General features: G+C 47.0%; 3 protein-coding genes across 14 annotated transcripts; 2 read left to right on the forward strand and 1 right to left on the reverse strand.

The window, feature by feature from the left end:
- Window positions 1-14,873: 14,873 nt before the first annotated feature.
- On the reverse strand, window positions 14,874-48,864 carry PECR (peroxisomal trans-2-enoyl-CoA reductase). Its single transcript, XM_090046105.1, has 8 exons — window positions 48,698-48,864; window positions 47,648-47,781; window positions 32,892-33,057; window positions 24,413-24,494; window positions 22,073-22,169; window positions 16,897-17,004; window positions 15,187-15,298; window positions 14,874-15,042 (listed from the first exon to the last, which is right to left on the reverse strand). The coding sequence occupies exons 1-8, from the start codon at window positions 48,825-48,827 to the stop codon at window positions 14,963-14,965; spliced, it is 909 nt and encodes a 302-aa protein (XP_089902231.1). The 5' UTR covers window positions 48,828-48,864; the 3' UTR covers window positions 14,874-14,962.
- On the forward strand, window positions 48,853-70,637 carry TMEM169 (transmembrane protein 169). Of its 6 annotated transcripts, none has more exons than XM_090046102.1 (4): window positions 48,927-49,046; window positions 49,374-50,555; window positions 64,408-64,837; window positions 65,546-70,637. In XM_090046102.1, the coding sequence occupies exons 3-4, from the start codon at window positions 64,537-64,539 to the stop codon at window positions 66,166-66,168; spliced, it is 924 nt and encodes a 307-aa protein (XP_089902228.1). In that variant the 5' UTR covers window positions 48,927-49,046; window positions 49,374-50,555; window positions 64,408-64,536; the 3' UTR covers window positions 66,169-70,637. The 6 variants fall into 6 exon arrangements, with proteins under 6 accessions (XP_089902225.1, XP_089902226.1, XP_089902228.1 ...); XM_090046103.1 differs by having other exon boundaries at window positions 48,945-48,964; XM_090046099.1 differs by lacking the exon at window positions 49,374-50,555 and having other exon boundaries at window positions 48,853-48,964.
- XRCC5 (X-ray repair cross complementing 5) lies at window positions 66,314-158,275 on the forward strand. 7 transcript variants are annotated; one of them, XM_090046094.1, is made up of 23 exons: window positions 66,314-70,496; window positions 72,292-72,409; window positions 72,512-72,836; window positions 89,073-89,186; window positions 89,829-90,012; window positions 91,235-91,283; window positions 95,671-95,793; window positions 96,671-96,862; window positions 100,474-100,588; window positions 102,048-102,186; window positions 105,448-105,560; window positions 109,369-109,431; window positions 111,286-111,423; window positions 114,458-114,548; window positions 115,934-116,064; window positions 128,639-128,835; window positions 135,933-136,026; window positions 138,421-138,490; window positions 147,579-147,688; window positions 148,218-148,314; window positions 150,651-150,718; window positions 156,360-156,431; window positions 157,302-158,275. In XM_090046094.1, the coding sequence occupies exons 3-23, from the start codon at window positions 72,519-72,521 to the stop codon at window positions 157,314-157,316; spliced, it is 2,493 nt and encodes an 830-aa protein (XP_089902220.1). In that variant the 5' UTR covers window positions 66,314-70,496; window positions 72,292-72,409; window positions 72,512-72,518; the 3' UTR covers window positions 157,317-158,275. The 7 variants fall into 7 exon arrangements, with proteins under 7 accessions (XP_089902220.1, XP_089902219.1, XP_089902221.1 ...); XM_090046093.1 differs by having other exon boundaries at window positions 66,314-67,432; window positions 70,424-70,496; window positions 72,292-72,836; XM_090046095.1 differs by having other exon boundaries at window positions 66,314-72,409; window positions 72,722-72,836.
- Window positions 158,276-202,028: the final 43,753 nt, after the last annotated feature.

The raw sequence follows: 202,028 nt of genomic DNA on the forward strand, positions 1-202,028 counted from the left end.
GTGGAGGGAAATCCCCTCTTGAGACCCTTTTCCTTTCCTCTTTCAGCCTCTGCTCTGCAGGGCTTGGGAGACTAACCCTAAGGAGGCGTCCGAGATGCAAAAAAACCCCAAACTACTACTTCCCATGGAAAAAAACGAGGGGAAATTTGGTATTCTGCCTCGGATTCAACTTCCTCCAAACCCGTTGCTGAGAGGACGCAGCTCCGGGGGTCACTCAGCGGTGGGGACCAACTTGTAGCATCCCCCTCACTGAGGCAAAGAAGCTTTTTTTTTTTTTCAAAAAAAGCCAAAACACTGAAATGGGCTTGTCAGCCCCGCAACTCACATGGAGCAGTGGGTGGATAACAGGCGCGTTATCGCCTGCTGAGATCTTCAACCGAGCGCTTACTGTGTGTAACAGAAGACGGTTGTGTGGTTACTGTGCGGAACAGGAAGCCGAGTCACCGACCCCAAAACCTTCGCTGCAATGCTATCGGCACAGCCAACGTGGAAATCTATGCTGTCGACTAATGCACATTTCTAGTGTTCTTTTTAATAATAATAGATCCGCCCTGTTGGACCATGTAGCGTACAACCAAATAAGAGAGGAATCTGATGGGGACCAGCTCTTGACAGCCTGAAACAAATGGTTGGGGGAAGCTGCCTACAAGAAAAAGGACCTGGGGGGACAGGGGCCAGCAGTGCACCCTTGGTGCCAAGAAGATGAATGGCAGCTTGGGCTGCGTTGGGAGGAGCGTTACCAGCAGATCAAGGGAAGTGATTCTTCTCCTCTACTCAGCACTGGGGAGGCCGTACGTGGACCCCTGTGTCCAGCTGTGGGCCCCCACTACAAAAAGGTTGTGGACATGGAAAGAGTCCAGTGCAGGACAGTGAAAATGGTTGGGGGCTGGAGGACAGAACTGGTGAGAAGAGGCTGAGGGAACTGGGCTGATTTAGTCTGCAGAAGGGAAGACCGAGGGGGATTGAATAGCAGCCTTCACCTCCCTGCAGGGAGGCTGCAAAAAGAATGGAGCTGGACTGATCTCATTGGGGGCAGATGACAGAACAAGGAGCAATGGGCTCAAGCTGCAGCAAGGGAAGTTGAGGTTGTATATTAGGAAAAACTCTCTCACTAGGAGGGTGCTGAAACACTGGGACAGATTACTTAGAGAGGTGGTGGGACCTCCATCCTTGGAGGTATTTAAGACCCGGCTAGACAAAGCCTTGTCTGGGATGACGTAGTTGGGGCTGGTCCTGCTTGGAGAAGGGGGTTGGACTAGATGCGACCTCCTAAGGCTGCTATTCAATCTCCCCTCGGTCTTCTCTTCTGCAGACTAAGCCCAGTTCCCTCGGCCTCTCCTCAGAAGTCATGAGGCTAGCAAGGTTTCTAGCCTCTGCCACTAATATATTTGGCAGCAGACAGCAGCCTGTACCATCCAGTGGCCAGATCACATACTCACCTGTGGGTTTCTGATGGCTCCATGCCATCTTATGGTGGCAACTGTAGGGCCAGAATCTGGAGTGCAGCTTAGGAAGGCACCAGACGCTGAAGGGACTGTGCCAGCTGGTAGAAGGTGCAAGACTGCCTACATACACTTTCTGCCAACTGCTGGAAGACAAAAGCCTCATACCACCTTTGCTGAGTAAAGTATTTAATAGCAGGAAGGAACTGCTACCAGAATAGCTCTGGGTATGGATACCAAGTTTTCTGGTCTCTGCAGTTGTGTAGCATAAACTAGGCCCTGTGATAAATAGTTACTTCTCTCCCTCTTTCACACACAAAACACCCCTATGTGCACACACTGTACTACCAGCACCTTTAAAAAGGCAATTATAGGATAAGTCCTGCTGTATTTAAGTGTTTTGACACCCTACCCTGAAAAATACAGTAGCTGGCAGATAATTCTGTTGAGAAATATCAATAGTTAAAACACAAGTATCCATTAAAACAAGACAGGGCCAAATGACAGCACAACTGATGAAGAGTATCCAAATAAGAGTCGTGTGGCTCTGAATCACACTGGTGAGCCAAGTGGGCCATGAAATATTATTTAATCCAAAGGACTTTAAGAACTTAAAAGGACAATCAACACAGAAAATGCACAAAAGAGCCAAGAAGTCTCATCTCACAGCAGGCCAAGTGTTGGTAGATGTACTCCTGGGAAGCTGAGAAGATATTTATCATTGACCAAAGCCTCCTCCAAAAAAAAAACAAAACCTCTTTTAACTAAGCAGTCAGCATGGTGACCTTTTGCACTGAGACAGAGGAAGAGCCAAGAGAAACGCTGACTTGGTGCAATACTTCTGCACCATCTAGCAAGTCAGTGAGCCAGAGCAGCTTTAAAAACATCCAACAGTCCCCTCCTATTCCTGTTCCAGCTCATAACTGTTTATATCGGTTTTAGCATCTTCAGAAATTAATGTTTCAGAGGAGAAGGGTACGCGGAGGGCGTGTGGGATACTGAGAGTAGATTGTACCATATTAAATGAATGTTAGCAAAGGCTGGAGAGAGAGAGATCATGAATGACCATCTTTCCCTGCTACATCTGCCCTAATGATACAAGTCCTCTGAGCCTGGTGTTCCTGTCAACCACAACAGTAGCACCATGCCAGGAATGTTTTGCATGATTCCCATAGTTCCCGACGGGTGCTGCTTTTGCCTGTTTTTAGAACAGTCTCCAAAATTCAGTTTCTATGGTGATGGGAGCAGCATAAATACAGAAATAAGTGTGTTGGTTTTTTTTGTTTTTTAACTTTCAACATACATTCAAGAAGGAACTGGCATTTGTGAGGATGGGTCCATTTCTACTACAGCAAGCAGGGTCTCCACTCTAGCGAGGTCCCTGGATTAGATGATGGGCTGTTGCAGCCATTGAGACACTAACAGTTAACTGCTGCAGATACAAATATGAAATAGATGACACCAATGGTGCAAATAAAACCAGGGTCACTTATGTATTAAATTCCATACCTTGTCCTGGGGACTGTAGGGTGTATGTATCTGGAGATTCTTGGGTGCACGTAGGAACACTTTTGTAAAGGTAACTAAAAGCTGAATTGTGCATTGTTTGCCAGACATGTTTTCTTTATATTTCACAAGCAACACCCCAGGCAGATAAGCTGTGCATACTTCTCAGGGCTACAGTTCCATCAGTTTGCACATGGTGTGTGTTAGAAGATTTTCTTCACAGCCAGGTTTCTTTCACTGCTCATTAGCAAAGATTCCCACCTCCAGAATACATTGGGCCTCAGCTGCAAGTCAGCCTGCTACATTCAAATTTCATAGAAGTAAGGCTGGAAGGGACCTCAAGAGATCATCTAGTCCAACTGGGGATCTTGTTCATGCATCCAGAGAATCATGAACCTTTAAGTTTCAAACTTGTTTGTTATTAAAATCTTCCCATAAACCAGAGCCCTTTCCATCTTAGGCAGAGCTATGACTACTTCTCTTGTGCCCGGGAAATGCTGACTGGAAGCATGTTCTGACCATCTACTCTGCACAGGCCACACCTGGAAGTGAGACTGTCAAGCCACCCCAAGGGTGCCTGTGCCACAAACACGTCAGGGACTGATTTCAAGAGTGGCAGCAGGGGATACCCAAGAATGGTTTTACTTCTTCCTTTATGGGTTTGACACACAAGGAGTGGGCATGGGTTGGCAGGGACTGCTGCTTAGCTTTTCTTCTTCAGCAATCATTCACAGTTGAGGAAGATAGTCTTATTTGTGTGTCTGAAGATGGCCAGCAAGGCTGATCCAAGATCGACAGACTCTCTTGCAGTTTGGGCACATGTTTCTATGCTGGGTGGGGGGCTTTGGGTTCTTGATTCGGTCCATGACGTGGTTTCTGCCACTCCTGCTTTTCTGTCTCTTGTTGTTGCTGCTGCTGCGAGGTTTCAAAGTACTTGCAGCAGACTTTTCCTCCATTTGGGGTGTTCCTAGATGATAATCTCCCACAAATTGATGTCGGTAGTGCATTTTTTTTCCAAGCTGGCTTTGAGGACATCCTTAAAGTGCTTTCTCTGCCCTCCTCTTAAGTGTATGCCTTGATTAAGCTGGGAGAATAAAACTTGCTTCAGGAGTCTGGAGTCAGACATCCTAATAACGTGGCCAGCCCAGCAAAATTGATGTCAGATGATCGTCGCCTCAATTTTTGTGGTGTTTGTTTGCAGGAGGATGCCAACATTGGTGCATCTATCTTCCGGCTGGAAATTTCATAGATTTCATAGACATCAGGGCTGGAAGGGACCTCGGGAGATCATCGAGTCCAGCCCCCTGCCCAAAGGGCAGGAAGTCAGCTGGGGTCATAGGAGCCCAGCAAGATAAGCATCCAATTTACTCTTGAAGGTGTTCAATGTAGGTGCTTGAACCACCTCCGCTGGCAGACTGTTCCAGACCTTGGGGGCTCGGACAGTAAAGAAATTCTTCCTTATGTCCAGCCTGAAACGGTCTTGCAGGAGTTTGTGACCGTTCGACCTAGTCATCCCTTGGGGCGCTCTGGTGAACAGACGTTTCCCCAGATCCTGGTGGTCACCCCTGATAAACTTATAGGTGGCCACCAGATCAGATATGAAGGATCTTCTGCAGTCAGTGTTGATGGTACTTCTCCAGTGACCTTAGGTGTATCCTGTACGTTGTCCATGTCTCAGCTCAGTACAATAAGGTGGGGATCACAACTGCTTAATGAACCATGAGGTTGTGGTTTCAGATCCATTGTTGCAATCCTTGAATGCCCATTTTCTCAGGTGCCCAAAGGCTGCACTTGCACATTTGAGGCAATGTTGGATTTCTTCATTAATGAAAGGGCTGTTGCAGTCCTCAGACATCTCATCCTTCTGCGAGAGATGGCTTCTAAGGTATGGGAAATACTCAACATTTTATAGAGTCTCACCGTGAATCTGAATTACCAGAGCTGGGGACTGCTCATTAGGAGCTCGTTGATGAAGGAGCTTAGTCTTAATCTTCTGAATATTAAGTGTCAGTCCCACTTTCTTCTGTGCCTCAGTTAAGATGTCAATGATTGCCTGAAGGTCTGCTTCTAGGCAAGCACACGCTACAGCATCATCAGTGTACAGGAGCTCAAGGACTGTGGTCAGGGTAGTCTTGGTTTTGGTTTGGAGTCGGCTAAAGTTAAACAGCTTACCATCCATTAGCACTGCTCTCATGATGACCACAGAAGCACTACCAACATACCCCTTGAACCAGGTTAAAGGTAAGTGGCATAAGTCAAGGTAAAAACAGAGATGATAAGATGTAGATCTAGGCATAGATGAAGAGCACCCAGTTGCATGTCATTACGGATAAACACACGCCCACCACCACAAACAAACCTGTTAGCACTTCTCACTCTTGTGAACTGCCTCATACCTACAGTCAGAGGACATCTTTCCTGTGCTTGCTCTTACTGCTGGGGTGGGCAACTATTTGGGCTGGAGGGCCACAGAGGGAGTTTTGGTGAACTGTTGAGGACCCGGGGAGATGTCAGTTGATGCTGTCTGGCCTGCTGGCCACCAACAGAATCCTAAAAAGGGAGGACTGTGCTCTGTGCCACTTTGCTCTGCTGCAGCCAGGACTGGGCCAGGCCACACAGCACGCAGACTTTTTTTCCCCTTCCTCCCCCACACTTGGCTTTTCTGTTGGTGCCATAGTTGCCGGCAGCCATGCCTGCAAGGGGCGGCACGGCGCAGCATGCCAAGTGGCCGTTCTGTCTGCCGTAACGAGCTGCCGCCGCCACCATGCTACACTGGGAAAGTCAAGGGCAGCTGTCCCAGGCCGAGCCCACCCAGTGGCCAGCATGGGCAAGTGGTGCTGTGGTGGCAGCGTCTCATCATGGCAGGTGGGTGGGATGGCTGCTTAGCATGCTCCATTGTGCCCACGGTGCCAGGACCATCCACCTACAGCGCCAACAGAAAGCTGAGGAGAGGGGCAGTAGAGGAGTATATGGTGTGTGGGGTGCAGTCCTCCCTCATCAGGCTCCCGGTGGCAGCTGGCAGGCCAGATAGGATCAATTGGCAGGTTGGATACAGCCCACACGCCATGTTTTGCCCACCCTTGTCCTACTGCCTGGACTCAAATCTCCCACAGCAGGAAATCACGTTTCTTGTTAGCTTACTTCTCAGATATACATGCCCCACCAGATCCAATCAATACACATCTATTACAGAAGAGCTATTAACATCTTCCTCCTCACCCATTCCTCTAACCATATCTCATACCCACAGCTTGTGGGATTCTTCATCGCCGGAAATTGTTTTAGGGAATTCCTACATAGGTTTTGTGATATGCTAGAATTCAGACCAGATGATCACAATGTTCCCAGCCAGTCTGATACTCTAAAATTACCCAATGGTTGAGTAATTAAGGCCACACAAGGAGGCACAGAGTGATAGACAGCAATGTAAAATTGCTAGATCTTGTATGTAAAGAGGATCCTTCAGTACTGCGACTCTGGGCATTGTACAGGTAGCAAAACAGAATCGTGAAAATGATTAAGCCAAATTTAAGATTCGGGAACCTATTTTTCATCCACATATGGGCAAGCAGTGATGGTCTAATTGCAACAAGCAGTAAACACCAACTTGAGGCTTGGTTACATGATGCCCTGCCTCCTGTTTACATTTAGCAGGTAAACCTACATGTATAAAGAGCTGTTGATGTAGGCTGTAATACTTAAAGCAGAATAAAGTGAAGAAAAAACAGAATTGTCAGCCAGGGCCCTGGAAGGGACGTCAGAGTTATTTCTATGGACAAAGCATACTATAAATCAGATGAAGGGGAAGCAGCCCAGTTCAAAGGTTTGCCTGTTTAAACCCCATAAAGTAAGTTTATGAGGCAGCTCATTTACCTCTATAGCCAGGCTCAGCAATCCAGAACATTGGCAGTGCTGATTTTTTTTTAAACAAGATGATTTCCTCTAGTCCCAGCCTGCAGGAAAGCTGGCTTAACTGCCCAAGACAGCAAGAATGGATTAAAAGATGCTGATTAGAAGCATATGAAATTATTCAATTACACAGGATGTTTTGCATGGATTCAAAGACTAGACACACCTTAAGAGCTTGTCACAAGCAACTGTTGTCTGCTTTGTAAAAGTGACATGCTGAAGCAGAGACACTTCACCTTGCTGCAGACGGGCACTGAGAACCAGACTGCATTGTGTACCAACCACGACAATAATTCACCTTTAAAGAATGAAGATGTTACAGCTTGCTTTAGTTATTGTCCTAAATAAGTCAGTACAATAGTGATGGCTCAAGGTGGTGCAAAGAGTGACAATCAGGAAGTAAGCCCTCTGCTTCTGAAAGCTTATGTTGTGCACCTCTGATTTAGTTAGTCTATAAGGTGCACATCTACTCCACCAAGCATTACAAAATACATTACCCCAATCTCAACAAAGGTGATGATAAAAACACACACACCCCTTTGTCCCAAAATTCAGTTACAGCAAATTGGGGTGTGCATTTTAAGCACGGAAATACAGTAATAACAGTTTCTGTCCCTGCTTTTGACTGTAGACAATCTTTCTCTTCCACTGTCCCCAGCTCCAGCTTCCAGCAGAGGGCCCTGCTGCAGAAGCAAGGAAAGGTTTTTTTTTCTTTTCAGTATGTCTTTCAAAAACAAGGTGCACATCTTGTTGGGGGGGTGTTGTATGCAAGAAAATATAGTAGTTTCGTAGCCATGTTAAGCATTACTGCACATATTCACGTACAATAGCGAGAAATATAAGCAAGGACACCATTTAACAATTTAGCAATAAGCATCTCTTTATTATCTTATTATTAACTAGTGTCAGGAGACAGAATAGTCATGGCTATAAAGACCAAAAGTACAGTAGTAAAGCAACATAAGAGAGATTTCCAAAATACAACTGAGGTAACATTTGTATGCAAGATTAATAGACTGCTCATGCCATATTCCTATAATAGTCAAATGTGATTGACATCTAGCTGTTTGAATCCCAGTGATTTTCACAGATTTCTTTGCAGAGTGGCATTCACTTTCCTTATTAGGATATCGTTAGATAGCTGAAGTCAAACCAAACAAGTCAGAGGACAAAGATAAATTCATCACCACACCCAACACTTCCCTCTGAATGCCCTTTGACCAAGAACGAGTTGTCAGAATAGGTACAGATTTGCAGGCACTGGTTTGATTGTAGTAATGCAGAGTAATGGAGGCCTCAGTTGTTCAGAACAGCTGATATTATGTTGGGAAGAGCAGTAGCAATAACTACAGCGCCCCATATCTGTAAAATGGTTTGAGACCCTCAAGTGATACCACTCTAATTACTCCCCACTGGGATTTAAAAAAAAAAGAGAGGGGGCAGGGGAGACAGACTGTATTTTTCACAGCTGAATTATTTTGGTCTGTCTTCTCTTGCCCTCCTGGGAAAGGAGGCCCTACACAAACAAGGGGAGACAGTGGAATAAACACTGCTATCTGAGGCATGTGTGGGTTAACCTCACTGGCAACCTACTTTGGCACATAATAGATTTAGGTTCTAACACTGTATAAGGGCAAGGTAGCAAAAGGCATCTCAGTGATGTTTCCCCCTTTCCATTTGAGGGAACATTGTGCTATTTTGTATAGTTTCCTCTACTACACTCACATTATTGTAGAATCAGAGAACCCTACTGTAGTGCTTTAAGCAACATGACCCCATGATTGTAATGTGCACGCTGGTACTTGCCAGGAGAAGAGTACGCAAGACTCTAGCTTTTCTCAGGAAGGTTTTATACAGTGCCTTCAACAGAAAATGCAGGGTCAAAGAAATGTTCCTAGGGGAGAAGATGAGGAGATCTGCAAGCATCCTGGGGAAATTCATTCTAATCTCAGACCAGAGCCCAGAGGAAAGCTCTCTCCCCCATGGAAATGGAAGCTTTCCCGTTAATACAGAATTCCATATTGTTGGAGCCCAGCATGATGCTATATGACATCCCTCTTGTGGAGATTCAACCTCCAAAGTAGAGTTTAAAAGATAATGCCCCCTCACCCCCCACAACAAATCAGCAAATACTTGAGATGGCAGAGGAGGGGTTTCTTTCCTGTCTGGATTATGCTCCACTTCCCCTTTAGAGAGCTCCAGGGTTTCATCTAGGTGAGCATTCAAGCGTCTTCAAGTCACCTTCAGGTCACCTCCAATCTATATCTGGCACCCGTCCTGCAAGTTCATAAGCTAACACACAGAGGAAGGAAGTTGCATAAACGCTAGACATGGATCTTGCATTAAAGTTTTAGTTTCTGATAAAGGTTCATGTGAAGAGTGTAGCAACATTGTTATCTTGGCAAGCTAAATAATTGCACTTCAGTTCTTGCAGCTACCTAAGTCACTGGGTGCTAGTCAGGTAGCAGCCATATTTTCTACCAGAAATGTTCTCCAAATGTTTATCTTATCGAAGCTGAATATGCCTATGCTGACAGGCTTGAAAGAACTGATTTAATCTCTTTATGAGTTCTTCACATGAATAAGCATCCACTTACTCAGAAAAACGGGTACCAGTATGATATTAGATCCAATACAAAAGTGTTTGGGCTTTATGGTTAACAATCCCCCCACACCCCAGTTGTGGATTTCTGCTGTCACAAACTGAAGAGAACAATCTACCGTCTAGTGTAGATTTCACCATTAGGATGAATGAAACCAGAGGCTTATGTGCAGCTACTTGCTTTAAAAGAACACAGTCATATGCAATGCTAACACGATATACATGGCACGATACAGACACCAGAATTCTGAAATTTAAAAGGAAAAATGGCAACTTCAATCAGACAAAAATGTACCTTCTTGTGGCCATAAGTCAAGTCATCACAGTGCTGTTAGACGACTCTGAAACTGGGCAAATGCAAAAAAAGTGACAGTTACAGGCCTCCAAGCTTCTCCTGCAACAGCTAAAGACATCCCCAAAACCTACATGTCAGGATGCTTCCTTGAGTTGCCTTATGTACTTGATGATATAGATTCTTGCAGGTGAAAACACCGTCCCAGACTTTTATCCCAGCCAGCAAGATGAAGAAGCAACAGCTCAGAATTGCAGCTGTGCCCTGCATGGCCAAAACTTCATGGCCAGTGTCATAGCAGAGCCACTTGCATGGCTGTTTGAGCACTCGTGGTGCTCAGGTCAGGTCCCAAAAGACTGGAAAAGGGTCAACGTGGTCCCTATTTTCAAGAAGGGGAGGAAGAAGCATCCAGGTAATTATGCTGGTTAGTCTCACCTACATCTTTGGGAAACCTTTGACACCGTCTCCCACCTCATTCTCATTGAAAAGCTACGTGACTGTGGCATTGATGCCTACACAGATGGATCGCAAATTGGCTGAGGGGCTGCACCCAGAGGGTGGTGGTGGACGGGTCAAATTTGACCTGGAGGGAAGTGGGCAGTGGGGTCCCCCAGGACTCGGTCCTCGGGCCCGGACTGTTCAATTTCTTTATTAGCGATTTGGACGAGGGGGTGAAAAGCACCCTGTTCAAATTCGCTGATGACACCAAGATTTGGGGTGAGGTGGGCACGCTAGAAGGGAGGGACAGGATACAACTGGACCTAGACAGGCTACAGGGGTGGGCAAATCAGAATAGGATGGGATTCAATATTGACAAGTGCAGGGTGCTGCACCTGGGCAGTAAGAACCAGCAGCATACCTATAGGCTGGGAAACTCCCTTCTTGTAGGCACAGTGACAGCAAGGGATCTTGGAGTCATTATCGATTCCAAAATGAACATGGGCTGCCAATGTGAGGACGCAGTCAGTAAAGCTAACCGCACCTTGTCATGCAGCCACAAATGCATCGTGACCAGGGCCAAGGAGGTGATCCTCCCCCTCTATGCGTCCAGTTCTGGGCATCGCACTTTAGGAGGGATGTGGCCAGCATCGAGAGGGTCCAGAGGAGGCCACTTGCATGATCAGGGGCAGCAGGGCAGGCCCTATGAGGAGAGGCGACAGGACCTGAACCTGTTCAGCCTCCACAAGAGAAGGCTGAGGGGGATCTGGTAGCCATCTATAAACTTACCGGGGGGACCAGTGGAGAATGGGAGAGACCCTGTTTCCCCAAGCACCTCCCGGAGTAACAAGGAATAATGGCCATAAGTTGTTTGAGAGTAGGCTCAGGCTATATATCAGGAAGCACTACTTCACGGTCAGGGCGGCTAGGATCTGGAACCAACTTCCAAGAGAAGTGGTGCTGGCTCCTACCCTAGGGGGCTTTAAGAGGAGGCTTGACAATTACCTAGCTGGGGTCATATGAGCCCAGTATGCTCTCCTGCCCAGGGCAGGGAGTTGGACTTGATCTACTTAGGTCCTTTCTGACTCTACATCTATGAATCTATGAAAAAATTATCAAGGATCACATTTGTGGGAGTCCATCAGGTAATATTATGTTGAAGGGCAACCAGTGCAGGTTCATAGCAGGTAGATCCTGCCTGACTAACCTTGTTTCTTTCTATGACCGGGTCACCAACTGCTTAAACACAGGAGTTGAGGTAGATATCATTTACCTGAATTTTAAGAAGGCCTTCAACAAGGGATTCCATCCTTTTTGCATAAACAGAGTAGCTGTGAAGTAGATAATTACACAATCAGGTCGGTGGCAAATTGGCTTAAGGGTTGCACCCAGACAGTGATGGTGGACAGACTGGTATTCAAGTTGGAAAGATATGGGCAGTGGGGTCCCCCAAGTCTCGGTCCTTGGACCAGTGCTGTTCAATATCTTCATCAGTGACTTGGATGAGGGCGTGGAGAGCACTCTGTCTAAATTCATAGATGATACCACATTATGAGGTAAAGTTAACACAGTAGAGGGTAAGGAATGAATCCAGGCAGATCTGGACAGGTTGGAGAAGTGGGCAGAACAGAATAGGATGCAGTTCAACAAAGTTCAACTTGGACTTGAACGAGGGGGTGGAAAGCACACTGTCCAAGTTCGCTGATGACACCAAGATGTGGGGCGAGGTGGACACACTTGAAGGGAGAGAGAGGCTGCAACTAGATTTAGACAGACTACAAAAGTGGGCAGGTGACAATAGGACGGGGTTCAATGTAGACAAATGCAGGGTGCTGCACCTGGGGAGAAGTAATCCACGCATACATACAGGCTGGGGAGTTCCCCTCTTGAAAGCACAGAGGCAGAAAGGGATCTTGGGAGTCATTATTGACTCCAGGATGAACATGAGCTGCCAATGCCAGACTGCAGCCAGCAAGGCCAGCCATACCTTGTCATGCATCCAAAGATGCATCTCAAGCCGGTCCAGGGAGGTGATGCTCCCCCTCTATGCGCCTTTGGTCAGGTCGCCACTGGAGTACTGCATCCAGTACTGGGCGTCGTATTTTAAAAAGGATGTGGCCAGCCTGGAGAGGGTTCAGAGGAGGGCCACCTGCTTGGTGAGAGGGCAACAGGACAGGCCCTATCAGGAGGGACTGAGGGACCTGAACCTGTTCAGCCTCAGCAAGAGGAGGCTGAGGGGGGACCTGGTGGCTGCCTACAAACTCATCAGGGAAGATCAACAGCAAATAGGTAGCACCACCTGGGGTGATGAGGAACAATGGTAATAAGTTGATGGAGAATAGGTGTAGGTTAGAGATCAGAAGGCAATATTTTAGTTAGGGTGGCCAAAATCTGGAACCAACTTCCCAGGGAAGTGCTCCTCGCCCCTACCTTGGGCAAATTCAAGAGAAGGTTGATGATCACCTGTCCGGGGTCTTGTGAACCCAGCATTCATTCCTGCCTGAGGCAGGGGGTCAGGCTAGATGATCTGTTTGGGTCCCTCCTGACCCTAGCTACTATGAAAGATGAGTGCAAAGTCCTACACCTAAGAAGGAATCACCAGCATGCTAACAGGTTGGGGGATGACCTTCTCAGCGGCACAGCAGTGGAAAGGGATCTTGGAGTCATTATTGACACGAAGATGAACATGAGTTGTCAATGTGATGAAGTGATCAACAAGGCTAATTGCACTTTATCATACATTATGATACATGATGAACAGGTCTAGGGAAGTGATGCTTCCCCTCTGTGTGGCATTGGTCAGGCTGCAGCTGGAGTACTTAATCCAGTTTTGAGCACCGCACTTCAAGAGGGGTATGGACAACCTCAAGAGGGTTCAGAGGAGGGCCACCTGTATGGTTAGGGACCTGCACGTAAAGCCCTGCAAGGAGAGATTGAGGGCCCTGGATCTCTTCAGCCTTCGCAAGAGAAAGCTGAGAGGTGATCTTGCAGCCACCTACAAGTTCATTGGTGTGGGGGGCAGCAGGTAATGGGAGATGCTGTTTACCAGGGCACCCCTTGGAGTAACTAGAAACAAGGGCCACAAACTGACGGAGAGCCGATTTAGATTAGACATTAGGAAGAAATTATTTACGGAAAGGGTTACTAGAATCTGGAACAGGCTTCCAAGGCAGGTGGTGCTCTCCCCTACCTTGCGGGTCTTTAAGAGAAAGCTGGATAGGTATCTGGCTGGGGTCATCTGAACCCAGCACTCTTTCCTGCCCAGGGGAGAGGGTCGGACTCAGTGATCTGCTGAGGTCCCTCATCACATCCCCACATGGCACACCCTTCCCACAGGGCTGCAAGCCATGCCCCTCGCCTCCCCCCGCCGGCACTGTGAAGCACACCCTGGTCCCCACCACCTCCGCCGTGCCTGTATGTCTGTCTGTCAATAAGGCTCTGGGTGGCGCATGCATAGTTGGCCCGTAACGTTATGGACAGACACACAGCCGGAAGTGCCATGGCTTTTATTATATTAGACTGCTGCAATAGTCAGATCATGTTGACCCATTCCCAATGTGTTTCAGCTATAGTTTCTTTAATTAGCTTATATAATCACTGGCTCTCAACCATTTCAGTCAAGGTGCTCCTCCATCGTTTTATGATTTTGGCAGCACCCCAGTTGAGAACCCCTGTTCTGAAGTCTCAGCGTACTTACTTCATCTCCAGGCTGTTGCACCATCACTGCCAGGTGGAATGGCCATGTGTGCTTCTTTCCAGGAGGGACACATGGAGCCAAACCTCGAAGCTGCTGCCTGTATTAGGTTTACCTAACCATTTATCCCAGGCCTGCTCCAGTTGCACCCACTTCCCAGTCTAGTTCTACCTGTCCCTCCTGGGAATGCAGGCACATGGGGGAGTTTCACATGGCCATGGCAGTGCTGGCACCTGCAGCAAAACACCCTTTAAAAGCTGCACCATTCCAGTTGTGAACTGCTGGCCTAGGCTATGGGTTTAATACAGTGATTCACAACCAGGCTGCTGTGGGGTGCCAAGCAATGTTAGCACTGTTTGGTGTTCAGACATGATTCACAAGATAAACCCAGAGAGATTTCAAATAGGAATGCAATGTTAAAAACATTCTAACCCATTGTGTCTTTCTGAGTTCCCTTCAACAGAGGAACTGCTCTATTATTTTTTCATAGTTAAAAAATGAGTGAAACTAAGAGCTGACATTTTCTGAGGGATGCGTACAGTCTATCCAAGTTGAGAATCCCCCTGGTTTAACAGAATTGGAGCTGGAGTCAATTGACTGATTAAGCCTATGTGTTGGATGGTGTTTTCTTTTCTCCCCTTCAGAGAAATACATTTTCCTTGGGGTATAAACTCTGTTCTTTTCACATTCACCCTGATTTAGGGGGCAAGGATAGGGCAGGGAGCTGACATTCCTCCTCAGCCCAACCTATTTTGAGGTAGTTCTCTTTGACAACTTCAGTATGGCATGCCCTATCCCAGGAGTTACAGAAATCCTCTTCTTCTAAAGAGTCTTCTTTGGTTCCCCCAGACTGAAGCTGCTAAATGCTGGCATACTGAGGTGAAGAATCAGTCTACTCCAATTCTTCTCACTGGGAGATGGAGAGTATTCACTGTAAAACTTTATGGCATTCTTTACAAACTTACAAAAAAAATTTAGGCACACAGGGTATTAGCAGGATATCCAGCTTTATTGGGCATTCGACACCAAAATCTTGCCCTGTTAGCATCACCAGGGAGGTCAAGCAGAATCTCTTTTCTTTATAGCTTTGATTTTGGAAATGCTTTTTCAAGCGCTCTGGCGTTCTCTCCTTCTGGTGCTGGAGGCCAGTTGTTATGATCTGTGATGCAAAGAACAGCAGCAGCAACAATAAAAAATACTTAATTCCTCTTCCAAATTAACCATTTATGTCCTCCCATTCCAAGTGGCACCCTGCCCAAAGTCAAGTCACTGCAGGACACATATTCCAATAGTTCATTTTTACCTGGTACATCCCAGAAGGAGGCATACAAGGTTTGACCGCCATCCACAGTCACAGTTTCGCCAGTTATAAAGGAGGCAGCAGGAGACAGCAGAAAACACACGAGAGGGGAGACCTAATAAAGAATTATAGAGCTCACTGACTGTGGCGTGAGGGGGAGGCACGTGATACAAAGCTCCTCGAGGCTGATGTGCACGCAAGGCAGCTACTGCAACACACCCATGTTCTGTGGGTGCCAAGCATATGTAGTTAGTTCATCAGTGACATTAAGCTAAAGTTTGAACACAGCCACCATCTAAATACGGTTGCTTAGTGCAACAAGCCTTCTGAATTGGGCATCTGATCTGAACTTATCTTCCCTACTTCAGGCCAAAAAAAAAAAATGCAGCACTGTTCTTACTGACCAGACCAACAATTCGTAACTGGGGTTCGTGAGATCCCTTAAAGGCCCAGCTCCCATGCTCCTCCCTCTGGGCCCACTCCAATGCACCACAGACAAGCTATGCCCACAGCTGCTCCTCTGGGGACTCCTGCTTCTTTTGCCACCTCCTTCCCTGCCCAGCAGCCCCTGCACTCCAAGCAGCACATTGTGATGTGGACAAGCAGGGAATGCAGGGCTGCACTTTTCAGCCTAGCTCATCCCCCATGCTCCTCCCAGGGCAGGCAGGAGGAAGGGGCAGGGAACCCCATTTGCCAGCAGGTGAGCACCCAAGGGAGCAGCTGTGACAGTGGGGAGGGGGTCTCTCTCACCGCCCCCGGTACAGAGTGGGAAGGGATGAACTATTTTAACAGCTACATTCATTTTTTTCTTCTTCTTATGTGTCATTCTCTTTTTATTTGTGACTACTCTGGAAAGCTGCACGCAGCTTTGGAAAGCTCATTGATTTTATGATCTTAATGTTTATGGTACACCAAAGGTTAGGCTTATATTGGCTACTGGCTGATGGGAAGCATGTCATGTATCATACCTCCTGTCCAACAGCAGCTAGAGAAAAATCAAAGACATCATTAACATGGAATGACTTTGCCTTGGCAATCCAATCAGTATGCCAATGAGATTGACCGAACTCAGAAAAAAATGGTGGCTCCAAAGTGTTGGGATTGGGTTTCAGGTACTCAGATTTAAGGGTCACAGCAGGACATGCTTTTGGGATCAAAAAGGAACCTTTTAACTCACAGATCTGAACAACTTAAAGAATTTGTTCCAGGGACAGAGAATGTGAACGTGAACCTGAACCTGGGTGCCAGGCAATAAATAACTGCAGTGACCCCTGCAAGCGCATTTGCTTCTCCTCTCCCCAAACTAGACTGAGGTGACACTAAATTCAGAAGAGTTATAAAGGAGTGCCAGAAGCCAGAAAAAAAATTGAGAACTGATGGATCACACAATCAACTGTAAAAGAGACCGAGTTTTTTCTCACCTTAACCATCAGTAGTTTCCATCCTCTCTCTCTCTTTTAACAATCATTTTAGGAAGAAACTAGAACTCTGTAGCAGAAAATGGTGTCTGTAGTGAATTTTCAGCATGCATCTAGAAGTGTGGAATCTTTAAGCATTCCAGCAATTCTTCTAAAGCTAATGAGCCTTGCTCAGAGCTCCCCTTCTTGCAATATTTTCTATATCTAAATATTCACCCACTATCATTCTCCATATAAAAAAAGTGCCAGAGGTACAGACACCTTAGCAATAAACCTTTATTCTGAAATATCTTACCTCTTCAGGAACTCCCAGTCTCTTGGCTGGAATCTTTGAGGGATATGTTTTTAAAATATCATCAATGTGTTTATAGTTTGCAAAGGCAGTTTCTGAATATATTATTCCCTGTAGTAAAACAAAACATAATGAGACCAATGCAATGTTATATACATTCAAATTCTAACATATTTAATATCCAAATGTTTTTATTGCATAAACAGTACCCAAGAGCAATTTGTTAAAATTATTATTAGGCTTGGGTATAATAAGATAGCTATTTGTATTACTACTAGACTCTTTGCTGTCTCATTACTACAGCAGCAAAATTCTTATTGTAAGCCAGTTTTAGGATTTTGAATGGAAATACATTGGATTTCCTTAGTTAACCATCAGTGCCTCAATCTCACCTCAAAAGCTACACAAAGCTAGATAGACAGTAAGAACCAGGGAGAGATCACCAAAGAGGAATATACCTCTTCTGCTCGTGCTTGTAGGGAGGCAGTTAGACAGGCCAAAGCTACCATGGAGCTGAGGATGGCAACCCAAGTAAAAGACAATAAGAAATTGTTTTTTAGATATATAGGGAGTAAAAGGAAGGCCCAGGGAGGAATAGGACCTCTGCTAAATGGGCAGAAACAATTGGTGACGGACAGAGGGGACAAGGCTGAACTCCTCAACGAGTTCTTCGCCTCAGTGTTCCTAAGCGAGAGGCATGACAAGTCTCTCCCTGGGAGTGTAGGGAGGCAGCAGCAAGGCACCAGACTTCCATGCGTGGACCCTGAGGTGGTGCAGGGTCACTTGGAGGAACTGGGTGCCTTTAAGTCGGCAGGCCCGGATGAGCTCCATCCGAGGGTACTGAAGGCACTGGCCGACATCACTGCAGAGCCACTGGCGGGAATATTTGAACGCTCGTGGCGCACGGGTCAAGTCCCGGAGGACTGGAAAAGGGCCAGTGTGGTTCCCATTTTCAAGAAGGGGAGGAAGGAGGACCCGGGCAACTATAGGCCAGTTAGTCTCACCTCCATCCTTGGCAAAGTCTTTGAAAAAATTATCCAGGCTCACATTTGTGAGAGCCCGGCAGGACAAATTATGCTGAGGGGAAACCAGCACGGGTTCGTGGCAGGCAGATCGTGCCTGACCAATCTAGTCTCTTTTTATGACCAGGTCACAAAACGCCTCGACGCAGGAGGAGGGGTGGATGTCGTATACTTGGACTTCAGGAAGGCCTTTGATACGGTATCCCACCCCATACTGGTGAACAAGTTAAGGGGCTGTGACTTGGATGACTGCACAGTCCGGTGGGTGGAGAATTGGCTGGAGGGGCGCACCCAGAGAGTCGTGGTGGATGGGTCGGTTTCGACCTGGAGGGGTGTGGGCAGTGGGGTCCCGCAGGGCTCGGTGCTTGGACCGATACTCTTTAATGTCTTCATCAGCGACTTGGACGAGGGGGTGTAATGTACTCTGTCCAAGTTTGCAGATGACACTAAGCTATGGGGCGAAGTGGACACGCCGGAGGGCAGGGAGCAGCTGCAAGCAGACCTGGACAGGTTAGATAAGTGGGCAGAAAACAACAGAATGCAGTTCAACAAGGAGAAATGCAAAGTGCTGCATCTAGGGAGGAAAAATGTCCAGCACACCTACAGCCTAGGAAATGACCTGCTGGGTGGCACGGAGGTGGAGAGGGATCTTGGAGTCCTAGTGGACTCCAAGATGAACATGAGTCGGCAGTGTGATGAAACCATCAGAAAAGCCAATGGCACTTTATCGTGCATCAGCAGATGCATGACAAATAGGTCCAAGGAGGTGATACTTCCCCTCTATCGGGCGCTGGTCAGACCGCAGCTGGAGTACTGTGTGCAATTCTGGGCGCCGCACTTCACGAAGGATGCGAATAACCTGGAGAGGGTCCAGAGAAGGGCCACTCGTATGGTTAAGGGCCTGCAGGCCAAGCCCTACGAGGAGAGACTAGAGAAACTGGACCTTTTCAGCCTCCGCAAGAGAAGGTTGAGAGGCGACCTGGTGGCTGCCTATAAGTTCATCAGGGGGGCACAGAAGGGAATTGGTGAGTATTTATTCACCAAGGCCCCCCCGGGGGTTACAAGAAATAATGGCCACAAGCTAGAAGAGAGCAGATTTAGATTGGATATTAGGAGGAACTTCTTCACAGTTCGAGTGGCCAAGGTCTGGAACGGGCTCCCAAGGGAGGTGGTGCTCTCCCCTACCCTGGGGGTCTTCAAGCGAAGGTTGGATGTGTATCTAGCTGGGGTAATGTAGGCCCAGCACTCTTTCCTGCTTATGCAGGGGGTCGGACTCGATGATCTATTGAGGTCCCTTCCGACCCTAGTATCTATGAATCTATGAACCCCAGAGACAACTTTGGGAATTACATATATTTAAAATTGTTTTTTACTGAAGGAGAACAAAAGTCCTGAACACCAGGACTTTTCAAGGGTTTCTGCCATAGATTCATAGATACTGTACTAGGGTTGGAAGGGACCTCAACAGTTCATCGAGTCTGAGTCTTGTGCTTTTACAGAATGCTAGACAGGCTGAACTGTGTGCAATGGGCAAACCAGAGGCTCCAGTCAGATTCAGGGCCCTGGTTTGTGCAGATGCATAGGAAGAGGCAACGGCCCCTGCCCTTAGGACTTTCCACCGTAGATTAAGGTGCAAGGGAAGACGATGGTAACAGTAGGAACACAGGGGTCACAGAAATCAATTGTGTGCATCATCCCCATGTTTCATGTTGTTTTCTAGGGGGAGAGATTTTCTGAATTAAAACGGAAAGTTTCTGTCATTAATTCATCAGGCGGGTATTGAAGAGTGATTAATGCAGGAGTGGGCAATTGTTTGGGCTGGAAGGCCACTTAGGGAGCCACGGTGAGCTGCTGTGGGTTGTGGCGGGTCAACTGATCCTATCTGGGCAGGCCTGTCTGCCCTGCGCCCACCACTGGGAGCATCAGACAGAGCAGGCGGGCCGTGGAGACTGACTTGGGCACAGCATACAGCCAGGCGGATGGGATGGGACGGTGGGCGGGCAAGGCGCAGCACCCAGAAGTGGGACAGGTGCTGTCACCACCCCTCGATCCCAGCCCCACCCGCCCTCTCCTGGACAGTGCTCCACCCCCCCGCAGCCTCACCCCATCCGCCCAGTTGAGTGAGCCCTGCCTGCAGGGATCCTGGGCCAGTTTTCATGGAGACGCTGCCCAGTCACTTCATACAGCGCCCCTGGTAGAGGGTGTGGGGCAGATGGGCTGGGGTGCCTGGGCAGCAGGGCTGGATCCAGTGACAGTGGTAACACTGGCAGCGGCTGCCAGAAGGAGCCACCCCTGCCACTGGGGCTGCCGGGAAACTGGGTGTGGCCATTGTGCCACCCCAGCCCCACTACAAGCCTAGGAGTGGCAGGACCAGCTGCATGCAACACAGCCTGGGCTGCCCTTGTGCCTGGGATGGGTGGGGCCCAGGGACGTGCTGCAGGCTGGATCCCTTGGTGGGCTGGATCCAGCTCGTGGGACATGTTTTACCCACCCCTGTATTAATATCTTCGAGAAGGAATGTGAACTAGCATTTTTGGGAATTAGAAGTAAAATATTTAACAAATAAGCATGTTATTTCCTTTGAAATCAGTCCTTGTTTTCTAATACATGTTTCTTTCATGACTTTGGCTTATAAAGTGAAAGTTTCCTGGGGATTACCACAATGATTGTGTGGCCACAGGGATGAAGTACAGATGTGAAAGATTATCCTGACTGTCATGTGGAATTATTTAGTTGACATAGCAACAAGTCCATTTTAGACTAGCCAGTAAATAACTGTTGTAAAACATCTGTACACTTTCCAACTTGTATGTTATCGGACGATCAGAGCAGTGTGTGTTGGATAGATGACATGTTCTACAAACACGAGTACTGCAGAAATCAAACTACATATTGAAATCTTTATCAGAGATGCTGTCTGACGTGTGCATTAAAATGTAATTGAGATTATTAACTGGGTAAATAATACCCAACTGAAAAAGGCAGGCAGACTCACAGAATGTGTTGATGTACAAGTTGACCTAAGTTGTTATTTCCCCAAGATTTAATGAGCCTAAAAAAAAAAAAAAACTCAGTGAAAAATAATATAACACTTAAAAGATTTCACTGATAAAAAGGTGAGTTAGGCTTCAAGGTCTTTCTTTTTTCAATGAAACCTTTACTCAAATGTGCATATCTGTGTCTGAGGAACTTAGGCTTTCTCGACCTGAACGGAACAGCAGTCCACAAACCAACACAAAGCAACTTAAGCCTCCAGTCATAAGGCATGACCTATCTGTGCACAATCCAATACTAGCAGAAGAAAGGTTTCCCTATTGACTGGCCAACTGATTAGATGTGACTTTTGGAAACAGAAAATAATGTGGATTTTGAATGGGAAACATCTCCTTGTCCCACATATGCCCATCAAAAATAAAGTGTGGTTTAGGATGAAGTTTCCAAGAAGGAAACCAGTGCACCTACAGTTCCAAGTTAGGGCTAAAATGCCTCTAAATTCACAGCAGCCTATATTACAAAAAGCCAGTCTTTCCATAAGACTGCTTAAACCAGTTATTAAACACATACCTAGTTCCTCAGGGATGTAATGAGCATGTTTTAGCTACCCTGTACATTGGCTTCCTATGTACATGTGTAACACTCATATTTTGCCTAATAATAACCCTACTTTCCATAGGGAAATTGAGACAAAAAGAAAATAAGGGACATGTTCCAAGTTGCACACTGGAAACAGAAGCCATATCTTTTGGCTCCCAATCCTGAACTAGTCTCATGAATCCATCCTGTCTCCCACTCTTTCTATACAGAAGCACAATGAGCCCAGAACTGAGGTAATCACTACTGAAACACTGAACACTGCGTAAATGTTCATGATGAGCATTTGAAAAGCAAATCTCCCTCCCCTCTTAAGTGTCTTTCTGTTAAGGAGAAAAAGCAGAGATGTGCCAAGAAACCCTGGATGTGGAAGTGATAACAGACACAAATTATACTGGTGACACTCAAGGAGGCTGAAATTATCAAAGCGGTTTTTTTGGTTGGTTGGGTTTTTTGGGTTTTTTTTTAAACACCCACGACTGCCCTATGCTGGCTTTTTAAAATCTTAACCACGGCCATGCCCTTTTGGTAAGTCTGGTCACATAACCTGTTGTTACAGTACTTACAGGGGCAACGCAGTTGATTCTTACTCCTGCACAGGCCCACTCAATAGCTAAACTCTTGGTTAGGTTTTGCACTGCAGCTCTAGCAGCTCCTGTATGCCTATGAGAGAGAGAAGAATCAATGTCCACACGTAATACAGAGCCTTGCCTCACCACACCCTGACAAATTAAAAAAAAAAAAAAGCCAGATTAACACAGGTACTGTTTAAGGCTGGACCAGTCGCTTAGGGAGGAGCATATTCTACCTTATGAAGCAGACATTAACCAACTTGGCACCCTAGAGATGGGCAAAAGTCAAGAGACAGTTTAAGTGAAAACCAGAGGTCGTAAGATGGCAGCAAGAGATAATATGAGGAGGAAATCCCAGTGCACAATGCAATAACACAGCTGGGCAGATAAGTTGCAACAAAAAATATTTCTGCTGTAAGCTGGGGCCTCATCAGCTGAGGCTACAAGCAGGAGAAAGATCTGGGTATAACGGCCAATCACAGAACAACCACAAGCCACTACTGTGATATGCCTGTGAAAAATAATCCTAATGGGTCTCTAAGAGACATAGGGAAGTATTAATGCTGTTATATAAGGCCCTACAGAGTCCTTATCTGGAACACCACATTCAATTCAGATACATCATGCTTGATAGAGATGAATTCAGACTTTTGCAAGTGTACAGAAGTGCTACCAGAATGATCAAGGCCATGGGAAAGCCTGAGAGAAAGATATGAGAACTCGTCTTGTTTGGCTACAAAACACAAAGGCTGAGAGGGGATATCACTGCTGGCTCTTCTCCCAGTGTATTTAGACATTTACGCTAGTGGAAAATGCTGACAAAAGCCAAACACACACTTGCATATAAAACAGACCACAAATACATTCATGCAGAAACTCAGAACAAGGTTCTGGAATAGCTTTCCCATATAAGCTAAGGGAGAAAACAGACTCCCTAGTTAGAAGACTGGAAGTTGAAATGAACGGGTCAATATAACCTAGCTGCCTGCAATAACATCGGCTGGACCTAATGACTCAGGAGATCCCTATGATCCCAGCCTGGATCACTGGAAACCTGGAAGTTCACTGGTCAACAGTTTTGCTCATCCAGGCCCAGAAATGGAGTTCATAACTGACCACATGAACAGTGTCCTGAGACCTGTTTTCATCTTTTTTTAGGAAATAAGATGGGATTCAGGCAGTCCAACTTTGGGTTTAAACATAATTGTGGTAGTGACGTATCCTCAGTGGAAGCTCTTGCAGGCTTTTCCAGAGCAGAGAATTTCACGCTGAGGTTTGAGCACCATCTTGTGGATATTTTAGATCATCTTCGTGAGCCTACAACAGGGATGGCCAACCTGTGTCATGAGAGCCACAAGGGTATGGGCAGCCTGTGTACGTGGCATGTGGGTGGATGGGGAAGGGGACGGGAAGCACAGCGGCAGAAATGGCAGGAAGCAAAATCAGGCAAGGAGCAGAGGGCTGGGAGCTGAAAGCAGAGCAGCACATTGGGAGAGGGACTGGAGTGGCATTTGGGGAGGGTAAGGAGCCAATTTCTGGCACACCTGCTAAAAGGTTTGGCACCCACTGGAGTACAATCAGCCAGTTCGGGGCTTTTATAAAGAGCTGGGTCAGGAACTGTTTTTGTGTTCTACAAACATTTAAGATTTCAAGTTTCTAATCCTGAATCAGGTCCTAAAAAAAAAAAATCTTGAAAATGTTTGCCAAGGGAAAAGTGTTAGGAACAAAACATTTTGCATTCAGTCTATTTTTTAAAATATAAAAAAAGATTCTATTTAAGAACAAAAACTAGTTCAAGTGGATAAAGATGAATATTACCATTTAGGAAGCTGTCCAAATTGTCCTGACAATTTCAAAAAGCTTTCAAAACGTCTTCAGCCCTTTCTCACAAAATATTTTAATTCCAACGAGTCAGGATTTCCTGATGGAAAATGCTTCAATTCTCCGACCATCTCTCCTCTCAGAAAGTAAAAAAAATTATGAACACACTTACTAAAACCCTGCTGATCCAGCTGCATGCGAGTATGCTGGTCTGCAGCATGCAACAGGGGAGAAGGGAGTTTCATCTCATACAGCCTAATGTTACCCAGCTCGAGAGCCAGCCTATTATCATAGCTTCCTCTGAACTCCAGTATTTGCACATACAGTCAGTCTAGTCTTAAAGACATTTGGAAGGAATGTCAGGGCAGAGCAATAACTACATTTCCACCCCTTCCTTGCTGCTGAGCACATGCAACTATTCACTATTCAGAAAGCAGGCTCTGCTGGGGACACTCAGCTGAAAGTTGTAACAATTTCCAGGTGAAAAAGGTTTGGAAATATAAGTAGCCTCACGATAAACCAGGCATCCCAATTCTTGTGGCAGCTACAATGTTGACAATGGCTCCTCCATGCTCCTTCATCCAGGCATCGTATACTGTAGAGAGGGAGTAAAAATAAGCTTATTAATATCTGCATCTTTTAACAAGAATTTTTCTCCCACTGATGAGAGCAAGCTTCTGCCAGCCCCAACTCCCATGTCCCCCCACAGCTTAGCTGCATTTCTGAAGGGCCCTGGAGGGGTCACCTACCCTTTTAAATGAGTTTTATCATTTGTGAAATGGAACAGCTAGTGTGATGCTTTCCTAAGTTAAGAGTTATCTTGCTTGTGGAAAGTCTGAGATCTTAATCCCTACCCTGTAAATATTACTCCCGCTGTCCTAGGATCACACAGCACCAACTTCAAATTTAGCCTCACATTCCTTCTTTCACAAAAAGCACTATGTCTACGTCTGTGGGGATGGAATCCAATTGGATGAAGAACATTTTGGACACAAAACGCCCAGTAAGTTCAACATGGGCAGAAGCCAACTTTTACTTTTATTTAAAAGCTGCAAAAACAACTTAGGAGTCATCTATCTTGGATCTAGTGCTCACCAGCCGGGATGAACCTGCAATGGAATTATTGTAGTACAATAGATAGTCTTCCTGATTCTAAGGAAAGGAAAACACAAAAGCAGCCAAATGAGGAAGAATGGCTTCAAAGAGGCAGACAACTGGCAAAGTCCCACCGCTCACGCAGGTTTCTAACCTGTGTACAGGACCTCCACCTGACGCAGGAGGTACATGGTCCCACTAGGGGGAATGCCTTACTGGATCTGGTATTGGCAACGGGGGATGACATAGTAGGGGACCTACAGATCGGTAGCCATCTGGGGGACAGTGATCACCTAAAAGTACAATTCAACATAAGGCGTCGAGTGGGTAAGGTAACCAGTAGGGTGAACGTGCTGGACTTTAGGAAAGCTGATTTCAGCGAACTCAGGCGATTAGTGAAGGATGCACTGCAGAGTAGTAGTTTTGAAATGATGGGAGCCCAAGAAGGGTGGCTGTGCCTTAAGGAAGCTATCCTTCTCGCACAAAGCGAGACGATCCCCGTGCGAGGTAAAAGAGGGAAAGGGGCCAGGAGGCTTCCCTGGCTGACCAGAGAAATCCAGGGCAGACTAAGGGCCAAAAGGGGAGCACATAAAAAGTGGAAACAGGGAGAGATCACCAAAGAGGAATATACCTCTTCTGCTCGTGCTTGTAGGGAGGCAGTTAGACAGGCCAAAGCTACCATGGAGCTGAGGATGGCAACCCAAGTAAAAGACAATAAGAAATTGTTTTTTAGATATATAGGGAGTAAAAGGAAGGCACAGGGAGGAATAGGACCCCTGCTAAATGGGCAGAAACAATTGGTGACGGACAGAGGGGACAAGGCTGAACTCCTCAACGAGTTCTTCGCCTCAGTGTTCCTAAGTGAGAGGCATGACAAGTCTCTCCCTGGGAGTGTAGGGAGGCAGCAGCAAGGCACCAGACTTCCATGCGTGGACCCTGAGGTGGTGCAGGGTCACTTGGAGGAACTGGATGCCTTTAAGTCGGCAGGCCCGGATGAGCTCCATCCGAGGGTACTGAAGGCACTGGCCGACATCATTGCAGAGCCACTGGCGGGAATATTTGAATGCTCGTGGCGCACGGGTCAAGTCCCGGAGGACTGGAAAAGGGCCAATGTGGTTCCCATTTTCAAGAAGGGGAGGAAGGAGGACCCGGGTAACTATAGGCCAGTCAGTCTCACCTCCATCCTTGGCAAAATCTTTGAGAAAATCATCAAGGCTCACATTTGTGAGAGCCCGGCAGGACAAATTATGCTGAGGGGAAACCAGCACGGGTTCGTGGCAGGTAGATCGTGCCTGACCAATCTAGTCTCTTTTTATGACCAGGTCACAAAACGCCTCGACGCAGGAGGAGGGGTGGATGTCGTATACTTGGACTTCAGGAAGGCCTTTGATACGGTATCCCACCCCATACTGGTGAACAAGTTAAGGGGCTGTGACTTGGATTACTGCACAGTCCGGTGGGTGGAGAATTGGCTGGAGGGTCGAACCCAGAGAGTTGTGGTGGATGGGTCGGTTTCAACCTGGAAGAGTGTGGGCAGTGGGGTCCCGCAGGGCTCGGTGCTTGGACCGATACTCTTTAATGTCTTCATCAGCGACTTGGACGAGGGGGTGAAATGTACTCTGTCCAAGTTTGCAGATGACACTAAGCTATGGGGCGAAGTGGACACGCCGGAGGGCAGGGAACAGCTGCAAGCAGACCTGGACAGGTTAGACAAGTGGGCAGAAAACAACAGAATGCAGTTCAACAAGGAGAAATGCAAAGTGCTGCATCTAGGGAGGAAAAATGTCCAGCACACCTACAGCCTAGGAAATGACCTGCTGGGTGGCACGGAAGTGGAAAGGGATCTTGGAGTCCTAGTGGACTCCAAGATGAACATGAGTCGGCAGTGTGACGAAACCATCAGAAAAGCCAATGGCACTTTATCGTGCATCAGCAGATGCATGACAAATAGGTCCAAGGAGGTGATACTTCCCCTCTATCGGGCGCTGGTCAGACCGCAGCTGGAGTACTGCGTGCAATTCTGGGCGCCGCACTTCAAGAAGGATGCGGATAACCTGGAGAGGGTCCAGAGAAGGGCCACTCGTATGGTTAAGGGCCTGCAGGCCAAGCCCTACGAGGAGAGATTAGAGAAACTGGACCTTTTCAGCCTCCGCAAGAGAAGGTTGAGAGGCGACCTGGTGGCTGCCTATAAGTTCGTCAGGGGGGCACAGAAGGGAATTGGTGAGTATCTATTCACCAAGGCGCCCCCGGGGGTTACAAGAAATAATGGCCACAAGCTAGAGGAGAGCAGATTTAGATTGGATATTAGGAGGAACTTCTTCACAGTTCGAGTGGCCAAGGTCTGGAACAGGCTCCCAAGGGAGGTGGTGCTCTCCCCTACCCTGGGGGTATTCAAGAGAAGGTTGGATGTGTATCTAGCTGGGGTAATGTAGGCCCAGCACTCTTTCCTGCTTATGCAGGGGGTCGGACTCGATGATCTATTGAGGTCCCTTCCGACCCTAGCATCTATGAATCTATGAATCTATGAATCTATGACTCAGAAAACATTAAGTCAAATCCTATGGATAGACAATTCAGGAGTTTAAAGATGTCTGGCAGTTCCCAAGGAATACAGCACTACAGGCTCATTGTCAAAGTATGCCAACACAAAGGAAAGCTAAGAAGGATCACAAGAATGAAGGCAGAACTGTTCAATGCTAGGTTCACATATTAAAAAAAGCTGCAATCAGACAACTAGCAACCTTAATATACACGCCAAAGATGATGAGATTCAATTCATGATAAGTAAAAAGTGTGGCAGGGATCTTCTGAGACATATGAATGAATTTAAGCTAGCAAGGCCTGATGCCATTCATGCAGGATGCTGAAATATTTACCATGTTTACCCAAATCCAAGACAACTTTGAATTAAGACAACCCTTCCACCCCAATAATTAGATTATAGGCATGAAAAATTATAAGTTTGTCACAATTTTTCATATGTAGAATCTAATTATCGGCAGGCTGTCTTAAATGTGGCCCCTTCACTGCTGCAGCAGGAAAACAGCAGCGGGGGGGAGGCAATGGGCAAAGTAGAGGCAAGGGGGTGGGGGGTGGAAGCAGGGGGAGTCGGCATCCTGCCCCTTATCCCTTGCCCCCCTGGTGACTACCCCTCTACCATTTACCCCCTTCTGTTGCTTTCCCTCCTGATGCAGGTACAGGTGGAGCTCCAGAGTGTCTCCTGCCCCACACTGCAGGGAGCAACTGAGCCAGGTGCCCAGTTCTGCAGTGTACAGTTTCCTCCCTCTCTGGACCTCTCCTCTCCCCACTCCTGTGTTTCCCCTACACAGCTGCTCCCACACCTCCCAGCTGGAGCACTGCGATACCTGATTCTCAAATGAGGCTTTGTTTTCCCCATAACAAAGGGGTACAAACCTCATCTTGGAAATGAGTAAATACAGTAGCTCAAAAAAGACCCTTGTAACAACATTTGCAAATTCAACTGAAAATCATATTTGCAAATTCTTTGAGGGCATGAGGTCCAAAAGAATTGGTGAAGGACTAATATGTTGTCCCTCTTAATAAAGGAGGCCCATAAAACTACAGACTGTCCTTCTGACTTCAAACTTAGGAGATTACTAGCACAAACTGAAAACAGTTGATTTGTAAATATTTAGGAGGATGAAGGGCATGGCCACTAGCAGCCAACATAGCTCTGTTAAGACCAAATCAGGTCAAATGATTTCTTTTGTTGACAGGATAACCCATTTGGGGACAAGGAGAATGTGGTGGACATAACATACCTGGACTTCAGGAAGGCTTCTGACATGATGCCACATGCCATTCTCATAAGTAAGCAAAAGAAATGGGAACTGAATTGAATTGCCATCAGGTAGACTTACAACTGTTTGAATAACTGCAAGCAAAGGGTAATGTAAATGGATCAATGTCAGATCGGTAGGAAGTCTCAACTGGGGATTCACAGAAGTCCTTTCTTGTTCTTCTGCTAATATATTAATAACTTGGATGCAGAAGTAAAGCATACCCCAGATCAAATATGTAGCGGACACAAAACTGGGAGAGCACACAAATGCTTTGGAGGGTGGGATTTAAATTCAAAAGGTATATTGAGAGAACTGACTGGGCAATTGAGAAGAGGATAAAAACGAACAAGACAACAATGTAGCGGGCTGCACAGCGGGAAGGAAAACAAAATGAACAAATACGAAACGGGGGAACCAGCGTGGCACAGACTGTGATTCTAATAGATCACAACTTCAGTGAGTTGGCAGCATGATGCTGTCACACAAAAGCCAATGCAGCTTTGGGAGGCATGAGCAGAAGCACTGTATGCGAGACACAGGAGGTGACAGTACCACCTATACTTAGCACTAGTTGGCCCTCAGCTGGAACACTTGATATAGTTTTGGTCCCCACCTGTTAAAAAAAGATTGTGGAGAAACTGGAAAGGATCCAGAGGCAAATGGCAAAGATGGCAAAGGGACTGAAAAGCAAGCTGCGTGAGGAAACATGAAAAGGAACCAGGTATGTGTAGCTTGGAAAGATTAGCTGGACACGTGATACTAATTTTCAAATATCTGAAAAGCTGTCAGAAAGAAGATGGAGGAAAATAGTTTCCCCTTGACAGAAGACTGGATGCATGGCAGTGGGTGTGGATGGCAGCAGAGCTGACTGAGAACCCCACCTCAGGGAAAACTTCCTAGCTGCAAGAAGAGTAGGACAGTGGTAACAGTTGCCTTGGGAGGTTGTGGACTCTCCTTCGCTGGAGGTTTTCAGTGAAGTGGGGCTCCCTGCCTAGCAGTGCTAGGCTCCCCACTTGCCTTTGGGCACGCCTCCCACCTGACTCGCCGGCCACACCATGCTCTTATTAATTAGGATGTTAATTAAGTGGGAGGCTGCCCATTTTATGCCCTGATGCCAGGGGGCGCTATCTGCCGCGCTGAGCCTTCCCTACACCGCAGCCCATGCCTCACACATGGCATCCGGCTGTTGGTCACACCAGCCCCACACTGGGCTCCAGAATCCTCCTATCAGGACCCACCTCTGATTCCTCCGCTCGGGTGGCCTGCTCCGCCATCACTCGGGCTGCTGAGCTCTCCTCCTGGCCGTGGTCCCCCTGGGACCTTCGGCCACACAGGCCCTGGCATCACCCCCAAGGCCAGGCGGGACCCCAGGCCCTCTGCTCTGGGCATCCCTTGTGGTGGGCCCCTGGCCCCAGCACTGACCAGTCGAGGAGGTACTCTGCCTCCAGCCTCTCTCACTAGCCCCATTCTCTCTTGGGTCCACCTTCCTGGGTGTGGGAGCTGGGGTACCTCACACCATGAGTGGTGCTCCAGGGTCTCAAGGGGACTCTCCCTCCCCCCCATAAGCAGCAGTTCATGGTGCTACTTAAGATCTTACTTTTGACCCACACTTGGCCTCCCAGCAGTGGAGGACTTACTGGAGTCAGGACTCGCCCCCTCTCTCTTGAGCTGAGCCCCCTTTACTCGGCCTCTGGCCCAAACTAAAGCCTCAGGTGTCCAAAGACCTACGTGGGCCTCCTCCCCTCACTTGGGGCTCCACACCGCCCCCTCCACTCAGGGCTACTCATCTCTGTCCCCTTCACTCGGGCTCCACACCACCCCCTCGCTTGGGGCTACTCGTCTCTGCCCCCTTGCTTGGGGCTCCACACCACCCCCTCGCTTGGGGCTACTCGTCTCTGCCCCCTTCACTCGGGCTCCACACCGCCCCCTCGCTTGGGGCTACTCGTCTCTGCCCCCTTCACTTGGGCTCCACACCACCCCCTCGCTTGGGGCTACTCGTCTCTGCCCCCTTCACTCGGGCTCCACACCACCCCCTCGCTTGGGGCTACTCGTCTCTGCCCCCTTGCTTGGGGCTCCACACCACCCCCTCGCTTGGGGCTACTCGTCTCTGCCCCCTTCACTCGGGCTCCACACCACCCCCTCGCTTGGGGCTACTCGTCTCTGCCCCCTTGCTTGGGGCTCCACACCACCCCCTCGCTTGGGGCTACTCGTCTCTGCCCCCTTCACTCGGGCTCCACACCACCCCCTCACTTGGGGCTACTCGTCTCTGCCCCCTTGCTTGGGGCTCCACACCACCCCCTCGCTTGGGGCTACTCGTCTCTGCCCCCTTCACTCGGGCTCCACACTGCCCCCTCGCTTGGGGCTACTCGTCTCTGCCCTCTTGCTTGGGGCTCCACACCACCCCCTCGCTTGGGGCTACTCATCTCTGCCCCCTTGCTTGGGGCTCCACACCACCCCCTCGCTTGGAGCTACTCGTCTCTGCCCCCTTGCTTGGGGCTCCACACCACCCCCTCGCTTGGGGCTACTCGTCTCTGCCCCCTTCACTCGGGCTCCACACCACCCCCTCGCTTGGGGCTACTCGTCTCTGCCCTCTTGCTTGGGGCTCCACACCACCCCCTCGCTTGGAGCTACTCGTCTCTGCCCCCTTCACTCGGGCTCCACACTGCCCCCTCGCTTGGGGCCACGGGGGCTTCCCTTCCTAGTGGGCTCAGGTGGCCACAGCTGTGCCTGGCCCCCACTCTCCCTCCTGGTGGTCTTGCACCCCACAGGGCTCAAGTGGCCACAGCCATGCCTGGCCCCAGCAGCCTCCAGTGTCACGCAACGCACCTGAAGGTGAGGGCTAGGGTTAAGGTGCCCCTACCCACCTTTCACCGGGATGGTAGCTGGCCTGGCATTTCCTGGGGGCTCCCATGCCACAGAGCCCCACCAGGTCACGCACTCCTGGCAAGGTGCAGTTTTAGGTCATGCCCAGGACCAGGAGCCTCCTGATCATCCCCTACAGCTCCTGCCCTTACCTTCAGGATGATGCACAAAGCCTCGCAGCAGGCAATGCTACTGCCTTCCCAGCCAGCAGGGAACTGAGCTCTTTATATAGGCAGCCAGAGATCTAAAATGGCTGCCTTAATCAAGCACCTGCTGGCTGCTTAGCTTTGGTCGTAAAGTGGCATGCCAACAGTGCCCTGCCACACACCTTCCCCCTTTAAATGGTACCTAGGGGCTTTCCCCTGCTGCTCCTCCGAAGTAGGCTCCCCTTAGGGCCTATGAGAGCCCTAAAAAGTGGTGAGCACCCCAAAAGGTGCTCCGTCACACACCACCCCGCTTAAAATGAGATCTGAGGGGTTTCACCTGGCTCCCTTCCCTGCTGGGCTCTGTCCCAGGCTACTGCAGCCCCTGCCACGTGGTGGGCAGCCCAAAGGTACTCTGCCACAGGTATCTACTGAGGATGTTTTAGTAAATCCTGCATCCATGCAGATGGTTGGACTAGAAGACATATGAGGCCACTTCCAAACCTATGTTTCATATAACTGACTTACGAATATATTTAGCTTAGGATGAGATCTATGGAAACAGCTACCCAATGGGCATGTCTACATGTACGTTTTAATGTGAATTACCCTATTTTAATGTGCATTAAAACATTTTTAATATGCCTTAAAGCATCACCAAATAAACCATGCTATTTAGTTAATATGCATTAAAATAAGCTAATGTGCATTAAGTGTCACTTAATGTGTATAACTAAAGAGCATGGTTTTTAAGATAGGCTAATGTGCATTTTCCTAGTACCTCACAATAGAGGACACTGATACATGAGATGTGGGAGGCTGCTGGAATGCAATAATTACCACGCTCCAGCAGACCTGATTAACTGTGTCTGCTCTGACATGCCATCATTACAGCGTGTCGGAGCAGCTGCCAGATGTGTACAGGTACCCGGAGGTACTAGATTTAATGTGCATTAACGAACGCACATCAATGAACATGAAGATGTGCCCACTGTCATGCACCTGTATGGAAAGCAATGGATGGGAAGAAATTACGCAAGCTTTTAAATTATTTGCTTACTGGTATTTCTGCAAGTGTTGGGTGCTCACCTGCTTTGCAGCAGTAGAAGGTCCCAGTCAGATTAGTTTCGATCACAGCATGCCAGCCCTTTGACCGGATAAGCTCAGCAGGACTTGCAAACTGGCCTCCTCCGTTGTTCACCAGGAAATCGATCCTGCCATGCAGATCCAGCGTGGACTTCACCAGATTCTCCACCTAATAAACAGCCATGTTGGCTATGCTATGAAATGTCAATCAGCCTGCTCATCCCATTTCATCCAGAGTTGCCCCCCATTTATCCTCTCCTACTACATCAAACCACAGGTTCTTCTAGGCTCCAGCTTTGCATCTATACCCGCCCCAGCCCCCAACTTTGAATGCAGCTTGACAGCTTTAAATGCCTAAGAAGAATCAGGCTGAGTGAGCAGTTGGATGGAAGATCTATCAAGAACAACTCAAGAGCTGCACAAAGCACCAGGATGTAAATAAAGGTGGAGCTGTACCGCTGGAGGTGTGGGATTTTTTTCCTTGTCAAAATATAAAAGCGAGACATGCGCACTAAACTAAACATCATTAATAAATCCTTGGCACGTCTCAGGAGAGCAGGGGGGTTTGCTTCAGGATTCTGGTGGAGCACAGCAGAAGGTAGTTATGGATATTTTCTACAGAACTGGATTTCTTGCTGTTTTCAAATAGATTACAGTATTTTTAAATTTGTTTCGTGTTTTAAAAGCAGCCACATAGCATTGCTGGCACTTCAGCAGCAGAGCAGAGAAAATACTACTTGTGCATGAGCAGCTTCATTGTTCATGTTCCTGATATTATAAAAATAAGCAATAGGCAACTTTCTCCAGTGAAACGGGAGGCTGGGCTGACTGCATCCAGTGCAGATGAGTGCTTACAGGGCAACTGTGAAAAGAAGGGGTAGAAAAACAAATCAAGCAGTCTTAACCCTCCCATCAGCAAGAGAAATATTTGGCTACACAAATCCACATACTTACCTGTTAGTGGAGGCAGAAGGAAGATTAAGAGGGCATTCTAGTAGTATTAGTATTTCATTACTGTAGTAAACTCCTAGCAAACTGCAACAGAGGATCTACTCTGCATTGCTTAGAAGAGCTCAGGGTTCCCAGGGAAGAGGAGTGGCCTCATACAGGTCAGGGAGCCAGGATGTTATAAGACTAATTCTAGCTCCGAGACAGATCAGTCCAAGTCTTGGGCTACACAATGAAACTTCTGATTCAATCTCCTCTTCTGAAGAGTATCACCATCCACATATGTGCATTTAATACTCAACAGAACTTTGCAGAAGGGTGCTTTGAGGATTTAGGTTTTACAGGAGCGTACCTATCTTTCTATCGCAAAAAAAAGAACGAGAGACCTTTTGAATAACTGCCCATCAAAATCAATTATTTCACTCCATTTTTTTCCACTCCTAATTTCAAAGTTGTTGTAAAAAGGTTCCGAGGGCTGTTAATTCTCAGCCTAGTAGAAGATGTAAGGAGTTGATCTGGCATCTCTGGTCATATAAAACAGAGGAAAGAATAAGTAACTAGACAATGTTCTGCTGACCAGGCAGATTCAAGATGACGCTCTTTCCTCAGTGGGCCTGCACTCATTCTATTCCCTTCCCAGACACTGCGCTGGCAATGTACTGCAACATCCGACACACAAGAACAGGCCGTGTGTCACCTAAAATCTTGCTAAAGCCACAAACTTAATAAAACATCAACTCAGCAAGGAAGCCAGCAAGGGGAGAACAGAGAGAGAAGAGTCGGAAACCCCGCAGGTGGGATACAGCTCGTAGGGCCAAACGAGCTCAACACCCCTGGGGTACACTGGGCACGTCTACACATGCACTTTAATGTGCACTTAACTATTTTAATGCACATTAAAGCATCGCAAAAACCCCCTGGCTAACGCACATTAAAATAGGCTAATGCACATTTTTCTAGTACCTCACAATGGAAGGCATCTATACATGTGCTCTGGAGTGTGTGGGGCGGGGACGGGCTTTAATTAGAGCCGCTCCAAGAGCCGGTCTAATTAAGTGCCTGCAGCGTCAAGTGTATTCCGTGTCCTGCCCTTCAAAATGGCAGCAGTGGTGCCTGAACTAAAGTTTGTTCGACAACCTTTAGTTAAAGCATCCCGCCACCATTTTGAAGTGCGAGGACACTAAACAGATATGACACAGAGACTGCTGGAGTGCGTTAATTAACATGCACCAGCAGACTTGATTAATTGAGTCTGCTCCCAGACATCTGGCATATGTATAGGTGCCCAGAGGCACTAGATTTAATGTACATGACTTAAAGCACATTAATGAACATGTAGACACATCCACTAAGAAGCTAACGATATGAATAGCTGCATCAATTTTACTGAAAAGTTGCTTTTTAAAATTGTTACACAGTGGTACAAGAAGCTGTGTGGACACTTAACTTCGGGTTATGCCAACTTAGTTTACAGTAGGTAAGTTGTTTCTGTTTAAATGAAACCTAAACAAGACAATTTTTATTTAAACTGAGGGTTTTCAAAGGATATTTTACTAGGTCAGTTTAAGCAGTGGTTCAAATAAACCTTAGAACCAAAGGACACTTGTACACGTGATGGGGGTTTAGTTCTCCCTAAATTGAAACAGTGGGTCTTTAACTGGTGGGTTTTTGTGTCAATTAAAAGCCAACTATTTCAATTTGGGGGCTTCAGTCACTGTTATGGAACAGTGATGGCCCACTGGCAGCTCCCCCCCGGCTCCACCAGAAAAATAAATACATAAAAAAAAGCAGCAAGGAGCCCAATGCTTCCCCCCCACCCCCAGAGCCTGCCCACCTCTCCTGTGGCCAGGGGAGCGAGATGCAGAGCGGCCCGATCCTTCCCTTGGTGGCGGCAGTGCTCCCCAGGCAGCAGTCGCCTGCTAGCACCCTGCCCAGGTGGTCCCGGGGGGGGGGTCCTTCATCACAGAGGCAAGAACCAGGCCCCCCCGCAGCTCAAGGGCTGCACACCCTGGCAGCAGCTCATATGGGCAGGCTCTGCTGAGGGAAAAAAAAAAAAAAAAAAAAAATGGCAAGGAGCTCATCTTTTTCTTTTTTCTCCTGGAGCCTGCCTGACTCTTCCGTGGCGGGGGGCGAGCTGCTGGTGGGCTGAGAGGGTCCTGAGCTGCAGAGGGCCCTGGTGCTTCCCTCCATGGCAGTGGTGCCCCCCAGGGCCACCTGGGCAGGCTGCTTACAGGCAGCACCTGGCCTGATCCAACGATGCACGGGGTGCTGGAAGCCCAGGCGTGCTCGGGGAAGCTTGGGCTTGGTGGGCTTCCAGCACCCCGTGCATCATCCCCACCACCTTTCTGCAGCCTGGGACCACCTGGGAATGGGCCGACTTGTCTCGGGGGCAGTGCGGGAAGGCGGCAGGAGGGTGGCAGGGTGGGCTGGCAGCCACAGAAGCCAATGGAGACAACGCACAGGGCACTGGAAGTCCGCCAAGCCCAAGCTTCCCCGAGCACGCCTGGGCCTCCAGCTCCCTGCGCACCATCCCCACCACCTTCTCCAGGTGTATCGCTGCAATTTGTTACGTAGCAAGCTACAATACTTTGCTATGTAACGAAGTCATTTAAAGTGAAATACGCTGTCGCACACGTACAGCATGACGAAATTAAAACGAAATATGCTGCCCCAGATGTAAATGGTGACGCCATTAAAATGGTGCAAAAGGTCAATTAAGACGCTTTAAAGGCCAACGTAGTCACGTGTACATGCGCCCAAAGAGGGCTGCCAGCTTTATTTTGAAGAATAAACTCCTCACAAAACGAAAAATAGATTGTGGAGAACACAGAACCCTGTTCAGACCCCACCTTGGTGTTATGAAGGGGTGAGGATAACTTACTTCCTGGCAAAGCCATATCTGGTTCTCTACAATACATGGACTTTTAAGACAAAGAAGAAACTAATGAGATGAAGAGAGCCAGCCAGCCACAGACAAACAGGGAGACCTGAAAAATGTAAACTGTGACTTGCTTTCCGACAAGCATTTTTAACCAAATGTTGCTCTCAGATTTATATGGCTCATTATTTTGTCAGAGCAATAAATGCAAATAGTCCAGTACTCCATGACACAGCGAAGGCTGACAACCTCTCCTGTCCCAGCCTAGAAGCTTTGATATTTTCACACCGTAGCTGCCCCCCTAATTAATTCACCATGAGTATTATTATAAAAGCAGGAGGATTTTAGGGCTCTTGGAAATAAAGGAACCCATTGCTACCCACAGGGGAGGAGCAGCCATGGTCAATATTACCGCACTGGGATCAGACATGTCTGCAAGACATCCAGCTGGCTCTCTACCTCGGTTTTGATGTCAGGGGCTGCACCAAATCTCTGCACCCAGGGACAGTTTTTGCTGGATTGGAGGCAAGGAAATGCAACGCTGTGTATAACATAATAAAAGTGGTTGGTTGATCTCAGGCAGGGTGCTCAGAAGATGGGCCCAACTGCACTGAAGGTATACAGACCTATCCTTTAGCAAGCAAGACAATCTCTTTAGCTTCTTGGACCGGGGAAGAATGCACCAAAACCCTCCTGGGAATCCTGGCCCTAACTCAGAGGGGAAGAGAGCCTTGATTCCTTCCTTTCTCCACTGCTGCACGGGTGATGTGCACCTCTCCCCTCAACATACAGCCTCTTCTCTTTTGGTGGTCAAGATGTGGAAGGACCGTGGAGCACCCCATCCCTGCCACCCGAGGACAGTGTTCGTGAGCTAAGCACAGTTGGGTTCCTGGAGCTTGGGAGAGGGTTTAATAAACGGGACCCACAACCACTTTGTTTGAATCTTGGCCAGCAGAAATCGGAACCCCCCTCAGGCCTCTTCTCATGTGTAACAGCAAGTGTGGCACTGATTTCATTACTGCTTCAGGACGTCAGCAAGGCCCTAACTGGTCCCCACATACACTTCAGTCCAAAAGGAAAGTCATAAGAGACCAAATTTAATGTTCCAACCCATCATGAAGGCAAAGGAGGGAAAGCCCAGGTGCTCTTCACCTAGCAGCAGTCCAACATGTCCTAGTCCACTGCTTTGAACACAAAATCTGCTAGATGGAAAACTAACTAGAATAAGAGACAGTGAGGAACTAGCCTCCCTGTTTTAACCACAGGAGAACCAACAGGTTCTTCACTGTTTGAGTGCCTTCAACAGCAAGCAAGATTGTTTCTTGTACATTAAGAAAAAATAAAGCAAGCAGATCCCCTGGGTAAGAGAATAAAAACTTGCATTAATTAAGTTATTCCCAAATTTCTCCCACAAGTCTCTTGCAGCAGTTGCTTAATACACCTCCGACTCTTCATAGGCTGGAAAGAGCTCTGACATCACAGATAAAAAGCTACATGCAGAGACCTGCTTCCTTTAAAGCTGTAGGTTATCCAGTTTCAAAGCCAGGCCAACAAAAGGAAGGAAAGCTGCGTCATCGTCAAGCCAGGTGGCCTATTTGGAGATGAGGCACAGCAGGCAAAGAGGTCTTTTGGCAGTTTTGAAAGCAGTTTCATGTTCTGCCTGACTAGCAGTTTGAAGTAGGACATTTTTTTGGCCTCTGTACAATGAAATGAAAAGGTGAGACTAAAGCAGAAGTGGCTTGCTCCTGTACCTCTTTTGCTTGGCTTTATTTGTCCAAAGGTTTAAATTGGAGATGTTACCAAGAAGCCTCAAATGGCAGCAAACATAGGTAACAGGTATGCACTTCTGTACTCCATTAGGGATAATACTTCTATCCCTTTATTTTTGTAGAATTGTTATAACAGGTCTTGTGTTGCACTCCCAACTTTACTCAGTCTCATCCACAGGGCCAGATGTATGCATTTCCTCCTCCCCTTCTCCATGCCTGCACTGGATCTCTTCTCTCAAGATCCTATGTTTCAGCCATCATCTTTTAGGTTGAGGAATAGGCAAATTCTGAAAGTAGTCCCATCACTACCCTACAGACAGATCAGCTACTAGGGAGTACCTTTCACCCTAATCCCTGCAAGGCGAAGACGTGAGCAAAGACAAAGGTATTTGCAGCCACTGCTTTTCTGAGGCAATATCAGGCAAATACAATTTAGAAATGGAAAACTTGACCTATAAATGTCTTGTCAAATCTCAGCCTGAGGTTAGCAAAGAACAAGGGACAAGTTGCATCTGCAGAATGTATGCTGAAACCTGCCTCGCCCTGCCCTGTTCACAATATCCTCAGTACACCTACCACGTGTCCTTGAAAATCATGTATTGTTATGGAGGAGAGCACATCCTGTTCTGCTGTGTTTGTATCAGAAAGCAAGTGGAGAAATAGGAGGGGAACCTGGAAAGAGCCAGTGGGAATGATCTGAGGCCTGGAACACACACCGCACACGTAAGCATGATCTATTTAGCTCCTCCAAACTTCCCCCGGCTTGATTATGGTTTTGAGTATCTACCTGGGGAGAAGATATCTAAGGAACACTATCACTCTTATATTCAAAGCTGTAAAAAGATCCAGCGTCTGGAAGGTGAGGCCAGACAAATTCAAGCCAGACATTGTCGGCAATCCCTCAGTTTGAGGATGATCTCTACCACGCTCATTGATGGGTCTGGAGGTGACTTAAGAGCCTAATCCTTGAGTCACAGACCCATCTGCAGAAGTTACAGGTCTTTCCACAGGGAAGCAGCAGTAAAACGCTGCTTTACTTCAAAACCAGGCTGCTGCTTGGTTGAGGTTGCAGCGCTGTTGGAGTCAGTCAGCAGCCAGCTCCGCACAGCTGTTGTCAGCACCTGTTTTCTTGAGTCATGCCTTTAATGTGTCCTTGTAGTGAGATCTCAGGCCATTACTAAGCTGGGAGCAGAGCACTTGTTCCAGGAGTCCAGAGTCAGGCATCCACATAAAATATCCAGTTCAGACAAGTTGGTGCTAGAGGACTGCCAACTCACTGTTGGTAGCATTGTCTTCAGCAAGGATGCTGGCATTTGTGTGGCAATCTTCCCACTTGATGTGAAGGATTTTCAGGAAGCTTTGTTGGCGATTCCTCTCCAAGTATCTTGAAATGTAGGTGACCTACTATCATCTCACATCTATAGAGGAGAGTGGAAATGATGACTGCATTATAGACACGGATCTTGATGTCTTTCCAGAGACTGTTGAATAAACACACACCAAAGCTATTTCCCAAAGGTGGCACTTGCACTCCAGATGCTGTGCTGGATCTCCTCCTCAATATTCACTCACTGAGAGAAGGAGCTACTGAATTAGAAGAAGTGCTCAACTACCTCCCTCTATGGTAATTTGGGGGTGAGCAGGGTGACATTCAAGGCCTGGAGCAGGCTGATAGAGCATTTCAGTCTTCTCAATGTTGAGAGAGAGGCCCAAAGTTTGGTAGGCTTCTTCAAAAAGATCCAGCAGTCTGGAGGTTTTCCTCAGTGTGTGCAAGGATGATGCAGTTGTTGATGGACTAAAGGTCAAGGATGGTTATTTTGAGTACTTTGGTCTTTGACTGAAAACATCCCAGATTGAAGGGCCCTCCATCCATCCAGTATTTTGTGTCAACTCCAGAAAGGAGGTGGTCCTTAATGGAAACCAACATGAACGTCAAAAAAAAAAAAAAATGGAGAACAGAGTTGGAGCAATGACACATCCTTGCATCCTTGCTTGACTCCAGTTTGGACAACAAATGGATCTGTCTCCGATCCATTGCATAGGATGGTCACAGTCATCTGGTCGTGAAGAAGTCTCTGGACTTCTTGATGTACTTTTCAAGACGTTCAAATTTGGCCAGTACTAACCACAAGGCTTTGTGATTGATGGAATCAAAGGCTTTAGTAAGGACAATGAAGGCCATATGAAGGTCTTGATGCTGTTCCTGACACTTTTCTTGGACCCGGTGGGCAACAAAGATCATGTCAGTTGCCCCACAGGGTGGCCTGAAACCGCACGGAGATTCTGGCAGGACTTCTTCAACAAGAGGTAGAAGACAGTTCAGGAGGACGTGGGCAAGGATTTTCCTGCTGTGGAAAAGAGGGCAATACCTTGATGGCTCCCAAAGAAAGACTTATGTCCTTTCTTGAAGACAGTCATAATGATTAGGCCTGTGCGAAACAGCAAGTATTCAATTCGGATTCGGATTTGGCCAATTCGGAAGGCGAGTGATTCAATTCGGACAAATTGGATCCAAAGATTTGGTGCCACTTCAGAGATTCGGCCATATGCTCAACAGGCAGCAATCCTCAATGCTGGACACAGCTGCCTCCAGCTGGTAAGTATGTTGTGGTGGGCTGAGGAGGGAGGGAAGGGGTGTGGGGGAGGGGGAGGGCAGATCAATACCACTACAGCAAGGGAGGGATTGGGGCTGGGGCTGGGACCCAGGCTGGGGCAAGCACTGCCCAGGGAGGAGGTGGGGCAGCTCACGCTACTGCATGCCACCAGCCTGGGAGCTGCTCGTGTGGTAGCCTGTCCAGCGGCTCTTGCTACTGCTTCCATCACTGGTCTGGGAGGGCATGGGGTAGGGGCATGTGCCCCAGGATCTGCGTGGGGCAGGCAGGGCCAGGGCTGCGCCAGGTTAAAGCGGAAGGCACTGGGAACGGATGCTATGCCCCCTGACTGCTAGCCTAGCCAGCATGGGAATGGTGACACTGAGCCCCTGTGCTGCCTCTGGACAAGCGGTGCACAGTGGTGGGATGAGCAGCAGCTTCGCCCCAGCTAGGTGAGCAGCAGCAGGGCATGGGGGGAGGCACCCAAAAACTTGCTGCAGCCCCCCTGAACTCCCGCTTTGCTGCCTGCTCCGCCCCAAGCCAGAGGCACGTGCCCTCCCGCCACATGCCCTGACGCCCCCTCCATGCCCTCCCGGACCAGTGGCAGGAACAGCGGCAAGAGCCATTGGACAAGCCACCACACGAGCAGCTCCCAGACGGGTGGCACGCAGAGGCACAAGCTGCTCCACCCCTTCCCTGGGCAGCGCTTGCCCCAGCCTGGGTCCCAGCTCCAGCCCCAATCCCTCCCTCACTGTGGAGGCGTTGATCTGCCCCCACCCTTCCCCTTCTGCCCACCCACCACAACAGACTTACCAGCTGGAGGCAGCTGTATCCAGCATCGAGGACTGCTGCCTGTTTAGTCTATGGCTGAATCTCTGAAGTGGCACTAAATCTTTTCCGAATCAATTCGAAAGCTTCCGATTTAATTCGGATCTTTTCATGTGTCTCCCTATTTGATTTGGATTTGGTGATTCAGCTTGGTGTCCTCGATGGCACGCCAGACTTTCTCTAGGATAGGAGGGTTGGCGAGAGATCCCCTTTCAGGGTGTTGGGGGATGGGCTTGGTGGTGATATCTGCCAGCGTTGACTCATGGTTCAGGAGTGCCTCAAAGTGCTCTTTCCATCTAGCCTAGGTAGATTAATTGTCTTTGAGGAATGTTGAGCCACCCTGTGATCACAGGAAAGTACGACTCGTGGTGCTCTGGTGAGGTGCCGGAGGACTGGAAGAGGGCCAATGTGGTCCCTATCTTCAAAAAGGGAAAAAAAGAGGACCCGGGAAATTACAGGCCAGTTAGTCTTACCTCAATCCCGGGTAAGCTCTTTGAAAAAATTATCCTGGCACACATCCAGGAGGGCCTTGCGGGGGAATGCATGCTCAGGGGCAACCAACATGGGTTCATCAGTGGCAGGTCTTGTCAGACCAACCTGGTGGCCTTTTACGATCAGGTCACCAAATCATTAGACGCAGGGGTTGCTGTGGATGTAGTCTTTCTGGACTTCCGGAAGGCTTTCGACACTGTCTCTCACCCTGTCCTCATCAAAAAGCTGGGAGACTGTGGTGTCGATGCCCACACGGTCAAATGGGTTGCCAACTGGTTGTAGGGCCGCACCCAGAGGGTGGTAGTGGATGGGTTCTTCTCGACCTGGAAGGACGTGGGCAGTGGGGTCCCGCAGGGCTCGGTCCTCGGGCCCGCGCTGTTCAACATCTTCATCAGTGACTTGGATGAGGGGGTAGAAAGCACCCTGTTCAAGTTTGCTGATGACACATTTTGTTGCCTGGAAAAAATGTGCATGTCATGTTTGTCAACATAGAGCTGGATCTCTTTAGCTTTATTTGACCACCATTGATTTTTGACTTCCCGGATTCTTCTTTGAGCTTCAGCTTTGAAATGCTGGTACACCTTCTTCTGCTGAGATGAGGTGTCATCTTGCCAAGCAGAATGAACCCTTCTCTTCTGGTTGTGGAGGCTTGGATCTTGGTGTCAGTCTCAACAAACCATTCTTGGTATTGACTAGTGGTATAGCCAGTGGATTCAGCGAAGGCCATCTGAATGGCTGTTTTAAACCCCTTCCAGAGTTCTTCACTGTTGCCTTATTTTGTGGACAGAGCAAAATGAGCTTTCCATAGAGGCACTGTTGGAGATCCTTACAGAGCTTCAGGTCTTGATTTGGTATTGAGAGTCTTTCTGTTGCTTTTAGTTGTTGTCTTTGGTGTTTTGGAGCAAGCCAGATGTTCATAATGGATCTGACAAGACTGTGATCTGTCCAGCAGTCATTGGTTTCTGGCATGGCTCATGTGATACGAGCATCCATTCGATACAATAGTCTAACAATAGTTTCTAACTATAGTCAAGAAGGGGTGAGTGCTTTGATTAAGGGTGTCTCGACGAGCTGTTGATTTTGTTACTCCTGTCTGAAAAGTCAAGTGTGTGATGACAAGACTGTTCTCTGTGTCTTTGCTCAGGAGAAGGATGCTGTTGGAATTGGCTTTTCCTTCTCCTTCCTGCCCAGTGGTGCCACTCCAGAGTTCCAGGTCACATCCAACCCTGGCATTGAAGTCACTGAGGAGAATGAACTTGTCCTCCTTGCTAGTATTAGAATGTGGTCAAGGTTGGAGTGGAAATGTCCTTTGATGTCATTGTCAGCATCAAGCATTGGGGTATATGTGCAGATGATGGTAGCATACTAGTTGTCTCATAAGCCTTCATCCTAAACTCAGTACCATTTGTTAATGCCCACAGGGAGCTCTGTAAGTTGACCCATGAGCTAATTCTTGATGGCAAAGCCAATGCCATGAACACATCTGTTCTGGGCCAGTTTCCCCTTCCAGAAGAAAGTGTAGCCTCCACCCTCTTCCCTTAGCTGACCTTCATCTGGTCATTTGTTCTCACTCAGAACTGCATTGTCAATGCTGTATCTTACTAGTTCCCTGGAGATAATGGCAGTTCTTCTTGCTGGTCATTTATTGTCTGGGTTATCCATCAAGGTACGAACACTCTATGTTGCAAAAATCATTGTCATCTTATAATGTTTTCAACTGCGGAGTGATCCTACTGGAAGTGCTTACCCAGCCAGGAGCAGATACGACAGTATAGGTTTAGGGCATCTTTTGTAGCCCCCTCCCCATGTGGGGTGAGCAGAGAAAATCCTGAATAGGACTGCTTGTTCATGGGAGCAGCTGCTGAATTGCAACCCTGTCTCAATCATGTGGATGTGTTGTTTCCTGTGGTAGAAGTTTGTGCATGGCTTTGTTTAACATGAGGAAGCTTCTGCACAGAAACAGGAACCACATCATCTTGAAAAGGTGAAGATCTGAACCCAGTGGCAAGGGAGAATCCTAGGTTACAGGAGACCTCCATCTTACTGCAGCCATTGAGATCCTCGCATCTTCTTCCACCTGATCTGCTGTTGAGGACTTGGGGTTGGACCATGATTTTTCTGGAAACTTCCCTCAGGACTGTTCACCATGGGTGACCCTGCCAGGGATATGAGACTCTGGGTGATATAGCTCTGATGGTCATTGGGGGACACAAGCTTCCCTACCACTACAAGGTCTCAGTCTGTGGACTAGTAGTTCCCAGCCATTGCATAACACACCAGTTATACAGTGAACATGCATAGACTAAAGTCTAATAAAAAAAAAAACCTGGTACATGTAGAGTACAGGTTCAGATTCTGGCATTAATAAGCAGCTGATTCTATTGAGCAAGATTCTAATAAGAGGCCAAAACCCCCCCAAAAAAACGCCCCAGTACAATGATTTTGGCGTTTGTTTTTTGAATATCAATTCTTTTAACAGTGCTGGCATTATTTGGTCCTTCAAAAAAGGGTTTTTAAAATTAGGTGCCTCAAATTATGTTCCTAATCCCATATTTAAAGCACTTACACAGATGACCCAATTTCCAGGAGCATACCACCATTGTAGATGGATGGAAAATTAATGTTTGGCTTGTGGACAGTTCTAGCTGTGGATAGTCACTAAGTATGCTACACACACTTTGCAACAAAACACAGATGTTAAACCAATGTATAGCTCAGTTTTCATTTGACTCCAGCATTCACATGCCCCTATAGCAGCGGTTCCCAACCTTTTTAGACTCAAGGCACTCCTTACTAGACACAAGGCCCCCTCAGGAAATGTCAGATCTTACCTTTCACTCGTTTCCTGACCACAGACAAACGAGAGATTAATTTTTATATGTTGCAAAGTACTCAGAGACCTTAGCAGCTCGGGATGTTTTTGACACTATGGATTCCTATTGGAAATCTCAGAGTCCATCTTGTGAATCACATAGTGTTTGCACACCCAATAGTGCTAATATTGCACAGCACTCCCTAGCAGCCTTAAAAAGATCTCATGACACTGCCAGGTGATGTGGCACCCTGACAGAGAATCACTTCTATTAACTAAAGCAACACTTGCTGTTTGTCCTAACTAATCTTAGCATCGCTGCTGGTGGCAAATTCCATGCTAAAATTCATAGCAGGTGGAGTGACAAACACTCCCTGCAGCCCCTTAGGGTCCAGCTCCTCCAGAGGTGAAAGGCACAATATGCCATTTTAAATATCTTATGAGAAAAACTATTCTCTTCAAAGAAAACACATGATTTTTGTATTCTTTCAGGCTGGCTGTTTTATAGCAGGAAAACTGACCAGGCGGGTTTACAATTTAGCTATTAAAGATCACAATCATTTCTTTAAAATGTTGCTGGGTTTTGATATCAAGGCTTTGAATGTTTTAAAAAAAAAAAAGAATAACCCAAATGACCCACTGATGAGAAAAATATTGTGCTAATCTGATGAGCTTGCTCAAGGCTGCATTAGAAGAAAGGGCAGGCTTCAGTCATCGGACTTTCATGTTTAGTTATGGCAGCAATAGCAAAGAAGATCATTCAGACTCCTCAAAGAACCAAAGACCACAGCCAAAATACATCCCAAATCCTACATTACAAGACCCTGCACTCTGCTGAAAACTGCAAAAGCTCAAGAAAAGAGAACAGAGGTATGGGCTGAGAAATTAAGATGAGAATGCTAATCGGAGCGCACTGTCATCTGTCCTTCCTTCCTCAGAGCTTTCAATTAGGCTTTGCAACACCATATAGCATCCACAATCACTTTGTGGCCCACAGAAATTGGCAAGGCAATAGTAGCATAACTAGAGGGGCAAGCGAGGCACCAGCCCCAGGTGCCGACTTGGAGGGGGCATAAAAATGCTTCCTCCACCCCCCAGCTCCAAGCCTTCGCTATAACAGGTGCAGCCTTGTGTCCAGTACGGTATGGAGAGGAGTAGGGTCGAGTGGAAAGGGCTCCCTCCTCCTGGAATTTTTGCTGCAGGAGGTGTAGCTCCTCATCTAGTCGTGTATCTGGGGGAAAGGACATGGGGGGAAAAAGAGCACCAGCGTCAGCCCATGGAGAGCCCCTGCCATGGAGGTGCCACAGCCAATGTACAGTAAGCTGCCTCTGGTGCCCCGTTTACTCCCACCCCCTGCCCCAATATACTGCTGGGCAAGGAACTGCCCCTCCCATGGCAAAAATGCTGAGGGGGTGTGTGGGAGGGAAGAGGGCTATTCCACTCAGCTCTTCCCCCATATGATACTGGACTGCCCAGCTTCTGCCATGGCAAATACTCTGGTAGGGGCAGGGAAGGATTTTGGCGCCCCTTGTTGCAGCCTGTGTGCTGAGGAAGCTCGAGCAGGTACGACTTTAGCACTCTGCTCAGGGTGCTGCAGAAGCTCAATATGCCTCCGATGCAGACTTCAACCCACTAGCTAACCATTAACTGGACTGCAGTTGCCCATGTCAAAGGGATCATATTAAAGAAACTGCAAAGAACTGGATGCTTTGAGGCTTTAGTATCACTGGCAAACATTTAGGGAGAGCCAAATAAAACCATCTGAACTGCAAACATTTCCCTGCTCCAAGGGAGTCAAGTAAAAAGAAGTGACCCACTGCCACCTTCCATTTAAACATCCCTCCATACTAGACATCACCACAACTTCCCTTTAGGTAATGAAAAGAAGATTATGCTCCCCTAAAAAATGTTCAGCGTCATTCCTAAGCAGGCTACGCATTCCCATACCCAATCTGGAGCGGATTAAACTAGGTTTGTGGCTCGCCTGGCCTGACCAAAGTTTGTTCTCCACAACACTGTTCGAGAATAGCCTTGAAATGCCCAGTTTTATTCCAGCCTCACAGAGGATGTAAGCAAGGCTGGAGGTTTAAATACAGAGCTTCAGACCCACAGAGTTAAATTGAGAGGTCCAGAATTTTATCCCGTGGCTTTATGCCCCCACGTTCTTCTGAAGCACTAAGCAGAAGCCACACATGGGCATCAGGCAGGGACATCCAATGCAATCCTATCTTTCAGTGACAGACAATCTCCAGGAAACGGCTGTTTCAGCCTCACCTGCCTCTGGTCACTGCATCAAAACTGTCTATTTAAGAAATGTGACAATGCACCCGCCTGCTGTGACCTTCCTCAGAGGGAGGTGAGTCTTAAAAAGACCCTCTGAGGACTGAGCACCAGTCTGCCGTTGACATTTGAAGCAGGATGGCGAGCTTACTGTACTTTACCTCCTCCTCTTTGCGGATGTTGCACTGCATGGGGGTCACTTGGGCTGGATATGGGGAAGAGTTTTGATCAGTCAGCTCTTTGGCAGCAGCTTTTAACCTGTCCAGTTTGCGAGAGGCAATAACTACATTGCAACCTGTGGAAACAAAACCAAAACCCCTTTAGACAGAGACGCTATGCATATGGAGCTGCTGCATTAGGCATTTCGTAACATGGCTCTTTTATAGGACAGCCACTTGTTGACCATTGCTAGACGACAGGCATGCCGTTAGAGATCAGCAGCCCCAGGCCCAGCGAGCCCTCAACCCTTCTTCTCATTTGGGAAGTTCGAGAAACAAGGAGCAGCAGAGGCAAGCTGAACACGGGGTCCCAAGGTGCCCAAGAAAGGACAGGAAGAGAAGGGAGCTCGCACTTCCTGGCCTGCCCAGTTCTTGCATTTCCACGGCAGCCCAACTCATACCAACCACAGCGCACTCTTGCTTTATGTGTGGCATTATTCACTGTGAATGAGATGCACGAACCCAGCTTTGTTATAACAAGGCTACAAAAGTGCCTTGCCAATTCTCTACTTTGGAGAATCACAGACAACGAGGGGTCGAAGGGACCTCACAAGGTCACATCGAGTCCAACCCCCTGCTCCAAGCAGGACCAGCCCCAACTACATCATCCCAGCCAGGGCTTTGTCTAGCTGGGGCTTCAACACCTCCACGGATGGAGAGGCCACCACCCTCTGGGGAGCCTGTCCAGTGCTTCGCCGCCCTCCTTGTGAGCGTTTTTCTTGACTCCTGATTTTCCCGAGTCCTGCCATGGGCCTGGGTCTGCGTGCACTGGCACTACGGGGGGGGCCTGTGGGGGTTGGGCACCGACCAGGGCCTGCTCCGAGGCAGGGACTTGCTCCTCACCTGCCCCACCCCGCCCCCCATGATATCAGGCCCGCCCCTTGTCACTGGCGGGCAACACCCCTCGGGCCCGCCCCCACGCCACACCTGCCTCCCCATTGGTCCCACCCCCTGCCACTCCCAGGCGGCACCCCTCCAGGCCCGGCCCCTGACCGAGGTAGCGCAGGTCGGCGGCGATGGCCTTGCCGATGCCGGTGCCGCCTCCCGTGACGATGGCCACGCGCTGCTCAAACAGCCCCGCGGCCAGCGCCCGCACCCGCCCCGCGCGGCCCGCCGCCGCCATCTTAGCGCCGGCCCGCCCAGCGCCGCCCCTCGCCCCGCCCCCTCCACGCGCGTCAGCGACCCGCTGCGGCCGGCTCCGCCTCCGCCTCCGCCCTGGGCCGGGCCGGGCCGGGCCGGGCCGGGCCGGGCCGCCGCCAGGTAGGGATGGGCATCGCCGGGGCCGGGCCGGGGGCTCTCCTCGTGCACAGGGACACCGCGAGGCACCGGCGTCTGTCGAGAGGTATCCCGGAGGCGGGGTCTCAGCGTGTACGTCCCCGCGCGCGAGGGGACCTGAGAGCCGCCGGCCGCTGCTGCCGCTCCTCCTCCTTTTTCCCCGCTTTCTCCCGCAGAGCCGGGTGCCGCAGGGGACGTCGGTCGCGGTTTTCACAAAAGACATTTTCCCCGTCTTTGATGCGGGTCGTTTTAACCCCCTCCCCCCCCCGGAGTGTGCGCACGTCTTTAAAATGGGCGCAAGCTCACTTCTGCGGCCGCCCCCTTAGACGTTTCCCCCTCCGCTTTTCCCGGAGAGGAGGCAGCTTTTTAAACTTCTGTCTTATCTGCTGGACAGGTGCGCGCCCTCCTCTCGGCACCGCCGCGTCCCCTCCTAGACCCCGCTCGCTTCCCAGGTCCGTGTCGCGAGACGCTCGGTTTCAAGTCGTCGTGAACCATCTCGAGGCCGCACGGAGACCCGGCGTTGCCTGGGGCTGCCCTGCGTGTCCGAAACAGAGTACAGGCGGTCCTCGGACTCGCCACACGGTTGGTTCCTGAAAACCGCGTCTTGCGTCCACACGTGGTAACTCGGAGCCGATTTTCCCCATGGGAAACGATGCTGTAAGTGGGGACTGGTTCCTGAGCCAGGCCCGATACTCTGTTTTCACTAACAATACCCAGAACTTTGCGCTCAGGCAGTTACAGATGAGTCGCATGGCTACATGAATGCATTTATATCGTAAATAGCCATCGTAGTGCTTCGGCAGCCTTCTTGGAGGTGACTTTGCAAGGGGCTCTTGGTTGGACTGTTTGAAGGGCTCCTGGCTGGAGGCTTCTCAGGAGTCCTGGCTGCAGGTAATTTCTGGAGTCGCGTTGGCTTTCTGAAAGGAAGCGGCCGAGGACATTTGGACAGGTGTTCTCCAGGGAGACGAGTGACGCGGCGAACTTGTTTGCTGGCGTGGCGTCGGATCAAGCATTGTGAAGTCGAAACCAATGTCAGAAAGTTGAAACGCAACGTTTCACATCACAACTTTTATAAATTATAAGTCGGGGACTGGCTGTACTTCAAACGGATCTTAAATGAATCCCAGGGAGAAACACTGCTCTGCGTTAGTGAGCTGGGACTGCAGCTTCATCGCAGGCCACAAAGTAAAAATGTACAGATTGCCTCTCTAGTGATACATCCCTCTTTCAGATTAAGATTTTTATCAGGCTGGACCTCAAATCTCAATCAAGTCAGTCATTTTTCTGGACAGATAAGTGATATACTCCTCAATCCAGCATGGGAACTGCTATTTAAAGAAATAAGAGAAAGAGATCAGGGCTTTATCAGCGTTTGCACTAACTGTGCCCTACAGGGTCCGTCCTGCAAAAGGCACACTTCTTGCAGGGTGGGATTACTGCTTCTGCTTTAAATCCCTGTCTGCTAAGAGCTAAACAGAAACAGCCGCTGTCGATTCTTGCTGCCGCCAAAGGTGATGACTCAGGCTGGGACCAGCATGGGCTGCATATGATTCAATGTTTTAAACCAACCTTTTTGGCAAGTATGCTGCAAGTTAGCCCTGCATCCTCCCCCAGCTCCGCTCCAGCCTCTTCCCTTGCCCAATCTTCTGCTCTGCTTTCTGCCTCTTGCACGACTACGGCCTGGATGCCTGTCCCCTCCCCAATCTGACCATGTCATGGGGTGGCCACTTCTGTCTTAAGTGTCCTCAGGTGGAATTAAGTTAAATCATGATTTTAAAACTGGTGATTTAAAATCACTTTAAGTCAAGGGCAGGAAATGTAAATGTATCAATTCTAATCTTTTTTTATAGTTATTTTACCTTTAAAGCTGATTCTCACGATTGGTAAGCATTAAAATACATTGATCTATAAATGGATATAGGCCCACATGATAACCTGGAACTTCTTTGTTAACTGGCAGGATATCCTATATCTGTATACTTTTTATTTAAGCAATTAAGAAAGAGCCAGTTATTTAGTGGATGATCATTTGGTTTTTTGGATGGAAGTTAGAAATTCACTAAAATGTACAAAACATCATTTTGCTGGGTTTTTGGTTATAGCTATGGTAGTTTAAGGACATAGGCAGGCGAGGTTCTTTGGGTAGATCTTTTATTAGACCAACTGAGTAGTTGGAAAAAAATTAAAACATTTTTTATTTTTAGTTAAAGTTGTTAAATTAGTTTTCTAATGCATCTAGTATATCCATGTGTTTAATACAAAATGATTATTAATAGTTAATGAATTAAAGGGAGGTTGGGTCACTGTGCTTCAAGATGTTCAAACTAGGAGAGCTCACGTTCTTACCTATACCTTTTATTCATTCGTAGATTATCAGAGGAAGATGAGCCTTCCTGCTTTTGTTCCCATTTTGCATCTCGGCTTTGAATAAATCAGTCATTACATCAAACTAGCTGAATATATTGAAATAAAGGAAGATATTATTCTGTACCTGCAGTGGAGGCTGTCGCTTTCAGCAGCTGTTTTTAATCAAATTCTTGTCACGGGTGCTTAGCTCATGACTTCTGTCAGTTCAGTAGTTTGGTTGAGTGGATTTAAAATCTGAGTAGCAAATATGTTGTCTACCATATCTTGTTTTTATTTCATTTAAATGCTTGCTTGACTCTCTTAAAAATGTGGACATTAATATAGGTAGCTGTATTTTTATTTAGTAGTAGAAGTGTTTTTTTCAAATAAGCCAATTGAATCTTTAAAAAAAAGATATGATTTACACTTAAGAAAGAAGCAAAGCATGCCTGCCTTGGTATGAGCTTACAAAAGAATTGGCCTGGACTCTTATCCAGGGATTGCTCCTGTCCCCCCAGCTAGTATCTACACACACAAGTTCCTTATTTAATCTTAAACCTAGGCCAGTAGACAGGGCAAGGGTATAGCCATGAATTCAGTCTGTCACCATGGAGTGCACCACTGATTATTCGTGTTATTGGTTGGGAATTAAGTGAAAGTGCCTCGTGTCTGGAACATTGTGGCATCATGCCCCCTTGTCATGCATCTACAGTCTACAAATGCATCACAGGCAGGTCCAGGGAGGTGATCCTTCCCCTCTGTGCAGTGCTGGTCAGGCCACAGGTGGAGTACTGCATCCAGTTCTGGATGTTGCACTTCAAGAGGGATGTGGCTAACCTTGAGAGGGTCCAGAGGAGGGCCACTTGCATGGTCAGGGGGCAGCAGGGCAAGCCCTATGAAGATAGACTAAAGGGCCTGAATCCATTCAACCTCCACAAGAGAAGACTGAGGGGGGATCTGGTGGCTGTCTATAAAGTTGCTGGGGGGACTAGCGGAAAATAGGCAAGGCTCTGTTCCCCCAGGCACCACCTGGGATAACAAGGAATAATGGCCACAAATTGAGAGTAGGTTCAGGCTTGATATCAGGAGACATTACTTTACGGGTAGGGCTGCCAGGCTCTGGAATGGGCTCCCAAGTGAGGCGGTGCTCTTCCCTACCTTGGGGATCTTCAAGAGGAGGTTGGATAGATATCTGACTGGGTTATTATGATCCCAACACTCATTCCTGCCCATTGTCAACTTGATGATTTGTTCAGGTCCCTTCCAGCCCTAGAAACTATGAAACTAAGCTGATCAGCACTGGGGGTCCCACAATAGTGTAAACCTGCATTATCTGTCCCTACAGTCATAGGGCGTACATGCAGTCCATATAATCTCCTTAGCAGGCCCACTACTGCCTTCCGAGTGCCACAAGCCACTGAAGCGCCCTCCACTGTGCCTCGTGCCCCATGTCTGCACACTTTTTGGTAAGTGAAGGTTGTCTTAACATCAACAGCTGAAAGCATTGCTGTTCTGAGTAGGCTCCACTCCTTGTCCCCCGTCACAGCGAATAGGACAGGGGGTAGTTGAATGAGTTGGCAAGCTAACACTTCTGCCTAGGGGTACAGGAAGGATTTCTACTATGACACAGAAAGAGCTCGCAGAGTGAGTTAATACAGTGCCAAGAGCCACGTTGTGTTCCTCTCAGAAGTCCCGAGAGCTCACAGAGAGGCAGTGGCACAGGCACAGCTCTGCAATATGGACATACCACCCAGGCTAGGCTAATGCAGGGGCTCATAGAATCACAGAAGTCGGGTCGAAGGGACCTTGTAGATCTTCAAGTCCGACCCCCGCCTGGGTGGGAGAAAAGACTGGACTCAAATGAGTCCAGCCAGGTAGGCATCAAGCCTCTTCTTAAAGTTCCCCAGGGTAGGAGCCAGCACCACTTCCCTAGGAAGTTGGTTCCAGGCCCTAGCCGCCCTAACTGTGAAGTAGTTCTTGCAGATGTCTAATCTAAATCTACTCTCTAAATAATTTGTGTCCGTTATTCCTTGTCATGCAGGGGGGGTGCGAGGGGAAACAGTGTCTCCCCCAAACCCTTCTGGTCCCCCCTAGTGAGTTTATAGACGGTCACCAGGTCCCCCCTCAGCCTTCTCTTGTGAAGCCTGAACAGGTTTAGGTCCTGCAGTCTTTCATTGTAGGGTCTGCCCTGTAGCCCCTGGATCATGTGGGTGGCCTCCTCTGGACCCTTTCAATGTTGTCCACATCCCTCCTGAAGTGCGGCGCCCAGAACTGGACGCAGTCCTCCAGCTGTGGCCTGACCAGTGCCGCGTAGAGGGGGAGGATCACCTCCCTGGCTCTACTTGAGATGCACCTGTGGATGCATGACAAGGTGCGGTTAGCCCTGCCAACCGTGACCTTGCGTTGTCGGCCCATGTTCATCTTGGAGTCAATAAGACTCCAAGATCCCTTTCTGCCTCCGTGATCTCAAGAAGGGAGTTTCCCATCTTATAAGTGTGCTGCTGGTTACTACTGCCCACGTGCAGCACCCTGCACTTGTCAGGATTGAAACGCATCCTATTTATGTTAGCCCACCCCTGTAACCTATCCAGATCTTGCTGCAGCCTTTCCCTCCCTACTAGCGTGCTCACTTCACCCCAAATTTTGGTATCATCAGCGAATTTAAACAGGTCAGCTGTAGTTGACAGTTGTCCAGGCTAGCTGCAGTGAAGACGCACCCTTCAAGGTTGCAACAGGCTCAGGGGTCCAACCCCAGGGTAGGACACCCCCTGGTCATCAGCCCTGCCTGCTGTCAGCCTCCTTAACTTCCCATCTCTTGCCTGTGATGCTTTTGATGTGTAAGCAATGAACTTGGGGGGCTGCGTGTAGAGGCTGGAGTAACTCCTTTGGTGCCTTCCCCGTCCTCACGGTCTCTCGGGGCGCCGACCCCTCTGGCAGTCTCTTGGGGCTCCACTCCCTAGTTCCTCTGGCCCTAAACATGGCTTTTTGGTCCTAATTGTGCCTTACAGGCTCTAATTGTGACGTCCAGCTTCTTCCATAGCCATAGCTATGCCTCATGGGTATTTTTCTGGTTTCAGCCACTGGGCCTCCAACCCTGTCTTGATCTCAGCTCATCTAGCCCCTGGCCTTTGTAGGGCTGCTCCCCCACATCTCCATCCTTTGCAGGACTCAAAGCACAGAGCAGCTTCCCAAAAGAATTCTCTTCCCACCTCCTGCCACTGCCATGGCCTCCAACTCCTCCTTATAGGCACTCCTAGTCCTCCGGTCAAAGACAGAAACCATAACACAAGCAGGCCCCTTCCAACTAAAACTCAAGCCCTACTCTGGGTCACTATCCACAGCCAACCATATTCCCCTCTTAGCCATCTCCTTCCAGCTCTCTAGGGTACCTATGGGTCTGTTTCCTACAGCTCCACTTCCCCAGGAGCTCCTTTCCCTACAACGGTAGGGCTGGACTACCTCCTCCAGCCCTTGCACTGGGCTTTTCTGCTGCTTTGATGCCACCTCTCTCCAGTCCTTTTAAACAGGCACAGGGGTTTCTACTCAGTCAGCCAGCTTGTTCTCCACCAGTTCAGCTGCTGTTTGTCTGGTTGCTCTATGAGCTTCAACTGACTGCTTTGCTTGGGTGCTGTCTGCTGCCTGTTGCAGGGCAGTTTGCTCCTAAGTACCCCCTGCACCCTTGTGGCTCCTGTCTCTGTACTCCTCTTCTTGCTGGTTACTCTGAAGATTTTCTTCTCTGGGTACAAGTTTGAGCCTTAAAAGCCCCCTTGCTCCTCAGTCCCTTGGGGGGGGGAGGGTAACAGGGCTATTGATCCCTGTGTAGCCTGTGGCCTGAGCCATCCAGTCCCTCCATAAGAGATTATCTCAGTACCTTGGAGACTGTTTGTTGGATGCCCCCCCAGTTGCTCCCTGTGGAAAGTTCGGTCCTGTCCACTTACAGTTTGGTTGTCCAGTTCCTGCTGGGGCAGGCTCTGATGCTCTTTCTCAATGTTTACTCAGCCAAGCTGAATTTAAGTCTGTGAATGCATTGCCTGGGTAGGGACTCTTAAAATTTACCTCTATATAGATATTATTCAAGCAGTCTACCACTACCTTTGGTGCCTGGGTTGATGGCAGTTGCAAATGGACCACGCAACACTCCTGCTTTTATAAGTGTCGGACTGGTTGATGTCTTCTACCCTCATGTTATCTGGGCACGGGTTCTCCATAACCCTGTTGGGCCTTCTTGAGATAAGGGACTGTGGGTCTTTTTAGCTTTTCCATCTAATTACTACACTTTCACCCCTCATTTTTTCCAGACTTTCCTCAGTGGCTACAGGTAGTGACAGATACTCTGGTTGTGTTAACAGAAGCCTTCCACCAAAGCCGTCATTGCTATATGAATCAGGCAGCATTAGGCCATCTGCTCGCACACGTGCATGTATAGATGCATGGACCATTTAGGAGGTGCTTCACCCATAAACCTGATGTTGCCTTGGAGAAAAAATTGTTGCAGTGCTTTTGCATAATCCAGCACTTAATGTTGCCTCTGGGGAAGCAAGCAACCCCCACTTCCCCACCCACACACACAGACTTGTTAATTAGCAGCCACTGTTTGCTGAGTTAAATACAAAAGCCCCTGAGCCTGCTTATTGTAGGAAAATGGACAAGAAAGTGTATGGGGGAGGTGGAATAGGGGGAAGAAAAAGTGTCCTCACTTTGTTTCTAGATGAAACGCAAATTCCAGTTTTGAGATTTTTTTCACAGCAGCGTAGAGAGTTTAGGCATATTTATTAAAGGGAATGCAAAATGTCTTGACGTCCTTGGGTTGCCTTGAAAATCTCATACTTTATTCTCTTCCACTGCCAACATTATTCTAGTATCAAAGCTTCACGTCTCCAGAGACTCATGTACACATGTCATTCATTGAAACTTCTGGTGCAATATAATACACGGAAGAAACCCAGTCTCCTCTCTGGGGATGCATTGGGAAGCCTGGAGTTCTCTCTCTGAAAGTGTCCTCTTCCACCCGCTCCTATCAGTCTGGACAAAACATGGAGACTGGGAGAGGAATACAGTTCAGTGGCCGCATCTACATGAGACGCTGACTGCCCAGTGGCTCGTTACCACTGTGCAGTAGTGTTGCGTGGCAGGAAGCGTGATGCAGTGCTACTGCGTAGTAGTGACAAACTACTGCGTAGTCAGCATCACCTAAAAGCCATTTCGCGATGCTTATGTGCAGTAACTCCAGTTACTGCGCAGTCATTTGTACAAGTACTAAATGACTGCGTAGTAATGACTGTGCAGTCAGCATCTCGTGTAGACGCGGGCAGTCTGTATTAGCTTTGCTATAAGGAGAGGTAGGGGAGCAGTGTTTGGCGAATCTGTATAAGGGGAAGTTACACAAGGAAACTGAATGAGGCGTTTCATTTGGATTGTTATAGCTAGTGTGTGCTGCTTGCCAGACCTTAATGATGCTCCTCTGCACAGCAGCATTATCCCGTGGCATTTGGGAAGCTATAGAATAGCGGAGCTGAAAAAAGAACCGATTTGTAACACAGATAGTCTGCAGAGTGCCCTCACTGGACCCGTGTAAAAACACTCCTTTGAAAATGTCGTCCAGAAACAGCTCGATGATACTTTGGAAAGCTCCTTCTGAAAACTTTTGGCGGAAATCTGGCTTGCGGACTGTTAGGAGCAAGCATTTGGGTCTATCCTGAAAAGGGGGAGAGAGAGAAGCCTAATTTAGTGGGCTGAGAGCCAGGATGTCCTGAGCCCAGCCCTGGCACTGTCCCTGCTTCGCTGTGTAGCCTCGAGCCAGTGCGTAATCGCTGTGTCTCTGTGTGTGGACACACATAACTGTTGAGCCCATCCCAGGTGTCACTGTTTGGGAATGGTTTGCAATTGGGTGTCAAGTGCTGTGTTTCCGACGCTAGGGGATAACAGTGGGGAGGAGTGTTTGACCCCATGCTTTGGAGGTCTGGGGGCACTGTCACTTTTCTGGTTTCCCTTCTCTCCTAAACATGAGTTCAGTCATCTCCAGGAGCCTCAAATGACCAAAGTCTGTAGTGTGCTTGCTTGACTTGAGTGGGGGCAGTGCTTTGACCCATACTGTTGGGTTCCCAGGGGCTGGGGGAGGGGGAACGTGATAAGGGGACACAGTCAGGTAGGGAGTGAGGATATATATGGCTGGTTCTTAGAAAGCTTTACTGAACAAATAGTGCCATAGAGCTCTTTGCTAAAAAATGCCAACAAAAGGGAAAAGAGTGGTGTTAGCGTCCTGGCTACAAGCCCACTTGGCCAGTTGCAGCAGTAGGAGGGTGGCGGTGAAGAGCAATGCAGTGTGGGATGCCTGGAGGACCAAGCAGACCTGTGTCTTCGAACACTTAGTATCAACCTGTAACAGAACTAGTTCATGGTGAACCAGTTCAAACAGTACCTGATTTTCCAATTACACTTCTGAAACGTTTCAGGGAGATTTAAACCAGTTAACAGGATTATATGTCTGTCTGGTTCAGGTTTAAACCTTGCTTAAACTGCTCCAAGTGTTATGTGTGTCCATGCCCTGAGCATCCCCAGTTCCTCCATCAGGCTGGTTAGACCACTGTCCTCTGCTCCTTGTCATCCCATGTACGGCTATAGGAACCTGTGACTGAAAGGGGCCTCACGGGTCATCTGGTTCAACCCGTGGCACAAACGCAGAATCCACCTCTGCTGTGGTGCCCCGGGGCACTGCCAATTGCAGATGGCCCTTGGCACTGCTAAATCTCTCTCGTGTTAGAAAGATAGTAAAAGCATCAGTGACTTGGAGCATTGTCATAGTATTGTCAGAGCTGGCAGATGCAATCGTGCTGTTACCTTCTTCCTCTGTGTCTGGCACATTTGCTTGTTGCCTGTTGTCTAAGGTAGAGCTGTGAATCATTCAGGGCATACGCTATATGTTAATGTCGTGTCTAGGACAGCGGGTCCCCGTTGTGCTTGCATCTCTGAGAGCTACTTCAGCACATGTGAGATGCATTCAGCCTAGCGAGTGGTCCCAGCAGGCTCCTAGTGGTGCGTGCAGCTGTTATGTACAGCACCATAAAACAATGACACTGGAAGACTGATGCTATTAGTGTCCATTGTTCACCTTGCTTCCCCACCTCTGTTCTGTCTGAACAAATCACAAAAAGGCTGTGGCCAAACGGGACAAATTTCTAACACACCAGGGCTTTAGCCCCCTGGACTCTGGCCTCTCTCTCGGGTAGAAGAGTTTCTTTTCTTTTTTTTCTCTAAAACTGAAGTCAAGCCCTTCAAGCTGACAGGAAAACTTCCAGTGACTTAAGTGGTGCGGGAGCCAGCCCCGAGATGCTGCGTTTCGCATCATGCAGCTAAAGCCGTCACAGGGAGCCTGATCAGCAGCCACTGGCTGCACAGCAGCAGAGAAATCTGTGCTGCTCGAAGTCCCCCAGCCGCGCGGTCCCACTGCGGAGCCGCTGCAGGCTTCTGGCTGCTGTCACATGGAGATTAATAACAAGTCACTTGGCTAATAAACTGCTCACTCCCCCGCTATCTCTGAAGCCCTGCCTGTTCCTCTCCTCCTCACCCCACCCTGCTGGGAGTTATTAGATTCCTGCCTGCCCCCAGGCTCCCATGTGGAAAGCCGTCAGCATTGATACCAGACGTGAAAATTGTCATGCTCCACCTACGCTTTGAGATGTCTCGGTGGGTGACTGAAGGGGCTGATGCTGTAAATTGTTACTTGAAGCAGAGCTGCCAAAGCTCATCCCTTCCAGGGGCCACCTTGGCAGGAATCGGAGTGCTGAAAACCACCCCCCACCGAAACCTTCAGAGAAAAATGAGGTGCGTGCTTTTGTGATAACAGTTTGTGTTCATGCCCTATGGGTCCTTTTTTTTTTTTAAATGAGTAGAAATTGCTTGTTGTGCTGAGACCAAAACCCCGCGGCATTCCCAGGGAGGAGTAGCCGGCTTGGGTTTGAACCTGTCAGATTCACCAGTGCTTGTGAGCTGCTCCTCGACTTGGGAGTTCAGGGCTGAAGTGGAGCCTGCGCCGTAGGAGAACTTCCTTCTGGAGAGCAGCGCCCATATAGTCTGCGTGATGGGTCTTACGGAGGTGAGAGAGGGGCCGCTGCTGCCTGGTAGGTGTTGACAGGACGTGGACTGGATCTGTGATGGGGAGACCACCTGTGGCTGTTGACCGCAGTGGTAGCAGCCTCTCAGTATGAGGATGACAGCGGTAACCATAGGTTATTAAAGCAGAAAGGATTGTTGTGATCATTTTCTGACCACTAGCATTACCCAGACCGTAGGGCTTCCCTGCATCAATGCCTGCTTCAGGTCCAGGAGTTTCAGTGGAATTAGGTCATTTCTGTTAGAGAGATGCCCAGTCTTGATGAAAAATCAGCCACAACCTTTGGTGAGATGTTCCAGTAATTAATTATCCGAACTCCTAAAAAAAACCGGTGCCTTCCTTCTAATTTGGATTTGTCTAGCTTCAGTTTCTAACCATCAGATCTTGTTATAATTTTATCTGCCAGATTAAAGAGACCTTTATTATTAGATTTCTGTTCCCCGCGTAGGTGATTACTGTGGGTGAGCAAACACTTGATACTTTCTTTTTGACAATCAAGGTAATTTGAAATCCTGGAGTTCTAGCTCTAAGGCATACTATCCCATCTTTTCATCATTTGTATGGCTATTTGACTCCTTTCCAACTGAACAGCATCCTTCTTGAAGTATGGATACCAGAACTTTTTGCAATGCTAAATACAGGAATAATATAACTTCCCTACTCCTACTTGACATTCTCCTGTTGATATGTCTGAGAATGGCATTAGAGCCCCTGTCAGATTTGCACATTTATAGTGCAAATAAATGTGTTAATCACACCATAAATGGCACACATTCAGCCAATTAATGATACCATAAAATGGCAAAACAACCAAGGCGCCCCCGGGGGTTACAAGAAATAATGGCCACAAGCTAGAGGAGAGCAGATTTAGATCAGATATTAGGAGGAACTTCTTCACAGTTCGAGTGGCCAAGGTCTGGAACGGGCTCCCAAGGGAGGTGGTGCTCTCCCCTACCCTGGGGGTATTCAAGAGAAGGTTGGATGTGTATCTAGCTGGGGTAATGTAGGCCCAGCACTCTTTCCTGCTTATGCAGGGGGTCGGACTCGATGATCTATTGAGGTCCCTTCCGACCCTAGCATCTATGAATCTATGAAACCACAAAGACATTCTGTATATAATATACTGTATCTTTGTGGCTGGCTTGTATGGACCCTTAAATTGAACATGTAGCACGCCCTTAGGTTCAGCTGACCGTACATTATAATGCCCAAGTTTCTTTAATCTTCCCAGATGAGGTGACTGCCTTGTCTCTTTTGCTTCAGCATTTAGGCAGATTTAACCTAGGTCACAGCTGGAGAAACTTAAAAAATTTAGGAGACCCTTGCCATTCGCAGGGGATACATTCTTGAGATTCCCATGAATACTGCACTGTACCAATAATTGGCTAGGATAAATAGGCTGGAGACAATAATTCTGCTAACTAGCATTTTATTCCAACTCTACTCTAACTCAAAAGTAATAAAACCCTTAGCTGATCACTAATCATCTGATCACTAATCTCCCTAATATTTCTTGAATTCGATCCCTCACTCCTCGCTGTCTGTCTCGTAATCAGCAGCGGTGGTGGCCGAAGGACTGGAGGGGGTTGACAGGGGAGGGTTTGCAAAGGAACATTGTGATGGGAAGCTGTTCAGCCTTTTTCTGTAAGTCCTTATACATTTCTCGGTAAGGCATCATTGCAGCTTCAATTTCCCTCTTAACCTTCAGACTCCGTTCCATAGAGGGATCATATTCAAACATTTTGTCAGTGAGTTGTTTGTTGTATCTGAAGAGCTCGGCCAGTGTTCCTAATATGAAATCAGGTCTCTCTGTTTCTTCATTTTCATCATCTTCACTGTTTGTCATGAGTTCTGCTATGTCCTCATCAGTCAGTTCCTCGGTGTGCAACTCAATCAGTTCTCCAACCTCCAATTCCTCCATATCCTCAAAACCTGCCCCTCCAAAGTCATGGGCCATTCTCACAATCCTTTTGATCTCCTCACCGACAGATGGGAGACCAGTGAAATCGTTGACTGCTTCTTCCACATCTCCCTCCAACAGGCGTTGATGGCTGATGGCTTTATTTCATCGATTGACTCCTTTATGTTAGTGATGCAGTTAGTGATGTTGTAGTCCTTCCAGTACTTCCTAACATCAGGTGTTTGATCACCTTCGAACACATTACGAATTTGACCAAAGGTGCACCTGGTGTAATAAGCTTTGAAAGGAGCAATCATGCCTGGTTGAGAGGCTGAATGAGGGAAGTTGTGTTTGGCAGTAGGAAAACCACTTCCACATCTGGGTGGGCAAATTGCAGACTTTGTGGGTGGCCTGGTGCATTGTCCAAGATGAGTAGCACTTTGACGGGCAGGCTTTTGGGGTCTAAGTATTTTTCTACCTCTCAGATGAAACAGTTGGGGAACCAGTCCAAAAATAAATCAGCCATGACCCAGACCCTCCTGTTAGACTGCCAAAAAACCACAAGCTGTGCTTACTCTTGCCCTTTACTGCCCTATGGTTCGATGTGCGGTACAGCAACATAGGTTTCACCATGCAGTGACAAAATGCATCTCTCTGGCTTTAGAGTTATTTCTGCATTTTACAGCAGGTTTGGTGTGGGCTGCTGTTCAGTGGTAGCAAAACTTATCTATCTCTTCTTTGAAGCTGTGCAAACTGAAGGTTGGGTTAGAATTGGGAGTGCTCAGGGTCTAATCCCTTCTGTCTGTTGGTCCCAGATTATAGACAATTGCCCACCATTATGGCATCTGAGCTCAAGAGGTCCTAGGTGAATGTTTCCTTTTATCTAGAAAGAGAATATTTTCTACCATATCTCACAGGGGTATTAAGTTGAATGAGCTGCTATTTCTGCGCCGTCTTTCGTGTGCACCACATTATATACATTTGGAATATTAAAGCTTTAGAGCATGTGTGTGTGCTGGGCAAGCTTCTGAAGAACAGCAGCAATTGGAGTGAGTTTTCTGCATGGCACTTGCCCTCCAAAGATTTAATCAAGTTCCTATTGATAGAGACCAGGTCTCTAGAGTACTGCCCAAGTTTATATGTTAGGAGCCTCTTGTTCTCTTTGTAGTTGATGGATAATTTGGTGTTGAGCTAAAAGGAAGGAGAGCTGATGCGTAAGCATCAGATTTTCCTAGGGGTGCTGTGGTACATGCAATTTTTTTTTTTAATTTGTGGGTAGCCCGTTACTCTTAAGTACGTGGACTGTTAGTTATCTGTGCGCTAACTCCAAACATACTAGTCCTGCATGTAATTCAGACACTTGACAATGCAAAGAGGCACTGTCCCTAGGAAGGAATTGCTTCTCTTTTCTGAGCTGCATTGAATTTTTAATGCCTTGATATGGGACATCCACAGGCTTCCCCTAGGGAGGTGTATGGGGCGGCAGCCTTTTATTATCTTTCCTTCTATTTAGGGGTAGAAGAGAATAAAAAAAAAAAAAAAAGAAAAAATGATTCCAATAACTATTCTAAACACTAGCCACAAACCAAGCCACCCTGTTGAGATGCCAGACTGAGATATCCTTGATTAATTTTCCTTCTTTCTTGACTGCTTTGATCAGCAGTGAAGGAGGAAACCATTTTGCTTTTTGAACCATGGTAAATGATCAAAATGAACACCCTGTTGAAGTGACACTGGGAAGCTGGATCTACTGTTTGGGGCTGTTGGTGGATCCAGGTGTATGATATTGTGCTGGTTTATTTCAAAGGTTTCTGCTTTCATTGAGGAAGCATTTGAGACCAGACAGCTGAATCTAAACATGTCCATTTTTTTTTTTCCAGCATTGATTCAAATAAAAGAATTTTCTGTAGCATGGAGTGGACTGAAAGTCATACGAGACAAATGTCTTATAATTTCCTGTTGAAGAAATTCTTCAGATACTATCCAGGACTTTAATTCTTAATTATACATGGTCTTTTAAGCATTTAAATGATCAACCTAGAGCTGCAGAGCTGCTAACACATAGGCAGTGTGTTTTAATCCTTGTTAAGGTAACTGTGAGAGAGTGTTGGCATGATCAGTTTTCATTTCCTGTATCATGTCTAGTCTGAGAATCACATTCATCCTGTGGATGTAGGATGGACACATGGATTATCCGCCTGGATGCAGCCTATGCTGGTCTATTCCTACACACTTCACTCAGGCAAACCTCTCATTACTGTCACTTTTGATATCAGTGGTACTTTTGCATAAGGAAAAGAAAATCAGACCCTGAGTTTGATGTGATTTAGAGCAGTTACGATTTTTTTTTCACATAACCAAAATATTTCTTTGGGATTTTTTTATTTTCAGTATAGTCCTTTTGATTTTAGTCTGTACTTTAAAGGAAAAAAAATCCTATGGTTATTACTAATAGTGGTGCATATTGCTAGAGTGGAGAGATTTTTTTTTAGAATCGGTTTTACTTTTCATCACTTATTATGTTGTTCAGGGGCTGTTTGCATTTGCCCAGCCTCCGATGATAAATATCAGCATTGTCTGAAGTAAATGAAAGAAACTGGCTCCAGCGTTGCTGTGAAGTTTCACTGTCGCGGTTGTCTCTAATCAAGACATGTCCCTAGGCTAGTCAATTTCATTTGATTTGTCAGTTTCACTTTTTGGTTCCCGTGGACTCCTGTGCCCAGACTGCTACGTATTGTTTGTTCCTAGCATTGCAGAGGAATGCTAAGATCTCCTGACAAGCCATGTTTGTTCATATTAAATTTTAACAGCCATTCCCATTCTGCCAACTCCGATGTCTCATTTTAAAGCTGGCACATGAGTGTAGGTCTGGTTCATATTCTAAAATATACGTTAGTGTAATTAAATTTAAGATCAGTAAGATGGATTTCTTTTAAACCTTTTTTAATCATACGTAGGCAATTGTGCTTTCAGTTTGGGTAGAAGTGTCTCTTTCAAGGAAAGCATTTGCAGACTTTTTATACATTGAATAAATGGGACACTGTTTTGTGTGCCTGTCTCCTCTCACTGTAGGTACAGGATACGTTGCATCTGTTGGATGCTGTGACTAAGATGACTTCATGAAGCAGAGCATCCCTGATTGCTGCCTGATCCGTGGCTCATAATTTCAGGAGCTGATAGGTAGTAAACCCTTATTAAAAGATGCCCAGCGAGACGCTTCAAAGCAGCAGCGAGATGGAGGAAGCGGTGCAAAGAGAGAAGGGTGGAACACACAGCCCTCACCGAGGCTCCCTGAGGAGAGCCGTGGCTACCGCAGTCACCTTTGATGGAGAGGCCACCATGGACAGAAGGAAAAAGAAAAAGAAGGAGCCCCGCCCAGAGTCCATAATAGTTTATCGCTCAGAGAATGAAAATAAAGTGGAAGAAGAGCAGGCAGATGAAGAAGGAGGCGAGAGGAGTTCAGAGGAGGGCTCCAAGTTCTTAGGAAATCCCATAGCAGATGGTATGTATGGCCAGGGCCTGCAGCTGGAGGCTGCTTTTTGGGGGTCACAGAGCCGATGAAAAATAAGATGTATGGATCAGCAGAAAAAGAAGGGCCCTGGCTCTTGCTTGTAGCATTTTAAGTGAAGGGAAGGACAGAGATTTTGGAAGCGCATCTATTCCTGTTTAGCAAAAACCCCTTTGCATATCTATTCCACAGTTAGAGTTATGCAGGAACAGTTCTGTTTAGAGACCAACTCCTTAGACTTAACCTGCTCAGTCTCTGAATTTGGTCGACAGCATATAAGACAGTGAGTGTAACAAGTATATGGAGGGGATCAGAAGAAAGTGTAACATACACCATCTTAGACCACCTCTGACTCTTTCCACTCTCTCTTTCCCTTACCTTCCTCTGGTCCACTAGCCGCTGTCCCCTGCCTTCCCTCTACATCCTCACAAGTACAGGTGCCTGAGTCTTCCCTGGAGTTTCCGTCAATCAGAACAGCACCTCTGTATATTGTCACCCCACTGACTTTCCCTCCATTTCCCTCCTGTGATTTCTTGCCTGCATTGCACAGTTTTCTTTCCCATTTTTTAAAAACTTAGTATTGTTTTAATTCCTTAACCTGTGTTATCTAGTTCTGTACAATGTCCTTGGGGATTTTTGTGATGTGCCTTGCATAAAGATAAGATTAGATAGAATAATGATGCAACATCTCTGTAATTGTAGGTGTCTGGAGCATGCCCTTAGACAGCCGATACGTCACCTTAACTGGAACCATCACAAGGGGGAAGAAGAAGGGCCAAATGGTGGACATCCATGTCACGCTCACAGACAAAGAGCTACAGGAACTGGCTAAGTCAAAGGAACCTCCCAAAGATGAAACCCCTGAGGGGAAAAAGACTTGCGATGTTGCGGTGGACAGAGGTCCCCATGTCCTCCTTTGGAGCATCGTCTGCCTTCCTGTCATCTTTGTAGTGTCCTTTGTGATTTCATTTTACTATGGGACCATCACTTGGTACAACATCTTCCTGGTATACAATGAAGAGAGGACCTTCTGGCACAAGATCACCTTCTGCCCCTTTCTGATCATCTTCTACCCAATTATTATCATGGCTGTATCATTTTCCCTAGGCCTGTACACAGCGGTGACACAGGTTGCCTGGTCCTTTGGGGACTGGTGGCATGCTGTGAGAGATATGGAGAAAGGGTTTTGTGGCTGGCTGTGTAGCAAACTGGGCCTTGAAGACTGCTCCCCATACAGCATAGTTGAGCTACTAGATTCTGACAATATCTCAGGTAGCCTCTCTGGCAAGGGCTCTGCACAGGGTGTTGAGACCTCAGCAGTCTGAGCCTTTGGTCTTAGCTGACTCTCTGACTCGGTTGTTCAACTGATCCCCTAGGCAAATAACTACACTGACTGGTTATATTTTAGCAAACACTTAAAGGATAGTATTTGGGTGATGGGTGGGGAGGGTGGGTGTCTTACATGTGCACAGAGCACCCATGCGCTGGATGAGAATGGCATTTGTTGTGAGATGAATGTGCATGGTGATGCCCTAAGGCTGCTGATTTGTTTAGTGTTAGGTTTTAGCTTTGCGTAGCTGGGAGAAGTTCCAGGTCTGTTGGATAGGAGTGGGAACTTGGATGTATGTGGCTGAAGTGTGCCAAAAATTCCCAGCTTTACAAAATACTGTTTTTTAACTTGTAGGATGAAACGTCCAGGTGAACATAGACCTAGCTAAAGAAGTCTGAACTTGGGTCAGGGCTGGTGCCCAACTCCTGCTGAAGTCTGCAAGAACTGTGCTCATATGATCTAGGGGCTAAATTGCAAAGTGTGTGACTTCACAGAAGTTTTCTTAGACACAGATACTCTGGGAAAATTATTTCAGTAGTTCAGGCAAACATAACAAAGCTGCCATCTGTTTGGGATGTAAGCAGAAGTCCACGCTGTGCCAGAAGTTTCCCTCTTACTTAATCCTCCTATTGCAACCTCAGAAAGAAGCTGCTTGCCTGAGCAAAGATCAGCAGCTTACACTTGTGAATGTAGCATATGGGTCGTGTGGGCACATATACTGGTATTTCCAGTTGCACAGTTGACAGCGCCTGGGGAGAGCAAGTCTTGCTATAATGGTACGATGCAGGAGAGTGGTCTTGCTGCCCTTATCAGACAGTGAATCTCCCCCTAGGGACTGGGTAGTCCTGAGTCTGTGTCTTTCAGTGCTGGTGCAAAATGCATTAGTGTCTTAGCTCAGGAACTCCCTCCTGATTTCCTGGCTCCATAGAGTTAATTATAGTCAACAGTGATGGATTTCAGCCATCATTTAATTCTACCACATATCCTTACGTTTCAGTGTCATAATGGTTTTTCCTTCTGTGGGGATCCTTCTTGGCATGGAGTGGACTCTGAAACTGAGACTGAGGTTTTCATCACATCCTGAAAGAACTCAAGAATGCTGACACAGGAAGTCCTCTCTGACTGTCAGGTTTTGGACTGGGAAGCCAACATGAGCAGGCAGGAGGAGGTTTGATGGAGTGTGTTGGGATGAATTTCAAGGTGCCTGAAAACTGATTCATTTTTCCAGCTCTCTGCACCTGTGAACTTTGTGAGTAAAGGTGAGTAAAGCATCCTGGAGTAAAGAGTCCAGTGCTTCATCATCCCCAAATTATGCACATCAAAGGGTGCAGCACAGCAAGCATCCTTCTCAGTGCCCCGTTCCTAACCAGGAAGGGCCTATCAGTCACATGCATGTGGACCGGTGAGTCATCCAGAGTGCAGTCCATTTGACGTTATGGCCTTTCTGGGCACATGCACTTTGCCTCTCCCCCTGTGCTGCAGGGTAAATTATCTGTTCCAGTGTTCAGGCTGCCAAAAGCATGATACTAATACAGTAGATTAAGCTGGGACCTGGGATTTTCCCAATGTAGGAACCTGGCTTATTTAAAAACTTTGTGTGTGTGGGGGGGGGGTGTGTGTGTGTGCATGCGCGCACACATGCTTGGACTGTCTCCTTCACCTGCAATTTGCTGGTTAGCACTGGTGATGGGGTGGATAGATTGAAGGAAGCATCTTGTTTGGGATACAGCTGAACTGACAGCTCAGCGCTCACTCTAGCCTTACATTTGTCCAGAGTCTGGTGTGCAGAGGAGTGAACAAAAGGCAGCCCATTGGCTGCTAGGCACACAGCAAAGCCAGATCTTTGCCAGAGAAAGAGATGACAAAATCCTTGGGGCAAGGAGATGAAAGGCTTTCCTCAGGCAGAACTCCTAAGACTTCATGAACAGCTTTCTCTGAGAAAACGTCTTTGCCACTTCTCCCTTCAGACTAAGTAGCTTTTTACTCCTGAAGCTGTTAAAGGCAACCTCTGTAGTTGTAACGAACAATGGGATTTTGACTTGAGCTTGTGTCTTACGGGGTGAGGGGAGTAAGGAAAAATGCAGATGACTCCTTGGCCTTCTTGTATAAAAAGTCACCGTTGTCTAAACTGTTCAGGATGCACATCGGGGTTTGTCCGCATGGTGCCATGTAGAGATAGATGATGGAACTAGCTTGGGCAGAGTGCCATGGTAATGTAGCTCCTGATTCCCAGGTTAGCTCATTCAGAGCTTGCTCAGCTGTCATGGAAAGGTACAGCATTGCCCTGGCTTTACCTGATACCAAGAAAGCCGCTAAGCATTTGGGAAGGTAAGCTTTAGATGTCTGTGTTGCTGGTTTGCTTTGTTTTTAAATCTTGGTGGAAAGTTCTGCTATGGAATGAATGCCTCACAAATGTGAAGTACTTTTGCCTTCTCAACAGGGCAAGAAACTCTGAACTAAAGACCATCTGAAGAAGCACAACTCCTTCCAGTATGTTGCTGTTTGGCTTTAGCCTTTTGGCCGAGGCTCTCAAAACACTTGGGATCCTTATTTGCTGAATCCTTGCATCACCGCTCACAAGTGGTAGAAATATTCCTGTTTCATAGGATGTGTCTACACGTTCTTTCATGCACCATAATTATGGCATATTAAGTTTAATACCTGTAATAACAGGTGCTAACTTAATGCGCTGTAAATTGGTGCTACTGTGCATTAGCGCAGATGAATGCTTTTTAGGTAACACTTATTGCCCATTGCACTAAAACTACTGTGCATTAGTGCAGATAAACACTTTTTGTGTGACACTTAATGCTCATTGAACTAATCTACTGCACATTAGCATGGTTTTTGTCAGCTGTGCTCATGCACAGTAGAAATAGTCCAATGGGCATTAAGCATCTCGTGTAGACACGCTCATAGATGGGGAAACTACTACACAGCAAACAAACAACTTGCTAGAGGTTACTGAATAGAAACGCAAGTCTGGCTGCTTGAGCATTGCCTAATGCCCCAGTCTTATTTTCACCTGGTGCTGAAAGGCAGTGAATCATCTCTTGGCAGGGGGAATAACAGTTTGAGCTGATAGCAGATAAATTGCTGTAAGTGGCAAAGAAAACAGAAGACTCGTAGCACTGAGGATCCATCAAGCAAATGTAGAGCTTTCTGCAAAGCTGTTCTTTTGCAGTCCATCTCTTAGGGACCTGACCTGAGGCCCCCTCTCCTCCTCCTCCTCCTCCTCCTCCTCCTCCTTCAGTAGGAAACACAGGTTGTGAGGGGCTTCACCTTTGGCTGCCTGTGAACCAATCCAAGGTTCTGAACTGCTCAAACATCCTGCGTTTGGAAATGGCAGGGGCCCGTGTGGCCGGGGTGGAGGAAGAGCTTAAATTTGATGAAGTGGGAGGAAGCATCCAAAGGCACGCCACTCGCCACTACCACACACATGCGCTTTTCTGCCTTGCGGGTTGCTGCCAGCTTCTTTGCAAATAGAGGAATATCATTGCCTCATTTACCTTGGATCTGATGCATATAGTTTGCGGTAAGTGTGGTGGGAAGGGAAGGAGGATAAGTGAGGATCTTTGTTGAGAAGAAAGGGAGGAGTTCGGCCACTGTTAATACCAAAACATAGATGCTTAAAGGAACTGAGCAAGTGCTGGGTCTGTGGCATAAAGGGCCCTTTAGCCCCCCAGAGAACTTGGATGATAGACACTATTTACAGAATACAGCTTTGTAAAACGTCCAGTCTCCGCTTTGCTGTTGGTTTCACCACGAACATTGCAAGCAGCCTGCTGGAGCAGAGCAAGCACAGCCAAATCTGCACCTCTTACTGCCACATAACTCTTGAAAGAGTCAAAATTCAACCCCCAGGTATAGCAGCTGCACTGCTGGGTGTACTGGAATCATTTCTATAGGTCATCTTCATATGAACAATCATGTATCTTCTATTTCTCTACCAATACTAGGCCTGCTTTCTCTCCTGTTGTCATGAATTGGTGCTTCATCACTCAGTGTGAGCAGGCTCAGGATCTGAGTAATTCTGGTGCTATTTGAATAGCTTTATTCCTGTCTTTTTAAAACCAAAACTCTGGATAGTATTCTCCCTACCCCAAAATAACTTGCTTAATGCTGCAAAATATCAATAAGCTTAATCATGTGATATAATAGAAAAAGCACAACTCTTTGCCTCCTTTCACTCCCTGCTGTGCGTACAAGTTTACGTATGTTTTTTCCCATGTGCCGTTGTCTAATTGCAGGGGCACTCCTGTAATCCCAGTGGTGGGATGCGTATCTGACTGCTCCTGCTCGGATGTAGTTTTCAGTGTAAAGGTACTGTATCTCTGCTGATTTGACTGCCTGTCCTTTCTCCTATCCTTGCTGGCCTGGATGGAGATTACTGATGATTCTGGCTTTGAAAGATGTTTGCTTTTATCCTCTTGCTTGACTCTATTAAAAAACCACGTGATGCTATGGATGCTGTTGTTTTTTTTTTTTTGTGCCAGTGAATGGTTATAAATTGTCTCTGTCTAGAAGCCCAATGTATTTTGTATCTGAAAATATTTAAACATCTTGTGACTGGCTGTTGTCTGTATAGAACTGCAATATGCTTTGGGCACTGTTTTTTCTTCAACCTTTGCTTTTTTGTTACACAAATAATCACTCTGATTTGATTTGTACTTGCTGGGTATCTACTTGGCTCCAAGCCCAGAGAACTCCTAGGGAAGCTAGCGCTGCCTACCAAAATAGGAAGAACAGTTACAGACAAACACAATATTGGTAGGGTGATGATTAGCTGCTATTTAGAGTTGTGCTAGGAAGCGTTTCTACAACTCCACAATTTGCTTCAACAACATGCATCTGCCTGAATCAGTTGCAAGGGGACTCTCTGAATTTAGTTTTCCCTTGAATGGGTAGAAACATCAAATAAAATGCAGCTCTTGCAGAGTTATGCAAGAACAGTACTACTGTACCTGGAATTAGAGGACACACTATTAATAGACCTTATTCTCTGCTTCCAAGCACCAGAGGCATCTCCTTGGAAAACCTGACTCTGCTCCCCGATACCGACTACCCAATGAAGGGTAGAGTACAGCAGTGGTATTTAATTCACCAGAATAGCCATAGAGTGGATATCTCACACTATTCAAATAGATTCAGGTGTCTTCAAACTGGTGCAGCCTCCCTGAATACTCCTGCAAGCACCAACAGTATCCTGGCATGAGGCGCATAGTGCAATACTGCTAGACAGGATGGGGATTGCGTTGCCTGAGGGGACAGACAACCTGAAATTCATCCCATCAGCCAGTAGGGAGGTTGAAGGAGGGCTGGGGGGCTTAGGACATGGTGAGATGGGACCAAGGTGATCAGACTATTGGAGCTCATCATTTTCAGAGGGACAGATTTGCAGGTGAGTACTCACAGATAGAACAATGAGTTGTCTAACGCTATGGGAGCTGGGCACCAAGCGAGAAGTGTTGTCCTGACTACATGATGTATGCCACCTGAGGAAGGTCAAGATTTAGGCTGCCAAATTTACCCTTGGTAGCTCTGCTTCTGGGCCCAGGGTTTGGTCTGCTCCTTGGTAGTGTCTCTTGCAGGAGACTTGTCTACACGGGGGAAGGTTCATTTGAATTAATTCTTGAAGTGGATTAGTTAAAGGGTATAAAATTCCTGCATAGACACTCTTATTCCAAGTTAAAGTTGCCTTAATTCAATTTACCTGACAATGCTTGACTACACTTTAAATTAACTAAAGTGCAACTTTTGTGAGCGTCTGTCCATAGAGAAGCCCTTTAGCTCAGCTTCGGGGTTGTGATTTTTTTTAAACTCCTTCTTTTTTTTCTTTATTTCTTTTCCTATCCCCTCCTTGGATTTCTTCCTCTCCCTTGCCAGCCTCTTGCTCTGAGCACCACATGGTGGAGATACAGCTCTAATGCCAGTACCTTTCAAATGATAGTGGCTGGATTATCTGAAGTCATTGACTTCAGCTTCTGTACCCAAGACTAACTTAACACCTTACTATACTTTAGCAAGCATTACAACAAGCCTCAGTCAAAAATGTCACGTAGCTGTAGTATTTTATTACTGTTATCTCCCACATTTTTTCACAGTGTTGATTTTTCAGGTCCTGTGAAAGAAAACCACCTGAGATAGGGACTGTGGGAAGGCCTTCAGGTTCCAGGAAATGAAGAGTGTAGGTGTTCTTCATCAGACAAAAGGAAGGCATGGCGCTGTCCTATACTGTAAGTAATACAAGATTTGGCTTCTGCAGAAGAAGGACACAAGATGGTGGCAGAGGAGATGGTGCAACAGCCCTGGAAATTTGTCTTCTGTCCCCACAACAGGGGCAGGATGGAAAGTGGGGCTGTGGGTTGCCTGTGTCGCTGCAGCAGAGGAGAAAGGGCCAACACTTTGGAACAGCTTAAATCTGCAGGAAGGTTACATCCATTACATCCTGAGGTCCCTTCAGAGACTGTTAAGAAAGGGCTAGTTAGTATTGTAAGAAGGCTTTGGGGGGCGTTGTTTGTTTTAATACTAAACTTATTTGCATGTAGATTGAAAGAGTGTCAAAACCCATTTTACATGGACCACCAAACAGCTGCCATACCGTGCCAACCTTGGATCTCATCGATATGGGCTGCATTTGAACAGGCAATCAAGAGAAATGAGGTTTAGTGCTTCTTTACTAATCCCCCACAAGCCATCCAGTCCCATTACCTTCCAGTCTCCTTAATTTCTCATCATTATATTCTGGTTAAAGTCTGTCAGGCTGCATTAAAATAAGAGGCAGTCTGAGTTCAAGATGATAAAAAGGACTTGTCCCCGTGTAATAAATGCCCTTGCTTTTAGTGAACTAAGACATAAAATGCCAGCTAAAAGCAGGCAGCTACAATCTTTCTTGGTTTAGCTCTGTTGAAATCAATTATGCCAGGGATGAATTTGACCTGAAGTACTGAGGTACTTAACCCCTGGAAAAGTTAAAGTTTCTGCTCAGATGTGAATTCTCTGTATGTAGTTCCGTTTCCTGATCATTTATTTCCAGCCAGAAATCTAGCTTCACAGGACAATCCCGTGCCCTTCCCCCACCCCCCACCTGAATTCAGTAACACATTCTGTGTTTGCAAATGGATGAAAGTCCCACAACAGAGCAGTGCATTCCCTCAGGGTTTGTGTTACTGGAGGTTCTCTACACGAGATGCTTTACTGCACAGTAGAGCTAATTACTACACAGTGAGCGTCTGCATCCATGAGAGCAGGTGCTTATTGCGCAGTAACTGGCTCTAAACACTCTAAAGTACACTTGTTATCTGCAAATGCAAGTAGCAAATTTACTCATGATTAGTAACTAAGCAGTAGTGCACGTGTAAACCCCTTGACCGGGAGCAAATGTACTGTCGGGCAGCAGGGAACAGGAGATTGCTCCCTGCCCCTAGGGTCTGCTAGCTGCCAGGGTTCAGGAACAATGTCCCCTTGCCCCTGCAGCAGGGATCTCCTAGCCCCTGCTCCATGATCATGTCGCCCGTGCTGGGAGATCCTTATCTCCCAGTGCCAGCCCTGTGATCCTGAAGCTAGCTCTGGGAGAGAATGATCTCCCAGCTCCGGTCCCCTGATTGATAAGGATCTCCCGGCCTGGGTCCTGCAACTGGAGGATTCAGGCTGGAAGATGAGGATCTTCCAGCCCCTGTTCCCAGATTGCAGATCAAGGGCTGGGAGCTCCGTGTTGGTGGGGGCTGGGGAGCCTGTTCCCTGCCCAGCTCCATGATTGCAGGGGGCAGGGAGCAAGCTCTCTAGCCCCTGCCCCATGGTAGTGGAGCAGGGGCTGGAAACTGTCCTGGTCAGGTGCAGGTCCCAACCCCATGCCCCAATCAGGCAATTGAGGTGCAAGGCTTGCAAAGAGCTGCAGGTGTGGGGCAGGTCCCAGCTCCTAGCAGTAAGCCCCCAGCTGGGTGGGGAATCCCAGCCCAGTCGGTCTTGCTGCTAGCTGCCCCACCGGCAGCTCAGCCCCTCCCCTGCAGCTCATTCCAAGTCCTCTGTCCCTGATCAGGGAGCCAGGGTTAGGAGGTCCCTGCTTCCGGGGCTTGGGAACATTGTCCCCACCGGGCTTCAGTGGCAGAGCCTGTCCCCCAGGGGCAGGGAGCAATATTCCAGCCCCTGCCAGGAAACAGCTGTCTCCTGAATCCCTGCTCCCTGCCAGTCCCTGGGCTAGCACCTAAGGGGAGCCTAGAGCTTCCTCTGGCTGATGCAGGGGGCCAACACAGGGCTTGCAAGTGGGAGTGGGAGCAGATTGCTGCCAAGAGCAGCAAATTGCTCCTGGGACCCTGCATGTGTAGACACCTGCCTGGGTCAGTTTACTTTAGAGTAAATTACTCTAGTCTAAACTGATCCTGCATTATTTGCATGTGTAGATATGCTCCATGAGTCGCACACATTAAGGCCTACCTATTTCAAGGTGCCTTTGAATAACTTGAACTGTTTTGAGTCCCTTCTGCTACCCTAGGGGTGAAGGTGGAGATGATCAGTTCCCCATTAGAAAATATAGCAAGTGGGGGATATAAATATAGAGTAAGTAGAACTTATTTTATGGTAAGCTGTTTCCCTGGTGCACCTGCAACTGCCTCTTTAGCCACTCCAAATATGAGCGGCAGACTGAAATACTTTTACTGTGATAGTTATGGCTGCTAGTCTAGCAAGGCCTGCTTTAGCTGGCACAGAGAAGTTGTCTTATATATTCCTTCCCTCCTTCTGCCCTGTATTTCAGTGCTTCTCATCAGAACATTGAGGTAAGAGCTTCCAGTCCGAGCAGTTCTGGTATTTCTACAGTAGTGGTGCTCAGTGTTTTTAGACTTAAGGCACCCCACTGGAAAATACCGACTCTTAGTTTTCACTCATCTTTTTTGACTGTGGGAAAACAGAGCAATTTTTCTATTGCGAAGAAATCAGAAAGACCGCAACAGGTCAGAATGTTTTTAACACTGGATTTTTATTTGAAATCTCTGTGTTTACCATGTGAATCATGTCTTTGCATCTAATAGTACTAACATTGTATGGCACCCTTGGATCTCAAGGCAACGCAGGGTGACAAGGCACCTTGGTTGAGAATCACTGTTCTACAGCCTATCCCAGCTGTTAAAACCCCCAGACGTATTTGCAGCAAGTTGCCCTTTGTACTTACATAGTTATGTGCATCTCTGTGTCATCCTAGGTGTTTTCCTTAATATGTCAACATAGTAGAAGTGTGTGAGGAAACCACAAACACTCAATGATTTTTTAAAGCACGAATATTTAACTGAGTGCCCCTGTAATTTAAAAAAAAAACGCCTAATTGACAGCTGGGACACTATGGAGTAACTATTGATAATACATCTGTAATAACAATATGCTATGCTTGTCTCTCCTTCCATGATATGTGTTACTACCCTCTAGCAAAAAAGACATCTCAGACCTAATCAATTCTGCATTATGGGGGTTACCCTCTCCTGACCAAGAGCGAACTGCAGTAATTACATCTTTAAGACGGAAAGAATTTCTCAGCAGTCTGCAAAAGCTATACACCTGGATTGGGGCTGCCTGAAAAAACACGCAACAAAATTTGAAGTGCACAGACCTGTTACTCTACTGTGTGTGCCTGAAAGATTGCAGGCAGGGCAGCAAGAGAACAGGGCTCGTTCCTAGAGGCAAAGAGGGGGCCCAGGGCACAGCCCTGCGCCCTGATGGCAGGTTGTGTGTCTTCCATCATCTCTTTGCTACACCTGCTGCTTCCTCTATTCCACCCTCTCCTAGCCCCCTTCAATATGACTGCACAATCGAGAGAGAGGTCACGGGTCCAATAAAAGTTACTATGAAAAAACAAAACAATCCCAGTCTGCTTCTTAAAAGTTACCCTGATTTTGAGCAATGCTTGTGAAATCTGTTTCAAGGTCATCACTTGAAAAACTATTGATTGAAAGATATGGAAATGTGAACATTTGCTTTTTCTCACAAGAAACACTGGCAAGATGTCACAAAAGATCCAAATTCTTTCAGAAAAGAAATCGCCTGGAATAAAATTAAAAAGTACCTGTTGTCTCCCCTCCCAAAAGACACACAATTGTGCAATTTTGGACTGAATGTTGAACACGTGATAATTTCACGGATTAGTGCCAGGGTGCATACACAAAAAGCAGAAGCAGGGCATGGTCTCTGGTATTGGCAGCAGTTCAAGTAGCTACTGCACAGAGATGCCCTCCGTCATACTGATTCTCTGGCTCTCAGCTGAGCCTAAGCAGATTCTGGCCCTGCTTATATAAGGCTATTTCCACTTCTAGAGGCAGAGGTACATATTTGAGTTAAGAGGCATAAGAAGTGAAGGCTGAAAATAACCTCCTGTGGCATTTGTGAAAGCTGCTAAGTCAGCCCATGGTTTGGGAGGGGGGACACAAAGCAGGCAGATACTGACTCTAACCAGTGCTTCCTCAAGCCTTCCTCATTCCAGTCCGCTTCCAAGTGCAGGCAGGCAAGTGAGGTTAGCAAGGGAATCATTCTCCATTCAGTTTGGAAAAAGATGGTGAGATCAGTCTTGGCAGAGTGGAGCTTTGCTCCCCATCTGCTTCACACACTGATTCAGGATCCCTCTTTCCTCTCCCTCTCCCTCTCTCTCTCTGATTTGATAGATATAGGACAAATCCCTGTGCCGTGTGGATTAAATGGTATCGCTAGCCAGGCTGTGCATGTGCACGTGTCTGCAAGTCACATGCAGGAGTGGGGGTGGGAAGGTAGAAGTGAGAGGATGCTAAAGGCTTATGCTGAACCTTCAAAGGAAATGCAGAAGCTCCATGAAACGTCTCATCTTAGAGGCACAGCACACAAAAGCGTTCTCGAGGAAAGCACCAGCTGCAGCTGGATCACTCAGGCAGCACGCAAATGAAAAGCTTGCTGTGCCAACATGCAGTGATGCAAGACAGATAAAGGTGAAACCGAGAGCACGTGGAGGGCAAGACGGTGCCTGTGAGATAACGCGGGTCTGGGTAACGTGGGCAATGCACGGCTTCTGGTGAGAACGCAGTTCCACTTAACTCTAGTGTGAGCTGCCTGTTTTTCTGCTAGCTTTGGTGCCATTTCATGTGAAATTGTTAGCTCCATATTTATCATCCCTTCCTCCCTGATTTACCTTTATCTTTCGTTTTCACCAAGATGCACTTAACTCTTTCTATCTAACATTCTGTAGGCAGGTTTCCACCTCTCCAGCCTCACTGGTTTAGACAAGCTCCTTTGACATGTTATTAGAGAACCAGTTTCTGTGGGGATATTCCTAGTCTGATGAGTAAAATAAGGGCCTCTTAGTCATAGCCACTTAAGCCCTCGTAATGAAATATATTTTACAACAGATTTAAACATCTAACCTAGTGGTTCTTAACCTTTTTAGATGTAAGGCCCCCCCCCTCAAAAAATGCCAGTTTTTAGTTCTAACCAATTTTTTTTTTTACTACAGAAAATAGAGTATTTTTGCTGTTGCAAAAGAGATCAGAATGTTTTTAACACTATGGATTCCCATTTGAAATCTCTGGGTTTATCTTACAAATCATGTTTGCCACTGCACCCTGGTTGAGAATCACTGCCTTAACCCAGCAAAATCTAAATACGTCAGGATGAATTTAATATTAGGAACATCTGTCAGGCTTGCAGTAGTGTTACAGTGAATAGCATTTTGCCTTTTGCAACACTTGGGTGAAAGGGTCTTTCTTTGCTTCCAGTAGAAATCCCTTTGATAATCCAGGGGTTTAGAGCTAAGTCATGAAAAACGTTAGCCTGAGCAGAAACCCAGGGTAATAAATCTTCACTCTGGGAGAATCTTTTAAAACCGTGTTTCAAAATAAGCACAAAAAATATATATATTTTTTTGACTTCTTGCATGATGTTAGGCTTAGAAAACCCTGTGTTGAATGTAGGCGTACTTACCAGTAATCATGGTTACTGATTACTGACTCCCTCTCCAGGAGAAAGTACATGAATGTGCTTATGTACTTGTGATCAGGTTGCCCTCCAGTGGTTGGATTGCAAAGTAAAAAAAAATTCTAGTGTAAGCAGGAATTGCATCCAAGAACCTGCTAAAATATCATTAAACCATGGCAAGGTCAAGCATTAAAATATTAAGTAATGCCAGATTTAGGGAACCCCATATAACTTGAATTTGGCTCCCTTGTACCTGTGCACCGTGATACAGTTCTTAATGACATGATCACAGTATTGTTTCCAGAGGGCTCCTGGTTCATTCAGTGCACAGCACTGATGAACAGGGATCAATTAATTAGCAGGCATTTAATATTTTGTGTTATCCTCATTGTTCAATTCCTATTCCATGACTATATTGACTTTACACCATCCACACCCAGCTCTAAATATATTATTATTCATTTATGCATGACTTTTCTGCGGCACTCACCACCATAGCATTTAAATGCTTCATAAATATTAATATATTTATTTTCATAATGCTCTATCATATGAATAGGTGCTAGGAACTCTATTTCATACATGGGAACTGAAGCACAGAGAGAATAAAGTCAAAAGTGTCTGCTAATTTGGGGTGCTCATTTGAGATTCCAAATGCCAGATTTTCAGAGTAATTACTCCTATGTAGCACTCTGTATCTTCCAAATACAGCATCCAGTCAGCGCAGTTGCCTTTGGTATTATCCCTTCTGACCCCAGCATTTCCAGCTGGATACTGGAAAGGCAAAGACTGCATCGTTAGGGACCACCAGAAATAACTACCTGTAAAAAGTTTGAGGTGAATGACTTGCCCAGCACCACAAAGAAAGCTGTGGCAGAAGCAGGGACAGAATCCATTTTCTCCAGAATGCTGTTCAAATGCGTTAACTGTGGGGCCATCATCTTCCTTCCTACAGCCCCTTGCCCTGTTCGCTACCCTCTGTCAGCTTCTGCAACAAATGAGCCAAGAGTCCTGAGACAACAGACATCTTCAAGATGCAGAGACAACTTAATTCTGGTTTTTTTCTGACTTTTGAGTGCTCAACTTTGCAAAGAACGTTCTTTTAACAAGTTTTTAAATGGAGTTTATTAAGTATTTACTAGGGGGAACTAACCCCGCCCCCAGTAGACATTCTGTTAAGTGATATCAAAGTGACATCCAGACGTCTCATTAGGAAGACTGGAATCTTTAAATCGAAGGCACAGATCACCGCCACTTGAGCAAATGGAGTAGCTTACTGTCCACTGTCACCTCCAGGTCCTTTTCTGTTGCTTAGGCAGTGAGTCCCCAGCCTGTACCAGTGCATGGGATTGTTCTGTCCTAAGTGCAGGACGTCATCCTTGTCTTTATTGACCCTCATGAGATTTCTTTTGGTCCAATCCTCCAATTTGTCTAAGTTTCTCTGAATCCTAGCCCTACCCTCCAGTGTATCTCTATTACACCCCCCAGCTTAGTGTCATCTGCAGACTTGCTGAAGGTGCACTGCATCCCATCTTCCAGGCCATTGATTAAGAAATTGAACAAAACCAGACCCAAGACCGACTCCTGGGGCACTCCAGACATCAAGCCATTGATTACTGCCCTCTGAGCCTGACGATTCAGCCAGTTTTCTCTCCACCGTGGAGTCCGTGCATCTAGCCCGTACTTCCTTAGCTTGCCTGCAAGAATGTTGTAGGAGATGGTATCAAAGGCCTTCCTAAACTCAAGATGTATCACATCCCCTGCTTTGCCCGCGTCCGCAGAGCCAGTCATCTCATCATAGAAGGCAATCATGTTGGTTAGGCATGACTTGCCCTTGTTGAATCCATGCTGACTGATCACCTTCTCCAAGTGTTTCGAGATGGATTCCCTGAGGATCTGCTCCATGATTTTTCCAGGGACTGAGGTGAGGCTGACTGGTCTGCAGTTACCTGGATTCCTCCTTTTTCCCTTTCTTAAATATGGGCATTGTGTAAACTCATGGTGATCAGGAGAGGCACCGGCTGATTGGAAAAGGGCAAACAGGGATGATGGCTAGTGGCTTTGCAATCACATCAACCACCTCTCTCAGCACCCTTGGGTATATCGCATCCAGCCCCATGGACCTGTACACGTCCAGCTTTTCTACGTAGTCCCTAACCTGTTCTTTCACCACTGCTGGCTGCTCACCTCCGCAGACTGTGCTGCCAGGTGCACTAGTCTGGGAGCTGACCTTGCCCATGAAGACCTTTTCTGCACCCTCTGTCACCAGGCTGCCTCCCCTGTTCAGTAAAGGACTCGCACTTCCCATGTTCTTCCTCTTGTTGCTGACATAGTTATAGAAAGCCTTCATGTCCCCTGCTAGGTTGCATCTCCAGTTGCGCTTTGGCCTTCCTGATTTCATCCCTGCACGCCCGAGCAATACTTTTATATTTCTCCCTAGTCATTTATCCAAGTTTCCACTTCTTGTAAGCTGTCTTTTTGTGTTTTAGCTTACTGAAGAGTCCCCTGCTAAACCAGGCTGGTCTTCTGCCTGCTTGTGCTCTCAGTTCCTGCTACTCGACCCTATACTGCACTGCAAAGGGCCATCGGGGGACCAAAGTGCCATCTCGGTAGTGGAATGAAACTTAAATCCCTGGGAAAAAGCAAGCCCAGAAATACAAGTACAAAAAATATTTGACCAACTTCTTTTAAAAATAAGTTTTTTTGCTCTACAGCAAGGAGCTGGATAACCTTCCTGCACTTGCAGAGGCCACATGAAAAACTGGGTGGCTTTGCTGTGTCTGGAAATACTCTTCCTCCCAGTGACCCAGCAGACTGGTTCTGCTGCAGGCAGGTAGGCCGAGAGCCTGTTGGTTAGCTGATCTGCAGACTTTGGAAGGGAAAGAGAGGAATAGGTTGCTATTAGCAGGGCATCAAGGAGTATTTCCCAAAACCATGGTATAGATTATTTCAAATGATTGTTGAAGTGCCTTAAAAAGATACAAAGAAAATAAATCTGCTAATACATGATTAAAGAAAAACAAATGCCAATTGCTCTTGTCCAGTCTTGCTTCCTTTACTTAATGAGGCAACCCTTATTTCTATAGACATTTTTAGTTGAGGTTCGGATTCAGGGAAGCACTCGAGCACCTGGTGGGCTCCATATGATGCTTGCATGAGTAGGGACATTTAAAGCATGGCTACGGATTTGAGGATAGGGATCACTGTAAGGAAATTCAGAGGTGAGACTGAGTCCCAGGCTGGCAGTTTAAGGAGTACCATCTTTTTTAGTTTGGCTGTGCTGGTCTGTACATGTGTTTTCCCTCCATGATAGCAGGAAGACAGAGAGGATTTGGTAAGGGATCTAGAGCGATGGTCTTCAAACTTTTGTGACTGCATACTCCTTTACCTGCAAAATATTACTGCTCATAGCCCAACTTCTCTCAGCATGTTTGTGCCTTTGAAAGCGTTGATGCTAACACTTGGCAGCACCATTAGTCACTGGGCACTGACCCATCCGGAAGCTCCACCACCATCATTAAAATGTAGGCACATGCGTACTCTTTGGCAAAGCACTGTATGTCCGAGGTTGATAACCACTGGTCTAGATGGTGTAACACAGGCTGCATTCAAGCATTCGCTTTTCCTGGCAACTTTTCCTGCAGTGTACGTTCAGGTGAGGTTGGAGAAGGTGGTATGGACTCCTCCTAGATTTACATACTCCTGTCATAGCCGCTTTCTGGCTGCTAACAGGTTCACCGCCTCCCCTCCCATGTGGTCCTGCAGAATGGATAAGGAATAAATCCTGCGTGCTTCAGAAACAAAGATGGTTAACAACCCCAAACGACTGGTTCTAGTAAAAGATTTTGAGAAACCATAGTTTGGTGGTGCATTAGATGCTAACGAGCGAGGTGCAACCATGGTCCGAGCCCTTTGAAGCCTTAGGGTTGCATCAGAGATGGATTGGTCTTTCGTGTCAAAGCGCAGGCAGGATCCTCTCATCTTGGATGATAAAGCCAGGCTACCGATGTCCTCCAGGTGTGTTCAGTAGAAGGCAGCAGACCTCCGCAGTCTGTCACGCTGAAACCTGTGGGGGATCACGAAGAACGACTAGTCAGAGGTGACAAATCCAGGTGCTGATCTACAGCACAGCTCTAGCTGCTGCTTGTGACCAGGTGTTTGGAAAGAACGGGGAGAAGACAACCCCACGTGCTGCAAATCTTTACCTCTTGCCTGTGTGGGAAGCCCCAAAGCGCAGGAATCAAGCAGGTGCAGCTCCAACCACTGCCTTGCTTTGGGCACCACTTCTCTGTTCACTGCAGACTGTAGCTTGTTGTCACGCTTGTCTCACATGAGTACAGGCTCAAGCTTATCTTCCCTCCGCATCAGAGTGCCGGTACCCTGCAATTAATACCTCCTTTTACCCTAGGTCCTTGCTTCCCAGGCCCTTATAATTAGTGCCTTGTTCTACCTTGCCAGAGAGCCCAGGCAGGTGCTCTCTGATGATCTCCTATTAAAGTCTTTTGCAGAAAGCTTCACCTTGGGTATTTATTTCAATTAAGATAATGGCTTAGCTTCCAACAGGCTTTTCTACTCCCCTTCTCAGCTCGGGGACTTTCTTGGCTGAGGTCCTTACCCTGGGTCTGCTCGACATCCAATTGCTCCAGTAGGGAGAAAAGCAAAGGAGATCTCGTTACACCAAAGGCACTCAGGCTTGACAAGAGTCATCATAACCAGCTGGGTCACAGCTTCAAGGCTCTGAATAATGTCTGCCTTCTCGTGGCAGAACAGGAATACTATTCCCTTTGCTTCTTTATACAGGGGCTGAATGAAGTTAAGCAGCGGGCTGACTTCCCATTGCTGCAGCCTGAGGCCCCCGTCAGTCACTCCAGGCCTTCCTTTTTTGCGGGGAGAGGTAACAAGAGGAGGAAACAGAGAAGCAAAGGAGACTGCCTACGAGGTTTGAGTTCCCAGTCGCTTTGTTGAAGACAGGATTATCTGGATTGCCCCAGCTGCCCATTTTGTAAGGATTTCACACATTTATTATTTATAGCCGGAGACCTGCTTTGAGTAAATGGAAATAGCCAATTAATCAAGCGCATCTCTTGGGCAAGCGTTATGAGCAAAGGCCGTCCAGCAGTGTCCTGGTGTCCCCTGATGGAGCCCGCTAATCAGCTCTGATGGCTGTTTAAAAGGAAGCTCGGCAGAGGGGCAAAGAGGCGGAGAATAAGTTTATTTCAGAGGCAATTAGGGAGGGCTTCTTTAGACGAAAGCAGATCCGACAAGTCTGGGTTTGTAATTCATGTTCTGCATGACGACGTATCGAATCATGCATGCTAGGATGTGCTATGTTACGGGTTGGGGGGTAGAAATGATGCAGTTCCAGCTTCCACTCATTTCATCCAGCTTCGTGTTCAACTGCAAATCTACGCTTGGACCAAGTTCATCAATCTTTCGACAGAGCTGAGCCGTTCCTGAAATCCGGGCTCTGCTCTGAGCCGAGAGGTCCAGGTTTCAGCCACGTGATTTTTGACTCGGTCAATCCCAGACGTCCCAGCGAACACACCGGGACCAGCGTGCTCCATCAATACCAGGGTACCGATCCCAGCCTGGAGCTTGGGTTTTATTTCTCCATTCAGGAAAAGATGAAGTGAAAATTAAGTTATGAACTTATTTTTGCTGCGATGCCCAGGGAAAAACACGGCCAGGCCATTAGTATACTGAGAGCGCTGCATGTCGAGGGGATCAGGGCTGCCTCCTCCTACTTCCCTCTCTGTCTGCTCTCCTCTCCCCTCTGCGCCCATCTCTTCCTTAGCCCCCGCCATCCCGGCGGCTGCGCCAGAGACGGGCAGGGCCAAACACCCGGCTGGCCCCAGGAGTCAGGACCGGGGTGCAGGGGATCTCCCCGGGATTTTGGCAAATATATCGATATATAATACGTATTTCTTTATTGTTCTTGTTGTTGTTGCAAAACCCGAGTCCTTCTCACCCGAGGGCTCCCCTCCCCCCCGTCCCGATTCCTTTTGAACCGAGACCAATCCGGCTGCAACCTGGAGGCCGGGCCGTGCTCCAACCGGGGGCTCGAGGGGCTAGTTTTTATTAAAATTACTTTTTTTTGCCAAAAAAAAAAAAAAGTTATTTGCAAACTCGTTTTGGGCTGCAAACACTGAGTCGGCCTCGCCCAAGAGACGCCCGCCCCGCCCCCCGCGGGTCCCGGCCGCTTTTGCGCAGGCCCCCGGGTGCGGGGGGCGGGGCGAGCGCGAGGGGCGGGGCTTGTGGCGGCGGGCGGAAGGAGGCGGCGATGGCGCGCGGCGGCAGCAAGGTATCGGGTCCGCCGCGGTCCCACAAGCCCCCGCGCCGGGGGGGTGCCCACCCGCCGTGTTCACGGGGGCCGCTCCGGATTCACCCGGGGTGTGTGCTTAGGTGCATCCGGATTAAGGCCCCCTCGGAGCTCTGTGTGTAAACGGGTCTCGGCCGGGGGCAGCCCATTCCGGATTAACTCTGTGTGTGTTCAGCGGGTCTCGGTGTGGTCAGTTGGTTAACCTGGATTATAGCCCCCTTGGAGGTTTGTGTGTGAACCAGTCACAGCCTGGACTAGTCCACTCCGGATTAACCCTGTGTGTGTGTTGAGTTGCTGCTGTGGCTAATCCGGATTAGTGCCCCCTTGGAGCCTCGTGTGTAAACAGCCATGCGGCCCATTCCAGATTAACCCTGTGTGTGTTCAGTGAGTCTCGGCCTGGGGCAGCCCACTCCAGATTAACTCCGCATGAGTTCAGTTGCTGCTTTGGCTAATCCGGATTAGCACCCCCTTGCAGGCCCGTGTGTGAACCATTCACAGCCTGGACTAACCCGCTCCGGATTAACCCCATCTGCGTTCAGTTGCTGCTTTGGCTAGTACGCATCAGTGCTCCCTCGGAGCCCCAAATGTGAACGGGTCTCGCTCCAGATTAAATGGGGGCATGAGTTCATTTGCCGCTTCGGCTGATCTGGATTAACACCCCTGCGGAGCCTCGCGTGTGAACCAGTCACGACCCGGCCTAGCTCGCTCCAGATTAAACCGGTGTGTGTTCAGTTGCTGCTTGGGCTCGTCCAGATTAGCACCCCCTCGGAGACTTGTGTGTGAACAGGTGATGCCCCGGGCTCACCCGCTCCGGATTAGCGCAGCACGCGTGTCCAGCCGCCAGTCCCTTTAAGCGCGCCAGGACCTGCCTAAAGACTTTTGTTTGCAGCTGTCTAGTCGGTCTCAGAAATGACACCGCTGAGCCCTGAGCAAGGTGGTTCGACGTTAACTCAGCGCGTCTACACGAGCGACGCTTGCGCCTTTGGTCGCACTGCAGACAAACTCGGAAGAGGTGTTTTATCGGCCGGAATATGGGGTCCATTGTGTTTTCTCCAACACCGTCGAAAACGGGGTCGATTGGTTTTAGTTGCTGGTCTCATTACTGGCATTGGGCTGTTTTCTTGAACTGAATGATTTGAAAACACCTGTTTTTAACAGATCATCCTTGAAATAGAATAACTAGACTTTTTGAAGACATTCCCTTGGAAAATAGAAAAGGAAAGGGGTGGGGGCCTTTGGGCAGCGTTTACAAGGGGATGCGATGTTCCTTTCTGGCCTATCCAGAACAGTTAGGGCTGCACTTCGTGGCATTTCTCTGTAGGTACCATTTTAAGTTTGCTTTGTTGCTGCTGCTTCTGATAAGCACGCTCTACATCACAAGGGCCCAGGAGCAAAACGTGTGGGGGAGGCTGCCCTGCAGAACGGTGCTTGAGAGTAGTGTCATCACATGAAACGATGAGCGCAACCGACTGCAAGGCCGCTTTCAGATGCACTCGAGACACGAACGAACGTACAAATAAGCAGGCCCGGTCCTCTTGACTTGCTCATTTGCAGTAGGGTGTCAGACTCATCCTGCGGGCTTGAGGAGAAGCATGGAGCTGATCCACGGACTGGAGGAGCAGCGCAAGGCCGGTCCACGTGCCAGATCGGCTCCCGCACGCAGGAGCACCACACACCATGAATGCCAAACTGGGCCCACGTGCAACATGTGCTAGATCTGTCCCCGCGTGCATGCAGTGTGTGGTGTGCAGTCCAGGTCTGTACACTGCATGCAGCGTGCACTGGATCTGGCCCTGTGCACCACATGCAGCACATGCCGGATCCGCTGCTGCATGCAGCACGCGTGACACAGGAATGCGCAGGGCACATGCTGTATCCAGCCTGTGCACTGCACGCGTCGTGTGGGGCTAGTCCAGCATGTGCCATGTGTGGCATGCGGGCCAGACTGATATTCCTTATTTCCAGGGAATTTAAATGTTACTTGTAGTACTAGCAGGGACAAAATGCTCAGACAGAAGTGTGATTTTACCAGGGTCCCTTTTCATAAGAAGTAGATAGAAAAAGACAAGTTTTCTCCTTGTGTGCCAGTGTCTTGGAAGATGAAGATAAAAAAGTTGAACTTGGTGAACATATAGTAAAACTTGATCGCAAGAGAGTTTGACAGCATTGGATTTGATGCACCGTCTTTCTGCCTAGAAACGTTGAAAAGGGGAATTGATTTCCATTAGCAGTCGTAATGCCTCAGGAGTTACTTTACCCCAGGAAAGATAGATCTAGTCATTGACCAGGAGATTGACAAAGAAACCGAAACAAAATCATTTACCTGCATATTTTTGCACTCAGCTTATTTTTGCACCTGCACGGGAGAACAACTGAACGTGCAGTATGTGGCACCACAGGCGTGTCTGCAGCACCACATACCGCACGGCCGTGCTCCTCTGGCTGTGGCCTAGAAGGTCAAGTGCGGTACTTTTTTGCCATTGATGCTGTCTCTATAAATTTAATCTTATGCAGCTCTTTAAATTTATAGTCTTTAATTATTTTCTGTGTTCCTGTTGGCTACCACAATTCAGTGCAACCTAAAATAGTGTTGCAATAGCAACATCAGTGAAGTAGTTCTTTGTCCTGTGAGTTGAGGATCTTTAAAGCAGGCATATTCAGCTCAGCCTGCGGGCGAAATCCAGCCTGCGGAGCCACGGCATCTGGCCTGCAGGGACTCCCATGGGTTGGAAATTTGGTGGCAATTAGTACTGCCACCCCTGCTCACTGCCAAATTTGCAAGCCCAGTACAGCTGGGTTGGGGCTGGGCCATGCCCCTTTCCACACCTCATGGCCAGGCTGAGGCCAAGCCATGCCTCCTTGCCTCCAGCTGGCTGGGTTGGGGCTGGGCTGTGTGCCCACCCCCTGCATGGCTGGATCAGGGCCAGGCTTCCCCAGCCCCCTCCATGCTTATCCAGCCCCCGGACAGACTGGGCACCGTGCGTCCAGCCCACCGGTTCTAAAGCGTAAGTTAGTTTTGACCACATCCTTAGAGACAGGCATGCAAACTGAAGTAGGTAAAGTGACTTCTTCCTTTAACAGGGCAGAGAATACAACCCAAGCCTTGAATCCCTGTCCACTGCTTTCACACCCGTGTCGTTCATGCAGCTCCACTGTGTGGTCACTTGGATGCATCTCGCATCGTAAAACAGGCTGGCTTATACTAGAAAAAAGTTCTCTTGACCCATAGCCCAGACACAACCAGATTTGTTCCGGCAACGTTAAGGATTTCCTGCCGACTGGATGAGGTGTTGAGCTCTTGAAATCCCATGCTTCAGCCTGTGCCAGCAAATGAAAAGTGGTCCTTGTTCAGTTTCTATCTCGGAGCATAACAAGTGGATGATTTGTCCTGTGCTGAACTCCTCTTCCGACTTCATTCAGGCAGCTAACACAATGATTTAGGCTGATCAGGGAAAATGGAGGCTACGAGGAACTTAACAAAAGTAGAATGGGGAACACGTCGCACGGTGAAATTCAACATTAATAGGGTATCATAGTAGAAAGCAGAAGAGATCATTTGATCTGTTCATGTGCATTGCTGTGGCATAGACTAAATCAGCCGCATCTCCACTTAGGAAAGAGACCTGTGCTCTGTCTATACTATGCTGCATCTGAGGCTGGAGCATCTGGTAGGAGACTGCACACCCGGCTCTGCTCCGTGGCCCCCCGGTAGCAGCTGTGCTGGCAGGGGGAAGCTCAAATGGATGTCGGCAGTCAGCTGAAGGCACAGCAGTGTCTTCACATGCCTGCAGCTGGCTACAGGGCAGCAGCAGAAACTTGACTTCTTTTGGGAGAGGTGGAGCGACTCTGCAGGTGCTGCTCTCACACAGGGACTTTGAGCGTGCACCCACTCAAACCTCTGTAGTGTAGGTCAGGCCCCTAGCATTAGGAAGAATATCTTGGTCCAAAGCATTGCATGTCATGCATTGCTAAGGTCACCGGGATTTGGTCCCTTAAGTTACTCGAGCACTTTTGAAAACGGGGCTTAGATCTTAAAAACCTTAACCAGGGTTTTTACAATCAGAAGGGGTGATAAATTGATGCTTCACTGCAAAAGCCATCTGCTAACGGACAGGGATAGGAAGAAATTTCCCCTGAGAGCAGATTATTCTGTTATTGACTGGTTGCACCTTCCCCTGAACATCTGCACTGGCCAGTCTCTGAGACAGGAGACTGATCTAGGTAGAGCACGGTCCCAGCCAGTTTAGGAAGGCCAGGAAAGACTGTCCTGGATATATTCCTGCTTCCATCCAGGAAGAGCACACACCAACTGCAGGTGCTTCCTCAGCCTGAGAAAGGGTATTTATACCCGAAAGCTTGCAAAGAAAATTTTTTCCAACTATTTGATTTGGTTTAACAAAAGAGATTAGATTTACCTAAAGAACCTTGTTTGTCTGTGTCCTTGGACCAACACAGCTACAGCCTACACCCCTGTCCTGTATATATGCATTTCATATTAGAAGTCAGATGAATGGGTAATACAGGGAATTATGGGGAATAATAACATGGAGGGTTAAAATGTAAGTTTTAGGTTGCTCAAGGAATGAATACACTTTTTAAATGATTTCACCTAGATTAGCCGCAATATTTACTAATTCAGCTTGCTGTTTTTCTTCTAGGCAGCCATAGTGCTATGTCTGGATGTAGGCTTTTCAATGAGCAATTCTGCCCCTGGAGAGGAGTCTCCGTTTGAACAAGCCAAGAAGGTTATGATGAAATTTGTTCAGCGCCAGGTACTTGTGATTTCATTTTACATGTGTTACGCTTAGACGTGGCACCTGAGAGTGCGAATCTGTGAAGGGAACAGTGAGGCCAAGGCCTACCAGACACTCTTCTTTATTCCTTGGTTACTAAGCAAATGGAAAATAATTACAAGTATTCTCCTTTACTGTTGCATGTGAGTACTACCCTTTCCCTTGGCAGCAATTACACAAGAACAAACTCAAAATATGCAAACTAAGACAAGTGACCTTTTTTGACATGAGACACCCTTTGATGACAGGGGACACTTCCATTTTAGGCTGGAAGAGGTGTTTCTGCAAAGAATTGCTCTCTCAGCTTACAGTGCTGAAGTAATGCGAAGATTTAGTATCTTATGGGATCACACTGTGAAATGCAGCATCCCATTTTACTCATTTTACCCCAGATACCAGCTAGTGGTCCCACTGCAGCCTGCTGGCTGATTTTAAATCTAAATTAGAGAGCCACATATGTGATTACAGCTGGAAGAGTTGTATATATGGTATCACTGCAAATTGAGCTTGCTCTAACTGATGCTCAGCTGCAAAATTTGTATAGCTTGCTGTCTATTAACTATATGTATCTACAAAGCTATGTATATTTTTATATCTTTTCTGGACCTCCTCCATCTCCAGGTGTTCGCCGAGAGCAAAGACGAAGTCTCTGTGGTTTTGTTTGGTACAGATGGTACCAAGAATAACCTTGCCAGTGGGGATCAGTATCGGAACATCACTGTGCAGAGACACCTGATGCTCCCGGATTTTGATTTGCTGGAGGACATAGAAAAAAAGATTCAACCGGGCTCTCAACAAGCTGACTGTATCCTTTCTGGCTGCAGACAATTTCTAACCAGATAAAATTGCATGGGGGACTGGGGGTGCATGTTGTGCAACTGGCCTAGACCTGCTGTTCAAGACATTAAGCTTGTCTAGTTTTGCTGATTTACAAGTTGAAAGTTTGCACAAGGGCCAGATTCCCCCATGAACCGCATTTTAGATTACTTTATGTAGCAGTGGGTTTTCATAGCAGCAGTGTGTTGGTCCCAGTGAATTGTCGCTAATAGAAAGTTTGGAGTTAATTAAGTGTTGACCACATATCTATATGTTTTCTTTTCCCCTCTTACAGAAGAGAGATACCTTAGGTATCAAATATACTGTCTTTTTAAAGAGATGTTACAAAACCTAATATACCGTTTTTTTTTATCACGTTAAAACTCTTCAAAAACTTCTCCACAACCAGAAGAGCTAGAAATCAAACACAGAAGCAGCTGTGAGGACGTATCGAATAGACCGTTCTTGATTTCTCTCTGAGATGCTTCTTTTGTGAAAAGTTCCCGTTCGGTTCAGTCAGCAGAGCTGCTGTTGGTGACATAAATAAGGAGTTTTTAAAGCCGGATGCCTGCATCTGTTCTTTTAGAGTTTCATTTAAAAGCTCTTTCAGTTTCTCCTCACCCAAAAGAGAGTTTTTTTGTTTTTTTTTTAACTAAAGTCAGGTTAGCAGAACAGTTGGAGGAGCCTGCAGCCGGTCAGTTGTGTGTTATCCCAAGTTGGGCATATTCTCCATTTCTTGGGGGTGTAGTGATAAGAATAAGTCCTCAGTGAAAATTTCTTTGTGAAAGCAGTTGTGAAGAGGATGTCAGAGACACATTTTCAGGGGGAACCTGCATGAAGAATGTCATTCATTGAAGCTGCATGCAGTTTTTGTTCCTGGATGTCAAACATAAAGAAGTTACATTAATATGGTATTGGCTATAAATATGCTTTATTGGGCCTGATCCTACCCCTGTTTGAATTTTTTTTATTGACAGTCGCATAATTGGGTCCTTGAAACAGTCTTTTCACTTAAAGTGGTAAGGCAGAAGCTGGTATTAACAGGAGCCTCTCCACAGGGAGGACATTGGGAAATTAAAATATGTGTGATTAAAAATAACTTGTCAGCATAAATGGTGTTTGAGTTGCTAAAATTAAGAGCTATAACATGGGAAAGCCAGAGCATTTATAGCAGTCTTATTCTAAGCATGTTTTTTCTTTAACGCACTTAGTCTTGGATGCGCTTGTGGTGTGCATGGACTTGCTGCAGAATGAAACAGTGTAAGTACTGTAGCCTAGGACCATTTATAGAAGAGGTCTGGTGGGATCTTCAAAGCTGACCTGACTTCTCTTTAATACAGCAAGACTGTGTGAATAGAGAAAATGCTGCTTTTTAAAAAAAAAACATACCATGATAATAAGTTTCCAGAAGAGCTTACAGGTGAATCCCTGCCTCTCAGAGAATTAAAGAAAACCCGAGTGTATCAGCTGAGGAGTTGTGAACAGAGGGATGTGTTCATGGGATTGTGCTAGGCACAGATAAAACTTCATCTGGAAAACTGTGTGCAATGCTGGTCACCAGGGTTCATAATAAATTAATACATATTTGAAGAGGTGGAAAAAAGGTTAGCTAAGATGATGAGTAGGTGGGAACTAGAAGAGCTTGCTCTGTGCAGCGTAGCAGAGCAAAGCCTGAGAGAGGGATGTGATTGTGCCTGTGCAAACATTGGAGTAAACAGCTTGCAAGGATAAAAACTACTTGAGCTAAAGGGCAATGTTGGCACTAAACCAAATGGGTATATATTGGTCATGAATGGATTTAAGCTGGAAAGTGAAAGATGATTTCTGCGCAGCAGAGCACTGAGGTTACAGGCAGAAAAGTGGAGGCAAAAAAACAAATGTAGGGGTAGCAGTGGATATAATCTTCCTGGACTTCTGGAAGGCTTTTGACACTGTCTCTCACCCTCTTCTCATTAAGAAACTGGGGAGCTGTGGTGTAGACACCCACACAGTCAAATGGGTCGCCAACTGGCTGGTGGGCTGCACCCAGAGGGTGGTGGTGGATGGGTCCTTCTCAGCCTGGAGGGATGTGGGCAGTGGGATCCCCCAGGGCTCGGTCCTCGGGCCCGCACTGTTCACCATCTTCATCAGCGATTTGGATGAGGGGGTAAAAAGCACCCTGTTCAAATTTGCTGATGACACTAAGGTGTGGGGGGACGTGGGCACACTGGAAGGGTGCAACAGGCTACAATCAGACCTAGTCAGGTTACAAGGGTGGGCGGACGAGAACAGGATGGGATTCAACACAGACAAGTGCAAGGTGCTTCACCTGGGGAGGAACAACCGGCACCATACCTACAGGTTGGGGAACTCCCCTCTTGTCAGCACGGAGGCGGAAAGGGATCTGGGGGTCATCATTGACTCCAGGATGAACATGGGCCAGCGGTGTGGGGACACAGTCAGGAAGGCCAACCGCACCTTGTCCTGCATCCACAGATGCATCTCGAGCAGGTCCAGGGAGGTGATCCTCCCCCTCTATGCGGCACTGGTCAGGCTGCGGCTGGAGTACTGCATCCAGCTCTGGGCGCCGCACTTCAAGAGAGATGTGGACAGCATGGAGAGGGTCCAGAGGAGGCCACTCGCATGGTCAGGGGCAGCAGGGCAGGCCCTACGAGGACAGGCTACAGGACCTGAACCTGTTCAGCCTCCAAAAGAGAAGGCTGAGGGGGATCTTCTGGCCTGTTATAAACTAGTCAGGGGGGACCAGCAGGCACTGTGGGAGTCCCTGTTCCCCCGAGCACGGCCAGGAGTGACCAGGAATAACGGTCACAAGCTGGCGGAAGGTAGATTTAGGCTAGATATCAGGAGGCGCTACTTCACGGTCAGGGCGGCTAGGGTCTGGGACCAGCTTCCAAGAGAAGTGGTGCAGGCTCCTACCCTGGGGGTGTTTAAGAGGAGGTTAGATGAACACCTTGCTGGGGTCGCTTGACCCCAGTACTCTTTCCTACCACGGCAGGGGGTCGGACTAGATGATCTGCTCAGGTCCCTTCCGACCCTAGAAACTATGAAACTATGAAAGAAAGCCCTACTTAGTTTTTAGATGAAGTTTGATCTGTTTATGGGGTTGTCAGTAGCAGAAAAGGCCTGGACTTAATGACGGAAGAGATCCTTTCCAGATCTGTGTTCCTATGAACAGAAGAGCCTGTCTGCATGGAAAATCATATCGGTATAAACTAGGAAGGGCCTGGGCAAACAGACAAGTTACCCTGAGGTAAAGGGCTTTCCAGCACATCAGCTGCTCTAAGTTAATTGCCCATGTGTGTGCTATTACCCCTGGTAAGTGACAGCTATCACACGCAGTTTAGCCCTCAGTAAAAGGGGTAAGCCACTGCAGGTCTGCTTTCACATACTGTGGGATAGGAGCATATGTGTGACCAGTTTCCACAAAACGTGCGACACTCGGTAAAGCCCCAGCACCTGTACTTGGCAACTCAAGTTTGTTTGAGCCAGGGGTGGGCGATTATTTGGGCCTGTGGGCCACATAGGGAGTTTTGGTGAGGTGTGGTGAGCCAGGTGAGTACCCACCCCTGTGCAACAACTCACCAAAACTCCCTATGTGGGATGGGGCCTCGGGAGGCTTGCCATTCAGGACCGGGAGGGGTGGGCAAGGCTGGGATCCCAGGGCCGGGCTGCGGGGCAGTGAGAACGTGGGTTCAAGCCCAGGGCGGAGCTGTGTTCTGCCCACACGTCCCTGTGACGGGCACAAGTTCTGCGAGCAGGGACATGCAGGGAGCAGATCATGGTTTTCCCCGGCCCGGCTCTGTGCTGTCACTCCCCAAGATCTGGGGTCCCAGGAGACTGGCTGGGTGCTGCATGGGCTGGGCACTCTGCTCACGTCCGCCTGGCAGAGCCCCGGTTCTGGGGGCAAGGATGTGTGCTGAGTGCATCGTGGCTGTGCCCCAGACCTCCCCAAGATCCTTGGGTCTCCCCAGCCCCAGCCGCCCATCCTGCCCTCGAGCACCACTTCTGGCCAGCCTGCAGCCCCGTCCTAGCTGCCCAGCCAAGCGCCCTGCCTGTGTGGGTCTTACCCCTGGCTGTGGGTGCAGGGCAGACAGGCCAGGATGCCTGGGCAGCAGGGCTGGGTTTGGCGGCAGCCAGAAGGAGCCGCTGCCAGGAAGGTGAGTGTGACAGCTGCGCCGCTCCAGAGCCATTGCACGCCCGAGCACACACCATGGCTTGGATTGCTCCGTGCCTGGGCCAGGCAGGGCTAAGGGACCCACCATGGGCCAGGTAAAATGTCTCCGTTGGCCAGATCTGGCCCATGGGCCTTATTTTACTCACCCCTGCGTTAAACCTATAGAGTTATGCCAGTATAAGTCTGTGCACAAATGCTCTAGTACAGTGATTCTCAGCTGGGTGCCGGTACATGCTGGGGTGCCTTAACACCTTTCCAAGGGGGCCATGGGTTGCCACATGGTGTTAGAGCTCTTCGATGTGTAGATGCGATTCACAAGATGAACCCAGAGCATATCAAGAAAGCAATCTAATGGTAAAAACATTGTGACCGGTCGTGGCCTTTCTGAGATCTTTGTAGCTGAAAAAAACTGCTGATTTATTTTTCTATAGTGAAAAAAGAAGTGAAAGCTAAATGCTGGCATATTTGTAGGGGTGCCTTAAATCTAACGAGGGGTGCCTTGAGTCTAAAAAGGCTGAGAACCACTCCTGTAGTATGAGGGGAGAGCTACACTTCAGTGTTTGTTGTTTTGGAAAGCATTTAAATGAAGAAGAAAGGTCATTTGTCTTGGTTTGCATATTTTGGGTTTGTTCTTGTGTAATTGCTGTTCTTACAGTTTGGGTGGAAGTGGTAACGTTTCCAGCTGCTGACTTTACAGAGTCCCCTTCGGGGCTGTATGCTGGGGCTTGATTGCAGTATGTTCCTGGGGGAGCTCCTTGCAGCCAGCCCCCCAGGGATGAAATTTGTGCATTTAATTGGAGCGTTCTAGCTAATCTTCACTTTCAGGAATCACAGAAAAGTCAGGCTGGAAGGGACCTCAGGAGCTCACATGTAGTCCACCCCCCTTCCTAAGGCAGGATCATCCTTATCTAAACCATCCCATACAAGAGCTTGTCTACCTTATTCCTAAAACTATATAAGAAAACCTGAGCCTTACTATGAAAGTAGCATGTGTAGCCCTGCTTACACAATTAAAAGGCTACCTTATTCAGCCAGATTATTTTAAGGGGAATGGAAAGTCCCCCCAGTACCTACCTAGGTATAGTCCAACATCAGTTTGTTCCTGAAGTGCAAGCAGCCAGGACCTTTACTAAATGCTGAGTACCAGATTTTCGCTGGTGTGAACTGAGATCCTTGCATTTACTCCAATATAGCTAAGGCAGCTCAGGATCAGCACCTCAGTTCATTTGGGGGAAAATGTCAGGAAAAGGGCACAGCAGCACAAACAATAGTAAAGAGGAAGCCGTATTGATTGGATATATTCTTATACTTAAGGGCGGCAAATCTTGTTTACGGTGGGGATTTTGGTTACCAAGCATTGGCTCCACTCTAAAGTTTATTAGGGATACCTTTTACAGCTTTGCAAATAAGGGCTCAGAAGATGATCCAGCAGGATATTTTATCTCTGGAAATCTTTTGTTTGTGTTTTCTCAGAGGAAAGAAATACTACAAACAGCACATTGAGGTGTTTACAGACCTCAGCAGTCCCTTCAGTGAGGATCTTCTAGAGATTATCATTGCCAACTTGAAGAAAACAGGAATCTCACTACAGTTCTTGTAAGTATGGAAATTGCCCCGCATTGTCTTTGCCTTACTGCCACCTTATATGACATGCTCCTTTGGCACGTGCTGCTCGTGCAGGTGCAGAGCATATGTACCTAACAAAAGGCAACCGCTGGATACGGCCACGGAGCACAAGGAAGCGACAAGATCATATTGGTTAGCATGACGAGTAGCAGTCTGTACACACCAGCGGCCTCATCCTTGGTGTGGGTTTTTGATATGCTTTGTGGAAAGGGAGGGTTTGGAGGAGGACAAGGAGGTAGCTTTGCACATGTGAATTTTCACAAGGAGTACTGGGGTGAAAATAAGCCATGAAAAATGTAGCTGGAATACCCGGAAACATTCGAGAAGGCTGTGATCTTTTCAGGTGTGGAATGGTGTTGAAAAGTCATTGCTTGAGTCATTTGTAACTGGGCTAGACAAAACAGTAGAGCGTATACAGGGAGATGACCTAACAGGCCTTTTTCTTCTATGGCCATTCAGTACTTAATAAACCTAACGGCACAGTTTGAGGAAGAGCAAAAATCATTTTGTCTGGAGGCCCTCGTTAAACTCTAACGCAGACTCATAGCATGCAAGAGAAATGTTAACTTTATTCATAAATTCACCAGATATTGCAGGCGATTAAAATCCTACTCAGAACAACAGTTACTGCAGGAATGAGTAATAGCAGCATCGTGAGCAGGAGTCTGGGAGGGTCGCTTTTGTTGGGGCTTCAAAGTGACATTTGAAATAGCATTAGACAGAAGCTAGATGGCAGGAATCATTCCAGATGCAATTTCCATCTTTCTTTTTTTTAATCATGCAGCTGGTTGGGTTTTTTTTTAGTTAATGAGCAAAACAAATTTATAGCTTCTAATTGTATTCATAGCTTGCCATTTCCAGTGGTGACGGATGAGGATGAAAGTGGGGCTATGGGTGACAGCCCACGTTCTGATACGCGCAGAAGCTCTTTTCCAAGGAAAGGATTAACTGAGCAGCAGAAAGCAGGTATCCGTGTGGTGCAGAAATTGATGTTTGCTTTGGAGGAAGAAGGAGGCCTGGATGAAATTTACACTTTCAGGTAATCTGGAATACTCCCTTTTCAGGGCCTGGGAGGTACATTTCTGATTGCATCCTAAAGCCGGTTTCAGTGGATGCAGCACTATTTTCCAGTTGGCAAATCCCCCCTCCCTCCCCAAACATTTGTGTAACTTGTTGCACATTCAGCCCCGTTCAAGCAGCTTTTTCAGCCAGCTCTCCAGCGGCTTTAGTGCAAAAAACAAGCAACAGAATTATAAGCTTCAATAGGAAATGAATTTTCCTTTATAAATATCACCATTTTCCCTTCACCTTTTGTTCTGCACCATGTTTTAAGAGAGGCATTTCTGTAAATGAGACTTCAAAATCATAGTGGATATGTGATATTTAAAAGACTGAGAATATATGCGCAGTGCATACAAAACATTTGCAGGTAATGGTAGTCCTGGCTCCCTGTTCTCACATTGGTTGCAGATCAGCTAGCGATCAAGCTCCCACAGACAGATTGTGACTGATTTTGCTTCTTGAAGCCCATGTTTTAATAGCGAACTACTGTGCCATTGTTTTTAACAATAGCCTGTCTTAGTAGTATTCCTAATGCAAGGATTGAAAGATTGCTCTGCATTTGGTGTCTCCACAGTGAAGCAATAAAAATGTATGCATGTCTTTGATACATTACTGCTAATGATATATCTGAGGTGCTTTTCCCACAGGTGCTTTAAACCTGGAGCAAACTGCCTGTAGTATTCACTCCCAGGGAAACTGTACTTTATAAAAAGTCCTAATCTTAATAACATATGGATCACTCTCTCATGCAGCCTGTAGTTTCATTACTGTAATTATGGTGTGTAAAATCTTAAGAAAGACATTTTCAGTGAGCTTAGTGCATCATAACTGGAATGCCAAATGTCCTATTTTAGTTGCAGTGTGCGTGGTAGCAGTGATGGAGTTGGTAGCTTGAGCTTTATATGCAGTTATTCATCTCTCTTTGGTGGGTCGGTCTTCCTCTCACCCTGCTCAGCCCATCGGTTGATAGTATCTGCCTGCAGTGACTGTCTAGAGGCTCGGACACTGCTCCACAAGGCCAAATGGAAAACAGGATCTTTCTGAGCATGGTTTTATTTTAACACAGGGGTGTCAAGCTCTGCAGGCCAGACCACAACTGTCCCTACTGTGTAGTGCCTGCAGCCCTGGGTCCAGCCCACGCACCACATGCAGCGTATGTCAACTTCCTGGATGGACATGGCGCAAGCTGTCCGCAGCACACGGGCTGGACCTCGTACTGCAGGCGGCACAGGGAGCCGGTTCAGAATAGGTGCAAGCTCCATGCGGTGTCCTGCCAGGCAGGCCCTGTGCACTAGCTCTGGCATGTCCCAGTCTGGACCACCCCCAGGGCCAGCATATAGAGCAGGTCCAGTGGGCTGCCACATGCAGCACGTGCCATGGACTGCCCCCGATGCTGCCTGCAGTCCAGCCCCGCATGCCAAGGGCAGCATGCACTGGCCCCTGGGCTCACTGTGCACATGGACCCTGAGGCCATCATGGGGTGCACACTTCCTAGGGCACGTGGACTGGATCCGGTGCTGCGTGCGGCACTGGCCATCTGGGACGCAGGCAGCATGCTGTGCGTCGGAGTGACCCCTGTGCTGCTTGCAGTGCATGGGGCCAGTTCGGTGACCCACGGGCCAGACCACACGGCTCTACGGACCTGGTCCGGCCCATGGGCCATATGTTTGACATCCTGCTTTAAGACAGTTCAAATGCATGAAGCTGCCCGCTTGTATTGAACCTGTCTTTATATATTCTCTCCCTATCATTGTCTGTAAATACAGTGCAGCCCTGTTTGCTGTAGTTAGAGGGTAGATCTGAAATCTTTGGTTCAATGCAGATTTGGCTAACAAATTAAAGCTGTAATGCAGTGTAAATTGTTTAAGAGCCACACATGAGGCTTTAGATTGGTTTAAATTATTTTCCAGCTTTAAGAAGGCAGGCTTGCAAATCTGTTGTGAAAATGTGCCAACCCAGATACAAAGCATACTTTCCTCCTTTTACTGTGCTGCTGATAAAATATTCTAATTCTCCATGAAACTCAATTAGTCACCCCAGCTAGTGAGCAAATAACATTTTATAATTTTGTTTTAGGGATCAATATTAAATTAAATGGGGAAAAAAGCCAAATAGACACAGTGAGGAGGTTTAAAATCTGGATTTAGGATAAGAGGAACTTAAGGTTGCATATAAATAAGGCAGTATATTTTAGTATATACATGTTCAGTTATGGGCATATGCATATTATAGCATTCAGATAATTATTAGCTTACCAGTGTTGCTAAATTTATAAGCACAAGGTATGCTAATGAACTTGGCCTTCATTGACAGGGTCCTGTTGGGTAGGTAAGTTATTTTTCTTCAAAAAGATGTAGGAAATTAAAGCTAAAGAACACAGGTAATGCGAAATGAAGGTAGAATGAATTCCACCTTAAGCAGTGAGAAGTCAAGAAATATGAAAGCTGACTTTAGATGCAGAACTTTAACTCTGCCCCTTGAGGGCTTACGGTGATATAATGATATAGTCAGGTTCTTAAAGAAACCTGCAATTTTGCATTAAATGCTATTTCTGTCTCCTTTTCTTGTGCAATAACGTGTCTGGGTCTTCGCAGCCAGAAAGTTTATGGAGTTTCCCCCCTCCAAAGAGAGAGATGATACTCGTTATTTATCCACTGCAACGTCCTGGTGGAGACGAGGTCTAGATAGTTTTTCCCGTGGTATAGCTGTGTGAGGTAGACACTATAACCTTCATCCCTATTTGACTCTGCCTCATTACACTGCTCGCATTTGATCTCTACCAGGATTTTACAGCAAGAAAGCTAATACACATGAGAGACCCGGCTGTACAAACATCCTTTCTGATCACATACAGGCTAGAGGATCATAAACATTCTCTCAGTTGAGTGTCTTCAACCTTACATTTCTAAAGGTTTTTAAAAAATTTTGGGTACTTGTTTATATATATTCTATGATATATTCATATTTTTTTCATTTTAATATATATTCCTTTCAAGTTATCTTTTGCTTCATGAAAAAATCTGATGTGCTGTTTGCGTTGGATGTATTCAGAGTAGCTGCTTTTCTCCTAACTGCTTTACGAAAATAATGGGTGTTCATTAGTACCTAATTAAAAATGTGAAGAGTGTTAATTACCAAACAAACAAAATAATGCTAATTGAAGCAGGAATCTATTTTTCCACCTCCAGTCCAGAAAAGCATCTCACCACTGAGAGGTGCCTTTTCGCATTCGGGCTGTTCAGCTAGCTAAGTGACTTAATTGGATAAATGTAGCTCATTGCAAAATGCTTCATAAGTGGCCGTGTAATTTCTCGCTCCCCACAAGCACCATCTTTAAGCCTAATGTCCTAGGATCATAGAAATTTGAAATGGAAAAGACCTATTAGGTCACATTTCCTCCATTCTCTGCACCTTTTCTATTGAGGTTAGCAGCTGGATTATTGTATATCATTTTTTTTGTAGCGCGCTGAGAAACTGAGACCAAAACAGTTGGGCTTCATCACCTCCCTGGAGAGACTCCATCTTCTGGAGTGTTTTACTGCAGTTCATCAAAGAGTTCATCTCTGTTTTCTTGATTCTTTAATTTAGAGACAGCCTGGAGCGTCTTTCAATGTTTAAGAAAATTGAAAGAAGACCTATGGCTTGGCCCTGCCAGCTCACTATAGGTTCTAATCTGTCCATAAGGATTGTGGCCTACAAATCAGTAAGTTACTCAAATCACATATTTAAGTGTACCTTGGCAGTAATACAGTCAGATGCACCTACATTTTGTAAAGCAAGCTGAGGAAATTCAGTAGATAAAGCTACATTAAGAAAACACTATGGGGCATATTTTGCGTGTGGAAAAGTCAGTACATGTAAAGTTACGGTTCCCACAGCAACTATAACTTCACCATATTATACACATATGTTAAAGCGCTAAAGTTAACAACATACGAAAAAAGAAAGTAATTCCTACCCACAATATGACGCTTAATTGTATTAAAGTTTATGAGCCCGATTTAGCACGCCGCGCTCACATAGACCTTTCCAGTTGGCTGTCAGCAAAATGCTCAGAAATTAATGAAGCTGAATGTTTTCCTAAATCCTCAGTATTGTGGGGGAGGAAGTATGTTTTTGAGAGGCGGGAGGAAGTTATAATAGTATCATCGACTTGGAAGTATGCTTCTGAATTTTACCTGTTGTTGCCAGTCACATGTATGGTTATTGTAACTTAAAGGACTATTTGAGTATTTTCCCCCTTTTTTCATTTGGTGAAACTTGGCCGTGTTTTTCTTTTATTGTTTTGGGGGGTCTTGGGTCTAACAAACTTGAGACCCATTGTTGTGTGGTCCCAGTCTGCCTTACCTTCTCCCTGACTTTAGACCGGGGCGGGCAATTGTTTCGGGCAGAGGGCCGCTTACTGAGTTTTGGCAAGCCAGCGAGGGCCGCATGACAGGCAGCCAGGGGCAGATATATATTAATTTTCTAAATTTTTTAGGGTCCCTGCAGGCCAGATAGAATGGCCTGGCAGGCTGCATTTTGCCCACCCCTGCTTTAGACTACCATGGCCAGCTCCTACTCTGTCCTCCGTGCCATCGCTGAGATATATCATTGCCTATCTATTGTTTACAAGGCAGGGAGTTATGGGAGTTGTCTGGTTAGCCAGAAAAACTTGCTTAGTACAAAGCATTTACTCCTATCCTTTATGGGTCTCGTCATATCGTTTGCATCTTGTTTCTGCCTTTTTGAAGACTCATAATAGAATGGGCCATTTTCTGCTGCTCTCAATTAATACAGCAGGTGGGGGGGTATCAGTGACTGGGAAGGTAGGCTGCCTCGGCTTGAAGTGCATCCCTCTTTTAACTTGTGGGTATCCCATTGCCTGAGTGTCAGGGCAAAGTGGGGAGTACTTAAATAAAGTTTAATTTGCGATTAAACGGATGACTTCAGGTTCATTTTGTCCTACCACCTTCAAGAGCAACTGAAGCAGTAGAAATTCCCACAGTCATTTGGCCACAGCACAGTTGCTTGTTTCAGGTGTTCAGGATTATTTTACTGGTAAGACTCACCCAGTGCTTGGTTCAGGGAAAAGGTCCTAGGATCTGGTTCTCACGTTGAGGTCAGGGCTCAGTCCCAAATGGATTTAAACGTTCTTTCTTCTTTTTAATATTGGTACAAAGGTCACAGAGGAAAAGGTGAAAAAATCCTGGACAGCTGTGGATGCCAAGACCCTGAAAAAAGATGATATTCAAAGAGAAACTGTTTACTGTTTGAATGATGATGATGAAACAGAAATTCAGAAAGAAGACATTATTCAAGGTATGACTGCTTCTGTATTTATTCTCTGAAGGTATTTAAGCCAAAATGTTAACACTTGGTTCCAAAGACATCTCCATGCTTTTGAAAATCTCATCCTTAGGTGGCTAAATATTAATTTAGGATGCAGAAGTCTGACTTTGGCCCCAGGCTGTAAACTCTTGTGCACGACTCTTGTGCCGTGCAGGCGTGGAAAACGCCCGTTCATGAGACTAGCAGAAATAATGACGCTGGGTGAGAACTAGAAGGCAGCCCAGTCTGTGGTCTGTGCCGACCTTGCTTATGTGTGGTGCTCAGGCTGCCTCTCCGTTTTGTTTCCATCTGTGAAACCAGACCAAAATATAGCTAAAGTCTATCAAATGCAAATGATAATGTGCATTAGCAATGGGAGAGGAGGCAGTCACTGGGACCATGAAAGGAAGGGTTGGTGTCCAGGAGACAACCTGTCGCATGTGCTTCCTACCACGAGAGCACTTGGAATTAGCTTTAATATTTAGACTCGAAGGAGATTTTCTTTAAAGTGGTAGATGGCAAAATGTTCAAAGTGAATAGATTCTTATTTTGCAACATTCAGTTTCTCCTGCAATAGTGATAATTCCTTATATCAATAAAGGAATTTAATATACTGTCCGTTTTTTAAAACAATTGAATTGAAATTGTTTCGGGCTTCTGAGTTTCACTGTAAATTTTTTTGGTTGTACAGTCACATTTTGCTGTTTTCTTAAAATGTTTTATTCCTCTTGTTTGTGTGTGAAAGACTCAGACAAATGTGTAAATTGATTAACTATACAAGGGACACAATATAAATGAATATGTAGAAAGTGCTGTCAAATGCAGAAACTAGACTGAAAAAAAGAGCAAAATACCACTTTAATCTTTTTCAGCCTTGGCAATCGATAGCAGGTAAGACTATTCAGACACTAGGTTTATGTGCGCATTGATTTTTGTCTTTGTAAGCAAAAATAATGTTGTTAGGAGAAAGTTAATAAGTAATATTAATTCAGTGTTCCTTTCTCTAGCTTTTATAACTTGTAAAATGTTTTTTCTTATAGAATAGATATGCTCGGTAGCTTTCTCGTTGAATTCATCAGTTAAATTGAATTTGTACTAATGCATCACCCTAAATCCAGAACATTTGGAGAAGTTTTCTAGTTCCTTTTATATGCCTATATGTGTCTCAGATGAATGTGTAATTTTTGTGACTTCAGTGAGAGTATGATTGGGCCTTCGATATTATGGATCTGTCCACATATATTTAGTAGAGAGGAGGTAAATTTGCCTTTGATAGTGCTTTTTCTTAGATGGTGTTTTACATGGATTCAGACTCACTTCCTACTTAAGTGGTGTATCTGGGGGGGTTGGTTCATCATTTTAAAGACAGAATAGATTGTGTTGCTTCTCTAGTCCAGTGATCCTCAAACTTTTCAGACTTAAGGCACTTCTCCACAATTTTTCTGAATTCAGTGGCACCCCATTTCAAAAACTTTTCTTTCTTTCTCTCTTTTTTTTTTTTTTTACAACAAAAAATTGATGGAGCCATTCTTCTGTTGCAGAGAACTCAGAAAGACCCAACAGGGCAGAATGGTGTTGACACGGAAGAGTCCATTTGAAATCTCTGAATTTATCTTGTGACTCATGTGTGGGTGTTAATATTGTGTTGCACCCCTCAGGCACCCTTAAAAGGATCTCATGGCAGTGAAATAGCCACTGGTCTCATCTCATCTCCCATGTAACAGTGGGGTTGCATCTCGCAAGCTGGTATCCCATGGTTCACCTCAATATGCTTCTTAGAAAGAGGCTAGGAATTGACGGTGTTCGCAGCAACGAACCCTAATGTAAGGGGATGAAACTCTCATCCCTCTCTCCTCAGCACAGAGCTGCCTGCCTTCTTCCTGAAGTATTTCTGTTCTCCCTTTGCCAAAGTGCTGATCACCCGAGTCTGTGAATGCCCATCAGGTACTTTCTCCAGGCAAAAGTAGTATTAAACACTTGCAATTTATATTTGATTTTGATATCAAAGTGAGCCAGTGGGACCAGAGATCTTCATTGGATGCCCTGGCATTCAGATCCTGTGAAAGAGCTGCTGATTGCTCTCAGAGATTTTTGAGGAGTATTCTGTTTAGAGAACTTGTCTGAAAACAAGTCTTTCATTCTACCTCATTCCTCTGCTCCTGTTTGCACACCCCGCTTGAAGATATCATCTCCAGTTTCTGGCCGCAAAGTCAGCTACACCGCCCCTGCCTGTGACATGCTAGGCAGAACATTATAGTGTCAGGTGCAGAATAAGCATTGAGAGCAGGTGATACACCTGGGAAACAAAATTTCTGATCTCATGCAAATACTCCTACTAATAGAGAGCAAAGGAGGCATATACAGAAATATTCACTAGATCAGTGGTGCTCAACCTGCTGCCTGCAAAGCTCTGTCATCTTGTACAGGCGTCTCCCCCTGGGTCTGGAAATTTGGCAGTGGGGGAGCGGTAGCAGTGTTAATAATTTATCCCAGAGCCCCAGCACTTAATGCTGCCACCACTCCCCTGCCACCCAATTTCCAGGCCCTTGAGGAGCCCCATATTTCCATGTGCCAAATCGTGCCAGTGCGTGGTCACTCCATGGCTGGATGCAGCATGCAGGAGTGGTGTTCAGGGTCACATCATGGCCAGGTCCAGCCTGTGGGGTCATGCTGGATTGCACCTGGATCCGGCTGCCGACCACTCGTTGCACCTGTGCTACTCCTCCATCCCACAGGGCTGCATAGGTTGAGCACCACTGTCCTGCATCAATGGATTGGTCTCTGTGTAGAAGAACTTGGGTTTTTCATGTGGCATCTATCTTTATGGCAGTTTGTTTCCTGGATCTCTTGTGGATTCCTTTCTGTGATTAATCTCCTCTTGATTTGTGTTGCTTGCTTGCTGCTCTGTTTGCGCTTGCAGCCTGCTCCCTGAGTCCTGTTTTATGAGTATAACTCGCTGGGCAGGGTGTTCACTTTTCTTTTTTTGCTATCCTGGTATTTGCTAAGGTAACTACATTATGCAGAGCAGTGCACAAGGAGCGTAACTGCTGTTTATGATCTGCAAAATGTGTCTATGGGGTGTGTGGTTTTTTTTGTTAACAGGAAAAAGGTAATTTGATGTAAATTTCCGAGTGCGGTGTACAGAGTATAGCTGTGGGGCGTGCATGCATTGTTAAAATATGCAGAGAGCTAATTGCAGTGTAAGAAATATAGGCCCATATGCTTACCAGATGCTCTTCTCTTGTTCTCCAGGGTTCTGCTATGGGAGTGATATAGTTCCTTTCTCTAAAGTGGATGAAGAGCAAATGAAATACAAAACTGAAGCAAAGTGTTTTTCTGTTTTGGGATTCAGCAGATCGTCTCTGGTGCGGTATTAAGTATCTTCCCCTTTTTGTTTCTGGATACCTATCAAGTATTGACTTCAAGTCAAATTCACTAAGGGACAAAGGTGCTACCAGTGGATGGGTGACCTTTGGAGGGCAGCTGCAGTGAGGTATAGGTATGCGGATTTAATTTGTTTGCTGTGTCCTGTAGAGCTGGGCATTGCATACATCGTTTTGAAGGGCAAAGTTTGTGGGCATGGCTACCAGGGCCATGGTTCTAGGGACCCATTTGTTGCAAATCATTTTCGCTCAGGGACCATGTCTCCACGAGCAGGAACATGCACTTTGTGGCCCCTCAGAGGCTTTTGAGGTGCTGCAAAATGCAGAGGGCACGTGTGAATAGGTTCTCCGTGCTGCATATTTGCAGTGTGGAGGCAAAATTAGATACTGTGAAATCCTGGTATCTAAAATAAGTGCAGAGAAAAACAGTGGGGTGGCACATGTAGCAGCCTGGATCACTGCTGCTGCAGTCCTGGGAAGCCCCCAGGACCCCAGACCCAGGTACTGGCCCCAGCCTTCCCTACCCCACCTGGCACAGTTTGCCATGCGCCAGAGCGTGCGTACAGGGGCTTTCCCTGCGGACAGCTAGCAGTGGCACATATTTGTGCTGGGGAAACGTGCACACACGCTCATGGGGATGCCCCCAGGGGTTGCACACACGTTAGAATCCTAATTTTAAGCCAGCGCTGAAGTAGCGGCTTCCCTGCTTCCCCATCCTTCACTGAGGGGAGAAGGTAGAGTCCATCTTCCCCAGTCCCTGCAAAGCTGCCTGCACAATGCACTCCGGACACGTGCAGATCTGAACTCATTTCACCCTCCACTGCTAATACAAGAAACCTGTCAATATTTAAAACCTCTGGGAAACTAATTGTCTTAATTGCAAAGCCCATATGGTTTTATTTTGTGAGCTAGTTTTCCTCTCGTCCTGGGTAAAATACCAGCATTTAAACATAATGATCAGTTCTCAGAATTAGGATCCAGAGTAGGAAGTGGAGGACAAACGGCATTTCTCTTGTTAAAGGAGGTACATATCTTCCTAAAAATCTGCTGTCTATCTGATGTAAATATTGTTGTTCTGTTGGAAGTGGCCTTTTTGGCACACGTTACCATGGTATTTAGAAGCTATATGAGGCTTAAGAAGAGAGATCTAGTATGTCACCAAGAGAAACCAAACACCGATTGGTTTTTTCCTATCTATACCTTGGCCACGATATGATTGTTGGGGAAGGCCTGGGTGAAGAGATGTCTCGTGGCCCTTTTTGAAAGTGAAATATATGAGGAAAAACACGTGCAGACATGAGCGAGCTGTTCAGTTCGCTTGGAGATTTTAAGTTACCATGCTGGTCTTTTTCCACGGTGCAGCAGAGGGTGGCTGTGGGCATCTGCTCATCCCCTTCAGGCCTTCAGGGCCCAGTTAGTTCACTCCTCTTCTTCACAATCCATCGTTGAGATCCTTAGGCTAAATCTTGGTACCAATCTATGGTGCTCCTGGCATGCAGAAGGCAGCCAACTCTTCCTCCCCACCTCACTGAGCTTCCCAGATGTGCCAGTGCCTGGAGAAATTAGGGACCTGAACAAAAAGTAGCAGGGTTATCTATCAGCTATCATCAGGAAAGCCAGAAGTGTTGCTACTGGGCAGAGGGAAATGCATGGAGGAGCTGACAGAGGTTGTAGCCATCCCTTGGCTGAGGGCATTTGTCCCTGTATTGTGTAGGTGGTGCGCTGCCTCTGGTTGCTGCTAGATGTGTGACAGCAGTGAAGCAAAACATCTGTATTAACCAATAGATTTTGTCCTTTTCTGTCTGCTGAGGGCCTATTAAAATAGCCTGTGCCTTAATCGCTCCTTGATTGGATTACTGTAATGTGGTCTGATCATGAGGGCACCCAGCTGGTAAATCGCAGTGATCGATTGGAGATGTGACAGACCAACGAGAAGCTATCACGCTAGCGCTTCACCGAGTACACACATTGAGCTCAGAACTGATACGCAATTCAGGATTTTGGCCCTCATTTTTAGTGTCCTTAATGGGCTGGGACCTGTCCCCCGAACAAGGGCTGGGTTTAGCAAAGGGTCCAACAGGTGTCCGAGTGCAGGGTCTCTGTGCAGCAGTGTAAGGGGAGTTTTTCAGACACATGAAATTAGCCTGTATCTGACTTATGTCTTCAGTACACAGTGTAAGACAGCTTGCCACGCATGCATTTTCCTACCCTGTGGGCAGACCTCTTATTTCCACTGAAAGTCTGACCTTCATAAAAAGAAACCACGAGAGGAAAATAGGTTAGGAGAGTCATCATTCTCTTTGTGATCAACCTTTGTGCTAAGGCACAGTTTTTACCGTTGCCTAGATAGTATAATAGATGCTCAAGCACGCTCAAAGTGGGAAGGCTTTTAACGCACACCAGCGTCCCTTAAAGAATCACGAAAAAAATGTTTTTGCATAGTTACAGGGCACAACACCATGGTGGTATTTTTGGCCGCTCCTACTATGTGCTTTACAGGGAGAGCTCATGTTCTGTGACGATAACATGCGCACTGGTCAAACCAACATGCCCAGGATAAAATAAGTCCGTTGCTTATTGTACTACGCTTAGTAGAATAACACAGCTCTATTGAATAGATAAAATGTCAAGAAGCAAAGACTGGGAAATGCAACATTTTGCTCTTTTCCTGATGTTTGCTGCTCAGAGTTATCCTCCTAACATTATCCAAATGTATTTTTATATTGTTTGTAAAAAGAAAACATTCGAGAAAAGATAATTTATTATTAACCACAAAAACTGGAGCAGCTCCAAATACATAATTAAAGAGGGAATAAAACTATCTCATGTTATTTTTCTCAGTATACTGGAGCTGCTTTTTCAGTTACTTGCATCCCTCAGGAAAGAAGATCATAAGGCCATACATTATATAAAATTTTGATTTTTTTTTTATTAATAAGCAATACCATGTAGATGAAGAAATCTAACTTGGGAAGACACTGAGGGTGCATTATTAGGCAAATAAAGGAATGTCATGATACATGTATCCAGATATTTATTAGGGGTGCACCGATAAAGAGTTTTTTGGCCAATATCAATGGCTGATTATTAACCAGCTGCATCAGCTGATACCGGTCTGATTGCCTATATGCAGCCGGGTAGCTTGGAGAGCAGCGTCTGGTGGATAAGTCTTCTGGGGCGGGAAAGGCATGGGGAGTGCAGATTGAGGCTCCCACGGTGAGAGAGGGAATGGTGCTGGGGCAGGGACAGGAGCAGGCGCTGCCCTGCTGGGGTAGGGTGGGGCACGGGTTGGAGCCATGGGCGGCTCATCTGGGGGGCACAGGGATTCTGCAGCCATGTTGTCTACAAGTCAGTCGCAGGAATAGATCATTTTACCAAAAAGTAGGGAACCAGTTGTACCAGAGTGGCTTCAGCCTTTCCTGATGTTTCTAACGAAGATTAATAATACATATAGATAACCTGTAGATGTCTTCGTAAAAAGACACGTTCCATGACTCCAATGTTTTATTTATAATTTTCTCATTCATACATATGGAAATAACTGAAATATTTGACAATCCAAGTTTGAGCTCAGATGTGATAAGAAATATGGTGTAGGATGTGAATGCTGAACTTTGTCTCTATCTCAGGATTTGTCTGAACCAGAATGGCCTTCAATGCTATAGTCATTTGGGCATCTTTCCTGGAGATGTAGTGTATGCCAGTGTATGCCACTGTTTATTGCTTATTATGTATATCATTTATTACAATTAAAAATGCAACTAACCCGTTTGGAAATTTGAATTGGTAGATTCGGAGACATCACTATATGGGCAGCCAGGTTCTAAAGGTCTTTGCGGCAAAAGATGATGAGGTGAGATGAATGTTTTATGTTTCACTATAAACTGAAGTTAATGGTAATGAAGGTGACCTCAAAGTTTGAAAGGTCTTTTTTCAACTAATAAACATACTCTTCATAACATAATTTTAAAAAGTCCCAACTCCCGCTGATGTCAGTGGAAACTGGATTGAAACCAAAGTGAATAGCCTGCGTATTATCCAAATTTAAAATCTTGTAAAATATTACTTTATCTACTTATAATTAAGAAGGCTGCAAGTAGAATATATTTACTGTGTTTCTAAGTGTGGGCATGAGCCTCTGATTCTTGATTATTGTATCTCATTGATTAGAAAGCTGTCCTTTTTTTTCTTTTAGTGTGAAACGTGGCAGGCTGACGTAAGATTTAGTAGAATTAAAATACAAGCAGATTCAGTTAGATGCATTCCTCAAGGGTGAATGATTGTAAGAAGCAAAAAGCAAAATACCTTCCCATAACCCAAAATAGTAATGTTTTAAATAACTTTGTTTCTGATGCACTTTTCTGCAGGTTTTCATATGCTGAACAACTGTCACAAGCAATGTATTAACTAAAATTAGTCTAGTCTCAACAAAATTACCCTGAGATGAGTAAACCAAAGCAATAGAAAACAAGTGACAAAGTGAGGAAGGGGATGGTATTTTAAAATGTTGGATTTAGGAGGGGTAGGGGACAGGCAGAAGAAAGCGCCGCACTGCTGCAGCCGAATTCAATCATTCAGGTGTAAGGTTGGAGCCCTAAACACCAGCTAGCATGTAACTGCCCCGAATTCCCTAGGTGTGGACTCTAGAAAGGGGACTTGATTATAATCAGGGCCTTTACAGGCTAACAAGGCTAATTTCAACAGACTCTACCACAAAAGAGACACCCGGCGTAAAGAATGCAAAGCCGGCTCAATACGGTCATGACAGCAGACGGCCATCAGCAGTTGTGCTGCCGTATCCTGAACAAGCTGTGAAGAGTAGATCAGATCAGTGAAAAGAGAATTACAGTAATCCAGCCTTGAAGTCAAGGGAGCCTGTTGGGAGCATGATTAGGTCATCACCTGATTAACAAGGATATACCCTACATGAATTATATAGGGGAAAGCCCTCCTGAACCAGGTCTGATGTACAGCTTTCCTTGGGGGTAGGGCATGATCTAAATGCACACCAGTCTTGTTAACCTGACTCCAACCTCCAAACAAGTTCCCTCAACATGAGCAGCCATATAAGAGGATGAGTCATCTCATCATGAACGGCTCCAGTCCAACAGTGACACTTTTGCTCTCACAGGATCGAGAACAAAATAGCTCGGATGCGAGAGATCTCTGAAAGGAGCCAGAACTCCCCAGCTTGGTTCAAGCAAGTCCTCTGACTCTGCGTGTGGAGCCCATGCTTTTCTTAATGGTCATTTTATAGTTCTCCCTCTGAGTCAAGGGAACAGGGAAGCTGAAATATCCCTGCCCCTTCTCTACTACAGGTCGAAATAAAATCTGGGTCTGTTCTTAACACGAGGGCATAAACTTCAAAACCAAAGCTGTGAAACATTCCCTGAAGGGCCCATTTTTCCTTCCTTCCTTCCTTCCTTCCTTCCTTCCTGTTACTCCTGTATTTCCTCTAGACCTCTTCCATTTTTATGTGAAATGGTGATTTTTACAGGAGCTGAAGTCCAGACCAGCTTGGGATGCATCTGTCCCTATGACTTGATTGGAACTGTATTGAGTGCTTTGCTTTTTGGAGGCGGTCAAGTCAAGAAGGTTGACTAAGATTGGAAGTGTCCTAGTCTTCCCCAGCGCTGTTGGATTCAGGAGCTGTATTTGACTGTGCTTTAATAAGGGCTCATCTGACTTCACAGCTCTTTCTTTGCAGGCTGCAGCCGTTGCGTTTTCTGCCCTAGTTCATGCTTTGGAGGAATTGGACATGGTTGCCATTGTGCGTTATGCTTATGATAGAAGATCGAATCCTCAGGTTGGAGTAGCTTTTCCATGTATCAAGGATGCATATGAGGTAATATTTGGTTCTTATATAATACCTGTCTTCAGAGACTCTCCAGCTCCATTCTTTACATATGTCAGTTAATGATTTGGGAGAAATGATGTAGACGTTTGATACAGAGGTGAAAGAAACCACAGTGATTTTTGGGTGGTGCACAAAGACATATCAAATCACAGAGCAAGGACACAGTAGTCTTTTACTGTCAATCTCTCGTGACACCATTTCTGGACTAGTTCACTCCTTTCTAGACATCCAAGGCCAGGTCTGTGCAGTAAATTTAATATGCTTGACAGTGAACCAGCAAGCACTCTGTGCTGCTTCATCTGAGCCATGTCCTAAACTGCAAGCCCTGTAGGCACGTGCATGGCACCGTGGATGGGCTAAATGCACTGCTGAGTGCTGGTACCAATTAGCATGCCCATGGTGCTGAACAGGAGCAGCTACACCGTAAACTTGAGGGTGTTGCAGCCCTGCATGGTAAGTTCACTGCTCGGACACAGCCTGAATACCAACAGGATATTAAGAAATTGGCAGTTCTGAGCAATCCTGACCTAGGTATTTAGGTGCTAGATAGACAATGATAAGCAGAGCAGAAAGAAACCTTTGCTGATTTCCCTCCCACAAATCTCAGAATTTAAGGGGAAATCGGTGGTGGGGGTGGGGGTGGAATTTTTACACAGATTATTAAAAGTACACTTGGAAAAGCCAAGTGGTATGTTCAGATACGTGCCCTTTAATTGTACTGATTTTTAAATGATTTTCATTTCAACTCATTCTGTTCCTTCAAGAAAAGTGTCTTCCCCACCTCCCTGAAATCTGTCTCCTTCACCTGCTCCTCTTCTCCCTTCCCCTGGATCTGTGAATTTTCCCATAATTGGTCCTTCTTGTCCTTTTCCAAACCATGAACCCGTTATAGTTTCATAGTTTCTAGGGTCGGAAGGGACCTGAGCAGATCATCAAGTCCGACCCCCTGCCATGGCAGGAAAGAGTACTGGGGTCAAACGAGCAAGGTATTCATCCAACCTCCTCTTAAACACCCCCAGGGTAGGAACCAGCACCACTTCTCTTGGAAGTTGGTTCCAGACCCTAGCCGCCCTGACCATGAAGTCGCGCCTCCTGATATCTAACCTAAATCTCCCCTCTGCCAGCTTGTGACCGTTATTCCTGGTCACTCCTGGCGGTGCTCGGGGGAACAGGGACTCCCCCAATGCCTGCTGGTCCCCCCTGACTAGTTTGTAACAGGCCACAAGATCCCCCTCAGCCATCTCTTGTGGAGGCTGAACAGGTTCAGGTCCTGTCGCCTCTCCTCGTAGGGCCTGCCCTGCTGCCCCTGACCATGTGAGTGGCCTCCTCTGGACCCTCTCCATGCTGTCCACGTCCCTCCTGAAGTGCGGCGCCCAGACCTGGACGCAGTCCTCCAGCTGTGGCCTGACCAGTGCCACATAGAGGGGGAGGATCACCTCCCTGGCCCTGCTTGAGATGCATCTGTGGGTGCATGCCAAAGTGTGGTTGGCCTTCCTTACTGCCTCCCCACACTGCCGACCCATGTTCATCTTGGAGTCAGTGATCACTCCCAGATCCCTTTCCGCCTCCGTGCTGACAAGAGGGGAGTTCCCTAACCTGTAGGTATGGTGCCAGTTGTTCCTCCCCAGGTGCAGCACCTTGCACTTGTCTGTGTTGAAACCCATCCTGTTCTCATCCACCCACCCTTGTAACCTGCCTAGGTCTGATTGTAGCCTGTTGCATCCTTCCAGTGTGCCCACGTCCCCCCACATCTTAGTGTCATCAGTAGATTTGAACAGGGTGCTTTTTACCCCCTCGTCCAACAGAGAACTGATTGGAGACACCTTTGCTGTCTTGGCCTAAAGCAAAGGAGCTGGTGGTTGTTCCCTGGAACCTGTTGGCAACCTCCTGATTGAGATTGCAGGCTTCAGAGCCTCTGTCAAACAGTTGATTGTGTTTTTTTCATAGCAGAGCAATTTAAAAAAAGGAAGGGAAAAGAAAACAGTTATTTTTTACCTATAGAAGTTCTACTCTGTGCCCAGACTCGTCATGGGCTTATACTCCTTGCCAGACCCATGGACTACATGATGGTGCAGCACTCGAGTCTGGTAGCCATCAGATGGTTTTCAAAAGTACCCAGCCACAAGGAGGGAAGCATGCTAGTGGGATTATTATGCAAAAGTAGTCTGCAGTGTAAAAGCTAACGTTTAATTTTGTCGTCATTTGGTTTTGGAGTTGACATTCCACTTTGTTCAGTGGAGCAGTGCACATCTCGTAGCCCCTGTTTATATTTGTCTGCAGATTCAGGGGAACAATACTGCATTGCTTCACGTGGGGATGGTTCCTTTTGATTCCAGAAGAGCAGAAAATGTGTTTTGTTTTTAATGAACGATTCATGTCCAACAAAATCACGTTTTAAATAGAAAAATAAAGTCCCCACTGAGACTCTAAAAGCTGCACAACATTGCAGAACTTCTGCAGCATATGTTTCCACTGATTTAACTTATGAGAAACTATTCAAAGAGCTAAGTATGTATATCTTGGCTAAGCAATGACTAAGGTGGGGGCGGACATAAGTCTTCAAGTTTTTGAAGGGTATAAACATGAAGGATGGAAAGGGATTATTTAGGGTGGTAGGAACTGGAGGAGGGATAGGAATAAAGGAAAAATTAGGCTAAAAATGTCAAAAACAACTTGCTGATGGTGAGGCACAGGAGTCTATAGAATAGTTCCTTATAGGCAATTGATGCTAATTCTCTTGCCTGGGATATTTCAAGCTAAACTGGACAGAGCTCTTGGCAACAAGCCTTCCGAAAACAGCAGGTTCAGGGGCCCAGTGACCCCAGAGGTTTAATAGATAGCCAGCATGACCGAAACATTATTTATGTCCTTATGTTTTAGAAAATAATAATGATACAGTGACTTTTCCACTTAGTGTTGATACAGATGAGATTTTCTTGCACTTGTACTGACTTTTGTATTAGGACAAACTTGACCTGTTTTACTTCGGATTCAGTTGCTTTTTGCTTTGTTCTTTTTTTAGTGTCTTATATATGTTCAGCTGCCTTATATGGAAGACATAAGACAGTACATGTTTGCTTCCTTGAAAAACAACAAGAAGTGCACTCCTACAGGTGAGCTAGTCCCTCACTGCATCTCCGATTGCCTGCAGCCCCGTCCCTGTCTGTAGGACACTCCAGAATAGTTGGAGTGTTTCCCTTTTCCCTGAAGCCATGAACTGTGCATGGTTATTTTGGTTTGAACAAAGCAGCCTTCCTGTGCACAAATCGTGGCCAGGTAGTGTCCCAAAGTAAAGACCATTCAACACTTTGGAGATGGCTTGCACACTGAATGGTTTGGAGCATTGCCTATGACCTTTCAACACCATGCTGTTGGACAAAACTGGGCCCAGATTAAATGATTGCCAGTTAAGAGAGATCACCTATATACCTCCCTGTACTACTGGGGAAGTTTAATTAATCCACCACAACTATATAGTTTTTGCCTTCTCTTATGAGGCTGTAAACAGTCATCATTTATGATCAGGTTCCTGTTATGTATCCATGTGCTGCACAAGTTAGACCAAGAATCACCAGCTCCTTCCACCCGAGGTTGTCCGGCAGTCACCTATACATACACACTGGTGACGTCTCCTCTGCATGCAAAGCCTGCATTTAAAGTTGTGTGCTGGTGGTAGTGCTGAAGGAGCATGTGCACATGCGAGTATTTACATTCAGAGGCTTCTAAGAAAATGTGGCTGCGTAATGTTTGGTGCGCTGTCCAATCAGTCTGTCATGGCATGAGTAAATGGGTGTACTGTGTAGTACAGACTCTGTGTCACCTGGGATTGTAGGGCTGGAGGGGACCTCACAAAGTCATCTAGTCCAACCCCTTGCTCCAGGCAGAAGCAGGCCTGCTCAGACCTGTTCTTTGTTGTGTGCTGCACTCAGAAAATGAATAGGGCTCTACCAGTCAGCATATAAAGCATGCGGTTATTTCTGAGTCAGTTTGGGGTTGCTTGCTTGTAATGGGGAATTTGAGAACAGAAATTTAACACTGCATCTTACCAAAGCAATAATTGACTATTGTGAACAGAGTTTATTTACAATCACAACTTTTAAAAGTTGCATTACTCAGCTTAGTTCTCCAAGCCAACTGTTCTCCTTATTTTCCAAGCAGTCTATAAACCTTCTGTTGCAAATAAAAATATCTTGAAAAAGAAGAAAAATGGAAGCAGAAAAGCAGTAATAATGGAGGGCTTCTCAAAACAAAAAGGCTTTATAACTTTACATTGTAGTCCTTAAACAAAGTAGGATTTTCATTATTGTGTCCATTATCCATGTTCATTATCAGCCTATTTCTGTCCCCAGGGAATACAAACCCCCAGTGAATTCTGCGGCATTTAATGCCTCTGTTAATATTGCACATTCTGGAGTGAATCTTCGTGGGTGACTTATTGCAAAGGCACACATCTATCTGCACATGTTCAATCTTTTTCTGTGTTTAATTGCTGGCTTAGGTGAGCAGTTGTCTGCTGTCGACTCTCTGATTGATTCAATGAGTTTGGTCCATGAAGATGATGATGGCAAGATATTCGACACATTTAAAACAAGCAAAATTCTAAATCCTCATTTTCAGAGATTGTATCAGGTGAGATGACAAACTGATCACTTGTGCATGAAAACTTTCCCTGTTTCTACACACCTCTCTCCTCGTCCTCAGAATCACATGAAAAGACTTGAATTGTGAGGCATGTAATACACATTAATTCACCATTTAGTCCTCAGTGACCACTGGCTTGAACTTTGCAGCTAACATTAGTCCTTCTCTGAATTAGGGTGGGCCAGCTGGTCAATTGGCCTGGTCAAATATTGCCAATTGACTGCATATTTTTTGATCAGTCAACGGTGGGAGTCTACTACAGACCTCCCAACCAGGGAGAGGAGCTTGACCAGGATTTTTTGGGTCAGCTCACAGAGGTAGTGAAGGCTAAGGATGTGGTAGTCATGGGGGACCTGAACTTCCCGGACATCTGGGAAGAACAGTCAGCCAGGTGTGACCGCTCACATAGGTTCTTGGCCAGAGTGCAGGACCTCCATCTAACCCAGGAGGTGCACAGCCCCACCAGGGGGGACGCCTTGTTGGACCTAGTGCTGGCCACGGGCGATGACCTGGTGCGGGGGCTGCGAGGGCTCGACCACCTGGGCGACAGCGATCATCGCCTGCTGGGATTCACCATCCAGCGCAAGGTGGCAAAGGCAAGCAGTAAGGCAGTGGCCCTAGATTTTAAGAGGGCAAACTTCAACGAGCTAAGGAGGATAGTTGGAGAAGCGCTGAGGTCCCGGAGGGGAGGGGAGCCAGGTGTCCAAGGAGAGTGGTCGCTCCTTAAGGAGACGATCCTCCAAGCCCAAAGGAAGGTAATCCCAACGAGGATCAAAGGGAGCAGGAAGGCACACAAGCCTCCATGGCTCACCAAAAGCATCCGGGAATGTCTCCTTGCTAAAAAGGCTTACACCCAATGGAAAGAAGGGGTCATCACCAGGGAGGGCTATTCTGCAGTTGCTCGGGGATGTAGGGGGGCAATCAGGAAGGCCAAGGCGGAGATGGAACTGGGGCTAGCTTCCCAGATTAAGGACAATAAGAAGTCCTTTTTTAAATACGTAGCGGGTAAAAAGAAGGTCCCGGGTAACGTGGGGCCCTTGCAGGATGCGTTGGGAAACTTGGTCGTCACACCAGATGACAAAGCTAACATGTTTAACGATTTCTTTGCCTCTGTCTTCCTAAGTAGGGACCAATCCAGCCACCTCCCTGCTGGGCCCCCCTCGGGCCCCGGGGGAGGCACACCTGGGCCACGGGTTAGCGAGGATTTAGTTAGGGAGCTTCTGGAGGCGCTGGACGTTTTCAAGTCAGCCAGCCTGGATGATCTCCCCCCTAGAGTTCTAAAGGAACTGGCCGAGGTCATTGCAAGTCCTCTGGCACAACTTTACGAGCACTCGTGGTGCTCTGGTGAGGTACTGGGGGACTGGAAGAGGGCCAACGTGGTTCCCATCTTCAAAAAAGGGAGGAGGGATGACCCGGGAAACTATAGGCCAGTTAGTCTTACCTCAATCCTAGGCAAGCTGTTCGAGAAAATTATTCTGGCACACATCCAGGAGGGGCCAGCAGGGGCTGCATGCTTAGGAGCAACCAACATGGGTTCATCAGTGGCAGGTCCTGTCAGACCAACCTGGTGGCCTTTTATGATCAGATCACCAGATCGTTAGATGCAGGGGTAGCAGTGGACATCGTCTTCCTGGACTTCCGGAAGGCCTTCGACACTGTCTCTCACCCCGTTCTCATTAAGAAACTGGGGGGCTGTGGTGTAGACACCCACACAGTCCAATGTGTCGCCAACTGGCTGGAGGGCCGCACCCAGAGGGTGGTGGTGGACGGGTCCTTCTCAACCTGGAAGGACATGGGCAGTGGGGTCCCCCAGGGCTCGGTCCTCGGGCCCGCGCTGTTCAACGTCTTCATCAGTGATTTGGACGAGGGGGTAAAAAGCACCTGTTCAAATTTGCTGATGACACTAAGATGTGGGGGGATGTGGGCACACTGGAAGGGTGCAACAGGCTATGGTCAGACCTAGACAGGTTACAGGGGTGGGCAGATGAGAACAGGGTAGGATTCAACACAGACAAGTGCAAGGTGCTGCACCTGGGGAGGAACAACCAGCACCGTACCTACAGGCTGGGGAACTCCCCTCTTGTCAGCACGGAGGCGGAAAGGGATCTGGGGGTCATCATTGACTCCAAGATGAACATGGGCCGGCAGTGTGGGGACACGGTCAAGAAGGCCAACCGCACCTTGTCCTGCATCCACAGATGCATTTCAAGCAGGTCAAAAGAGGTGATCCTCCCCCTCTATGCGGCACTGGTCAGGCCGCAGCTGGAGTACTGCGTCTAGCTCTGGGCGCCGCACTGCAAGAGGGATGTGGACAGCATGGAGAGGGTCCAGAGGAGGCCACTCGCATGGTCGGGGACAGCAGGGCAGGCCCTATGAAGGGAGGCTATGAGACCTGAACCTATTCAGCCTCCACAAGAGACGGCTGAGGGGGGATCAAGTGGCCTGTTACAAACTAGTCAGGGGGGACCAGCAGGCACTGGGGGAGTCCCTGTTCCCCCGAACACCACCAGGAGTGACCAGGAATAACGGTCACAAGCTGGCAGAGGGTAGGTTTAGGTTAGATATCAGGAGGCGCGACTTCGCGGTCAGGGCGGCTAGGGTCTGGAACCAACTTCCAAGAGAGGTGGTGCTGGCTCCTGCCCTGGGGGTCTTTAAGAGGAGGCTGGATGAACACCTTGCTCGTTTGACCCCAGTACTCTTTCCTGCCATGGCAGGGGGTCGGACTAGATGATCTGTTCAGTCCCTTCCGACCCTAGAAAATATGAAACTATTATAACAATTTGTCAACACCCCCCCACTACATTTTTTGTAGTTTTCTTGACAGAAATATGATTTTTTATTTTTTGACACATTTCTTAATGGAAAAGTTGTGCTTTTTCTGTGCATTAAATTGGAACTATTGGCATTTTTTTTTTTAATTATTTTTGACCAGTATTTGACTAGTCAGTTGACTGAACCTTATTTGACTGGTCAAATACACAACCCTACTCTGAATATTCCTGGTTTTCAAAAAGCAGAGTAAATCAGCCTATGATAAAACTCCCTGCTAGAGAGCTCCATATGGTCAAGCTGGCTAGTTTGAGGGTAGCTCTGACATCTATCTCTGCATAATCTTGTAGTCATCCTGGGCATGTTTGTGCCGTGTCAGACATGGGCCTAGTGAGTGCTGTTGTGAAACTCACTCTCTTTGCTCTTTTTTGCTCTGCATGGGCCAAAGAAATGTGCTGTCGCTGTCTTTTGGTATACACACAGCATGCACCCAGCACTAGTCTCTAGCAGTCAGCCTCATGCCTGCTCATGAGAACGATGCGGGATGCATCCAGCACCACTCTAACAGCAGGTACACGTCCTGTTTTGGTGACGTGGTGCACATGAAGTGAGAGTGAGTGGGTGAGGCCTTTTTTCACAGCAGCACTTCTGGGCATAGCCCAAGACAATGTGGATATGCCCATCCTCTGTCTGCTGCTCGTAGGCATGGACAGGAATTGATTTTAGATCTGGAGAGGGACTTAATTCTTCTAGCAAGCCTTGAACACAACCATTTGCCCGTTTGTCACTTCTTCTAGGGATGTGGCATAGGCAAATTAGCTCATTGTTTCTGGTAACACGTTCAAAAATGGAAGAGTTTAGAGTGCTGACATTTAAAATAGCCTGATTGGGCTTCGGCGTTAACACATTTTGCAGAATCGGTAGAACAGTTCACACTTCTTTTGGAGTTATTGTATCAAGCTGTCTGCATTTTGATTTACGTTCATTTCATATCGCAATGGGTTTTTTGTAATTTCAACTGTCAGGATGAGAGAACTATGCCTCAAAATATAAGTGTCCGTTAAAAAAAAGTTAACATGAAATTCAAGGAAAAGGGCAGTTGTGAAGCAGGTTACGTGGCTGCACAATTGAATTCTGCACAGGGCCTTGGCAAGAGTATTGTTAAATGTGCGGTTCTGCTCTGAGAACTGACTAAAAAGAATTATGGTAAAAATAACAGTTGTGGTGTCCACTGATATTGTATCTCAATCGTTCTAGATTAACTTTGCAAATAGGAAGACTTTTTTTTTGTTTCTAAATTCAACCCGGATTCAGAAAGTCATCTTGGGTTTCTTCTTTTTCTTGCATCATCACCAGAAATAAAAATTCAGAAATCCAAATTTAGCTCACAGTGACACAAGTCAACCCCACTGTCTTGAAATCCCCATTTCCACTCTCATTTGTACCTGCAAAACCCAACGTTCTCTCAGATTCTGCCAATCAGTTTGATTACACAGGATGTCACTGAATGCAAAATTTGCTTCACAGAAGCTTAATACTGATGATGACGCTTGAAATGGAAAGACCCCAGTGTGACTCACATCTGAGGGAAGCTTACAGGACTGGGAATTAAAGGGGGAAAATGGTTTTACTTATAAATAGAAGGAAATTTGAGATGGAATTTCTTCTGCTGTTATGCCAAGACGCAAAATGTTAAACTCTTTTGCTTCACCGGCCATTGCTGGTTAGAGACATCTTTCCTTAGGTGCATTGGCAGCTTTCCAAGGTAGAAAAATGGCATTGGCCCAGTCTGCTGTGACTGCAGACACTTTATGTGGAGGAGGACTTGCAGACGTAGGACTTCCCAGGAGAGATTGCTGTGGGTAGGGTATTATGTATTTAGTCCAGTAATTGCCGGAGGACTCAATCATGGTTGTGCTAGGCTCTATAAAACCACACAGTACGGTTCTTACCCCAGACAGCTTATGATGTATGTGCTGAGCCATAAACGCCTGGTCCTTTTCCCAGCACGTCCGTTGGAACGTGTCCACATCACTGCTGGCCCTGGTTTCTTGTTGGAGACCCCGTCAGCCATGGAAGTTGCAGCAAAACCCTTCTGCCATTGAATTTGCTCCATAGTTGGACTCCAGCCTCTAACATTTCTACTAACAAAAAATTGTATCCCTGGATTTTATGGGTTGGCTAGTAGAAACAGTCATCATCCTATGAATGTAACCAATGCATTGATGGCTGCATTAATCCACAGGCAGCCAGAAAAGAGACCTTTAAGAGGATACTTAAACTGTGGAACAGTGAATGTGGATATTGTGGGAAGCATCAAGTTAAATTCCTTCTCTGGAAGTCACGGCAGAGATCATGAGAGGGTGCAGTGGCTGTCAAAATTCCCTGGGGCGGTGCACAGAAAAATCAGTCCTTTCTCAGCATGCACAGTCTCCAGTTCTTCCTGGGCGCCAAAACACGGAAACAATTTCTGTGCTCAGCTCTAGGGCAGACTGCGTCCCTGACTCAGCGTCCACATGCTCAGCTTCCCTCCCATGCTTTCTGTAGTACAGTTATTTCATTTCCCTGCAGAAATCTGCAGCATATTTTGAAGGCTTGTGCCCTACATTCAGTTTAATATTTAATTACATCATTAGATAAGCTCTACTGATTGTTTTGTACTGGGAAAGGGGTAAGGAGGAAATTAATGGGGGGTGGGGAATAAGGGGTGGGGATACTGTGTATTTTAAAGGTTTTTGTTTTATAGTCTAAATAATTTACGTGGCTGACCGGTGTTGTAGCTAGAATATACCACATAGGGCCTGTTTTGGGTCGAGTTTAAGTGACCCGGAGTTGAGCACTGACTATGTGGAAGGCGATGGGGTGCCCAGCCCTGGTGGGAGCTTCTCTCTAAAGATCAGTGCAGAGGTGGTCTGTGAGTTGAAGGGGAGGACAGGAGGTGCCACAAGAAAACCAACACTGCATTGCACCAGTGACTGTGGAGGCAATCTGGATGCCAGTGCAGTCAAATGGATCTGGAAGTTATGTTCAGCCTCTTTTAAATGTGGATCTAGTTTGAACTCTTAGACACATAGGGGTGCTCAGGTCTCCCCCTGCTTTGAGGACTAGCCACTTCTACGGGTTTTGTGGTGTTGCTAATGGTCAGTGATCCAGAAAGAAGAGTGTTTCTGGATTCTGCATGGGAGATAGAGAGGACGGAGATGGGACTTTTCCTTCAGTATGTCCTAATCATCTCTGTCCCTCCTGTCTCTGTAGGCTTTCATACTGTGCCCCTCACTGTGGTATCAGAGTTCCCTGTAAAGAATGCGTGTCCAGCCAGCCTTTCATTGTTTACTGCCTTTTGCTCTCTAATTCTCTTAACTTTGCAGATTAGGAAAAGCAAAACCCATTTAGGATTTAATTAGGGTGAAGAGGAGCAAATACATTGCCAACAGCTGACATGAATGGGATGATGAGATGAGCTTGGAAGGAGGATAACAGCCTGCCTGTGAGAAAGGTAGAGGAGGCTCTGGGAAGGTCAGAGGAAGGAGGAAATGAGGTGAAAGGGAGACTGAGAGTAGATCCATTGGGATAAGTACATAGAAGCTTAATTTAGGTAAATCAAATCTCATCAACTTGGGTTCTAAACATCTTATTTGTTACAAATTACGCTCTTAAAGCCACGTGCAGTTCACTCTAGGCTGGGGCAGTGATCACGCAGAGCAGGTATCCAAAGTCAGATACAGAATCTTTATTCGCTGCAGCGAGGTGCCTCCAAGGAGGGACCCCGCCTACCAGACATAATACTATTTTATGCTTTGTTAGTACGTCAGCGTTAGTTCGTGATTAGCTCGTACTCGTAAAAATACTCAATCATCTATTAACTAAATCACTATTCTATCCAATCAAGTGGCACCGTGAGCGTGAACACCGAAGTTTAACTCTCGTGACTACACGCCCCATATATTTTTTGCCAAGACATATCTTATCTTACAAAAACAATCCTTGTACTGCCTTCAGGGTTTCTCTGTTGATGAGACTCCTCTGTTGACTGGATTCAGCTAGTTTCATATCTTATCAGTAACCCTTACACAGTACCCTTCTTCCCCCAGCCGTCTCGTAAGTGCTGTGTCCGCTTTAATGAAATGGAGGCGAAAGGACAAGGAAATGGCCTCACTTTAGCACTACAAGGCCTTGCGTTAGCTCTACAAGATTCATATACAACAATTTTAAGGGTTAAAACAGTAGTTCTCAACCATTTTAGACCCAATATATGCCTGCTTAGACTCAAGGCACCCTTCTCTGGGTTGTCTGGTGAATCCTGTTTGCACATCTAACTGTGCTAACATTTTGTGGCACCATGGTTGAAAGTCACTGGGTTAAAACAACAACAGCTTTCCTTGTTTTGTGGGGATAAGAAGAAAAAATGCTCCTCAGTCCACCCTGTTACTGCAGCTGACACACCAAGGACCTTGGCATACAATAGCCTGCAAAACACATTCACAACAGGAGCCTTAAATTTCTTGCTTTTGTGACTTTAATTCAGTTCCCTAATGCTGTTTTAATATTGTTTTTTTGTATTACAAAAGCCATTACTACAGCTTCCAGCAACATACTCAACCTTTTTTCAAAATAATTATGCCTTAAATCATTACAAGTGTTTCCAAATCAGTAGCTCTGTATGACTGCCTCCTTTTGAAAGCGTGCGCTAATATGGATTGGAATCTTAATGGCAGCATGAAAGAGCATCAGTATTGATGTGAAACATATGGTCTGGGTTTTCTTTATTGGCAGCTCTTCAGCATGAATGGAGTGTTTTTTTTGTTTGCTTTTTTCTTTTCTTTTTTTTAAATTAAGGTCGTGCCTTGCGACAGAAAGAGCAGATCTCTCATGTTTGCCTTGTAGATGGCGGAGTTACACTGTACTAGGAGTGTTAGGGATAATCACGCAGGTGCTTCAGTTGTACGTGCTTTTCGTACATGCAGATATGTACCTCTGCTGAATTTCATCTCGACTCATCCAGAAGTGTCTGCACGAGCTCTCTGGAATTTCTCCAGCCCCCTTTGCCAGCCGGCTGTCTCTGTCCTGGTGGGCTAGCCCCAGCCTCAGGGTTTTGCTTGCTGTTTCACCCATGTTGGTGAGAGAAACTTCTCTGTGATTCCTGCCATATTTTTCAATCTTCAGATGCGTCTTCTAGCTTCAGTTGTTCTCTTGCTGTTTACAAGCATTTCTGTCCTTTTGTACCTGCTCTTTTTAATGTCTCTCTCACTGTTTGCTCTTTGGTGGATAGTGATTTCTCTTATGTTGAATAGCCAGATTTATTGACCAAAGGGGAAAATGTTCCTTGAATAAAGCTTGATGGAAACCGAAACAGGATGTGAGTGTATCCATAGTGGTATTGAAACAGGAAGTCAGGGCATCATTTTTCTGTGTAATATTTTTATCTGCATTCATACTGTCTTTATCAGAAGTACCCGAACATCTCTCCTATCTGGCCATGAGTTCTAAAACAAGGTCTTAGTTTCCTTTGAAATTAAAATTGGAAAGGTAGAATCACATTGAATAATTGTGAGGGGTAGAAACAACTATTTAATGGCCACGAACCACGTCCTCCTGCTCAGTGCAAATAATTATGATGTCACAGGGATAACGGAGACCTGGTAGGACTCCACCCATGACTGGACCACGGGTAGAGATGGCTATACCCTGTACAGGAGGTATCGTGTAGATAAAAGGGGCGAGGGTGTAGCTCTATATGTTAAGGAAAGCTACATGTCCCTGCAAGCTGATATTGGCGACCAGGGTGGACGACTGGAGACCCTCTGGGTTAAAATTTGTGGGGAACATGGCACAGGGGCACAACGGTGGGAGTCTACTACAGACCTCCCACCCAAAGCTTGACCAGGAGTTCGCCTGGGAACTGGCTGAGGCCTCATGCTCCAGGACCATGGTTGTCATGGGTGACTTCAGTTACCCGGACATCTCATGGGAGGATCACTCAGCAAAAATCCAAGTGGTCTCAAAGCTTCCTCCTGTGCATGGATGACCTCTACCTGACTCAAGAAGTCTATGGGCCAACAAGAGGCAAAGCACTGCTCCACCTGGTACTGGCTATGGGGGATGACCTAATCGGCGACCTAGTGATTGATGGGAAGCTGGGTGGCAGTGACCATGAGCTGATCAACTTCACCATCCGCTGTAAAGCTGGCAAGTTAGGCAGCACATGGAAGTCCTTGACTTCAGAAAAGCTGACTTTGACAAGCTCAGGAGGCTGGTCAGTGAGTCCCTAAGGGACCATGATCCCAGGGAGATGGGAGTTCAAGAAGAGTGGTTGCTCCGCAAGGGAGCGATCCTCAATGCACAAGCTAAGTCTATTCCATCTCAGAGGAAAGGCAGCAAGAAGGCACAGCAGCCCTCCTGGCTTTCCAGGGACCTAGCAGACCTCCTGAGGCTAAAAAGAGAAGCCTACAAAGGCTGGAGGATGGGATTCACCTCCAAGGAGAATTATTCTGCGCTCGTCTGGTCCTGCAGGGAGCAAACCAGGAAAGCCAAGGCTGCAACTGAACTCCAACTAGCTTTGAGCATCAAGGACAATAAAAAGTCCTTTTTTAGATATGTGGGGAGCTGAAGGAAAAGCAAGGGCAACATTGGACCCCTGCTGAACCAAATGGGACAACTGACAACTGACGCCAAGGAAAAAGCCAACTTATTAAATGGATGTTTTGCATCAGTCTTTCATCAGTCCCACGGAACGCCCATGCCTGCTATGAGACAGGGAGGTCTGGGTGGGGGAGATCCCCTGCCCTCCATAAATGGTGACCTCGTGAAGGAACACCTTGAGAAGCTAGATACCTTCAAGTCAGCCGGCCCTGACAATCTGCACCCCAGGGTACTCAAGGAGCTGGCGAGCGTCATAGCCCAGCCCCTAGCACAGGTCTTTGAAAACTCCTGGCGCTCTGGTGTAGTGCCTGAAAACTGGAAGAAGGCCAATGTGGTGCCTATCTTCAAGAAAGGGAGGAAAGTGGATCCGGCTAACTATAGGCCCATCATCCTGACTTCTATCCTGGGGAAGGTCTTAGAAAAGTTTATTAAAGAGGCCATCCTTAATGGACTGGCCGATGCCAACTTCCTGAGGGATAGCCAGCACGGGTTTGTTGCAGGTAGGTCTTGCTTGACCAATCTCATTTCCTTCTACGATCAGGTGACCTATCACCTGGACAAGGGAGAAGAGATTGATGTCATATATCTTGGCTTCAAAAAAGCCTTTGATCTGATATCCCATGATCACCTCTGGGCGAAACTGGCCAATTGTGGCCTTGGGTCCACCACAATCCACTGGCTGGGGAATTGATTCTGTGGCGGGCCAGTAGGGGGCACTCCTGCATTGAGCCACCCACCTCCCTGCGCCCGACCACCGTCCAGGATCCGAGTGCCTCCCTAGGGGCGCCTTGCGTCCGGCTGACCCCTTCCTGGAGCACACTCGCTAGCCTGGGGGTAACGTAGCTGCCACCACCCTGAGAAGGGACTCTCTCGGCCCTGTGTCCTCGGGGAAACACAGGCCTAACAGTCCTACGAGTACTCAACCCAGTACAGGCACTTGGGGCACTTCCCCAAGTCGGGGGTCAAAAAGGAAAGTCTCCCTTAGTCCGCAGACCTAAGGGGCCTCTCAGGTGTAATTTAGACCCACCCCTCAATATGTCTCCTACACCGGTCACAAAGGAGAACTTTATTGATTACAGGGGTAGGGTGAAAATAGGGTACAAGATAGAGCAATATCATAGAAATCCCATCAAGCAAACCAGTCTGGTTGAGGTAGCCTTTGGTCACGCATCGGAGTTACTGCCAGCTAGATATCTACCCAGATCTCGAGTAGCTTACTCACAAGCGTCATCCCAAGGCTGTTGCAGGCCGTTCCTGGTTCGTGAGTTATGGGGGAGAGAACCAGTTTCAGATGGTAAAGCTCCTCTGAGTCCCCCACATGGCTGCTGCTCCTTCATCCCGTGACCTCGTTCACCTGGTCCAACGGAGGCCAGCACCTGTTGGCTGTCGGCCAACCAATTTGAAATACATCACTAGTTGCCGGGCAGACTCTAGCCCACCAGGTAGATGCCCCTCACCCAGGTAGCGGATACCAGTCCCGTGGGCAGAGGGAGCAGGTTCCCCCTCCCTCAGGACTGCAGCCAGCTCAGATTACCTAAAGAGAGAGGATAAAGGTGTGTCTCTTCTGCTGGGCTCATCCTCATCACATTGTCACAGCACAGAGATTTTGGGGAGAAACAAAGGTGGCTTCCTGCCGCAGGCTCCGTGGTCGGACCCAGAGGGTTGTAATTGATGGCAGTCACTCATCGTGGTACTCTGTGACCAGTGGGGTCTCCCAAGGCTCTGTCCTTACTGGGTCCATACTGTTCAATATCTTCATTAATGATGTGGACATTGGAGTCAGAAGCAGACTGGCCAAGTTCGCCGATGACACCAAACTGTGGGGCAAAGCATCCACGCCAGAAGATAGGCGGGTGATCCAGGCTGACCTGGACAGGCTCAGCAAATGGGTGGACGAGAACCTGATGGTGTTTAACACCGAAAAATGCAAGGTTCTCCATCTTGGGAGGAAAAACCTGCAGCACCCTTATAGGCTCGGCAGTGCTACGCTGGCTAGCACTACGAATGAAAGGGACTTGGGGGTCATCATCGACCACAAAATGAATGTGAGCCTGCAATGTGACGCTGCGGCTACTAAAGCGACCAAAAAGCTGGCTTGCATCCATACATGCTTCTCAAGCACATCCCGGGACGTCATTCTCTCCTTGTACTCGGCCTTGGTGAGGCCGCAGCTGGAGTACTGCATCCAGTTTTGGGCTCCACAATTCAAAAAGGATGTGGAGAAGCTGCATAGTTTCATAGTTTCTAGGGTCAGAAGGGACCTGAGCAGATCATCGAGTCTGACCCCCTGTCATGGCAGGAAAGAGTACTGGGGTCAAACAACCCTGGCAAGGTGTTCATCCAACCTCCTCTTTAAGACCCCCAGGGCAGGAGCCAGCACCACTTCTCTTGGAAGTTGGTTCCAGACCCTAGCTGCCCTGACCGGGAAGTGGCACCTCCTGATGTCTAGCTTGAGAGAGCCCAGAGGAGAGCCACACACATGATCAGAGGTCAGGAAAACAGACCTTACGATGACAGGATGAGAGCCATGGGAGTCTTTAGCCTGGAAAAGCGCAGGCTCAGGGGTGATCTGATGGCCACCTATAAGTTTATCAGGGGTGACCACCAGGATCTGGGGGAACGTCTGCTCACCAGAGCGCCCCGAGGGATGACGAGGTCGAACAGTCACAAACTCCTGCAAGACCGTTTCAGGCTGGACATAAGAATTTCTTTACTGTCCGAGCCCCCAAGGTCTGGAACAGCCTGCCAGCGGAGGTGGTTCAAGCACCTACATTGAACACCTTCAAGAGTAAATTGGATGCTTATCTTGCTGGGATCCTATGACCCCAGCTGACTTGCTGCCCTTTGGGCAGGGGGCTGGACTCGATGATCTTCCAAGGTCCCTTCCAGCCCTGATGTCTATGAAATCTATAATTTTGCTTCCTGTTGTCAGCGAGGTTGACTTTACTTGCATGTGTGATGTCATTGGTTAATATTGTCAACTTGTCTCTCAAAGTTTGTTGCACCACATGACATTTCCCTGCCAATCTTGAATCAGTCTGTTTCTCATATGTGCAGAAATCATATTGTATGTATCATAAATTAAGCCAAATACAACTGTATTGTGGTATGCACATATAACCTGAAAATCTGTCTTCTCTCCACACTGTGACAGTGTCTGCATCATAAGGCTTTTCACCCGAATGAGCCCTTGCCACCTATTGAACAGCACCTTATTGACATGTTGGAGACCCCTCAGGAAGTGAAAGAAAGATGCCAGACTTCTCTTGAAAAAATAAAGTCACTTTTCCCCCTAAAGGAAGCTGGAAAGAAAAAACAGCAGAAAACTGCCCAAGATATCTTCCGAGACAAGTAAGTGGAAGGGTTTGTATGGATTTTTTAAATACATGGGTCCTGAATTGTTTTGGATTCTGTCTGTAGGGTGTTGTCGTTTGAAATCTTTTTGTCGTGAGATCACTCAGTTATGGTATGATAAAGGATATGCGGACAGAGGATTTTGTGGTACCAAAGCATCTCTTGGTAGAGTCCCTTATGATAGTGTGCCTAGAGTGTTAATTTTCTCGTGGTCTATCTGTTTTTGGCTCCAGTCTCTAGCTCCAGGGCGTAGAAGGTCCAGTCTGTATTTGTTGTCCAGCAGTAATAGCAACAGGGTTTGAACATGGACAACAAAAGGTCTCGCTTAGTTTAAGATCAGGCTTATCATGCAGCTTCCAGTTTTAATGGGTTGGCATCTCTAATAGATGAGCTATTACTTGCAACAATGCTGTGTTACAGGTGGATTTAAATTTAAACTACAGTAGTCAGAGCTGGATTTGGGCTTTTAGGGGTCCCAGTATAGTGGATCTAGCTTTTAAGGATCCCAGGGAAGCTGTGCTATATGAGGGTCTCCAGATTCCCTTCCTATACATCCTTATATCCCTGTGCCTAATTTAATATCTTAAACTTGTAAACCCTCTGGGATGGGGATCCCAACCAGCTTTTTTCTTTCCATTTTCAACAGCAGGGCTAATTGTTTGCCTCCACCTCTGCCACAGGGGAGCTGCTTCAGGACTGGGAGTCGTCACAGCTAGATTAAGCTGATATTTCCTCTCCCTTCCTGGAGTTCAACAGGCAGGAACCTGTTACACGAAAGAAATGTCTGAGCCGCTAATGCTACCGAATCCCTGTGTTGACATAATTTAGCGTTCTTATCTAGACCGTCCCAAATGAGGAGATTCAGAAGTTGAAGTTAGCTTCATGCTCCTAACTCACGATGTTGATATTGCAAGGGGCCTTACAGCAGTCATAGAGAAGTAGGGCTGGAAGGGACCTCCGGAGGTCTCGTCTAATCCAGCCTCCTGCCTGAGGCAGGATATCCCCATCCAAACCATCCTGTGTAAGTCTGTTGTCTAGCCTCTTAACAAAATGAGCACATCTGATTTTGGGTTGTGCTGTACAGACTACGGTGGTGTGGTACATGGCCACCTTACTTCCAAGCAGCCTTTGTTTTGTAAGAATGTGCAGTAGCTTTATAAATTTATGGACGTATTTTTAGAACAAATATGGAGATATACTTAAAAAAAACCCATGCATTACTGTGTGCCATTCATGAATCTACTCATCTGTGACAGTGACTATCATCTGTGATGATTAGCCTGCTCATCTGTGATGGTGACTATTTTTTGCCCAAACCCAGGTTGTCACGTACCTCACCTTCTTTTCCACTCACTGCTTTGACAGTGAAACTGGTCTTTTTTTGTTTTAAGCACTGTGCATGTGTGCTGCTGTTCAGACCAAATTCACTGAGCATGAATTAATAAACCCTACCGTACTCCTGATGCAAAGACAGTCAGATGCTAAGTTAGAAACAGGAGATGGATCACCTGGGAGAGAGAATTTGAAGAGAAACATGTGAATGATCATTGGGAATTGTTTGAAGATGTTTTACTAGATGCCCCAAAACTTCAATCTGACAAGAAAGAGGGCTGTGTTGGTTAAAATTGATTTGACTTGAAGGTGAAATAAAGGAAAAGTTGATAGAAATGGATAGAAATCAGTAGGTATAAGCTGTAGAAAATTGACAAGGAAACGCAAAAGCATGCAAGGAAAAATGTATGGCCAGAAGGATTATGGGCAATAAAAAAGGTATAAGTTCTGGGGATTTTTTTATGCATGTAAGAAATGAAAGGAACTTTGAATTAGTCCATTCCTAAATAGAAATGGGGGAATTGTTAAACTAAAGGAGAAGCAGTCAATAAATACTTCTGTATGTGGAAAAAAGTGAAGTGATATAGCCCTATCATATAATGGTGATGAAGCACTATATGCTGCAAAAGTAGCTAAGAAGAGTACTAAACCACAGCTGTTAAGATTAGACCTCTTTAAATCAGCAGATGCAAGTACCTTAAATTCAGGAGTTTTAAAAGATCAGATAGCTGAGCTCTCTGGATCATTAATGCTGACTTTTCATTCGTAGAAAGGTGGTGAAATTAGCTTTCTTGCGGCCCTTTGGAAGGTGGTAACACTCAAAAAGGGTAGATGTGATGACCTGAGTAATTACAGGCCTGTCAGTTTGACTTAGATCCCAGGCAAAATAATGGAACAGCTCATACAGGTCTCAATTAATAAAGAATTAAAAGAGGGTAATATAATTAATGCTAGTCAACATGGGTTACTGGAGGGTAGATCATGTCAAACTAACTATATAATGTTTTATGAGGTTACAGATTTGATTGATAACAGTAATAATTTTAATGTAATAGACTTCTGCTAGACATCTGACTCTGTACCGGATGGTTTTTGAAATAAGGAAGTGGAATGACACCCATGACGTGGTTTTACAAACTGGCAAGACAACAGGTTTTGAGTGGAATTGTAAATGGGGAAACCGGGGGCAGGTTTCTGTTGGAGTTCCTTGCGTGTCTGTTTTTGGTCCTCCTAATATTTGTATTGCTCACCTGCTAGGAAATATAAAATTATTCTTGATAAAGCTTGCAGGTGAGACAAGGGCACAAAGAGGGGCAAGCAAATAATGAACAGAACAGGTCGCAGAGAGAGAGCTGTCGTTATTGCTTGATGAACTGGATGCAGTCAAACAAGATGCGTTTCAGTACAGCCAAATGTAAGCTCCTGCATCTAAGAACAAAGAATATAGGTCATGCCTATCAGATGATGGACAGCATCTCTAAATTCAGACAGCACCTATAAGATATTGGAAAGCAGTGACGCTGAAAACATCTTAAGGATCGTGGTGAATAATCAGGTGAATCTGAGTTGTGATGTAGCACTGTGGCTCCAAATCTAATGCAGTCCTTGGGGAGCAGAGTACTATTAAGTGAGGAGTAAGGAAATTATATCACTTTTGCAGTTATCTGGAGCTCTGCATGCACTTCTGATGTCTAGACTTGAGGAATGATGTTGATAACTTGGCGAGGGTTCACATAAGAGCCCGCAGAATGAATAAAAGATTGGAATACATGCCTTGTAAGAAAAGACTTAAGGAATGCAATCTGTTCAGTATATCAGTGAGAATGTATAGGGCTGGTTTGACCCGGTCTGTAAGTACCTACGTGGAGAGCAGTAAATTGAGGATAAAATTCCCTTCATTCCAACAGACAAAAGATCCCCTGGTTGGAAATTGAAGGTAGACAAATTCAAACTAGAAATACAGTATACATTTCTACGAGCGAGGGCACTTAACCTCAGCAGTTTACCAAAGGCGGTGATAGATTCTCTGTCAATGGAAAATTTTAAAGCAAGATTGTCTTTATAAATGTTGTGCTGAGTTCACCCGTAGCTATGGGATTGGAAGCCGGTATTAATTTAGGACCATCTCCTGCCTGCACTGTGTAGGAAGTAAAGCAAGTGGTGTTTAATGTGTATCACTGCTCTTTAAAACAAGGTATTACATGTTGCATCGGAGGCATCAGTACAGGTAAGATGCTGGTTCAGGACAGAAGTCGTATTTCAAGCATGGGTCTGTGATCCAGTAGATCAGATACCTGACTTTCCTGTTCCTCGTTGTGCCACTGACACTGTGTGGCCGCAAGGAAGTCATTTCATTGCTTAATTTTGTCATTTTCTGGGGCTGCTTTGTACGCCTTTTTCATATGTGCAGATACAAAGTGGATCTGGTTATGATTTATATTGATCTGTATTGATATAAATACATTTATCAGGAATCATGAATACTAGTCTTATAGCTTAAAACAGCGTGTCTCAGCCTTTTAAGATTCAGGACACCCCACTGTAACATTTTTGAATTTTGCAGTTTCCCCAGCTGGGAACCACTGCTGCACTGCCTCGGTTTACCGTGTCGGGTCTCAACCGGAGAGTTGTCGGTGCTGCAGGCGAGCGGAGCTGCCCCGCGCTCCTCAGGCTCAACCCAACCAGGGAGGGTCGGGCAAGAGCATGGGCTCACGCCTTCGGTAGGGTTATCGGATAAGTTTAAAGCAGGCAGGAGAGCCAACTCATGAACGGACCAGGACCCATCCTGGTCCATTCCCGCACAGCATCTCCTAGAAACAGAGGCGTGTGGAGCAGATGAAACTCTGTTTCTGGGAGGAGCATGGGGGAAAAGGATGGGTAAGGACGGAGGCATGAGGAGGCCCCACTTCAGGCTAAAGAGATAACCTTAATGTCGAAGGAATGCATGCTCATGCTGCAGCCTTTCCTAGTTTAGCTGTGCATAAGCCACACGGGACGGTTGAACCTGGCTGCTGTGGTGCCCGCATTGTGATCTCGCAGCACCCCAGCTGAGAATCACTGGCTTAAATGCTGTTCATTGGGAGGCTCCCATCTAAGTACTGGCTTGATTCAACTGTACTTAGATTTTGAGATCTAAGGGGGTCACGCAAGGCATTACGGTTTCATGCATACAATGTATTCCAAGTAGGCATTCAAAACGTAATGGAAATTTCAGTGCTCACTATTCATTTTTATTTTCCTTGGCAAGAAATCTGGTAAAACAAAGGGACTGTTCCTTTCACTGTCTTGGGTTTGACTTGAAGGTGTTGCACAGTATCAGGAAAGTTTTATATAAAACCTAAAAGTGGGTGTAAAATTCCAGTCTTTTAAATTAAACTCAGGGTATAGAGACGTGTAACAACTGGGGCAGTATCGAAGGACACCGATGCCGGCTGTTGTTGTGCAGCTGTTAGCATCTGATGAAGTGAGCTCTTGCTCATGGCAGCTTGTGCATCTCTGATTCAGTTTTCTATAAAGTGCATCTCTACTTTGCCTTATGCCTGCCTTCAGACTAACATGGCGAACTGCCTCTTTTTTCACTTCTTTGTGATTCTGCTGCCGTACAGGTGGAACAAAAACCACTCCTAATATTAACCTTCCTTCAGGCTCAAAGTTAGGGTGATTGAGCTAATACTTATCACTGCAAGCCCCAGCAGGCCTAACAATTAGAGCAGCAGCTCCCTCTCCTGTTGTGAAGTGGCTAAAAACTTCATTTGTCCATACCTTGTCATGGACACCTCCCTTAGTTTTCCTCAAACAGCAGTTGCAGTTGTCACATTGTTAAATTGCATCTCACCAGTCAATATATAATAGGCAACAGGTAACGTTCAAGAGCGAAATCCTGGGCTGATGGAAGTCGGTATACATCCATGGGTTCAGGTGTACTACTGTCACGGCAGATTGGGACCTAAATATTTCTGTGTCACGTTGTCACAGCTGTTATCCTGTTCATAACTTCCAAAAAACATTTTATAGCATTAAGAGGGAGAAGAAAACAGTGAGGCGCTAGCAAGGGTGAATAGCAGGGTTTGAGAGATTTTTCTTGCGGGATCGTCGGGCCGTTATTTTGCCCGTTATCCCGGGATTGCAACATGCTCGAGAAGTGGGTGTGAATGCTTGGACCCCCTGAGCGCAGCCACCTGCACTTCCTCTGCTTCACCGGTGACTGTATAGGAGGCACGGACCGAAGGAGACGTTCATCCAAGGTCAGGCAGAAAGTCTGGGAGCAAAGCAAGTTATCCTTCATCCCCCTCCCACGGTTTACCCACAAGGTCACCCTTTCTCTGTGCAAGTAGAGAGCCAGAGTGATAAGTCACCTTATATCAGATGACAGGCAGTGTGGAGGAGAAGGGATCTCATCCCAGCACTGACACAAGTAGGGGAACAGCAAAGACAGGCAGCGATACGAACTGGGGGAGGAGGGAGAGGCCTGGTCTGCGGCGTGGGCAGAAGCACACGGTGGAAATGGATGGTGACTTTTTGACATCTGAGTAAGAGCTCGTGACTGATGACGCTCATGCAAGTTTTAAAGCCAGTTCCTGGTTGCAAGGTATGCAAAATAACGCCTGACCCTGACTTCTTTTTCTTGTCCTTGCTTTTTCAGGCACCTGCTTGTCTTCACTCTGGTTTCAGGACTTTTTCAGATAACCCTTTTATTTGACTCCAGTTTAGATTTCTTTGAAAAGTTGTTTATGAGTGCTGTAATTTAGATAACAATTACTGTTATCGCTTGGTTGCTCTCAATCATTCTTAACCTAAAATTATTCTTCTCTTTCAGTAGCCTCCTGCATTTATGTTCAAGAACAAAGATATTGCATGTCATTTTGTTCTTTGATTTCATCCCCCCTCCCCTTGTTGTTAGCTAGGCTTTTTTTCTCCCATTGCTAAGATGTGCTCTTAAAGTTTGGCATAGTATGTGATGCAGGTCAATTCTTGGTTTGAGACTTCGCCTTGAAATAAGTTAGCTGGGAGGACAAAGCGAGTAGGTAGCCTAAAACCACAATTAGTTTTTTTTTAAATTACAAGTGGTCTTTTGAAAGCAGTTTGAGAGAAACTGTAAGGTCGTCCTGAGAGAGATCTCGCATAGCTAATTGGGGTTTGTCTAGCGAGTTTTGACAGCTGTAAGTGGAAGTTTATAAAGCTCTCATGAATGCTGATGGAGAAGATGGGTTATTAGACTCAGAAGTCTCTGTGTACACAGATATCTAATAGCTATCAATTCCAAGACAGGAACTAGCAAATAATTTTTGAAGGGTAAATGGATTTCTTACTTAAATGTTAAGTTTCCATTACCTGCACTGTCAATTTCATCTTTAAAAAGAGTCTGATGTGAATGCTAACTATCACGAACATGCCCTAACACAGAGCGGGGCTGCTTTTGTACGCAGGCTTCAAATCAGGTGGGTTGGCAGGATCCCGTGTTCTTGGTGATGGGGAGAAAAGACCCGTGGCCAAAATCAGCTCCAGAATATGCAGGCCCATAATCCGTGACCTGCGGTGAGAATCGCCTTCGCTTACGCTGGGTTAAATCCATGCGTTGTTTCTGCCGTGTGTCCTCACACTACCTGTAGGAGAACAAGGCAAGACTGGTTATTAGCTCAGAGACAATCCTACAGCTAAAGTTTCACTGACGATCTCTTTTCACAGAATGAATTTCACCAGTACACTGACTGGCTGGCAGGATGGTTTGCTTTGATTTAATATTTTGTCACCTTCATTTCCAGCAACGGAGAGGGCCCCAGTGCTACAAAGGCAGAAGCTGAGGATAAAGAAGGCAGCGTTAGCATTGCAAAGCTTGCTCAAGGCAATGTCACCTCCGTAAGCAAATCTTTACAAATCTTGTTTCTAAAGGGTAAAGAATAATTCTAGAGCTTCCCATGGGCAGTTTTCTTGGGCACAGACAGATGGCCAGTTACACTGCTTTAACCTGCGGTGCGGGAGGATTTATCTCTGGTAAGTGCTCAGCATCTGATCCCCTGTAACTGTTGGGCTGCTTCTCTCCTATCCCACAACCTACACCATAATGATTAGCCCTTAATGAAACAGAAATTATTGTGGAATAGCTTCCAATGACTGCAGGGCAGAGCAGACAGTTGAAACTGGTCCAGTGGGTTCATCTGACTTTATTTCATCTGTATATTTAGTTTCTGCCTATTCCCCGATATCTTAACCGAAGTGCAGTTTAATGAAGGGGGTCATTTCATGTATGCAAAATATGTGATTAAAATGTTGTCTGCCTGAGAATTTTAAGACCATCTGTTGTTGGATGTAAAATGAATTTGGTGCCTTTATATATATCTTAGCATATTTTCCAGTAAGCCTTAATTGCCTTTAGGGTAAATTCTTCTCTTCCTACACGCATAAAGCTCTCAAGAGTAACTCCATAGGTACAAGGAAAGCCGAATCCCAGAGTTGAGAGCCACGATTAGATGTAAGAACAGAATATTTGTTTTAGGTTTTCTCTTGTAGCTCTTGCAAAAAAAAGCCCCCATGTATTCCATTTTTACAAATCTGATATGATTTTACAAATCTAATATGATTTCATAATCTATTGTTTGTGTGGGCTGGGAATAAAAATCATAACAGTTTAGTCTCATAGCAGGATTAAACCAAATTTAATTTAGCTTCACATATGTTAGACTTTACCAGCAGGCAAAGATGTTGGAGCCCTTCATTTTTCTTTACCTGCTTGATGCTGGTAGCAGGTAAAATAGTTATTTAATATAAATTAATATAAGAGGGATCTCTTGATTCTTTTCCATTGTATGATTTTTGAAGTGTGTGATACATAATGAAAAAAGGCAAAGGCCTGTGCCTGTTTCAATACCAACACCAATTGTTGTTTTCTAATAGCATAGTGTAATCACTGGTATATGGGCTTCCAAACAAGCGATTTATTGGGAGATCTGTGCAAGACTCGTCTGAGTAAAGTATTAAAATAGAGAATCAATTGGGAAGAATTTTGACTTTAGTGAACAGAAGCTAAAGACACCCTTTTTCTGAAGCGAAAAGGGATGTGGGTATGTGAGAAGCGTCTACATGCTAATTGAATATATTAAAAAGGTATTGGGGGAAAAAAGTGTGTGTGTGTATATATATATGTGTGTGTGTGTGTATATATATATGTGTGTGTGTATATATATTATATATATATTTATATAAATAAATGTATATATGTGTGTGTGTATATATATATATATATATTAAAAAGGCATCAGGATGCAGATGGCAACAGGGTGCGCTAACATTCCTTTAATTCCCCAGCTTTTATTACAGAAGAGTTACTTGCAACCTGGAAAAGGCTGTACCTGTTCCTTTTGTTCTTTTCACTTTGCTCTGAGATCATTTGTCACCGTGCGAAGGGCATACACATGTGAAAGTAGAATATGTTCCAAGAGAAGAGCACACAGAGTCCCCCATTCATCTTCAGAAGTGAGAAGCCTTCCAAAGAGAAAGAGAGCAATTTTAGTTTTTCAGGACTTGTTTGCATTGCAGTGCACTGGAAAAGGGATCCTGAACAGTGTAGATTTTTATTTATGCAGCTATTCCATACCTTTCTCTTGTAATATCTTTATACCTAATGCGCTTTTAGTTCCTTTACGGTCCCTGTGGTCTCTGTACTGCTTGCTTTCTCCAAGCTTCAGTTCTGAAATGCTGGACTGGGCTGTAAAGGGTAATTGGAGAAACTGAGTATCAGCTTTTCATTTCCATTTTTGATTCCTGCCTCCTTTTTGATTCTGCAGGTATGTCTGCACTACAAGCAATGGCTAGCCCATGTACTTGAAGCAGGGAAGCATTTGAGGGGCAGGGGGCCAAACCAGTTATTCTCTGCCCATGTAGCTATGAACTCTCACTCTTCATTAAGTGTCTGTTAGGATGAATAAGGAGTCTATGCTATTGAATGTCTCAAAACTGAACTAGCACTTAGCCTGAATGACTGTATTTCTGACCTACGAATTCCAGAGAAGGTTGTTAGTTCACAGTAGGACAGTATGTTAAGTGTAAGTTCATTTTACCTAACCCTTCTTGCCATAATTGCCTACTGATCAGGTACAACAAAACTTGGCTTTTATTTGACTCACCAGAGCAAAACTGTATAACTTCTCCTGCTACTTAAAAATAAACTGAATTGTGAAGATTCCTGTTGCCACAAAGGAAGGAAGTGGAGTTGTGCTTTGGAGGAGAGTGTAATCATTGCCGGATATTTTGTAGGTTGGAAGTATTAACCCAGCAGAAGACTTCCGAGTGCTGGTGAAGCAGAAGGATGCTAACTTCAAGGAGGGTAAGTTGCTTTCATCTGCTGTGATATTCTTGAATTGCCTCTTCAGCGGTCAAGTGTCCGTAGCAGAATGGTGATTACAGTGGTTGGCACTAACTAGACCTCTTCTTGGTAGCCTTAGCTGAGGGGCAAAGGTTTGCATGGACTGTATGAACTCAGCATTTTTAATTTGTGTAGATGTGGATTAGGATGGAGTCGCATTGGCTGGGCAGCAGGTGAGGACCCTGTTCTCCATTGCCTACTTAGGAAGGGGTAAGAATTTAGTCTCTGGTTGACTGTTTATAAATAAAGGTCGTTCTTTGGTGCTCTTGCGAATGAGCAAGGACAGGGCCATTTAGGAGGAAGTGGGATCGCAAGCACTCAAAGAAGTGAGAAGAGAAAGGGTTCACTGACACGGAGGTGAGTTGTGGTGCAGAATACCATGATGACAATCCTTGTAGGTTTTGCATGTGTCCAGGAAAATCCTAATTCGTCCTCACAGCATTCCCCTTCCAGACTAACCACCGTTTTAGCACAATCCTGACACCACTCAGGGAGCATGCCTGCAGTGCAGTGAGGATGAAAGACTTGAGTCTGAAAACCAGAGCTAAGCCAAATGTAAACCTGAGCTAGAATTAAACTGGTGCGGTGGTTTTAAGCCGTGCCTACCAGGAGGTGCTGAAGGGTCCTGCTACCTCTGTAAATCTTCGTTTTCAAGGAATGGCAGAGCACATTTGGTATCCTTTTCCAGTCTTTGAGGACCTGTCCTTTTGCATCAAAGCTCCCTTCTGTTGACTGCATCATTGCAAATAAATTATAGGAGCAAAATGTGAGAATCCTCCCATCTACCAGAATTTCAGCGCCTCTTTCATAGTGAGCGGTTGGGTTTAGAGCAGCGGTTCCCAACCTCGGGTTGCAACCCAAATGAGGGTTGCAGGGGCAATGCCAGAGGCGCCTCACACAAAAGACGAGCCGTGCTGGGAGCTCCTCTGCCCTCGGGCCGCTGCCACTGTCACCCTCCGCTCCCAGCAGTGAGTCACAAGAAAAAAGTTTGGGAACCACTGGTTTAGAGGAAGAGTTTCATTTATTTGGATCTTGAATTCTAGTGCTTTGCTTCCTCTCCTTCCCTCTCATCAACCTCCTACTATTATTGACTTTTTTTCTGACCTGAAAGGCACAGGTTTCCTGCGTTGGTCAATGCGTAGGTGGCCTGACCTCCAAGTGGTGGTCAAAGTGAAGCCTGCGGGGTTCTCTGGTGTGACTCATAATTGCCATCTTTGTTTAAAATGATGTTCAGTTCCTAAAGGCTGCATCCTTGGGGTGAACTCCTAGTTCCACCTGGATCCAAGCAGCCCTGCCTCCTTTTTGATTCTGCAGGTGTGTCTGCACTACATGCAATGGCTAGCCCATGTACTCGAAGCAGGGAAGCATTTGAGCAGCGGGGTAAATAGTTGGAAAGACTGCTTCCACTATATGCAATGTCAACACATGCCAAGGCTATATTAAGGAAGACAGTTTCAGACTAGAGGATGTCATACTTGTTTGCTAATCAGAAAAAAAAACAGAGCTGCACAGGGTCACTCATGGGTATTTCATTCAGTTCTTTGCTTCTTTGGGGCATTGATTGAAATGTGTGCTAAAATGTGCATTTGTTTCTGAGGACAGCCTGCTAACTTTTAAGTAACAGTAGACTAGTCAGGATTTTATGACAGTCAAAAAATGATAAACCAGTGGCCGGCTTTTTAAATGATTCCATGTTAAACCTGACAGTAGAAATTCTGTAATTATATTTCAAAATGTCATAAAAAATAGCTAAATCCAAATACCTCAAATTTAAAAAAAAAAAGAAGAGTTTTGTTGTTGTTGTGATTAATTAAAATCATACAGGAAAGACATTCAAGCTCAAAATATTAAAAATGGCTGCATCAAAGACCATATTCTGAAGGCTTTATTTAAACTCATCCACTCTTCGGTAGCTGTCTCTGAAATGACTGCTGTCTGTGTTTGGATGGCTTTTGACATTTTCTGCAATTTCTCTTCATTTTTCAGATGATGAGGTCTATAATTACACGGTATAGTTGTATGGAATGCAGTCTAGGCATCCATTAAGAAGAAAGATGGGAGACAGTGTAAATACAAACATGTTCTGCATGTTAGTTTTTCTTCTTTACAAGCCTCAAAGTAGCTTGTTACATAAAAAAAAAAACTTTTAAATGGCCTGCTACAGTCCTTTTTGCTAGTGTATAATAGCAGATGCTACCTTACAACCACTCAAGGAGGAAAACAGTTTGTTTTTTTTCCCCCTGTTGAAAATGTTAGATGTAAAGCCTCTTTGCAGGGAAGGATTTATATGGTATTCAGGTAGTTTCTTGGAAAAAATAATAAATTATGTCCTGCATGTCATTATTTTTAAATGTAAGATAAAAAAGGAGAAAAATTAGGTTGTGCCCTATGTTGATTGTTCACAGTGTAGGCAAGAATGCCTGATAGTCTTCCATGCTAAGCAGAACCTGAATTTCTAATTTAAAAGAAGGCAAGAATAAAAAAATTTCCTAGCATGACCAGACATATAGTAAAATGATGTTTTCACAGGAGCTGAAGGAGTGGAAGTAGAGTTACTAAGAGGAGAAAAGAGTTTTAGTCTGCCTGTTAAATATGTTACAGAGAGAACTGATCACCCCAGGGCCAGACCATGGTCTTTTGGTGTGAGAGGTAAAATGTACATATCCTATGCAAGCTGGAACAGCAGGGTCACAAAATTATTGAAAGCTAGAGCTGGTGTTTCCCACATTTAAAAAGAAAGTCTGGGGGAAGAAAGGGGGAATCTTGTAGGAAAGGCTGGACGGGGTTTCTCAGCAGAAAAGGACACAAGCCGAACCCGTACTGTGAGTTTGCTGGACTTCTAGAGCTCGGCTCCTTGGAAGAGGCGATCAGCACAACCTGGATGCCTGGCTCCTTGGAAGATGGGTTTCTCCCTTCACATTGAAGCAATGCAAAGGGGAAGTAACCAGCATCTGAGAATCAGCGAGTCCCTAATTTCCTAATGTCCAAGAGCCAAGGGAAATTTCAAGGTACACATCTTTTTAGGTAATAGAAGCCAGCTCACTGAAGCAAGCAAGGTCTGGGGGTTCATTCAAGGAAGTCCTGCTTTCAGACAGGCGGAGGTGTGGGTGACGTGCTTGCTGAGAACTGCCGGCCTTGCCTTGCAAGCCATAATCATCCTCACGTTATGACCGAAGCATGTGTGGTTTGCTGCATTCAAATACCACTTGTGGCTTTCCGCGATCTGCTGTATGCGAAGAGGCCAGCTGACAGGCGTGATGCTTATTGCTGATGAAACTGGTATTTTGTTTCACAGTCTGAACAGCTTTTTTTTTCCCCAGGTGCTTGCTTCCTCTTGTTTACTATTCATGGCCATAGAGATATCATTTCATGCAGGTCTTGCTCAGAGTAGGTTACAAGTATGCAGGCAGCCACACAGAGCTGTACTCTAATAAGAGCTTCTGACATCTTTGTCGATGAATGCAAATAAGATAAATCAGTTTGCCTGAGTGGAATCTAATCTTTGCTCCCCAGGGCAAGTCGTGAGTTCCTTCATCTACCATTACTGCAAAGAAAAAGTCTAAACCAGCGTCTGTTTGCCATCATCATAATGCTGAAAGGGTGGAATTTCATTTCACCTGCATACTCTCTTCCAAGTGTACCATCTATCCTTGAATTTTTGGATAATGGAAGTTGTCTGATCTTGGCAGGCATATTTCCTTACAATGGCTGACAGACTTTCATTAAACTGAGACGAAGAATATGCAAAGGTATTTCCTTTGTTCTCTAAATTGTCTTTGCAGTTGCATAGTGTAAAAATCCGATCAGTCTGCCTGCATTACAGTCAAAAACGTGCTGGCTGTGGGAGCATGGTGGCTGATGTCCAGGCCTAAGTTAAGAAGAGCTTCCAGTCTTCCCTGAACGGACAATTGGGAACTGAAATTACACAAGTTAAGCTCACGCAGAAGGGCATCACTGAAGTGCTGCAGAAGAAATGACATCACAGACACTCTTTTAATCTTTTTCCTTATTGCAGTGTTGTCAGCATTTCTTGCTCTCAGACACTGACTCTAATGTTATTTCTTTGCAGTCACTGCATTATATGCACTTCCAGAGATCACAGGCTGAGGCACGTGACTGTTCCCAGAGATTTGCAAAGCTTCCCATGAGTAGGATCATCATTAAAGCCTTCTCCATGGACAGCCTCCACCTCTTTATCAGGCACGTTGGAAAACGTGTCTTTCTGCAAGAGCACAAAGGCCTTTCTATGCAGTACCTTAATCCATGGTATAATGACCACAAAGACTGGGAAGGTAGGAACGGAAGAAGTAATGAGTAAAACTGCTGGAACTTATGAGAGTCAGAGAGTCTCTGGGAAGCTCTGTAGAAGCCCTAGCTATTGTGTTCAGCACCATTTATTGGCAGCTTTAAAATCAATTGACAGATATACTGGTCAGAGCAGGGACTTCAGGCTACGTGTGTGCTTGCATCCGTCATTGCTCATTGCAATGAGAGTGCTCAGCAGACGGACCCATTTCTGATCAGGCCATCACTGCAATAAAAAAAAATCTTCTGTTGGCTATTGTTGGAGTCGGAGCCCTTTCCCACATGCCTCACGACCTCACATCATGTCACAACACGTACATGCTCTTTTTAGTCCACCTCTAAAGACCTGGTAGCCCAAGATTGGTGGTGCATAAAAGTCCTTGCTCTAATGCCTACCATTGCCATTGAACAGAAAGCGATTAAAAAAAAATGTAGATATAAAAGAATAAACAAAGTGTCTGATAGTTCCTAGTGGTGCGCTGGAGTCATCCTGACAATAAAGACTCGTATTATACCCTGTTAGTGCCTGGGGTTTTAATTTAACACATCATTGAAGAGACAGCATTTAAAAGCAGAAAGGGGAAAAAAAAAAAGGCCATCAGGACTTGCTTTTATTAGTGCAATTTGTAAGAAATTAGAACATTTAATGAGAAAATCGTTAAGCATGAAAAAAATGGACTGACTTAACTTGGGGAGCTTAAACGGTAAGGTTTCAATTTAGTTACTGGTAAAATAAATAAATAAAAGTGATGCGCCCATCTGTGGAGGGGCGAGCACTTCACGTGTCTCGGGCCAACGCCTTGTGCCGTCAGTCCTGGCGCGGGACCACCACGCATTTCCTTCTCTGTGAACTCAAGCGGCTCAGTGGACGCCAGAAGAGGGCCCAAGACATCTTTTTGCGCAGCTGTTCTTCAAGCGCTTTGTTGTCTTGACTATCCGGTCAAGTGTTTTGTAGATTGTGGAATTGGTGATTCGGTCCTCGGACGCATGCTTAGAGTTAGAAAAGTGGTAACGGGAAGAGTAGGACACACCGCTCCCCAATCTCGAACAGCACAATGCCGGCCACGGGCTACTTCAGTGTCTTTCATGTTGATATCAGAACATGCCACTTCACTGCCGGTCTCGCTAGGGCATCAGGCCTTTTCCCAGACCCCCTCAACAACACAAACCGCATCAGCACTGGGCCAAACAAGACAGATTTATAAAGTCTGGGGTTTGTGTGCCTGCTCCTCCACCAGTGTCACCATCACCTGCTGCCTACGTTGACCCATTGGGGGATCCTGCATGGAGGGGACGGTGCTGACATCAGCTCCAGAAAAGCACAGAAACCCACGGCAGACGGTTGTAACCTCCATGGACATCCTGGCACCGACCCTGGAGTAGCTGTTCTTAACAACAGCTTGGACAACTGACTCGAACACAAAACTAGGGAACAAGAGACCGTCCAGACTGGATTGCATTAAGCATGCGTGGTCGTAACAGAGGCTCGGGATTCTTACCCCGTTACCTGAACCAGCTTTTCTAACCCTCTTGCCCCTCGGTGCCTGAACTGCTTTTTTCATCCCTTTTGATCTCTTAATTCACCGTCCCATCTCTAGGCCATGCCCCTTCCCCACTCCCTTCTCCCCGTATGCCTATACTTTGCATTTAAATGGTTTTGTTCCTTTCTATTCAGTACCCCTCCTAATGAAGTAGGCTGTAGCCTAGAAAAAAGCTCATGCCTCTCTGAAGAAGTTAGTCTATAAGGTGCCATACTGCCCTGCCTTATGCCATCTGTATTTCAGTAAGCCAGACTTTCCTGCGTTTTCTTGTCTGCCTGTTAGCCTTTCCTAGCTGACGTAAGCACATGACGTTAGCCCACTCTTTTGAGTGAGCTAATACAGTAGAAAAGCAGCATCACAGATTGTCTCATAACTACCTTGTGTCTCCTAGATATAAGAGAGTCGGGAAAAGTCATTCTTGCCGTTGGAGGAGTTTATAGATTCAGAGGTTGTAAGGCTGGAGGGGACCTCAGAAGATAATCGGGTCCAGCCCCCTGCACCGGTTGGAGTCTGTGCAATAAATTTACACGAGAGAGAATCATTTTGGGGTTAATTCTGGTTTTTTTAGATGGGCATCTGTCTGGAATGGTTTAGGAGTCATAAATCCTGCGCCGGTAGAGGGGGTAGGAGTGACTGACCATTGAGCTCCCTTCGCTACCTGGGATGCCCTGCACCCAGTGATTCCTACAACGTGCTGAGCACTTAACAGGGAGGGTCGACCTGCCCTGAGACGGTCCCAGCCAAAAAACAGACGGGCTGAATGAGGAGGAAGGGAAGGGAAGTGATGCACATCGGGAGCCTGACAAATATATTTAGAAACAGGACATGCTCCTTGTATCCAAGTACTTTCACATTTGAAATTTTATTTTTACCCTACGAGTGTATTTAGACTGTTTTCTTGAATGCACCTGTTCAAATATTTTATATTTTCTTTTGGTAGCAGGCTTTGAGTAGTTGAATGTATGAGTTTTGTCTGTTGTAATAATTGTTCCTGTGATGATGGTCTTTATTAGCAATTAATGGAAATTAGTAAAGTTTTGATTAATTGCCTGAAACATTTGCATGAATTATTATTGTGAATTGCAGTGGGCTGAGACTCGCAGAGAGGGCTGCATGTTAATATGATCTAGACTGAACAGATTAAGCAATGCTTATGATAAACAAGCCGTTAAAGTGTAGCATCACTGGGAAGATCAAACAAATGAGATGTTATTTGTAGCTTATTTTTCTTGCATTTTTGATTCATTGCTGCTGTGGATTTTGGAAGTTGACTAGCTTTTCTTCATCCACCTATAGTATCTTGTTCTCAGGAGCATCATCTATCACTGGTAATCTGAGATGTGCAACAGTATTGTATTACAATGAAAAACAGGAGTGCTACAGATGAGTGTGAACTCTGGCGTAGAATTAGAAGAGCAAAACCGTATTGTGATCTGTGTGTTTTCTGTACTTTGGTGTAGGGAAATCTTTCATCTGCTACCAGAGCCGCTGCTTATCTGGCAGAGCTAATGCGGGCATGTCCCATTGCTCTTGTCATAGGTTATGAAATGAGCACCTACATTTTGCATCTTTTCTTTTTTGTTTAAATTACTTTTTCCAGGGATATACAAACAGTAGATAAAGTCAAGCAAATATTTTTCACTAACCATTAATCAAGTGTAGCGACAATATTCAGAAGCTCAGCAGAATTCAGCAGACCATAGTTGCTCCCCCCCCGTAGTTTTTTTTTTTTGCCATTTTCACCTTTCTTTCAATGTGTTTTGCAATCATCTCTCTATCCTCCGTGAGTCACTTCACGATAAGGATAAAATTGGTAATATTCCTTTAAGTGTGTAGCTCCAGGACTGAAAAAGGGTGGTGTGCTTCCTTGGAGTATGCATTAATCCAAACTTCGTTTAAGCCATGCTCCTTAAGGACACAGCAATGGCAGTGATATGGCATTAGCAGCCCTGGGACTGACTGGCTCCCATCACTTCCAAGGCTTCTAGTTCTTTCTGGCACCGTTACTATGCTGTTAAACAGAGTACAATCACATTGCAAATTAGACAACGGGCCTGAAACATGTTAGGCATGTAAGCAGTTTATGCACTTAACTGATATGCAGATAGCCAGCATTGGTTACAGGCAAGAAAATTGGGACTGGTGTTCTGTTGTGCAGTTAAATGGATTGGGTTTTCGGTTGTAGCCATGTTGGTCTAAGGACATAGGCAGGCAGGATGTGATATCTTTTATTAGACCAGCTGAGTCAACTACTCGGTCGAATTAAAGATACCACATCTACCCAAAGAACCTTGCCTGCTAAGTGAATTGTGCACTTACCTGGTATGCAGATAAAGGCAGCACGCTGCATTTGCACTTCTTATCATTTTTTGTCTGTGTTTATGTCTGTGTTGGATGCTTATCTTGCTGGGATCCTATGACCCCAGCTGACTTCCTGCCCTTTGGGCAGGGGGCTGGACTCGATGATCTCCCGAGGTCCCTTCCAGCCCTAATGTCTATGAAATCTATGAAATCTATGAAAATCACTTGGACACACCTGTTTAAAAAAAAGAACTATCACCTATCTTCCTTGCACAGCTGTGGACACTTGTGTCACAGTTTGAGGACTGATTAAGCAGCACCGAGAAGTACAGTGTTTGCAGAGTCATTGTAATAAGGTATCTCTAATAGCATCCAAATGCTGGGCCCTAACTATCAGACATTTTTCTAAGTACAACCGTGTTATAGCTACTGCTGTGTCATTATTACACCATTTACTGCACGGTTAATAATCCCATTGAAATGTCTTGCTCTCAAAGGTGGTTTAGGCAATATACTTAGTGAAGTAAAACATAGCCTCTCTCAGTTTTCTGACTGTCCCTCAAGTCAGCTAGGCCAGCACTTGTTTCTTTACCGTGGGTTGAAAATTCCCCTGCCTCTGCCATATTGGGAAATTTTTTCTTGGTAAACTTAATTTAGTCTGCAAAATGCTCTTTGGGGGAAAAAAAAATCAAGCCTATTTTTTTTGCTTAGAGTAGGGCATCCGTTATCACATGAGCAGAGCAGCTTGGTGCAGGGCGGATGTGATTAGCTCTGTTGTTGTTAGTAAATGTGCTGTCGTTAAAGAAAAAGGGGCTGCAGGAGGCTGAGAGGAAGTGTACCCAGCTCATCAAAAGTATTTTCTTGCTTTGAAAAAACCTCCATTCTCTGTTTCTGTCTTCCAGTGAGCCAGCAGCTGATAAACCGCATTGATCAGTTTTTGGAAAGTAAAGGCTGGCAGTATTATAGGAAGAGCATTGATTGTATCCAAGTTTTCAGAGAGGAGGCCATTAAGGTAATGGTGATGTTTGAAAACTGTGCCTGAATTCGGGGAACAATGTCGATATGCCGAACCAGCGTGAACCAAAACTTCAGTGACGATGACAAAGTAGCAACAGGCAGAGAGTACCAGATGGAAACCAGTAGTCCCACATCTGGAAGTTCAAGAGAGGTTTTAATGCTGTTTTGGTTCTTGGGCCTCTTTGGAATAGGAAACAAATTCTCCTGTTGGTTTTTCTTCACCATGAAAAGACAGTGCCTGTGACCTACTGGTTGCAGAAGAGAAATGTGCTACCCTACAGATACTTGCTTAGACAAAGCTAGTCACAGAAGCCGCTGTGCAGGTTTGGGCAATGCGTTTTCTTTTGCAAGTCACCACATTTTAGAAATCCCGGTGTGAGTGAAGCTAGATGAATGTGCAGTGGCTTGAAGTATCTTCTTTTCCCCATTTACCATGCTGGGCGACGGTATGATGAACTAAGATTATAGCTCTTTGGTATGAAGCTAATTTAATTTTTCTGTTATCTTTGTTGTTGTTTTGCCAGCTGTCAGAAGTTTGGCGGTTTAATGATTTCCTGCAGGCCCTGAAAGGAAAGGTGGAAGATAAAGCCTTAACTGATTTCTGGGAGATTGTGATACAAGGTAGGATGACGATTGACCCCTCACTCCTCTGCCATTGCAGTTTTTGTGAGAGGAATCCATGTGCTCACAGGGGAAGACTGAAAATGAGCAGACTAGCATTTCTTATGTATATAGTTCCCGTAAAACGTAGAAATCCTTCTACATCCAAGCTGTGGGGTAAAGTGAATCTACCGGCAGGCAGGGACCGCATCCAGGCAGACCTGGATAGGTTGGAGAAGTGGGCGGATCTGAACAGGATGCGGTTCAACGAGGACAAGTGCAGGGTGCTGCACCCGGGGAGAGGGAACCAGCATTGTGGTTATAGGTTCGGGGCTGCCCCTCTCGGCAGCACAGAGGCAGGGAGGGATCTTGGGGTCAGGGTTGACTCCAGGATGAATATGAGTCGCTGATGTGACGAAGCAATAGGCAGAGCCGACCGCACCCTGTCCTGCATCAACAGGGGCATCACTAACAGGTCCCGACGGGTCTTGCTCCCCCTCTATGCGGCGCTGGTCAGGCCACAGCCGGAGTCCTGTGTCCAGCTCTGGGCGCTGCACTTCAAGACAGACGTGGAGAACCTGGAGAGGGTCCAGAGGAGGCCACTCACATGGTTGGGGCCTCCGTGGCCAGCCCTAGGAGGAGAGGCTGAGGGACCTGACTCTCTTCAGTCTCCGCAAGAGGAGCCTGAGGGGGGATCTTGTGGCTGCCTACAACCTTATCAGGGGCCAGCAGCAGGGACTCGGGGACAGTCTGTTCCCCAGGGCCCCCCTTGCAGTCACCGGGAACAATGGCCACAAGCTGCGGGAGGAGAGGTTCAGGTTGGATATTAGGAAGAACTACTTCACGGTAAGGATGGCCAGAGCCTGGAATAGGCGCCCAGAGAGGTGATGCTCTCACCTTCCCTGGAAATCTTCAAGAGGAGACTGGATAGGCACCTGGCTGGGGTCTTATGACCCCTCACACCCCCAGTGCTCCTCCCTGCCCATGGCAGGGGGACAGACTCAATGATCTGTCTAGGTCCCTCCTGACTCAGTGATTCTTTGATTCTTTCCAGAATTATATAGTTTTCTGTACCTGCAACATTTGGCAATGCTATCCCAGGTTAGGAAGAAGTACAGCAGTAAAGCACAGGGAGAGAGAAATTAAACTAGGGAGGTGAGGAAGAGAAGATATGTCAGAGAGATTTTTAAATAAATGGAGAGCTGATGCAGTGGAGAGAAACGGTAAAACTCTTCCAAATCAAGCGGCAGAGAAAGCTTGCAGAATTGAAACATGTCACTGATCACTTTGTATTTAAGCAGACTTCAGGAAGAAATACATAGTAACATGACACTTAACGACAATTAAACTGAGAGGAATGAGACATATATGAAATAAATGCTTTCATGAGCACAAAACCTTACGCGCTATAAAAAGCGTTATGCAACATAGCCTTGCTTTTAATTGGAATAAGTTCTTATGAGCGTGTACTTGAGATGCACAGCTGTGCCTTTTAATGGTGCATATTGTCATAATGTAATAATCTGCGCTCCCATATGAAAGTTGTTATAAAAAAACCAAGGTACATATAGGAACGGCCTCTTCCAGCTGCTTGCGGGGTAGAGCATAGCAGTTGTTTAATAATGCATAGCAACAGCATGGGACACCACGCAAAAAATATTATATGTAGGTTGAAACTATAGGGGCAACAGCCTTAAGGGAGTTTTAATGACATCATAAACCCTGGAAAAGGATTGGGGTCAGAATGAAAACTTGTATTGACCAAAGCCATGAAAGTATATTCTGTCACAGTAACTTATAGGTGGTATCAGCCAGAATTTCTAATAAGGCGAGCAATTCTCGGGGGAAAGGATTTACAAATGCCACATGCGCTGAGATTTGTCTGTAGCATATAATTATCTCACTCCAGATAGACTATCCAGCTTATGCATAAAAAGCTTTGACTTTTTCTTTGTCTAAGTATTTGTTCGTATATCAGTTAACTTCTCTTAGATAATTAGTGGTTGAGGAATCTACCATAAGTTATTGAAAGAGTAATTACCAAATTTTCTATAGATTTCCAGCATTTCTTATTTAATCCATGATTTCAGTCTCAATTTCAGTTGCAGAGTATCACTAGATTATTAAATGATATCTCCACTGAGGTATTAATATTGTCGTTAATTGTGTCTGTATGTCGTGATAGTTGACTCATTTGTTGAGCATCATCCCTTATACTTTGAGAAATATTTTTTGACTTTTGCTAAGGTTGATGACACAGTTAGAAGTTTGAATGTGATATACTCTTCATTTTAAATTTAAGCGTATTTCTGGGGAAACCTTGTAATGATATTTTTATATGATTTGCTCTTTCTTAGATGAAATTACTTTGATCACTAAAGATGAAGCAGAAGGAAGTACAGTGACTGGGGAGGAAGCCAAAAAGGTATTAATATTTAACACTTTCGTATGTATGTTAAGCTTGTGCTAGTTGAGAGTAGACGTTTTCTTAAATGGATAAACCCTTAAGTGAATGAAGAGCGCAAACAAAGTGAGAACAGGATCGTGGGACCATGGGAGTTGAGGAATCTCAGATCGGGGGAAACTCTTCCCCTGTCTGCACCATCTTGAACATGCTTTCAGGAATGCCACACCAGAAACTCAGTTTTGTGGAGCAGCAGCAGGCTGACCGCATTCCTTAGAAGGACATCCCCCTCGAAATGGGGGGGAAATGTGGTCAAGTTAATGGAGCACGAGTGTGGAAATCAGGAACTACAGAGCTCAAATGGACTTTCCAACTTAATGTCATCCCAGAATCAGGGCTGTCAAGCAAACCGTATTTTGCAGTATGCTCTGCCTCGTAAACAACCTTGACTTCGTTTCCTGATGCCCCACTAAGCTATACAGTTTTCTGCAGACAAAAGAGAGAGTTTAACCCATCCAAATGATCCATTGGATTATGAAAAGACCGGGACCTGTAGACCAACAGACACACACTGTTGCCTGAAAAACTGAGCAGACGCACTGCCTGCAGCATCAGACAGCTCTCTGCCAACTTGACTTTTAACTTTTTCATTTCTTGTGGCTGCAGGTGCAGCCATAAGGTCTCAGGGGCAATGCATCCCAGATGAGGCAAAGGTTGGGGTGCTTGTACTAGACTACGGGTTCAAATGTTGCCTTCTGTACTGATTGGTGCACTTTACATCCTACCCTGGGGGGCTTTAAGAGGAGGCTGGATGAACACCTTGCCTGGGTCGTTTGACCCCAGTACTCTTTCCTGCCACGGCAGGGGGTCGGACTCGGTGATCTGCTCAGGACCCTTCTGACCCGACCAACTATGAAACTATGAAATGACTGTCATCTCCTATCAATACCAGAGAAAGCAGGAGAGGCAACTGCCATTTCCCATTACAAGAGGACATGAGAGGTTGTGCAAGTTCAGTTCTAGCATCGTGAAAAATTGAGCAGAGTGGTGTAATGTGGCAGCCACACTGTAATTCAGGATGAATGTGCCCCAGCTGCTTGCTTGGCTGTGCGGTCTGGAATACCTGTTAACAGCTACCTAAGCCCCATTTCCTTCCTCAGATCCAAAACTAGACTCCTGTTTCCCAGCAATTTACTGTTGCCTTACTGCAGGTTATGTGAATCTGATGAAGGCATTGCCTTGGAACCCAGTTCTCCTGGGTCCAGTCCCAGCCTCTGTGACAGGCTTGCTGTGTGTTGTTTTGGCAAATCATGTAAAGCAGCATTTTCAGAGATGGGCGTTCCCTTTTTTTCAAATGCCAAAGTTGAGTGCCAGCTTTCTAAAAAGCTTGTCGCTGGAATCTGAGTGCTTGGCATCTTTGAAAATAACCTGTCCTATCTCCCTGTGCCTCCCAATTCCCAATAAGAAGTGGGCCTTTCTTCAGTTGCCAGGCAGGGAGCAGAGCCCCCCCCCTCAAATTGCCCATCCCTGTAATGAATTGCCACGCTATTGCATTTGATGCATATGCTGAAGAAAGTAAACCTGTGAAAGAGGTTTCACAGTGAAGAACCACTGTAATCTTTCAGCGAGGTTGCAACACTCAACAAGACACAGGTGTTCCAGTAATTTGTCACATGTTTTGATCACTTGTGCTTTAAAGTGCCAGGTTTGAAGGCACAGGATATGCCACCAATGTCGTGCTTTGTTTATGGCAGGCACACAACAGCCTTTTTGCAGAAGTGTATGAGAGTAGCTTGAGCTGCCTTGGAATAGACCAGTGCCAGAGTCGCCAACCTGCACGCCGAGTGGTACAGGCACCTGTGTGTGTGGCATGCAGCAGATCGGGGAGGGGGCAGGCAGCACAGGTAGGGCAGAAAGCAGAGCAGCACATCAGACAGGGAGCAGGCAGCTGGGAGCAGAAAAAAAAGCAGATCAGGCAGAAGAAGGAGTTTGGAGTGGCACCAGGGGAGGCTAATTTGTGGTACACCTGCCAAAAAGGTTAGCCCCCATTGGACTAGCACAATTTCTGATGTAAGCACATGCTGTGTGCAGGTGCCCTGGAAGGGAGGAGATGCGGAGGCTGTTCAGAGAGGTGGCACCTCTGGGGTTTTTTCTTTTCCGTTCAACCGTGCCATTCTCATGTACTTTCCTTGTTTTCCATCATTGAGAAAAATGGTGTCATCCTCTCACCTCTGCTGTAATGATGCAGATGGGAAGTTACTCTTTTTTAGAGCATAAAGATGATAGGTTAAAAGATCAGACTTGCCAAGTGCTTTTTCTGGTTGCTTTGGGAAAGATAATGGATTTCAGCACAACTATTATGTGTAATTTGCTTTTGCATAAATGTAAAATGGATCTTGTCAGGGAAAAAAGAATCAATTGCAGATATGTAGTACTTGATGGAAACTTAAAGTTTCAATTTATTGCCAAAAAGACCTTCATCCTAAATTTCTTTAGATTTTAATGTATTATTTACACTCAGTTTAGTGTAGGATGTTAATTTTGAGAACTCTGAACAAATGTGCTACTTTCACAAATAGCATTTGACTTTAATTAACTATGTAAAATGGAATATGCTCTGGTGAAGAAAGCCTTTTGAAGCTGATGGTATGATTAACTTCGAGTTTGAAACTGTGTGTTTTATAATACTATCAGTCAATAGGAAAAGGGGCATGGTGCCTGGAGACCGGAGAGTCCTCCCAACCCTGTAACCTTCTCAGATTTGTGCTGCTTCATTTCAAAGGGAATAGGAGAAGTTGGATAGTTCATGCCGAATTTGAATGCTAGGACAGACAGCTCTCGGCACCAGCTATCCAAAAGATATAAAAAGCCTGATCTCTGGACAGTAAGACAAGCCAGGCAGATGTTGTATACTCAAATGGTAACCAAAGGCAACATCAATTTTTTTTTCTTATTCGTGTGGATGGGAGGTATGGTACTTGACAGCTGAATTCACCTTCTGTATAGATTGCAGCTGGGAGAGTGAGTCAGAGAAGAAGACTTTTTTTTTAATCGGTTTCCTTGGTGATTTAGAATTTGGTGATTCATAGACCGAGGCCCAAGTTCACCTCCTGGGATGGTGGCAGGATGCACCAGATGCTAAACGGCATGGGCAACGTCTGAAGTGTTTCTCCCCTTTGCCAGAACAGTGTTTTTTACTGCAGATGGTATATTGTGTGTGAGAATCCCTCTGCTCCTTCTAGGCATGATGTGCTGTCGTAACAGAGATGGGCAACGCTCTGGATAATGGGTCATGTGTTAAAAAGGCTCCCATGCAACCACCCCCTACTTTAGCCCTTTGATTCATTATCCATTTATTACCATATTTATGCATGTGGAAGGAGAAATGGGAGAATGGAGATCTGTAGTAACACTAGTGCCTCCCTGCTACCCAGCCTACCTACTTACAGGCCCCTTGTAGTAATAGCTGAGATTCTCTGCTCCAGAGCCAGTAGTACGGTGCTATGGTAGTAACCAGTGCTGGTAGTGACCCATACTCTGCCCCAGAAACGATCTGTGGGTCTGTAATAAAAATCAGCTGAACTTCCAGCGGGTATTTGCAACAATTCTGCTTTAGTTCTTTTCAGAACAAGTTTCCTTTCACTCATCACCGGAGCCATTGCTGCAATGCTCTTGAATTATAGATAATAGACAAAGAAAAGACTTGTGCGTATTCAGTGGTCTGGTCTACTGACCGAGTTGTTCCCAGCCACACATGCAAAGTAATGATTACACAATTAACGGTTAATTGTGCAATAAGTTTCAACCAGCCACATGTGTAAAGTCATTATCACAGGATAAACGTGACTATCCAAGTATAGTTCCAGTGTAGGGGACGGAGTTGCTACTATTTCTTCTGGGTGATTATGTAATAGCAAGATCCAGCAGACCCTAGAATATATTTTGTGTAAGAGTTGCACCCTGTTGTGGTGTTTTCTTTTCCATCAATGTTGATCACTTCTATGTCTCATATAGTAACAAGTAATAGGAAAATCAAAAGGAAAAAAGAATCGAAGGTCCACCCAAACCTTGCAGCCCTTGGGCTAGTCATGGTAAGGCACACCAGTGACACATAAGGGGATAGTGTCTCCAGCATCACCTCCGGCTTTCTTTGACTCCTGAAATGACCAAGTACTCATTTGAGCTGAGCTGATTGGGGGCAGGCTTGGGCACAAGTCCAGGGTGGGGCTCAGCCCTGTGTTTCATAGTTTCTAGGGTCAGAAGGGACCTGAGCAGATCATTGAGTCCGACCCCCTGCCATGGCAGGAAAGAGAACTGGGGTCAAACGACCCAGGCAAGGTGTTCATCCAGCCTCCTCTTAAAGCCCCCCAGGGTAGGATGTAAAGTGCACCAATCAGTACAGAAGGCAACATTTGAACCTGTGGTCTAGTACAAGCACCCCAACCTTTGCCTCATCTGGGATGCATTGCCCCTGAGACCTTATGGCTGCACCTGCAGTCACAAGAAATGAAAAAGTTAAAAGTCAAGTTGGCAGAGAGCTGTCTGATGCTGCAGGCAGTGCGTCTGCTCAGTTTTTCAGGCAACAGTGTGTGTCTGTTGGTCTACAGGTCCCGGTCTTTTCATAATCCACTAGATCCCCCTCAGCCTCCTCTTGTGGAGGCTGAACAGGTTCAGGTCCTGTCGCCTCTCCTCGCAGGGCCTGCCCTGCTGCCCCCGACCATGCGAGTGGCCTCCTCTGGACCCTCTCCATGCTGTCCACATCCCTCCTGAAGTGCGGTGCCCAGAACTGGACGCAGTACTCCCGCTGCGGCCTGACCAGTGCCGCGTAGAGAGGGAGGATCACCTCCCTGGCCCTGCTCGAGATGCATCTATGGATGCACGCCAAGGTGCGGTCGGCCTTCCTGACCGCGTCCCCACACTGCCGGCCCGTGTTCATCTTGGTATCAGTGATGACCCCCAGATCCTTTTCCGCCTCTGTGCTGCCGAGAAGGGAGTTCCCCAACCTGTAGGTATGGTGCCGGTTGTTCCTCCCCAGGTGCAGCACCTTGCACTCGTCTGTGTTGAATCCCATCCTGTTCTCATCCGCCCGCCCCTGTAACCTGTCTAGGTCTGATTGTAGCCTGTTGCTCCATTCTAGCGTGCCCGCATCCCCCCACATCTTAGTATCATCAGCAGATTTGAACAGGTGCTTTTTACCCCCTCATCCAAGTCGCTGATGAAGATGTTGAACAGTGCGGGCCTGAGGACCGAGCCCTGGGGGACCCCACTGCCCACGTCCCTCCAGTCGAAAACGACCCATCCACCACTGCTCTCTCAGTGCGGCCCTCCAGCCAGTTTGCTACCCATCATCTGACTGTAGGCATCAATGCCGCAGTCGCCAGCTTTTTTTAAGAGGATGTGGTGGGAAACTGTGTCAGAGGCTTAATTTGAACAGTTTTATTATGGAGGAAATTTTCTGGGATTTGACTTTAAAGTGTTATAGGTTAATGATCAGGATGGGACATAGGATGAAACTGTCATAGTAATTATTTAGATCCTGCAATTTTTTGCAATTTTCAGATCAGATGCGGTTTATTTTTATGAACATCAAAATAGTTTTCCATCCGTTTCATAGTGGGGGTGCTGAATTTTGATTTCATAATTAAATGACTTTTATTTTCAGTTCTTGGCCCCTAAAGAAAAACCAGCAGAAGCTCCCCATTTGGCAGAGGAAGGTGGCGATGTGGATGATTTAGTAAGTATTGTGAAGATGCGATTGGGCTCTATGATTAAGTTAGCTGAATTGTCTCAGTGAAGGATGCAAGTTTATCAGAGCAAATGGGGAGAGGGTTTGCCAGGATCTTGTGTCTTAGAAAGCATCCAAGGAATTAAGACACAAAGGCACGCCCCTGAAATTAGGCAGTTCCTAGTGTAAATGTAACCAGATATGTAATTTCATAAATGACACGCACCGGGTTGTGGAGTTACACTTGTGCTGTTTACATAGATTAATCCTCTCCTTTAGAGTGCTTAAAAAAAGGGAACCAACAAGGCTGCTTGTTTGACGGCAGATTGTTATAATTTAGTGTAATAACACTTAACAAAGCCTGAGATGCACAGCAGCAATTTATGTGGGATGAAAAATAAAAACCGTTAGAAACCACCCCCCCCCCACATGTTTTAATCTTTTCAATTAACCTTCTCGAGACAAGCTTGCTGAAATTCAGGGATTTCGTGGGCTTATTGTATGTAAACATTTTAGCTTCTCTTTTTCACTTTTTCAAGCAGAGTCATTCAAATGAAACCTGTCTCTGAGGCTTAAGCCAACAGGGCATCCAATTTCCATAGGAGTTCAATGGCGGGAGGCTTTCTTCATTTGGGCTGTACAGAAAACATCTATAAGCTGCATTCCTGACTTCGTGATTTTTAGCTGATTGCAGCTAGTAATGAGGATGTGTTAGGGGAGCTGTGCAGAAGAGTTGAGCTCTATATTTCACCACGAAGGCACCCCAAGTTTATAGGATTGAACATGCTTTGTTTTCTAGTTGCTATTTTTGACAAGCACCTGAAAGGTGTAGTTTGGAGTCAGCGCTTTGTATTCCAAATGTATTGTTTCCATTTGCAGCTTGACATGATGTAAGTGGCTGGTGATACGTGGGAACCATGGAAGACCAGGCTCGGTATTAAAAAGAAGGCGGATCATCCATTCCCCTATAGTCCTTGGTTTCTTGAGAGAGAGCATTCAAAGGATGTATCCCGTTGGTGTAAATCCCAGAGCTGACTCTATAACACTGAACCAAAGATTGAAATAATCTGCAGAAATTTCTGCATGAGACTCTTAAAAAACAATGACAACAAAGAAACCAGCTGACACCCACGACCTCCTTCAGTGTGTTGGTCTATTTTATACCTAGTGTTGTACTGTTTCTTTGTCATCTCAACTTCCACTAAACCCTCTTCAATCTTAGTGAAGGCGCTTGTTGTCGGATATCACTGATGAATGGCCAGAAGGATGTTAGGGATGCCAGAGTGACATTGCAGGATCCTTTAGGTGAAGCTTGAGTGGAAGGAAATCAGTGGCTTCCTGGTTCAAAAGGACAAACTAGTTACTTTCCTGGCTTCCATCAAATCAGAAAAAGAAAAATAAATGGGTGTTTTGGACATAAAAAGCTGAAAAGAATCATTACAAAATATCCATGCCAAGGATTTGTAATGCATTCTCCCCAAATGTACGGCAGAACCGGTAGTAAACAGTAGAGCGCAGCCAGCTTGCAAATCAGTGCTTATACGCTTGTTATTCTCCTATGAACTCTCTTCCCCAACCAAAGCATGAACAGGGTCTTTCATCCTAATCTAGAGTCTCTCTGGCCATTTCCAATTATTTTTATGCCTTCTCTTACCTTAATGTACTTGGAAGCTTCCTGCTCCATGTGCCATACCTTCCCTTTCTTTTCGAACTTTTAATTGATTGCGGTTACTTTAGTTACCTTCATGCTAAAACAACGACTGACTCAAGTGTTAGAGATTGCAGCTAACTTGCTAACACAGTGCAGAGGAGCCCTTCAGAGCCAGGCCATTAAATGCTCGGTATGCTGATGATTTGGGTTTTCAAAAAGACAGATCATTACACAAAGGGCCCAAAAGAGAATGAAGTAACTAGTTGTGCATGCTCGGACAAGACACTTGAATGCTGCGATTACGTGGTCATGATGCCGTTACCGGGATGTTGTCTTAGGCGCATGTCATTTTTTTCTTGTTAACATATACATGTGTATGACATATGTAACATGTACACACATAGGACAGACAGGCTGCAGAATGACATCTCCTCTCTGAATCCTGGGCTTACCTGATATTTTGGTACAAAATGTCTGCACATCTTATAGCATGACTCCTGGGTCAGGAAGTCGAAGTGTCCTTTCTCCTTCCTACCTTCCTCCACTCACCAAAAGGGCTCTTGAATCATGTGCTTTCCCCTGGTTCAAGAGATTTCCAGCGACAGGCAGACTGACAGCAAACAAATCACTGACCGCCCCTGCCGAGCCATAGTGTCAAAGTGGTTTCTCATAATTGTAAATAAGAAATAACTGGCCACATTCATGATCATTATGTAACTGGCTGGTTTTTAGTTTTCTCTTAAAACAATGGTTAATAAAATATTTTCATGGCTTTTTTGTTCCCCACATCTTTTTACATTCTTTGAAGGCATATTGGCGAAACTTGGATCGTAACAGACTGCTTCCTACCTTGTTGGTACAGCTACACAGTGATTAAGAGGAGAAGTGGCCTCTTGCGTATTCTGTATGGTAAATGAAAGTAGCACTAACCATGAAAATCCCAGGTATATTTGAATTCTCTGTGCTATAAAAGTATCAGTCTTCGTCCACCTCTTCTGATGTAGCTTTATCAGTTGGTAGACGTGCTTCAGGACCTTAGTTAGGACTACACTGGGATTCAGAAGCCATTGTCTGCACTAGGATTAGATTTGAGATTTCAGAATATTTAGTACTGGTCTTAAACCATTTGACCACAAGTTTATGACACACGAGTCTCATTTGTCAAGCGGCGCATCTCTATGATTTAGTATGGTATTATCCCACAGGACATTGTACTCTTTGCATTGCACATTTATACTCAGTCTTGGGAAATGCATTGCTAGAACTGAAGAGGGTGAGCAAGGATTTATGACTGATATTTAAATGAAATGAAAGCAGATAACTAGAAGGAACCTGAGGCTCTTTCATTCCAATCTAGCCCCCCTCCCTTCATTGCAATTATAGCCATCTTTCAAGGTCATGTGATATGCCTTTCTACAGAGGGACTGTTAAAAAGTGAATTGCTTTAACACTCAATTTTAGCCAAAAAGCCACATGCCAGGATTCTTATTAAATTACCAGGGGCTCTTTCATTTTGTCTAACTTTCCATCATGAGAGATGCCAGACCTCCTCAAACCCTTGGGTGTCAAGTCGTGACCTAATTCAACGCTAGTCGTAATGCTGCAGACTGAGTCACTACTTTAACTAGCTTCAAGAAAGAATTGAGCTGCTAGCCTCCCACTTACGTGTCCTTGTTGGAAGCACCATCCCAGCCCCATATTCTGCCCTTGCTCAACCATCCCCCTGCTCTTCAGGGCCTGTAACGTTTCTTTTTCTTTACTGCTTTGGTAACTTGACTGTCTGCATATATATTGTTATGAGCCACTGGACGTTCTGCTGGAGAGAGATCTGCTCTGCAAAGCTCCTCTTATATTAAAAGTATAGGCACTGCTGTTGTTTTTCTTCTGTCTTGAATGCTGGAGTCTCTTGCTCCTGGTCCACAGCACCAAGTTTTACAGCTTTTTTCTATTTGGAAGACTATTGCTAAAAATACTTTGTTCATCAGAGCATTGGGAGGCGATGAACAGCTTTGGTTAACACAAAGTCCAGTGTTGTGGGAATTAGGAATCTTCCCCCACATAATGTCTTGGGACCAGCAGTAATGTGCCTGGCAGTGTTCACGACTCTGGGAGCAGGGCTCTAGCTCTCCTTCCCACTTCCCATAACATCGATGCAGTCATCCCAGAGGAGATTCATGGTAATGTATTCTGTGGCACTGACAGATCTTACTGGCCATGCTAGGGTTTGGGGTTTTTTAGCTCAGCTACCATCCTGGGTCCTTAGTATGAATCAGTAATAGGGAGTCTGTCATGAAGAAATTCTGGTTGCAAAGCGTGTTCAGTGATTTTGGGGTAGGAACATGCACGCTCCTAGGAAGAGACAATATGGCATAAAACGATTAATCCTAGAAAACAAGGGTTGAAGGGACCTTGTGAGGTTACATCTAGTCCTACCCCCTGCTCCAAGCAGGACCAGCCCCAGCTACATCATCCCAGACAAGGCTTTGTCTGCTTAGGTCTTAAACACCTCCGAGGATGGAGACTGCACCGCCTCTCTGGGTAACCTGTGCCAGTGCTTCACCACCCTCCTGGTGAGAGTTTTTCTTAATATCCAACCTCAACTTCCCTTGCTGCAGCTTGAGACAACGCTCCTTGTTCTGTCAATTAGTACAGTTGTACAATTACAACTGGTCCTTGTTCTGTCATTAGTACGGTATTGCAGTTGCCAGACGTTACTACCCAAAGCAAAAAGATGGCCTTTGCCCTGGAGAGTTCCCCGTCGGTTTGCACAGCGCCTAACCCTTGGCTGGGATTCCTAGCTATGGCCAGAGTGCAAATAGTAATACTACACCATAGGAGAGATGTTTCTTTTTTACCTTGATTGCTGATATCAACACAAGCATGAAGAACGCTGGCCTTCATTTTATTAGTCTAGCAAAAAAAGGGAGCAACTTTTTTAGCTGCTATAAGTTACTGCTAAGAAGACCTCATTTCATTCAGTTCTTGACCCATAGATGCTGCCTTCCCATCTTCGTTCTGCTCCATTTTCTCTCATTTGAGCTGCGGATAGTGTGGAGAGATAGTGGAACCAACCATTTACGGGGCAGCCTGCTCCGACTGCTATCAAAACGCTCTTCAGAAAATCTGGGACAGGAAGATAGGCCTGGACAGGACCCCCTGGGTCATCAGTTGCCTGCAACTGCAGGAAACCAAGCTAGATAATCCCTTTCATTAATTGAACTTACTGCTAAGAAAAGGGCAGTCCTTATCCTTAACAGTCTACCATCAGAAGGGCAACAGCAAACCAGCGCACGGTGGCATCTGTTGAAAAAACTGCTTGGGTTTTTCATGAGGGCGGTAGGATTTGTGTATAGGATTTTAGTGCACGGTTTAGAAATCATAGTGGTTTCTGTGGATGAACTTAAGTCTTCCGGCTTTGGGAGAGCACGGTAAGGTTGCAGACGTTCTCGAGCAAAACTGTCTCATAATAGAGCCTGGAGGCAGAGCTCTTGAGACCCAAATACGGGAAGTCACTTTGAAGCCTTTTGAGCACATTCTGGTTTGCATGTTTGACTATATTTTTCTGTAGGGTTGGAGCGGTGTCGTGGCCCTGATGGTCCAAAATAGTGCTCTCTCCTACCTTGGGGGTCTTCAAGAGGAGGCTGGACAGATATTTGGCTGGAATGATATGATCCCAGCACCCGTTCCCTCCTGAGGCAGGGGGTCGGACCTGATGATCTGTTTAGGTCCCTTCCGACCCTAAGGTTTGAGAGGCAAAGTTTTGAGAGATCTTTTATTGGACTAACTAAACATGGGAGAGAAGTAGGACAAATTCCAACACGTGGTGACCTGAAGGCCCTGTATTTCTCTGTGCAGCAAATACCGATGGGTTGTAAATAATAGATTATTCCTCCCTGCCCAGCCATTTCTTTTTATTGGTTTGGAAGGACGTTCACGTTGACAAACATAGGACGCTTGGTAAGGACTAGACATTTTTTCACGGACCACATGAAATCTTACAGTGAAAGCGACTACAAATGCCATCTCCTCCAGCCCTCGGACCTGCTCCCTGGTGCATATTCGCTGTCTTATCCATTCACTTTAGTCACTACAGTAAGCTGAAGTTGGCAGCCATAGGAGGCAACCCAGCTGAGAGCGAGCTGAATTTCTGCTCCGTCTTGCACATCGCTGGTAGGGCTCTGCGCTATGCTCCAATTACAAACCCCCCGTGCGCTGCGAGAGCAAGTCGTTTGTCCCACTACCACCGGGTGCCTCGTTTGACCTGCTACACTTTTATGACGGTGATGACGTGCAGGAACGAAAGGTAGCCTGAAGGGCTGGCAGTTTGAGAGAGATCTTTCCTTATAACACAAGCATATGTGTGCTAATTGCTAACAGGGGCTTATTTTTATTATTGTAATAACATCGGTGGCTCCCAGTCAAGGTGCAGAGCCACATTGTGTGCTAGTTACTATCCAGAGAAGTGACAAAGACCGTGTCTGCCCCAGCGGTCAGGGAAGGAGGCAGATAAGTAGGTGAGGAAGAGCAGGATGAGCCCTGGGCTGTACAGTCAACTTATAGCTGCACTTCACAACCTCTGTCCGAGTTTGCAACTGGGAGGATGCCTTTCCTAAGCAGTTACCTTTGCTATCCTCCCCCTAGGTCATCCGGGTTTCTAAGGAGGCTCAGTGGAGTTACTCAAGGGGTAAATTAGGCCTCTATCTTTACCTAAAAACTGACGTCAAGCAGAGGCAGCTGAAGAAATCGTCTGCTTCCATAGTGGTAATGTGAGGGTGCAATTTAAATGCACAGGGAAATGCTGTGAGCCAGGAGCAAGATCTAAGAAGTATTTATCTACATTTTTGGAAATGCACACAAGCCATTTCTTCCCAGCCTGAGCCCTGGGCATTGAATATTTTGAGACCTAGATAGAGATCCATCCTGCTACCTTTTGTGCTCTTCACTTTTGGATACTGCGTGATCTTGTTATGGCGGCATTGGACTAGGAACCAGGAGCTGGGTAAGTCGCCATGCTCTCCATATATCCGTTTTTCCATCTGTCAAAGGGGCATCTGAGATCTAAGAATGAAAACCTATGTGATAGTGGCTTAGATGAATTTTTCAAGGCAAAACCCTTTAATGGCAACCACGACACTGTATTGTGTGCTTCTACCATGCTTAGCAAAATGGGAGTGAGAGCTGCAAGACACAACTGCAACTTACTTTTTACGTTAATGAAAGTATGAAAATTAAACGATATAATAATAGTTTGGAGTGCTTCCATTTCTGGGCGCCTGCTTAAAGCCTCCTTGAACCTGATTTTCAGGGATGGATGCCCGCCAGCTAACAAAGGCAGAACCTCCATGGCTCAGCTGATAATTTCCAAACTCTATTAAACTCTGATCACGAGAGACCTCTGAAATGCAAAAGGTTTTCTAGCTTTAATTAGTTTTACCTTTTGGCCTGGGGAATTTTTTTCTTTTTCTTTCCTGGGAATTTTACAAAATATGTATTTCCCAGCACAGAAAAGTATGAGTTTGTTTTTCCGTAGTCGTTGTCATTATTATTGTTATTTTTGACACACACCGTAATTGTTAAGTTCACACTTTGCATCGGTGCAATCACCTCTCTGTGTTTTCTTACTAGTGTGTTTTGGAAAACTGCAGTGAAATCAGTAGGTGAAGAAGAGAAATGCGTCTAAAATTGCTTTCAGTATGTTGAGCCAAAAGATGTTTCTTGCTCGCCCTCCTCCTCAGCTCCCAGCCCCTGCCTCGGATTTGTTCTTTTGATGGGAACGGTAGCTGGTAATAACCGTCATTTTGCTTTCCTCTGGGAGGGAGTGGATGTTACCGCTTTCAAGACATCTCCGAGAATAGACAGGAAATGTTTCTAGTCATGTTCCACGTTGGGAAAATTTTTGTCTGCTGTCTAAGACCAGGAATAAAGGGAACACGGATGCTGGAAAAGGCCGACTGTGCTGCAGATGCCTAAAGCACGTGGCTTAGAGGTATTGCTGGTAAAATGTCTATAAGAAGCTGATCACTTGGTTTTTATAGCGGTGTGCGGGATTTCCTTCTCCAGCGCCCTAACACCCAGGCACGTGATCAGCATCATCTTCTGGTAGGGTGAACTATATCCAGGGTGCAGGGAATTACCATGAGACTTTGCACCACGTAAGCCCTTTATACGAGTTGCAGAGTAAGCCACGGACACTTGGCATCTGTGATCCTCCACGTCACTACTTCTCAACCAGGGTGCCACAGCCCCCAGGGGTGTTTCCAGACCCTGTGCAGGGTGCTACGAGATACTGGCTCAGGCTTGTCCCTGCCTGGCCTATCCCCCACTCCTACTGCCTGGATCCTCTGCAAGGTAAAAGCAGGAATATCCACACTGATTTTTGAAAGTAGGTACTACTCAATTCACAAAAGTTATATCGGGGGGACCTCACGTGCCTGCACTGCATAGAATCACAGAAGTGGGGTCGAAGGGACCTTGTAGATCTTCAAGTCTGACCCCCAGCCTGGGCAGGAGAAAAAACTGGGTTCAAATGACTCCAGCCAGGTAGTCATCAAGCCTCTTCTTAAAGCCCCCCCAGGGTAGGAGCCAGCACCACTTCGCTGGGAATTTGGCTCCAGATCCTAGACGCCCTGACCATGAAGTCGTTCTTGTGGATGTGTAATCTAAGTCTCCTGTCCAACAACCTGTGGCCATTATTCCTTGTTATGCCAGGGGTGCTCAGGGAAACAAGGTCTCTCCCAAACCCTTCTGAGTTTATAGATGGTCACCAGGTCCCCCCTCAGCCTTCTCTTGTGGAGGCTGAACAGGTTCAGGTCCCGTCGCCTCTCCTCGTAGGGCCTGCCCTGCTGCCCCTGACCATGCGAGTGGCCTCCTCTGGACCCTCTCCACGCTGTCCACATCCCTCCTGAAGTGTGGCACCCAGACCTGGACGCAGGACTCCAGCTGCAGCCTGACCAGTGCCGCATGGAGGGGGAGGATCACCTCCCTGGACCTGCTCGAGATGCACCTGTGGATGCAGGACAAGGTGCGGTTAGCCCTGCCAGCCGTGACCTCGCATTGTCGGCCCATGTTCACCTTGGAGTCAATATTGACTCCCAGATCCCTTTCTGCCTCTGTGCTCTCAAGAAGGGAGTTTCCATCTTATAGGTGTGCTGCTGGTTCCTGTTGCCCACGTGCAGCACCCTGCACTTGTCAGTATTGAAACACATCCTGTTTTTGCTAGCCCACCCCTCTAACCTATCCAGGTCTTGCTGCAGTCTTTCCCTCCCTGCTAGCGTGCTCACCTCACCCCAAATTTTGGTATCATCAGTGAATTTAAACAGGTTGCTTTTTACCCTGTCATCTAAATCGCTGATGAAGAGATTGCATAGTGCGGGCCCAAGGACCAAGCCCTGGGGGGCCCCACTGCCCACTTCTCCCCAGGTTGAATATGACCCGTCCACCACCACCCTCTGAGTACGACCCTTCAGCCAATCTGCAATCCATCTGACTGTGGAGGCATCAGTGCCACAGTTGTCCAATTTTTGTAATGAGGATGGGGTGGGAGACAGTGTCAAAGGCCTTGGTGAAGTCCAGGAAGACTACGTCCACGTGCAGCGCCTGCATCCATTGCCTTTGTGACCTGATCATAAAAGGCAATCAGGTTGGTCTGACATGCCCTGTCCCTAATGACACTGTGCTGGTTGCCCTTGAGCATCATCCCTGAAGCCGGCCCATCACAGATGTGCTCCTTGAGGATCTTCTCAAAGAGTGTCCCTAGCATTGAGGTAAGACTGACGGGCCTATAGTTGCCCAGGTCCTCCCTCCTCCCTTTTTTAAGTGCAAAATGGTTGAGCACCAGTCAATGGTCTTGCGTTGGCCAATGTGGACTGCCATGAGATGGCGCACTGAGGAGTCACCTAGGAGTCATAAAACAAGCAAGATGACAGATTACAAGTTTTTTATTTTCCAGCATTCAGGCTCTTCCAGACTACACTACTAGAGGAGATAAATACTGTATAGCACAGGTAAGATAACACCAAAGCCGCCTTGTCAGCTCTTGTGGGTATAATTCCTTCACTCCTGGGTTCCCTTGTGTTGCTTGTGGAGTACTAAGGGGTGAAAAAAATTTCCTTCACCAACTTTGAATTCCCCACTTCCCAATTTCGACACACACTTGTTCTCGTGTTATGAGGGAGAAGCTCCTGATCTACTTCTTCCACACCAGAGTGCCAGATAATGATGCCTGTAGTTAAGGTTGCCCCACAATTTCCACGATATGCCTGCTTTTAGTTGATGATAACTTTCCCAAAATGTAAGGGTTGAGGAAATTTTAAATGACCATTCTGCACGTTTGAGTGAAAATGGCAACACGATGCATTTTTGCCTTTACCTTGTTCTCAGCTGTTTCTGGGATTTAAAATTGGGCAGTGAGAAAGACAGCAGATTGGCGTTGATGCCTTCTTTCATTATCAAGATGATTTACCTGCAGTGGGCCAAGTTCGTAGGAAAATCATAGGGAAGTCGGGCTGGCAAGGGACCTCGCCAGTTCATCCGGTCCAGCCCCCTGCTCAAACCATCACAGTCAGGTGTCTGTTCAACCTGCTCTTCAAAATACCCAGGGATGGGGATCCCATGGCCTATCCCAGTGCTTAACCACCCGCATAGGCAGAAAGTTGTTCCTAATCTTTAAACTTAAATTTCTTCTGTTGCACCTTGAGGCCATTGCTCCTAGTCCTATCCTCCATAGCCACAGAGAATAGTCTATCCCCATCTTCTCTATAAATGATCTGGGAGCTGAAGCCCATTATCAAACTCCTTCTCAGTCTTCTCTTCTCCAGACTAAATCATCCGGCTCTTTCAGCCTTTCCTCCTAAGTCCTGTTTCCCAGACCTCTACCCATTTTTGTTGCTCTCCACTGGACTCTTTACAATCTGTCCCCATCTTTGTTGAAGTGCGGGGCCCAAAACTGGACACAGGGCTCCAGGTGAGGCCTCGCCAGTGCTGAGTGGAGTGGAAGAATCACTGCCCTCGATTTGCAAGGGCCATTGCTGTTCATACCACGAAGGATTCAGCTGGCTTTTTTGCAATAAGAGCATACAGTTGGCTCATATTCAGCTGATATTCCACTGTAACCCCAGGTCTTTCTCTGCAGGACTGAAGTCTAGCCAGTTATTCCTCGGTCTGTATTTGTGCGTGCAATTATTCTGTCCCAAGTGTAGGACAAGCTTCTGTAAATCCACTTTTGGCAGGTGCTCAGCAAACACGTGTTAGAGCCGTCAGAGTTTACTCACCAGATGTTACCTGCACGGATCATGCTCCAGCTCCTTACGGCTCTCGCGGGTGCCCAGGCTTCGGCACCAAGCACCAAAACGAAGAGCGCGGAGACTGCCCTGTATTTTCAGCACGCCCCTACTCATGTCCAGGCTGTGTGATGGCGGAAGCAGCTTGCCACTGAAATGCAAAGGGTTGAGGAATTAGATGTTGAGGGAAGAGAAAAAAGATGGTGTGGAGAGATGACGGAGCCCTGGGAGACATTTGAGTAGCGTCAATACTTGCATGTAAAGTATATAACATGCTCGGTGGTTATGAGTGGTGGGTTTTTTGTGCTATCACATTTCTCATGAGCTGAGCTTGTTGAAGGGTCTCTGAAGTTCCCTGCAGTCCTTGCCAGACCCGATGAATCTGAAGAAGGCAGTATCATTTGCATCTTGTCCTCTTCACCCCCGCTTTCCAGCTGATTAAGAAACGCTGCAGAATAGGAAGCACAAGCTGTTAACCGTTTGCCAGGGAAAAAGAATAGATTTCATCCTCGTCTCTCCTTCCTGGCTCCTAGCCAGTTTTTTACATCCATGCCAGACTCTTTAATAGCTTCTTCTACAAGACCTTGTGAAAGAGCTAAATCAGGGGGTCAAATGTACAGTCCATGGGCCACATCCAGCCTGCAGATCCGGTCCCTATGGTCCACGGGCTATCAGAAGTTTGGGCCTGGCCTACCACAGACGATCCTCACTTTCCCTGGACCTGCAGCAGTGGCGCTGGCCCTGGGGATGAAGCCTGGGTGTAATGTAGCTCCTGCCTCGGGTCTCCTTTGCTCACCACGTGACGGACTTGCTCAAAGGACTCTAGGAGACTAGAGACACGCGGTTTTTCTCTGCAAAAACTGCAGCCACCCAATCAGGCTACGACTTTCTAAGGGCTTTGTTATTCAGAGTCTAGGTATCATCCAGCCAATTTGCTTGCCATCCTGGTCTCTAATTTCTCAGATCTCCCAGCATCCCCGTTTTAAATACAGACACAATATTTGCTGCTTCTCCTTCCAGTGGCTGCTTTTTCACCACAGGCAACCAGAGTTGCCCACATAGTATGACTAAGTTTGGTTTAATTTTAACTAAATTAAACCAAACTTAGTCATTGTGTGTGTGTGTGTGTGTGTGTGTGTAATCTTAAAACCTAACATGTAGGGTGAATTTTCCAATCATGCTCTAAAAGCTAAGCTGTTCATTCACTTCACATCCCTTCATGCACGGATGGGCAGCCATTTAGACGCGGCGATGAAGTCTGTATAGGGAAATTTCTCAAGGCTAACAACAGCTTGCAGATCAAGCCTTCTGGTTGCAGAGGGGAAGGAAGAAAGGAGACAAGGGATTTTAGGAAAATATTTTAAGTGATGTGGCAGTTGCATACAATTGATGCACTTGACTCTCCGCCTCACTCTGCCTGCCGGAGTGCAAGAGCAGGCGATGCGGTCTATAAATCAGGACTGTGTTTCAAGGGGATGCAGCTGTCGCAGATACAAAATGTACTTAAGTTGCCTTTGAATGCACGTGCTTTGTATGGGAAGGTTTTGAAGGAGTGGCACCTGGAAGGTTTCAGCGCCAAGCATCTGATTTTATTTTTTGGCCAGCAAAACTCACAAGGATTTTGCACATCGACAGTTTGCTTGCTTGCTTGTTGTAAGGGTTTTATTGCAACGGCTGCATCGTGAGGAGGGATCAGAAGTGATGTGTTGAGGGACAACGGATGGACAGAATTTGTAACTGATTATCTTGGTAGGGAGAAAGGAGGGTGTGCTGGGGTTTCTTCCTTGCCTACTTTATCCAGGCCGAAGCTTAGAGAGACTGTGTTATGTCTACAGAGGCCTAATCAGCCTACAAGCCAGAGAAACACTGAGTCTACACATGCAAGTCCAGCAGGTTCAGTGCAGTTTTCCTGTTGCATCACTTAACCATTGACTTCTTTTTTCTTCTTCCTAGGAGAGAAACACTATGAATAATTCAGCAGTTAAGGATCGGGATTGCCAGCTAGAAAATTTGAGTTTAATTCTGGCTTGGCCAGAGACTTGGTTTTTTTTTCTTGCCTTTGACCCACCTCACTTGACTTCTCTGCCTTCATAATACCCCTGCGGCAGGGGAGGAAACGTTTACTTACTTACAGGGTCTCACAGCAAGGCTAGTTGATGTTAAGAGCTGTAAGAGACTTGGAAGAAGTGCAACTATATAAAAAGCTAAGTGCAAAAGGGAGTCCAGAAAAGCAGATGAAGACAAAGAGCAACGTGTTTGTGATGGCAGTGGTACCGGAGCAGCACACAGTGATAAAGGCTCAAGGAGGAGGAGATGGGATTCCAGCTGCAAGTATCACAAAGGAAGCTGGGAAAAATTATAAGCAAAAGGAGTTTGCTTTGAACAGAAGAGACCCAAGAGTCCTGAGAAAATGCACAGTAAATTATTCCACTTAGCTTTTTATAAAACAGCAAAGAAAGGAAAGAAATGTTTTGGGAGTTTTAATCCACTACATCCCTTCTCACCATGCCTGGGAGCAGACGTACAGGCATGCTCCGTTTTTGCATTAATGCCTCCCATTCTTTCTGGATAGCCCATGAGTACTTGCCTACTGCTCTCCTGGACCCACTAAGCACATATGCAAAAATGCAGATGCTTACAGAAATACCTCCAGGCAGTGACAAAAGCAATCTATAAGAAGAGGGGTAGCCTAGAGAGCCACTGTCACATAAATGGTTTGTAGCTTGCTCAAGATAAAATCTTCTGCCGTCTGCACATAAAAGGCTTGAGCCTTAAGATTTGACTCAAGTACTCAAGGTTTACACATGCAATTGTGCTTAATCCCTATTAACCTAAAGCTGAAGTCTAAGATAACAGGGCTGCGGTGAGAGGGAGCGTGTTAGGATGGCAAACACAAAGCGGATAAAAGTGATGAGATTTCTGTTCTTGACAACAGGTTGGTATTGTTTGAAACACAATAGAAGTGGTAGGCATGTGCACTTACCCAGGGGATCCGGTGCAAATTAAAAGAGACAAAATCATTGCATATATATTACAGAACGAGAGCGTGCTGGAAGGCACATGGTCAGCTTCACACTCCAGACAGCTGCGGAGACCTCAAGGGAAAACGTGATTTTCAAGCACCTTGCTCTCCGCGAAAGAATCATGGAGCAGAGACTCACAGCAGCGCAAGGAGAATTGCAAAGCAGATACCAGCTGCAAGGAGAAGGATGCATGTTGGGTATTTCACGGAAAGGCTTTTAAGTTGCTGCTTGCTGCTTTGAATCTCAATGCTAAGCCATCTTTTATTTGGGAAAAACTCTATTTTTTTTTCTGGATCACCCCATGGTCCAGCCAGCCCTGCACCCTGTTTCTGAGACTGGGCAGATTTTGCAAATTTGACTCCACCCCAGAGAGAAAATGATCCAAATTTGTTATTAAAACTGAAGAATATAATTCATTGAATTCAATAAGCTCGGATAGACAGATCAGTGACCTCGCAGGTAGATTGGGGTTTTAATGCTAAAAAGGCACAATTGCATTTGAGGAGAATTCACTTGCAAATTTGTTCCAGTTGCTTCTGGTTGTGCCCATCCAAGGCCTATCTGGTGGCCTCTGTGAAAAGCATTAGCATGACCCTGTTAAGTAACTGTTGGCACTAAATTTTCTCCATGGCTGGCAGTCTGCACGAAGGCTGAGGAGTGTCAGAAGTAGGTTTGATATGTATTCACAAGACCGCGAAACCTGGGAAACTTCTTCTAGCTGCCGTCCATGCGATACCTGTTCTGTTTGTCGATTTGGGAGCTTTCTGGAGCACTGACTTCATGTGTGCACTCACACTAGTGTTCAACGGAGCCGAGGGAGAGAGGAGAGTAAGTTAGAAAATACAAATGAGCAATTGATGGTCTAAGCTAATTGCCAAACGCCTGCTGGAGGTGAGTAGGGTTAAAGACGAGTGCGTTCGATCATGACGATATCTGTGAGAGATGGAAAAGCTTCCTTCAATTAGTTACTTAGTCACTGCATATAGGAACAGCTTCCCCCTGAATAAATCAGATAGACACACACCAGCCCTAATGATCCTAGTAGCAGAAAACAAGGATGTCAGTGGGTTAAAATAGTTTCTTCTGCTTTGCCTGGTGTCTGCAGTCAGCCTTCAGCTGCTGGCCCCATACTATAATCTCAGGAGCTGTTTCTGCCGCTGGGCAGTATTGTGGAGCTACTACCCTGGGATCCTTTTCATCCATACACAACAGCATATACAAATGTGTGCCAGGCCTTTCTCCCCACACGTGTGCCAAGGTACACATGCATGCATGCATGCACACACGCACTCACGCAGAGCTGTGTACAGTAGATGGTCACTGATGTCCCTGCCTTGTCATGTGTTTTTCCCACCTCTTTATAACAAAGATGATGGAGCCTAGACGGGGCATATTGCTACAAATTTATAACGTTACCATGATTTATTTTCTATGTTGCTATAAAACATCGCACACTGTGATCAAACCTCTGTCGTTCTGGTGAGACACAATCCCTGATTTTATTTTGTGGGTTTGCTTGCTATCCCAAGCAAAATGGTCATATACTAGGACAGCCAAGGAAGGCGACCAAGGGACATACATTGCTGTGGGCTCGAATTGCTGCTGCAGGTACGAGGAGGGCTGCAGGCTCCACTGATGTTAGCTTCTCCCTCTCAGTTGTGGGGAAGGAGGGTCGGGAAGGTAACCTCACACATGCTGTGATCAGCTGAGCAGGTGGCAAGGGAGTGAGCTGCCTGGTGCAGAAGGTGCAGGAATTTCCTGTCCAGAAAAAGCAAAGAGGGGCTGGGGATGCAGCAATGATTCTTCATGTCGCTGTTTGTTCCTTGAGCTGCTCCAGGGTAGCACAGCAATGTGCTCCCCGTTACGCAGGGCTAGTCAAGGCAATGGCAGCCAGGCATGATATGAGCCCCATCACTCCTCTGTGCTGCTGGCTGCAGGAATGGGCACATCCTGACCTCACTAGCTTAGTGGGCCACAACACGGCCTGGCCAGATCTTCAATTTTCTTCTGTTACAAGTTCCAAAATAGACAAAAGCTGCTCTGCTCCCAACCCCAATACAAATGGGCTTATAACATGTACACAAGTTCGGTCAGCAAAGGGTGATTGAGCACCAAAAATTCTGCTCAGGGAAATTCACACTTCATATTTGTTTCAGGAGGAGCTGAACGCACGGATACAAGAAGTCCCTTGTGTACCGGTGCCTGTGTAAAAAAAAAAAAAAAAATATATATATATATATATGTGTGTGTGTGTGTGTGTGTGTGTGTGTGTATATATATATATATGTATATATGTATGTATATTTTTCATACACGTTTGGGCTGGAAGGGACCTTGGAAGATCATAGAGTCCAACCCCCAACCCAAAGGGCAGCAAGTCAGCTGGGGTCATAGGATCCCAGCAAGATAAGCATCCAATTTGCTCTTGAAACTGTTCAATGTAGGTGCTTGCACCGCCTCCGCTGGCAGACTGTTCCAGACCTTGGGGGCTCGGACAGGAAAGAAATTCTTCCTTATGTCCAGCCTGAAACGGTCTTGCAGGAGTTTGTGACCGTTCGACCTCGTCATCCCTTGGGGCGCTCTGGTGAACAGACGTTCCCCCAGATCCTGGTGGTCACCCCGATAAACTTATAGGTGGCCATCAGATCATCCTGAGCCTGCGCTTTTCCAGGCTAAAGAGTCCTATGGCTCTCAGCCTGTCGTCGTCGTCAGGTCTGTTTTCCTGACCTCTGATCATGCGCGTGGCTCTCCTCTGGACTCTCTCAAGCTTCTCCACATCCTTTTTGAATTGTGGAGCCCAAAACTGGACGCAGTACTCCAGCTGCGGCCTCACCAAGGCCGAGTACAAGGGGAGAATGACGTCCCGGGATTTGCTCGAGAAGCATCTATGGATGCACGCCAGTGTTTTGGTCGCTTTACTAGCCGCAGCATCGCATTGCAGGCTCATGTTCATTTTGTGGTCAATGATGACCCACAAGTCTCTTTCTTCCATAGTGCTAGCCAGCGTAGCACTGCCGAGCCTATAAAGATGCTGCAGGTTTTTCCTCCCAAGGTGGAGAACCTTGCGTTTTTTGGTGTTAAACTCCATCAGGTTTTCATCCACCTATTTGCTGAGCCTGTCCAGGTCAGCCTGGATCGCCCGCCTGTCTCCTGGGGTGGATGCTTTGCCCAAAGCTTGGTGTCATCAGCAGACTTGGCCAGTCCACTCCTGACTCCAGTGTCCACATCATTAATGAAAATGTTGAACAGTATGGGTCCCAGGACAGAGCCTTGAGGGACCCCACTGGTCACAGGACACCATGATGAGTGACTGCCATCAGTTACTACCCTCTGGGTCCGACCACGGAGACAATTCCACAGCCAACGGATCATGGTGGACCCAAGGCCACAGTTGGCCAGTTTTGCCAAGAGGTGATCCTGGGATACCAGATCAAAGGCTTTTTTGAAGCCAAGATATATGACATCAATCTCTTCTCCCTTGTCCAGGTGATAGGTCACCTCGTTGTAGAAGGAAATGAGATTGGTCAAGCAAGACCTACCCGCAACAAACCCGTGCTGGCTCTCCCTTAGGATGTTAGCCTGGGCCAGTCCCTCAAGGATGGCCTCCTTAATAAACTTTTCTAAGATCTTCCCCAGGATAGAAGTCAGGCTAATGGGCCTGTAGTTAGCCGGATCCACTCTCCTCCCTTTCTTGAAGATCGGCACCACATTGGCCTTCTCCCAGTCTTCGGGCACTACACCAGAGCGCCAGGAGTTTTCAAAGATCTGTGCCAGATATTTTTTTTTACAAAAATCTTGTTGATCTAATAAAAGATACCATGTCTACTATGAGTCCTGATTGCTGTGTGTATGCACGTGTGCTTTTACACACACACACATACACTCATGCGGTTTCAGTAGACACTCACCACCTTTGTTTGTGGCCCTGAACAAATTTAAAAAAAAACAACATTGGAGTCACTGAGATGAATTTTTAAAAAGCTGAACCAGATCCATTACCCCCTTTCTTCTCCTGCTCCTGTAATTTTGGATAAGCAGCAGCGAGGAGTTTACTAGGCGCTACAGGCTGAGAGTGCTGCTTTGTTTACCGGCGTCCGGAGAGTTTTGGAGCTTGCTTATTGGCTGGCCGGCTGGTTGTTAACACCCCGAGAGGAAATGCATAATTTATATTTACTAATAGAGCTTGGAGATACAGTTGCACTTATCTCGAGCTCAGCAGGCCTGCGGGCATAGGCTATTGTTTGCGAACTTTGCCTCTTTTGTACGGCATAAACAGCAGAAAAGCACTTAAGTAAGATTATATTTCCATACCCGATTTCAAAGGCGAGCTAACTTGTTATTTGAGTCACAACGGTGTTGACAATTAGCATGTGAACGACTCACAATTTCAAGGCCCAATTTTTCAGGCATGATGTGGAAATGAGGGGCAGAGTTCACAGTCTGCACCTTTGTGGACCAGCTGGGCTGGTTTGGATGGGGTCTGGCCTTCCAGATCCGAGTGCTGCGGTTGTAGCATTCTCCAGCTCATCCTTCTTTGTTCTCCGCTATCATGCTTTGTCTGATGTGTTCCTTTTTAAAGCTCTTATTGCCATGGTGCACAAGCACTAGCGTAATGTAGACTCTCCCTCTGCCTGGAGAAGGGTCTTTGTGCCCAAAAGCTGGCAAAGAACCATTTTTCCAGCTAATAAAAGATACCACATTTACTCAAAGAACCTTGTCTGCTTATGTCCTTAGACCAACTTGGCTACACCCAGCGCCCCCGTAGCATAATGCTTGTCATTTATGCAACATTAGCTTTGATCAGCCCGGTCTCCGAGTGTGGGAGCTGAAATGACTTTGATTGTAAGCTCTGTATGGCAGCGATCCTGCTTTGTTCTGTGTTTTGATGCTGAGTCTGTGAATGGGGCTTGTAGATGCTACTGCATGCAAATAATAATTGGCCACTACTTCATGGGTAGTATGAAGCACAAGCAGACTCAGGTTTTTGGCGGGCAATGTCACTTCCAAGGGAAGCAGTTGGGGACCCCCATTCACTTGCACTTTCCTGTCTGACGTGTTCCTGTCGTGCTGTTCTGGGCCCTCGGTGTGAAGTGCAGATGCCTCCTGTGATCAGGGCCCACACAGTCAGTCCCCAAGCTCTTTTAGCTCTTTTAGCTTACTCCCCGGTCTCCTCCAGGCATGCTTATTGTCTGCTGGCCTCCCTCCAGTTCAGTCCCAGCGCCTCTCCTGGACTGGATCCCCCGTTCCTGCTTTACAGCGTTCTCAGCATCACGTCCTGCGGCTCCAGCCCAGGGATCCTTCTGAGCCAAAAAAACGCCAGTCGCATGGAATTACCAAGTGATTTTGTCCTTTGACAAATGACTGCTAGGGCCTGGAACAAGATGCCTCCAGGCCTTTCATCTTCTGACTTGATGGCTCATTCAAACCTAATCTTTAGAAAAGAGCCGGGGCACTGAGCCACTGCGCATCTGCCTCTCTGTTCAAAGCTGTGCAGAGCTCTTCAATTGCCTATCGCATATGTCACATCAATTTGTCCTCTCCCGCGCTTGCATTTCTGGTTAGGCTGTTTCATCTTGTTCCTCCTCTACAGCTAGACTCTGAACTCCTAGCCTGTGTCACCCGAGCGGCCTGTCATTACCTCTTGCTGAATTTTCTTGTGATCACTAGCTCCTGAATGGCAGCCCAGCCCAGCCCAGAAGATGTTCCAAGAGGGACACGCATGAAGCTGCCGTTATAATACACCTGGCTACTTCGGGGTTGTGCTCCTGTTGTTTAATTCGCTGAGAATCCTCTATCAATGACAACTTAAAGAGTTCGGTTTTCCTCCCCTTCCAATTTTTATCTCGTGCTTCTTCATTTCACTCATTAGCTTGCCTCTTTCTTCTATCGTTGGGGATCATTTAAAAAGTGTCCAGACCGATTCTCACGTGATAAATATGAGGATTGTGCGAAACACCGTGGTTTTGTTTCACCATGTGTTTTGCTGTGACAGTGATTCGTTTCATTGTTTTGTTTCATTTCGAAGCACTGTCCCGTTTTGTCGAAGCTGTGTCACTGTTTCAACGTGTTTTGCCGTTTCACCCATAGGCTATAATGGGGTATCATGAAAATGCTTAAAACTTTGTCATTTCTTGCCTGATTTGTATGAAAATTGCAGGGGTGGTAGCCTCTTCTGAGGGCATAAAGCCTGCCAAGTTTTAAGGAGTTAGGTGCAGGGGTTTCTGGGAAACTGCACCTCAGGGCCGCACCCCCGGGAGGGCCGTGGGGCCGTACCGGATTCCTCTCGGTGGTGCAGGCCCCGGATTTGTGCACCGGATGACAGGAGACTGCCGCTGCCAGCAAGCGAGCCCAGCTTCGAAACTTGAAACATTTCAAGTGCCCTTGTTTTGTTTCGAAGCTGTTTTGAAGCCTTTTGTTTCGTTTTGATTTTGCTGTTTTGGGCTCAAAACGCATCAAAACAGCTTTGAAATGAAACACCTGGCAAAATTTTGCACAGCCCTAATAATTCTTCACTGAGTGTCGTAAAGGCACGGTTACTCTACTGACACACAGAAGCAATAACTAATCTACGTTTGTGTCTTGCTTTTCACTCCAGGGTTTAGAAACACTTTGCAAAGGCGAGTTGGGGTTGTTCCTCCTATTTTCCAGCAGAACAAAAGCACAAAGAGGAGAAGGTATTGATCCTCAACGGGAGTTGTGGGGTGCCCTGTGTGCCACGAGATCCTTGCAGGGGTGTTGCAGGGCACTGTTAGGTACAGAGACACCTACACATAATAGATGAGAAGACCATAGAAATCTCCAGTGTCAAAGACTTTCTGCCCTGTTGTAGCTGTTCCGAGTTTGTAGCAACAGAAGAACTGCTCTGACATTTTTCTTTAGTCAAGAAATGAGTAAAAAGCCTAAGAGCCGGCATCTTGTGAAGGGCGCCCTGAGTCTAACAAGGGGTATCTTGAGTCTTAAAACGTTGAGAACCAATAGGCCAGGGCCTGGACCTTCAAAGGGATTTGAGGTATGGGCCAACGAAAGCATGGTAGAAAGCTAAAAGAGCTTGGGGACTTACTGTGCTCGACATGGACAGTGGTAACTCTTCACACTCACCCCACAGCACGTGGAAGTTAAACTGAGGTAGTCCTGGTTGCACTGGGGAATGAACTATGTTACTGTGGTTTGGCATTCGCGTATGGCGGTGCCAGAGCAGGCACATGCATGGTTATCACTGAGTAGCTAATGGGTGGTAAGCTGATGGACACTAAAATCCTTTTTTCTGGTGCATTTTTATTGTCTTCCAAATTTGTTTTTGTATTAGTTAAATACAGTTATCTTAAATACATGAGAAAAGAAAAGTGTTTAGAGAAAAAGAGACAGTTTAGAAAGGAAAAAAAGTTGCATTTAAAACTGATTTGTTAAGCAGAGGAAACATTATCTATTGTTAATGGATTTGACTCATTGATTGTACCTGCTTCTCACTTCCGTCAGGATTTTAGAATGAGTAGACAGCATCTCCTCTCTCGTTATTGTGATGGAAAGGGAAAAAACCAGAGGTTTCCCTCTTTCTCAACTCCCAAGCAGTTTCTCCACTTCGAATGAACTAATCGTGGAACTGAAATGGTTGAATCAATTAAAATGAACAAAATATTCCCTCAGCACCTGCAGAAGAGGCTACTGATATAAAAACCTAGTTTTAACACATTGACAAGCTGCCGCTTCAAGTGCTTACCAGTATTTTGAACCCGTTTAGTGATTTGACTTGCATTTTAAAATACTCAAACCACAACTCTGGATTCTGAAATTTTAAATTTAAACATTGCTAATACCTTCTAGTCAGTTTGGGTCTTAACCTCAAAAAGAAAAATATATTTTAAATAAAATCATTAAAAAAACCAAACAAGCCATATTTACTAGCATATATTATGCAGCTTTTCCTGAAAATTAGCTGCTGGAAACTAGGGCGTGTGTCTTAAACGAGGCAGTGTGGGGAGCAGAGGAGCGATCTCTGGCTGGGCGCTCTGGCTCCGGTAGGGGCGGGCCCGCACCTGACTTGGCAGGCACTGCTGGCCGAGTCGAAGTGCCCGGCTCCAGTTCTCCAGCTGGGGGGTGGCCAGCCCTGCTGACACGCGACATTAGGTCTGATCGGGCCTAGTGCCGTGTGTAACGGGGAGCCCCTGCCTCGGTTACTGGTGCGGCCGGGAAGGGCAGGCCGTTAAGGGGAGTGGTGCAGGTGAGCTGAGCCAGGCGCTGAGGAAGGCAGGTGGCTAACGAGGGACCGGCTGCACCTGGCTGCTGGGTACAGCGGGATGGGTCAGGTGACCGGAAACAGACTGGGCTAGGGAATTTAGGCGCGCAGGTAGGCAAGTTGCCCAGGGGAACTGAGGAAAGAAGATTGCTCGGTCTGCGGGCTGCTTTTACCCTTCTTGTATCTTTTGTGGAGCAGATGGCTTGTACTTTTTGGTTTCATTTGGACTTGTGAACTGGAAGACTGAGTTGTGGCTGCGGGGGTGGAGGAGGCTATGGACTGGGGTGCTGGGGTGCACCCCCTTTGTATTGCTATAGGGGCTAGGGGACACGAGATGGATCCTGGGACACTGAGACGGAGCCCCTAAGGGGGGAGATGGCTGTTGAGACCAGGCCTAAAACCCAGAGGCTGAGGTTTTTATCAGTGGACCAAGGTGGGCATGGCTGGAGAGAAAAAGGGGCCTAGGCTTTGACATCTGGAGCCCTGAGAAGCCCTTGGTAACCTGCAAAGACAACCCTGGAAAAAGGGGTGCACATGGGCAGAAGGACTCGGGTAGGGTGAATGGCCTGACTGAGCAGGCCAGGCTACCAGTGGAGCTGCAGCTGGTCCCAGGACTCCCCGTCACTTCCCAGTAACATCAAAGCCGTGGCAGGTGAGGAGTGGGCGGCATCGTGGGGCCTGGGAGAAGATAGTAGCCAAGTGGCATCGACCAGTCCAGGAGGACTGTCAGCAAGCAGCATTAACCCAATCTGCTGGTCTGCTGCCGGCCCTGTTGCTGACCTGCCACGTGTCCTGCATGGAGACTGTGCATCTCACCTGTGGCCCGTCCTGCAGGTTGGCTGCCCCTGCTCAGGTCTATCTTGGGTCTCTGTCCTACTTCAGAGACATGGGAAAAAGTCCCTAAGACAGGGGTGCTCAAACTCCAGGCTCCGGTGCCACGTGATCTGGCCCACCCAAGGGTCTGAAAATGTGGTGGCAGGGGAGCGGTGGTACTGCTGCCCTGCTGCCAAATTTTCAGGTGTACACAGGGCAGTGTGGGGCCTGATCCCAGTGCACATGGTTGGACAGGGGCCCCAGGGCCTAATCCTAGTGCATGGGCAGTGCAGGGCCCTATCCTGGGGTAAGGAACCATGAGGGAGTGGTGCTGTGCCCCAGGGCCCAATCCTGGCACATGGGACCTGGCTGGGGCAGTACAGGGCCTGATCCCAAAGCATGAGTGCAGCTCAGGTCCCCGGGGCCTGATCACTGTGCGTGGGGCTGAGGCTGTGTGGGGCCTTATCCAGACAAGTGGGGCTGGGTGGAGGCCCAATCTGATTCCCAGACCCTCCCCATGCTGCTCATCAACCCACAGGGCCAAAAGGTTGAGCACCACTGCCTGTCGACATGGGCAGGCACTGAGAGGCTCTTGGGTATTGCAGAGGTAGCTCACAGAGAGGAGGAAGGCTAACTTATGATCAGGTTTGGAGCATGGCATTTCCCACAAGGGCTTAAACTCATGGCAAGCTGCCGGGCTTGCTTTACAACAGCTGCTCCTTGGGTCTGAACTAGGCTCCTTGCCTTGACTCGAGCCACGTGGCTCCCTGCTTCCTGTCAAGTCATTTGTATTGCAAAGCCGCGATTTTATAGCTCAAATAAGATCAAGCACAGATGATCTTTTAATGAAGTGGCCTTTGTGCCTGATTGTATTAACATCACACAGAGACAAATACACTCGAGCTGCGAAGAACCCCCTGCAGCTACAATTAGGTGAATGAGGAGGTTCATATCGATCTGTAGATCAGCAGAAGGAAAGGAAGACAGTCACCCACCTCATATTTCCGAAAACTCAAGCTCAGTCAGCTTGGAGTCAAGCAAACGTAGGGTCCTGGTTTGCCTGGACAGGCCAGCCAGGTCGCACAACTCTGGCTTCTTCCTGCTTCTCCACCAAAATAAAGTCCATGGGGCCAAGCTCCACCCAGCACTGAGACCCCTGCATCTTGGGCCCCTGCTACACGTTACATGTATTACGCAAGTAACTGGTTAATCACGAAGTCAGTTTAGAGCAGCCACACATGCAAAGTAAGCCCAGCCACCAATGCAAAGTAGTGATTACACAATTAACTGGTTAGTCATGCAATATGTTTAGACCAGCCACACGTGTAAAGTAATTATCACAGGATCACCTTGACTATCCAACTATAAAAAGAGCCAACCAGCTATAAATTGATGCTTGAACATGTGTAACAACTCTAGACAATCTCCTCTTCTGCTTTCTGTTTCCTCCTGGATCTCCTGCTCTGCTTTCTGCTCCCTGTCCTATCAGCGGCGGTGCCAGTCCCCTTCCCAATCTACTAGGTGCCACACACACAGGTCATGTGTGTCTCTTGGTAGCACTCAGGCTGGAGTTGGCCACCCCCGATGTAGTGGCATAAATTAGGTGGCGGGTTCACTTGATCAGGAAAGCAGACCTCGGGGGGAAGGAAGGGCACGGCGGGCACCAGTTCCACCAGTGCCACCGTTACAGAGCAAGGCAGCCGAGCGGGAAAGCAGAGCCGCTTGCAAGCAGGAGGGCGATAAAGAAAAGATCCCGCCTCATCTCATGCCCTTGGCGTGGACCATCTACCCACTCACTGAACGTTACATGGGGACAAGTTGACCTAATTCACCAGTCACGTACTCCCTGAATTTGGCTTAGAGACTTTGTGCTTGTTCCCTGCTGCATCAGCCTCTCTTGCTGCTTTTCCAAGCTGCTAAGGAGTGACCTTAACCCAGTCCTGGGAGCTGGCACACAAGCTGTTCAGTTTGCGTGGAGAACAAGCTCTCTTAACGAGGCCGGTTTGTTCCCCCTCTCGATTACCTGGCAGCTCCAAGATGCCCAGGCTTTGGTGGAGAAAGTGAAGGGGAGGATGCTGGTTCTGCATCCGTTTCTTGCGATTCTTGTTGCAGAAGGATTTCAGTTCCCTTTATGCTCGCAGGATCTGACTCTCCTCTCACCCCCCTCCAAACTGGAGCCACGCCACTGAAATCAGTGGGGGATACAGCGGTGCAAAACAGGCCCTCAATTTTGCAGGTGACTGAGGTTACGAAGAGCAGTATATTGGGGGCAGTATCGTTGCAGAGAACAACAATACTGCAGCACAGTAACTCATAACATTTGCTCCCTGTAATCGTTTTCCCAGGGCTCCATGGAGATGCTTTTGTGTGCGTGTGAGATGGGGCATTTTCATGGACCCCATGTAGATACTGCGCGGAGATCAATGGATGCATCTACATGTGCACTTTAATGTGCAATAGCCTATTTTAATGTGCTTGACAGCATCAACCCCCCCGCCGCGCTTTCACTAATGCACCTTTCAAAAATAGGCTAATGCACTTTTTCCTAGTACCTTGTAATGGAGGTACTAAATTTAGTGCACATTAACAAAAGGGTATTAGTGAATGTGTAGATGCACCCAGCAATCAGCAAGTTGTCAAATCCCCCACAACAATCTGGCCGTAGCCCTGCTTCAGCTCGGTCCCAGCCACAGCTGTGCCACCTTTTCACAAGATACTAGCTAATATTTTGGACCTGACAGGATTGCCGAATGAACCATGACAGCTGTTACGTTGTGGGTAGGAGCCATGGACAAAAGAAAGACCATTAAGTTTGATGGGCCCCAAGTGCCCCTCCTATCGATTTACATTTCCTGCTTGTTTAGTTCTTTAGTACCTGCCTCCTGAATAAATGCACCAGCTCCTTCATCGTCCTAAAAATATGGATGCCATCAACCTAGTGCTCAGTAGAAATGCTAGGAGCTGCACGTACCAGCCGGCACTTACTGTAATAAACTATAGGGAGCAGGAGATAGGACACGCGCACAGCTTAGAGCACACAAACGACCCTGCGGTAATGAGCTAGCCTTGCAAACTTCTGATCCCTATTTCAACACACTCACATGTTGGGATTGTTTGGAGGTAGGTTTGGGGCCAGCCTGTTATAGCAAGGGAGAGTGCGAGTGAGGAGCTAGGGGAGTCAGAACAGCTGGATTTTAATGCTGGCTCTGCCACTGATGTGCTGTGTGACCTTTATCAAGTCACTCCCCCTCTCGCTGCCTCATTTCCCCTCTCAATTGCTGCCCCATTTGTCTGTTTAGACCAGTGGTTCCTAACCTTTTCAACTTGAGGCCCCTGCAGTTGGACACAATGCACCCCAGCTCTCGGTTTTCATCCTTTTTTTTGCCCTACAGAAAAATACTAGCACAAATCTGCTGCTGCAAAGAGCTCAGAAAGACCACAACAGGGCAGAATGTCCTATCTGAAATCTCCAGGTTTATTTTGTGAGTCATGTTTGCAAGTTTAACAGTGCTAACAATTAGTGGCACCCCACAGCACCCTTAAAAGGATCTCAAGCCATCCCAGGGTGCAGTTGCACCCGGGTTGAAAAGCACTAATTTAGGCTGTAAACCGTCGGGCCATACGCGCCCTCCCCTTCTCCTCCCAGTCCAACAAAGTTAGTCTTAATATACCAGTGTGTCCATACAGCTCTTCAGAGAAGTCCCTTTGTTGGTACAGCTCATGCTTCGGAGAACATAAGGCATATTGGTGCAGGAAGGCTTTGGTTGGTGTCAGCTCCATCTCCACCAGTGACAGTTTGCAGGTGTTGCTCTCCCAACACACCCCGTGCAGCAGAGATGAGCCCTGACTGGATTAGGGAGCATGTGGCATGTGTAACAGGGACACCGGGAAGAAGGGATTGATGCAAAGCGGTGGTTCGTAATCATTTTAAGCTCAAGGCACCCCTTGTTAGACTCAAGACACCCCGTTTAGATTCAAGGCCCCTCTCAGAAAAATGCCAGTTCTCCATTTTCACGTGTTGTGTTGTTTTTTTTTTTGGTCTACAGAAAAATTATAGAGCATTTTTGTTGTTGTTGCAGAAAGAGCACAAAGGGTCACAACATTTCTAACGTGATATAGACCCCTGTTTGAAATTTCTGGGTTTATTACATGACTCTTGTGCATAACCTAACTGTGCTAATATTGGTTGGCATCCTATGGCGCCCATGAAAGGATCTCAAAGCATGGGACCCTGGTTGAGCATCACTGGCATAGGGCAAGGAAGAGAGAGGCAGATGGCCCGAAGCGCAAAATATCCATTAATGAAAAACTGGAAAAAAAGGGTTTGGGCTGATAACTCAGTACACTTTGGATTAATGTTGTGATTTTCATTCTTATCACTGCGTAGCCTGTGATGGAAATCACAGCAAGGGTGGAAGAGAGGCAGGGAGAGTGTGGGAGGCTCACGAGGAGGGTGATGATGCTGCTGCAAAGCAGAAAGAGACATTTATACCATTTCATCACCCTGCTGTTGCACGAGCTCTCATGGTCTGGGGACCTGAGGATAGGACTTAATGTGTTGTGCGTGCCTTTTATGCGCATGTCTACCCAGCAAGATGCCCTACAGTGACGACCAATCTAGCTGTGAATGGAATAGCTCCGAGACCGGAAGTGGCAAAATGCATTAATGTGACACTGTACCCAGGCCAGCTAGCCTTGATGAGCCAGCTCAGGCACTTCTGCATGGCACTGCCTTGTCCCCTACAAGTCTGCATGTCTTGGTTCCTCTATACACAGCAGATAGCGGTAATGGGGATAGGACAGGCTGATACTGCAGCAGGATAAACGCTGACATAGTATATAGCACCTTCCTCTTCAAAGCGCTTAGCAGTTGTCACAAGTGGTGTATAAAGTGCAAATGTCTGCTCACATGGGGCACTTCTGTGGCACCCGGCACAGAGGGATCTCGCTGTGCTCCTCAAAGGCAGGCAGGCATCATCGGCACTTTGCGGAAAAAGAAAGGGGGGTTGTTTCCCTGCCCCAGGACTCGTGACTAATAGTGGCATCAGAAGTAAGCCATTTCTATCCAGCAGTCCTGATTCGAGGTCCTTGTGCTAATGCCGATCATGCTAGTTCCTGTAAGAGCTGTCAAAAGCTGGTGTTACACATCTGGGGAAAATGGAGATGGGGGTGTGTGTGGGGAGGATTAATTTCCACCTGATTGCCTTAGTGTACAAAGGTTCAGAACAGGAGAGCGTTTGAGGCAAAGAGACTGAATCTGGCTTTAAACATGGGGCAAGGTGGAGAATTAGAGAAAGAGGCTGGGCTACAGGAGTGGAGCTAGTTTTATGTTGCACCAGAAGGCTTGGGGATGCCAGCTGAGTCTGAGCTGCCAGCTCTCTCGGTGCTCAGCATGGCCAGAAAACAGTGGCGTCCTGCCAGCTGCATCACTCCTGGCTTCTGAAATGCCAGTCTCAGAAAAGCGGGCCTCTCCAGGAGTGTTACCTGCTTTAGCTGGTTTCATACCTCTGCAAATTTTAAGAGTTTGCAGAGAAAGGCCACAGAGATGACTTGAAATGCCTTCTATTGGATAACATAGATTTCATAGATTTCATAGACATCAGGGCTGGAAGGGACCTCGGGAGATCATCGAATCCAGCCCCCTGCCCAAAGGGCAGGAAGTCAGCTGGGGTCATAGGATCCCAGCAAGATAAGCATCCAATTTGCTCTTGAAGGTGTTCAATGTAGGTGCTTGAACCACCTCCGCTGGCAGACTGCTCCAGACCTTGGGGGCTCGGACAGTAAAGAAATTCTTCCTTATGTCCAGCCTGAAACGGTCTTGCAGGAGTTTGTGACCGTTCGACCTCGTCATCCCATGGGGCGCTCTGGTGAACAAGCGTTCCCCCAGATCCTGGTGGTCACCCCTGATAAACTTGTAGGTGGCCACCAGATCACCCTGAGCCTGCGCTTTTCCAGGCTAAAGAGCCCCATGGCTCTCAGCCTGTCATCGTAAGGTCTGTTTTCCTGACCTCTGATCATGTGTGTGGCTCTCCTCTGGGCTCTCTCAAGCTTCTCCACATCCTTTTTGAATTGTGGAGCCCAAAACTGGACGCAGTACTCCAGCTGCGGCCTCACCAAGGCCGAGTACAAGGGGAGAATGACGTCCCGGGATTTGCTCGAGAAGCATCTATGGATGCAAGCCAGCATTTTGGTCGCTTTATTAGCCGCAGCATCGCATTGCAGGCTCATGTTCATCTTGTGGTCAATGATGACGCCCAAGTCACTTTCTTCTGTAGTGCTAACCAACGTAGCACTGCCGAGCCTATAAGGGTGCTGCAGGTTTTTCCTGCCAAGGTGAGAACCTTGCATTTTTCGGTGTTAAACACCATCAGGTTCTCGTCTGCCCATTTGCTGAGCTTGTGCAGGTCAGCCTGGATCACCCACCTATCTTCTGGTGTGGATGCTTTGCCCCAAAGTTTGGTGTCATCGGCGAACTTGGCCAGTCCACTCCTGACTCCAGTGTCTGCATCATTAATGAAGATGTTGAACAGGATGGGTCCCAGGACAGAGCCTTGAGGGACCCCACCGGTCACAGGGCACCACGATGAGTGACTGCCATCAATCACAACCCTCTGGGTCCGACCACGGAGCCAATTTCCCAGCCAGCGGATCGTGGTGGAGCCAAAGCCTGGCAAGTTCAATCTATTTAAGCTTTTCACAAAGATTGAAGGGTGCCTTGTTTGCAGTACACAGGTACCTTCACGTTGGTAGAAAATATTGGCTAGCTCCAGACTGGTCCAAGGCTCATAATAAGAACCAGTGACTCATCTAATAGCAAAAACTAAGCTTGACTGAAGCTTTATGGGGGGAAGGAGGGTGGATACAAAGCACTGATGGACAGACAGGCCAGAGCTGTGCCACTTCATGTCTGAGCAGGAGCAGAGTACCCTGCAAAAAACTTTATAGGGCTTTGTGGCCCAAAGGACCCTCTGTAGCTCCCTCCCCAACCTACCCCCCAGCCATGTGCTGCTGCTGTGTCCTCTTGCCTGCCTGTAATGCTGCTCACCTTGTAGGGCTTTACAACCCTGGGCAGGATGGGAAGGGGGTGGTGTGGCTAGGACTGAGATGAAGGGCAGCAAGGGGTCAAGGTGGGGGGTCAAGGTGTCAAGTGGGAGTCTGTGATGGGATGGGGTCAAGGTTCAGAGGTGGGCTGGGGGCATGCAGCATGGTATAAGGTATTGTTTGGGATATTAGAGTGTGGGGTGAGTAGGGGACTCTTGGGGTGGGGGTAGCACAGTGTACGACCATTGCTGTAGTCAAGCAGGGTTGCCAACCCCAGAAAATTTGTCTTGCTGACAATCTGCCAACTTTTTACTTTTATTTTGGTTGGTATTAAACCCCTACATTTGAACTTGGTCCTTGTTACTGCCATCCAAGCTCTGGCAGAAGGGATGTTTGCGTTATGTAAAATGTATATCAGTAAAAACATGTTTCAGTAAAAAAAAAAAATTAGCTTATCATTAAAAAAAAAAAAATTCTTGGGTTGGCAAACTTGCACTTGGCCCAGTGTCATAACGGAGGTATGTTCCAGCTTTCCCTTCACACCCTAGCATCTGATGAAGTGATATTTTGCTCACAAAAGTGTATGCCTCTCCGATTCAGGTACTCTGTTAGATGCATCTCTACCTTGTCTTCGCCCTGGCACAAAGTGTCAAAAGGAGCAGGATGGAAGAGTCCTAGCCCCCATCAGCCCCCAGTTAGTGCACGCTGCTTCAGGGACCTTAGTTAGGGCAAGTTGCGTCAGGGACCATAGGCTCTTTGGTGTGTTAGAGCAGCCCTGTCACATCTCTGACTAACACCAACAGGCCAGGATTGGTATAAAAGCACATAGAGATTCAGGGAAATATATCTTAGTCCCCAGTGCCTTCATTGCTGCCTGCTGTGAGCATCTTTCAGTATCTGGGACAAAATCTGGGACAGCTTTCTGTGTATTTCCTCATTTTTTAAATTATTTTTGTTACTAGGAGTTGGACAAGGGAAATAAAAAAGGCGAAGGGATGTCTTTGTTGTTGGAGGTAGGTTTATGACTTGTTTTTTTCTTCCAAGCCACCTTAAACTGATTGCTGCATTAGCAGTCGCCTTGTGTGGCCTACATTTTCCTGGAGAAATATAATAGTTAATAAGGCAGAAATTACAAAAAGAAGAAAAAAGCCGTTATCTGTATCCAGGGGATTTCCATCTGAGATTGCACTCGGCTGCCTGATGAGACCCGCAACCTTGTGGGGATGCACTGACTCACGCCGGTGTCTGTGATCCTGATACAAAGGATCTTTTTCCTTCCAGACAGATCTGTGCTTGCGTGGTCACGTTTCCGATCCATTGCAGCGCTCCCAAGGGGATTGAATTGCCCACTTGCACTTGATTTTTCACGAAGGCTCTCATCCCAAGATGCTCGGATGTGAGCATGTGGGTCTCATGCACTGGCCCAGCTGAGGGCTCGCGGGGGCATTGTCCTCTGAGAGTAGATATCTCAGAGCAAGGATTTCTCTTCATCTGAGACTATAGGCCCCAGGTGCTGGCAGGCAGCCCTCAAAGGCAATAGGAGGACATGGTCAAGCAGGGGCCGGGACTAAGGACCCCCGGCTTCATCCCATGACCTTGTGCAAGTTGCTCAGACACACTGGAAATCGGGAGCTCAGCCTCTCTGAAAATTGCCTCATTTCTGGGTGTCTCGCTTGAGACCTTGGTGGCTACTCTAGAGGAGTGCTCACTAGAGAGGGCTGGAGTCGGTTGTGCCTTGGTTTTCCCTCTCTCTGAAATGGGAAGACTGCCATTTCTCGAATGCTTGATTGTACAGTACTTTGGGCTCGATAGGTGTCGGGGTGGTCATAAAGGACCAGATTTTGTTAGGTTAAATCCCGTATTTCTTTTGAGTGGTCCCTTGGGGGGAAAAGAGAGAGCTTTGGTGGGCGAGTTGCCCGGACTCGAGCTGGAGAGGAGGGCAGCACGAGCTGGTGCATTTGCGTTGCAGACAGCTTTGGTGCTTCAGACGTTTAAGTGTCTAAACAGCTGCATTCCCGCTTAACATTGAACTACCTCTCTCTCCACTGCTGCGCTGAGCATCCAAGACTACGCTCAGTGCTCCTCAGGCCCTCTCATAAGCCAATTTATAAATCTAACTATTACCTTAAAGAGATGCAAAGTGCTGGTGCCTTTATGCTGAAGGCAGCACTTCGTTGGGTTCGCCGGCCAGCGCCGTCCTCCTCGGCGTGCGGCGCCTTTCCTGCCCTCCCAGATCTCCACAATTCAGGGTTAGCAAGAGAAGTGGATAGCGTGGAGTGGGTGTGCACGGAGAAAGAGCCTCTCCAAGTCAAATCAAATCAAATTAACACACCAGCGCCAGGACCAGCTTCAGACCTGGGGAAAGTTCAGAGCTAGATTTAACCATCATCCTTCACAAAGCCAATTCTTGGGGTGCTTTCAGGTTTAAAAACAGGCCTCCCACCTAGGGCTGACTGGCCCATAATAATCACCCAAAATAAGTAATGTGAGCTAGGTTTGGCTCTCCCCTTTCCCAGTTTAGCACCAGTGCCTGGCTTCTGTGTATACTGGTGTGAGAAGAAAGCAGTAAGCGCTAGCTGGTTTTGACTCCTCGGGCCAAGCACCGTTGTCGTGAATCAGCTCGCGCCCCGGAGCGCTTGCTGCGTTTTCTCCGGGGAGAAGTAGCACGTCCTCCTCCTCTCCCCATTGCGGTGTGAAATCAAGGAGGCGGCGGTGCTAGGTCATCCCGTCGCCCATCGCAGCGGCTGGACAGCGATATCCAGGGATGTGTTCTTGCTTTATTTGCCCTCCCGGTAAGTAGATGGCACTTCTCACCGCTTGGAAAGGCACGACGGAGAAAATCTTGCGAAGCTGCAAATCGCAAATGTAATTAGCTACTGTCTAACGTGCCAGTCTAATTAGTGCCTCCATTCCCACTGTCGTGTGAACTGGAGTCCTTAGGAAAGAGCGGGGAGGATGTGTCACGGGCCGTGCGTTACTCTTGCGTCGTGTCGTTCTCGGTCTGGAGAGGCCTGGACAGAAACGTGCTGCTGAGTCTCGGATGCGATGGGACGCTTGTTTTGCACGGTGTCGGCATCTGCTGGTTCCTCTGCCTCGCCACGGTCCGCGCTGCGCAGAAATATAACTGCAAGGGCGGAGAGCAATAGGCAGCAATTCAAAGTCAGTGACCTTGACGTACCCTGTGCCATATCGAGGGGCTGCAAGAAGCCAGGCTGCAGCGGGTGAGGATTGCAACGCTGGGAATACGCATGTGTCTTATTTAGTTTGATTGTGGGGGTGAGGGATGCTAATTTAACGCTGAAAGTTAAAATGAGGGTTGAGGCAGAGCCCACCTCTCAGATCCGCTTGCAGGAGTGAATGCTGAATTCAGCAGATTACAGAAATGGTGCCCAGGATCATGGCCGAGAGGACCTCTGAAGGGGAAGGAAATCACACCCATGCATGCCAGCAAATACTTTCCCGTCCGTATTTTACAGATTTGTATCGTCCAGTTGCATCTTACCCCTCAGATATCTATTTTGAAAGGTCTGGCTGGAAAGGTTGGGTTTTGAGGCTCGCTGGCCTAACCCTGATCTCAGTCCCCGTGATCTGCAAAGCTTGCCCAAAGACCTCTTGAGCGCCGGCCCATTGGAGGTTGGCCATTCCTTTCTGGGAGTGAGAATAACTTTCCTTAGAGGATTTGGCCTTTCTGGCTTTGGGGCACAGGCAGAAGACGGAGGGGCAACTCCATAAAGATTCATCGTGATGGCTGGGGATGGGAAGGGGAAAGTTGAGCTGGACTTCAAGAGCCCGTTCCATGGTTGAGGAAGTGGGTGCAGTTTGGTAAGGTGCACGGCACTGCAAGAGGAGGGGTAGGTGCAACAAGAACGGGATGGCGCGAGAAAGAGGAGGAACACAGGATGGGCACAGGGACACCCGTGGAGCGCAATACGCAGGTTTGTTTTAGTCCACATTTTGCATAGTGGTGTGGGTTGATCTGTGTGAAAAAGGAGCTAAGAAACTTGGAGCATCGTGCTGGCCTGTGGCGTGCTGGCCTGTGCCCACACCTCGTTGCAGACCGTAAATGCCGGAGGCTGCAAGTGAGAGAAGAAGAGTGGAAAAAACCCTGGTCAGACCCCGGTCGCTCTCCCTTTCAGCATCTGCTCTCTGCCTCCGTGTGACACAGGAGACTGGGCAAGACGGACCGGGGCAATAAACGTCTGAGTCTTCAGTACTGAACAAGCCCGTGGTCTTGCTTTGCATGTGCTGTGGTCTCCACGCGCTGGACTCAGAGACCGGCAAACGCTGGGCGCACGTACGAGGGGTGACGCCTGTTTTTAGCTGAACCAGTTTGCCCATCTGCATTATGCACCATAAATCCTCGCAGTAGCTGAGTAAATAATTCATCATTCTGATAATGAATTTTCCTCCTTACTCTGCTTGGGATTTAGCCGTGTGCAGACTGATTTTTTGCAAACACTTTAGAAATGACAGCGTGAGTAAGCCGTGGGTGGCAGCTCGGGGCTGGGAGCGCTCTGGATTTGAAAGCGGAGTTCAGCTGGGCCCCACCGAACATAGGGGCTGCTTCTGGGTTTCATCTGGCTGAGTTTAATCCTGAAAACTGGGTTTCTGGAAGCAATTCTGTGGGTACAAGCATGCGAGCATCACTTCCCATGAGCTTTCCCTAGCGTGTGCTTGCGAGTCACTGGTTCCTGCGCTTGCTGGGTTGGTTATTCTCAGGAAGCGGGTGCAACGGGTCCAAAACAGATCCCTTTTTGCAGTTTTCACTCAATTTTAGTCCTGGCCTTCCTCATTTTTCCCCTCAATGTGCCCTGTGCAGCCTTTACGGGTGTCCTATGTGACAGTAACTGGAGCTTCCCAGCTCTGTCCTCTGCGTCCTCACACATTACTGTCCAAGTCCACTCTTGCCCCCCACGGGCAGTGACAGCAGGTCCACCGGTCCATCCAGGAACTTACCTGAGCCTCCTGGCTCGGGGACCTTGGGAAGGATCTTGCGTGAAAGAGCTTGTTTTGCACAGCGCTGCCAAAATCTAAAAAAAATTAAACCCCAAACCTAAAGCAAACATTTTCCAAACATTTTTGAATGCTATTGAGCACCTTCCTGAGCCTCATATAGATGCACGACAGGTCCAAGGCTCAGCTCAGGGATTTTGGTCACATTTTCTGTTATCTCAATCAATTTTTAAGCACTCCACTCCTCCTTCCCCACCACAAAGAGGATTTCAAATGCATTGGCCAAGGCTTAGTCTCTGAGCTCCCTTTCAGATACGGAGACAGCTGGAGCTCACCTGGATGCAAACGGCTCGCTGTGCGCTTTGGTGACTCTTCCGAAATTGTAATTCCTGCAACATCTGGTCTGTCCTGATTTCCTTTCCCCTCTTCTGCTGGGAAATCTAGATCTGCATGTGGCATCTGTCTCTCGGCCCCCTTTGTGCACATGAAGACAAAGAGCTGTTGCAATTTGAGTTAGCAAATGTCCACCTCATCTGTTTGGCAATGCCTTTTTCGCATCTTGCTTTCGGGTCCATTAGTTTTCTTCGCTGACCCCATGTTCATAAGATAATTGGAAAATCAGCCTCTCCTTCGCAGTATGTGCCCTTTAAATGCATCTTCGGTTTGGAAAGGTGCTGCAAGTTTTGGAAATAGTCACTCTGTTTAAAATGGGGGAAGGTGATGCCCAACCAAGGGCCCAGCAGCGCTCAGTGACCCCTTTTTATATCTATTCCAGGAGTTGGTCATTCAGCAATCATCATGTTTTGGGCTGGAAGAGTTGAAATGCTAAATCCCCGCATCCTGCACAGCCTGCCATGTAAGCATTGACTCTGCCGGTCTTAGGCTGCGCCTGCGAAGGCAGCCCGGTCGTCGGGGATTGCATTGTGCCATTGCACGCTGCTAAAAGCTGTCACGGATGTTTGCAGTTGCCTCGGAGGGAGAGCGAGAGCGGTGTTACGGAAACCTTGCCTAATCATTACTAATAAACGCTGTCTTGTCCCTGCGATAGCGTGCGGCCTTCCTCCCACAGACGTGTCGGCACGGGGGACCACTTCATTCATCGCAGAGACGGAGTCACGCCTAGATTGAAATGCCATTTAATGGAGCACAGGCCGGCAATGGGATGCTCCAGCTTAACGTAGGAGCTGAAGGAAAGTCTGGGTTTTATGGCTCATCCCCCATGGCAGCGTCTCTGGAGAGGCCCTCCTTTCACTGGTGCAAAGTGGTCCTCAAGCATCTTCTGCCTGGGAGAGGCATGCTTAGCTTCCCGGACCTGCTGAGACGGCAGGGAGGGGGGGATAGCGTGTGTTTTGTGTAGTAAATTATTGCTAGGATCCTTCTGGCTGGGAGGTGAATCATCATCATCCTAAGGGTCCACGCAACGTGTTGCCCGGCTGATTTATTCAAGTCACCACTACATTTTGCAAAGCAATAAAAGGGATTTTATCTACGTGACTCCAGCCGACTTTGCAGGGAGCTAAAACCCAACGCGCCACCTGGAAAGGCGCCTCGCTCTGCATGCGGAGCCACCTAAATCTTTAATTACCGCACGTTGGGATTTTGTCCCCTATGTGATCATCTCCTTGCCAGGCCGCACTCCTCCTGCTCTGATGCTCTGCAGCGAAGTCCTGCTCCCCCCGTTCGCTCGGCCAGGAGGCTTCAGAAGAGACAGCGAGCGAATAACCGCGACGGCTCAAAACTCCCATCGTCGTAGCTCTTTGTAGGTGCACAAGTCTGCGGGGCTGTGCAGAAACCCCTCTCCTCTCCTTCTGCCCACTGCTACGTACGGTGCAGTCGCGGCCCGTTCTCCGTTCTGCAGTGACGCCCAAATCCTCCACCTTCACGGCCTGGCCATTCGTGCTGTGGTCCAGACTCCCCAGCAGCGAGGTGCCTTTTCTGGGGGGCTGGAAGACCTCCTGCACAAGGGACTGCAAACCCCGAACCCGCGGGGCCGACGTGCAGCGTCTCCGAGTCCATATTACATACCCTGCGTGGACACAGCCGGGGCCGCTTTCCTGAAACAATTGCAAAAATCACCCCGTTGCAGCAACTCCATCGTTCACAGCCAGAGCGCCCTGGGGATGCATCCACCCACTCCTCCTGGAAGAACAAGGGATCCTCCTCAGAGGATTATCCGTAGTAGCCTTGGGAATGAAACGAGGTTGTGGTGATAGATTTGCTCCCGGTCCCTACGCTCTCATGGGATGAAAGACAAAAATGGCTTAATCCAGTCCCTCTCCACCTACAGTCCCTCTACTCTACTCTACAGTAGCGGAGGACGCACATGCACGAGGTTTGCATCCTCCTCAGTATGGGCTGGGAGAGGGGGGCTTCCCTGCTTGCCCCGGGGGGTTATCGTGACTGCGTTGTCTGCGATAGCCCATACGCAGATTCCTCGGCTCTGTTTCATCTTCTGCTGCTCCTCGCGCCGCTTTGTTCCTGCCTAAACCCCCCTCTCGGCGTCTCTGGTTTCTCCCAGGTTCTGGCTCAGCACCGAACATCTGTCAGACGATTTCACAGTGGGATTGGATTTGTTGTTACCCTTGGGCAACTTCAGCTTTCCTACCTTCCCAATACAAAAGAAACAGAAAAACAAACCCAGGGAGTCTTTCCGGAGAGATGGCCCCGCGCCGCAGAGCTCGAGGTCTCCGACGCGCCAAAGCACAAGGAGCACGTGGAGGTGGCATGCTGACCTGACCCCTTAGAAAGATGGTTGCAACCTGGGAAATGGGTCCAGAAGATCTGGGCTGCAGTGGATGGGTTCAGTGCCTCGTTACCTCCTAATTGGGCAGACAGGCCCATAACTGATCGCTTTTTGTCACTCCAAAAGCTCTGGAGACTTAGAATCATAAAATCATAGGAAACGAGGGGTGGAAGGGAGCTCAGGAGGTCACATCTTGTCCAACCCCCCGCTCCAAGCAGGCCCAGCCCCAGCTACAGCATCCCAGCCAAGGCTTTGTCTAGCCGGGTCTTCAACACCTCCAAGGATGGAGACTGCACCCCGTCTCTGGGGAGCCTGTTGCATGTTTTACTACCTTCCTGGTGAGGAAGTTTTTTCCTAATATCCAACCTCAACTTTCCTTGCTGCAGCTTGAGCCCATTGCTCCTTGTCCTGTCGTCTGCCCCCACTGGGACCAGCCCAGCGCCGTCCTCTTTGCAGCCCCCCGGCAGGGAGGTGGAAGCTGCTATTCAATCCCCCTCGGTCTTCTCTTCTGCAGACTCAATCAGCCCATTTCCCTCAGCCTCCCCTCACCAGCCCCACAACCATTTCCATTGCCCTCCACTGGACTCTCTCCAATGCGTCCACATCCTTTCTGTCGTGGGGACCCACAGCTGGACACTGGACTCCAGATGTGGCCTCCCCATCTTAAGAGGATGGGAGAGATAAAAGAGAGGAAAGAAGAAATGGGAAGAAAAGGAAGGGATAAGTTAGACGTGACACTGGATAGGCCTGAAGTCTCTGTCTTATACTTAAACACTCGTATGTACTGGAGATATTTTAAACTCCCGATTCCACTTCAGCCTCGATGCTCCCCAGTGTTGGGGTTTGCTATAGGTGGACCAGTCCTGTCTGCTCTGTCAGAGATACCGGTAGATTTATTGCGGACTCTGGCAATTAATTGCTTTCAGACCCGAGAAGGTCTCCTTGTCATCAGCTTTAATTAATCAAGGCAGCAGATGGGTAGCATCGGCCTCGAATGCTGCTGTAATTAACTCATTCATTATCATGTTTGCTTCTTCTATGATGGTCCATAAAGGGCATCTTTAATCTAACTGCCGTCACCCTGTTGTCATAGCAGGAGTTAAATGATTTTCATCATTCCTCTACCATAATTATTCTGCATCCAGGGAGACCCTAATTTTAGGATTTCTGACAGGTGAGGGCAGAGTTCAGCCTGGGAGATGAGATCGTTTGGGTGGCAGTCAATTTACACTCCTAAGGCTGGCACTTCCACAGGAAATTCAGCGGGAGAGAAGTCCTTGCACTCTTCAGGACCTGGGGAAAACCAGTGCGATGGCCTCGATGCCCAGCAGGAGAGAAGCATGATAATGGTGGGCTGCAGACAAACTCTTTTTTGCTTAGCGACTGAATTGCTCAAGGTCCCCTTACAAGCCATGTGCCCCCGAACCATTTTTGTTGCCCTCCACTGGACTCTCTCCGACTTGTCCACCTCTTTTCTCCTTATCCAGAGGTCATCCCTAGTGTTTTTGGCTCCTGCCCATCATCGTATTTGACTGCCTCCTCTACCAGGGCGTCTAATGGCCCTCGTGATGTCCTCTCCCATTTCTAGAAGAACATCTGTTGCTGCTGCTGTTGTCTGGCTGCCGGGTTTTGTGGGGCTTTACTGATTTAATTTAGTTGCGTACACTTTGCTCAGGAGAGAGGGGGTGTCACCCCCACGTTACCCCCCAACAGCGATCCTTTTAGGTTAGAGATGAGGTGCACTGGCAGAGCGATCCAGCACCTTGCCCCAGCGCTGAATTCACTCTGGATAATGAGGCTCGCTCAAGCATAGCCACGTGCGACGTGAGCAAAGCAAAGGATTTGGCTCTCCTAAGCTGCGACTCGAAGATTTCATTCAGCTGGCGCAGTCTGCAGGGTGTTGTGTTTTTTTTTTCAAGTCATTTAGCAGGAGCACGAACTCATTAAAAACAAGAGTAGGAAAACCACAAATAAACCTGTAGACCTTGGGTTTATCAGTAAAAGAGGTCTGGGAAAGGAAAACGTTGAGTTTTTTAAGGACTCCTTCCCCCGCGCACCCTCCCCCATAGGCCAAGGTTCAATGAGAACCGCTGAATTCATTAACGTTATTGATTGGACGAGACGGCTGATTCATGCTGGTCGGCATGCCTTTGTGATCCTCATTACGCCGGGGTGCAGCCACCGCTGGAAGAACAGCCCTTCTGTTTATTAATAGAAATTGGAACAATACGGGGTTTTTCAGCCGATTAAATCAAAATAGTAGACGGGTTACATAACCTCCCGAGCATCAACAGCGGCAGCAGAAACGGAGGAGGAGCACGCCGGAGGTCTGCTGGCAGCAGGCGGGGGAGCACCGCTTACGGCGCAAGCCCAGGGAGCGCGCTGCAAGCCCATCCAGGCGTGGGGCCGAGGTCACAGCTGGCCGTGCACAACGGCATAGCAATCTGGGCTCACGGGAGAAGTCGTCTCTTTTAGTAGACCAGCAAGATTTTGGCCAAAAAGATCTTTGGCCAAAATCTTGTAATAAAAGAGCTCGCCTCCCCCATGAGCCCAGGCTGCTTTTTCCTCTAGGCCAATACGGCTACGACCCGGACACTGGAGGAAATAATAGCCACACTTCAAAACTTTGAGAGGGGTCCAGATGACTCAGGGGTGACCGGGCCACGTGATATAGGTTCAAATCCGGCCCAAAAGGAGAACCTAGACACCCGACGTGACTTGAGCGGCTGATCCGAGAGTGCCCACGAGCATTTCCATGTCTCTGCCCCGTAACGGGCTCTCTCGTTGGAGAGGCTGCGCAGACGAGCGGAGGTTTTAGTCTTCAGGCCCGCCCGTCAGATGCTGCCTTTGAAAACCAAACAGAAGATGGGCTGGCGGGCAGGTGCTGACAAAACAGGGACCCGCAGGATGAGAGGTAAGTACTTCCCCACGCACGCAAGGTGAGGTGGGGCGGCGGGGGTAGAAAACCGGCTGACAGATGGGCGAGCAGCACCGACAGACACCTCCACTTGTTCACTTTTTCCCCAGGCCACGTGTTTCTGCCTCAACACACCCCTGTATGGTTGGCTTTTTCCCTTTTGCTTGTTTGCTTTAGACCGGCAGGTACCTGCCCCGGTTCGCTATTTCCAGTTGCCATTTCCGAAGCCAGAAGCTGTCCCAGCTTGAGACAGCCCTTCTCATCAAGGCCAGCCGGCGCGGTGCACCTGTCACTGCTGCTCCGATCTACCTGGAGACATAACCTCCCTCGCCCCTCCCTTCTCAGTCACACACACACACACACGCGCACACACACACACACACATGCGCGCGCACACACACACACACACATGCGCGCGCACACACACACACGCGCGCGTGCGCACACACACACACACACTCTCTGTTGTTTCTATACAAGCGAAGACACGATTTCCCCCAAGCCAAGCTCGGAGAGATTCTTTCGATGCAATTATTCAAGCTGTATGCAGCAGCAGCAGGCACAAATTGTGTTGGTTGTGGCACTGGCTTCCTTGCTGTTACGGAGCAGCTGTCTGCTCGGGCTTGCTCCCGGTTTGATAGTAGCTGCTGTATCTGGAGTGGCCCTGATTACTTCGACGCGTAGGCTTGACTTTTCAAACTGGGGCATCTCGAAGGGACTCGGCTTTCAGGAAACGAGCCCCTGCCCTTCGGGAGTCAGGCCCCTACGCCGTGACTCAGGTTAGACACCAAAGGACACGAGTCTCCCCTGGAAAAGCAGGGCAGAGGCTGCAAGCAGGAAGCGACACGGCGAGACGCAGGCCTTGTGCCACCTGGGTCTTTAGTTGTGATGTTTGGTGGCTGCCCTCCGGTTCCCGGTGCAATCGGGGCGGTCATCTTTGCCACGGCTGGACTGTCCTGAATTGGTCCCTTCTTTGGCACAAGGAGCCGAGGAACCAAAGCTGTAAGAGACTATGGAGACCAGACCCTTCTCGCATCTCTTAGAGGTGATCTTTGGAGACAAAGCACATTTCAAAGGCCTGTATGGTGCATTAGGACTTATTAGGGCGATAGTTTTTGTTGGACCAGCTAGGTAGTTGGGATAAAGTTTGAATGCAAGGCATTCTTCCTTGGGTGAGACCTAACTTTATCTTAACTACATAGCTGGTCCAATAAAAGAAATCCTTGCCTTTTGCATAATTTCTGGACCATCACAGCTACAACATCACTCTTACGCTGCTGTGCATGGAGGCAGGGACCCTGCATGGGCAGGAAACAAAGGGGCATTTCCAGAGCTGCCAGTCAGGTACTTTTCCCCAGCACAAAATGTAATCTGGGTGGTGAAAAAGTGAAAAGAAAGCAAGCCAGAGATTGCCTATCAAATGGGAATCAGCATGATGTGATTTAGCATGGCTTTTTTCCCCCCTCTTTCCATCACTGAAAACAATTCATTATGCTCTCACCCGTGCCAGCTGAGAAAGACAACAAGACTTGAATGAAACAGTAAAGTTCATAGTGCTTCTGAAAAACCAGAAAGCGCTGTTAGCATTTTAAAAAATTAAATGCGTTTCCAGACGTGTTGTTATTTAGTGCATTAAATAATGAGACGCTGTTCAAATTAGCTAATTGTTGCTCCTAGCTTGCAGCAAAATTCAGAATGAGAGAGAGAGGGAGAGTGACATCTTAATTATTCTCTGCTAGAAGAGAAGTGTGGTGAGGCTCCAGCTCAGATGCGTAGGGTTAAAATGTCTGCTATTTTTGTGGTCAGTGAGGAATTGTCATTGGGCTGGTTTAGCCAGGGACGATCCTTGAGTAGGCGGTTGGGACTAGATGTGACCTCCCCAAGGGTCCTGCCAGCTATGCTTTTCTATGATTCAGTGAGTTACGTTCAAAATAATGCTCACTGAGAGATTTCCAAGTGACCGATGAGGGTATACAAGTGACATCCCACACTTTTTATCAATGGGGAAGCACAGAGAGACTAAAAGGGAACTAGCTGAGGACTTCAGCGAGGTAAGGACACCATCGTAGGGATAGAGGCAAATAAATCACAGGGAGTTGAGGGGCTTTATCGCCCCGCAGCTGCTCTGCGGTGACTGTCTGTGGCTGCTCTTACCTTGTAATAGGAGAATTAAACTGAATTAACGTATCCCTTTCTTTCATCCAGGGCTAAGATATGGTAGATTCACTTTAATTATCACAGAGCAAGAGCAGGCACATGGAGAGGTCTCGCAGCGTGGGGCATCGAGCACTTGAAAAGCTGGCTCTTAGGGGATGCAGAAAATCAGAGCCAGAAGCAGAGCCCGCATCGACCAGACCCTTGCCCTGTCCACCGGCTGACAATTGTGGTAGGGTGAGCACCCGCCCTCGGATCACAGGGGTGAGCAAGGCATGAGAGCAGTTTTTTGCAGCCGGGAGCCCACAGACGCCCTAGCAATCAGTGTAGTGTACGCCTCACAGGAGTCCTGATGAATAAAAGCACTGATGAATGCATATATAATTCACGTAGAGCTTTTGCTAAGAGCATTGACCAAAGCAGGCTGGAGGAGACCACCAGACCGCCCGTGACAGACAGCAGGGCTTGTTATATAAATGCACAGAATTGCTTTGATCCAGGTGCACAGGAAGGATGAGCTATCTCTGGGATTTGTGTTAGGCTTAGGGGATGCCAACAAGCGTGGACGGTGCCCGTGTCATACCAGAACGACATCCTGGACCAGCCCGTCGGCGAGCTGGCGCTTTGTTGGTAATCAGACTGGCCAAGTTTGTGCCGACAAGCCAGCCTGCGCAGTCCTTCTCTTGCATGGACAATATCCTGGCAGGGCGCTTGTACACGTGTTCGCTTGCACGCCACACTGACCAAGAGAGGACACAGAGGACCAACCCCTGCTCGAGGCGGTGAGTCAAACAGGCAGGCAGGCGTTTTCATTTCGTTTCATGCCAAAGAGGCAGGCAGGTAGATACCTCGGGACGGCAAGCAGCTGATGCGCGTGAAGCGCGTGTGCTCACACAGCGGGTTAGACGCGCGCCCTTAGCGAGCTTCAGATCCCACGTACCTGCGATGACACAACGCAAATCCAAATGTATGCATCCCGCTGCATCCACCTAACGGCAGCTGTCCTGCCCTATCGGATTCATTTTCATCTATAATTTGGGCCCAGCGGTATGGAGAAAGGGGCGAAGCAGTGGGTTATGCAAAAATGTAATCGGCCCTATTTTGGCAGAGGAATTGGACTCACTCCCCAGCTGTGCTTTCTGCATCTCACTACCACGATCCTATCGCCAGGAGTCATAGGGGAGAGTCCCGAGGCTGCAGTCTGATCCAAGGCCAACCCCTTTGGGACCCCCATTGCCTGCAGCGGAGCAGGCACTAGAAGGTCTTGATTTTAAATTAATAACCCAGCCTGCTGCTTGATCTGTTTTATGGCTGCAGTTTTGGCGGGGAAGGTGCAGACATTTTCCTTGGGGAGTCACGGGTGCCGCGGATGCTTTGAGGCTCGAACCTGCAGACTGGGGGATTATAGTGAGAGGCCGTGCCCGCCAGGCGCGTGGGGGTTTCCGTTCATTGTGCTGCAGTCATTTTTGGCTTTGCGGGCTGCTTGTTCTAGACCAAATTGCCGCCATCCTTGTCCTGGTTAAACAATTTCCACCCCCGCCCACCGCAGCCGAGTTGTCTGAACCCGGGGGTGTTCGAAGTCAGGCCTGAATCCCGAAGGATCAGCCCAGGCACGATGGTGAAATCCGTCTTGAACGCGCCTGAGCCCCAACGAGGCGGCCGGGATTTGGGCGTGTTGCATCCCGGCTTCGCGGCTCTGGTGCCTGCGAGGCATTTGGAAACAAGACATGCACAAGTAGCTCGACATTTCCATGGGCTTCCCCTAGACCTCGAGAAGCACGTTCCAGGCCCAAGCCGGGCTTTGTGCAAGGGGCTCGCCACGCGTGCCCGGGCCTTGCCAGTCGCTCTAGCCAAGACGGTGGGTATCGACCGAGCCGGGAGGCCGGGTTCCCGTCTCTGCCTCTCAGCAGCATCCCCCTCGGGGCACGGGATGGACGATGGGGGGCATGGTGGGACAGTGCAGGAAACGCTGCGATTGCTCTCGGCCGTGCTGCGCCAGGCTCCTCTCCGCGCACCCAGGACAGCGCGTCTGCAGGGACCACAGAGGCAGGGGTCGGTTTTGGGAGGTGCTCTCTGCGAGCTCAGCCCAGTTGTTCCTCCCTGCCTCAGTTTCCCCATTTGTGCCTATCCTGCCTGTTGCGCACATTAGCAAGGGCGCGAACTTTGCACAGCGCTTTTCATCTCTCAAGCACTCTTGGGCCTGACACTGCTACCTCCGTGACCGGGAAGCACCGCCCTGAAAAAGGTCCTACATGTGTCAGTGGGTGCGACTTGAGTTTGTCAAGTGATGAGATCTGAACTTACCGCACTTTTCTGCCCCAAGAGTCAGGAGCCGTGCAAGCTGGATAGCAAGGTCTGGCGAATGCTAGGTTTTAATGGCTTCCACTGCACCGGGCTACAAAAAAAAAAGTAATAAATGCTAGCGGATAATAAGCGTAATAAGAAAAATGATGCATCTGATTTATGGATTTGTAAACCCTCCACGTCAAACCGTGACATCTGTTCAGGGCACGAAGGCAGATGACAAAGTTCACTGCATAAGGGCCTTTGTGAGTCATGGCGAGAAATCAAGAGCTTTATTGACTGGGAATGGCAATAAACAGAGGAAGCCAGTTTCACAGTGTGTGCTACAGGTTGACAGAGCAGGAGAGGAAAAAGATTAAGAAAGTCTTTCATTTCCTTTTTTTTATTACGGATCTTTTCATTAGAAAACAACCTTAAGCAGCTAAGAATAGTTTTCTAATAAACCTCAGGTCACGTCAAGCGCTTGGATTCAGGAGAATGACGGGACAGTAACACA

The sequence above is a fragment of the Crocodylus siamensis genome, chromosome 4 (genome assembly GCF_052110815.1).
Source record: "Crocodylus siamensis isolate JL-2025a chromosome 4, ASM5211081v1, whole genome shotgun sequence".
Taxonomy (NCBI): domain Eukaryota; kingdom Metazoa; phylum Chordata; order Crocodylia; family Crocodylidae; genus Crocodylus; species Crocodylus siamensis.

Bases quoted from the DNA above. Each gene is read 5' to 3' on its own strand.
- PECR (XM_090046105.1), bottom strand. From the start codon at position 48,827: ATGGCGGCGGCGGGCCGCGCGGGGCGGGTGCGGGCGCTGGCCGCGGGG. The intron at 47,782-48,697 runs GTCAGGGGCCGG...TTGTTTCCACAG, and splicing joins CGCCGACCTGCGCTACCTCG to GTTGCAATGTAGTTATTGCC. The intron at 15,043-15,186 runs GTAAAAATGAAC...TTTGCATCACAG, and splicing joins CTCCTTCTGGGATGTACCAG to ATCATAACAACTGGCCTCCA.
- TMEM169 (XM_090046099.1), top strand. From the start codon at position 64,537: ATGCCCAGCGAGACGCTTCAAAGCAGCAGCGAGATGGAGGAAGCGGTG. The intron at 64,838-65,545 runs GTATGTATGGCC...CTGTAATTGTAG, and splicing joins AGGAAATCCCATAGCAGATG to GTGTCTGGAGCATGCCCTTA.
- XRCC5 (XM_090046092.1), top strand. From the start codon at position 72,453: ATGGTGGCAGAGGAGATGGTGCAACAGCCCTGGAAATTTGTCTTCTGT. The intron at 109,432-111,285 runs GTGAGATGAATG...CTTTCTTTGCAG, and splicing joins TTGCGGCAAAAGATGATGAG to GCTGCAGCCGTTGCGTTTTC. The intron at 138,491-147,578 runs GTAAGTTGCTTT...TCTGTCTTCCAG, and splicing joins GGATGCTAACTTCAAGGAGG to TGAGCCAGCAGCTGATAAAC.